The following is a 288,358-nucleotide window of genomic DNA, read 5'->3' on the forward strand; positions in this document are numbered from 1 at the left end:
TAGTTCTATTAATTTGCTATTAGCTAATAGCAAATTAGGTTCTACTAATTTGCTGCTGTCTGTGAGGCTACTCTGGATTTGTGATAATCTTATCAAACCACAAATGCTTGGGATATGTTTTTCCCAATTTCTTAGAGCTGAGGTGAGTGCATATACATTAATAAAATTGGTTTTGATTCAAACCATGTTTGAAGGAGAATCTGCCTGAGTACAGCCCTATTTTACTTAGTTTGAAATATTATATTGTCATTTGAGGACTTTTCCCTACTAATTCTAATTCTCACAGTGGCTTTAAACAAAGGGTGTGGGGGCTTCAGCCACCAGGAGTCTCTATTGAACAAAGGTAGCCAAGCCATTACTGTTTCCTGTGCACTATTGACAGCTGAAAATAGGCCAACAAAACATGTAAAAGTTTTATCAAGTTCTTGAACAATTTCTCCAGGATGTGATTTAAAAAAATGTAAAGTAGTTACTGGTGAAGAAGCCATATCTGAAGACTATTTCTTCCTATGGTCAAATATTCAACTGAAAAACACAAACCTGCAGAAGGAAAATAGCCTTAAACTATGTTAGTATCTCCAGAATTAAAATGGCTCAGTAGTTTTGAGGGTATACAAAGGCTTATATCTAGAGTTATATTAGGAAAAAGACAGTTGCTTTCTACATAACCTAAAAGTTCCAATTTGCAGTTTGCTGGTGAGCAAGGAGGAGTTAACAACATTCTAGTCTGTCACTGTCACCAGAGCTGGAAAAACAGGTTCTCCCCAAACTTGCTCCGTATCCTGTCATTCAGCTGTGACAAGTGACTCAAACCCTGTGAGTTTGACCAAGAATGTTCTACCAGCATTCTTACAATTTTGCTTAAATAAATGTCACAGGGGAATGGTCTCCCCAGTAGACCTGTACCAGGTAAAGTCCTAGCACAGATGCACTCTGGCTTTTGGCTCTCTGGAGATAAACGTCTTAGAATACACAGAGTTTAAAGACTGTCCCACTGCAAGCAGGCAGTCAGAATAGAGTGTAAGAGAAGGATTTATGCAAATGTCAAAGCACAGAGGAAGCAAACCGGGCGAGATGGAACCCTGGGCAGTCAGGGTCCATTCATTCCTGTACAGACTGGGAATAAAGTGGCCACAGGCTTCACCTCAGCTATGTTTTTCCCTAAGGCTGAAGAGGAAGTGAGCCTGAAAGTTTGGAAATGAGGAAGTTAAATTGCTAGACTCCATGTCCCACATCATACAATATGGAAGCCCAGAATACATCGTAAACACTAGATCAGATGGCTTTTGTTCAGAATATCACCCAACTGTGCTCCAGGAGGGAGATATTAATCCATGGGAAATCACAACCAGGTAGGTCTCCGGGCCTGGAAGGAGGCCACCATGAAATACTTACAGCTGAATGACAAGCAAGAATGGGCCTGCGGGTTTTACCTTGTCAGGAAAGCAGCCTGCCTTGCCCCAGCATACCGGCCAAGCCTCTCAGAAGGCACCATCTTTCTGATCGCAATAAATTATGGGACTATTGCTGGAGGGTTGTCCTTAAGAGAAAAGCCAACTCTTTAACATGTCTTAGTGGGAGGAAGATTCTGGTAAAATAATAGATTGAATGTGCCCCAATCCCCTCTACTCCCACTTTTAACTCATCCATCTCACCAGGCTGAAGAGCTTTTTCATTGGTCAGTTGGCCTGTGTGAGCGAGGCATCGCCACATCTGAGAGTTTTGAAGCAGCTGCACAGGATTGTCTCCCTTGGAGCCTGATGGACAATCCTGTCTGCTGCTCTCAATTAATACGGTTATTAATTCTGTACATTGATGATGGTGGTTTCTACCTGCTCCATCATTCCCTCCATTAGTTCCTTTAACATCAGTATGTAATCTTCCTGTTCAGTACGATAATTTGCCTTGAATTCTATTTTGTCAGATGCTATGACTATTACCTCACTTTTCATTTGGTTATTTTCCTGGAAAGTCTTTTTTCATCCTTGTTCCTTTCTTGTTTATTGATTTATTGATTTATTGATTTATTTTTGAGACAAGGTCTTGCTCTCTTACCCAGGCTAGAGTGCAGTGACACAATCATAGCACACAGCAGCCTCTGTCTCCTAGGTTCAAGCAATCCTCCCACCTCAGCTTCCACAGTGTGTAAGAGTGCCCTTTTCTCTGCATCCTCATCAGCATTTGTTATTTTTTGTCTTTTTGATAATAGCCATCCTAACTGGGGTGAGATGATACCTTGTTGTGGTTTTGATTTGCATTTCTCTGATAATTAGCGATGCTGAGCATATTTTCATATATTTCATCGGCCATTTGTATGTCTTCTTTTGAGAAATATTTGTTCAGATTGTTTGTCCTTGTTTAATTGGATTGTTTCTTTTTTTTTTTTAATCTTTGATATGTTTGAGTTCCTTGTACAGTCTGGATATTAATCCTTTATCTGATGAATACTCTGAAAATATTTTCTCCTGTTCTTCAGATTGTCTCTTCACTCTGTTGATTGTTTCTTTTGCTGGGTGGAACTTTTTAGTTTGGTATTATCTCTTTTTTTTTTTTTTTTTTTTTTTTTTTTTTGCTTTTGTTGCCTTTTCTTTTGAGGTCTTATTTATAAAATCATTTCCCAGACCAATGTCCTGAAGTGTCTTCCCTTTGTTTTCTTCTAATAGTTTTATCATTTGGGGGTCTTACATTTAGGTCTTTGATTCATTTTGAGTGGACTTTTGCATTGGGTGAAAGATAAGGGTCTACTTTCATTCTTCCACATGTGGATTTTCAGTTTTCTCAGCACCATTTATTGAAAAGACTGTCCTCCCAATGAAGGTTCTCAGCACCTTTGTCAAAAATCAGTTCACCGTGTTATGGTTTGGGTTTATGTCCCCACCAAATCTCATGTCAAACTGTCATCCCCAATGTTGGAGGTGGGGCCTGCTGGGAAGTGATCAGATCATGGGGGCAGATTTATCATGAGTGGTTTAGCACCTCTTGGTGCTGTCCTCACATTCTGGTTGTTTAAAAGTGTATGGCACCTCCCCTCTTGGTCTCATACTCCTGCTTTCACCATGTGAAGTGTTGTCTTCATGAGTAAAAGCTCCCTTAGGTCTCCCCAGAAACAGATGTTACTATGCTTCCTGTACAGCCTGCAGAACTGTGAGCCAATTAAACCTTTTTCTTATAAATTACCAAGTATTGGGTATTTCTTTATATCAATGTGAGAATGTACTAATACAGCTATAGATATGTAGATTAATTTCTGGGCTTTCTATTCTGTTCTATTGATCTATGTGTCTGTTTTTAGGCCAGTACCATGCTGTTTTGGTTACTACAGCTTTGTAGTATACTTTGAGGTCTGGTAGTGTGATACCTCCAGCTTTGTTCCTTTTGCTTAGGACTGTGTTGGCTATTTGGGGTCTTTTGTGGTTCCATATAAATTTTAGGATTTTAAAAATATTTCTGTAAAAAATATAATGAGTATTTCGATGGGGATTGCATTTAATCTGTAGATTGCTTTGGGTAGTATGGTCCTTTTAACAATATTAATTTTTTGATCCATGAGCATGGGAATTTTATCCTCTTCAATTTTTTTTCATCAGTGATTTGCAATTTTCCTTGTAGAGATTTTTCACATCCTTGGTTAAATTTATACCTAGGTATTTTATTTATTTTATAGGTATTATAAATGGGATTGCCCTCTTGATTTCTTTTTCAGCTAGATTATAATTTGTATATATAAATGCTACTGTGTTTTATATGTTGATTTTGCATCCTGCAACTTTACTGAATGTGTTTGTCAATTTTAATAGTTTTCCAGTGGAGTCTTTAGGTTTTGCTAGGAATAAGACCATGTCATTTGCAAACAAGGACAATTTGAATTGCTCCTTGAATGACCTTTATTTCTTTATCTTGCCTAATTGCTCTGGCTAGGACTTCCAGCATTGTGTTGAATAAGAGTGGTAAGAGTGGGCATCCTTGTCTTGTTCCAGCTCTTAGAGAAAAAGCCTTCAGCTTTTCACTGTTCAATATGATGTTAGTCAAACCTTAGCTGTTTAGTCATTGCCTTTCTTGGGGTGTGGTGGGGTGAGGAGGTGGGGAATGAACACCAGGCATCTATCTCTAAATAGCCATCCTGTTGCTGTCATTTTCAACGTTCTACTTTTATATTTTTCATATATAGCATTTCTACTTGGTTCTTTTTATGACTTCTTGTTACAGCAAAATATTATTAAAATATTCTCTTGTAGACTATATTTATGATGCTACTTAAAAAAATCGTGGTCTACATGTGTCACACCAAGTGTCAGGTTCCAGCCCATGCTGAGGTCCAAGGGGAGTGGGTGGATGGGTGGCAGACAGCAGGAAGAACACTCAGGGGGCTGTAGGTAGGTGAAATGTGGTTTTGTTCAGCAGCTCTCTCACGCTATCCGCCTTTATCTCTGTTACCTGCTCCGGCTCTGCGGCTCCTGCGGCTCCCACACTTACAGCTGCATTCCCTGGCCTGCCAGGCTGCCTCTCCCTTACAGGGTCAACAGCTTCACACTCTCTCTCTCTGGGCACAAGCTGTATGTGCAACATCAGCAGGGCAGTTACACCTTTTACAAACAATAGTGGCTCTGAGCCCAGTATGGGCTTACACAAACGGGCCGTATAACAAGTGGAGTTATGCGCCTGTGCGCTAAACTTGCTGAGTCACTCTGGCCAGGATGTCTGCCTCTGCCTATTCTTGACCAAAGCATATCCATTTACTTTACAACATGTTCCAGTGATTCTGCTATAACGATATTTTGTATCCATTTGTTGTATCCCCTGCAGTCTAGCCGTTTGGGGCTGTGAGTCATGCTCCCATGAGGTCTGGTGATGTGTATTGAGAAGGACTAAAGGCCAGGCCCTGGTTGGCGTCCAGGAAGGGAACCCCTGGACAGAGAAAATCACAATGGAAAATTCCCATTTGCTAATACTTGACAACTTCATTCAAAGTTCACTTTAAACTCTCAAAAACAACCACTTTGGAACAAAATAGTGGCCTTAGTTTTTAATCCACCACCCCTGGGCATTAAAAAGGGGAGGACAAGGAAGACTGGATTCCCACCCAGACAGGGTCTTTGATCTACCTGCTGTTGCCCCACACAGCAACCAGCAACCTGGGCTGTGCCACTGAATTCATGGCAAAGGGGGCGGCTGTTTTGTTGGGTGTGTGTGAGTAGAAAGAAGGAAATTAGTTTTTGTTTCAGACCAGTATTGTGCTAGGCACATTCGCATACAGGATCAAACAGCAGGGCTGGAAGAAAAGCTGAAGTCTTTTTCTCTAAGAACTGGAACAAGACAAGGATGCCCATTCTTGCGGGTGCCTTAAGGCAACACATGGGAGAGGCAGGCACAGAATGGAAACGTTTTTCCTCCAACTTTGCTTCTGAGTGCTCTCCAGGGGCCTCTGCCCCCAGGCTACAGTGTCCTCCCACCCCTCCCCACAGACCCCTCTTCCAGTTTCTCACAGCTGTGTGTGTGAGAGAGTTCCTCAGATACAGGCTTCTCTCTTGCTTCTCTGGTTTCTCCAGGCTTGATTTGGAGGATGGTCACCTTGCCAGATCACTACCTGAAGATGACATAGGGTCTTTGTAACTTATCCTCGCCCCCAACCCCATCCAACACATACACTTACCCCACTGTTCTGCAGTTCCCAGATGTCTGTCCACCAGGTGCGATACAAACCCAGCACATTTTGGGGTGCTGGCTGTGAGCATGGCTAACCCAAAGCTCGTGTCCCAGGTGCAGCCCACCCAGGCTTTAGACCTGCTTAAGGCCCAGTTGCTTTGCAGGGAAGTCAGGGGAATATATTAATTTTAGTTAATATTTTAATTGCCTGAAAGATTACTTTATAAATTAAAAGGAGAACAGGGTTTTTAATTTTTTTTTTTTTACAATTAAAAATGCAACTCAAATATATTCTCTTTTCGAGGGCAAATGATATGAGAAGCCAGATTGTCATCAAAAGACTGCTTGGTGATCCTAAGAGGAAAAGTCATGACTTTTTCTTCTTCCTGTATCACACAACCCACTGGCCCCCTTGTGCTTCTTTCCTTTTGCAATGGATACAGTTACCAAGAAAGGTGACTTTTTTAAACCAATGTTGAATCAAATTCCAAGAGAAAGTAACATGTTTCCGCATTCACTAGAGAGCTTGAGCAGAAGCAGCTTCATTTTCTATGAAAAGCAGAACAGTCTCCAACAGTTTATATGTCATTTAGGAGTTCATAACTGTATTATATTTACTTTTATAGCTCTTAGAATTCTTACACAAGCTCCCAAATACATAGAAAAAGATACGGCCATTGGCTGAGTGCTGCCACCCTAACTAACCCCAAGGAAGCAACTGTTTTCTATTTCATTTTAGAAGGCTTGTGAACAGATAAAATGAACCATCCCTCAAATGACTATAGCATATAACACTGAAACTACAGGGAGAAGCAAATAAAAGCTGTTGAATTGCCAGTTCCAACAAGAAATAGCAAGAATGTTTGACAATACATTCTCATAGATAGATCTAGATGGCCAGACTCTCCCAGATACCATCACATCAAGTTTATTTATTAGTGTTTTGCTGGGTGTGTGTGAGTAGAAAGAGGGAAATTAGTATTTGTTTCAGACCAGTATTGTGCTAGGCACATTCGCATACAGGATCAAACAACAGGGCTGCAAGACATACACTGAATACACAGGTCTCTGTGCTTGAAGGATACACTTGCACATTTAAAGGAACACCCAGCCTTTTCCCAGAATTTCCCAACCCAGGGGTGGTTATATGTGTATCTGCAGTTTCGTTCTAACCATGCCTGTTTTCTAGAGTTTTAGTTCATTTAGGCTACTATGACAGAATACCATAGATTGGGTGACATATAAATAACAGAAATTTATTTCTCACAGTTCTGGAGACTGGGATGTCCAAGATTAAGGCATTGGCAGATTTAGTGTTTGGTGAGGTCCCACTTTCTGGTTCATAAATGGCTGTCTTGTCACTGAGTCCTCACATGGCAGAAGGGGCTAGGGGCCCACTATAGTTTGGATGTTTGTCCTCTTGCCAATCTCATGTTAAAATCTGATACCAGTGTTGGAGATGGGGCCTAATGGAAGGTGTTTGGGTCATGCAGTCAGATCCCTCATGAATGACTTGATGCTGTCCTTGCTGAATGAGTGAGCTCTTACTCTATTAGTTCCCACAACAGCTGGTTGCTAAACAAGGCCTGGCACCTCACTGCTCTCTCTTGCTTCCTGTCTCACCCTGTGATCTTTGCACACTGGCTTCCCTTTGCCTTCTGCCATGAGTGGAAGCACCCTGAGGCCTTCACCAGATGCCCCCACCTGCAAAACAGTGAGCCAAATAAACCATTTTTTCCTTAAAAGTTACTCAGACTTGGGTATTCCTTTATCGCAACACTAAGCAGACTAAAACAGGCCTTCCCTCAGGCCTCTTTTATAAGAGCATTAATCTCATTCAGGAGGGCTCCACTCTCAGGTCCCACCTCCTAATACCATCACCTTGTGGGGAAGAATTTCAACATATTAACTGGGGAGAAACAGAACAGTCAGTCTATAGCACCTCGAATCCACAAGTGATTGTTCCTTCCTTCTTCCCTCCCTCCTCCCTGTTTTAAGTTGAGGAGAGTTTAAGGGAGGAAATATTTACAAAGGGTGGGCAGGGTTAAGGCAAAGCCCCAAGACTAGCAATAGCTAAAAGTTGTTCCCATCTCAGACGTAAAGAGGCCAAGGGATGAGTCTTTACAGAACCAGAGAGAACATGGAACAGGTGGTCTTGCTGTTAATTAAACTAGAAATCAATGCCACTGCCCAGGGGCTGTGACAGCTCAGGAGCCCCTTTTGAAGTGATAGGAAAAAATGGTTTTAATAAACTACGCATTTCTGGACACCCCTCCAGGCTATTTGATTCTAAGCTTCTTCTTTGAGCTATTTTTGCAACTTTGTGTTTTCTCCACATAGCATATCCTTTTGGATTACTGATTCTAGCCTGGTTCGATGTCTTTGAGCTGTTTTACAGCTCTGTATAAATGTGTCTGTCCTTTGAATTATCTTTTGAATCATTAGGACATCTGTCTGGTTCCTTCATTGATTAGTACATAAAATAAAATCTCTAACATGCTGTGATGGTTAATATTAGGTGTCAACTTGATTGAGGGATGCCTAGATAGCTAGTATTGTTTCTGGGTGTGTCTGTGAAGGTGTTGCTAGAGGAGATAAACATTTGAGTCAATGGACTGGGAGAGGATGACTCACCTACCCTCAACGTGGGAGGGCACCATTCAATCGGCTGCCAGTGCCACTAGAACAAAGCAAGGGGAAGAAGGTGGGATAAGATGGCTTGCTGAGTCTTCTGGCTTTCCTCTTTCTCCCGTGCTGGATGCTTCCTGCCCTTGGACATCAGACTCCAGGTTCTTCGGCCTTTGGATTCTTGGACTTATAGCAGTAGTTTGCCAGGGGCTCTTGGGCTTCTGCCCACAGACGGAAGGCTGCACTGTGGGCCTCCCTACATTTGAGGTTTTTGGACTCGGACTGAGCCTTTACTGACTTTCTTCCTCCACAGCTTGCAGAGGACCCATCGTGGGACTTCACCTTGTGATCCTGTGAGTCAATCTCCTTAATAAACTCCCTTTTTAGCCGGGCGAGGTGGCGGGCGCCTGTAGTCCCAGCTACTCGGGAGGCTGAGGCAGGAGAATGGCATAAACCCAGGAGGCAGAGCTTGTACTAAGCTGAGATCCGGCCACTGCACTCCAGCCTGGGAGACAGAGCGAGACTCCATCTCAAAAAAAATAAAAATAAAAAATAAAAAATAAACTCCCTTTCATATATACATATATCCTATTAGTTCTGTCCCTCTGGAGAATGCTAATACACGCGTTCATTTTATATTTGTATAACACTTATGATTTTATCCTTCTTTGGAAAATTATCTTTCAACAAAGAAAACGTCACCTCCCCACTAAAGTTATCCTGTAGAGAACGCCCTGCAGTAAAGTAAAGTTGCCTGGGCCTCGAGGATTAAAGCTTTCTTATACACAAAGCCATTTTACTACCAGACAGTTGCATCGCAAAGGTTCAGAGTCAGCACCACAAACCGACTCTTGGTCTTTGGAGTCAAGACCAGCTTGCCAGTGCAGATCCATAATTATTTTATGGGGGATCTCATCCCAGAAGCTCTACTGTCTCTTAAAATCTATGGTATGGAGCAAACCAATGCCATTAGACAATTTTTGAAAATCGCTCATAATAATCCGGAACCTCAGTTAGAGTCAGAGGTCCTATGTCTTTTCCCTGGGAGATTCTGCTTTCTATGTAAGCTAATAGATGTGCTTCTAAATTCCACCTGTCAGCTCCATCCAGGCCTCAAATTTAAAGGGATTTTACTGAAAACAGGGTGAATCCTAATTCTGTTCACCAATGCATAAGCCCCAAGTCCCTGGCCAGTAAAAATACTCCCTTCTGCCCATTTTACAGATGAGGAAATGAAGGTTCAGAGAGGTTCAGTATCTTACCCAAAATGGCACAAGTAGCACATAGCAGACCTGGATTCAAATCCAGAAAGGTCAGACACAACCCAGTCCTCTTTCTACTAAACTGCCAGTGCTGACACCCTTTTCACCAAGCTGCCCAGATGTCAAGGAAAGAGTCTCTCCAGAAAATCCAGATGCAAAGAGCATTTCCTGTTTCTTTTGCTTAAATATCCTCTAAAAGCACTTGAGAAACTCTAAGGCCTCATACATTTTTAAAGCTGACATCTAAAATATTTCATCATGAATTTAAATAGTGACAAAGGAGATAATTTCTACCATATATTAAACCATTACTTTTTGAAAAATTACATCACTTTTAAGTATATCAGTGGATTCTAATTACCAAGATGATTTGATACCCATCATCATCCATAAATAATACTCAGAAATTTTCCATCTTTCTCCTTCCTTCTTAGAGTCATACTTCCATTTCATCTTTCTTATGGAACTGTATTACTCTGTTTGAAATTATATAGAGTACCCTATTGTATTTCTCTATAACAAAAAATCTTCAATTTCAAAATGTTTCATATGCTGTTTAACTGTAAAGCTGTAAGTGTTAAAAATATTTCTTCTGGATTGGGTAGTTATTACAACTGTTATTAGTACCTAATTGATCAAAACATAAACACTGCATAAGCAGCACGTTTTATTGCCAACCTTATTTCCTAAATCAACCAGTGGGGCAGGGTTTTTGTCCCCTCAATGAATCTACATATTTACGGATAAATGATTACAAGGTTATATAAGTAAAACAGGTATCACCAGCATTCCTATTTTTGTTTTTCAAGGTTGAAAGAACCTAGTTTCCACAAAAAGTGCAAGACAACGTGAGTTTTAGTAAAGCTGTGTCCTTCAATCCTTTAAACTCCTTTCTCAGTGCTTGATAAAGATTACATTCAGGCTGGTGGTTCCCTCAGAGGGTGAAGGAGAAGGGCAAGTAGAGAGCATTCCAGAAGCAATGAGTCATGTTGCAGTGCTTAATCTAGGTAGCAGGAGCATAGGATTTTTGTATTGTTTTTCACTTTAGACGTATTTCACCTTAGAAATATTTCGTAAGTAACCTTTTATATATACCCAGTACTTAATTCTAAAATAAGAGAAAAGAAATATCAAAAACATATGAAAGATAAGCAATATTTATCTTTCAATCAAGCTAAATAAGTGAGGTTTATGGGGCATCTTTTTAAAGAGATTACTTTGCTTCCTTTCCTACAATGCATTAATGCCTATCAGATGGTACACGATTTCAGATTTGATAGGTTTCCTTTAGCGGAGACGTTGTATCTTCCCTCCAGAGCTACTGCACAGACACTTGATGGGTATGCATTCATTTCTTTCCAATGGGCAGGAGAACTAAGGGCAAGTGAGACGGTACCATCTTGAAGAGCGGTTGGGAGGGACTTCACTGACAATGTGCCTTTTGGTCAGAAGGAAATGATGGAGCAGCGCATGCAGATATCAGGGAGAAGGTATTATCACAGGAAACAGCATTTGCAAAGTTCCGTTGTACAACATGGTGTGTGACCATGTGAGGAGACTTCCTATTTTGTTTTCATTCACCTGGGAGGAGTGATTTCTTGCCCACTCTATATATCTCTGCACAGCACCCTCTGGACCTCTCTAGGTACTCTGTCTCACACTCTAATTATTTATGCACACACCCATACTCTGCAGTAAGCTCGAGTCCCCAGAAAGGGGACAGAAATAAATGCACAAGTCTCCAGGATGCTCACACTTCGTTTTTATTAGCCAGAGTTTCCCACAGTTTTCTACCTCCTAGGAAATACACAGCTCACTAAGGGCACCCAGTCACCATTCTGTCCTGCTTGCATGGCTGACACTGTTGCTCACCTGGGGTAAGCAGATCTGCAAAGTTGCCCAGGGCCTGGTATCCTCAGGTACAGAGAACCCCAGGGGAGGAAGAGCCAGAACTTAGAGCCCCTTTCTTCTCCACATGGGATAGGACACCCAAGACAAATGACCCATGCATCATGAAACAGAGGCAGGGCCCTGAGCTGCCCAAAAGGCCTGGGCACTTGGAGTTCCTGCTACCAGCCAGGCCGCTGAACCATTGCCTGCCCACCCTCCCACAGTGGCTAATCCCTAGCCTAGTTGTAAACATCGTTTCAGTGCTGCACACATAATGCAGTCGGATGCCTTCTGATTACTCGTCTCTGAGCCCTTCAGCTGCTGAGGTGCAAGAATCAAGCATGGGCATGAAAGGCAAAGGGCTACCACAGCAGCATCGTTCTGCCTCCACCCTGGGCTATGCGCCTAGGAGACCTAGGAGAGCTGCTCCAGGCTGGGACATGAGGGGCCCTAGAGCAGGATGCCAGGGCTAGGAGTGGACTGCCCTGCTGATGGGTCGTTTTTCTGTGAAGAAGCTTTTCAACAGTAGCACCTGACTGAAGCTGACCACGAACAGGGCAATCGTCTCGCCGATAGACCAGTAAGAGACTCGGCTATTAAGGTCTTCCGCTCGGGCCCGGTCCTGGGCCTCCCGCAGCCGGTAATGCGTCTGGGAGTCAATCACCGTCTTCAGAGCCTCATGGATGGTCACGCAGGCGGACTCCATCTGGGCAGGAAGAGAAAAGCAGTCACGCTGCTAACCCATAGACATATGTGGGATCCAGCAAACAGCAAATGCTGTCGTCAGCATCCTAGGTGACATCCACTGAATGCTAACTATGAATCTATGCTAAGGGTTTTACATGGTTTTATTTAATCCTCACAACAAGCCTAATTGAGGCTCAGAGAGGTTAAGTAACTTGCCCAGAGTCACACAGTTAGTATGTGGCTGAGTTAGAGTCTGAGTCCTGAGCTTATGCTTTCAAGCACTGCCCCATACTCTCATATCCAGTCCTTACAATACCCCTGATAGGCATGGATCATTACCCTCACTGTTATTGAGGGCTTATCCCACATACAGATGAGGAAACTGAGGCTCCAAGAGGCTACACGAATTGCCCAAAGTCACACAACTAATAAACAGCGAAGTGTGAACTAGACCACAGTTGTGTTTGGACTCTGAATCCACTGCTCATGTTCATTCTATTATGTAATTGCTGCCTATAGTTTTATGTATAAATACAAACACGTGAAGACACATGCCTCATGTACATAAGCACATACACACACATGCAAAGACACATATATATAAACAGGCACCACATAGACACATACGCTTATTTGTAACACATACTACATCATAACTTTCTTTACCTGCAAAAGTATTCAGTGTGGTAGGCAAAAGTCTGAAAATGTCCTTCCCACCACCACCAAGATCCCCTGCCCTAATTCCAGAAAGCTGTGAATATGATGAGCTGTCACCTCTGTGACTGCATCATGTTAATATGACACAGCTGACCTGAAGATGGGGAAGTTATCCAGGCCTGATCTAATCACAGGAGCCCTTAGACACCAGGAGCTTTCTCCAGCTAGTTGCAGAAGAAGTCAAGACAGTTTCCAAGCATGAGAAGAATTCAATGTGCCACACTGGCTTTGAAGGTGGAGGTGACCACCTGCCAGGACCAGAAAAAGGCCTCCAGGAGCTGAGGGTACAACAGTCAGCAAGGAAATGGGGACCACAGTCCTACAACCACAAAGAACTGAACTCCACCGATAACCTGAATGAGCATAAAAGCAGATCCTTCCCCAGAGCTTCCAGGTAGGAGCCCAACCTGCCACCATCTTGACATCAGCCGTGGGAGACCCCAAGCAAAGAAACTGGCCACCCTGCTCAGGCTCACACCGTACAGAGCTGTGTGGTAATAAGTGAGTATTGCATTAAGACACTACGTTTGTAGTAATTAGTTACTCAGCAATAGACAACTAATACATTATGCCCGTGGGAAAACGTTGAGTTCTTATTCAGAGGCAGCCTCTAAAACACCATGTATCCAAGACCTAGAAAATTCTATCCTATCAGTGAGTTCTCAGGCTAGAGGAATTCACAAAGCATGCACCAGACACTTACTTCAGTTCCCAAACTCCAAAGGCAAACTATTTGTAAAGTACAGTACAATAAACTAGAAAAGACTAAGTCATTCTGTGACCTCCCTCCCCAAAACCCTTGTTTCTCTCTCACATTAAACCACTTCCAGAAGACAAACAGGAAACCACTGCCAAACAGTGGTGTTACCCTTACTTGCCTCATTGGGTATCCTTAACTCTGGGCCACTCTAGGAGCTGAACTAGACTATGTAAGGAAGAAAAAAACGCTTCCCTTCAGCCTCTGCATTACAGGGCAGCAGCTTCCATCTTTCTGGCAACAGGTCTACCTCCCAAAGCTATGGGACCCTCCTGCACACCGTGGAGGGCCCTCTCATCCTGGTCCATGTGTAAGAAGTGGTGAAATGTCACATGTAGAAAGGTGGCATGATCACTGTGTAGCAGATGGAACTGATAGAGTTAGACTGGGTACCAGCTGAAAGAGCAATATCAAGTGAAGAACAAGCCTATTTGTCCCCCAGTGAGTACCTCTGTCCTGTTTTCTCAGTGACATCCTCTATGCCCTATTATTTTGGGCTACATATCATCTTTCACAACTGGAGTGTAGTTGGCACTGGACTTCTTCACTTCCCCGCATTTGGTAGGTGGGCTATACCTGCAGATATTTGATACTGAAAAAGGGACAAGTGATCCTAAGAAGGGTTCCAGACATCAGGAAGTTGACTCTAAAGGGAACTTCCAAAGCCAACTGGCTTCAAAGGTCAACCACCAGAAGAGAAAGCTCGGGTGCAGGTCTCTGCACTGGGGCCAATCGTCACATTTGTGGTTGCTCCTCCTAGCTCTCCGGGGAATGCTTCCAAAGCTCACTAAAGTATGTCAACTCTCACAGATGGAATAGAATGCTAAACTGGGAAGGAAGTAGGAAAGAGGTAAATGTGGAGTCGGGCTTAACTTATGTGAACCCGTGTCAAAGCTAATTCAATATATGCCATTTCTAGAAGCCTCCCTAGTGCTCCCTGCCAGACACTACCTATACAGGCAGACTATACTACCTATACAAATCCATTTTGTATTTACATCACCCTGGGGATCCCTGGAAAATCACAAAGGATTGAAGGTGGGGCTGGGGGACTCAGGATAGATACTTGTAGGATGAAGTTACAAGGATTTCAAATCATGGCTGAGTTTTAATTGCTCACACTTCCACTAATTCCTTCATTCAAACATTTATTCAATGTTTACTTTTCTTCCAGGCACTGTGCTAGGCCCAAGGAATTAAGAATCAGAGCCAGACACAGTCCTGGGTCTCAGAAAGTTCACAATTTAGAGAAAAAATTACTCAACTATAATGCAATATAAAAAGAGCCAACAACAGAAGGGTATGCAGTGTCGTGGGAACACCCAAGAGAAAGATGCTGAGCCTGCCAGAGAAGATGGAGTACTTGACATGGGACAAGACAAGCTGAGTCCTGATGGATGGGCAGGACGTCACCAGGCTGAGGATGAGAACACATCCCAGGCGGCAGAAGCACAGGCAAAGAACTATACAGGGCCTGGTCTGGGATCAGGGACTGACACGGTGATGGGGATGCATGGAGAAGCAGCTGTGGGGAGGTGGAAGCTCACAGTAAAGGGCCTCGAGGTCCAAGGCTTTACCATGTGGCTCTGTGAGCAAAAGATTGGCAAGACTGGAACCCCACTTTACGAGAATCTGCCTCTGGCAGATATGATGCAGAAAGGGATGCATGTGAACCAGTCTACGGGCAGGGAAACCACTTAGGTGGCTGCAATTCCACTGGGAAGAGAAGATGCGGGCCTCAATTAAGAAGGTCGCCATGTCAGGGAAGAGTGGATTGGAGGGAAGTTGATGGCACTGAAATCACAGGACTGGATAACAAAGAAGATCATTCTTGAAATCAGTGGGAGGGATGGAGACACACACGTAAGTGTATACATGTGTGTATCATGGTCACAGTATATGTGTATATGTATGTGTGTGGCACACGCATATGTATTCATAGGTACACATATGCATACACATTTGTATGTATAAATCCGCAGAGAACACTACGGAAGGGCTCATTTGATTTTCCAGGCTAGAATTCCATTCTCCAAGTTTATTTGTCACAAACTCATTCAGAAACACTGGACTCACTTGACTGGGGGCTCCTTGGACCGCAGGCCCTGGCCTGGGAATTCAGCAGTACAGGTCAGCATCTCCAGCCTTCTCCCAGGACCCAGAATCACTGGAGAGGAAGGAGGAAGGGAAGAAGAAAAGATGGAGGACGCAGAAATCACAGGTGTAGACACCAAGACAGAGGATAAGTCAGATATTTATGTGAAGCCATCTTCTCTGGCCGAGATCCAGTAACACAGGCCAGAAACCGGCACTAGGACTGCATGAAGAGGCCTCGGTGGCCTTTAAAGGAACAATCTCAGATCAGATCAGATCAGATCAGGTCAGTGATAGCAAAGGGACCAGTTCCAAGAGGGTAATGGAGCAACAGGTGATACTCTACAGCTTTCTTGGCAACTAACACCTGCAGACACCTTCAGGACCTTACACAGACGCTGCAAGAGACCCCAGAGCAATATATCCCCGAGAATCAGAGACACCTGGATGCTCACCCTCACCATGAAAACATGCTACTTCCCCATCCACTGAGATCTTCCATTAGTGCTCGTCTAAAACAAACCTCTTCATCCTGTTACCACAACACTTCAGTTAGGCAATCCCTCAGCCAGCTTCCCACCCAGCAGAAAACCAATGGAACCCCTCTGCTTCCGGGTCCTGTTTTCCCAGGCCACGATTCCCCAGCTCTCCTCCTGTGTGTGACTTTCCACCCTGCTAAGACCACCAGTCCTGGCTGGCTCCCAGCGTCCTGGAGCCTCAAAGGGATGACAGTTGCCACTTCATGGTGACACCCTGACCCATCCTACTTCTCGCACCATCCCTTTCCTCCATCTCCATGCTGACACCCCATCCTGTCCCAGTCACCTGTGGATGCTGAGGTCTTCAGTCTGTAACCACTGACAAATTCCTGCAGCCCTCACCTCATCAGGCCTCCCCTGACCCAAGTATCTGCTTCTTTAAATTCTTTAAGAACTCAGTGACAGGGAAGTAGAAGCTGGCCTCAGAGCACTTAGGAAAACCTTTAACCCTTCCTAGGCCACCAGGGAGGTAGGTAGCTCTTGGCCTTTGACCTCTGTCAGAAACCTTCAGCTCTGACCAGGATCTGCCCAGATTCTCAGGAAGCCTGGAAGCCCCTCGAGCTTGGCTTTCCTGAAGTCACATTCTCCTGGCCCAGGTCCTCTCTCCTAGGAGCCTGGTTTTCCTGAGCTCAGGCCTGAAACAAGTCCTTTGGGCCTGAATCCCTAGCCTGGGCCCTGGTCACTATGGAACCTGTTCTTTCACCTAATACTTACTTTTGTGCCAGAAACCATGGCCTCTGGCCTACCATTGTGCTGCAAGAAGTCTGGGGAGAGGCGAGACAGCAGCTGCTGGGTAAAAGGGGACCCATGCCAAGCAAGATGAAAAGGGCTGGCGAGAAGAAAGAAAGTTACACTCCATAGATGTCACCTGCTCTCTTCATCGAGGAGGCCAAGCTTCTACATTGTCAAGTTTAAGGTAAAGCTCTCCCAGTGAAGCCTTCCTGACTCCTGGAAGAATTCATCAGTGCCTCCTCAAGACCCCTGGCACTTCAGTTACAGCTCTGACCACAGTGCCCCATGGCCAACTGGCTTGCAGGGCTGTGCTCCTTGCAGGGCGCCCAGCACAGGCACAGAGCCATCCACTGCCGGCACAGTGTGTAAACTGAGTGAATGCCGGCACAAAAGCAAGTATTCTCAAAGGCAGGCACAGATGGTTCAAGGAAGCAGGGTCAGAGAAGTGGAAGGAAACGGCTCTTTTGAGGCTAAGCAGGAGCAAAGAAGAGGTTCTAAGATAGAAGAAAAGGGAAGCATAAATCACCCTTTCCTGCAACAAAATCAAACTACTGCTCAGGCTCCAGGAAAGAATGTCTCTATTGACCTAATTCATTAAAGCTTTTCCTACCAATCTGTTTTCTACTGGTTAAGGGGGAAGTTCTTCAGCTCAGCTTTTGGAGACTACAGAATCTTCCGAATAGAGGCTGTTTCAATAGTGGCCAATAAAACTCTCATGAGTATTGGTTGCAAAAGATCTTACACACAATACACACCCTTGGCTGGATCTTCTAACAGCAGTCATGTTGCCAAGCTCAAAGCTTAAACCCAGTTTTGGACAATGGAACTTTCTGTGCATGGCCACTAGTCACCTGTGACTACTGAGAACCTGGAGTGTTGCTATGGTGCAGATGAGGAAGTGAATTTTTAATTTAATATCAATTAATTTAAATAGCCAAATTTAGACACTGGCTACTGTACTGAACAGTGCAGCTCTAGCCTCCAACTGCGTAGGGAAGGTGGAAGACTGGGCAAATGAATCCACAGGCATTCATGAGTGTGCCCAGAGCCACAGAGGAACGGACCCACCTTGGAGTGCGGCCCAGATCATCTGGCCTCCTTGAAAGTTCAAGACGCTGTGCTTTTGGTTCTGGCACACGTGCAGCTACTGATGGTTATTCCTGTCTTACAGGTTTCCCTGGGCCCTGACAGTCATTTGACAAGTGTTTGGTGAGCTTCTTCCTGTGCCCCACCTTATGCACTGGAGCACTGAGGATACAAAAGTAAACCATTCAGGGTCCTAGCCCTCAGGAAGCCAGCCTGCACATGAAAGGGAAGGAGGAGCTTAAATAGCAGAAGGGAAGACAGACGGATTAAGGAGGCTGGGATAATAGAATAATGAACCTTGACAGCCATGGGCGACAGACATGACTATCCCCCCAAAATGTCAGAGTTTCTCCTCTGTAGTGTAGAGCTGTTGCTAAGGCTCTACTTGCCAGCCTTCCTTTCATCCAGGTTTGCCACATGACTAAGTTCTCACCCATGGGGCATGAGCAGGTCGTATGTATTCCCACTGGGCATGGGCTTTTAAGAAGTAGATGGACTTTTCTCATTTTCTCCTCCTTTGGCAGCTACAGGCAGAAGACCCTGAAGCCCTAAGGGAAGACAGAAAGATGACAAGAAAGAATAAGCCTGGATTCCTGAGTCACACCATGGAGGAAAGCTCCTCACCAACCTTTTCTAGATTATGCGTGAGAATAAACTTCTATTCTGTTAAGCCATTGATGTTTGGCATTTATTTTGTAACAGTACCTTGTGTTACTTTAATACATCACACAAAGTAGGACTTTGGTCTTCATGATACAGGCACATCATATAAGCAGAGACACATGACACAGGTACTTCAAAAGTGGTACTGTGCAAAAGACTGAGTGGGAATGAAAGAGTAGACAGGAATATCAGAAGAAAGTACTGCAGGGATCTGGTTAGAGAATCGAAAGGAAGATCGAAAGAAGAGCATGGCATTCTTTAGGACTAGGTGTGAAGAAAGAGGCAAAACCAACCCTGAGACTTCCAGACTGGGAACTGGATAGATGATGACTCCGACCACTAGCCTAGACAGAGGTCAATGAGGAGGAACGCGCTAGGGGGTTCAGCAGCCCCAAACTGCTAATGTTCACTCACCTGGGTGAGAGCTGTGACCCTGTTCCCCATGTCTGGGAGAATGGGAGGCTCATCACCCACTTGAAAGTCAAAGTAGACGGTCTTGTGAGAGAAGGTGGAAAACTCATTACTGAAGCAAAACTGATAAACGCCCTTGACCTCGGCCCGGTATGTGAAGCTGTCGTACTGCTTCTTGGTTTCTCTGTAGATGGTGTTCCCCTGGGGGTCCTCCACATAGCAGTCAACATCGTAGTGGCCTCCAGTGATGACCTGACAACCATAAGAAGTTTGCTGTTATCAAAGGGGCAATCACCACTTACCAAATGCCAACCAGACACTGTGATCAGACTCTACAAACATTTCTGTCATTTCATCTTCAAAACTTTCTAAGGCAGGTGCTATGCCACTTCTCACTTTACTGAGGCTGAGCAAGGTTAATTGGCTGTGGTCACACTGCTTGAAAGTGAAAGGGCTAAGATTTGAATCTATGCCTGTCTGACTCCAAAGATTGTTCTGCAGGGGTTCAATGAGCCTAATCGTTTCCATTTTACAGAAGAAGAAACTGAGGCTCCAAGGTTAAGTAACTGCCTAAGGTTACACAAGATAAAGTAGAGCTGAGATCTGACCTGAGAGCTTTTGGTTCCAGTGCCCAAACGCTTACCTACTGCACTATTCTGAAGCATGAATAAGCATACCCCAGGATAACTGCTCTTCATGAGATGGTGCTGATAAGGCTTCCAGAAATCAAGAGCAAGATGAGGAGGGATATCTAAGAAACTATTCAAATGCAGCTAGATGCCACTGATTCTTTCTTTGTTCAATACTTAACACAAGACATGCAGCAAATCACTGCTTTAGGGCACTGCCACTCATTAGCCATGTGACCCTAAACAAGTTACTTTACTCTCTGAGGACATGTCTTTATCCATGAAGTGAGGATTCAATGAGTTATCATACCTAAAGTGCTTAGCACAGTGTCCAACATAAAGAAAGCGCCCAAAAAGTGCCAGCCAATTACTGGACAATTGTCAGACTGCAAACCCCCTGTGGGTGCAGTGGAGATGTGGGATCTGATTTGGGGCCACCCTAGAGCATGCATGCTGCACCTCCTGCTTCTCCCTTCCAATAACAGACAGGTGCTCCCTCTCCCCCAGCAAGGGTCATTCTTGGCTTGCTGAATGGGTCTACTAGCTATTAACAATATATTATTACTGATCGAATGCAAGGAGAAGAAAAATATTGATCGAGGCATTCACGGAATTTCTGAGAGTCTTTGGGAATCATTTAGTTCAAACTCTCCTTGTAACATAAGAAAAATAAGACCCACATAAGGCAAAATCTCACAGGTAGGCAATGGCTATAACCAAGATCCCTCAAAGGACACGGTCAATGGCCTCCATCTGCTTCCAAATTTAAATGGCCTCTTTGTCCAGACAAAAGTTACTAGTCCTGCTCAGCAAGCTTTGCGTAAAGCAGTGAGCATCCTGTTGCTGAGTGTGTTTAAACCCAGGCTGGGCACACTTTGACAAGGGATTTCTGCCCTGGCAGTGAACACATGACATCTGAGGTCTCTGCAACCACACAATTATCATTCTTTTTGTCAATGCATCTAGGTTGCCCATGTTAATCCAGTCACAATTTGCATGTTGTCCACACAGATGTGAAAGTGGACAAATCAGTGACTGAGACTGCCACATATAAGTTGTCTCCAAGCGCAAGCTTCCTTCAGTACCTTTAAGCACAGAGGAACTGGCCAAATAGCTTGCCCCATTCCTGCTGCCCGTGGCACCTCATTTCCGAAGTGCCTGTCAGCATGCATCCACAAGCAGATAGCTGTCTTGAGTACGATGCCCACTTGGCCCCCAACCCTAGACCTGCTCACTAAATATCGGGGGCAGACTACTCACTCAAGACCTGCTCCTGTCACCTGTGGGCCACGGGTTCTCTCAAAGGAGACAGGAGTACAGGAACTGAGCTTTTCTAAGCCATATGGCAAGAGCCAAGTCATGCAGCCACACCACTCCTTGTAAACACCGCCAGGCCTCAATGGCTGCAGTGATCCCTCCTTTCCAAAGCGCCCGTTCTCACTTCTGCTGCCCTCACCTCACCTGAACTTTAAACGCTGGAGAGGGGAGGAATAAAATAAAACTATGAACCTACTTCCTCTTGCTGCCATTTTTCAGTACTCGAAGGCACAAGGCGGTCCAAAAGACTGGGGTTAGAGAGCCTCTGTCCAGCCGATCAGAGCTGGCGTTCGTTAGTGTCTCGGGCGCCTGCGGAGATCTCTCTGGCCAGTTCTCCAGGCTGCGGGACCCGCCCTGGCGTCCCCATCCCGGGTTCGCACCAGCGGCGCTATCTCCTCGCTGGCCAGGCTCGTCTCGGGTGGGCCCTAATGATCCAAAACCTTCCTCCTCACGGGGAAGTCAACGGGTGTCCGGGGACTCCCACCCCATGCACCCTCCCTACAGCCTCTGTGGCTAATTCGAGCGCCTCCAGTCAGGGGCGCGCCAGTGTCCAGTTGAGACCTGGGAGTGGAGGGAGAAGGGAGCGCTGCCGGGCGCCCGGCCTCACCTGGTAATCCAGGGAGAACTTCACGCCCTGCTCCACCTCCTCGTGGAAGCACTGCTTGGCGTTGTCCGGCAGCTCGAAGGTGAGCTCGGCCCCTCGGGGCTGCTCGGCCCGGAGCAGGAGCAGCAGCAGGAGCAGCACGGAGGCGGAGAGCGGGGCTGCGCTGCCCATGATGCTCTCGGTCCCGTCCCGAGGGCCGCGGCTCGGGGGCTGCGCCCCTCGCGGCTGGGGCGGCTGCTGCGGAGCCCTGGGAGTATGTAAGGAGATAGACGTGGCGCTGGCAGAGCTCCGCGCTTCCGGGAGGGCAGGCGGCACAGTGCGCAGCCGCGCGCTCAGAGTGGGCCTGGGCCCCTTCTGTCGGCTGCGCGTGCGCGCTGGTCGCGCTGGGCCAGGGGACACGCCCTCTCCCCGCCTCTCCCGGCTCGCTCGGAGGATGGGTCTAGGCGGAGGGTAGGCGGGCCACCACCCAGCGCGCCCCTACCCAGAAGTGGGAGAAGCCCTGTCCACTGTTCTGCGCTCTCCCGGACCCGCAGGGCTGAGCATCCCCCCAGGTAGGCCCAGGTCCACCCCCCAGCTGCTGCGGCACGAAGCACTTGGGGTTTTACTCCCTCTATATGGCTCTGCTTTTAACAGGCTCTGTAACTTCAGTCTCACACTTCCCTCAAGAACCAGTATCCTTGTTTTGAAATGGGTGTGCCCAAACCTAACACCCACAGTAGTTAGGGGGCTAGGTGAAAGGTAAGGGAAAGCTGGGAACCCGATTAACACTCCTTTCTTCATTCCCATACCCTTCCCAAGGTGAGACTGTGTGAAGGGGGTGGGGGATGAGGTGGGAAGAGTAAGTATAGGCCCATCCTTACACCTGCACTGGGAAAAACACGAGCGTGTTCACACACAAACGATCTCATGAAAACCCAAGTAAAGTCTCGCAGCGACTTCAGGTATATTTTGACTGTCAGGACTCGCTGAAAATTCTTTTTGCACAAAACTGTCATTTTTGCACTTTAACTTCTTAAAAGCTCTGAAAGCACATAAATTGGTTTACTGTCTTACCCATGACCAGTGACTTAAGATTCTTTTGTATAATCGTAACTATGGGTATAGTTTTATATTCACTGTGATCCAATAAACAAAGAGAACAGACATAGATTGTGATATCGATACTCAATAAATAATTTATTCAGGAGAGCATTACTAGACGTGGTATATCTTGATTTCAGGAAAGAATGTTACTGCCCATATAGATCTCCGCTGGACACATTTCACCATGGATGAGCATGCTGATGTGTGAAAGCAATCTGTAGGCTTGGAAATAACATGCATGCATAACATAGTTAATAATATTGACTGGCTCAGTGACAGGCATGCAAGAGGTGTTTAGTAGTGTCACTTAAGGTTCCTTCCCTGGCACTGTCCTATTTCACATTTTTTTTTAGGAACTGATAGAAAACATGGAAGTAATAATCATCTGATGTAGATGCACTAAGGGGAGAAACAAATGACAGATATAAGACCTCGATTGGCCCGGTGCAGTGACTCACGCCTGTAATCCCAGCACTTTGGGAAGCTGAGGCGGGCGGATCACGAGGTCAAGAAATCGAGATCATCCTGGCCAATACGGTGAAACTCGATCTCTACTAAAAATACAAAAATTACCTGGGCATGGTGGTGCGTGCCTGTAGTCCTAGCTACTCGGGAGGCTGAGGCACGGGAATCGCTTGAACCCAGGAGGTGGAGGTTGCAGCCTGGTGACAGAGCAAGACTCCGTCTCAAAAACAAACAAACAAACAAAAAACCACGATTGCCTTGGCACAGGTGGAGTGCTCTGCTAAGACTAACAAAAAGAAATTTTGGGCTGGGCACCATGGCTCACGCCTGTATCCCAACATTTGGGGAGGCTGAGGTGGGAGGATTGCTTGAAGCCAGGAGTTCGAATCCAGCCTGGGCAACATAGTGAGACCTTGTTTCTACGAAAACAAACAAAAATTAACCAGGCATGGTGGTGTGGGCCTGTAGTCCCAGCTACTTGGGATGTTGAGGTGGGAGGATTGCTTAACACCAGGTGTGTGAGGCTACAGTGAACTGTGATTGCACTACTGTATTCCAGCATGGATGACGGAGGGAGACCCCATCTTTAAAAATCAAAATAAATTCCTCTGGATTAAATGTTAAGTCTTACATTTGAATTCTAAGAAAACACCTGCATAAGTTCAGGGCAGGAGTTGACTTCCAAGTAGCTCAAGTCAGAACATGCAGACTGTTGGCTGGGACATCTCAGTTCTCCTCCAAGTATCCTCTCACATCTAATAGGGTAGATTACTTCCTTATATGGCAGGCTCAGGGCAGCATCCCAAGAGGAACTAGGCAGAAGCAGCAAGACCCCAGAGACCTAAGCTTCAGACCTTTTCCAGTATGACTTTCTTCACATTCTGTTGACCAAAGCAAGTTCAAAGGCCAGCTCAGATTCAAGGAGGTGGAAAAATGGAATCTACCTCTGGATTAGAGGAGTTGCAAAGTCACACTGCAAAGGAAGAGCATCCTGGAATGGAAGGAGTGATGGCTGTTAAGCCATCTTCCATACTACCCAGACTCACTCAGCTTGTCAATGGCTAAGCCAGGAAGTGAACCCAGATCTGCTTAATTCTGAAGACTACCAGCTTCCTACTAAACACACTGCTTCTACCCATACCTCAGGGAACACTTGTCCTACATGTTCCATAGGGCAAACCTTGGACCAAAGCATGAATCTGACACTGAGGCACATTTCAGCTCACACAATAAATGACTTGCTGGAACTAGAGATTTCCAAAAATAGAATGGACAAGGATAGTACATTTTTCATCCCTGAAAATATTTGAACAGATACAGGTGAACAACCAACCACTTAGCAACAACAGAGATGATTCATGAACCTGGGTGACAGATTATAGTGGTGTATGACCTCTAAGGTTCCTTCCAACCTTGATATTGCATGATATATGGCAAATATTGCATGATATATGGTACTAAAGGTAGGATAACTTGAAAGAAGAAACAAAAATGTTTTCTATCCACTTTAGTCCTGGGGTGACTTCTGTGAAGGCCTTTTAAAACAGTAAATAAAAGAAACACACAAAAAAATAGTAAATAAAAAATAATTAAAACAGTAAATAAAAATGAGGATCTTAACAGATGCAGAAAAAAAAAAAACGTGACAAATTCAACATCATTTGTGATAAAAACTCTTAGCAAAACAGCAATAATAGACAACTTCCTTAATGTCATAAAATGTAACAAATTTAGAGCAGACATCATGATTAATGATAAACATTGAAGTCTTTTCCTTCAAACTTGGTAATAAGACATAAATGCCTGCTATCACAACTGCTATTTAACATTGTCCCAGAAATTCTAGCAGGAAAGGTTAGGCAAGAAAAAGAAATAAAAGGACAAGAATTGGATATATATAAACACCCAAATAGTGCTTGTGTCTCAGGGGAAGGAGAATGCAGAAGTCCAGAAGTGGCACCCAAGAGAGACTCATGAATGTTCACATTCTGACTTTCATTAACTGAACATTTATGTTTTACTTCTCTAAATATGTACAGATCCTCCTTGGCTTACAATGGGGTTACATCTGAATAAACCTATCATGAATTGAAAACATTATAAGTTACATGTGTTATGATGAGATGGGCAGTATAAGGTGGACCTTTCTGTGCCCTAAAGCAGAACTTTATCATTGCTTCATCCAACAGGAGCACTCCCTAGCATGCTATTAGGATGTTGAAACAAAAGCAGAGTTTATGCGTGCATCATGCAGGTGATTGATGGTGAAGGAAAAAAGCAGTACAATCACCGTGTGGATTGACTAAAGCAAATGGAAACTTTGCAAACTACTTAACATTGCCATGGAGCTATAACCAATACCAGTTTTTCCCTGAACAAACCAATCAAGGAAATGTGACACACACTGCCCTCCTGAGACTCACCAACTTCCCCAGAACAACTGTTTTTGTGGCTGTCAAGCATTTAACTATCTTTCCTATGGGGAAATCCCAACCTAGGTGGGAAACTCTCCCTCTCATCACAGAGCCAAAGAGGGGCAGACAGTCCTTCTCCCTCTGCTTCTGGGTCCCAAGGTGTGTGGGCATGGAACCCAGGCTCTGCCAGCTGGATGCCCTTGTATCTGAATCTTGGAGGGGGGGTGTCTAGAGAGGTAGAAGCAGAGTACAGTGGTGGTTACCAGGGGCCAGGGGATGAGGGGCTTGGGGAAATGGCCAAGGATTACAAAATTTCAGTTAGATAAGAGGAATAAATTCAGGCCGGTTGCGGTGGCTCAAGCCTGTAATCCCAGCACTTTGGGAGGCCGAGACAGGCGGATCACGAGGTCAGGAGATCGAGACCATCCTGGCTAACTCGGTGAAACCCCGTCTCTACTAAAAAAATACAAAAAACTAGCCAGGCGAGATGGCGGGCGCCTGTAGTCCCAGCTACTTGGGGGGCTGAGGCAGGAGAATGGCGTGAACCCAGGAGGCGGAGCTTGCAGTGAGCTGAGATCCGGCCACTGCACTCCAGCCTGGGCCACAGAGCCAGACTCCGTCTCAAAAAAAAAAAAAAAAAAAAAAGAGGAATAAATTCAAGAAATCTATTGTGCAACATGGCATCTGTGGTTAATAATGTAGTCTATACTTGAAAATCACTGAGAGTACCTTTTAAGTGTTCTTAAACTTAAAGACTGGATTAAGACTGGACAGACTGGATTAAGAAAATGTGGCACATATACACCATGGAATACTATGCAGCCATAAAAAAGGATGAGTTTGTGTCCTTTGTAGGGACATGGATGCAGCTGGAAACCATCATTCTCAGCAAACTATCGCAAGAACAGAAAACCAAACACCGCATGTTCTCACTCATAGGTGGGAACTGAACAATGAGATCACTTGGACTCGGGCAGGGGAACATCACACACCGGGGCATATCATGGGGAGGGGGAATGGGGGAGGGATTGCATTGGGAGTTATACCTGATGTAAATGACGAGTTGATGGGTGCTGACGAGTTGATGGGTGCAGCACACCAACATGGCACAAGTATACATATGTAACAAACCTGCATGTTACGCACATGTACCCTAGAACTTAAAGTATAATAATAATAATAATAATAAAAGAAAATCACTGAGAGTACCTTTTAAGTGTTCTTGTCACAAAAAATATATGCAGTAATATATATGTTAATTACCTCAATGTAGCCTTTCTATAATGTATGCATATTTTAAAACATTATATTGTATACTTCAAATATACGTAATTTTATGTGAATTAAACAAACAAATTTAAATTTGAAAAAGAAAAAGAACTCTTCAATTTTTAAGCTTTGGACAGGAAAATATTGTGACTAAATGACTACAGAATGATCTTTAAAAATTGAAAAGCTTTTTGCAATTCACACGTTATGTTGGATTCGTGGAAATGACTCATATTCTCTCTTGAGTGTGAGGTAAAGAAACATTAATATCTTAAATATAGGAAGAGAATAATCCATGTGCCTACTCACCATGCATGAGTTATATTTTCCTCGTGCTAAAAATTCAAAATTCTTCTTACCCCATTGGGTCTTTGTTTCAATATAAATAAATATAATTTCTTCTGCTCTTAAAAAGAGAAAAACAGAAAAGAAACATCATATAACTTATTTTCTTAACTACAACATGATGGAATGGAAAGAGAATGAAATTCAAGACCCAAAACCTTGGCATTAATGTTTTGACATTCTGTCCTTGTCTGGGAGTCCATGTCTGAAACTTTAAAATGGAGGCTGAGGTTGGGAATTGGGTGAATTGATACTGAAGGTTTTCTTCTTCCAATTATTAAGACTTTTAATAATTTCAAACAGTGAGCTTAGGCTTCTTTTCTTCAATTTAAAAGAAAAACAAGAAGAAGGAAGGAAGGGAAGAAGGGAGGGAGAAAGAATGGAAGGGAGGAAGGTAAGGTAAGGAAAGGAAGAGTAGCCTCACATGGTCTATGTATTAGTGAGGAAAAGATATTCTGCAGTAAAAATCAACCCCCAAATCTCAGGGCTCAGCAAAAGTTTATTTCTTATCCATTCTATGTTTTTCACAAGTTCAAAGGCAGATAACTCTTCCATGTAGTCATTCAGGGAACCTGACTGACAGAGATCCCCATAATCTTGAAATTGTTTCACCTGAAACACACATCTCCTCCGTCACAGCAACAGGGGAAGAGAATGTGAGAAGATCTCATAACAGCAATTAAATGCATCAGCTCAGAAGAGGCACACACATTACTTTCACTCATAGCCCATCATCTTGAATTGATCTCATGGCCCTGCTAAATCCTAAGGTGAATGAGATTTGCCTTCCATGTGTCCAGAAGGAGAGGAAAACTGAATGGTGGTGAATACTGGTTCTGTTTGCCATATCACAGTAAAATGAGTAATAATAAAAACATAACAAAGACTTGCAGTTTCTGGTAAAGACAAGTTAGATTATTTGAACATAAATTTCCCCTGAAAACAACTAAAAATACAACTTTAAAAATGTTTTCTGGGAGGCATCAAAAAGCTGGCAAGAGAGTAAAGAATTACCCAGCCAAAATTGAAAGGAAAACAATAATCTAGAAAGAGAAGCATTCTCAAAAGTTACTTTTCCCATGAGGGCATTGGCCAATCCTGAACATTTTTGAATTTTCACTTTTACAGTCTCACAGGGAGAGTGGACAAAAACCAGAGCCTTAAGGAGGATGTTGAGGGCTCATCATTTCACTTTCCTGCTCAGAAACTGTTACCATCACTTACTACATTAAATTCAAACTCCTGCCTTCACAGAAGCAGCACATCCCCTCTCACCCTGACCATTTCAACTCATCCCAGCCATCATCTCTATTCTACAAGGTCCAGTCTCCATTTGAGCCCCACATGCTATGGCAACCATGGTCATCTCCAACTCCATGGCTGTGCTTGTGTTATTTATATGTCCAGAAGGATCTGCCAGTTCCATTTGGGAACCCCAACCCACTCACACTCTCTACAAAACATCTCTCTCCTCTTACAGCCTATGATGCCCTCCCCTCTCCCTTTTTATAATCATTCTTTGATTCTTCCTACTGTTTCATGGGAATTCCTTATGGTGCTTTGGTAAAACTTGAGGCTAATTTGACATACAATACCTTGTATATATTTGAAGTGTACAATTAGGTAAGTTTTCACATACACCTGTGCAGCCATCATCTCAGGCATGAAATAAACAAATCTATTTCCTGCAAAAGCTTTCTCGTTCTTTTGTAATCCCTTCTTCTGTTGCTCCACATCCTTGTCCTCTGTTCCTGAAACCATTGATCAGCTTTCTATCACTATACAATAGTTAGCATGTTCTAGAATTCTGTATAAATGGAATCATATAATAGCACTTTTTTTAGTATGACTCTTTAATCTTTGCGTAGTTGTTTTAAGATTCATCCATGTTGTAGCAGATGCCAATAGTTCATTCCTTTTTATTGCTGAGTAAAATTCCATTGTCCGTATATGTATGAGTTCACTTCTGGTCTCCCTAATCTATTCATTGATCTATTTGTCTATCTTTATGCCAATACCACACTGTCTTGATTACTGTAGCTTTATAATAAATCTTGAAATCATGTAGAGCTAGTCCTCCAACTCCATGCTTTTTTAAAGCTGTATTGGCTATTGTAGGTCCTTTGCATTTCCAAGTGAATTTTATAATCAATTTTTTAATTTCTAGAAAAATACCTGCATAAATAAAACAAACATATATGTGTACAACTGGTTCTTCACAAAGGCACAAAAGACAACTCATTCAACAAATAATGCCAGGAAAATTAGATACATATATGCAAAACAGATGAACTTGGACCCATATCTCACATCACATACAAATATCAATCCAAATGGATCATAGACCTAAATGTAAAACTAAAAGCTATAAAGCTTCTAGAAGAAAAATTGACAAAATAGTTATGACCTTGAATTAGGCAAATATTTCTTAGATAAGACACCAAAAACACAATCTGTGTAAAAGAACAAATTGATAAATTAGATGTTTAAAAATTCAAAAATTTTGCTTTTTAAAAGATTATGTTAAGAGAATAAAAGGACAAACCACAAACTGGAACAAAATCTTTGCAAAGCGTACACTGTTAAAGGGTGATCCAAAAGATATAATGAACTCCCAAAACTCAACAATAGGAAAACAAAGAGCATAATTGTTTAAATGAGCAAAAGATTTGAACAGACACTTCCTCAAAGATATATGGATGTCAAGAAGCACATGAAAAGATACTCAACATTATTAGTCATTAAAAAATCAAAATTAAAATCATAATGAGATACTACTACACACCTAGAAGAATAGTTCAAATTAAAATGACTATAGCAAGTGCTGGTAAAGATATGAAGAAACTGGAACTCTCATACACTGCTGGTAGGAATGTAAAATGATACAATCATTTTGGAAAACAATTTTGTAGTTTCTTAAAAAACTAATATATATCTACCATTTGATTCAGCCATCCCACTCATAAGTATTTACAAAAAGAAAAGAAAAAGGAAGCATATATCTGTACAGGAACTTACATATGAATTGTAGCAACTTTATTTGTAAAATCCCCAAACTGGAAACAACCCAACTTATCATCAGAAAGTGAGTGGATAAACAAATTGTGTTACAACGTGATACTGCTCAGCAATAAAAGGGAATGAACTAGGGATACGTGAAACCGCATGGGTGAATCTCTAAATGATTATGGTAAGTGAAAGGGCCAGATGCAACAGAGTACATGCTATAGAATTTCACTTATATAAAACTCTAGAAAATGCAAGTTAATATGAAGTGACAAGAAGCAAATAAGTAGGTACTGGGGATAAGATTCAAAGGGGATGTGCAGACTTTTGGTGACAATGAAAATGTTCAACATCAGTGAGAACACATGGACACAGAGAGGGGAACAACACACACCAGGGCCTGTTGGGGGGTAGGGGATGAGGGGAGTGAACTTAGAGGACAGGTCAATAGGTGCAGCAAACCACCCCAGCACATGTATACCTATGAAACAAACCTGCATGTTCCAAACATGTATCCCAAAACTTAAAGTAAAATGAATTCAAAAGAAAAAAGAAAAATATGAAAATAGTCATTATCTTAATTGTGATGATGGTTCACAGTGTATACATATGTCAAAAGGATCAAATTTTACATTATATGCACATTATTGTATGTCAATTATAGCTCAACAATGCTGCTCAAAATAATATGTAAATAATTTTATTCCAAAACATGTATTAACTTAGAAACAATGGATAATTTCTTAAAATAATGTATCCTTTCAAATCTGACTCAGGAAGAAATATAAAACCCGAATAGCTAGGAGTGGTAGATGCTGTTTGGGTGCCCGGTACAGATTCCCTTTACCAGATAGCTCACTCATCCCCAGCTGCTCTGTTAACTGCTTAGTTTTTACAGCTTCCCCCTTCTCCCAAGAATTACCCTAAATCTGGGTCAGAAAAAAATAGCATCTTCTCCTCAGCCCACAGTCTATGACTGACTAAAGCAAGAATAAAAATGGGAGCCCCCTTGCACTAAAGAGGGACAATTCTGCAGCTAGATGCATTCTCTCTACACTCCTCCTCTGGGAATCCAGCCAAAGCTAGACCTTACCTGAAATCACCTCTTTCTGGGCCTTTCCCTCTTCTCAATCCTGCTTCCCTACCTTCCTTAGAGGTTTTTCCTGAAGATCACCCCCTTGATACAACACAGGAGCCCAAATCACTGTCCCAGGTGTTGGTTTTACTAAACCCAACTTAAGAACCCCTATAACCATTAAGTAAAAACAATTAGTATTTAAAATCTGAAACTCAGGTACTTGATGAAAGAGAGGGCTCTGGACACAGATTGCCAGACTGGGGAGTTCCAATACCAAACTACCACTTCCCAGCTGTCTGACCTTGGGCAGGTCACCTAATCTCTCTAAGCCTTGGTTTCCTCATTTGTGAATGAAGACAATAATCATACCTACACACTATGAACATGTATGTATGAATGTGTATGGATGAATACACACACACACACACACACACACACACACACGAGTCCCACCTGGTCCAGATGGTTTTACCAGCAAGATCTACTTACAAAAAAAACCTGTGAGTACACAATCAAGAAACATTTCATTTCAAACTTAAACTTTTTCAGAGAATATAAAATGAGGGATCACCCCCCAGTTCATTTTATGAGGCTGATATAAACCTGATATCAAGCTAGACAATGAGTATGAAATGGGAAAACTCTGGGCTAATCTCATTTATAAGCACAAATCCAAAAAATCATAATCAAAAGATTAGTTTTGCTTTATTCATTTTGGTTTTGTGTGTATGCTGTAAGGACCCAATTTCATTTTTGTTCATGTGGAAAACAAACTGTCTTATCACCATTCATTGACCTGCAGTGCCACCTCTATCATTTCTAAATTTTCCACCTATTCAAGGTCATGTTCTAGGCCCTCTGTTCTGTTTTTGTGGGTCAGTTTATCTATTCCTGTGTCTTATCACAGTATTTTAATTACTACAACTTTTAAAATCTTGTCATCTGGTACCATCATCTTCCAAATGTCGTTACTATCCTTCAAAATTGTCTTAGCTATTTTCAGTTCTTTGCTCTTCTGTATGAATTATAGAATCATTTGTCATTTTTAATGAAAAATCTCATGGATATTTTCATTGTAATCACATTAGGGGAAACCAATTTATGCTATCTCAGCAATATCTGATGGCATAGGAAAAAGTATCATATTCACAATAATGCTTGCTACCTAGTAATAGGATGAAAAAGAAATGTATATGATCTCTATGAAGAAACCTAAACACTTTAATTAGGGATTACAAACTGAAGATGAACTTTTTAGAGTAACAGTTTATGTTTCTGGATTGGAAGATTTGATCTTTTAAAAATGTTAATTAGTACCAAATAACTAAATGATATAATAGAATCCCCCAATCATAATCCCAGTATAATTTTAATAATAAAATGATTTTAAGAAATAATTTGTCCAGTGAAGAGAACTGAGAGTGGACTCGACCCACAATTTGTGAAAGCAAATTGAAACTCTACGATAATTTAAATGATGTGCTGTGATGCTGGTACAGAAAGACAAATACATCAATGGAATGTCACAGAATGAAACAGAATGGGATGGGCGAGTTCAATAATTTTAAAATAAAGAATTTAGCATATTATATGGTATTATAAAGATGGCATTTCAAATCAGTGAGTGATACAAGGATGCTTTTGGCTTTAAGTAAACTAAAAACCAACTACAGCTATATTAAATGATACAAGAATATATTATCTCACATAACAGGAAGCTCAGAGGTGGTGTGGGCTCCAAGCATTACATCATCAGGATCCCTTTCTCTGCTCTCCTCTTGGCTTTGCTTTCCTTTTCTTTATCCTTAGACTCTATTCTCCCATGTTACAAGTAGGTTGTCAAACCAAACTACTGAACAAACAAGCAAATAAACAAATAACATGTCTATTTGGTCATGTCCAGTAAAAGGATGTCCTTCAGTCGTGGGATGAATGTCCTTTTGTTCCCTCAATTGGCCTGACTTAGGTCCTGTACCCATCTCTGGATCTAAGGCATTGATAAGGGGAAAGCCATGTGCTGACTGGCTTATGCTGGAGCCCTTAACCAATCACTGGTAAAGAGAATGGAACTGCCATGACTAATTTAGAACAATCATGACTTCTCTTTGAGCTGGGGATGGGGTGAGCTTCCCTTGAATCAAAAAAGCTGCAAAGATAGATGGTGGCTACATGAACAAAGTCAGGATCTGATAGGAAGTAGAAAGAGGAATCAAATTGAGGAGGCAACCAACAGTGCCTACTGCAGCACAAACAGGATTAACCACTTACTAAATTGTAATAGCGTAAGAAAAATTAACTTGGACCCTTAACTTTCAGGCATCCTTTGTGTGTAAGACCAGGAGTGTCTGTGATGCTGCCAGAGGAGACAGATGGCTCTAGAAGGGAGATCCAGGTGGTCTTATTTCATCAGGCTGATATTTGGATAGGTTCACATTGTCAGGACTTCAACCTCTTCTATCTTTTAATTACCTCTTTCCCTTCTCTTTCACTTTCCTCCAATCCTTATGCATAAGGATTATCTTTTCCTTCATTGAGGACCACTAGATTTTCGTACTATGATTTCAAAAGGGACTCTTTCACAATCTCTGCTAGAATGGACCACAGAATTGCTTTTAGTTTAGGAGTCTTGGTGAGAATTGTCAGACTCTTTTCCTGTGTTGCTGTAATCAGATATTGTTATAGGTATAAAACACTGGCCTCTTTTGATTTCCTGAGGCCCATTCCCTATTTTTAGCATTCATCGCCAGGCAAATTGTGTGATGCAGATCCTGTCCTTCCCACTATATGCATGCCATTTTGTAACTCAGACTAGAGGACACAGAGTGCTATGAATTTCTCTGTATTACCTTTGGATGTAGAAATACCCATTTTTTTAAATTTTCCTTAGTAAAAGTAAAATTGATCCTAGGTTCATCTCCTTCTAACAAAGATGACAAGAAAGTCATCTCAGTCATCCTGGACCTCTCCCCGCTCTGTTCTGTGGAAGTCTTCAACAGCTCATAGCATTCAAGTTCAGGGAGCCCATTGATCTTCATGCTCATTAATAACCATGCTGATGTGTTCATTGTCCAAGCAGCAGGGTTTCTTCAAGGCAGGTGACTCAGAAGCCTTCCTGCCATGCTTAACGCAGCCCTGCCTACCAAAATGCACCATATGCCACTCCTCTCTAAGGTTTTCCTCTGAAAAGGAGCAAGTTCCACTCAAGGAACCCCAAACTTCTAAGCCTTTAAACAGCCCTCCAAACAACTCCAAATTTGTTTTATTTGATCATCATTCACACTTTTGTTTAGAATATTCAGGTAAATTTCTAGCAATTGTAATTATAGAAAAGGTATAATATGTATAGCCTATGTGACAGAAATTTTTACTTTACAAATGAGTTTAGAGATCAATATTTATAAAAATAACTGAGGATCTCAAGGAGATACTTGAGAAACAATGAGTGACAAGGTCAAAGTGGCTGACCTTAGAGGAGGGAGTGCATTCAATCTTGGGCGTAATCTGAATTAGACTGTGCCTCCAAATCTCTCCTCAAAGGATCTGGAAACAATATGGGCCTCTTTCCTAAAGTTAGAAGTGGGGGAATAAACATCCTAAAACTAGTCCTTTTTTTTATTTAACTGAGTTTATTTCAGTAGTCTAGGAGATAACCTAAGGGTAATCTCCAGAGTACCTGTTCTGGATTGGAACAGTCCAGAGAATCAGCGAGTCTGAATAAAATTTGAAGTACAGAGTACAAAAATTTAAGAGACCACAGAGACCGTCAAGCTAATTCACTTTATACTTGCTGTCCTGCCCTTGAATAAGAGCTCATGGAAATCAGCTTACATTAACACTTATGAACATTAGAAATAGGGCCCAAGGAGGGATATCCACTGATGATAAGTCCCTGCCACTAGCAGATGGCAGGTGCAGCCCTGAGGGGTTGAGCATCAGGGGCCAAGTAAAGAAACTCACCCCTCGGAGTGGCAATGCACCTTCTCATTCATTGGGCTGTGCTTTTTTTAACCAGGAGAGATACCATAATACTTGTCTGATTAAAATCTAATTTTGTAAATTATGTGTTCATAAAATATTGGGTGTTTGGTTGATGTTACTAGGCAGTCATGTCAATTCATCTTAAGGAAAAGGTAATACTTGAGATTGCACTGAGAAAAAGTGGAAAATACTATTGAAGGATTGCAATATATAATTTATTGACATATTAGAAACATCTAAATGGTGTCATTACATGGATTTTGATACATCTCTGAGCACATCATCAGCTTGAGACTAGGATTGAACACTGTAGAGAATCAGTTCAAGCAGCACATGATACATCGGAGGCACCAACACAGAAAAAGGAGGAAGGTCAGACACAACCTACATTTGCAAGGTACCATTTACTGATGAAGTTCTAAGAGAGTTGACAATGGGTTTTTTAAGAAGAAAAAAAAAAGCTTTGGAATGTCTAGAAATTAAACCAAAGGTCCAGACTTTAAACTTTAGTCTCACATTCTGTAATATATTTTGATAAACAGTCCAGAAACGCTTAAGCAGTTGAATTACTGAAACTATAGTTTGCAGCTAACTTGTAAGTGACTCCAGGATTCCAAAACGACAAGCTAACCTCTGATCTAGAAATCATATTTGAATCTAAAATATACTTTTAAAAAGCATTCTTATGAGGTTCATTGACATGGACAAAATTGCATATGTATGCATAATCTATGAGAAAGTATTTTGGTTGTTGTACTGGTATAGAACAGTCTAATTCAGCTAACTCATCGTCAAGTAGTGATGAGATAAGATACTATCCTGATGACTGTCTATTGAAAGGCTGATGCAAAGGTCATGACTGACTGATGCAGGCAATGAGTGGCATGAGAGTACCTGATATTACACATTTGTGCAATGGACTGGCTATCCTGAATGAGCAACTCATCATGTTTGGTGTTTCACCTAAGCTAATTACTATAAATGGACCACATTCACTACTTAGGAAATATTGGGTTTCCAAATCTTAGCTAAAGGTTTAGAAAAAAAATTGCTGCGATGCAGTGTCTTGCTAAACTCACAGCTGGATACTACCACCAGAGGTCAGTTTTAACTGACACTAACAACAGCTGGAAAAGTATGGAAAATGTGTTCTCTGTGTGTGTGCATGTGTATGTTTGCATTTAATGAGCTGCTGAGAATGATGGTTGTCATATGATTCTCTTTTTAATGCACTGGAAAGTTGTTTCTTTGCCCGGCATAGCTTCTACTCGGTAAGAACTATTAATGATTAAATGGTTCTGAAAATAACAGAGTTGTCCACACTAAACCACGTTCATGAGCTATAGATTTTTACTAATTTTTGTGCTTTTCTTATTTTCTTCCCTTCCTACAAAGTATGAGACCATTAGCACTCATGTTGGAGTGTGTTGGCCAAGAATCCTGAAGGCCCAACACTAGTATTGATTAGTCATCTTACTAAAGCACAATTTGAATTGTCTTAAGTTAACAGGAGAGCTTAGCTGGCCAGTCAGCACTCACATTTCCATACAGCTTTGTTGTTCTTGACGTATACAATAGGTCTAGCAGTGGAGATCAACGGAGGTGATGCACCCAGGAGACATCTGGCCTTGTCTAGAGACATTTTTGGTTGTCACAACTGGGGAGAGGGTGTTACTGCTATCTAGTGAGTGGAGGCCAGAAACGCTGCTAAACATCCTACGACACACAGCACAGATAGCCCTCCAAACAACTCCAAGTTTGTTTTGTTTAACCATCATTAACACTTTTGTTTGGAATATTCAGATAAATTTCTAGCAAACGTAGTTATAGAAAAATTGTATAATATGTAGAGTTTATGTGGCAGAATTTTTTACTTTACACATGAGTTTAGAGATCAGTACTTATAAAAATAACTGGGGATCTCATGGAGATACTTGAACTTTTCCAGAGAAACTTTATTCCATTTTGTGTAGCATGTGTATTATTTGAGATATTGCTTCAGCAGTCTCAAGAAATACATTAAAATTAGCTACTTCTTTTTCAGTGACTTCTACCTGTGCCAGGCACAATGGCAGGCACTTTCATTCATTGTGTCATTTAATTTTCACCACAACCTTATAAGGTGCAGCATTAGTAATCCTGTTTTACAGATGAGGGAACAGAGATGCAGAGAAGTTAAGCTGCCTGCTCAAGGTCACACAGCTGGTAAATGATCAGACTGGTATGCAAACCCAGATATGTCAAGCTCAAAGCCCTTACTCTTTCCTTTACATGATGCTGTCCTCAGGAACTAGTGAACTTTTTAACCATAGAACAAATAGATCTCAGCAGCACAAGAGGAAACATAAATGGAAGTAACCAAAAATATATTCATCTAAGATATGGCTACATTATACCAAACATGCTAAGTCTCTGCTTTCCTTCTTGGGTTTGCTCAAAGCAGCCTAAAAGGGTTGTGCACGTTATTTCTACAAATCTCCTCTCACCTAGATAGTTCAGAAAGAGAAGAAACCACATTTTTCTTCAATTATCTAGATGACTGAGGGGGAAATGATAGTTTGCATCCCCTAAAATTTTTAGGCTGCAAAGTGAATTGTCCTCACTGCTTCTCACCTGAGAACCACCCACTTTACCGTTTAAACTATGCACAACCCCTCCTCAGTTATCATTCTGGTTTGGGTAGATCTCGTCGAGTTTTAAGAATAATATGGAAATGCTCCTTATATCTGTAATCTATAATTGTATCACATTCAACTCCAAGTTAGTTAACCTTGACTGTTTTTCACAAGATTTCAACACAAGAGCCTGTGTCAGGGGAGGGGTCTTGGGAAAGTTTCATTTCTGGAGCAAGATTTGTCTCTAAGGCATAAGCTACCGTGACATATCACAATTCAGGGGCCACATAGATGGGATATTTGGGTACTCAGAGCACATACAAATTAGTATGTGAACAAAATATATTACTGGATTGCTGAATGAGTTCAACCACACCACGAATTACAGTGCCCTGACAGAGTCAGAGCCAGGACCCACAGGCCAGAGCCTCTTCCATGGGGGAATTCTGCTTCTACTCCATCAGATAGAACCCAGACACCCAGATTTAGTCACTGAGGGATTGGTTTGGGGCTTTTGTACATTCTAACAAATGTTAAAGCCTCATTTTCTATGTAGGCACTTTATAGATTTATTACAAATGACATACTCCAAATATTACCTCCTGATTTAAATTCTTGTTTTCTGTTTGTCTGATAGAAAATTACTGATGTCCTCAGCTTAGATCATTGTACTTGCTGTGTTACTGCTGAACTCCAAAGGCTTTCTTCCTTTGCAGAATTTTTAAAAATTTATCTTTAAAACCCAATTATCGTGAGTTCTTTTCAAGGAGGCCTTTAAAAACCCAGGGATTATTCTCAGAAGTGAAGCAGCATTCTGCTTTTATATCTTCTGAAGTGGCCACACTTCAACATTAAGGAATGATCAGGAAGCAGTCTCATCCATAGTCCCTTCCGTAAACTATATTGATTATTTTAAGCCTTTCTAAAGCTTCTAGGTCATGATTTCTTCAAAATCAGACAGCTGCTTCATTTGTTCGATTTGCATAGAATGCCTTCTGAGGAGCTTCTTTTTACTTCTTAAGTCAACTCTCTTTGGTGAACTTGGAGCAACAGGAACCATAGATTTTAAGCCACTAGTAAGAGGGGAAGAAGGTTTGCTGCTAGATCTAATATCCGGAATAGGTGGGTTCAGATTCACATTTAAAGGCGGCAGGAAGCCAGGCCTAGTGTGAGAAATGCGATCAAGGAGCAGAGTTCCAGAACCTCGTCGTTCTAGAAGATGTGGCGGCCTGCGGCGGCCTGAGCTGGGGGATGTGCTAGGTACAGTGTCCAGGGACTCCCGAGAGCCGTGGAAAAGAGACAAGTGAGAGCTGTTGAGCTTCTTTCTATCTAAAGGTCCTTTGCCAGATTCAAGGGAAATGGAGTTGGGAGGGTCAGGCCCTGGCTGTAAATCTAAGTCATAGAGGTCATTTTCCAGCCATTTGAGGGATGCTGGCTCTTTGAGAGCAGAAGGTCCTGATGGACCTATACCACATTTCTCTTGGTCAACAGGCAGAGTTCCTCTCCTGGCCAGACGCGGGTGGGGAGTCTGACCTTTTTCATAGGCTGCTTTCCAGGATGCCGGTGCTGAAGAGACTGGAATCTTCAGAACCTGCTCTGTGACTGTGTGAAAGAGGGTGGGGTCTTTGCTATCGATACTGTTGGTTCTGGAGAGGGGCCCCCTTTTAGGGAAGGACACATCACTGATGCTCTTGATGACCTCGTTTTCTGTGCTGGCACCACGGGTCTCATCCTGACGCGTTGAGGCTGCCAGCACCGAGGGCGCGATCAGGCCCCAAGGTTCAGACTGGAGCCTCTTCAGTTGGGGCAAACGGGCCCTTTTGAGATTACTGACCTTCCTAGTGGGTGACCCAGGCTCATTAACAGCCTTGGAGGTGTTACAACTGCTTGGATGCCCTACTTGGAGGCTGAAGAAGTCATCTTCCTTCTCCGTAAGTGGAGAGTCCAGGCCTGGAGACTTCAGCTCTATGTCAGAGGGAGATGCATACAGTGGAGGTGAATGCCTGTCTTCTACTTTGGGTGAAGGAGGGACATTAAGATACTGTTTGGTAGTTTTGGTGCCTGAAGACGATTTATCTGTTGTTATAATAATCACCTCCTTCCCTTTGGCTTTGCAGGCATCAAGGAGATGTTTCAATGCATCCTTGTCATCTGCATTTATTGCATAAACCAGAGCCGAAGCCCCAGTGCGATCCTCAAGGCTGGGGTCTGCTCCATTCTCCAGTAATAAGGAGACCACTTCTCCCCCGGCTCTTCTGATACAGGCATGGATGAGGGCAGTCTTGCCAGACTTATCTTGGATATTGGGGTCTGCCCTGTTGTCCAGCAGGTACTTCACCATCTTGGACTTGCTGATGCTTTGCTGGTCCACATGCTTGGTGATGCATGCCACCATGAGAGCTGTTTCGCCTTTGTCATTGCTTTCATTGATATAAGCTCCCCCTTCCAACAGCAGTCTGGTCAACCTGAGCCTCCCCAGCCACACAGCCTTTAACAAAGAGTTTCCATCAGTCCTTAATTCAGTGTCATCATCCATCATATTGGCTACAGTTTAGAGTACCTATGCCACAGTAGCAATCAAACCTAGCAAAGGAAGAAGAGGGAAAAAATGTTATATATTTTATAGCAGATCTGTGCAGCATGCTTGTTACAGGGTCTGGGTACAGTCATATCCCAACCTGATCCCAACTTATATTGACTTGGCCAACTTATCTAACATTGCTGAGTTAGTTTCTGTGTCTGTAATAATGTGTCACGGGGGGAGGGGGGATAGTAGTAACCTACCTCATAGGGTCATTGTAAAGACTGCCTAAGAGAGTATGTATAAAACATCCACATGAAAAGCAGTTAACATAATGCCTAGCATAGAGTAAATATTTGTTTAAATGCAAGATGTTATTATGTTGACTGCACAGCACTTACCACAAATGTAGAACTCTACATTCCTTAGAAAAAGTTTGAATTATTTTCTTCACTGCTGTGTCCTCAGCATTTAGCAATGACTCACGTGTAATGAACAGGTCGCCTCATAAATAATTGTTTCATGTGTTGTTATTGGTGTGCATCAAAAAGACTATTAGGAAACACACCAAAATGTTCATCCTTATTCTAGGCAGTGGGATTATGAGTGGTTTCAGATTCTTCTTTTTACAGTTTTCCCAAAATAAATATGTGTGATTATTGTAATGGGGGTTGATGGGGTAGGGACAGTGAAAACAATTGTAAAACAAAATCAATCTAGTTATCCCTTTCCAGGTTGTAGTCCTCACTTTTCCAGCAGATGTCAGAATTCATATTCTTATTCAGAATAATGCCATGCTATTCCCTTCCCTCTGGTTGAACTGATAGGAGGCAGAGAATGGAGAAGGGGATTGCATTTTTGCTCACAAATGTTAGGAAATAAAGCTCAGACCAAAGTTTTCTCAGCTGAGGTTTGTCAAACCTGAGTTTTCTATTTTGATTTTTTTGTCAGTTCCCTAATTCCTGGACTCAAAATCTTCAACCTATGTGTTGCTTGAGGGGCCCTTCACAAATAAGAAGAGGTAGGTATCCCAGTCTTGATGCTCCGCCAGCCCACGGGTACCACACTGGCCATGTCTCTGCCAGTACAGCACCTTCACATAGGCTTTTTGTGCCTCCAGGCTCCTAATGAGCAGATGGCTCATGTGGTCTACCTGCCACAATGCCTGAGTTTCCTCCTCATCTGATTCACATCATTCTTTCTCTTACGCTATTTGCCTAATCACTTATTTATTTATTTATATTACTCTATTAAGTTGGAAGGCAAAAGCTTTTCTTGGTTGAAGTTGAGAGATGGATATATATGCCTTTGAAAAATTTAATATGTGAATAGATACTTGCTATTAAAATAAAACAAACAAACTACATGTAAGTATATAAAGAGGAAGAGGTCTTCTTTATTCATCCCCCACTCCTCCTTGAAAACTCCTCTTCAGAAGTAACCATGGCTAAGAGTCTAGTGTGTATCTTTCTGCTTCTTCAAATGCATTGTTCTGATAACTACATGAGTCTGATGTTGTTGTGTTTATGTGTTCTGCTAGATTTCCTGCAAAACTACCACCATTCGAGGGCACTGTGTGGTTATTAAATACATTGACAACAAGTCTCCATTTCTGTCTCTCCATCTCCTTTCTGTCTTCTTCATTCTCCTACTGATATCTGTGTGTGTATGTGTGTGTGTGTGTGTGTGGTGTGTGTGGGGTGTGTGTGTGTGATGGTCTTTCTCTCTCCTCTCTTTCTGTCAATTTTAATTATTTTTACTCCTCTGTGGTCCTACACACCATTGCTGTGTTAAAGCCGTATGCATCAATAAGCTTTTCAGTCTCTGAACCCTGGAGATTTGAAACAGAATTTCCAAAGACTAGATAAATGAGTGGAATGTCCAGAGAAAGCGTGCTTCTTTCCATTTCATCAAAGCGGTCCTTTTTCTCCTGGCCTCAGTCTACCTCTCTAGAATCATTCTCTGCCACTCCAGTCTTCTTCACATTCTATCTTCAAATCTCATTTCTCAAATGCACCATTCTTCATGTGTTTTTCCTCTTGGCACTGTTCATGTTTCTAACTATAAGGCCTCCCTGCTCTTCTTTAATTATTCATCATCCCCCAAACTTCAGCTCAAATGTTACTTCCTTTGTACTCAGGAGGAAAATCACTCAAGATCAAAGAGGGAGGGTTGAGTGAAATTACAGTGACTCATCATCAGACTATATAAAGAACTCCTACAAATCACTTCCTCCAAAAGAGGATACACAAATGACCAATAAGCACATAAAAAGATACCCAGCCTCATTAGTACTCAAGGAAAATCAAATTAAAGTAAAACAAAATACCATTTTAGAATGGCTAAAATTAGACAGACTGACAATATCAAGAGGCACGCAGACAGGAAGCAACAGGAACCTGTTGGTAGTATAAATAAATTGAACTAGACTGAACCAAAGCCCACACTCGGACACAGTAATTCCATGCCTAGGTTTACACCTGTGGTAGTTTGCAAACAATGGCCATGAGGTCCTCCCATCCTCATATGTACACTAGGAGTCAGCCTTGTATCTCGCTTTCAGCCATAAAATGTAACTGTGTGACTTCCAAGGCAAAGCCTGAGTAGGCCTTACAGCTTCCAAGTTTGCTGTCTTGGAACTCAGCTGCTGTGTAAAGAAGTCTGGAATACCTACCAGGAAGGGTACATGAAGTTTTAGCTGGTAGCGCCAACTAACTGCAAGAATGTGAGTGAGACAATCTCAGCCCAGCCAGCCCCAGCCAGCCCCTAGAGGATTGCAACTGCATTAGAGAACCCAGGTGAGACCAGTGGAAGAAACACCCAGAGCCTGGGCCAAGTGTAGCAATATTAGAGAATAAACTAGTATGTGTACCAAAAGACGATCAGCAGCCCTATTCATAAAAGACAAAAACTGGAAACAACCCATCAAGAAGAAAATAAGCTGGGCATGATGGCTCACAAGTGTAATCCCAGCAATTTGGGAAGCCAAGGAGGATCACTTGAGACCAGGAGGTTGAGACCAGCTGAGGCAACATAGTGACACTCTGCCTCTACCAAAAAAAACAAAAAACAAAAAACAAAAAAAAACCGGGTGTTGTGGCTTGCACATATAGGCCTAGCTTCTGAGGAGGCTGAGGCAGGTGGATCACTGGAGCCCAGGAGTTTGAGACTGCAGTGAGCTATGATCACACCACTGCACTCCAGCCTGGGTGACAGAGTGAGAATCCATCTCAAGAAGAAGGAGAAGGAGAAGGAGGGGAGGGAGAGGAAGGAGGGGAAGGAGGAGAAGAAGAGGAAGAGGAAGAGGAAGAGGAAGAGGAAGAAGAAGAAGAAGAAGAAGAAGAAGAAGAAGAAGAAGAAGAAGAAGAAGAGGAGGAGGAGGAAGAAGAAGGAGGAAAATAGATAAAGAAAATGTAATATCTTCATACTCTGGAATACTATACACCATATTTGTATATGCTCTCTCTCTTTTTCTCTTGCACACGTGCATGCACACACACATACATACAAAAACACACACATACATATACAAAACTAGATGCCACATCCCCTGTGTTCCTTAATTCTTTGCAACTTTCTTTGAGTATCAGTCTTGTTAATCACCTGGGTCAGCCCCCTCCACAGAGCCCTGCACCCCTCAAACTAGAAATACTGTCTTTTCTCCCTTCTCAGCTGTGTGATAATTAGAAAGTAGGATAAAGGAAAAGATGGAAGAAAGGAGAAAAAGAAGGAAAGGAAAGTGGGAAGGAAGACGGATGGATAATTGGGTTACCTTTTATGTTACGTGCGGTGCAAATCACTTACCTCTAGTCTAGCTCAGAGTCAAGAGAGAGAGGAAGGGAGGCAGGAAAGGAGGCAAAGAAGAAAGAAATGGAGGAAAGATGGTGTATGTAGGAGAATCCTTCTCTCTCTTCAGTTGGAATCAGTGGCCTCCTCCTCCCCTATGCTCAGGTCTTGTCCCTATTTTAACTCTTCCCTTTCAGCACCTAAGGAGGCATCAGGTTGCAAATAAGGCATCCAGGTTCTTTTCTGTGGTCTGGAATATTTATATCTAGCCCACCAATAGGCATAACATTCTGTGTGGTCAGTGAGTTCTTTTGCAAGTTGTCATTTTTTTCACTGTGGGCCTCCCATCTGAAATTCCTTAAATGATGAAATGCAAGAGCTTTGTCTGAGGACAGAATCAGGTGCTTACCTCACTCTTGCAGCCCAGATAAAATGTGCCAGGCTAACGTTAACTGTTAGCATGCTGCAATAATTGTACACTTTTCATTTTAAGAATACTGGGCTTGGCCAGGCATGGTGGCTCATGCCTGTAATCTCAGCACGTTGGGAGGCCAAGGCGGGTGGATCACCTGAGGTCAGGAGTTTGAGACCAGCTGGCCAATGTGGTGAAACCCCATCTCTACCAAAAATACAAAAATTAGCCGGGTGTGGTGGCGCATGCTTGCAATCCCAGCTACTTTGAAGACTGAGGCAGGAGAATCACTTGAACCCGGGAGGCAGAGGTTGCAGTTAGCCGAGATCGTGCCATTGCACTCCAGCCTGGGCAACAAGAGAGGAACTCCATCTCAAAAAAAAAAAAAAAGAATACTGGGCTTAAAAGACTGCTATTTACATGGCCTCAGTTGACAATAGCCTTACAAATTATGGCAGACTAAATTCATGCATCATGCCAGATATGCATAGCCATGCCTACTTTCCCTGCCTCTGCGTGTTACACACTCACCTTGCTTTCTTGCCTGAGTGGTCTTAGCAAAGTTCAAACCTTTCCCACAGTCTTAGTGTCAGGTCACTGCTGCTGTTGTCTGCTACAAATGGTGAACCCCCACACCTGGTTTCTGCTGACCAGAAGAAACTGACCCTGTCCTGACTTTCTCCAGCAGTTGCCTGGAAAAACCAGGTTACTCAACCAATAAGTATGAGGGAGTAACCCTTTGTAGAACAGATGTTGACCAATAGAAAATAGAGGATGGGAAAGAGATGTTACGTAAACGCTTCTCCCTCTTCTCACCCAATTGCCTTTTCCAAGATGCAATAGATTATACAATTTCCATAAGACAGAATAATCAGCGCATTTGCCATGAATCTGTGGCTAGCTCAATAATGTATTCCCTTGTATTTGCTCTTTCTCCTCCCTTGCGTCACTTTTCATTTTCCTTCATTCCTACTCCCCAGGGTTTATAGCCCAATAAACTGTTAATACGTATGTTTTTGCTCCAGACTGATGTTAACTGCCTCCCATGAACCATGAAATGCCCTGTCAGGTAGGTTTTTCTACCATTTCACAGATGAGGAAACTGAAGTCAAGAGTGAAGAAGTGACTTGCCCATGGTCATTCAGGAATCAATGAATGACTCTGACTCTCACAAGCTACAGTGACTCTTTCTTTCTGATATTATCCCTGCCTTCCCCTGCACACAGAGTGAGGCTGATGGTTTATATTATTTGACCTGCCCCATGTGCAGGACTGACTCAACCCTGGGTGGATTTTGAAATTAAGACTGAGAAACACCAGTTATGCTGGGCTGTTTGTAGAGAACTCTGGTTGTAAGAGTTGCATTTGTGGGTTAGCCACAAGGGCAGAGAAGCAGAAAAGGTGACGTGCAGAGGAAGAAGAATGAAGTAACCACACTGAGACGCTGAGATGAGAGGCAGGGAGAGAGTACTTTTCCTCTATCCTCTGAAGTTTCAACTGTCTTTGGAGTCCATGAACACCTTAGAAGACTTCCAATAAGTCAGCATGTTTTTGTTTATGGTAGCTTGAATTAACTTCTGTTACTTATAAGCAAGTAAACCTTGACTTAAACACTGGCATTACTTGCTCATTCATTCATTCATGATCAAACATATATCAACTATCTACTTGCTCATTCATTCATGATCAAACATGTATCGATTACCTACTCCAGGCTAGGTGTTAAGGATAAAGAGGTATAAAATTCAGGAATGGCTGCCAAGTAATCTACAATTTAGAAGGAAGGTGGATGTATATTTTAATGACAGTAATAAACATTTATGGTATGCTTGCCATGTGCCAAGCAATGTGCTGAAGACTTTATATGCATTGTGTCATTTAATCTTTACAGTAATACTATGAGGTGGGTACTATTATTATCCCCATTTTATGAAAAATGAAACTGAGTCTCAGGAAGGTAAAGTCACTTACCTCAAATCACCCAGGCAATATGTTGTGGAGCTGGAATTCAGATCCAGGCAGTCTAACCCCAAAGTCCACATTCTTAGCCTCTACATGACATAATTGTAGTGCAAAGTAATTAATAAGTCCCGGAATGGAAGACAAATATAAAACAAGGAGATGTGAGTGCCAGGAGGGTCTCGGGGTGCAGATTAGGAAAGGGCTCACAAAGAGAATAAAACTGAGCCAGAACTTGAAAAACATGAGTGGAAATTTGTTGAACCAAAAGGGGGAAGTCCTTACACTCAGGAGTAAGTACAAGTTCAAAGGCAAAAAGTAACAGAACATTGACATTTCAAGAACTTGATGGTTAGTGCATGGTGGTGGTTGGGAAGTGCACTGACGGAGCAAGCAAATATGGGGAGGTCGGCAGAAATCAGATTCCAAGTTCCTTGTAGCCTTGTCCTGCAGTTTGATGTTTGTTATGTGGAAATAGGGAACCACTAAAGAATTTTAAGGAAGAGAATGACATGATCATTGGCCACAGTGTGGGAGATGGATTGGGAGGCTTGGGGGTCGCCTAGGAGCCTCTGAGAGATGAAGAGGATCAGAAACAGCACAGCCGGGAGATAGAGAAAGACTCAAGCTGGAGAGATGTTTGAAAGGTAGAACTGAATAGCGGTCCATTTGACAAAAGTGTCAACCAAAATCTAATTTACCTTAATTTGAAAATTTATCTACTATTATGCATCACAGTGAATAAATATTAAAAACATGGAATACTAGAACTTTTTTATTATACTTTAAGTTCTAGGGTACATGTACACAACGTGCAGGTTTGTTACATATGTATACATGTGCCATGTTGGTGTGCTGCACCCATTAACTCATCATTTACATTAGGTATATTTCCTATTGCTATTCCCCGCCCCGCCCAAATAGGACCCGGTGTGTGGTGATCCCCTTCCTGTGTCCAAGTGATCTCATTGTTCAATTGGAATACTAGAACTATTAAGTGATTTACAGGATCTCTAAGCTTATTGGAGAGAAAAGAAACAATCTGGATTGAAAAAAGCTGATGCATTCCTAGAAAATGTTGAAATCCCATCCACTTTGGCTGCTCTGGGCAGAATATTTTTGTCTTAAAAAATTAGCAACCATAATGTGGGTTTTTTTCATGTGTATCATAAGAAGAGTAAACTGAGAAGTGAGCAAAGTTTGCCTGGTTCCTCCCTTGCTGTCCTCCTTGTCTCTACCCGCCAACCCTCCACCCCCACTCCATCCCTGCCATAACTTTCACCTCTCTGGGCTGTTTTCTGTTGGACGCATTTCCATTATAATGATGGCCAATATATTTTCCAATGGCACAGGGGCTGGAGAGGAAATACTGAAGATTAAAATATCACCAGTGTCAAAAATTAAAATGATGCCTCTTTCATGGAGGCAATAAGTAGATGTAAATGTTTGCTATCTTTGTCCTGAAGTCCTTTGATTATTTTATTGTCCCCAAAACTAAAGATGTCTTATATTTTTTAAGCTGAGAGGAGCCATCTTGTTCAATCTTCCTTGTTTAGAAACAGGAAACTTAAATACAGGGAATGAAACTTTTCTCTCTCTGAATCCAGGGTCTTTCACTCCCATGCCGTCTCACATCCTTGGCCTGAGTAATTTAGACCAAGATTACATATTAAAGGTCTGACGGCCAGTGTAGCCCACAGTCATGTCTTGCTTGGCTGCCACTGTGTTTTAAATCTTCTTTGAATGTTTTAAGATGGATTATTCACTGCTGAGTTTGAAAAGGCTCTGTCATTCTCCGTAGTCTTACAATTGGCCCGATTCAAACATTCAGGTTACTTAACATGCCTGTGTAGGGATGCCGGTTTGGGTATGAAAGTAAAATACATAGTATATAAAATCATGATGCTAGCATTTTGTCCTTCCTGTCACTTCATAGCTGCTTATCTCTTCAGAGTTGTTAGAAGGCCTAAATAAGCTAATGGATGTAAACCTTTATATAAACTTTAAAGTATGGTGTGCTCATGTGAACCATTAGAAATTATGTAACTAACACTTAATTACCTGAGTGCAGATACAATGTCATACACTTTATTCCCCTTCTTCGAGTCACACTGACATTGTATTTCCAGTCAAACATCCCTTGTTTGGCACAGTGAAGATCTCACAGAGGGTAAGGGATGAAATTATACAAAAAAGAAGAGTCCACAGACTTTTGCAGACATCTTCAAAGTTCCTAGACCTCCAAGAAAGGACTTGGATATACACTTTCTAGTACTTAGAGACCAGAGCAAGTTTCTAGGACCTTATAATATATATAATTTGTATTCATTCTATCTGTGGCTATAGCCTTAATCTTGTTTCACCTCTGCTTTCTTGACTACTTCGAATATATGCAAACCTGACATCTTGTGGAGCCTTATAAACTGCTTTAAATTCTTTGTGGAACAAAATCAATAATCAATAAATGTTTATGAGGTTGATCCATATGAAACTGCTGGTTTCAAAATGGTTTTAAAAAACATCAACGTCACGTATTTATAGTACTTGTCTAAATACACTTTAGTGCTGTAAATGCCCCATAATCCAAGCTCCTGAGGATGTGCCAGTCCATGTGGAAGGATTATAAGCTAGAGAGGTGGGAGATCTGTATTCTAATCCCAGCTCTGCTACTAAGTACCTGAGTAATTTCGGGCAAGCATCATTTTGCTAAACGAGTAGAATAACCCCAGTCCTGCCTACTTAACAAGATTGTTACAAGGATCAAATGATAGGCAATATGTCCACACTCTCTATTACACACTGAACTAAGCTCATCCAGAATTCCTCCCACTGAGCCCCGCTCTGTGTCCAGCCCCCTTGGAGTGTGCTGAGGGAAGTATTCACCACCGATTCTCCTTCTCTTCTAATTACCTGCTCCCTGCTTTCAGCCCCTAACACCCAACCACAATTCCCAGTTTCCAGTCTTTCCACACATATTATCTCCTTGGCCACCCTCCCCTGACACTTCTGCAAGGAAAGCATTATCAAGTATTTACAGATAGTTAAAATCTGAAGTTCAGACACATTTAGTAATTTTGTCTAAGGGCACACGTTTGTAAGTGCTATGGCTTTGATTTAAACTCTGTTGCTCTGACCCCAAGTTCAGAACTATTTCACGCAGGGAATTCCACTCAAGTATATCTTCCCACCACTGCAATCTGGCAGCGTTTAAGAGCGCAGCCATACCATTTGGTAGTTCCATAAACCTGGACAAGTTACTCGGCCTCTCTTGCTTCAGTTTTCTCATCTGTAAAATGGGGATGTTCATAGGACACAAATTTGTGGTGCACTGGCTTAGCACGGGGCCTTAGCACAGGGTAAGCGCTTAATAAATGCTAGATTTTTAAAGAAGTTTGGGTACACCTTCCGAAACCCAGGGAGGCCACACCGTTTGGCTGTAGTTTTCGCGGAAGCTTGGGAGATATCTTTACACTCCGCCTCTTCCTTCTGCAGTCACGGGAAGCAGTTACGAGCAGATCAGAAATCGAACACGTTTGCTTTTGCGATTCGAGAGCCCTTTCTGGCGCGGAGCTAGGGGCGGTGTTACGTAGCTGCCCTGAACTGAGAGCAACGGTGGCCGGGGGCTAGGGAGCCTGGCTGTCGGCGCTCACTGTGCGCCTTGGGCTGTGGGGCGCGGGCACTGTCCGAGGTACTGAACTCCGGGGCTCCGGCCGCGCCGGCAGAGTGTGCCGGCGTCCATTATTGCCAGTGTCTGTGGGCATCTTCCAGAAGGCCGAGCGTGGGGGTCAGGTGAAACCAGGGCGGTAAGTGCTTCTCCCATCATTTCCCAGAAATGCCTAGATGCCTACTTTTTACAATTTCGTGCACATTTTCAGGATCATAACCTCTCACCGCCAGTTCCTCACAGGTTTCTGCAAAAATTAACGACCTTTCTCCCCATTCAGTCCCTGCAAAAATCCAGACACCTATCGCCCAGTCCCGCTCCGCAACCATTTCCTACAAGAATCCAGGCCCCTACGCATCTCATCCCCACGCGTCAATGCAAAAATAAAAAATGTTAAATCCGCCTTCCATTCCCGTCTCCCACAATTTCCTGTGATAAAAGCAAGCTCTGTCCTACCAGTTCCCCACTCCTGCCTGTGGCTAAACAGCATGGACTGACTTCTCGGGAGCTCGAGGTCCCCACCCGGGTGACCAATGCAGACCCCTGGGGGGTGCGCTTACCTGGTGGGGACAGTCGCCGAGCGAGGCCACCTGGGTCCAAGCTATGGGTAGTGTCATTATTATTCCCAAAGCAAAATCAGGGGGCGTCTCGCACCCCTACCTGCAGCTGCGGGTTGGCTGGCAGAGGGCACTGCCAGACTGAACCAGCGCTGGGAGCTGGGGCTACTCCGGGCCCCAAGGGTCCTGTTGAGTCACTTGCCCAGAACTTCTTCAAGGTTCATGAATAAAACCTCTGCGTCAGTTCCTTCAAATCATTCCACCGCTCCTCCAAGTTGCGGTGTGAACAGGGGAGTTTTGAGTTTGGTTTGGTCTGGTTTTAAGAAAAAGAAAGAAGCATGAAAGAAAGATAGGAATCGCCCCCGGTTCCGCGCTGCGGGTGTGCAGGTCTCTGCGCAGCCCCAGCCCTCCGGCTTGGTCTTCGGCCGGCTGTGCTGGCTGACGACGCGCTGCTGCCCGCTGGCGCCGAAAGCAGCTCTCCAGCCGAGACGGGCGAGGGTTGTGTGGGTGTGCGAGCTGCGAGGAAGGAGGAAGGAGGGGGCCGCGGGGGTGGGGAAGTGCCTACCTGCAGCCTCGGCAGAGGCGCCTGCCGCCCCACCCCCTCGACCCTAGCTCTTGGGGCTCCGACTCACTCAGCAACTTAGCAGGGGGCTCCTACACTCCCCAAGGGTGAGCGCGGAGCAGGCGCGGCCACCCTTGGGGTCCGGAGAAGTGAAGGGACGCTCCCAAAGTCTGACGTTGCAGGTCTCAGACCCTGGCAGGGATTTGAACTTGTGTCTCCTTTGTTCTTTCTGCGGCCCTGCCCTCCTCGGCTTTCCTTCACATACGCCCTGGAATCTCAAGGCTGTTTGTCCACAGTGTAGGAAAGAGAGGGAGACAGGAGGGTGCCAGTGTGATCCTCAAAACTGGGGGGCAATCTGATGATCAGGGCTGGTTCCATGGCCATTGGATTTCATTCCAAATCCATGCTTTTGCCTGCGCGCTACCTATTCCCAGGGCTTCCCGTGGAGTCGTTCGCTGACAATCTTCGTTTCCGTTTTACAAAGTAGTTAATAGTTACTGTATATGATTGAAAGCATAAGGCATTGTATTTAGAAAGTAAGTGGCTCATGCTTGTAAATCGCAGTGCTTTGGGAGGCCAAGGCAGGAGGACCGCTTGAGGCCAGGAGTTCAAAACCAGCCTGGGCAACCTAGTGAGACTTACCAAAAAAAAAAAAAAAAAAAAAGTCTCTACGAAAAAAAAAACTAAAATGCTTTCCAAAAAAAAAAAATAGAAAGTGAGTGCCCCCTCCTCCCCCACCCTGCAGTGTCCTTCCCCAGTAATCAGTTCCCCAGAGGTAACCAGCATTTTTGTCTAGATACATGTATATGCACACAGGGGTTCTATTTGCCCTGTTTTTTAAATCCCTACTTCTTGAGTCATTTTTAGTAATTTATATTTTCCCAGGATATTGTCCATCTCATCTGCATTTTCAAATTTTCTGGCACAAAGTTACAAATAGTGTCACCTTTTATTTATTTTCATCTCTGATACTGTTCTGTGCCTTCTTCTTATTGCTGATATTGTTTATTTGTGTTTTCTGTTGCTCCATTCCCATTTTTTTCAATCAAGCTTGCTGGAGGATTATCAATTTTGTCTTTTAAGTGCAAAAATATTGTTCCATAAGTTGCCTTTATCACTTAGTGTCTATAGTATCAGTTAGAGAAATGTACCTTCCTAGTACCCAGTATTTATGATGACTGACTACTGTTTATGGACTTTTTCTCTCTAAAGCAGTTTCAAATACATGTCTTATCATTCATGGTTTCTAGATTTCCCATCTTGCCAAGGGAGGCTTCATACACCAGAATCACAATACAGTTCCCTAAATGTTCTAGTAAAGTATAGCTCTGTTGTTTAGATTATCATTTCATCTGGATATTGTATTTGTGCACAGGGTAAGGTAAGGATCTGACAAAAATGAGAACCCAATTGTCCCAACACCAATTCAAAAAGTCCATTCTTCTCTCACTGATTTGAATGCCGCCTTTATAACACTTTATATTTCTCAAAACAAACTCTACTTGGTTAATGTATGTTATTTTATACAAATACACTGCTAGATTGGAATTATTTATTTATGTTAATATAAGGTTTATTTCATCTATATTAATAAATAAAAATTGTGTTCTTTTTTCTTTTTAGGGGATAAGGGTTCTCATTCAGCTTTGGTGCAAGGTTATGGTAACTTTGTAGAATGATTTTGGAAGCATTCTGTTTTTTCCTACACTCTGGAATATTCAAATCATCAAGTTAACTATCTGTTCATTGAGAGTTTAATAGAACATGCCCATGAAACCATCTGGACTTGATGGGTTTTAGAAGGCTAGATCTTTGATTATCTTCTCAAATTCATTGATGATTGTTGGCATATTCATCATCTAACCCCTCCTGAGTCAATTTTGGGTAATTTGTATTTACCTAGAAAAAAGTTCATTTCATCTACATATTTTAATGTATTGGCATAATGTTACAAATTATGCTCCTTTATAATTTTTCATGTCCTTAAATCTATTCCTACATCCCCTTTTTATTCCTGATGCTGTGTTCTCCCTCACTGTTTTTGGTGTTTGATGTTATTTTGCTGTGAATTATATGATCTACATCATTTCCATGTTGTGCTCTATTTATATGACCAATAAAAAGTTCTCCATGAGCATTTTCCCTCATACTTAATGTAGAAACAAAATGTGCATTCTGTGTTTTGGGGCACAAACAATACAAGTACACCTGCAAAGTTAATTGTAGATTAGTACCTGTATTAGTCCTCTCTCACCCTGCTAATAAAGACATATCTGAGACTGGGTAATTCATAAAGGAAAGAGGTTTAATGGATTCACAGCTCCACATGGCTGGGGAGGCCTCATAATCATGGTGGAAGTCATAGGAGAAGCAAAATCATATCTTACATGGTGGCAGGCAAGAGAGCTTGTGCAGGGGAACTCCCATTTATAAAACTATCAGATCTGATGAAATTTATTCACTACCATGAGCACAGTATGATTCAATTATCTCCACCTGACCCTACCCTTGACATGTGGGGGTTATGGGAGCTACAGTTCATGAGATTTGGGTGGGGACACAGCTAAACCATATCAGTACACTTTACATCTTTACTCTGGACTACAGGCAGCATAGTGTATTGATTAAAAGCACAGACTCTAGGATCAGACTGCCTGTATTTAAATCCCAACTCCAGCACTCACTAGCTGCATGGTCTCCAATGAGACACCAAATGTCTTTGTGTCTCAGTTTTCTCCTCCATAAAATTGGGTTAATTATAGTATCTACTTCCTAGAACTGGGATAAGAGGCAGCTAAGGTAAAGCATGTAAAATGTTTAGTGCAGCATCCGATAGGGAGTAAGCACTCTGTATGTGTTAACTACATTTATCTGCCTGATCTATCACTATTCAAATTAAACTGTTAAGGTCTCCCAAAAGGCTTGAATTCATTTTGTTTTTCAGCAAAAATTTATTATTGAGTATGGGCTATGTGACCTGATCTGCCTTCTTTTGGAGTGCTATAGATTTAGCTGTGAATAAGACAGGCACATTCTCTGCCTTTGCAAAGGAGCCTTCTAAAGACTTGTCAGCATCTCTTTGGAGATGTGTGTGTATGTATGTGTGTAAGTGAATCAACTCACACTGTTCCATGAAGCAAAAGGCCTTTTGCAACCTATTCCAAGTCTGCTTTCTTATGGGTATCTCAGCTACTTCCTCAGAGATGCACCTTATATGCTAGGCCTACTTGATGAATAACAACAACAATAATACTTTTTTAAAAATTCTAATAATAGCAATAGAAGTTTTGAATATCTACTACTATCAATGGTCCAGCTAAAAACCACCAGGAACCCACTTACAGTTGAACAAATTGGCTGTATCACTTGTTGCAGCGAGGGAGAACACATACATTGGGGAATCGTGGGGTGTCTCACTTAAGAAGGTGCTAGAAAGAATTTGTCATGGAATTTGGGCTGTGGTTGAGAGATTTGTGGGAGGATTCACCCACTCTTACACAGGGGGTTGACATGTGGGGGTTATGGGAGCTATAGTTCATGAGATTTGGGTGGGGACACAGCGAAACCATATCAGTACCCTTTATGTGAAAGTAGTCTTTGTTGACCTCTTGAGCAGTTTCCCTCTCCAGAGTATAGTGTCAGTAAGTCATTGTCCATAAGGAAGAGAAAGTCAGATTCAGAGGTGAGCACTGCGTTCCTTAGGCAGAGTTGTCAGCAAGAGTCATCTGATTCACTGAATTCACACAGATTGGGAGGCCAAATTCTAGGAGGAAGAGATGCTTCCCTAGAATCACATGACAAATTCAATACCAGTCTTGCCAGGTCTCTTGAGACCAGCATTGTGTGATTAGATATGTGCCAGAATATTGTAAATTTTAAAATAACTTTTACTAGATTTGTATCACAATGTGTTACATGTATATTTTTAAAAATGCAGATAAGATATGGATTTTTTTTCCAACTTTCTATTCCACTTTTTAATTTTAAAAATTAGTTCCAAATATTTGTATTGCACATTTAAATTGGCTCACAATTGATGCAAGTGACACAAAACCACATCTTAAACAAAGAGGTGTTTCTTTTCTTTTCTTTTTTTATTGTAGTAAGAACACTGACCCTGAGATCTACCCTCTTAACAAATTAAGTGTACAATATAGTATTGTTGTTAACTACAGACACAATGTTATGTAACAGATCCCTAGAGGACTTGTTTTCTCTATATAACTAGAAGTCTGAAGGTAGGCAGTTGGGGATGATGGTTCAGAGGCTCAAAACTTTCAAGGCCAGCAGTGATGCTCATGGCCTTTCCCCTTGAGTTTGCTAGAAGGCTGCTGATAGCTCCAAGTATAGAATCCACATTGCAGATAGGAAGAATGGAAGGGGCGGGCACAGTCACATCAGTCCCTTTTATCAGAAGAGCAAAACTTTCCCAGCAATACATCTCCCAGTCGACTTTTTCTTGAATTTTTTTTATTAGAAATGGGTCCTTAACCCTTAATAGTTTAAGGTGAAAGAAAGAGAAGAAGAAAGGAAAGAAAGAAAGAAAGAAAGAAAGAAAGAAAGAAAGAAAGAAAGAAAGAAAGAAAGAAAGAAAGAAAGAAAGAAAGAAAGGAAGGAAGGAAGGAAGGAAGGAAGGAAGGAAGGAAGGAAGGAAGGAAGGAAGGAAGGAAGGGAGGAAGGGAGGGAGGGAGAGAAAAGGAAGGAATGGGTCATATGCAAGAGATGTTGGGGAAATGGAAAGCAAGCTTGTTGTGGTTGACTGAGATCAAAAAATGATTCCTATCCTTGGTCTGGTCTAATGCCGTCTCAGATAAAATACAGTTCTGTTAGCAAGACAATAAATGGGAAATGGATAATGTGACTATCGCAGTGCTTTTTATGAAAAATGTGGAAAACACTGATTAGCAAGAAAAAGAGACTATATATATACATATATAATATACAATAAACCTTAATTTACACAAATATAATTAAATAATGCAGCACATTATATTCATTTTATTCATTTGTATCTCCCTTTTCTTCCTTAAAAATAAGCTATAAAGCTATCAATTTAGATTATAAATTTTTACTCTACTATCTTTCCAGTCATTACGTGCTATTCTTCTACTTTATTGTTTGTTTGTTTGTTTGAGATGGAGTCTTGCTCTGTCACCCAGGCTGGAGTGCAATGGCGTGATCTCAGCTCACTGCAATCTCTCTCTTCCGGGTTCGAGTAATTCTCCTGCCTCAGCCTCCTGATTACAGGCATGTGCCACTACGCACAGCAAATTTTTGTATTTTTAGTAGAGACAGGGTTTCAGCATTTTGGCACGACTGGTCTTGAACTCCTGACCTCAGGTGATCCACCCCCCTCGGCCTCCCAAAGTGCTAGGATTACAGGCATGAGCCACTGAGCCCAGTGGCTTCTACTTTATTGTTAATGGCTATATTATATTTTAGTGTATGCATGAATCATAATTTCTTTAACCAATTATCTGTTTAATGTTAGGGTTTCACATAGTTTCCATTTAAAATAGCACTGCAATGAATTAATCTCAGTTAATCTTTTTCAAAATTCTGAGTTATTTCCTTAGAGCAAAACATTTGAAGTTTTAGACACAAAGTTTTAACACTTTTGATATAGATTGAAAAATTACTCTCCAGAAAGGTTGCACCAATTTTCATTAATTCTTTATCATATTTGGAAATGCATCCTCAACCACACTTGATCTAATCATTAAAGAAAGTTGGCAATTTGATAGTTAAAAATAAAAGTATCAGGTCACTGTTTTATTTATTACTAGTCAGATTGAATTTTTAAAATATTTACTGGCTCTCTTTCTGTGAATTGTCTATTCTTATCTTCTACTTATTTTTCTGCTTGTGTTTGTGATTAATAGTTTATTATAAAATGTAAAGTAAATAATATTGTTCATAATTTCCCTATCCAGAGAGATGATAATCACTATTACTCATCTATAATTCATACAAATTCCCTCCCTCTCACCCACTATCTCTCTCTTTTTCTCTCCTCTGCTCCTCCCCTATCTATCCATCTATCTGTCTTTCTATCTATCTATCTATCTATCTATCTATCTATCTATCTATCTATCTATCTTATAAGTATGTCCTTTGATTAGATTTCCAAAATAGGTAACAAAATCTTTAGGCTTTGGTTAAGAATAGTCAAATTGCTCTCTGAAATGTACCATGATACACTCTCATGAGCACTATGGTAATACTATGTTTTAAAATATTTGTTAATTTGAGAGGCAAATTGGAAAGTCTTCTTCTTGTCTGTGATTATGTCCTCATTTTACTATTCCTAATGTTGGCTATTTGGGGTCTCTTTTCTCTTAAGAAGACTTGGTCAGGGCTTATCTGTTCTGTTGTTTTCTTTCCAAGACAGATCTTTCATGCTTGATAATTATAATATTTTTCTATTTATAATTCATTTTGTATTACTTTTATCTCAATTTCACATTCCCATTTTCCTTCCTTGGCTATTCATTTCCTAGCTTTCTGAGTTGAATACACACTTAATTCAGTTTTACTCTTCCTTGTATAGAGTTGAATTCTTTTAAGGATTCAAATCATCCTCAAGGTACAGCTTTGCCAAATCCATCCCTCCCTCCTTTTTTCCCCCGACACAAAAACAACTTTTTGAAAAACAAACAAACAAAATGGTACTCTATCATAAGAAAAATTTCAAAAAAGTCAAAGAAATATAAAGATAAAGGAAAATCACCTGACATTCTATAATTCAGAGCTGACTACTATTGTCATTTTGGGGATCATCTTTCCAGAATTTCTGTTTTATAAATGTACCTAAAAATGATGTGAAAATGGTGTCATACTATACTTTTAACAATATGCTGCATACTGAAAACCTTTTCCTGCCAGTGAACAGAGTATACATAATAGCTTTTAATGGTTAAGTTATAGTCTATTGTATAAATGTAGTGTAGTTTATTTAACCAATCCACAAGAGACGTACATTTTGGCTGTTTCCAATTTTTCAACATTTTAAACAAGAATTATATTTTGTATTTGTCCAACTATGCTCTTAGAGTAAATACCTACAAAAGAAATTGCTAAGTAAATATGGAGACAATATTTAACTTTTTTTTTTTTGAGACGAAGTCGCTCTCTGTCACCCCGGCTGAAGTGCAGTGGCATGATCTCAGCTCACTGCAACCTCCACCTCCCAGATTCAAGTGATTCTCCTGCCTCAGCCTCCTGAGTAGCTGGGATTACAGGTGCATGCCACCACGCCTGGCTAATTTTTGAATTTTAATAGAGACGGGATTTCACCATGTTGGTCAGGCTGGTCTCGAACTCCTGACCTCAAATGATCCACTGGCCTCGGCCTGCCAAAGTGCTGGGATTACAGGCGCGAACCACTGTGTCTGGCCACAATATTTAACATTTTAATAAATATTTGTACCCCATCCTCCTGAATGTTTATAAAAATTTATACTCCACCAACAAAAGATGGTACTAAACATATTTATATACCATCAGCAATTCTGGACATTATCAAGCTTTTTAATCCCTAACAATCTGATAAGGGGGAAAAAAGGTCTTATTTTTATTTTCATTTCTTCAAAAATGAATATATTGATGAAATCTGTGTCTATTTACAGGTTGTTTGTATTGTGTGTGTGTGTATATATGTGGATTGGTTGTCCATATCCTTTCCTATTTTTATTTCTCTTATTAACTTTTAAAGCTTTCTCCATATTTCACATTTTATTCTTAATCTGTCATACATATTTAAAATATTTTCCCAGTTTTTATTTGTATTTTAGGTTTATTATCTTGTCTTTTGCCATAAATAAGTTTTAGGAATTTTTTAACCTAAAGATTATGAGAAAATTCCAACCTTCTTTTGACTGTCTTATAATTTCACATTTTGCAGATAGAATTTTGCTCCATCTGGTATTTATTCTGTGAAATTAACTAGATATACACTGAAATCAGTTGTGTTCCAACAGACAAGTAATTTCCCCAATACAATTTTTTCCCAATATAATTTTTTAGGAAAATATTTTCCTACTGTTTTTGAATATTACCCTTATCACACACTAAATTGCCAGAAAAACTGAAATTTATTTGTGAACATTCCTTCCTATTCCATTGATCTATTTTTCCTTCTATTTGTGTTACCTCATTCTGATTAGTGTAAGTTTATGATACACTTCATATGTAGTGGGAGACTTTTTCCTTAAACTCCCTCTCCAAACAATCTGAATTTTATCACAGATTTACTCTTCCAGATTAACTTTAGAATCATCAAGTAAAGTTATAAAAAGACAACATTTGGATTTTACTGGGATTATGTTGAATGTTTTATTTGATGAAATATCAGTTCACCCTTAATAAAGCCATCTTGCTTAATAACGTTATCTTTTTTCATATTAGAACTTTATATTTCTTGCTAAATGGATTCTGCTATGATATTTTAAATTTTCTCCCAAATGTAAATGGTTTTTCTTCTATTCTATTTTCTAACTTAATACAATTGAAACGTAAGACAGTTATTGATTTTTATATGCTCATTTTGTAATTTGCCAATTTACTGGGTTCCCTAAATGTTTCAATTGACCCCCTTTGTTTTCTAGGTATACAATCTTGTAATATGCAAATAATTATTTTTCCTGTCTTTACAATGAGTATATTTTCATACTTCATTTCTTATCTAATAGTATTGCTTAGCACTTCAGAAATTACATTAAATAAAGGATATGGTAGTCCAAATCTATCCTCCTTTCTGACATTACTGAGAAAATTGGTTATGTAGATATTCTAACATTGCCATCTTGGACTGGAAGACACCCCTAGAATTTACCGGTGATGTTCATGATCCTTTAAGGGTGTTCTTCAAGATTCATATGTGATGTAATAACTTTATGCTTGAAGCCAGATGTTCTTGAAACAGATATAAGAGTCATATCAGGAGTAAAAATCTGATAACACACACCATCTGTCAGTATCCTAAAATAAAAGATTACAGTTTTGATCTAATAGTGTTTTCCTTTCTAACCATCATGATACTGTTCAGTAATCTTCTTATTGCTGAGGATCAATTTGAGGTCTATATTTCCAGTGAAAAATCTTACATCATTTTAAAGAATTATCAGCTCCAGGCTGGCATAAAACCTCAGTCTTTCTCAAGGTGATTGGTGACTACAGACTGTAGACTTCCACAGAAAAGCCAATGTCTCCCTGACCATAAGTCTCCAAGGCTCAATCTACAAACACTTCACAGTAAGTCTTCTGAGCTCAATAATCTGAGTCAATTCATAGATTACTCTCTCCCCATGAAGCCTACTTGGTCTATTTATTTGGATGAGGTCCCCAGGAGTACAAGAAATATTTTCTGACAATAACTCCTAGCCTCCTTTTATCTTTCAGTCTATGTTATAAGGTGGAAACATTTAGCAAGATTGATTGGATTACCTATGCTGGTTCACTCAGCCAGTAATGGCAGTAAGTCATCCAATGAACATTACATTTTGAAGCAACCAACATGAGTAGCATCATGGGACATGGCTTTCTAAGCAGTGAGACCTTCCTGAAACCACTCAATACCTTGGGCACCAGCCTGTGTAAAGTGATGACACTGATTTAAGATAGTACTCATAGATGTGTATGTCAAACAATAATAAATATTGTGAGCAGAGAGTAAGAATTTGCCAACAAGGAAATTATGTTTTTTTTTTAGGTTTAGACAGAACAGGTCAGAGTGGCCAGAACCTGAAATTCCTTTTAATCTGTGCATCTCCCTAATCAGCTACTTGTGAGCAATTTACTCATTACAAATAGAACTCCCCAAAGCCTTGGCACTATGAAGATACTCAGTGAGAGTGTATTGAATGGATGTGCAAATGCTGCAGATGCCACAGCTTAGATGAGAGATGAAGGATATGACCTCAGAGACCTTCAGGCCTGATGTTCAGCCCATTTTCAAGAACATGGGAAGGGAAGATATGTAGAATTTCTTTCCAGAAGGGTATTTAAAATCAACTCTGTCTTCCTGCCTACGAATGATTGGGCAATGTTTCTCATTCCCAGACTCAGTAGCAGTTTCCTCTAGAAAGAAATTTTATATTTGGGCCCCTAAGTCTCTGGAGCCTGGTGCTGTCACCTATCACCCGGCTAAAAGCAAAGGCTCTGGCATCAACCCTAGTTACCACAGTGTGGATTTGGGAACAGACTATCATGTGCAGGGATTTTTGCCTCTGAAAATGTATCTTGAATTATCTGTTCAAAGCTATTGTCACCTGGGAAGCAACTTGAAAAGGTACTTTAGAAAACTGGAATGTTGGCCGGGTGCGGTGGCTCAAGCCTGTAATCCCAGCACTTTGGGAGGCCGAGATGGGCGGATCATGAGGTCAGGAGATCGAGACCATCCTGGCTAATACAGTGAAACCCCGTCTCTACTAAAAAATACAAAAAACTAGCCGGGCGAAGTGGTGGGCGCCTGTAGTCCCAGCTACTCGGGAGGCTGAGGCAGGAGAATGGCGTGAACCCGAGAGGAGGAGCTTGCAGTGAGCTGAGATCCGGCCACTGCACTCCAGCCTGGGTGACAGAGCGAGACTCCGTCTCAAAAAAAAAAAAAAAAAAAAAAAAAGAAAACTGGAATGTTCACATCTAATGGTATGCTGGTAAATGCAACTGGTTCTCTGGTGGGAAAAATGGATGTGAATGTGTATATACATATGTGTATGTGTGTCTATATATGAATGTCTATATATAGAGACACACAAATTTAAGTTTAAACTTTACTAATATAAAGAATGTATAAATAGTACATTATTTATAAATAATAAGAAAATATACAATGGTCTTTTTTGTAAATTCTCTATAATCAATTGATTGTCACGGAATGGTTTCACTGATGTTGACAAACTCTTGTATCCCTGGTCAACCTATGAAGCAATTCAACTGTGATTTGACAGCTGGAGTTGCATCCCAATCCACTAACTCTTTTGCTAGTAAATCTATTGTCATCACAGTAGACATGTGACCTGGTGTTAAACTATTTCTCACTCTCATACAAATTATACTCATTAACTAAATCCTGCTTCAGCTTTAGCATTAATTTTAAACTTAATCTGCATTATTAACATTTTTCTCCATTGCTTACTTTCTTAAGGATAGGCTGATTCCCTAGTGTAGATTCGTCTATCATAGATGACTTCAAGCTACCAATGGAATATTAGTAAATGCAGAGTTGGAAAGAATTGCAGACCATTATATAGTATTTCCACCATAAGAACAAAACACACCTAAAGATCCTCAAGAACATATACAATCATAAAATGTATTCAATAATGTGGAAGGAGTGAATTTTGAGTATTTATTATTGTGTTTTTAATAAAATTTATTTAGTTGTAAGTTTGCATCAACTGTAAATAATGGTTGTGTTTTACAACAAGCAGGCAAAATTCTAGGAAACTTAACAATCAGTTCTCACAAGCTGTTACAAGCCAGGTCTAACACACAGCTGTCCAAAATCTCCCAAATCTTAGAAAGGTCAGGCTTGAAGGGCCATTAGTCATGACTGGGTCCAATTTATTTATTTATTTAGTTATTTATTTATTTATTTATTTATTTATTTATTTATTTTTGAGACAGGGTCTCACTCTGTTGCACAAACTGGAGTGCAGTGGTGCAATCACATCTCACTACAGCCTCGACTTCCCAGGCTCACGCAATCCTCCCACTTCAGCCTCCTGGGTAGCTGGGACTGCACATGCACCCCACCACACTTGGCCTTTTTTTTTTTTTCTTTTTTAGAGATAGGGATCACTTTGTTGCTCAGGCTGGTCTAGAATTCCCAGCCTCAAGCAACTTTCCTGCCTCAGCCTCGCAAAATGCTAGGATTATAGGTGTGGGTCACTGCACCCAGCCCCAATTTATATTTTGCATAGATGCAGCAACTGGAGCCATAGGCTTACCTAAGACTACAGTTACAGTTATTGACAATGAAAGGATCCCTCAGGTTCCCAGCAACTAGTCAGTATGCTCTACTCTACATTTTGCTACTCAAAGTGTGAGCTTGTCAGAAACATAAAATCTTATGTCCTACCCCAGACCTGTGGAATCAGGATAACATAATCTCCACATGATTCATATGCACATTAAAGTTTGAAGGGCTCTGAATATCAAAGCAGTGATTCTGATACAGGTTGTCCATTAGAATTACCTAGGACATCTTTTTAAATCTCCATACCTGGGCCCCACCCTCGGAAATTGTTTAATTGGATGGGTTAGAGCCCAAGCATGGATGGTTGTTAAAAGATCCCTAGATGACTTTCATGTGTCGACTGGAATAAAGATCTTGGCTGTACCACATTTCCTCCATAACACTGGAAGCTGCTGAGGCCGACTTTTCCAGAAGAGCAGGATGAAAGTGTCCACACCCGGAGGTGGCACAGGGACAATGGTCTGGGTGGCTGGAAACCATCTTGGGCAAGCTGCCTGAAAACCAGATTGCAAGATCTGAATGCATTACAGCTCCCGAAAGCCTCTTTTCCTCCCAAACAGAATGGGGCATGACCCCCTTGAAACTTCTTTACCATCATCCCGTCCAGTTGGGAAAATGAAAGCTATGGGAAACCAGCAGAGGCAGAGAGCTGACAATATTCTCTTTATGTCAAATTTGTGCTGCCATCTCTGCTTGGGCTCTTTATCTCTTCACTCTAAAGAGACTGTATTGAAGGTGCCATTGCAACATAAACGCAACAATATTATGACTGCCCTCTTCTTCCCACCCTCTGCTAAAGGCTCCTACAGAAATTGCTTTTGTCTTTTCAGAATTAAATTTCTTTATAAAAATAGTCAGCAAATATTTCAGCAAAAATAAATGTCCCTAAATAGCCACTCTATCCAGTATAAGTCATCATCACCAGTGCTTCTCCAAAATGCCTAAAATAGAGTCCATGCTCGCAGTTCCCTCCAAGGAACGTCCTTGTTTAGCTAACCTAGTTAGAAGCTGTGAGCTTGTGCTTTTGGGTCCTGTGAGAGCCTTGTGTTTTTAAAATAATCTTGTCTAAAAACCCTCTCTTCTCCCAAAGGAGGTTCAGGATATGCAAATTTCCAATAACTGGGAGCACAGAATGGCCCTGTTTGTGTAGATGCAGCCCTTGTTAGCGGGAGTGCTGTGTGAGCTTATACCAGGGGCAGTGTCTGAACAGAGGCCCCTCTGAAGCCCCTCCAGGATGCTTCCTTTGGGCCATGCGTCTCTGCTGGCGGCATGGGCAGGATGGGGTCAGCAGTACCACTGGACTGCAAGGACCCTTGTCCCTGCCCTGCATTCTTGTCACTTCCTTTAGAGCAAGAGCTGTGGAAGACAGTTCCTGCACTTTAGGATGATTTCTGCCATGATCCAGGAAAGAAATGGGCATGTCTTTCACCTGTTGTGGAAAGAGCACACTTGCAACAGAGGGAGGAGAGTGTCCTCCTTGCAGCTGAACTCAGCAGTTGACTAAAACTCCTGGTTCGGCAGCAGTGATCAACTCACCCTGATTTGCTGGGCACTTTCACAGTTTTAGCACCAAAAAGCACCACTCCCCAAGAACCCTCCCAGTCCTGAGTAAACACAGAGTTCGGTCACCTGAGGTGACAGCCCAGAGATACCTCTTCTGAGGCCTGGAAGAGTAGCCTCAGCTGAGATATCATGATGAAATTTTATAAAATTTAAAATTAAAAGCAAAACAAAGATTTCATGTGCATGAATCAGATGGGTACAGTTATTAACCAAACCCCATTGGGGGTGGGGGTAGATCCAGCTGCTGTTTCAGGTCCAAAGGGCTAGAGCTAGGGTGAGAGACCCTACCCAAGGTAGCCAGCTGCTGAGAGCACTGGGTAGTTGAAGCAGGCACAGAACAGAGCCAGCCTGAGTGAGAGAGGAGGTGAAAGGGAAAGGAGCCTTGCGATGTCATGAGCTGGCTGTGACTGCAACCTTGCTTTCCTGGCCCAGCTGGCTGCGCATGGATGAGTCAGGCACCTACCGACTGCTGTGCAGAGGCTCTTTAAAGAACTAAAGGGAACGAAAACTGTTAAAGCATGTTCTTCTTTATTTTAAAAGTAATACATTCGTAATGGAAAAAAATAGGAAAAGTATAGAAAAAAATAGAAGAAAATTAAAATATTACATAAAACCACTGCTCTGAACAAATCATTTTAAATATTGCTATATATTTATTTCTCCCCTAAAAAGCCAGGAATCCCTGTGGTCCAGTTCTGGAACAGTTTAGGAAAAAAAAAAAAATCTCTCTCCAAAAGTGATCAAAAGCAATTGAGCTCTTCACTGGAGGTCCTCAAAGAAAATCCAAGGAAATGCAATTTATAATCTATAGAAACACTTATAGAGTTTTTTGGCCTGTTCTCATTCTCTTGCCACCTCCCATTCCCTGCAGCTTCCCCAAAGTGCTCATAACCCTTTACTCTTACCTACCAACAAAAATCATCCTAAATCCTACCATCTGGGTGTTTCACTCTTTTCCCCCCTTTTTTCCCTTTTTCATGCTTCTCTTCTTCCTCTAAGAGACTCTGTTCTCATTCCCAATATTAAATTATGTTAACTTCTTTCACTCCTTGCAACTCATCTTTTCTTTCTATCTGTTTTCTCAATTCTGCTTGGAAGAGTCTGAACTTGGGGATCTATTCCTTGCCCTAGAAATTGTAGGAGAAGCGGCCATGCAATTAATGACAGAATATTCTTTCATGGGTGAGGGAAGGAAAAAATATTACCAAGTGCTCATAATGTAATATGTTTTAGAAAAACAATCCATAAATATTTTATGTGCATTTTTTACAAAACTAATACTGTAGATGCTATTTTATGTTGTAGTCTATAAACTTCATATTCCTTCATTTATTCATTCCTTAATTCACTTAGAAAATGTTTATTGTGGACTTATTATGTGCCAGACACTCTCACTGGGGAAACAACAATGGAAAAAAAAAAGACAAAAAAAATCAGTGTCCTCATGAAGCTTAGTCAAGTGAGAAGAGACAGAAAATATAAAAGGAAGGAAATTAGATATTATGCTAAAAGGTAATGAATACCCTGTAATTTTTTTACGTAAAGTGAAAATGGGTCAGAAGCACTGGGGAGAGGGCTGGTTAGTTCTCAGCAAGGTGAAATATCGACAGAGACTTGGACAAGAAGAGAGAGAAGCGTGCAGATTAGGGGAAGGGCCTTCTTGGCAGGACAGCACAGGCAGTACAAAGCAATAAGACCAGAATGTGCTTGGCATTTCCCAGGAATAACAAGAAAGCCAGCGTGGCCAGAGTTGGATGCAATGGGTGAAAGACAGAAGTTAAGGATAACTCCAAGTGTTTTGGCCTGAGCAGCTACAAGAATGGAGTTGCCATTAACTGATATGAGAAAAATGGAAGATGGAACAGATTCTTGGGGAAGTATCTGGAGTTTAGTTTTAGACAGGTTAAGTTTTAGATGCCTCTTAGCTATCCAAGCAGAGACATAGGAAATATAGTTGAGAAAAATGTTTTTGCATGTCATTAAGTATTATTTGAAAACTCTAACTTTTAAACAGGTAATGCTTTTCTTATAAATTCAAAAAGTACAAAAGGGCATATAATGAAAATTGAGTTTATTTCGCTTTCCCTATCCAACCACCTATTTCTCCTCCCCAGATGCATTCTCTAAGTTTCTCATATATCCTTCCTGAAACAGTCTACACCTTTTATAGGTATACATTCTATTTTTCTCCCCCATAAAATTTTTAGCATAATATGCACACAATTTTCCACCGTGCTTTTTTCACTTAATCAAATATTTTGCAGTATTTCTGTATCAATAAGGATAAAGCATTGGCATCTAGACAGTTGTATAATTTTTAGTTTTGCATTGTATAATATATGCAATATTTTAACAAGGCCTCTGTTGATAGATTTTTTAAGTTTTGTTGGCAATTTTTTGCTATTAAAAGCAGTATTGAAATATACAATGACCTTGTATATATTTCATTTAAATGTGTAACTACATTTCTAAAATAAGTATTTAAAAGTGAATTTTTGTTGAGTCCAAGGATATGTGAATTTTTATTTAGTTAGATATTGCAAATTTCGATTTGGCAATATATAGCATGATGTTTTCCCACACCCTCCTTGTGGGGAGGATGTGCAATCACATATTTGATAATTTTCTATCTGATGTAGTAAGATTGAAAAACTTAAAAATGCATATTATCCTATAATCATATTGTTTATGACTTCTATATTGTACTTTAAAAGGCTTTCTGATCTCTGAGCTTATTTTTTAACTATTTTTTGAAGTAAGTTATAGCTTTATTTTTTCATTTAAATCTTTGATATGGAATTAATTTGGAGGAAGGTGTGAGGTAGGGATTCATTTTTCTTTTCAAATAGCTACCCGGGTGTCCTAACACTATTTATTCAATAATAAGTACATCTTTCTTCCTGATGAGAAGTGCTACCTATAAGACATAATAAATTACCACATGGTTTGGGATTTATTGCTGAAATGTCTATTCTTTTCCATTTTTCTGTCCAATGAAACACATGTTCTACATTAATGTAATTACTCTGACTTTAGATTTTATTTTAATATTTGGTAGGATTAATCAGCCCTCATTACTTATTTTTTTCAGAAGTTTTCTGGCTATTCCTGTTAAAAATGTAATTTTAATGATATATATTATTCCATCATATGGTATCATAATTCTATCATTTCATCATAATTCACAAACCATTTCTCTCTTGTTGGACACTTATGTTGTTTATAATTTTTTTTGCCATAATAAATAACACGGAATTCTTTCTGTAATTCAATTATTATGTAACGACAGGTTCTAGGAAATGGGGGTGGTTGGCTTTGAATGATTGGAAAAGTCTTGGCATATCAACAATTTTCTAATCAGAGACGGGGGTGCTAATTTACTTTCCAACTGGTACTGTAATAAAGTGCCTATATCGCTACACTTCTGTAAGTACTAAACATTTTAAGGTTTTAAAAAAAATTTCATTTTGTATTTGAAATGTGATGAATATTTAATTTTTCAAATGTTCGTGGAACTCTGGTATTCCTTCTGTTCATCATCAAGTCAGGACTTCTGCCCATTGTTATATTACATGCCCATCTTTTTCTCAAGTCTTTAAAAAATGATCACATAGCAAGGCTATAAAAGGAAACTTAGAAAGAAAAATATTTTCATTTATTCATAATACTTTCACTTTAAAGTAGGGATTGGCAAACTGGACCAAGGGCCAAATCCATCCTGCAACCTGTTGTTGTAAATAAAGTTTTATTAAAACACATTCATTCATGTACCCTCAATGGTTGCTTCCACACTACAGCAGCAGAATTGAGTGGTTGTTACCCTACAGCAGCAGAATTGAGTGGTTGTTACCCTACAGCAGCAGAATTGAGTGGTTGTTAACAGAGACTATCTGCTGTGCAAAGTCTAAAATATTTACTCTCTGCCCTTTTACAGAAAAGTTTGCCAAGCTTCACTTTAGAGTGTTATCTGAAATTGTATTCAAATATGTGCGTATTATAGCCCTGTAATAATTGTTGAGAATTGATTTCAAATTTTCTCTTTTAATTTGGTCATATAGTGTTTCTGATTTTACCCCCTAGTCTTTGTTCTTATTATTTCAATGGCTGATTAATAACCTATCAAGAAGTGATATCGTAAGTGCCTTGACCATTAATTATTTGTCTCCATGCTGCCTTATTCCTAAAAGTGTTAAGTCAGTGATTATCCTCCTATTGTATAATTATTTATAAACAACATTGCAATTATAAATAATGTCTTCACATAAAGTTTTTTTCATGTTTTGAGAGACATCCATTGGAAAAAATATCCAGAAATAGTATTTGAAAAGGAATTAACAATAAATATGAAAGATCATCAAAGTGACCATATCCTTTGACCCAGTTATCCTGTTTCTGGAAGTGTTTTCCAATTCAATAGAGCTTTTATTCTAGGAATAAACATGCATGAATACATGAAAAGTAGCTGGAGAGAGGGTAAGAGAAAGGATCTAGTACTGTTAGGGGCATATTCCATGCCTCATAATTTATGAGCAGTTTATACATTTCCTCTCACTTAATCTTTACAAAATCTTTTAGAATAGGTATTGCTATGCCCACTTCTCACATAAGAGACCCAAGGATAAGAGTTTGGGAAATTTGCACATGATTATACAGCCAGCAAGTAGCAGACCCAAAATTCAAACTTAATCTACCTGTCTCCAAAAACAAGTGCTCTTTCCACTACAGTTTTTCAAGATATGCATGGAAGTGTCTAAAATAGTGTCAAGTGGACCCTTAACAGCTGAGAAGACAACAGATACAGAAAGAGATGACAGGGTGCTCCGTCGAGGGCCTCAGCACAGCCCCAGCCTCTCCCTAGTCCTCCCTTTCTCACTCTCTCCTCCCCTGAGCTGAGCATCAGTTTGGCTCCTTTTTCTCTCCCTGCCCTCATCCTTCCCAGGTTCCTGGCATGTCTTGGACCTGAGGTCCCTTCTCACTGCTCTCTCATGCAGCTCCCAAGCACCTTGCCCAGTAGAGCCCCCTTGCACCCTATTTGGTTGGTCAGCACCCCGTGGACATGCAGCCTTGACCTTGGCATGGGGAGCCTCCACTGTGTCAAGCCCAATATCTAGGCCTCTGAAGACAGTCATTCAGGTAGGACAAAGGGAGAATGGGGCCAGAGAGGGCAGGATAACTTTGGGTGGCTCTGGGGTGCTTGTCATTTAATAAATGGGATTGACAGTGTGTGCATGTGTAAGTGTATGTGCATGTTTTAATGATTGTGAGTTATGGTGGATGTGTGACTGTGGATGTATGTGTGGTTTAGTAAATATGAGTACCAGCATGCATGCATGTGTGGACAACATGTACACTTATCTGTGTGTGTGTGTTTACATGTATATTGGGGATGCCTTTTATGAATGCAAATATTACTTTGTGTAAGCATATCTGTATATGCTATCATGTAGGTGGGGATGATTAAGTTAGATGTAATGTCTTTTGCTTCTGAGAATAAGAGGATCACAGCAAATAGATACTTTTTTTTTTTTTACTAAGTCTAGAAGCTGAGATTCTTGAGTATGACTGTTCCCCTGGGCAAGGGTGTCTCAACCTTGGTACTATTGACATCTCTATGTAGGTAATTCTTTGCCGTTGGGGGCTATTCTGTACGATGTTTAGCAGCATCCCTGGCTTCTCCCCACTAGATGCCTGTAGCAGCCACCACCACCTCCCTGCTCAATCACTGTGATAACTAAAAATACCTCCAGACTTTGCCAAGCATCCCTTGGGCTACAAAATCATTCCCTGAGAACCACTGTCCTAAACCATCATTTTCATCTCTGGCTGCACATTAAAATCATTGCTCAGGCTCAAAAAGATCAGTGGTTTTCAGGCAATAGTGGGGAGGGAGGGATGACTAGGCAAAGCACAGAGGATTTTCAGGGTGGAAAACCACTCTATATGACATGATAATAGCAGATGCATGTCACTCTACATTTGTCTAAACCCACAGAATGCATAACACCAAGAGTGAACTCTAATGTAAACTGTGGTCTTGGGTGATAATGATTTGTCACTACAGTTTTATCATTTGTAACTAATTTACCTTCTGGGCAGGGGGTGTTGATAATGGGGAGGCTGTACACTTGTAAAGGATGGGAGTATATAGGATATCTCTGTTCTATCTGCTTAATTTTGCAGTGAACCTAAAACTGCTCAAAAAACTAAGGTCTATAACACAAGTACATAAACAAATAAAATACACATATGCAAAAAAATGCCCAGGCTCCACTGGATCAATTAAACCGAATCTCTTGAGCATTGCCAACTTTTAAAAGGAGTTTTCTAAGGATACTCTCATGGGAAGACTGGGTTGAGAACCCTTGCCTTAATCCAGTAGCTCTCACACTTGAAAGTGCATCGGAATCCCCTGGAGGCTTCTCAAAACTCAGAATGCTGGGCCTCAAACCCAGAGTTATTAATTCGGGAGGTTGATGAGGCCTAACAATTTCCATTTCTAACAAGTTCCCAGGTAATGCTGATGCAGGGACTTTGAGAACCTCTGCCTTAAAAAAGCTATTTGCAAACTTAACGCCCACAGGAATAACCTGGATAGCTTACTGAAAATGTACATTTCTGTGTCTAAATATTCTGATTCTGTGTATCCTGGGTAGGGTCCAGGAATTCACTTTTTAACAAGCCATATCCCAGATTATTTTGAAATAACAGAAAAACTAAATCTATGCAGGGTTTCTAGAAAACCCACTTTGGGGAACTCTGCAACATGTCTGACAGAAGATCAACAACAGTGTGATGTGTGAGGCCCTTTTTCTGGGAACAGGCTCAGCTAGGGGTGCTGCTGAGACTGGGGCACTAGCAGAGCCATCTCTGCAGCACGAGCCCAGGGCCCAAGAACTTCTCTCACATATTTAGTGAAGGGGAGGGAATTTCGCAGGACCAGGTTGAGCATGGAGGCACCAGAGCCAAACTCTCTAACATTAAAGAAGCTCTTGGAACACTAAATGAAGAGGACCTGATGGCCGGTCCCCATTGCCTGCTGCTTTGCTCCCTGGACACTGCCTAATTGATAACTGACCTTCAATTCCCAAGTCCTTTACTCACACTTTCTTTCGTTTACAGTAGTGTCAAGGCAGGCACAAAAATGGCCCATGTGTAGTCATGATGTCTCAGCCAGGCATGGCCAGGCACACATACAAGAGAGAAACTCTCGCCTTTCACATTCTCAGGTTCTTACCCACCTCACATATACCTGTTTACCCATTGGTCCATCCATTCTTTCTTGTTTACAAGCCCCCTGGTCTCCATCCTTGCTGTTTACTTTCCTGTTTCCATCCTTACTTGGGTTTCTTAGATTTGACACAACAGTCTCCTGGCTTCACCTATGGCTTTACTGAACAGTAATAGAGACTGATGTGGCTTTGGGCCAGCCTGGGTGTGGCCCTCCTGGTGGGATCCAAATACAAGACCCACTGCCTCTGAACCATTGCCTACAGTGGTCCCCACGACCTGACAGATGACAGTGCATGCATAAGACACCAAAGTTACTTGCCTTCAAGATGCTGTAATCTGGATCTGAAAACCAAGATGGAATGAGCACGGCAAGAAAAAGGAAAGACATGAATATTAAAATGTTAGAGATAACATGAATATTTGCAGATAATGTTATTACCCACCTTGAAAACCCAACATACTCCATGAAAAAATAACTAAAAGATATATCAATAATTTTACACAATAAATGCACAAAAATGAGTACTTATTCCATATGCCACTGAAGGGGCATCATTGTCTAGGGCAAATACTTGGGGTTCATCATCTTGCGCTGAGAAGATTATTGAAATGACACAGAAACACACACACGGAGTGGGTTAAGGTACGGAAAGTTTAATAGGCAAAAGAAAAGAGAGGAGAGTAGCTATATCTCATATGAGAGAGAGAGAGAGAGAGACTTCTGAAAGGGGAAAAAGGGGTAGACTGCAGCAGATTTTATAGGCAGGCTTGAGAAGGCGGTGTCTGATTTACATAGAGCCCACAGATTGATTCGACCAGGTGTGATGTTTACATGATGAGTGGGGGAGGCTGGTCACCCCCACAATCTTATTATGCAAATGGACTTTCTACTTAGTCAGCTGCCATCTTGTCTGCTCCTTGCTGTACATGTGGTTGGCAAGGAAGAGAGAGGATGGAGCCGTCATTTTCTCTCTTGCTTATTCCCAGGTAGTTTCTTCCTATTGGCACAACTGCTGGCATTCACCTGTGCAAGCTTCTAGCTTGCTTGTCTATGTCTGCAGCTTGATTCTGCAGGCTGTTCTTTCTTAGAAAAGAAAATTATTTGGAGGCTGCTTTTCATTAAAAGGAATATCTTACTGAGGACTCCCATACCCTCACTATCTTTCTAATTTTTTCTTAACTCCTATGTCACCACCAGTAAGAATTAGCATGAGAAAAGGAGCCTATTCACAATAGCAATGGTTAGGAAAAACCTTTATAAGGAATAGACAGGTTTTTGTGGGATTTTTTCCCCTCCTGACAGCAACAAATTCCAGTACCAATTGGGTGTCTAACATGGAGTTCAATTCTGACACTAACTGCCCAGAGTTAGCACCAGACTCCACAGGTTTAAAGGCTCAGTCCCACAAGACTGTTCTCACTTCAGATGCCAGCCACAATTATCAGATCCCCAGAATCCCCACACTTCTGTCTGACTTGGCTACAAGGTCAAGGAGTACCACCTCCCTATGTCCCCACTCCAGGTTCAATAATTTGCTAGAATGTCTCACAAAACTCGGGAAAACACATGATATGGTTTGGCTATGTCCCCACCCAAATTTCATGTTGAATTGTAGCTTCCATAATCCCTGTGTATCATGGGAGGAATGCAGTGAGAGCTAATTGAATCATGGGGGTGGGTTTTTACCATGCTGTTCTTGTGATAGTGAATAAGTCTCACGAGATCTGATGGTTTTATAAAGAACAGTTCCCTTGCACATGCTGTCTTGCCTGCTGCCCTGTAAGATGTGCCTTTGCTCCTCCTTCACCTTCCACCATGATTGTGAAGCCTCCCCAGCCATGTAGAACTGTGAGTCCATTAAATCTCTTTTTCTTTATAAATTACTGAGTTTCAGGTATGTCTTTTTTAGCAGTGTGAGAACAGACTTATACAGCACATAACTTACATTTACCATTTCTCTATAAAGCATATGACTCAGGAACAGCCAAATGGAAGAGATACACAGGGCAAGGTGTGGGTGGGGTTGGGGAGGAGCTTCCTTGCCCTCTCTGAGTGCACCACCCTCCCAGTACTTTGATGTGTTCACCAACCCAAAGCTGGCCGAACTATATTGTTTTGAGGTTTTTATGGAGGTTTCATGACTTAGGCATGTTGATTAAATCATTAGCCATTGATGAGTTGCTTATTCTCCTCCTCAGAGGTTGGGGAGGAGCATCGAAAGTTTCAAGCTTCTAATCAAGTCTAGTTCTTTATGGAGATCAGCCCTAACTTAAAGGTATCTGGAAGCCCACCCACAGTCACCTCATTAGAACAAAAGATGCTCCTGTCACGCTTATCATTCAGGAAATTCCAAAGATTTTAGAAGCTCTCTGACAGGAACTAAGGACAAAGACCAAATATTACTCTACTATCCCACAACAAGACGTATGTAGAGAAAATCACAAATCACTATTTGAAGTGCATTAAAAAGACTTCAGGCCGGGCGCAGTGGCTCAAGCCTGTAATCCCAGCACTTTGGGAGGCCGAGACGGGCGGATCACGAGGTCAGGAGATCGAGACCATCCTGGGTAACACAGTGAAACCCCGTCTCTACTAAAAATACAAAAACTTAGCCGGGCGAGGTGGCAGGCGCCTGTAGTCCCAGCTACTCGGGAGGCTGAGGCAGGAGAATGGCGTGAACCCGGGAGGCGGAGCTTGCAGTGAGCTGAGATCCGGCCACTGCACTCCAGCCTGGGTGACAGAGCGAGACTCCGTCTCAAAAAAAAAAAAAAAAAAAAAAAGACTTCAATAAATAAAAGAACACATTGTATACTTGGATTAAAAGCCTTAATCTATGAACACATCAATACTCTAAGAATTAATCTAGAAACTTAACACAATTACAAAGTCTCAAAAATAAATTTTTTGAAACTTAACTAAATGGACACCAAGCTTTGTTAAGAAAAGTACATAAAACGTTGAAAAAGAAGATAATGTAAAAGAAAGAGGTCCAGTATTTTTGTTGTACTAGAAATTTGCTACATAGATAATTAGAAGTAACAACTTACTGGCAAAGTAGACTCATGAATAATAAAACCAAGTATATAGAAAGTCAATGCATGATGAATATGTAATCACAAACCATTGGTGATGGAATGGATATTCACGACATGCATAAGTCACTTTGGGGAATGAATTAATTCCTCATTTCTGACACCAAATGCTAGATGGTTTAAAATTTACACTGTAAAATAAAATCATAAATGTGTTACCAAAAAATTAGAAAAAATTTTTGTAATCTTGCTAGCAAGAAGAACTTTTAAAGCATAACATAAAAGTTGATGCTATAAAAGACATGATTGATAGATCTTCAACTAAAGACACCATAAATAAATAAAATGAAATGACAGATGATGTACTCGGGGAAATATTCCCAACTTATATGACAAATGGCTGAATTTAAAAGAGATGAACACTCTAGTAGGAAAATAAACAAAGGACATAAGTAGACAAGTCACAAAAGAAGTGTGGGGAAAAGGAAGAGAGATCAGCCTGTTACTGTGTCTATATAGAAAGAAGTAGACATAAGAGACTCCATTTTGTTCTGTATTTGTGATGCTGTTAATCTGTGACCCTACCCCCAACCTTGTCCTTTGCAAGAGACATGTGTTGCGGTGACTCAAGGTTTAATGGATTTTGGGCTGTGCAGGATGTGTCTTTGTTAAACAAATGCCTGAAGGTAGCTTGCTGGTTAAAAGTTATCACCATTCTCTTAATTTCAACTACCCAGAGACACGTACACGGCCAAAGGTCGCAGGGACCTCTGCCAAGGAAAGCTAGATATTGTCTAAGGTTTCTCCCCATGTGATAGACTGAAAGTATGCTGCTAAAAGGTTTATGGAGATGTTTGCATATGCATCTCAAGGCACAGCATTGTCCTTTGAACTTATTCATGTCACAGAGGTGTTTGTTCATATGTCTTACTGCCGATTTCCTCTTTTTTCTTTGATCCTATTGTACTGCCACTCCCCTGTCTTTAAGATGGTAAAGATAATTATCAAGAAATACTAAGGGAACTCAGAGACCGGGGCCAGCATGGGTCCTCTGTAAGCTGAGCGCCGGTCCCCTGGGCCCCCGCTTTTCTTTCTCTATACTTTGTCTCTGTGTCTTATTTCTTTTCTCAAGTCTCTCGTTCCACCTTACGAGAAACACCCACAGGTGTGGAGGGGCAGGCCACCCCTTCAAGAAGAAACACAAATGGACAATAAATGTATGACTCAATGCTTAACTCTATTAGTAATCAGAGAAATGAGTGTTAAATCAACAAAGGAACATTTTTACCCAAGCGATAAGCAAAATATAAAATTCAATGATTCGATTGACCTGAAGGCTATTTGTGAACCCCGCATGTTGCCATTAAGGGATGAGGAGGGGGATGAGGGAAAGATGAAGGCCTTGGGGCTTTAGTTGGCAACAAGATGAGAGTAAGGGCCTCTGTTAGGGCTGAGCAGGAGCAGTAACAACCAGCATCCACCTTGATGGAGCGGGGTGCCGTACTAAGCTCTTCAATAGACATTTGCTTTTTAATCCTCACAGAAACCCTACGAAATTGGAGCTGTTATTACTTCCATTTTGAGGATGAGGAAACTAAAGTGTTGTATTCATTTCCTATTGCTGCTTGATATGGTTTGGCTCTGTGTCCCCACCCAAATCTCATGTTCAATTGTAATCCCCAGTGTTGGAGGTGGGGCCTAGTGGGAGGTGATTGGATCACGGGGGTGGTCTCTAATGGCTTAGCACCATCTCCCTAGTGTTGTCTTATGATGGAGATTTAGTTGTTTAAAAGTATGTGGCACCTCCCCGCTTCTCTTCCTCCTTTCCAGCCATGTAAGACATTCCTGCTTCCCCTACGCCTTCCACCATGACTGTAAGTTTCCTGAGACTTCCCCAGCCATGCTTCCTGTTTAGTCTGTGGAGCTGTGAGCCAATTAAGCCTCTTTTCTTTATAAAATACTCAATCTTAGGTATTTCTTTATAGCAGTGCAAGAACAGACTAATACACTGCTATAACAAATCATCACGAATTTAGTGGCCTAAAACCACACAGATTTATTATCTTATAGTTCTAGAGGTCAGAAGTCAGCAATAGTCAGCAATGGGCCTCACTGGCCTAAAATCAACAGGACAGCAGGGCCACATTCTTCTGGAGGTCCCATGGGAGAAGCCGTTTCCTGGCCTTTTCCAGTGCCCACAGGCCACCCACGTTCTTTGACTCCTGGCTGCTCACTCCGACCTCCGCATCTCTAACTCCGACTCTCTTGCTGCTGTCTTATAAGGATGCTGTGAATTACATCAACCCCTCCCCTATTCCCCAATAATCCAAGATAATTTCCCCATCTCAAGATCCTTAACCACATCTCCAAAGTCCCTTTTGCCATGTAAAGTCACATCTTCATAGGTTTCAGGGATTAGGATGTAGACATCTTTGGGGGCCCATGAAACACCTATGGAGAGGAGAAGTAAAGTCCCTAAGATCACAAACCACCAAGTCCCAGGAACTGTGTGAACATGGAAAATAGGAGGACAAGAAGAGGTTTGTTCCAAAGAGGCCCTTGCTACTTCACAGTCCCACCAAGAGGTCAGGGCTCTGTGCCCAGGGGCAGCCTGAGCTGCTCTCCCTGTGGGGTTGCCAGCTACCCTCACTCGTCTTCCCAGGCCCTGTGCATTCTTCCCTGACCCGTCAACAACCTGAGGAAAGCTCTGGAATGCCTTCTCCTAGGCTCTCACTGTAGGATGAGGGCATTTTTCTTACTGTGTGGCTTAATTTCTTGTCTTTCTCCTGTACTGACTGTGAACAGAGACCACATCTGCTCGTCTCTGTTCCCAGGACCCAGTACAGGAGTGTCAGCTTGTGCCTTCTGCTCTGTGTGACCTATCAGAACCCACACACTTTCTCTGGTCATCTTAACAAAGACTCTGTCTACATCTTAACCAGGAGCACCCTAACCCTTTATCTAGAACCTGGGCTCAGTAAATAAATAAATGGATGGATGTCGTCCACTGATCTACCCCATTATCCTCTTTCAGTTCTCATCATAGTACTTACCACCATATGAACATGTTCTAACTTAGCAAATGTATTATTTGTCTTTCCTTACCAAAATATAAGCTCCAACGTGGCAGGAATATGTCCTGCCTTGTTGAGAGCTGGTACTGAACCTGGCACTTATGACAATAGTAATAGCAATAAGAGTAACCTATGGGCTGCTGCCTCTTGGTGGTATGGGATGGATGAATGAATGAGTGAATAAAGTATAAATCAGAAAAGAAAGCATTTCTAATTAGAAAGTCACGAGATAACACTTCTTAACTATTCATGAAAATATAAAAGTTGCGTGATAGATGCTGATGCCAAGACTGTGGTAAACCACTCCCATAGATTTCTGGTGGGGATACAGAATGATGTATGACATTACCCCTATGGAGAGAATTTGACAATATCTGGCTAAACTGCATATGTGATTATCATTTGACCCACCAAACCCATTTCTAAGAATCTGTCAAACTGATACACTGGAAAAAGGAATAAATTACATATGCATAAATTATCCATTACAGCACTATTTGTAATAGCCTAAAGGAAAAGTGAAACAGTATGCAACAGAGTTCTATGCAGTGGTAAAATGAATGAGGGTGACCAGAAATTCCATTTCTAAGAATCCATCCAACATTTTGTACGTGTTCATACAAAGGCATATAGGTCAGGCACAGTGGCTTATGCCTGTAATCTCAACACTTTGGGAGGCCGAGGTGGGATGATTGTTTGAGTCCAGGAGTTGGAGATGAGCCTGGGCAACATGGTGAGACCTCATCTCTACAAAAACTTTAAAAAAAATGGCCAGGCATGGTAGCGTGCACCTGTAGTCCCAGCTACTTGGGAGGATGAGGTGGGAGGATCACTTGAGCCTAGGAAGTGGAAATTACAGTAAGCCATGATCACACCAATGTAGTCCAGCCTGAGTGACAGAGCGAGACTGTAAAAAAAAAAAAAAAAAAAGACATATGTATGGATGTTGATAGCAGTATTATTCATAATAATCAAGGACTGGAAGTAATCCAAATAGCCGTCAACTGGTTAACAAATAACAGATAAACAAAACGTGGTATTGTCATACAGTGGGGTACAATTAGGCAATTAAAATTGAAGTACGAATACATGCGACAACATGAATGAAGCTTAAAGAACGTGGTAAGTGAAAGAAACCAGACACAAAATACCATATGACTGCCTGAAATGTTTAGAAAAAGCAAATGTCTAGAGACAGAAAGCAGATCAGTGGTTGCCTGGGGCTGGTTTGGGAGTGGGGATTGACTGCAAATGGACACAAGGGAACTTTCTGAAGTGATGGAAATGTTCTGAAACTAGATGGTGTGGTGATTGCATAATTCTATACATCTACTAAAATCATTGAATTATACACTTGCAATGCATAAATTTTGTGATTGTAAATTATGACTCAATAAAGCTGTTAAGCAAAAATGACTGAGGAAGACTTCTGTGTTCAGCTATGGAGTCATCTGCAGGCTATAACACCAAGTTTAAAAAAATTTAAAAACAAGGCATAGAACAGTGTACTGAGTGAGCAAACAATTGAAGTATAAGCCAAAAATTAATAAAAATTATTTATCTACAGGGAGAGAGAAGAAACAGAATGGAAGAAACACGGAAGGAAGCAAGATTCCTCCGAATTCTAAAAGCTAGACTTCTCTCGGTTTTAGTTTTGAATTTGGAAACAAGAAAATATTTCATGTAATTAAAAATATAAAATAAAGCAAATTTCCAATTTCCTAAACTGGAAACAAACTGAAACAAACTATATATCAAGTTTGTTACACAACTATAAGAGGAGTATTTCAAGTGATTTTGAAACCCACTATTTGGAGTATGCATGTCCAGTGAAATAGATGCTAAAACACTCATGCATAGCAGAAAAAGCAGTACAGCAAGCCTGACATGGGAGTTGAGGCTAAACATGGTGAGGAGGGCATCTGTGTTTTGGGGGTGCAGGGGGATGGTGGCAGTGGTGGCTACTCAGTGCAGGGTGTCGGGCGATGGCTGTTCATAGCAGATACACACTATGGTCCTTGTGAATAGCAGATACACACTAAAGTATGGGGGAATGAAAGGGGATCATGTCAGCAACTCACTCTCAGATTGTTCGGCAGGGAAAAGCTTTTTGAACTATTCCTGTAATTTTTCTGTAAGTCTGAAATTATTTCAAAGTAGAAAGAAAAGATAATGGAAGAATGAATGGGGCACAAACTTATTTTTCTGAGAATTAGTAAATGAAGAAAAATAACCAAGTACTTCTCCTACTTTGTTCTGATTTCAAAATAATCAAGTAGTTGATCAGGGAAAGTTATTCTTTAGAGAAGTAGAACAGCTAATTAAGACAGAAGCAAATGATTTAAATAGAGAAAAAGAATCCCCACTTTGCAACCCCTAATGATGTAATGGATCCAGGCTACAATCATCAATGAGTGCTAAAACTTTTAGAAGGGTTGTAAGAGATCTTTTAAGTTGATGGGTTCGTTTGACAACATTTGAAGTCAGGGATCAATTTTAACATATGAAAGTTGGGGAAATCAGACATTAGGTCGATGTCATAAGAAATACTCAGCACCACCTATGACTTGTTCCTGGCAAAATGAAAGCTGAGCCAGAATCTAATGCAGTTTCTAGAGCAGTAGCTCTCAACCAACTGGGGATGATTTTGCCTCCCAGACATTTGGCAATGCCTGGTGACATTTTAGGTAGTTAAAACTCGCAGCCAGGAATGTGCTACTGACATCCAGTGTCTAGAGGCCAGGGATGCTGCTAAACATCCCTTTGTGCACAGGGCAGCCCCCACAATCAACAATGATCCAGTCCAAAATATCAACAGTGCAGCGTTGAGAAACCCTCCTCCAAATCTAACTCCCGTATATATATGGGAGACCAAAAAACATGTCAAATAACATCACAAGGATGAAATCAGCCAAACCTAAAATACTAGAAATGGTATAGCACAAATGATCCACTTTCTCCAACAAATGCAGTAAATGAAATGAAAATGGAGAGAGGAGGGGGCACTGAAATAGATTTCTTAGAGACATAAAAAAAAATGCAATGTGTGGACATAATTTGGATTCTAATTCAAACAAAGCAACCATTAAAAAAAAATTGAGGCAGTATGGGGAAATTTGAACACAGGCTGAGTGTTATTAGAGGATATAAAGAACATGTTATTAATTGTGTTCAAAGTGATATTAGTAGTGTGGTTATGTTTTTGTAAGCCCTTGTTAGAGAGGCATATTAATTATTTATAGGTGAGTGGTGTGATGCCTGAGAGTTGCTTAAACACAGCACTTTTCAAAGTGCAGGCTATAGATATCTGAGGCAATCCCCAAGATTATTTCAGGGATCTTCAGAGTCAAAACTATTTTAATAACAGTATTACGATGTCCCTCACCTTTTTCACTGCCTTGACATTTGCACTGATGATGCAAAAGCAATAATGAATAAAACTGCCAATGCTCCAGCAGGAATCAAGGCAGCAGTATAGAACAGTCCTCACAGTCACTGTATGCTTTTTTTTTTTTTTTTTTTTTTTTTTGAGACAGAGTCTTGCTCTGTCGCCCAGGCTAGAGTGCAGTGACACGATCTTGGGTCACTGCAACCTCTGCCTCCAGGGTTCAAGTGATTCTCCTGCCTCAGCCTCCCAAGTAGCTGGGATTACAGGTGCCCACCACCGCGCCTGCTAATTTTTGTATTTTTTTGGTAGAGATGGGGTTTCACCATCTTGGCCATGCTGATCTTGAACTCCTGACCTCGTGATCCATCAGCCTCCGCCTCCCAAAGTGCTGGGATTACAGGCGCGAGCCAGTGTACCTGGTCTCAGTCACTGTATTCTTTACAGCCACCTATTCAAAGAAAAAAAAAAAAAAGATAAAAATTAAAAAGGTCAATTTCACTTAAGAAGGTACTGGCATGGGAGTGGTGGCTCATGCCTGTAATCCCAGCACTTTGGGAGGCTGAGACAGGTGGATCACCTGAGGTCAGGAGTTGGAGATCAGCCTGGCCAACATGGTGAAACCCTGTCTCTACTAAAAATACAAAAAATTAGCTGGGTGTGGTGGCTCAGCCTGTAATCCCAGCTACTCAGGAGGCTGAGGCAGGAGAATTGCTTGAACCTGGGAGGTGGAGGTTGCAGTGAGCCAAGATCATGCCACTGCACTCCAGCCTCGGCAACAAGAGCAAAACTTTGTCTCACAAAAATAAAAAAAAAAGAAGGTACTACATGAAGCAATAGAAATTATTAGTTTTGTTAAATCTTGACCTTTCAGAATACGTCTGTTAAGTATTTCATGTGACAACATGGGAAGTACTCATCAAGCACTATTAAAAGGTGCCTTCATTTTCCATCTATGGCTGTATGTGAGGCCAGATTTTCTTCTTCACACATTTCAATCAAACAACAAATTGTAATCGATTGAATGTAGAAGCAGACACAAGAATCCAGTTTCTGGCCAGGCACGGTGGCTCATGCCTGTAATCCCACCACTTTGGAAGGCAGAGGTGGGTGGATCACTTGAGGTCAGGAGTTTGAGACCAGCCTGGCCAACATGGCAAAACCGTATCTCTGCTAAAAATGCAAAAACTACCCAGGTGTGTAGTGGTGGGCATCTGTAATCCCAGCTACTTGGGAGGCTGAGGCAGGAGAATCGCTTGAACCCGAATGGCAGAGGTTGCAGTGAGCCAAGATCTCACCATTGCACTGCAGCCTAGGGGACAGAGTGAGTCTCTGTCTCAAAAAAAGAAAAAAAGATTTTCTCTATCGAGAATCCAGTTATCTTCCATTAAGCCAGACATAGAAGAGATTTGTAAAAATGTAAAATAATGCCACTCTTCTTTCTAGTTATTGTTTTGCAAAATATAATTTTTTTCATTTAAAATATGTCATTTACATTAACATGTAATAAGTATTACTATTATTTTAAAATGAATTAATAAGTAAATATTTTAAAGTTTCTTTGTTTTAATATCTAATGTAAATATAAAAAATTTAACTGACAAAAGCTGTTTGGGGTCCTCAATATTTTTTAAAAGTGTAAAGGAGTCTTGAGATCAAAGAATCTGACAAATATTGCTTTAAAATTACCTAGAAATGAAATGAAACAAAACCAAACAAAAAATGTGGTGGTGAGAATGAGACAGATTTGATGGGATTGAATGGAATTTGAGTAATGAATGCACGGGATTCCTTGCACTCTTCTCTCTCTTCTTGGTATGTTTTGAATTTTCTGCAATAAATAATTTTTCCAAATAGAGCATTTCCTTCACTAAGATGTTAATAACTACATCCGCATGTGACTTCTGGGCCTGGGAGCCCAGTCAGAGTTAAGAAAATTCTTTGCAAGAAATACGGAACCCCATTCTATTCTAAGGATGTCTAAGGTGGGGGACATGGGTGGTAAAAAGAAAGCAATGTCAGGTCAAAGCCCCCACCTGGACCCGTGCCTCTCAGGTAATGGCAGGGGTGTCCCTAATGGCCACGCCTAGTGGCCCCAGGAAAAATGACACTGCTTGGGAAGTGGGGAGGCTTGGGGTCTTTTCTCTGCACCACTGGAAATGTGCTAAGCACAGACCCTTATGTGGGCCACAGTTAGACTAGATGATCTTTGAGAGCCCTTCCAGCTAAAGCATTTCGTGCAAAGCAATTATTCTTGGTCCCATGAGTTTTCATTCATTTAGTAATTTTAAGTGTTTGTTGTCTGTCAAGCACCAGGGTCTACCTTGTTTGGCAGAAGAATATGAAGCAGAGCAGCATCTGTGACTTCTGTGATATTGGGAAGGCCCAGCAGCCCCTCCACACCCCTGCCCCCATCTTCTATTCCAAAAATTCAACCGTTAATGTAACTACTGCCTTGATTCCTTTTGACAGAGTCATCACTGACACCTTAATAAAGATGTGATTCTGACCCTTTCCAAAGACAGAAACCAAAAAGAGGGGTGGGTCTGTATGGAAGGCACTGAACTCAGTTTGACACACATTGATTTGATGGCTCTGCAGGTTGTCTTCATGGTGGTGTCCAGTTGGGTGTATGGGTCTGGAGCTCAGAAGAGTGGTCCCAATGAAAGACAGAGATCTGGGGACTGTCCACATTGACAAGGCAATGGAGATATGGATGTGGATGAGTTCAGCCAGGGTCTCAGCAAACAGAAGGAACCAGGAGACAAGACTGAGACAAAGAACTCTCAGGGAGAGAAATGTATGAAAGAGACCAGGAAGGAATGGAAAGAGAGTAGGGAGAGGGATACCAGGAAGAAGGAGAGTGTGTGCTCAGGGAAGCGGGGAGTAGACGTTAGTGCCAAAGGCAAGCGGTCAGGTGAGAATGAAAACTAATAGGCACCTGGTGGACTTGGCAACAGGGAGCCATTGGTAACCTTGTCCCAAGCAGTTTCGAATGGGGAACAACCAGCCTAAGGTTGAGAAAGGCAGATGAGGAAGTGTAAATGGTAGGTATAGACTACTCTTGGGAAGTTTAACAAAGAGAGGAGCTCCCCACATTCAGCAAGGAGTTTTGCTTAATTTTTTAAATAGGAGAGATCTGAGTATGTTTAAAACAAACATTGTAATCAGTCTTATTGATTGGTGGAAGGAAGCCAATACATAGAGAGAAGTTGATGAGACAACAAAGATGGTGGGTTATCAAAGGATAGAGAGGTAGAGGAAGCAGATTACAAGAAACACAAATGACCAACAAAGAACCACAAATTCAGGCAACAATGAGATACTATTTTGCACCAGCCAATTTGGCTATTTATGGATAAGGAAACTGAGGCAGAGATAAGTTAAAGATCAAGACCACATCAGCAGCAAATAACAGAGCCAAGATTAGAACCCAGGCAGTCTGGCTCCTGAGCCTGAGTTCTCAACCAGGATACTATGCCTTTTCTCTAAAAGCAGTCATTGCTTAATCATGCATTTCTATAAATAAATACATGTAAATAAGTATATGTACAAATACATATATGTGCATGTGTAATACATATTAACGTTCATGGAAAAAAGACTAGATGCCAAAATATGAAGAGTGGTTATTTCTGGGTAATTGGATTATAGCTGGTTTTCACTTTCTTTGCACTTTTCTATATTTCTGTATTTCCTACAAAGGGTAAATTGCTGTGGTAGAAGAAAAAGAGAAGTTATTTTTAAAAACAAGCCTGGGGAGGAGACTAGGATGAAGGCAGGGACCAGACCCCTTTGTTCAAGTCCTTTCTTTTGTGAAAGCTTGCAGGGAAGGGAGGTCAAAGCCTGAAGGGATGAGCCAGTGTCTTTCAGCAGCACAGACAGGACCAACAGGATGTCTCTTTGGTTTTCCTGAAAGTTGGACCTACTGCTTAGCATCTGCAAAAGCCAGGAGCATTTTCCCTGAGGATTGCTGTCTCCTGCCTCCAGTAAAACTCCTCTGGCCTGAGGAGACCATCACACAGGATCTTAGCCTCTCCAGTAAGACTGGTCCCCATGGCCTCCCCAGGAAGAAATCATTAAGCTGCGTTGCCTCTGAATGTGCTCCTTCCCTTGGTTGAAAGTGTGCTTTCCTGGCTCTCTGCAGAACCAAGACCAGGTCAGAGGCCTCCCCGGGCCCCTCTGCAAGGCTCAGGCCCCATGGTCAGGCTTGCAGGTGAACAGGTTCTCCATGACACCCTTGCAAGCAGTCATTCCACTGACTCCATCTCAGGAGGCCCCATTCCCTCCCCTTGGTGGCAGCTTTTCCTCAGGAAGACATCACTACCTACTAAGACAGGTGCAACTTCTCCCTGGTGGCAGACACCCTGCCACACTTCCTCCTCTGTCTGCTGCATTCTCTTTGTGCCACCGTGGGAGAGAGGCCACATCCAGACAGTGCTTCCTCCATTTCTCATCTGTCATCTCAGCGGCCATTATTATTTTAAGCTGTGAAGTTTGGTATGAGCTACTTACAGCAACTGAATTCTGTAAGCTTCTGCTGCTGCTCAAATACTTTTTTTTCTTAATAAAAGCATCTAAGAGAATAATTCCACACCAAAAAAAAAATTGAAAACAAGAAAATTTTGCTTGTCTTCTGAGAGTAGAAGAAGCCAATCCACACAGACACATGCACCACAGGATGGGGACCGTGACCCAAAGGAGGTGGGTTGAGTTCCAGGTCTGAAGGAAAGAAAGTTCAGTGTGAAGGGTGAGGGAGATGGGAAAAGCAAAAACTGGAGGCACAGGGCAGGGATGTCCTGCACACAGGGTGGGTGTGCGGAGGGACGCAAGAGCCGGGGCACGTTCACGTCACTCCTTTCTGTTCCTTGTTCTGCTCTGGCCTCTCTAATAGGTTTCCCATGAGGTCCTGCCCACACAGTGAGGGAGCATCCCTAGGCCCGAGGACTCTTTAGAGAATCTGGCAGAAGTTGCAATGTGGTACATCTCCTCCCTTGGAAGCTTCAAATCCTTGCACTCACACCCACGATTTTGTGCCAATGCCAGGGGTTTCCAGGCCAACTTGTGATACTGTGAGCAGGGAGGGTTCCTGCCCTCAAGACTACATTCACTAGGCCACTTCTTCAATGGAAACACACCCCAGACTCTGTTCCTCTTCCCAGAGGGCCTAGCAGAGAGGAAAGAACCAATGCTTCCGAACCAGCCCTCAAGGTGTGCGCATCTCATCCCAGCCACTCACCAACCAGCTGGTGTAGGGCCCCTCGCTCATCCACTCTGTGTCTCAGCATCCCCTTCCATGAAGCAGGGACAATGTGAGGATTAAATAAGAGGTGCTTTAGAAGCATTACTTCCTTCTCCAGCCACCCATGCATTGACTCAAGTCCATTCTCACTCACGAAGCCTCACTCTTTCCAACCCTCTGAGATAGTCTCATTGACTTACACTCTTCATTGGCCTTGTATTCATTCCTCCTTCATTCAACAGACATTAACCAAGTGTCTATCTATCCTCAGGACCCGGTACCAGATGCTGGGGTACAAAGGGGAAAGGACACACAGTCCCCACCCTAAAGGATGTAAAGGCAAGGCAGGGATGCAGGATGTTAACAGCCATGTGTTAAGAAATCCGAGAGAGCTCCTGTACATGTCAGCACCCACCTCCTAGGGGCAGCCAGTGCTAGTGCTTGGGGGGGTTCCTGGAAACGTGCACGTGTGGGTAATACCATCAAGAACATCAGTAATCTGTAAAAAAGTAAATGATACTGTCTATGTCTTCAGACTTTGTAGACATCCAAGGAATGCTAATAGGAATCAGTGACAACTGGAGGTGGAGAAGGGCAGAGGTGGGCTGTGGGATGGGTGTTGCCATGTGAGCTAAGACATTGATAACAGAAACTAATGTTGGGACATGCAGAATGCTTTCCTGTTGCTTAATAACCTAGTTTGCCTCCCCACAGCAGACTCACAAAAGGAGTTGTTTTTGTGTTTTTTTTTTTTTTGTGTGTGTGTGTGTGTTTTAATTAAAAGCCCTACTTTCCTACTTTGCAGATGAGAAAGCACATAGAGAAGTCCTAAATCCGTCTCTGTCAATAGAAGGTGGGGATTTAATACAGATTATTTTGGCCCTGGTGCACAGGGGATTCAGTGAGATAAGGGGGCAGCCAGCATCTTGAATGCTGTCAGAAAGGCCACATCTTTCCCAGTGGTTCTCACGCTGCCATGGCGACAGTCAGTTAAAAATAGTTCAGTCACAAGATGAGGAGTCAATGTGCACTGACACTCGGCAGTCTGGAATGATGAGCAGCAGGCCGCATTCCATCCCAGGGTGGAGTCCTCCTTACAGAGCGGGTGGGTGCAGGTTTCCTTTCTTTTATTTTTTTCTGAGATGGAGTCTTGCTATTTCGCCCAGGCTGGAGTGCAGCAGTGCGATCTTGGCTCACTGCAGCCTCCATTTCCTGGGTCCAAGTGATTCTCCTGCCTCAGCCTCCCCAGTAGCTGGTATTACAAGCACCCGCCACCATGCCCAGCTACCTTTTGTATTTTTAGTAGAGACGGGGCTTCACCCTGTTGGCCAGGCTGGTTTCAAACTTCTGACCTCAAGTGATCTGCCCGCCTCGGCCTCCCAAATAGCTGGGATTATAGATTTTCTTATGGAAGTAGAGATGGGCTAGGCCCAGCCTGCGGGAAGGTTGTGAACAAGCTTAGGGAACCAGGACTACTGCAGCAGCCTCCTCGCCGGCCTCCCTCTCCCTCGGCCTCTCTCACACCTGTAGCTGCTGCTTCAGTGGGTTCCTCCCACTGGACTCTTAAGAGCGGCCAGCAGAGTCTGTGTTTGCTCCACAGTGCTCTACCCATAGCCAGCAGCATGTCTGACCTTTAGTGAGTATTCCACATACATTTATTGAGTGAATAAATAAGATGGTAAAATTACCATTTTAACTCCCTGTTTTGAAATACATTTTAGTATTTCTGCTTCATGCACTGACTAGCCATGATCTGTTTTTGTTGACTAGGATCACATACTTAGCATGTCTGAACTGGGTCTTGATGGCTTAGCTAGCTCAACACTCTCATTTTACAGGAATTCAAAGGGAGCTTGGTCCTGAGTCTCCTGAGTCCCAGTGACATTGCTCTTCTTACCGGCTTTTTCTATCTGGATATAGAAATTGACCTTGATTAAACATTCTCACAACCAGAATGGTTTTAAGACAATTCTGATCATTGTTTTAAAGAGATGCTCACATACAAGCTTTCACATACCTCCAGGAAGACAAGGGCTATGTGTTGGCAGCTGCAGACAATTCCAGAATACTGGGAGAGGACAGGAATGTGGGAATGATCTGCCTGCCCTGTCTGTGCTACAGAACAGGTTATTTGCACAATGAGCCCTGTGCATTCACAATCCTGAGAAGTCAACGGGTATTATTAGTGTCATATCTAGGTCATGCAAGAAAGGACAGAGTTTCCAGATGGTTCCTGAGGATTGGACATTGCACATGTACCTTGAAGACACTAGCAAAAGCCACTAAACTAGTCAGGCCAGTTCAACCATCAACCCTCCCCTCACTCCTTGGGCTGAAGCCTCTTAACATTTTCATTCTTATCCTCCATTTGTCACTTGTCCATTTCAATTGCCTTGGACTTGGAAGGTGGATGACACCCAAATATTTATCTCCAGCCCATGTTTCTCTCCTAAGTTCCAGACATTTAAATCTCTGGTGGTCCCAGGACCCAAACAGTACATCCAAAATCAATTGCAGCATCTCCCTCTGAAGCTATTTTCCTGATTAAATTCCTGTCTTGGTAGTTGACAATGCCTCACCACCCAAAGCCCAAGTGAGTCACCTCCTCAACCAATGAACCAATCACCGAATCCTGTCTATTTTCTCCTACTAAAAGTGCCTTTCTCTCCGTATCTGTAGAACTGTACTTGCATGATACGGCAGCCCCCAGAATGGTTCCCTGCCTCTGATCTTGGCCTCTACACCCCCTACCCTAATCAGTTCTCCAAAATTGCATCCGCATGGAATTTCTGGTCCCACCATGGCACTTTTCTGCATGACATCTTTTTTGACTTTCTAAGGCTATGAGATGGAATCACTGGCCTGGTCCATGGGACCCTGTGACCACTGCTGACCCCTTCAGGGTCCCCTCCACAACCCTTCCTGCACAAAGGCATGTTCCCTGGGCCTCAATATTCCCACTCTTTGCAGGCCCCCAAATACACCCTGCCATCTCTCACCTCACCCTCTGCCCATAGCCAGAGCCTCTCGAAGACTGAAGCATTCAGTACTTTTAAAATATAAAGAAATCCTCATACAAGTTTTCAAAAATGGCAGCAGGGGCCAAGCACAGTGGCTTATACCTATAATTCCAAGCACTTTGGGAGGCCATGGTGGGTGGATCACTTGAAGCCAGCAGTTCAAGACCAGCCTAACCAACATGGTGAAACCCTGTCTCTACTAAAAATACAAAAATTAGTCAGGCATGGTGGTGCACATATAGTCCCAACTACCTGGGAGGCTGAGGCACAAGAATCACTTGAACCCCGGAGGTGGAGGTTGCAGTGAGCTGAGATCATGCCACTGCATGGGTGACAGAGAGAGATTCTGTCTCAAAAAAAAAGAGAGGGGACAACAAATTTTAAATGTTTGCCACTAACCCACTAATGCTATTGGCACAAAAACATTATGATACAATTTAATTGTGCAGGTCTGAAGATAATGAAAGGATTTATAGCATATAATAATTCATACTTCCATTCCAGACTTAGGTCTAAGTGACCATCCACCCCGATCTGCTTGGGATTGAAGGGACTTTGGTGCTAAAATCAGAAAAGTCCTGGGTGAACCAGGACAAGCTGGGTCACCCTAAGTATGGAACAGTAGTTTATAGTCATATGATGATGACCTTCTTTCAAAACTGTCCATGTACCTCTGTAGCTGTCTAACGATTGGAGATAAAAGGCCATGTTTGAGGCCATGTCAATGAGCTACTCCTGCCCCTCCTTCCAGGCTCAGTTTTTCTGGGCCCAGCTCACCCTAGCACTGGTCTGCTGAGTGTTCCTTCCTATGTTCCTGCAGCGTTCTCTATAGGCCTCCTTTCTAGTGAAGTTGCCCTGTATTTTGATTTTCTGCTTGCATGTCAGTTTCCTCCTGTAGGTGGTGAGCAACTTAAGTTCCAGGTTGACCCATGGATACTCAGTGGGCAATGAGCAAATGGGGCCATTTGCACAACCCACCCCTTCAGTTCCATGTTGAAATGTTGGGAGATGGGCAAGATGTTGGGCCCAGACAATTGTGTAGGCTTTCCTGAAACCTCCTCTGTGCTAAGTGGGAGGAGTAAAGAGATGGCTGAAGCATAGCCCCAGCCTCAAGGAGTTCCGAACTGCTTGAGAGGATAAGGCAGGTGTCAAGAGAGGGAAGGAAAAAGTTAGCAACACTTGTTTCATGTCATGGAATGATGAAACACCATCTAATTACTATGGCACAGGGGACCAGAGAGGGAACAAGTACCTGGGGAGGACTGCTGGGAATGTGTGGAGGTGGCACCCACAGCACCTGCACCAGACATAAGTAGCAAGGAGGCGGATTTCTAGTCTAAAGAAATGTTTTAGAAGAACCAGAAATACCAAGTCCCAGGAGTGGTTGCTCCAAGAAGCAAGACAAGAAAGCCAAGTCCAGATAGCCCCTTCTCTGGATGGAGAGTTGAGCATCACGGCTTCTAAGGTTCTTGCCAGGTTCTCCAATTTAACCCTCAGTATTGCCAGCAGAAGGGTGCCACAGATGTTGGAATTGAGTGGGATATTCAGGGTGTTGTGCTAGAGCTGACTAGGCAGGTCAGAGCATGGGGGAGACGAGCCTGGAGAGGTAGGTTGGGGCCTCAATCCAGGTGTGCCAAGTGCCCTGGGATCTATAAAACATTGAGGGCATGGGGAGCAGGGGAGCAAGTAGCAACATATCTCAGGAGTGTCCACCCAGCTTGGGACAGCAGAAACAACTACCCAGTGAAGGCATGCCGGTATGCCCCCTCTGGTTACTTCTCTCCTCGCCCAGATTCCCTACATTGGCATTTCAGGGCAACCACTGAGATGGAAATCGATCCATCCTCTTTCCACAGTGGGCTCCAAGCAATGTGAAACAGCGGTCACCAGAGTCCACTTCATAGCAGGTAAAGCTAAACTGGAAAAGGCACCTTGGATCTGCAGCTGCAATTGGGTTCCCCAATACATTTCCCTGAATTGGGTTTACTCACCCAAAACCACAGGCTTGTCCCTAACAGGCCACAGCATCAGAGAGGCAGAGGACAGGAGGAAAACGTGCTCACATGCATGAGGGCCCAAGGGGAAAGCACTTGGGAGGGGCTGATGGGTCCAACTTCAGGCTCTTTTTTCAATCTCGTCAATTTTATCAGATCCTCCCTTCCCCCAGGGAGGAAGAGGAAGGAGTAAGCCAGGTAAGTGTGGCAGCCTTTAGGGAAGAAGAAGACCATAACCCCTGGCCCCAGAGGCAGCAGATGCTGAGTCTCATGCAGAGTCCCCAGGTGGTCTTTACAGCTACTGGTGTTCCAAACTCCAGCCTGGTTCCCCCTGTCAGGCCTCTCCTTCTGCACATGCATAGGGTAGGGGAGGAAGGCCCTGTTCCATCTGCACAGACACTCTGTGGGAATCCAATAGTTGAGTATAATTCAGTTACTGGATCCAAACAGAGCATTGTGCTTAATTCCTGCCTTCCCAGTAGCAGCAGTGATCAAAGTCTGTGACTGAGCTCTCCCCAGAAAGATAGAGGATACTAGAGTTAGTCTTGTTACAAGAGCCCCTTAGTCCCCTTGATGAGAAAAGTGTGAGATCATAGTACACAGACCTGGACTGGAACCATTGGACCACTGCCAGCTTTGAGATGCTGTGTAAGATGTCACTCTCCAATCTTCTGTTCCATCATCAATACAAAGGGAAGAATAGTAATAGTATCACAAGATGCTGTGGGGATTATGGATAGTGTAGGGACAGCACATAGTGTAGGGACAGCACACTGAACAAATAGTAGGGGTTTTTTTGTTTTTGTTTTTCCTAAGTATCCCGTTTATTTTCTAGTCATGGGTTACTTACTAAAAGTCTGTAACATGAGCTTCTCTCCTCGCCCATATTCCCCACATCAGATCAGAAAACATCAAGTGGGTAGTATTTTTGACCAATTAACATACAAAAGAAAGTGCCTTTATATCATGTATCTTGGCTCCAAAGGTAGTCCATAGTTCAGCCTCTTCTATTCTGCTTTTGTCACCTGTTACATAAAATGATCTATAAAATCCTTATAAATAAGACATGAGTTTTGCCCATAATGCAGTAGGATGAAAAAATGCCAGTGCTGCATGCTATGAAACAATAGAAACTTTATAGGGGAATCCAAGGTTTGTGTGCACAAAAATTATAAATGCCATTTTCTGCTGTGCTGGAAAAACTGAAGTAAAAACACAAATGAACTAGGCCTTTCAAGGATGAGGTATCACAACACTGGCAGCTGCTTAATATATTCATCTTAAGAAGACTGGATGCTAAAAATGCAATCACTGCAATTAATAAAGTTGAGAGAAAACACAAAGATTAGCTAATATGAGTAAAAGATTATTTAGGGTAAAATAAATGTGTGACATTCTCTATGTTTTCAGTCACCTGGGAAGGCAGACTATGGAATATCAGGAAATAAAAGTTTCCTTGTTTTCAGTAACATTGAGGTAACACTTCAGAGTTCAGAAGGTAACTGGGGCTATAAGTAGTAATTAAAAAGACAAAACAGAAGAAAGTAGGGGTTCCATTCTCCAGCTGTTGCAATTTTCCTGAAATCTTAATGTTTTTGAGCCTCTCCTATTTAAGGACAAATCAATTTAGCACACAACAAAAACTTCAAAAAGGGTGCCAGCTGGACCACAAAGCACTGATGAAAAGGCAGAGAGGATATACTTCCCAAACTTTCATTAGGATGTAAAAGCCATTTTGAAAAACAATCTCCACTCTCTGTCAAGTTATTTGACTCCTCAATGCAACATGCATCTCAATGAAATAGAATTTGAGTAGCGTTATGTTTGTATGCATAATGATTATGACTTCAAGAAAAATATATCTAGTACATTCTAGGGGTTTTGTGGAGGACTCTGTAAAACAAAGAGCTTGAAGAAAACAATAATAAAATACAAAAATTAAAAAAAACAGGGTTTTTTTTCCTCCAAATTCCTAGTTTAATAAGGATCTATTTATTTTGAGGAAAAAAAGATCCCAAACATCAGGCTGTTCACAAAAATAACACACAGCATCAACTTTAGAAAACAAATCTTAAGACTATAACACCAATTATTTTTCTAGACGATGCATTTGACATGCCAACTCTCATTCGCAAAAATACATTGTTATATTTGTGTTGAACTGCCCCACACAGCACATTAATGTGGGGGTGTAACACACATACTTCTAATCAAAGCTGCTTTCAGGAGCTACTCAACTAAATGAGATTGTCTTTGCAGTTCGGGAAGCAACTATTGAATTTATTATGTATGAATGAAAAGAACTGTCCTCCCTGCATAACAAGAGATTATTTTGGAGACAATTGATAAAAACCATACATCCTTTTTATTAAGTCATAAAAAGGTATCAAAATTAAAAGCAGAAATTACAAGGTAAGACTTAACAAAACTACTAGGAGTGCCAAAGGAAGTGAAAACAGGACTAGGCACAGGGCAACATGAATTAATAAACATGGGAAGGACAAGGATGGGGAGGACAGTGAGCATGTGCTGAAGATACTAGGGGAGAGGATCTGGTGAAAAATTTGATCTTAGACCAGCGTCTAGGTAAAGAAATAATGGGATAAGATTTCTAAACCCCACTGTGTGCTTAAGAGTCATCCATGCCATTGGTGCTGTCTCATCACCCTCTCCTTCCTCAGCCTCGTTTTCATCATCCTTGATCAACTCCAGCTGGTCATCCCCATCCTCATTATCATCATCAACCAGTACGTCCTCCTCCTTAGCAGAGTTATCTGCACCCCCCCCCCCTCAGACTCCAGCTTCACGTGAGTCTCATCTTTCTTCATGGAGCTGCTGCTCTGCTCCTCTTCTGACTCATCATTCCTCATCTCTACTGCTTGTTTTTGCTCTGCTCCTTTTCCATTTTTTCCAGGTTTTCCAGGAGAGAATCCATGTTTTGCTTTATCTGGGTCAACTCCTTCATAATGGCCTAAAGGTCATCTCCTTTCAACTTTCCAGACTTGGAAGATCCCCGCTCTCCACTCTTAGAACTGAAGCCACTTTTGCCCCTTTGTGAGTTGTTTCCTGATACACGCTGATGTTTCCAGGGCACTACAACCCGAGCAATAGGAGGAGGAGGCGGCACACATGCTGAGTAACTGTACATCGTATCATCATCATCACCTTGATAGTCAGTCCAGCTGAAAAGAGGAGCTATACATCTCCGCTGCAGATCATTTCACACCTGCTTTTCCTCAGTTCACTTTTGGCTCCGCAGCCAGGTTAATATCTAAAACCTGGCCAGCAATCATTCTGCCATCCTCTCCTGCTCCAGCAGCCCGGGCATTTCTCCCATTAAAATTTTGAACAAAGGCAAAGTCCTTATGAACAGCGCAGCCCACAATTTTGCCATACTTCAAAAAGACTGCCTCCACGTCAGATTTCTTGACCACACGAGTGTTGAGATTCCCAATGAACACACAGGAGTTCATGGAGCGAGGATCTGTCTTATTGGTAACGTTGCTGGCCATTGCATTTGATGATAAGGTTTCTCACAAAGCTGAAAACAGGAGGTGGAGGGAGAAGAGATTTGATTCTGAGTCTCCTACTCCCAGGTTCTACATGGAGAAGCCAACTGCTGCTCGAGGTCGGCAACATGGCCACAACCACTCAGTTTTTGTCTCTTTACAAAAAAATCAATAGTAGGTTTTTTTCCTCACCTGTGTAACATCTTGTCACTCCAGATAAACACCACCACCCCTGAGCTGGACTTGACCCAAGTTATCTGGCCACATCTCCATGGCTTCCAAGTAGATGACAGCATCCTGGCTGGGCTATCAGGTCCCAGAATGCAATGATATTATGGAAATAGTTCCTGTGACCCCATAAGTCTAGAGGATTGAGGCTGCTTCTCTCCTCTTTCTCCTTCCAAACTGGCTCTGGAACAGGGATAGGCTGTAATATATAGATAGGACCCTCAGAACCTCTACCTGAGGGGTTCAGGGGAGCCAGAGGCAAATAACACCAGGCAGGATCCTCCTTGAATTCATCCTTTATGCCTTTAACAAAGTAACCAAGCACATGCTGTAGTGATAATCAATTTAGGCACATCCCAGAGATTCCAGCTTCTCTGCCACCAACCACCAGGCATGATCTAAGCATGTTCTTTCACCTCTTGGAGCCTTAATTTTTTCAACTACAAAATGGAATAACTCAACTTCCTTGAAGGTGAGTTATACGTGATCATGGGTGTGAGCAGCTCTTTGTAAACAATGAAGGCCCAAGCAATTGTAAAGGGTGGTGATTATGGAAACTGTCAGAGGTACATTTGTTGCTGTGGAAAACTGCAGGTACTGGACCATTTTCTCATCTTTCTACAGGTTGCTGGAATCACAACTTATAATTAATGCACAGTGATATGGCTTGACCCAGTTTCCTAAATTGGAATGTTTCAGCTAAAACTGATGAAAAATGTGAAATTCTTGTCTTCTGAGCAGAGCTAGCTAGATAAACCCCCTCCAGAGCTAATGAGTAAATATATACAGTGAAATATATATACACATATATATATATATATATAATGCATTCACTTATTCAACAAATATTGATTGAATGTCTACTCTGCACCATTTATTAAGCTTGGTGTTTTTCCTGACTTGTCTCATGTAATCTCCACATGAATTCTGTGAGGTAGGCATTGTTAGCCTGATGTACAACTGAGGAAACTAACAGGGATTCGATTATTGGATCAAAGCCATACACCTAGAAAGTGGCAGACACACAAGTAAAACCATTTCCTTGACCCAATGAACCTGCTTTTTTGTGACACCACATGCCTTCTACAGGTCTCTTATAAAAGGGGTGCCAGGGTTATGTCAGGGCAGATGGGATTGTGTATTAGTCCATTCTCCCACTGCTATAAGGACATACCCGAGACTGGGTAATTTATACAGGAAGGAGGCTTAATTGACTCTCAATTCCACAAGGCTGGGGAGGCCTCAGGAAACTTACAATCGTGGTGGAAGGTGAAGTAAACACATTCTTCTTCACAGGGTGGCAGCAAGGAGAAGTGCTGGGCAAAAAGGGGGGAAAATCCCCTTATAAAACCATCAGATCTCACGAGAACTAACTCACTATCATGAGAACAGGATGGGGGAACCGCCCCCATGATTCAATTATTTCCACCTGGTCCCTCCCACAACACATGGGGATTATGGGAATTACAATTCAAGATGAGATTTGGGTAGGGACAGAGTCAAACCATATCAGATTGGATGTTTAAGGAACAAGTCAGGTGGATGACAAATTCTGGCTCATATGTGCCCCCCAGTATCTCCATCAAACATCCAACCTTCCCTGGGACCCAGAAGCTCATCCTCCTCCCTCTGCTTCAGGCAGCTCCCTGGGTGCCCCCACAGCCCCTGGAATGCATTTACTGCCTTTTGCCCTTGCTAGGCTCACCAAGTTCGTACCACTGGGGTGCTGCCTCACCCTCAACCTTGGTTCTATCTTGTTCCTCTTCCCACCATCCCAGGCCCCTCTAGGACTGGACTGGCACTGGGGCTTCATTTTCTGATCTGGACAGCTACACCTCCCCTGCACCCTGACTGGCTGGCAGTCATTGGGCAGCCCAGGATGAGAGTCAGACAGATTGAGGCTCTTCTGATTGCTCCTTATTTGACTTTGAGAAAATAACTTGACTTCTCAAGCCACAGTTTCCATATCTAAGAGTAGAGAGTAGTAGCTGTTTCACAGGGCTGCTGCAGGGATGAAATGAGAAAAGATACTGACGTTTTTGATGTCCGGGAGTCACTCCCCAAGTGCTCTCTTTCACTTCTCCTACACTTCCAAAGAGAAGTATGGCAAATGGTAAATTGTGTACTATGTAACCTTTTTTCTCTATGATTTATCATCTTTATTTATCTTTAATTTCGGTGAGCAGAATTAGATTTGGTGAATCTAATTCCTTTTTCAAATTCAATCCTCAATATTTCAACATGATTTATTAAATTTTCCTTCCATATTGCTTACTGATGTTCAGCTCTTCACACGTTATAGCCACCTTTCATATAGTTTGATCTAATTCTGGGTCCTTTTTGTATGATTTATATACAGTTTTCTCTTTATGACTGCACTTCAGCTGTTTTTATTACTATTGCTTTAAAACAGGTTTTTATAAAAGGCAGATAAATCCTCCCTACCTCTCTTCCCCCAACCCCTGTCAGAATTGTTTCTTATTCTTGGCCATTTATTCTTCCAGGCATACTATTCTGTCAAGTTTCAAGAGAGGTATTGGAGATTTAGACTAGGATTTACTGGGCTACATAGAGGATATAAAGGCTAGCACTTACTTTCAGGAATTTGTGTCTAAATCCCATGAGCCTTGAAATCTCAAGTGCTTGGCCACACACATGCACGCATGCACGCACGCACGCACGCATGCACAGCCAACTCTGCTGCCTTCTTGCTCTTCCAATACTTCCCCACTGACAAAGTATAGAAAGAAGGCAGTAAAAAATGACAGTCACCTACCAGGTCTGGCTCCCATTGAAAGTTACTGAGATTAAGATGGAAATTTGTCTAGATTTAAAGGGGATCCCAAGAGCCTCAGAGTCCAGACTGCTCTACCCATTCCCCATTACATTGACATTTGACTAATCTGGTGGTTCTCTTAAGTCGAGTTCCCCGACCAGCAGCATTAACAGTACCTGGGAACTTGTTGGAAATACGAATTATTGGGTACTACTCAGGCCTGCTGAATCAGAAATTCTGGGTATACGGCTCAGTAATCTGAGCTTTAACAAGCCTCCAGGTGATTCTGGTGCATGCTCAAATTTGAGAACCACTGGATTAAACAAGCAGAGATGTACTCAAAGGCTACCTCCACCTGGGATTTCAGGCCTGCTGGTAGCCTGGTCAGCTACATAGCAGCAGCTTGGAACAGTGCTGCAAATGTACAACAGTGCTGCAAAACCAGACACACTGCAATAGGACCACATGTGACCTATAAATGGATGTGAGGAGAATCAGTATCTTCACACAATTGTTCCCACTTGCCAGGAAAATGCAATTCTCTATTTATTTTGGTCTCCTTTAGGAATCAAAAGTAGTATGGCTTTCTCTACCTGGGTCACAAACATTCTGCACTGGATTTATTCCAAAGTAGTTAATACATTTTGTTACTGTGAATGCAACCTCTTTAGCTGTAAATTTCCTAATTGATTATGCCTGGTATTCATCCTGTATCATGGACATTTGTGGGCAATTAGTCATTTTTCTAACCTTTTTATTTCTTGTCATTTTTAACAGCTGATTTATTTGTCTTTTCAGGTTGTCTTTTAGCAGTATTAGTACTTGCTAACTATTTGTGCTTACTATTTACTACATGCATTTCTGCTTCAGGGAATAGCTGGGAAAGTGGATCTTGCTTGACAAAGGATGATGGGGAAGGGCATTTTAGGGGCCAGCTTGTGCTGGAACACATTCCCACCTGTCTACCTACCTGGCCTCCACTCAGGCTTCATGATTCACCTGGCAGGACTTCTTTTGGCCCACAGTCCCCTGGGAGGATATGTCTCCTAGTGTTTTTTATCATACTCTTAAGACTGTAAAAATTCACCTTTATTCTTATCCAAGTTTTAAAATTTGTTTGCAGAGTTATGCGAACTACTCTGTAATCATTCTTTTAATTTAGCTTTAATGGTTTCATTTTTATATTTAACTCTTGGATCCATATGGAATTTATTTGCACATGAAGAATGAGGTAAGAAATCCAGTTTTTCCCCCTTCAAATAACTAACCAGTTTTCTCGACACCGTTTATGGAATAACCCATCCTTGCTGATAAATTTAACGATGCCATTTTAATCAAATACTCAATTCCCATATGTGCTTGAATTCATTTTTGGACTCTCTATTTTCTTACACTGGTCTCTTAGTTTATTTCTGCCCTAAAATTATATTGTATTAAATATCTGTAGTTTTAAACAAGGTTTTTGTTTTTGTATTTTATTGTGTGGGTTATAACAATGTTTTGGTACCTGATAGTATCATAGTCATGTTCATTATCCTTATTTTTTATTTTTTTTTCTGATTCCAATTATGTGTTCATTCTACCAGATAAAATTTGGTTTAACTTACCAAATTTCAAACAAAATTCTCTTGGTAATTGGATTGGAAACACACTGAATTTAGGGATTACATTCAGAAATTGAAACTGCTCTATTGAGTACTCTTCTAAAGAAAAACAAGGGAGGTTTTCACTTACTGAAATATTTTTTCTGGCTTTTAATAGGAATTTAAAGTTTTTAGCATAGGGCCCTAACATTGATTATTAGATTTGTCCCTAAACATTTTGTTTGTTTCTATTGTAAAAGGCATCTTTTCTTCTGATATGGTTTGGATGTTTGTCCCCTCCAAATCTCGTGTTGAAATATAATACCTAGTGTTGGAGGAGGGTCCTGGTGAGAGGTAATTGTATCATGGGGGCAGATCCCTCATGAATGGCTTAGCACCCACCATCCCTTGGTGATGAGTGAGTGAGTTCTTCCTCTGAGATCATGCCAGATCCAGTTGTTTGGAAGTGTATGGCACCTCCCCTCTTTCTCTCTTGCTTCTGCTCTTACCATGTGACACCACTGGCTCCCCTTCACCGTCAGCCATGATTGTAAGCTCCCTGAGTCCTCCCCAAAAGACATGCAGATGCCGGTGCCAGGTTTCTTGTACAGCCTGCAGAACTGTGAGACAATTAAACCTCTTTTCTTTACAACTTCCCAGCTTCAGGTATTTCTTTATAGTAATGCGATAATGGACTAACACATCTTCCATTAAATTTTCTAACTGGTTACTAATAATGAAGGTTTGATTTTTGATATAAATTTATAACAAGGTGCTTTTTCCTTTCCAAGTTTTTTACCTCTTATGTCTTTCTCATGTATGATAATAGTAGTTCTTATTTCTGACTTTCATGGAAATGCTTTTGGCTTTTTACATTAAGTTGTGGTTGTTTGGGGTGGAGGATTTTAATTTTTTGTAATGCTAAGGAAGTATCCACTAGTATCTATTTTATTAATTTTTTTAAAAACCTGAAATGAAGATTGAGCAATGGCAAATGCATTTTTTGGCATCAGATTTTCTAATATTGAGCCATGCTTACATTCTTGGGCTTTATTTATCTTTGTGTATCTTTCTTTTGGTGTCTTATGCTTTCTCTCTGCTGATATTTTATTTAAGATTTTTGTATTGGTTGTCATAATTGAGACTAATCTGTAAATTCTTCTTTTTTCCCTTCTTTTTTCTTCCATTTGTATCAGATTTTGGTATAGTGTGGTGTGAGATTCTCCCATCTCCGGAAACAGTTTAAAAAGCACAATAGAGTTTGGTACTGTGGCTCATGCCTATGATCCCAGTACTTTGGGAGGCTTGATGGGGGTGGACCACTTGAGGTCAGGAGTTCAGGACCAGCCTGGCCAACATGGAGAAACTCTGTCCCTACTAAAAATACAAAAATTAGCAGGCTGTGAAGTTTAAGATCAAGATGCTGGCATTTGTTTCTGGTGAGAGCTGCTATCTGTTTCCAAGATGTGCCTGTTGCTGTTTCCTCATATGGCAGAAGGCAGAAAGGCAAGGAAATGTTCCCTTCAACCTCAAGCCCTTTTATAAGGGTCCTAATCTCATTCATGAGGTCAAAGCCCTCATGACTTAATCATTTCCCAAAGGCCACAGCTCTTAATATTATTGGTATTGGGAATTCAATTTCTGTATGAATTTTAGAGGGCTCAAACCATAACAGGACACAAGAATTATGAAGAATTGGGGAATCATGACACATCCAGAAAAACCTACTAAAGCTGCAACAATGAACCCTAAAGAAATGGAGATCTATAAAATGACTGAAAAATAATTCAGAATAACCCTCTTAAAGAAGGTCAGGGAACTAAAAGAATATATACAGAAAAAATTAAATGAAATTTGGAAAAGAATACACAGACAAAATGAGAAATTTAACAGAGAAATTGAAATAATAAAAAATAGAAATTATAGAGATAAAAAATATAGTAACTGAACTGAAAAGTTTAATAGAAAGCTTCAACAGAAAGCTTGATTAAATAGAAGAAAGAACCAGTGAGCTTGAAGATAGGACATTTGAAATTATCCAGTCAAAGAATAAAAAAAGAATGAAGCATGCCTCCAGGAATTATGGGATACCATCAAGAGACCCAACATTCACGTAATAAAAGTTGCTGAAGGAGAAAAGAGAGAAAAAGAGCCAGGAAGCATATTTTAAAAAATAACAGCTGAAAACTTTCCAAACATAGGAAAAGATGCCAGCATCCAGGTACAGGAAGCACAAAGATCTCCAATTAAATCCAACCCAGAGAGGAGTTCGCCAAGATATATAATAACCAAACTATCAAAAATCAAAAACAAAGAAAAATTTCTGATAGCTGGGTTTTGACTCAGTTGATATATACTGTTCAAATAGCCAGGTAAACATAGAGTAAGTAGTCACAGAAAAACAAAATTGTTCCTCCTCTCCTAATAAATACAGTTTATCCACAGAATGAAGATAAGGGCTTCTACATCTAAGGCAGGATCTTTACCTTGACACTATTGACATTTGGGACTGAATAATTCTTTGTCGTGGGGCACTGTCTGTCCTGTGCATTGCAGGATGTCTAGCAGCATCCCTATCCTCTATCCACCAAATGCCAGTAGCACCCTCCATACCTCCTGTTGTGACAACCAAGAATATCTCCAGACATTGCCAAATGTCTTCCCTTGTTGAGAAGCATTGACCTAGAAGAAACACTCCACACCTTTCTTCTAGGCTTCCCGCTCACCGATTCCCATCAGTTCCCTTCAAATAGAAGTTTCAGAGTGAGATGTGTGGCAGAAGTGCTGCTTTGTAACAGTGGAGAAAGCCTCTGGTTGACTTCTAGAAGCTTCTATCTCTGATGATATGTTCCAAATTTATGATAAAAACTTATAATCCTTTATTTAGTTGAATGCTACCAATTTATTCCTTGCTGGTGTGTCTTCTACTTCAGTTTTTTATTAATTTTATGGAGAGGGAATTTATGTGTTCCTCTATACTCTACCATCTTTCCATACCTGTTTCCTCTCTCGGTCCCAGCTCCGAATTCTTTTCACTGCATGTCTGACAGAGAAATGTCAGGTTACAGTAAAATTATAATTAAACCTATAGTCAGCTCTTATCAGATGGCATTAAACAGAGGAACCTGGAATAAAGTACAATGTTCTCTAAAGGGAGAAATATTTTTACATGAATATTTTGGTATTTGTTAATGTACTGGAGTTAATAGAGAGGTGTAGGAGGTGCTGAATAGAACTCCAATTTGTAGTGATGATTGCCAAATTAAGATTAGCACAGAAACCTGTCTGGAGTGGGAGGTAAAGTCTGCTGTTCCAAAGAAGATGTTTTAAAGGTGTAGGTGGGGAGAGTGAGAAAAACGGAATGTAAATTCTCTTGTGACAGGAATGAGAAAAGAGCCTGCAGGTCTCCTGAGAGCCAGGAATATTAATTTAGAAGTAGGTGTGACAGCCAGCCCAGAGATGACCAGCAATGGCCGTTCCTTAATCCTGACCTTGTTGACATCCTTTAAAAGCATCAGATTACTTACAGCTTGCAAAGAAATTTCATATATTTAGCATTTTAAGTAAAATGGGTAAATGCATGTGATGGCCTAATAAAAGGATTTGTAATGGGATCCCCAAATGGACAAGGGCATAATTATGATTAGCCAAGGACAATCACTGGGAAGAGGGACTTAGCTGAAAGCTGCTAACATTCAATATTCCCTGTAGCCAGAAGACTTAAGTGTTTCAGTCTTGAAGGTGGGAGAAATCTGGGTGGCAAATGACAGCATCCACTACAGTCTACACCTTGTGCCACTCAGATCCACTTGTTTTGTAGAAGTCTTGAGAGCAGCTCCTTCAGGATTCTGGTGGGCCTCTTTTCCTGAGGGAAAGGTACAAAACTAAAGTAATTGGGTGGACTATAGCTTTGCCATTGCCACTGGTCTCAAGATCATGACTGGTCCTTATTATCTTTTTTCTCTATTATGCATTTGAGAGTCCCCTCACTCTTGGTGAGCACTTCTGATCTAGGTATTTTGCCTTTTGTGAGTTACCTGTGGTCTAAACCCCAAGTCATTATGTCCTTCTCAAGCTGTGGCAGCAATACTTGACCCTTTCCCATGAAGATTGTGCAGGGGAGTACTAAGAGAAGCCCCAGTAGATCACTTTGGTCTCCAACACATTTTTCTCTGCTCCCCTTTGGATGACAGCAGCCTTAGTCTTGCCTAATCAAAGTCAATTACCACAGCTAGAATGGTGACTCCTTTCTTTTTCTGTCAGCACAAACTGCCCAGTGATCATGCAGCAGCCATAATATGAAATTTAATGGGACTTGTATAGCCCTTAATGGAATCATTTCCCCAACCTGAGGTCAAGACCTCTAGACTCACAGACTCCAAACTTGTGTGAACAGGATGCAGACATTCCATAACTGGGAGTAATGTAAGTAGGACCACTCTCCCCATACCCCTTAGTTCCCAGACCCACATAACAAGGAACCACTGAAGTCCTGTGAGTAGAGAAATGGCAATTGCACTGCAGCAATGTTGAGGATAGGCCATAAGGAATGTGTTTGAAGCAGGAAGACCAGAGAGGAAGCTGTTAGAATTGTCCAAGCAGGAAATTATGTGGGCCTAATAATGGAATATTATTAGAGCCTGACATTTTCTTCAGCAGGAAAGCAAGCTCTTGGCATCCAATTAGTGTTTCTGGGTACATCAGGAGGCATACTGTAGGTTAGGAAAGACATTTTTTAAGCTTTCCCTGCACTCATATAAGCAAAACTATTACAGGACCATTCCAAAAATAACTGAGCCAAACTGGTGAGCTGCAGCTTGGCTGTACGTCAGCTTGATCAGCAGAGACGCAGAAATATTGTCACTCCAAAAAAAGACAGACAGACAGGTAGACTCTGTGTATCAGCCCCACCGAGAGTGGGGCCATGTATTCTGCCCCCAGCCCTTGTTCTCTGTTTATTCCTCTGTCCCAGAACGTGTATTACCATTCACCTGGAATTCAAGGTATTTACCTGTGTAGTTGTCACCTGCTCTAGACCTTGTGATCCCATAGAGCAAGAAGCTTGTCCTATACTATTCTCCACCCTGAGCACGCCTGTTACAGACTCTGGCCCAGAGATCAAGCTCAGTAACTGTTGAATGGAATTTAAAAATCTTGCAAGTGAGATCACGAAACTACTATCAGTAACCAGTAATAACAATAATAATCATTATAATAGGTAACATTTACTGGGCCCTTCCTATGGGCCAGGCACACTGCTAAGGGATTTCAATGCATTCTCTTAGTTAGTTCTTCCAAAAACACTATGAGGTAGGTGTTACGATCATCTCCATTTTACACAGAAAGAAACTTTAGCACACAGAATTTAGTAACTTGCCCAAAGCCACCCTGCTACTATGTGGTCATCCCATTTGTCAAAAAAAAAAAAAAAAAAAAAAAAAGACTTAGGAGGGTGCTACCACTATGGCCCTGCAAATGTGATACCCATTTCAGCAAGATTCCAGACCTATCTGTGAGATTAATAGCTACTAGACACTTTCAGTGATTACTAGGAACCAGCACATGTTCGTCAAGAACAAGCCATGCTAGGCTAACCTCGTTTCTCTTCCCATTATTCATTCCACCCCAGCATCCCTGAAAACAACCTTCATCAATGACCATGTATTCCAAATCCTGCCCCACGCCCCCAACCCTGCTGCACAACCTTCAGCCATATGCTCCTTTGAAAGTTTCACACATCCCTTTTACGTAGGCATTTATTTTCAAGGAATCAAAGGTGTCATGGCAGTTTCTCTGTCATTCCTCCTCCACAGCTGCTGCCCTGTCCCTGCACAGCTTCCAACAGTTCAGCCTTGGGTAGACTGCACTTGGAAAGAGGAAACCCAGCTGCCTGGGATCACGTGCACAGCAATATCAACTGGAGCCCCAGGACCAGAACAGCCTCACCCCACCCTCCTCACCCTGTGCGCAGCCTCTAGGTTTCTCAGCTTGCCCATCAGAAGGACAGGTTTGCTCATAATGGCCTGGGCTTTAACAAGAAGGAGCTGGAACTCCATCCCTACTGCTGGCCACGTGATTTGGCCATCACCTCAATCTCTCACTTCCCTCAGGAGTGAAAAATTTGCTTCAGGGAGGTAGCAATAAAGTACAAACATGGATATAAGGAACTCCTACAGCTCAACAGCCAAAAACCAAATAACCTGATTTTAAAAATGGGCAGAGGACTTGAATAGACATTTCTCCAAAGAAGACATACAGATGGCCAACAGGTATATGAAATCACCTAATTATTACTAATCATCAGGAAAATGCAAATCAACACCACAGTAAGACATCATCTCACACCCATTAGGACAGTCATTATCAAATAATTAGTGATCAAATAATGAATAATTAGAAAATAATGAGTGTTGTTGAGAATGTGGAGAAATTTGAATCCCTGTGCACTGTTGGTGGGAATGTAAATTAGTACAGCCGTTGTGGTAAACAGTATGGAGGTCCCTCAGACAGTTGAAAATAGAACTACCATATGATCCAGCAATACTACTTCCGAGTATTTATTTAAAGAATTGAAAACAGGATCTTGAAAGAGCTATTTGCATTCCCATGTTCACTGCAGCATTATTCACTATAACCAAGAGGTGGAAACTACCTAAATGTTCATCAAGGGATTAATAGATAAACAAAATGTGGTATATACATACAATGGAATGTTATTCAGTCTTAAAAGAAGGAAATCCTGCCACATGCGACAACATGGATGAACCTGGAGGAATTATGCTGAATGAATCAAGTCAGTTACAGAAAGATAATACTGCAGGATTCCACTTTTTTGAGGTCTCTAAAGTAGTCAAACACATAGAAGCAGAAAGTAGAATCGTGACTGCCAAAGGGGAAGCAGAATGGGAGTTGTTGCTCAGTGAGAGCAGAGTTTAGTTATGCAAGAAGAAAAAGCTCTAGAGGCCAGGCTTGGTGGCTCATGCCTGTAATCCCAACACTTTGGGAGTCTGAGGCGGGAAGATTGCTTGAGCCCAGGAGTTTGAGACCAGCCTGGGCATATAGTGAGACCTTGTCTCTAAAAAACAAAACAGGCCAGGCATGATGGTTCACGCCTGTAATCCCAGCACTTTGGGAGGCTGAGGTGGGTGGATAATTTGAGGTCAGCAGTTCGAGACCAGCCTGGCCAACATGGTGAAACCCCGCCTCTACCAAAAATACAAAAATTAGCCAGGCATGGTGGTACATTCCTGTAATTCCAGCTACTTGGGAGGCTGAGGCACGAGAATCACTTGAACCCGGGAGGTGGAGGTTGCAGTGAGCCGAGATCAGGCCATTGCACTCCAGCCTGTGCAACAGAGCAAGCCTCTGTCTCAAAAAGTATATAATTAATTAATTATTTTAAAAAGAAAAAGTTCTAGAGATCTGCTATATAACACTGGGCTTATAGTTAACTATACTGTGCTTATAGTTAACTACACTGTACACTTAAAAATTTGAGGATAGATTTCATGTTATGTCTTTACCACATTTTTTAAAGGAAAAAATGTGAAACGAATCCAGAATAAGCATCATCTGTTCCTAACCACATCACTTTTAGTCTTAATTGAAAGGCAGGGGGAAGGACAGCATATAATCTAGAGCCATTTCACTCTGTCCCTCAAAATTTATCTTGACCTGGGTGGCAGCTATATGGGCATGTGTGTGTGTAAGAACTGGGGTTCATACAGAGAACAAATTCATAAGCTGTGTACAGCTTATAACATTTATACATTAGTGCACTTTCTGTACAATGGTATACTAAAATAAAAATGGAAACTAAAGGGTAAAAAAGCAACTGAATGCTTGAAGAACCTTGATTGACAAGATGAGGAGTTTAGACTATCTCTTGTGATCAGTGAACATCATGGAATATTCTGAGCAGGGGAGGGTCCCACTAGGAGCTATGCTTTTTCTGGAAGCTTCCTAAAGTTTTTGGCCTTCTGTGCAGGCCATGGAGTCATGCCCTCACTCTCCCACTGCCCTAAGCCCCTTGAGGGCTGAATTCCTGGCTGCTTTATTGCAGCCCCCGCTTCAGTGCCTGGCGTAGTCACTGGCACCTAGCTGGCTGACTAATTAAGGGTGGGGACACCCTAATCGCTTCTGGGAAATCAATGGAGACAGCAGGCTGGTGCTCAAGGCCAGCCCACTCAAGTCAGCCGCATCAATAGGGCACCTGCTGTATGCAGAGTTATGAAATGGAGCCTAGAGAAGCTGCTTCGACAACAGAAATGTTCCCGAATTTCCTTCCCCCAAAATAAAGGCCCTCTGTCTAGGTGGATTTTCTTAGAAGCTCCGGCTGATGGTTTTCAATTTTGAGTCCCACCCAAAGAGACTCTGTGATGTTATAGGACTTGCCTCAAGATGCAGCTTGCAGACTCCAGCTCAAGCAGGTTCCAAATGAAGCTTAATGAAGACAGTTTTGGGGTTAAAACAATCTCTCGTTGCCATGGCAACATGGCAGGTCATTAAAGAGAAGGCACTTAGGGCTGGCTGGGCTCCTGCAGGTCCTAGGGTTTGTGGGAATCAGTCCGTGGGGCAGGGGGAAGTGGGGCCAGAGAGAAGACTAGTCAGAGAGGCAGAGGTTGCCAAAGTGCCCCATCCTCCTGCTAGGATGCAGAATGGAAGGGACTGAATATATGTGGCACATTCACACGGAATAATGCACCTCTCAGGACTGGTGATGTTTGCAGAGGGGTTGAGAAAAACACTCCTCACTCAAGGCTGACTCAGGAGGCTCCCTTAGCAGGCCCCCACGCCTGGACACTGCAGAATATCTGGAACTGTAACCAAAGAACAGGGAATGGGAAGCTGGAATACACACTCTCCTGGGTAGGTCCCCATCCTAGAGGGGGCTGAGGAAAGAGGGAAAAAAAAGTGATAGAGAGAGGAAAGGATGATGGGAGGTCTTAAGACAATGAACACAGCCCTCTCTGCCTGGAGACCCCAGGTAAATGCAGGGAATCTAGGCAGAATGTCTGGTGGGTGAGGGTGCAGACATGGGGGACACCAGGCCACAGGCATACTCAATGCAGCTGGTTCTGGAGGTAAATGGGGGCCAAAGCAGCCCCCAGGGGAGAGAGGACCGAGGTCTGGGCCAGGGTCCAGGGCCCAAACGTGGAGGCTGTAGTTGCGGGCAGGGAAACCAAGAGAGAAGCCCAGAGTTTGAGGGCCTGAGGGCTTTGGCTGTAGGTTTTCGGGAATCACCCAGCTGTTTTTTAGATGGGGAGGCAAAGACCCTGAGATCACACAAAGAGCCCCTTCTAGCCCCAGATCAGGCCCAAAGTCCAAGGTTCCAATGGACAGGAGCCTTCAGAACATCCATGAGGCCCCTGCAAAGTGTTTGGCTGGGGTGCCTTGCCATCTTGTAACAAACAGCAGAACTCAAGCATACCCCACTTTTACCCCAGCCCCTCAGGACCCTGGGAGTGTTCCAACAGCAGGAGATTGCCCTCTAAGGACAGGGCGCATTTTGCTAGTGAGGCTTACGCAGATTTAAAGCATGAAATACAAGAGAGACGAGGCTGTGCCACTGACCGTCCTTCTTCTCTGCCCTTCCTTATCAGATCACAGCCCCTCCTCTAAGTAACTTTGAGAAAAGTAGCTCAAGACTTGTGTTTTAAAGGGTTCCCAATTGTTAGCGTGATGGTAACAACCACACGCCCAGTCCAGCCCTGCTCACACACCTTATTCCTACAGCACCATAGTGGTTGAGTCCCAGACAGCCCAAAGAGATGAGTGACCTGGAGCAAGAGCACCGTGCCCTGACTCAGGAGGCCTGGGATGGTGTCCTGGCTTCTTTATAAATGGCCCCTGAGGACTCCTTCTCAAAGGGGTGTTCCAGTGTAATAGGGTGCCTGGTCGGAGTTTTCTTGTTGCTCTGAAATGTCAACTAAAAGAGACATTTGAGAACAACAGGTGGCACCTACCCCACATTGGAGGTCCAGAGCACCACCAGCATTGGGGTCAGCCACTGGGTAAGAGGGTCAATTTAGAGATGCCATTTTAGAGACTCAGCCCTATAATTCCCCTTACCCTGCCCCCTGGACAGAGAGGAGGACAGGACATGGGGACAGGCGCTGTTCAGGAAACATTGTATTTGTGAGTAGAGAGACTTTCATCCTCCTCTTCCCTGTGGGGATGGGAAAGAGGGTGTCTCTCCCAAGAAAACATTTACATCTGGGGGAGTGCTTTCAAAATGAGAAGATTAGATTTGGTTCCCTGGTTAGGCATCTGCTTGGTCTCCAGACTTTCCTCTACTCCTGTATGACCAGAGCTGGGAGGAACTCTCTGGAGAAAGGGATGCCATGGGGACCACAGGCAGGAAGACAGAAGGTCAAGGTCACCGCCTCTGACCACCAATCTCTAAGAGGATAGAAAGTGAATGCCACCTGGCTGTAGCTGGTGGCTTGGCAGTGCTGGCCAGGAAAGAATCAACTGCAATCAGGGTGTAAGGAAAACCTGTCCTCCTCTCTCTCCTCCTGCACCTATTCCAGAGAAAGAGTGCCAGGATGGGGAGACGAGGGGGTAGTAAGAGCAAACCATGCCCCTGCCCCTCACCCCAATCTACCTGCCAGACTCCAACCCAAACCATTCGTGCTCCGAATCTCACCTGCTCTGAGGAGAAAGAGGAGAAAAGCTTTAAATAGATGTGAAGTCAACATTTAAAAATGGTCAGGGCTGAGTTCTTCAAAATTGCAAGTGACTAGACTTTCTGGAAGTAGGCTGTACCAGGCAGCTGCCACCCAGACATAAGAACATAACAGTTGTTATAACAACAATCAGGGCATAACAACAGTCAGGGCAGTTGTGGGGAATGGGGCAGGGGACAGAACAACTCATTTCATGCTCACATCCTATTAAGTTGCATCTGCTTAATAAACCACTTATGCTAACACCAACTTGTTGGCTCAGAAGTTTTCTAAAACCTGGAGGCAGGAAGGTGAGGCTCATGCTCAGGGACCCCAGATGTGACCAGAGATGAGGCTGCAGAGCAGAGCAGGGAGAGGTCCTGCTGCTAAGGCCAGCTGGGGTCACATTGGGAGAGTGACAGGAATTCCAGGCGGAGGGCCTAGATTGGAGTCCAGGCTACGGACAGGGAGGGAGAGGAACTGGGTGCCTACAGATTGAAGGGGCATTCTCACTGTGGAAGTTCATTCCCAAGGGTTGCTTGACCACCTGCATGTGCCCCAGGGATTGGGCCCCGCTATGTAGGATTCAGGCAGAGTTTCTGTCTTCCCACAGTGGGCATCACACTCTATGGTGCTTGCTATTATACTTATGAGACATTTCTCATCCCAAACTGTGAAAGTCTTAATGGCAGGGAGGGTTCTTATCATTTTTCTCTCCTAGCACCAGCAAGAACTCTGATCACAGTAGCTGTTCAGTGAATGTTTCTTGAATGAATGGCTGGATAGGTAATAGAATAACTGAACAAACAGATGAATGAATGAATGAGTGGATGGATGAATTAACCCTTTAGAATATAAACATGATTTTTCTCTGTCATATTCCTACCATACAAATGTGTCCAGGTTCTCAACTGAGGCCTCGGAGAATAGGAGACATCTTTGTATGAAATATCTGTGATCTTTAGTATATGACTGAGCTAATGATAGGCCTGACTCAGGTAAACTGTGCCCTCCAGAATATCACAAAATCAAAGCTTCAAGTGTCTACCCTCTAGTGTCCAATTGTTAGACTGCACCACTGCTTTTTAACTTTTATAATCACAGCTGTTTTCCAAAAAGATGACGCAGGGCTTTCTGAATTAGGGACACAAGGGATTTGCTTGAGTTCATTCCACTTTTCTGTCCCTGGAGGAAAAGACATTGATTTGCACATCCTATGTCCCCAGCAAGGGGCTTGTGTGGCATCCCAGCTATCTTCAGGGTGACTCTTCTACCAAGGCATACACATCTGCAAAGTAGAGCCTCATTATTATTTTCTAAAACTTGATAGAGAAAAGTTGACTGGCTTCAAAATTCATTTACAGTATCCAAAGAAGTGTCAACATTGCAAGTGCCAAAGAGAGAAAAGAAAGGGCCATCTGATTCCATAAGCATAATTTCAAATGATGAACATTGTTCTTAATTTTTTATCATTTACTGGGGTGGGAAAATTTTGAGTCAGTATGTATTGAATTTAAAAATCATAATCAGGAATTGCATAGAGCCATTTCAGATATAAAATCTGATTTTTTAAAAAAAAGGTAGATGCAAACTCAAGTTTCTCATGAAGAAATTTGGTAATTTTTATTTATGTTTCACATAAATTTAATATTTAGTATTTTTCCTGATATTTTCTATTATTTCACTCATCTTAATTATATATTATAGAGAAAATATAATGAATTTATTCACCTAGCCCCTTAAATGTTCCAAAATTCCCTCCAGTTTACCTTTATGTGCAAGGCAAATGTTTTCTGTGTGTACCATGATAGGAAAGAATGTTGGAAAGCACTTGGATAGAGGTTGCCTATTTTAACTCAGAACTGCCAAAATTCTTTAAAATCCTTGTTAAAAGTATAAAATTCTGGCATAGGCTTAGATTTTAATAACTCAAAACTGATTTAACTGGAAAAAATAAGAGGTCAGGCTCTTTGGAAGCTATAAAATTTGGCAGCCATGATTAATGTATGGCAGATTATGTTTTCCAAGGACGACTGCAACAACATCTCCCCTCCCACATGATCTTCTTACTCTGTGATTTTGGCATCCCTCTCATAATAAAATGGGGTCTGTGTTTTCTTTCTCTTAAATCTGGATTTGTGACAAAAATGGAAGATGTGCTGTTTGACTTCCAAAGCTAAGTGATAGAAAGTAATGCATATTCTTGCTGGTACTCCTGGTACACTGGTTTTGTGGAACTCAGCCACCATGCTGTGAGGAAGCCCAAGCAGCCCCATGAGGAAGTCATGTTAAATGTTCCAGCCAACAGTCCCAGCTGAATTTCCAGCTGATGGCCAGCACCAACCTGTCAACCATGTGAATGAGACATCTTGAAAATTCATCCTTTAGTCCCAGGTTGAGCCACCACAGCTGACACTGCACAGAGTAGAGGAAGGCTACTCCCAAGCCCTGCTGAAATTTCAGCTTTGTGAACAAAATAAATGAGTATTGGCATTCAAACCACTAAATTTTACAATAGTTAGTTACACAGAAATAGATAGCAAGAACAATGAAGAAACAAAACTCAGCTAAAATAGGTCAGAGAAGGATAAATTAGCAATACTTACAAAAAGCTCTCAAAAATATACACACCGCCCTTATACCCAACTATTCCACTATTGGGAATTTAATCCTAAAGAATAAATTAAAGATGTGCATCTAAGATTTCACTACAAAAGTATTCTTCAAAACAGCAAAAAGCTGAAAACAACCTAATGTTCAATAGAGAACTGAGTAATTCAATTATGGTACACGTAATTCTGTCGGTCTAAAATCTGACCATCAGAATCACTTTAGGATCTTTCTAAAGAAAAGGAAAATGAATAGTCCCTCCTTGAGTTACCTTATTGATGAATATTAAGGCTGTTTCCAGTCTGGGGCTATTACAGTCTTGTAATGCATTATACCTCTATTCTTAAGTACTGCTGCTTTTAGTCTCATTCCTAGAAGCGGGCTAGCTTCATCAAAGGTAGGCACAACTTCAATTGTAATAATTTTCTACTAAATCTATAGCAACTTATATTCAGTTCATATGACTTCCCATTTCTCCACAGCCTCACCAGTCCTGGGTGTGACTAACTTCTTAGATTTTATCAATGAGATATACAAACAATGGCTTTGTTTTAATCTGCATTTCCCTGATTACTGGTAGAGTTGAGCAGAAGTTTACTTTTCACTTACATTTCCTCTTCTAGGAATTGCCTCTTTCTGTCCTTTATCCATTTTTTTTTTTTTTCCTTCTGGTCTGTTTGTCTTTTTCTTGTCAATTTGGAGGAGTTTGATCATCAGGGATACTGCCCTTTGTCAGTCATATGGGTTTTAGGTATTTCCTCTCAGGCCTGTGCTGGCCAGTATGGCAGCCACCAACCACTTGTGGCTACACACATCTAAACTAACTTAAATTAAATAAAATCTAAAATTCTTTTCCTCAGTCACACTAGCTTCACTGCAAGTATCCAGTAGCTACATATGGCTAATGGCTACTATATTGGACAATGCAGAACAGGAAAGTTATACTCCAACTACCATTCATCTTTCTTTTGTGTTTGTGTTATCTTTGGCCATACCTAATTTGAAATGTTTATATAATTAAATCTGACTATCTTTTCTGTATGGCTGCTAGGTATGTCTTTCTGCATTAAGAAGGCCACCCTTATCTGGGTGCAGAGACTTACACCTGTAATCACAACATTTTGGGAAGACGAAATAGGAGGATTGCTTGAGTCCAGGAGTTTGAGATCAACCTGGGTAACACAGGGAGACCCCTATCTCTACGGAAAAAAAAAAAAAATTAATTAGCTGAATGTAGTGGCACACACCTGTAATCCCAGCTACTCTGAAGGCTGAGGCTGAGGCAGGCAAATCAGTTGAGCCCAGGAATTTGAGGCTGCAGGGAGCTATGATCGCACCACTGAACCCCAGCCTGGGCAAAAGAGCGAGACTCTATTTCTGGAAAAAATAAAATAAAATAAAAATTAAAAAGCCAACCTATCCCAGGATTATTTCTTAAGGCTTCTAGTTTTTACTTCTAATATTTTTACATTACTTTTTTATTTAGATCTTTAATCCAGAAAGAATTAATATTTGCATATGGTAAGGCTGTACATCTAGCTTTATTTCCTTCCAAATGTATAGCATGTGTATTTGTTAAATAACTCATTCTCTTAGTTATATAGTTTGTATTTAATGTTCAGATGGGTAATGTCTGTGTAATCAAACTGATTTTTTAAATGAATTATGCTTTACTCTTATGTTTAGATAGTTTTGCCCCACTGTTGGTCAGGTGAGCACTCAGTTGCATTTTCGTCCAGGTACTGAGTGCCAATGTTCCTTCTGCAATTAAAGATGGGGAAACTGAAGCCAGAAGTTGAAGACCAGCCTGGGTAACATAGCAAGATCTCGTCTCTAAAACAAACAAACAAAAACGATGGGGAAACTGAGTCCTGGGAATGGTAAGACGACAAGAACAAAGGGACAAGGCTATGGTAATGAGATGCATTTTGAGGGCCGCCAACTTCCAGGCTGGAGGATCTCCCAGTATCCACAACACTATCTCCATTTCCTGTACATCTGCTGTTTAGCTCTTGTACCTGGTTCAGTACCTGGATCAGCTATAGAAACACACAGATGGTTTCGTCTTAGACTTGAAGCCCCAGTTTCCTCACCAGCATCCCTTCTCACAGGCTGCAAAGCCTCCACCCTGGCTAGTGCCCAGGCATTCTCCATGGCCATCCTCTGGGCTCAGCCTCTGCAAATACAGCCAGCCTGGATACAAAACAAACATGTGGTTAGCATAAGGAAACCACGGAGCTGATTCAGATGAAAGATCCAGTGAAGAGGCCTCCCTGAGAGGGAGGATAGACTACATAATTGGTGCAAAATGAAAACTGGGTCCTCTTGTTAAAAATTATTACAAGTTTCAAGATGGTAACAGCAGAGAGTTTAGCCAGGCCCAGGGCCTTTCTATGTATGAGGCCCTGAAGCCACCCCTGCTTCTGGAGGTACTAGACCCAGGGAACTGGGACCCCACCAAAGCTCCTTCGGTATTCAAACTGAGGCACCTTCATCCTCCTGAAAAAAGAGCCTCAGAGCCCAGACTGCAGGATTAGGTAATGACCCAGCCTCCCACCACTCCCACTGTGCACCTGAAATAGGGCTCTGCCTTAACTCTCCTAATTCAGAAACTTCAGCTCCACGAAGACCTCAGGCCCCATCCCATCTTCACCCTAGCACATCTGAGCCCCAGCCAAGGGGTGTGATCTGGAGTGGTGGACACAGCCCCGCACCACTGCAAAATAAGAAGTATGCTCAAGGCCATAGGAAGCAAAGATTCTATACTCTGGAATCATACAGACTTGGGTTTAAATTCCACTGTACTACTCACCACCTATGTGACTGTCACTTAGAGATGCCAATATGAGCCTCAGGGACCTCCATGAGGATTAAGTGAAGTAAGGCCCACTGTCTGGCATGGAACAGTCACTTTTAAGGAGAGCAGTGTAGCCAAGTGGTAAGAGCATACACTTCCTGAAAAATCCCAGCTCTGCCACTTAGCAGTATTCAGCCTTAAGTCATACTCCTGAATGTCTGCCTGCCTCAGTTTCCAAGGAAGTGACATGGGGATGATGCTAGTTGTACATTCTTCATTGTGTCATTTTAAAGATTAGACAAGTTAAGATTTGCAACTCAGTTTGGAACACTGTCTGGCACATAATGAGCTATATGAGTATGTGTTTTATTGATTAGGAATGATTTATGAATGTTACGTGAGCATTTGGGATTTGGAATTAGAAGAGTTGGGTTTGAGGTTTTCCTCCACCTTGTGGACCTTGAAAAAGAGGCTTGAGCAAGCCCTGTAGCTTATGTGAACTTCAGTCTTCTGGTCCACTTAATGGAAATAAAAGTTGGCACCTTTGATTGTTGCAAAATATGCCCCTGGTGCCAAAGTGCTGATAAGCAAGATGCAAACGTTGGCTGCTGTTGTTATGATTGTCATTGTGATTATCTGTCTGGTCATCAGAATTCCTGGTCTTGTGGGGCCATGGAAAGAGCACAGCATCCATTTATTTGTTCTGTGATATTTACTGTTAACCTGCTCTGGGCCCTAGATTGTGCTGAGAGCTAAGTCTATGAAGGTGAGTAAATTGGAGCCCCTGCCCTCCAGAAGCTCACATCCTCCTACTCATGGCAGACAAATAAATGTGAATTCTACTGCAGGGAAGTAAGTGTGGCAGCAGATGTAGTATGCAGTGCAGAAGTGGCCATGGTTGCGGGGGGCAAGGAGGGCTTCCTAGCATTGGCGTTATTTGACCAGAGGTCTGGGTGGTGCCTCTTGCTAGCAGTGTGATCTAAGCCAGGGACAGATACCTCTGTGAGCCTTGGTTTCCTCATCTGTAAAGTGGTTAAAGACTGAATAAAGCAAAATATGTGCAAACAATCTGTGAATGGGGAAGTAACAGATGTTGCTTTCTATTATGTTCTCTCCTGGCCACGAATATCAATTATTACAGAAATGAAAAGGGATCCTGCACCCAAATTCAAATCAAGCAAGTTCACCCAGAGGTTGCCGTGCGGTGGAGGGCCCAGATCTGGGCTGTTTGGATCTCTATGCAGGATGAAAGGGATTTCCTGGACCTGGCTTTGCTGTCCCTTGTTCCTTTTGTAAGCATCTGACTCTTCCTCTATCCATAAAGATGAAGACATTCTTTCGCAGGGATTTAATATTGGGGCTGCGTGCCTGGCCCCTGAGAAAGCCCAAGCTTCCTCCTCCTCTTGAATTGAACCCAGTGCAGCTTTATGCACTCCAGACGAGCCTGCATTCCCCTTAATGCCCCTGGAATTGCTTACTCACACCAAAATCCGCTGCCTCAGGCGTTTCCAGCCAGAAGTAAGCCTTCTTTTCATGGGCAATCAGGCAGTAGCCTGGAGCACAGAGGGGAAGGGGGCACCTGTATGCCCGGCTGGGTCTCTGTAGACAGTGGATCATGCGAGGCCTCCCCTCTCCCTGACCCTGTGTGATGAGCCCTGGAAGGAGGCACCCAGGCCAGGGGAGGAGCTGTGTAATGACAGAAAGGGCATCTACATCTCTACCATGTAAGTGGGGAAAGTGAGGCTTGGCCTAGCACCAGATCAGTCATGTTGAAACCTAGGTTTGAACTGGGTCTCTGAATCCCCACCCAGAGCTCACTGCATTAAGGCTGAGGTGCCTGTGAGAGTCTGAGGACCTTTACTATGAGACAGTGTGTTATCGCTGACTTAGAGTCTGGATAAAGAAGATGAATGCATTCAGAGGAGTAGATTCAGGTGTCAGACATTTGCATAAAAGGCCAATTGTTCCTCTTTGGAAGGTAATTCGCAAGCTTGAATCTCTAAAAGGTTGCATCTAGTGGAGGGTGGGGCTATGTGTCTGTGCACATCTGGTCTTTGGAGTTCTTATTCAGCAAATACTGATTGCAGGCCCACCATGTGCCAGGCATCATGCCAGGGGCTTGGGATCCAGAGATGAAGAGAGAGTCAACCAAGCCCATCGGGTTCTGCCAACCCCTGTAGTGCGAGTGGTGGTTGGAGCATGTGTTACACCTCCAAAAGGTGGGCTTGTCCCCCCTTCCACTTACCAGCCATGTGTCCTTCTGGATGGCAGTTTCCTCATCTGCAAAATGTGTGCAGCCCTAAGACCTGTCACCCAGGACCATTTGGGAGATCAGCTGTTGTTTTGCAGGTGAAAAGATCCATCTGGCCTCTGGGCCTGGCACTCTACCTATAAAGTGAGACTCTACTCCAACATATACCCAAGGTGTGCTCTGTGTAGTAAAGTGTGGTGGTTTAGCACTTTGCCTTTGGGTCTGATGGTCCTAGATTCAAATCCAGACTCTGCCCTCTATTGTGTAACCTGGTGCATGTCACTTAACCTCTTTGGAACCCAGTATTCTCAACTATTAACTGAGGATGGTAATCGTAGTAATCATAGTAGTACCTAGGTCAGACTGTTGGTGTAAAAATTAAATGAGCTAATTAAAATTAAAAAGTAAAGTGTTTTGAACAGAGATACTCCTAGTAAGCCCTGAAGAAATGAGAGCTATACTTTTGATTATTAATATTCTTATAATCCAAAGGATGATGCAGGATTTTTAAAATCTTTCCACATGTATGTTTTTGGACCAGTCCAAAAAAGAATTGGAAACACACTCATGCCCCATAAAGACAGAGTTATGAGGAACTATAAAACAAAACAAAACCTTTGGAGAATCAACTGCAAAGACAGGTATTCTGTTTTTGTTATAGTTCTGAGCCCAACAGTGTCTCACCAGGTGATCACCAGGGAGATCCAACATCGTATGTCCACCAGAGGATGGGGAACACTCAGTCCCTTTTTATCAACACCTTCACTGTCCAGCCAGCCCCTAACTGGCCTCTTTCTCTCTGAAGGAGGTGGCTGAGTCTCTGGGCCGGGACTCTCTGCTCCTCCCAGCCGCCTCTGTCTATCCATCCCACGGCCACCCGAGCCGCTCTCCACAGTCTTGAACCCAGAGCCAAGACACACAGGTGCTGAGTCTCATCCCTAACTGCAATCTTGTGAAAGCACTCTTGGGCCTCAGTCACCTTGGAGAGCAGGAAGGGCTCTGAGGGGACATTCATTCCACCCATTATCCCCAGGTTCCAGTTTGCTTTAAAGGAAACTGAGGCATAGTAAAGGTTAAAGACTTAATGGAAGATCATACTAGAAGCTGAGATCCCAGCCAGGGCTATAATCCAAGCGCTGGGACTTTCACAGTTGTCAGGGGGCATCACAGTTGTACATTCAAAGCCTCAACTGTATCTTGCAATCACCTGGGCACAGCTACAGTGCCCAGGCCACACCCTTGGCCAATTAAATCAGAATCTCTGGGGATGAGATCTGGGCATCAGTATCAGATAGCCAAGCTTGTATACTCCTGCATTAAAGTGAGAAGGCCCCCCTGTGAACACTAAATGCCTTCATTCACATTCTTTTTGCACCATTCTCAAACCTACTCTTTCCTAGCCACATCCTGAATATTCTGATGTAATTTGCCATGCATCAGGATCATTCAAAACTCCCAGGTGACTCCAACAAGCAGCTAAGGCTGAGAACCACTGTGTTAATCTACCACCTTCATTTAACTTAAAAACTGTATTTACTCTTTAAGTAAAATGATAATATTTAATTGTAGGAAAGAAAAACGTACCTGTTCAGCTGAGACGCAATCCATTGCATGTTAACTGTATTCACATTCCAGGAAATAGAAGAATTTGTAGTTACAGGAATTTTTATCTGTGGTTTTACATCTTTACGCACAGGTGTATAGACTTGCTTATGTGTCAGTCCATTACTGCAGTGTGCCAATTCAGAAATTTATTGAGTTTGACTGGATATAAGTAATTATGAGTTATAAAGGATCATTCTGAATCAACAACGTAATAAATAACCATCTTTAATATAATAGAGAGAATATAAGTTTAGTTAGAGTCATGAAACCTTCTGTCTCAACACATGGTTCCTATAAACTGAAAAAGACAAAAGCATTTGGTGAGTGTCTGTCATTAGCTGAAGAAAATGTCTGGAAAGGGACTTTCCCTCAAATCAGACGGCAATTCCTGCTCTCCCTTTTTTTTTTTTTTTTTTTTGTTGTTGTTGTTGTTGTTGTTGTTTGTTTTGTTTTTTTAAGCAAGAGTACCCAAAATTCCAAAAACTCCTATATGCCTTTATTTACTTTATAAAGAAGTCTGTGGAATAAGCCCTCTTCCCTCACCATCCACCCAACCGCTTTTCTCAAGGGGAGACGCTAAACCCAGTCGCAGAGAGCACATTTTGAATAAGCAAAGTGGAGATCTCACTGACAAAACATAAAGGCTACCCCAGCATCCTCAGGCAGGGGGCGCATACCTGGGCCCCCTATGCCCAAGGTCTCCTCCTGGAATCCCCTGCTGTCTTCGGGCACCCAGAGCGGGAGCGCCAGGTTTTCTCCATCATGCAGGTGCAGGCGGTGCGGGGGGTTCCGGAGGCTGTGAGTGTCAATCACCTACCCTTATCAGTTCTCCGTCCAACACTTACAGTCATAAAGCTGGGCTGGAAAAGTGATAAGGGGACGTGACTGACCGGCAAAGAAGTTTTGATGAAGCTTTGCAGGACAAGATGTAAACGGACGTTTGATTTCCTGGCGAGCCCTCCCCGCCCCCTCTCTGCAGCTCCACCCCTGCCTCAAATTCACAGCCCCTCTGTGCCCTTCTACGTTGCTCTGGCCTCTCGCCCCAGTCTCTCCCTCTGACACCTGGAGAGTCACTTATGTTTCTGCACACAGAAATTCAAACATGCAGCTCTGGACAGCTATGGAAAGTAGTAGATTCTTTGCATTTAAAAAAATCAATTAAAAATAGAAATTAATTTAAATTTTAAAATTAATAAATAAGCCGAAGTTAGTGAAGTCTTTACCCAGTGGCTCTCGCAGGTCTGAGGCCCCGGCCCAGCAGGTCCTGCTCCTCCCTAGGGTTCTGTGCTAAGCTCACACCCACATGCCATTCATAAAGTCCCTACAGCAAGTCTCCTCCTCCAACCAGGATTGGTCCTCCAGAGAGGCTGGCCCCAGGCCAGGATCCATCAGCCACAAATCTGTGAGCTGGATGTGTCCACTGTGCTGCGTGGCCTTGATGGGATTAGGCCAGGGTGGAGTTTGGTTCCAAAGGCAAGCGCATTCTCATGTATCCAAGCTCACTGCCCCATCATGTCAGATTCTTCTGTCTTGACTGTTTGACCTTCCACACTGATTCATACACAGAGTCTTTGAAAACCAAAAACTATTGACATAGCTTCAAGTATGGAGGTCTTAACATGATTCTGTGTATCGGAATGAAACCAAAGAGAACCTGTCCAGGTTTCAGAAATGGATTTCTGTATAGCATTACATTGTGGGACGACCACCAACTTTGGATCCCGTCTGCTTGCCACTTCCTTGTTGTGTAACCCTGAGAAAATTACTGAGCCTTGATTTCCTGATACATTAAACAGAGATATTACCTCCTTAACTCCCAGGATTGCTGCAGGAATTAAGTGAGAAAATGGATGGAAAGAGCTTATGCTCACGCCTAGGTTCAAATCCCAGGTCAGCCACCTCCTGGTTACATAACTTCAGCAGGTCTTTTAAACTCTCCAAATCTCAGTGACTTATTTGGTAAAATGTGTGTTATAAAAGCTACCTCAAAGGGTTGTTTTGAGGATTAAAATATACAGTATAAGGTTAAGAGCTTAGTCTTTATAGTAAAATTGGTCTGGATTTAAATCCTGACTTTGTCATTTGCTGGTTCATTGACAGGGAATCACTCAGCCTCTCAGACCACTTTCCAGATCTACACAATGGCTGTGATCACCCAAACTTACAGAGTTGTGGTAAAGGTTCAATTAGATGAGCTATAAAACGCCCTTAGCATGGAGAATTTAAAAGATGTGCAGCTGATATCATTAACAAGAAAATACCACCGTGGACAGTGACATTGACCCAGAAGATGCCACAGGATGGCAGTTATTTCAGCAAATATTCCAAAAGGTGCATTACTTGAGTGGGCCATGTGGATGGGTCCCTGAGGGTCAGGCCAGTCAAGTCTTGTGAGTGAGCTCCAACTCCATCTGCATCCTGTACAGAAGGCACTGATTACTCACAGAGTAGGCACCAATTACTTTGGAAATCAGCTCCTCGATCAGGACCAAGAGCTTATGCAGCTCCTGCCCTCTGTTTCTTGAAAGTGGAGTGTCAAGGGACCAAGTGTCCAGGGCCCAGGGGGACAAAAGGAATCAGGAACTCTGGCTCATGGAGCAGTCAAGTCAATCCCAGATCATGAGGAAGGGAGTGCTTTGATGTTCAAGGAATCCAGCTGTGTGGGAGAAGGGACGACCCTGGTCTGTAGTCTGTGGTCTGAACTCCTCAGAGTCCTAAGGCTGACCTCTTGGGGAAGCTGAAGCTGTACAGTGAACATATACTTAGCCCAGCCCCCTTGTTCTACTGACAGGAAACCAGAGCCCTGGTAGAAACTCAGCCAAGGTCCCAGGGAGGCAGCTCTCTGTCTCGGACCCTAGACCAGAGCAGGTTTATAATGCAGATAAAAAAGTCAGGTGTTTTCAGGAGGATGTGGGAGGCCTCTGAACAGTGGGACAAGGGGAAACTGATGCCTGGTTAACTGCTGGACTGCCAGGCCTAGTCAACCCCTCTCAAGGGCCCAAATTGTGCCAGAGAGAAAATGCAGTGGTTCATGTCTTTTTCCATGAAAGCAATTGTACTGTCTATCTCAGGGCTCCTATAGGCCTCATCTTTACAACATGGGCCTCACTCTCTGTAAATACATACAGGAGCTTGGAAGTGGGAAAGGTACTCTGGGATGTTCAAACCTACAGTGTCTCTCCTCCACATCCAATCTAAAAGTGAATGCTTTGGCAGGCAGAAGGAGTTCAATTTCAAAGGCTGCCTTCCTGTCATCTTGCTTCCCTAGCCCAGATGATGTTCATATTTAGGTTTTTAAATATGGCCAATTGCTTAATCTGTTTATTTCTTATAACGATTCCATTGAATTCATTTGCATGGGGCTTTTAAAAACTCAATTCAATTCAATCAACAGGCATTGAAGAGACCATTTATTGTCAGGGACTGCTGTAGACATTGAGGGCGGAGGGCTGAATTCAGTCTCCACATTCAAGGAAATGAGCAGCTCCTGGCTGATGCTGACCCACATGCCCTGGAGTGGAGAGGAGGGAAGGAACCCTAAGGCAGGGGGAGGAGCTTATGGAAAGGTGTGGAGCTGGAAAAGAGGCCTGACCAGGGAGCAGCAAACAGCCCAGGGTGGGGTGATGCTGTGAAATGAGGCTGGAAGCAGAAGGTCAGGGACCGTGGACATCAGGTTAATTTGGGTCTTACCTGACAGGCAAGAGAATGCGCTGGGGTTCTGAGGAAAATCACATCTATTTTGAGCTGCTAAGATAGGGGAAGGTTTGGAAAAAGATGGGCAGTGGAGGAACTGCTGCTCAAGGCAGGTGGGAGGTGGTGAGAGTTGGAATTGATGCTGTGGCAATGGGGACAGTGATCTTTCATTTAATTTTAAATTCAATATATTCTAGAAATAACAAAAGAATGCAAGTAATGATACTTCTATCTGAGTAGCATCTTCACGCCCCATGCTGGGCTCAGCTCGTCTCTCTATAGTATTTCATTTAATCCCCTCAGGAACCCTGAGTAGTGTGTATTTGGGATGGTCTTGACCTTTCTTAGGAGCAGCAGGTGTCATGGAAACAATCAAAGCAAAAGGAAGGATTTGAACTTGTAATGCTCCTCCAAGAGAATAGGCTCCATCATTCCCCATTCCAACTTCTTGTCCAGATGGCAGTCAATCACATGGCGACATTTGGGGCATTTGCACTGCATGTGCCACACCCAGGACACCCACAGGCCGCAAGCTCAGGCTAGCTTTCCAATGGACCACCTAAGCCTTTACCCCATTTACCTTGTCCCCAACATTCCCTCCAAAACTCACTCCTATCCATCTTTCATGGCTGGGTCATAAGACAATGTGCTGATCCACTTTAATTCAGGCTATTCATGGGCACACGGCTTTTGTTTCTAAAATGTCATCAACACAAGGAGGGGGCCCCATGGCCAGGGCAGTCTGGAGGGGCTGCCCACACAGTTTCATCCTAGCTGGACCCTCTGCCCCTGGTGGTCAAGCACCAGTTTTTCCCTTAGCTCACTCATTCTGTGGTCCCAGAGTTGTGACACTCTCCAGCGTCCCTCTCTTCCTTTTGTTAGGTCTTCATGGATTTTTACTAAAGCATGTTCTAATACCACTCATGTATATATCATTGAAGCTTAAAAACCCTCTAAAATAAACCTTTGTATATTATATTATTTGACCTGAATTTTCCCACATCCAGCACAATAATTTTTTTAGGGACCAGTTCTACTCAGCATGTCACCATCCTCCTCTTTTTACAGAATAGAAAACAGATTCAGAGATGTTCAGCAACTTTGTCCAAGGCTTTACAGCTCATCTGAATTAGAACCCATCTGATTTCTGTTGCATTATCCTCTCTCTCTAAATGCACAAGCAAATGAATGAGCATAACATTCAACATCTCTCACTAAGATGCCAAGTCATGCATGCCTTTTAAAATAATTTACTATTCATTAGCTCCAAAACCAAAGGACAGTCATGGTCAAGGAGGCAGGCTTGAAGGTGAAGCAAAATAATTGCTAAACCACACCCTGCCCATCTTTCATGGGTACCTCGTCCAAAAGTTACCATGAGGATCATCCCCTGTGCTTTCCCTAACTCCTTTGGCCTTGATTGACTCTGCGTGGGTTATGAAATCCCACCCTTCCAGTTCTCCGGCTGGGTGGTCTGTCACATTAGCTTTGCATCTCACATAATCCTTTCCTGCCGACTGACTGGTTCCACCGCAGCCTGTCTGCCTGCCCGCTGGTAAGTTCCTTCTGGGCAGCGCTGAGGGTGACCTCAACCCTCCAAATCCCCTTCCCCCAAAGCTGGTGCAGTCCTACTTCCCTGTGGTTGAGGGATATAACAGGCTGTGGAAGGGACTGACTCAGGACAGGGAGAGGAAGGGAAGAGGACCGAGTGCTGAGCCCCTTTCCAGAGCAGACGCTGCTGCCTGGCCCCAGCTGTGTTCAGGGGCTATGACCGTCTGTCTCCTCCCTGGTCTCCATCCGGCTGGGCTCACTTCGCCCAGTTTAATGAGCTCAGGAATGTGCTCAGTTGAGACACCCAGTGTTTGATTTGGCCCTTTTGAGCCGAAACGTGCCCCAGGCTCTGCTCATCCACCTGCAGGACTGCACAGTTCAGTCATCAGAGAGCCAGTGGCAAGAGGCGAGCTATGCCCGGAACGGAGCTCAGAGCCTGCATTTAATATATTCTTAAGTATAATAAACATCTACCAGGCCTGGCCTGCAGAGATGCCACAGACCCACATTGGAAGCCGGGGAAGGCACATTTCTTTGAAGTTGGTTCCGGCTCAGCTATCAGCGTTCCCTGCGTCTTCACTGCAAAGCTGGAGGCAACAGTTCAAGAACCGCCACTCTCCTCTCTGGATATTGCTTGGTTCCAAGGGTCGTGGGCAGATCTGCCTCCGTCTGAAGCCCACATGGCAGTCTGATCACATGTCTAGAAAGCACTTTCTGAGTAGCAGCATGTGCTGAGCTCTGAGCTATGTCCCTGAAGACACAGAGCTGGACCAGAGCTCTCGAGTTCAAGGGAGGTGGACGCATTTACTAGACAGTCCCCACTAGAGGTGATAGGAGAAACAGTAGAGGCATGGAAATGCAAATATAATTTCTAAGACAAACTTGGGATCTGGTTATGATTTTTGCCTAACTCAAGGCTTAAGTATATAAGATAAGAAAAGAAAATTTATATTGAGATGGTTCCAGAAAATCTGGGTTGTAAAGCATAAAGTGGAAGAAGAGATCAGAGCTGCCCCGACCTGGACCTAGTTATCATCTCTGGCTCTGATCTCTTGTTCTACTTTATACTTACATTTGAAGTGGAGGCTGGGCAGAAGTGACTGGAGAGGTGGATGGGCACTGATTTGGAAGGGTCTCGAAGGCCAGGCAAAGGAAAAGGTTTCCTCTCCTGGAAGCCATGAGCCTGGAAGGATGAAGGATGTGAGACAGCATCTCCTGCACCTCCTTGTCCTTTGTTTATTCTCCATGTCTTCCACTAGAACACAAACTCTGGGAGGGTGGGAAACATCTGCTTGTTCATTCCTGCTTTCAAAGTGCCTAGGGCAAAGACTGCAGATAGTAGACGCTCAATAAACATTTGGTGAGTGAGTGAATAAGCAGGGAAATTATTTCCTTGCTGGGCCAAGGAGTGAAGGAGGCTGCTTGGGAATTTAAGTTTTTGTTAATACTGGCCCTGGTGCCAATAAATACACTTAAATTTTAAAAAAAAGAAAAAAACAACTCAAAATCCAGTTTCCTATCCTTTTCTTCCAATGCATGCCAGCAAGTAGGTCTTCCCACATGAGCCAGTCATCCTGGAGAAACCTGATTCTGTCCTCTGTCTCAGACAGCCCACAGTCCTTGGGATTTCAATTCTCAGATTAACCCTTAGCCATCCCACTCTGCAAACCCAGAGTGGACTGGCTTGCGAGATGGAAGTGGGTATGGAAATTAGACAGAAGCAATCCAGAAAGGTAATCTCTCCCACCAGGAAAAATAACCCCCATAAGATGGAGGGAGGTGGTTCCTGGGGGGTTAGAAGACCAATGTTCAAGTCCCAGGTCTGTGCCTTGTTCTCCAGGAGAAATAAAACCAAATGTAGAGATTTATTTCAGAAATATCCATGTTTCTGAAAAGAAATCACCTCATTTCCACCGTACCAGACACTCTGCTTCTACACTGGGTGCTTCTGAGTCATGGGTAACTCTCATAGTCTTGTTCTTTAAAGGCCTACCCCTCCATGCCTTGCTCTGGATGCCTCAGTGACTACCATTGCCCCCACAGCCCACTCCTGTCTCCTCTTTCCGACCCAGGGCTCTATACAGCCTGGCCCTTCCTCCTTTATCCATATGTTGTCCATGATATCCTTGCGTGAAACTGAGGCCCCAGTCATATCAGACCAGCCAATGAAACCCAGATACACCGTCAACTTTCCCTTCTCCATACCTTTGACCATTCCAGTTCTATTCATATGAAGGTGCCTGCTCCATTCAAATTCAAAGCACTGCTCAGTTGCCATGTCCTCCAAGACACCTTCCTGGATCTTAACAGTCAGAAAGAAGGCCCTCTTCTCTGTTCTGCCCAGCAGTGCATTCATACCTCTCTCCTGATCCTTATTTCTCTGCCCCTCACTGTAATTATATTTCACTCTATCTTCCCTTAAAGGACAGGACTATCCCACTCTTTTTTTTTAAGACAGGGTCTTGCTGTGTTGCCCAGGCTGGAGTGCAGTGATGTGATCATAGTTCACTGCAGCCTAGAACTCCTGGGCTCAAGTGATCCTCCCGCCTCAACCTTCTGAGAAGCTGGGCCTAGTGCCCCACTCTGAGTACCCTGAATGTTGAGTGTCCTGTTTGCCACAGTAGGTGATCACAAATACTAATCAAAGTGGGTGGTGTTGGCTCCTCTTCCTTGCACCCTTTAAGATTTCCTTCCCCCCAACAATGGTGCAGGCAGAATGGAGGAGAAAAGGTGAACTGATGGATCCTTGGCTAATTTACTCTGGCTAGCAGCATGTCAGTGGGAAAAGCATCAGGCCGTCCTCATTTACACAATGTTGACATGATGCTTCTGGCCTCTAAGTTCCATGCGTGCCCTGATTTCCACACCTGAATCCTTTCCCTATAGGGTTTCCATCATTGTTCTCATCACAAACTCTGTAAGTTTATTCAATGTCATATGATTTCAACGTAGAATTTCAGATATATCCTTCCCATGTCTCCAACCTCTTGCTGAATGAGACATTTCCTTCTAATTCAATACCGTCTCTGTCTACCTGACAAAATAGAACATCAAAAGACTCCTAAACTTGTTAAACCCATGCAGAATCTCGTGCAAGGTATATTTCCTATGCACTTTAATACAATGAGCAACCAGGAAAATCAGAACAATGTGCCACATGGCATTAACAGCAGCAGACGTTGTCAAAGCCCCACCCATATCCTCTGCACATCCTGTGCATCCCCACTGCAAACACCTGCAATGCTCCACCTAAGGGCTTTTCCTTGGCTTATGCAGGGGGAAAGCTGGATATGCAGGGGATCGGGAGGCAGTTAGCACCCCTTGGGGGATAGATACCCCAGCTGTCTCATCCTCAGGTGGACAACTCTGGCGTGTTTTTCCAGAAGCCTTCAGCAGGATTGCAGCCTAGCTGCCCACAGTGATGGCCTGCTCACCAGCACTCTCTGTGTTGGCCTCCTTCTCTGCCGCATCTCACTTCCCCTCTCAACCTCCTGAATAAACCACTTCAAGTCCTTGTCTACGGATCTGCTTCTGGGAGATCCCAGCTTAAGACAATCTCTCTGTCATTTTAAACTCCTCCTATGGTCTGAATGTTTGTGCTCCTGCCTGCCTCCATTTCATATGTTGAAATTCTAGCTCCCAAGATGATGGTATTAGGAGATAGGTAGGACCTTTAGGAGGTGATTAGGTCGTGAAGGCAAAGCCCACATGATTGGGATTCATGTCCTTATAAAAGAGATCCCAGAGAGCTATCTTGTCCCTTCTACCATGGGAGGATGCAGCAAGAAGGCACTGTCTATGAGGAAGTGGGCTCTCACCAGATAGCAAATCTGCTTGCATCTTGATCTTGGGCTTCCCAGCCTCCAAAACTCTGAAAAATAAACTTCTGTTGTTTATAAACCACCCAGTTTATAGTATTTTGTTATAACAGAGAAGACAACCCATTTTGCCAAGAATATAGTAGGTGCTTCTCCTCCAGGCCCCAACCCTTGTGTTTATCTGTAGTCGGCCAGAGGAAGATGGAAGGAATTCCAAAGGGATTCTTGGAGTAAAGACACTCAGGGCTGGCTTTCACAAATTATCAAATTTTAGACTTGTGATGACTGTAGGAGTTGGCCAAGTTCAAGTCCATAGTTCTCAAGTGGGGCATCTGAAGATATTAAGGAAGTGATTTGTCCAAAGTCACCCACCAGGTTAATGACAGAGCTGGAGCTAAGACGCTAGTCTTGTGACTCTCAAGTTCAGGGCTGGGCTCTCTTTGCCATGTTGCTGTGAAAGGATTTAACCAAGTGGCAAGTCCCTCCTAAGGTCACTGGCTAAATTTACTTAAAAAAAAAAAAAAAAAAAAAGCGAAGTTCTAACATTCCAACTTTCTCCCATAAACCCAGCAAAAACTTAAAATAGAAAGTACCTAGCCCTTCCAAAGCTCATGTGTCATACAACTTCAAAGCCATAGACAGTAAAGAGAAGCCAATTCTAGAAGAAATTATCTAGATCCCTCTCCAGGGGAGATTTGCCCTAATAATAATCATTGAAATGGTAGTTATAGCTCCAGATCTCTTCTTAGTCTTTGTCGAGGAGACACAGGGCTTATGAGCAGAGAGCATCCCAGCCTCCAGTTGAGGAGCCCTGGAGGGAAGAAAAAGATATGGCTTGAGAAGATCTTATTCAAATGCCTGCATAGAACACACTACACAAAATAATGTGACTTCTGGGCTCATCCAGAAGATCAAGGCAGAAAGCTTTGGAGGAAATATGGGCTTATATTTCTAAAAGGCTGAGGAACATTACTCAGAGTGAGTGTGGGCCTGTAACTCCAGTAACTGCCTACATATCAGGGTCCCTCCATGTCCCCTCTGCTTTGTCCTGTCCCCAGTTGGACACATCAGAATTTCACAAAAGCATAACCTTCTCCTGCAGCACACACGAGCTGTTTTTAGGCTGTGAAGCTATCTGTGTTCAAGCAAAAGCATTTTGACTATGCATCTTGAAAGCGAAAAGTAAGCAAGCAAAAATCACATTCGGTCCAGGCCCCAAAATACCCACACAGCCCATGTACACACACAGCCAAGGTGTGGAGAGTGTGATTCAGCTTGGGAGGCTTCTCACCATGTCTTCAAAGATACTTGAAAACTGAAGAGTGCATTAAAACGTTCCTACCCTTTGATCCTGCAATCTCCCTTCTTGGCAGCCCCACCCAAATAGCAGAAGATGGAAAAGAAAAAAATTATGCACAGAGATGTTCCCTTCACCATTATGTATAATAGCCAAAAAACTGGAATAACGAAAATGGCTGCTTTTAGAAATCAGGTGAAATAGGCCAGGCGTGGTGGCCCATGCCTATAATCCCAGCACTTTGGGAGGCCGGGGCGGGCGGATCACCTGAGGTCGGGGGTTTGAGACCAGCCTGACCAACATGGAGAAACCCTGTCTCTACTAAAATAAACAAATAAGTAAATACAAAAGAAATTAGCTGGGTGTGGTGGTGCAAATAAATAAATAAATACAAAAGAAATTAGCTGGGCATGCCTATAATCCCAGCTACTCGGGAGGCTGAGGCAGGGGAATTGCTTGAACCCGGGGGGTGGAGGTTGCTGTGAGCCAAGATCGTGCCATTGCACTCCAGCCTGGGCAACAAGAGCGAAACTCTATCTCACAAAAAAGGAAAGAAAGAAATCAGGTGAAATAAACTGTGGTGCTTCTATTTTATGAGAAGTGGTAATATTGGCCCCATTTACTGGATGATGTAGTGGTTTTAAAACATGTGTACACTTGGAAACAACCTAAGTGTCCATCAACAGATGAATGGGTAAAGAAAACGTGGTAGGTACACACAATGGAGTACTATTCTGCCATCAAAAAGGAATGAGATCCTGTCATTTGCAACACCGTGGATGAAAGTAGAGGTCATCATGTTAAGTGAAATAATTCAGGCACAGGAAGACAAACACGTCACATGTTCTCTCTTATTTATGGGAGCTAAAAATCAAAACAATTGAACTCATGGAGACAGACAATAGAAGGATGGTTGCCAGAGGCTGGGAAGGGTAGTGAAGGGTCTGGGGGGAGGTGGGGATAGTGAATTGGTACAAAAAATAAAAAGAATGAATAACATCTACTGTTTCATCGCAAAACAGGGTGACCATAGTCAATAATAATTTAATTGTACATTTTAAAATCACTAAAAAAGTATAACTGGATTGTTTGTAACACAAAGGATCAATGCTCGAGGGGAAGGATACCCCATTCTCCATGATGTCCTTATTACGCATTGCATGCGTATATCAAAACATCTCATGTAACCCATAAATATATCCACTTACTATGTACCCTCAAAAACTAAAAATTAAAAAAAAAAAGGAGTCCACAGTTTCTTTGACACTCGCTCCATTAAGAGGTGGAGTCCATGTCCCCTCTCCTTGAGTCTGGATGAGCCTCTGTGGATGCCTCAATGAATAAAATGAGGTGGAAGTCATACAGTGTGACTTCCAGGGCTGGGCTGAAAAAGGCCACAGAGCTTCTGCCAACCTGTCTTGAGACACTTGCTCTGGGAGCCGTGGGCCACCACATCAGGAGTCAGCTGCCTGGAGGCCACCAGGCAGAGACCATGTGGAAAAAGGGATGCCTGAGGAGCCCCAGCTGTTCCAGCCCCACCTGTGTGAATCTCCCCAGCTCAGGAGCCAGACATGTGAGTGCAGGTGACATTGAGAAGACCCCAGCCCAGCCCCAGCCACTGACTGACTGCAACCACCTGGAGAGATCCTGAGAACCACCGAGCTGAGCTCACTTAACTCCTGATGAAGAAAAATAAATTATTGTTATTCATTTAAGACACTGTGTGGGGATGGGTTGCTACACAGCAATGAATAGCTGAAACAGAGAAATGGAGATTTACAAAGGTTTAGAATCATACTCAAGGTCACGTAACTAATAAGTGGGAAGCCTGAGCCAGCATCTGAACTCAGGTCTTCAGCAGGGGAACTGGGACAAGAGTATAGTCAACTCAGCTGCAACGTAAGAGAGCTTGTACTAACTGGTGAGCAGAACTGGTAAAGCAGAAGAAAGTTGTTGCTCTGTTGCAGAGCTCAGGTTCTTACTCAACTTTTCCTGACATATTGATGTTTTGCACTGACAAGTTTGCCAAATGCACTAAAGCAGCCGAATGCTGCCGGCTGCAGAGGGAAGCAGGGCTGTGCGCAATGCCCATATGGTGATCACTTCCTCTTAGCTCAGTTTGCCACGTGGGCTCTTTTTGAAATGTTATTGCCCAATCCTCCCTGGCATTTGTGTATTCTGCCCTTGACTCCTTACCTTGGCAGCCTCAACGCCTCCTAACATCAGATCCGAAATGCCTGTACAATGATGCCTGCCCCCCAAGACAGGGCTGACACTCCCCAGTGTCCCTCAGTCCCCATCTGGTCACTATAGTCCCTGTCATCCCCACTACTTGCCTGGCCCCTGCAGACCATTTCAGTTTGCAACCCTTGGCTTAAGATACCAAGAAGTTCTTCATGATGGAAATGCATTCGTCTTTGCTTAACTCTAGTGTTCTCTACTGGTTTGATCACAGAATTAACTCTTCCCCCATGCCCTCTCCTATTTAATGCCTGCTGCAACATTCTTAGACCTTGGGAGGCACAATTTAGGAAAAGCTGGACTGTGTGACCATGACAGCCTCTTCTAATCCCACTATCAGCACCTGGTCATTAACGGACTCAAGCCTTGGTGAGCTACAACCATCCTAAGGCAGTCAGAGAATTTCTGGTTTCCCTCTTCCAGCTCCCAATCCACTACCTTTACAATGCGGGGGTTAACGACCACCATTACCCCTGCTGCTCCTCTTCCGTGAAGATTTAGTGTCTCGTGCCCTTCTGTTTATGACATGAACTATCCTTCTGATGGTTAGAGCGCCCCTGTCCACTCAGTTCACCCTGCAAGCGACTCCGAGTGTCCTTCAAAAGGACGTGTATAACAAGGATGGATATTGGACTCATGTGTTCAATGTAATTTGGTTGTCTCTGGGGATCAAAGAGCAAGACCACATACTTGTAGCTGATATAGGATTAATAGCCCTTCATCCTAGAAAGTGACCACCCTGAATAGGAAATAAGGACTCTGTGGCGAGTTGAATTGTGGCCTCAAAAAATATAAATATGTCCAAGTCTTGACCCTTGGTACCTGCGAATGTGACCTTATTTGGAAATAGAGTCTTTGCAGATGTAAGTAAGCTAAGGCTCTTGAGATGAGATCATCCTGGATTTAGGGTAGGCCCTAAATCCAATAACTGTTGTTCTTACAAGAATAAAGAGAGGGAGATTTAAGACACACGGAGAAAAGGACCGTGTAAAGATGGAGGCAGAGGTTGGAGTGGCACCTCCACAAGCCAAGGGAGCCCCAAGCATGGCCCCAGCTGCCACAAGCTAGGAGAGAAGCAAGGGACAGTTTCTCCCTCAGCGCCTCTGGAGGGAACCAACCCTGCTGGCCCCTGAATCCTGAATGTCTGGCCTCCAGAACTGGGCGAATACATTTCTATTGTTTTAAGCCACTAGATTTACGGTCGTTTGTTACGGCAGTCACGGGAGACAAATACAGACTCCAGCGGCCGGTCTCAGAGGAGGAAAAACGGCCTCATCTCAGGGGCCACATGGCTGTGGGGAATAGGGGAGGGAGTTGAGGGGGGCCCTGCTGAGTGCCTGTGGGGTGGGGGCCAGGCTGGGAGGTCCCTAGGACCTTAAAGATCGGCATTTTTGTAAGTGACATCCTGGGCCGTGCTTCCCATTTATTCTCACTCAACTCTTAGGAAAACCTCATCAACAATTAGGGCCTGGAGCCAGCTATGCAGTTTGGGAAGTCGAGAGGAGAGCCTGAGGAGCGAAGAGGGAACAGAGGCCCTCTCCCCTGAGTTCAGGGTGGTGGGCGCAGGGGAGTCACTGGAATGGCAGAACCTTCTAAGGAGAGGACCTCCCAGGGTCACAACCCCAGAGGCAGCCCCCAGCAGAGGAAGAGGGACCGGGGTGCAAAGCTTTGACCAGCACCACCCTCTGAGCAAACAGGGAACTGCACCCCAAGGAACCCCCAGAAATAGGGCCATGGGACCTCTTCAGGGGAGTCTAACATCAGAGGCAGTAGAGCTTTTGTCCTATTTTAATTTGACTAGTTAAAAGGAATATGACCTTATTTTGCAATCACAGGCTGGTGAAGCTCAAAACATTCAAGATAAGTGAACATGCCTGCAAAGTTTCCCCAAATAGCCAGGAAATTAGCACCCCCTAAAATAGCTGCATGAGAGCGACCAGCAGGGCACAGCCTTGCTCTGAGGCAGCCGCTGCCTCCTTTCCTCCTCCTCCATTTCTCTCTTCTTCTCTCCCTCTTTCCCTCGTCTGCCACTTTCTTCTCTTTTCTCTTGCTCCATTCCTCTTTTTTCTTTCTGTTCTCCTACATCCCTTCCTTCCACTTTCCAGACCCTCTCCTCTCCTCTCCTCTCTTCCCATTTTGCAGGCTCCAAGCCCACAGTGTGCATTTCCCAACAGCCCCAGCAAGCTGCCAGCAGGAGTCCCTTCCTGTCTTCACTTCTCTGAGGGTGCTGGCTGAGCAGCTAGCAGCATGGCCTAGGGCTACCCATCAGAAAAGCCTCTGTGGGCACATGCTGTGAGGAGGGAGGTGCCCTGCAAGGAGAGCTCCTCTTATTTTAAAAATGAGGTCGTAACATTCTTTCATTCCACCAATACCCCTGGCTAGGATTTAGAGCACCTACTGCGTGCCAGCTCACTGCTGCTGGGTAGCAGACAGCTCTGGTGAAAATATGTCCAGGAAGGTATGGTGTGCAGAAGGGAGACATTCAACCCTTTAGGGGGTTGAGAGCAGGGACAATTTACCTAAGGAGAGGGTGCCCATATATTGTCATTCATGTCCAGCTCAGGACACATTTGAGAGGTGATTTCACAGGGGCAGGCGGTGCAAACCGGAACTGTCCCAGGCAAAGCAAGATATCTGGTCACCCTAACACTAAAGATTGTTCAGGGGGTCTCCATTTGGAAGATAAGGGTATTGCATTTCCGACAAAGTGAACAGCGTGAGGGCCTGCAAAACACTTTACAGGTTTCAGGATATGCCCGTCATCAGGTACAGCTGATGTGAGTTTGGAGAGATGATGGGATGGGAGACTGGACAAGTCAGTTTAGAGTGCATCTTTAAAAAGCCTTGAGTATGAAGCCAAGAGTTTTGTTTTTATTCCTCAAGGATTAAATACAATTTTTTAAAATTTTTACTATTACATCAACAGGACCAAAAAAGGACATAAAAGAAAAAGGCAATTTAAAAAAAGCACATATCATATCAATAGATGGCAAAAAGGTATTTCACAAAATCTAATATTCACTCCTAACAAAAAAAATACTGCGGGGACTAAGATTAGAAGAATACTTTCTTGAGATAATAAAATATCTATCTGAAAATAGCAATCAACAGTAAACACTGCAGTTGTTACCACTAAAATAAGGACTAAGACAAGAACACAACTGTTCCTATTGTTGTGAAACATTGTTCTGAAGGGCCTGGTCGATGCCATAAGGCACAGTAACAAATCAGATGCAAAATTATAAGACAGAAGATGGCAAAAGTATACTCATTTTCAGGCAATATGATTTTCTACCTGGAAAAAAATCCATGGAAGTTTAGTAAAGTAGATTGTTCTATAAAGAATGTACAAATATCAATAACATTCCTAAATATCATCTATAGTTAGAAAATATGATGGGAAAAATATGCTCTACACATTTCATATGAATATATATAGGTGTGTGTACGTGTATATATGAAAATAAACTTAGTAAGAAATATGAAAGCCCTATAAGAAAAAAAATGCTAACATTCATTGAGAAAATCAAGAAAAGACTTTATTTATTTATTTAGAGACAGGGTCTTGCTCTGTCACCCAGGCTGGAGTGCAGCGGCACCATCATGGCTCACTGCAGCCTCAAACCCCTGGCCTCAGTTGATCCACCTGCCTCAACCTCCCAAAGTGTTGGGATTACAGGCATAAGCCACTATGCCCAGCCAGAAGATTTTAATAATTAGAAATATAGGGCATTTCCTTGAGGCAGAAGATGATATTACGAAGACGTCTAATCCCAATAGACATCATAACCAATTTTTATAACATTTATTTTTAAAGTTTGTACAATGAAAAATGCATAAAGAAAAAAAAAACAAGATAATATCTGAAATAAAAAAAGCAGTGAGAGGTAATTGAGCTTTTAATGTATCAATACGCCCTGCAAAGCTACAATACTTAAAACAGTGCACTGTCAATGTGAGAAACGACAAATCAATGGAAAGTCCTGAAATGGCTGACTGTGCACATAAGTAACAGAGCAAAATAGCTATATTTTCTGTCAAACTCTGGTGGGACTTGTGGAAGCTACAAAAATGCCAAAATGGCAGGCAGTTCCAAGTGATGGAGACTTAAACCTGACCGCTGTGTTAAGACTGGCTGGTTTTTCCTTCTGGCATAACTTCCTGAACTGACCCTTCAGTCAAGTAAGCACCAAGTCAATCCTGGGGGGCAAGATGTGTAAAACACCACTGTGGCAGACACTGTAGCATCCATCAAACATCCATCAGCCTCCTGCTCATCCCCAACACCACCTCCTCGCCAGCTGCCTTGTTGCTGGCCAGGGCCATGTGACCAGCTCTGGCCGGGGCTATGGGAGAGAGTGACAGGTGCTACTTTCAGCCTAAAACCTAGAAGAGCCTGGTCTGACCTTTCAGATGTCTCTGCCCCTGCCATGGCAACCAAGGAAACAAGTATTTAAGAGAACGCCATCACACAGTAACAAAGCCTCTGTGACTCGCTCCCTGTGTGGAGTGGAGTCTCCTGCTGACCCTTAATGGACAGGCAGTGTGATGGAACAAACAAACCCTTGTTGTGATAAGCCACTAAAATACTGGGATTAATGCACGACTGTAGGAGAACCCAGCTTATTCTGACGAACACCACCAGTGACCTGGATGTTGGCGTTTCAGAGCAGAAGTTCCAGTGCACGCTGCACATCAGAATCACCTGGGAGCTTTTTGAAAATGCCAGTTCCCGGGCCAACCCTTCAAGAGCTTCTGACTCTGTCGCTCTGAGTGTGGCACGGACATCAGTCATTTCAAGCGTTCCCCAGATGATTGATTGTACTGTGCAGCCGCAGTTGACAAACGGCAGCTGCCTTTCTTAAGAAGCTCTGTGTTGTGTAGGGTAACGTTACACGTGGTTTGTGTTTGAGTGAGCATCTGCTCTGCAGACTTGCTTCTTCCCAGGCACCGAGAAGCATTCCTGTGTTTTCCACTGGATTGGCACTGTCCTGGGCTTGCATACAGTTGCTGGTGCTCGAGAAGCTGTGTGTGTGTGTTTATGAAGCTTAGATAACAGGCATTCTGAGGCTGGGGAAACGCCATCTTTGCCCTGTGTTAGAGGCACTTCTATAAATAGGCAAGCAGAGCCTGCAGGTGGGAAATTCAACCTGGAATGTGCAGTCAATGTCCTGCACACTGAGCATTCAAAACTAAGACCCTCTTGGCTTTTGGAGGCAGACTGATCTCATACTCCTGTATTCTGATGCCACTTCCCCACTGGGGCCGGGAGAGAAGCCGACACTGTGGGCGGGGTTTCTGTTGAAGACTGTGACCGTTTCTGCTGTCACCATCAGCCTGGGACCAGGGTGTCAGGCATGGAGCCTGGATTCTAGGGACTGCAGACAGGTTCATGATACTCTCACAGTGTGAAGCGGGGCCCACGGCCTGAGAGACGCCCAGTGCTAGGCAAGGAGACCATCACATCAAATCACAGCTCTCTCTCGTGAAACTTGATCCTGAAGGTTTTGCATAGTCTCATCAAAATTTACAAGCTGGTTTCTGTGCCACTTTGGAAATTAAGGGGCCCTGTGCTCATGATGGAATCATAAAGGATGTCTCCTCTCTTGTCCCCACCCCAGGCCTGCACAGTGGCAGCAGCTGTGGCCAGAGGGACACCAGTGGACACAGAGGCCCAGGGAGAAGGGCAGAGGCCAGCAGGAAACAGCAAATGCCGAGGCCCAAAGTGACCAGGACATCATCCTTGTGCACATCCTGGGAATAGCCAAATAGGGAAACGAATGTCTAAAGAAGGGCTGAAACCTGAAAATCTGGCGGGACTAGAGCTCAAAGTCATGGTCGCTTGGGGCACTGTTAGAAATGTGCCTCCTTGTGTTCTCCCAGTGATGTGATAAAAGTGGCATCTCACTGAAAAGGACCAGGGTTAGGAGGGTTCAGTAGCTATGGGGTGGCCCAGGGACAGAGAGCTGCTCATCAAAATCAGTGTCAAAGCTGCATGTGCAGCCCTGATGCTCGGGGGGGGCTCTGGTGCAGCGGGTGCTATTGTGTTCCTCGGTGATGATGTTGCTTTACTGGGGGAAGTATCCTGGTACTGGCAGGGTCAGAAGACGGAAGTGAGGAGTGTGGTGCTTCTGGGAGCCATGTGGAATGAAGTGGAATAATTAGCCAGGCAGGGTGGCGGGTGCCTGTAATTGTAGCTGCTCAGGAGGCTGAGGCAGGAGAATCACTTAAACCTGGGCAGAGGCTGCAGTGAGCTGAGATCACGCCATTGCACTCCAGCCTGAGAGACAAGAGTGAAACTCTGTCTCAAAAAAGATATAGATAGATATAGATGATAGACAGATAGATAGATAGATAGATAGATAGATATCTGGAAGATTCACAGAGAGTAAATGACAGTGTCCAAACAAAAAGTGTCCTTTCCGCCCTTGCACAGTGCCGCCCCCATTCCAAAAACTCCCTTTCCACCGCCCTGCAGGCTGTGTGCATTATAATCCAGCTCACTCCCTCCCACCCAGGGCTGCCAGGCAGGACTACAAACACAGGGCATGAAGCTGCTGTTCTCCCTACCTGGCCAGTGGCAAACATCACTAAACCCAGCCGCCCTTCCCACCAAACCTGCCCGAGGCCTTGGGCTTCTTCTCATCACAGCGGCCCACACAGCCACCGCCTGCCAGTCAGTGCTAATTACCGCCAGCTGACGCTTGCCTTCAAATCCAAGAGAAAGGTGCAGGTCAACTGTGACCCTGGGGCCGAGGCCAAGTCAACCACACCCATTTGTTTGGGTATCACCTATGCTGTGCACATACTGCAAAGGCCAAGTTGAGCAGTTGAGACAGAGACTGTGTGGCCCACAAAGCCTAAGATATTGACGACCACCTGGCGCTTTACAGCAAAAGCCTGCCAACCCCAGTTAGAAGCAAAGCATGCTCAAATTTGTAATTTTTTTTCCCCCAGAATAAAATTGTCATTAAACTTATGAATAGGGTTTCTTAACCTATTCTTAACCTATTCACAAGAAGAAACACAGAGAGCCAGAGAGTTGCTATCTAAACTTTTTTAAAGAAGAGAATGGGAAAACCTAACTATCACAGATGTCACATGCTGACTCCAGGGGTGACTATACGTTAGTTGACTCACCCTTGGTTTGGAAACTTGCTTTCACTCTCTCCCTGGAGTCAGAAGCCTTCCCAGACAACATGTTCTCTGGTCTCGGTCTTCGAGGCTATGGGGAGTTGTGCCAAGGAAGCTCACCCTCCACGGGCCTAGAGCACGAGGATGCCAGGATCGGGTGTTGCTAAGAGCCCTTCCTGCTCTGCCACCTCCTCAAGCCCCCCTCCTCAGGAACAGCGGAGGGAGAATGAAGGAAGGCACAGTTTCACCTTCTCCATCTGCCTTGGAAGCCACAACATCTGCCTTCCAATTAGGATGCAGTTACCGGGGATGACGGGGTTGGCTAGCAGTCCCCTCGGCTCCTGGCTCCTCTGGGGCAGCCCCCTGTTCTAATGAAGAGCTAATTAACACAAAAAGCATTGATTTAGCCAACTGCTGCTTTGTATAATCGCCAGGCACTCTCCGCAGCAGCTTCAAAGCTGTCTCTCCCTTCAGAACACATGATTCGCATAAAGCGTGGGACTAAACCCTCCCCGTGTTTTTAAACAGTGATTTCCCCACACTCCTGAAATGAAAACACCAGCTCTGTAAGTCGACCACGCAGGCGTCCCTCTCGCTGCCTTCAAAGGGGAACTCCGGTGGGTTTGGTAAAAGCTTGTCCCTGCCCCTGTGACCCAGAGATTGGGTTAGGAATCAGGTTCCATCTTCTCTCCTGGTTCACAAACGTGTGTGTTGCCAAGAACTAGTAGGAGGCCACGGCTGGGCTCTAGCTGTCTCAATAGAGAAGTAGCTTAAACCCTTACCATGAGTGGGGAACGTCTTAGCTATAAGGGACAAAGTCATGGGAAGCCTCTTAGACACATCTGCATGGATTTGTTTGACTTCCTCATCCCAAATGATGATCATTGATCTCCCTGATCATCCATGTGGGAAAGTTTGAGACCAGATACCAACTCGAAGCAAGACCAAGAAATTCAGGCTCTGGCTTGGCAAACTTCTGAGGTAGAGTGCCGTGTGAGCCATATTTTTACTGTCTGAAAATTGATCTTTAACATCTGCAGGATGGATACTAGCTGCTCCCATGTAAATCCTGCAGTACCCGAAAACATCTGGAGACTTTAGATAGCCCCAAACCAGCCACAATGGATGAGATTTTGCAGGGGCACCACGTCCAAACATAGCAGGCCAGTCTGCCTCATGGCCAACCCCTGTGTTCCAGTGCCTTGTTCTCACCAAGGGACTATCAGTATAATAAAACTGAAACTCTTTCGGGTTTCTCTCTTGACCTGTATCTGACCTCAGCATACTTCACCCAAGGTTGTACTGGTTAGAAGAAAGCAAGTGGAGCCCACGATTGTAAAACTGTGACCACGAAAGGGTCATTCATCAAGGTTTTGACTGAAGGAAGTGAATTGGAAGCCAAGGAAAAATTCCAGGAAAGAAAAGGACTTAACTGAGTCATTACAGACTCAATCCCTTTTTTTAATTTAATGGGTTTAATAGATTAGTTTGGAATTTGTTGAAGATACTTTTCATCTAGATTTCAGGGAGGTACATAGCATGGTAACCCTGTGAAGACATTGGAGCAATGGATAGTTATACATCCAGGTAGATTGGAAACCAGTTCAACAACTCTAGCCAAAGACTATTGATAAAAGACAATTGACATCTAGAAGGAGATGATCAGAGTCACTAACTAGACGGTAGCTGTGCCTTGGATGAAACTTATCTAATCTGCAGCCGTCACGAAGTTGAGTACAATATTGAACAAGTCATATGACAAAGTCAGCATCCATGAGACTCCTCTGTACAGCAGCATCACATCGTGATGAAGTGCACAGACTCTGAGCTGAATCTGCCCAGGATCGGATCCCAGCTCCGGCACTTACTAGCTAGTTATGTTTGGCAAATTATTTAGGCTCTGAGTATTAGTTCCATCACTCAGCTGAGTCTCTCCCTCATTAAACCAATGAGCAAATTAAAAGGGATTGTATAGGCCAGGTACAGTGGCTCACATCTGTAATCCTAATACTTTGGGAAGCCAAGGTGGAGAGTCGCTGGAGTTCAGGAGTTTGATGCCAGCCTAGGAAACACAGTGAGACCGTGTCTCTAGTAAAAATACAAATAAAATAAAAATATAATTAGCTAGGCATGATGGCACACCCTTATGGTCCCAGCTACTCAGGAGGCTGAGGGAGGAGGATCAAGGATGCAGTGAGCCATGTTCACACCACTGTACTCCAGCATGAGTGACAGAGCAAGACCCTATCTCTTAAAAAGCAAAAAACAGGGTTGGGCATGGTGGCTCACACCTGTAATTGCAACACTTTGGGAGGCTGAGGCGGGCAGATCATTTGAGGTCAGGAGTTCAAGACCAGCCTGGCCAACATGATGAAACCCCATCTCTAGTAAAAATACAAAAAAAAATTAGCTGGGTGTGGTGGCACATGCCTGTAATCCCAGCTACTGGGAAGGCTGAGGCAGGAGAATCACTGGAACCTGGGAGACAGAGGTTGCAGTGAGCTGAGATCCAACCACTGCACTCCAGCCTGGGCAACAGAGTGAGACTCCATCTCAAAAAAATATGAAAATATAAAGAAAAAGAATCAAAAGGATAGTATCTGTAAAGTGCCTGGAACACAGTTAGTTTTCAACAACTGTCAGCAGTGTTGTGAGCTGAGGCTGGTCACTGGGTGACTGTAATATTATCAGTCGGGGTCTCAGTGATAACAGAAAATACACTCAAATTGGGATAATGTGAGGATGGGTTGCTTTGAGATTTAAAGAATCTGAAGATAGTGCTATAACCCAGGGTAGCAATTGCAACTCCGTTACCACTCCTAAGCCTAAGGGCCAAGGGGAAGAAGCAGTTGTTAAAACCCAGAGGGAGAGAGAAGCATAGGAAGGAGGCCATCAAAGGAAACAGTAACCTTTGGTTGAAGGACACAGGTGATCACCCTGGGAGGAAGTCAGAGGAGTAAACATCCCCAACCTCTCTTTGATTCCAGCTGGAGTACTCATTGGCCAAACCCAATAAGAAGCCCAAGAACAGGTGAGCCTAGCCATGCAGGTCAGTTTCTGGGGCAGAAAGCAGGGTGGAAAAAGGTGACAGTGGGTCTGGAGGGACAGAAAGACACCTGGTACAAACATGCTATTTTTTATGGGGACAAAGGTAAAATCCTGCCTGTCATTTCAATGAAGCGACTACAACAATATTCAGGATGGCAGATACTTGACTTAAAAGCAGCATCTGGAAACAATGATTGAAAGGGTTCAGTTGGCTACAAGTCCAATATTCAGCCATTCATTCATTTACTCAGCAAATGCAGGGAATGCATGCTGTGTGTCCAGACCCGCACTAAGCATGACAATACAAAAATAAATAGAACAAGAATGTATCCTGAGCAGAGGACATACTGGCATACAGTTGTGGCTCAGTGAATATATGTTGAACATGTGAATGAATCAACTTCATTGTAATGGACCATCTTGAATAGTCCAACATGGACATAGGATGATTTGGTGGCACCAGTGACTAGGGGAGGGGAGGCGGAGGGCAGGGACAGGTAGTGTCAGACCCAGTCACAATGCTTATTGAAGTGGTGGAAGGGGGATTGGGAAACTCTCTTCTAGACAGAAATGCAGGGCATCCCCAGGACTCTGGCTCCCTCAGGTCCCATCTGCAAAAAGAAGCATGACATCCAAAAGCTTGATGGTTTCTCAAATGCCCAGGGAAGCCCCAAGTGCGAAGGCTGACAGGGAGGGCAAGCCAGGTGAGTGGTGGCAGCCAACCTCCCCTCAGCTGCCGTGGCCAGTTGGCCCGGAGCACATGGAGGGCAGGCACCAGGCTTGTGCAAACTCCCGCTCTCAGGCAGGTCTGGTCTTGTTGCATCGTGTAGGGAGGGGTCCCTGAAAACTGTCAGTCTGAAGGCCCTGGAGGGGAGGTGTGGACTTCTGCGTGGGTAATTCCCAAGCCCAGGAACAGAGCAGAGCAGGGTGTGGTCCAGGGAGTGTCAGGGTCAGATTCTCGGTCACCATCACTACCCCAGGAAATGAGAAATCCAAATAGCAAAAATTTAAAAATGGACAATTTCAGTTGATAGGGGCAAATGGAGGTTTCTTGGGGGAAGACACAGAGGCTGTCTTCAGACCTTCAAACTGAGTCTGAAGGCCAGCCCAGGAGCTGGGGCAATCGCTAAATCTGCCTGCTTGGAATCAGCATCAGCGTCTGAGAGCTACCATGCCTCCAGCCCAGGTCTGAGGTGTGAGGGCCTCCTGAAGCCCTGAGAGCCACTTTTGGGAAACCTCTCCAAATCCTGCATATGCTGCAAGACATGATTAAAACCCAGCCCAGCCATCTACAGGTTTTATGATTTGGAGCAAGTCAGTAAATGTCTCTGAGCCTCGAAGTCTGCAAATATCTAATGGGAATAATCCTACTTCCCAGGGTTATTGTGAGGATCACAGCAGCTCGTTATGGTAAAATACTTAGCACAATACCTGGCACAGATTAGAGACCCAAGGGCTAATGCCTTCCTCTTCCTCCTTCTCCCACCGCTTGATGCTTTGCAGAAAGCAGTGGTTCCAAAAGCAAATGGGCCTTTGGAAGTGAGGATGGGACAACAAGACCATCTCTGTGGTCTAGAAGAGGCCACACCATGGGGACTAGAGTCCTCCCAGTTCTGCCAGTTGTTCATCCTGTCTTTGAAGTTCCCCAGGGACCATGGTGGGCCCATCCAGGCAAGAAATCCCAGGCAGGCTGGGCTCAGTGGCTCACACTTGTAATTCCAGCATTTTGGGAGGCCAAGGCAGGGGGATCACTCAAGCCTAGGAGTTCGAGGTCAGCCTGGGCAACATAGGGAGACCCCCGTCTCTACAAAAAAAAAAATTTAAAAATTAGCTGGGCATGGTGGTACACGCCTATGGTCCCAGCTACTTGGGAGGCTGAAGTGGGAGGATCACTCGAACCTGGGAAGTGGAGGCTGCAGTGATCCATGATCATGCTCCTGTACTGCAGCCTAGACAACAGGGCAAGACCCTGTAAAAAGAAAGAAAACAAAGAAAGAAGAAAGAGAGAAAGAGAGAGGGAGGGAGGGAGGGAGGGAGAGCAAGAAGGAGAGAAAGAGGGAGAGAAAGAGAAAGAAAGAGAGAAGGAGAGAGAGGAAGGAAGGAAGAAAGGAAGGAAGGAAGGAAGGAAGGAAGGAAGGAAGGAAGGAAGGAAGGAAGGAAGGAAGGAAGGAAGGAAGGAAGGCTGTCCTAGACAGCACCCTTAGCTGGTGAAGGTTTGCAGAGTTCCAGGGCTCAGCTACCAACTTCTAGTCCCTACCTGACTCAGGGTTGCTGGAGACTGAGGAGCTTCTCCTTGGCCATCGATTGCATGTATCTGGGGAGCTTTTGCTTTTCATTTTTCTTTGGCTCTCTTAGCATGTCTCCACATCACTGGCAAGCTGGATGCATTTGCCAAATGTAAATCCTCTGGGTTGTCTGAGTGAACAAGCATTCCAAAGGGGAAGCTCCTAGAATTCCTGAGCCCTGGTTGCCCTCAGAGCTCCTCTAGACCAGGGAACACTTTAAGAAGAACAGCCCTCTTTAAGAAGGCAATTAAAACTCTACTCTTTCCCTCCAAAACTGCTTATACCTTGTACACACACACACACACACACATACACACAAATTCTTAAAATTTCAAGTGTTTCACAAAATCCCCAGCCATGGATCCATAGATCTCAAGTTAAGAACCCTGGATTCACCTAACCCCCTCAGGTTGCACATGTGGGAGCTGAGGCTCAGAGAGGAGAAGGACTTGGATGGCCAAGATCACACAGGAGTTAGTGGCAGAGCCGGGGGAAATATCTTCAAGCTGCCTCCTGATACCTCTCTTGGGCTTCTTGATGCTCCTTTCAGTGTGAGAGCATGAGGAATAGGAGAAGGAGCCTGAAAGTCCTATAATCCTGAGAGGTATCACTCTGGCCAAAGGTGGGATCATTTGCATAAAACCTCACATTTGCCTAAACCTGGAGAAATAATAGCAGGGTTTCTCTCCAGTTTCCAGAGCCCTTTCTCACCACCAGGTGGCGCTTGCATCATGCCTTAGACTGGCGTTATAGCCAGAAAGCACGGTGGCTCAAGCCTGCAATCCCAGCACTTTGGGAGGCCGAGACGGGCGGATCACAAGGTCAGGAGATCGAGACCATCCTGGCTAACACGGTGAAACCCCGTCTCTACTAAAAAATACAAAAAAAAAACTAGCCGGGCGAGGTGGCGGGCGCCTGTAGTCCCAGCTACTCCGGAGGCTGAGGCAGGAGAATGGCGTAAACCCGGGAGGCGGAGCTTGCAGTGAGCTGAGATCCGGCCACTGCACTCCAGCCTGGGCGACAGAGCCAGACTCAATCTCAAAAAAAAAAAAAAAAAGAAAATAGGGGAGATCTGAGTTCCTCTCCTGATTACAGATGGGGAAACTGAGTCCAAGAGAAAGCAAATGACCTCTTGAGTTATCCTGGACAATTATCTTCCTTCTCCATGATCCTCAGTTTCCCTCGTCCAACCACAAGTAAGACATTTAGACTGGAATCAGTTTCCAACAATGGAACTTTGGGTGTAGTGGAAGTTTCTTGGGCAAGTGTCTTGGGGAAGATGCAGAGGCTGTCTTCAGACCTCCGAACCCCTCACTCTGTGCTGCCACGAGCCCAGCCCCATTTTACCTGTTTGACACACAAGGCTTCGATGTACAATTTCATTCAAACCAAGGGTTATGTGGTTAAGATATTTTGAAAATCCCTGACCAGGAATTCCACACAACTCTACTCTAGGAATCTTTGTGGCTTCAAACACTGAGGTGTTTCCAAACTGTCAAAGGCACATGGTCCTGATAACCTGGAGAGAGGCTGAGATTCAAACCTAGCGGGAATTCAAGCACATCTGAGTTCAGATGCGGGCCCCTTCACAGCGTCAGCCATGCACACTAATCAAGCACCTACTTTGCACCAGGCATTAGCCCTGTGTGTGTTCAGTGCAGTCACATCTGTTATTTAATCTGCCTCTCTCAACTTTGTCACTGTGTGTAAGGATTATCTCCCCATTTTACAGATGAGAAAACTGAGGCTTAAATGATCTTTGTAAGAGAGAAAAATGAACCAGATTTTCTCAGAGATAAGATTATCTTGGTCTTCCAGTCTCTCCAGAGGAATCTAGAGATAAAAAGCAGGAAAACTGTGGGTACCCCCAGAGCACCCCTGACCCAGACCTCTCCTTGTGGTCCACTCACTGCCTCTGTCTCTTGGGTACATCTCTCCATCCCTTCATTCATGCTCAGCTCCTCCCTCCCTCCTTCCCACTATGGACTCCCTGGCCATTCCCAGCCTGCTCTCCTTCACACCAGTCAACCTTCCAGACCCCAGGAAGCCTGATGCCTGGATTAGGCAGGAGGCTGCCTGGGCTCCAAACCCCTCCCCCATTCACCATGACTGCAAGCCCACCGCTAAGAGTGTCAATATTTGGGGGTGAAGACTATTCCCATGGTAAAACTAAAGCCTCTGGGAAGCCACATATTTTAATCTAAAATCAGGTATTTGAATCCCAGATTGAATGAGTATCTGATCTTTTCCAGAGAGCAAGGAGAGAAGAAAAAAATTACACGAAATCCAGGAATGGTGGCTCACACCTGCAATCTCAGTACTTTGGGAGGTGAGGTGGGAGGATTGCTTGAGCCCAGGAGTTTGAGACCAGCCTGGGCAACATAGTGAAGCCCATCTCTATAAAAAAATTCTTGAAAAATAGCCTGGCATGGTGGCCTACAACTATAGTCTGAGGTACTCGGGAAGCTGAGGTGGGTTGATCACCTGAGCCCAGGAATTTGAGATAGCAGTGAGCTATAATCGTCCTACTGCACTCCAGCCTGGGCAACAGAGCAAAACCTTGTCTCTGGGAAAGAAAGGAAGGGAAGGGAAGGGAGGGGAGGGGAGGGGAGGGGGGGGAGGGGAGGGGGAGGGGAGGGGGAGGGGGAGGGGAGGGGAGGGGGGAGGGGGAGAGGGAGGGGGAAGGAGGGGAGGGGAGGGGAGGAGAGGGGAGGGAGGGGAGGGGAGGAGAGGGGAGAGAAGGGAGAAAGAGAAAGAAAGAAGAGGGAGAGAGGAAGGAAGGAAGGAGGAGGGAAGGAGGAAAAGAAAGAAAGAAAGAAGACAGAAAGAAAGGAAAGAAAGAAAAAGAAAGAGAGAGAGAAAAAGAAAGAAAGAAAAAGAGAGGGAGGGAGAGAGAGAGGAAAAGAAAAGAAAGAGGAAGGAAGGAAGGAAGGAAGGAAGGAAGGAAGGAAGGAAGGAAGGAAGGAAGAAAGAAAAGAAGGAAGGAAAAAAGAAAAGCAAAAAAAATTACATGAAGATTCCTGGAAAGACAGAGGGGTGGAGGCTGAAGGGAGGCAGTGTGCACAGTGTAGATGCCATGGGCACCAAGGACTGTCATCACTTACCCATGGGGGTCTCTCCCCCAAGACTCTCACATTCTGAAATGTGTGTGATCGGGGCCAGTCCCCAAGCTGCGTGCAGCTAAAGAGATTCACCAGGTAAAGTTCTTGCCCTGGAGGAAGGCAGAAATGAATACACACAATGCCACGTGAGCGAGGAACGAGAGTTACCTTGTTGTCATGTGGGATCCCAGAGCTGAGGACACTGTCCTCTACCAGGGAGTCAGGGAAGACCCAAGGAAGTGACAGTGGCCTGGAATCAGAAAGGGTGAGCTCAGGCAGTTCCAGTGTCTATGGAAGCTGAAGCTTACAGTGGTGTGCATTTGTGCGTGCATGCATGTGCACTGGTAAGAGGAGGTAGAAGCCTCTCTAAGCAAAAGGATACAAAACCAAAATTGAATACAAAATCTAATATTAATTTAGAATGAGAAAAGAAATCACAACAAATTCCTTTTTTTGTTTTTTTCTTTTTGAGACAGAGTCTCGCTCTGTCGCCAAGGCTAGAGTGCAATGGTGCCATCTTGGCTCACTGCAGCATCTGCCTCCCAGGTTCAAGCAATTCTCCTGCCCCAGGCTCCTGAGTAACTGGGATTCCAGGTGCTCACCACCAAGCCTGGCTAATTTTTCTGTATTTTTAGTAGAGACATGGTTTCACCATGTTGGCCAAGCTGGTTTCAAATTCCTGACCTCAAGTGATCCGCCTGCCTCGTCCTCCCGAAGTGCTGGGATTACAGGCATGAGCCACCACACCCAGCCTAAATTACAATTTTTAAAACTGAAAATATTACCAAGTTCAAGAAAGTCAGAAAAATAATGTTTTTATTAATATTCCTGAATTGCCTCTAAAATGCTTTTCTACCATATGTATTTTTGTTTATTTAATGTTGGATAGCCTCTGATGTGATAACAATTTGTAATGTCATCTTTTCTTGTAGGTAGAATATTAAAATAAGTCCTTTCACAGGCAGAGCAGTAAAAAATACTTGTTGATAATTTCACAATTTATTATTTGTAGAAACAATTTTTAGGATTGTTATCCATTTGGGAAAACCTCAAATCAAGGGTCAAGGATCTTTTATATAAAAACTGCAAGATTTCAAGGCATTTCAGGTTTTCTTTTGCAATAACTTCTCTTAATTTCTCTTTAAATTGATAGCACTCACTAAACACCTTGTTACCAATATACTTGTGGTAGCAGCGTATTGTAGATTTCATGTTATCTTTGTCAATGTTGATTCATTCCAAATCAGCAAGAAATATAAATCTTTTATAAATATATCCATATGATTTTTTCCTCTTCATTAATTGGATAAGCAAACCATCCAAGAACCAACCCATTATTTATATTTAAAGTTCATCTCCTCTTAATAAATTATATACAGTATATGTATAATTCACTCCTTGATGACAGAATAATTTTGTTGCTTATCTTTATAGCTTTTGTTTCAAATTTCATCAATTTGTATTTGAATATTCTCTCAGTTCTTTAATAAATAAATTAAAGATATCCAAAAAAAGGTTTCCATCAAGTATGTCCAAACCAGGAGTCTGAGACTTCTCACTTGTTTTGCAGAAAAAAGCTTCCAACATGTCTTCCCGAACTGTAGTTATAATGACATGTTTGAGCTTATTCACTTTTTAAAATAAAGTTTTTGTATCTCGTACTTGAATTTCTCTTCTAAATATTTAAAAACAAGAAAATGTGTTTCGACTCCTTAAAATACCATGAGCCCAAGTGGCAAGGCTTGACCTGTGCATTTTGGGTTCTAGCCAAGGAGAACTTGAGTTGGGGGAACATTTAGCTTGTGTTAGTGAGGTCACCATCAATTCGATTTAGAGTTAAGTACTGTGAGCCTTTTCGAGTGTAGGAGGGGCTTTCCGGAACACTCTCTCCACACCCTCCTCCATGCCAGACCGCTGATGTCAGGGCCCTGAAGTGCTAGGCCAGCCATGGTATCACAGTATGAATGTTACTGACTCCTCTAGTGTCACCGACATGACAGCAGGTGTGGCAAAGGGGACGATGGAGTAGAAAGAGCCAATGGGCATAGCCAACTGTAATCAAAATGCGGTATCTTACTTTTGCACTTTTTTTAAATTTTAAAAATTAATGTCTTAGGGAGGCTGAGGTGGAAGGATCACCTGAGGTCAGGAGTTCAACACCAGCCTGACCAACATGGCACAACCTTGTCTCTATTAAAAATACAAAAATTAGCCGGAAGTGGTGGCACATGCCTATGATCCCAGCTACTTGGGAGACTGAGGCAGGAGAATCGCTTGACCCAGAAGCATGTGAGGTTGCAGTGAACCAAGATCCCATCCATTGCACTCCAGCCTGGGTGACAGAGTGAACCTACATCTAAAAAAAAAAAAAATTAATGTCAAATGAACACATTGTTAGAGCCCCTCCTGGGCCTTGGGCTATGCACTGACATTTCCTTATCTTCCTGTATGTTTACCTGGGAGGGTAAGAAGGGTATGTCCCAGAGAGAAAAGGGAACTCCAAGCAAAGGCAATGAGCACGAGCAAAAACATAGTGGCCACTCATTCAAAAATATATAACCAGTAATAAGCCCCGAGCAACTAGAGGGACATGAGGCTGGTGAGATAGAGCCGGGCCAGATGACAAAAGGACCATGTTCCCAGGCAAGGAGGTGAGACCATAGCTGGATCAAGAGGCCTGTACAGTATTCCCAGATTACAGACATTGCTTCCCTTCCTCTTCACTTGCTGAGGTTCCCCCCAACACACACACACTTTTTCTTTGCTTTGTAACAGGTTTTTAAATCTTTTTTTTATTTTTATGTTCTAATCAAACGTCCAAGGAAGGAGGTTGAGGAGGACTTGAGGTAGCTACTATTTGATAGCAGAATTTTAGAAATGTGCAGAGTCCAATGTCATCTCAAGAGACTTCACCTCTCCCTGTCTTTAACCACAGTGCACATCCCCCCACTTGGACAGTTTTGTTCTCAACCGCGATGGCTCCAAGAACGGGAAGCAGAGAATGCGTTGGCTGCACGAAGCGACGCCTCGTAACCTGGGGTAGGTGCTTTACAGGTGGCCACTTTCAGCTCATTTTGCTGTAGATTTCACATCCCTGTGAGGCAGCTGGGGCAGTTACTATTATTCCTATTTTACAGCTGAGGGAACCAAGGCCCGGAGGGGCTCCGATGACTCACTGTAAACAGGTTAACAAGGTCCCGCTGCTGTGAGTCATCCTCCCAGGCCAAGGCCAGCTGGGCCCCAGCACTGTCTAGATCGTCCTATCAGCTGTCATAGGAAACCTGCCTTCAGAGTCATCTCGGAGGTGATCCACGCTGTCTCTGGGACCCACCGTTGACGGCAGGACTGCGGAGCCACCATCCTTCCCACGCACCCACCGCCCACTCCCCGCCGGTGTTCTCAGACCTTCAGGCTGCAGGGCTGAACACTGTGAGAGACTGATCAAAAAATATCCTGACCTCTAATTCTCTGCTAAACCCAAGCAGACCTCACCTTCTAGAAACTACTGTCGTCGCGCAACGAGTAAGGATTCAGTGTTAAAGAAAATGCAAAGTGATAAGACACTTCAAATCATTTACATTGAGCCCTTTCAGCCCATGCATTCACAATCATCTGAGGGCTGTGAACAGAGCAGCATAATTCATCTCTAGCGGGAACAGAGCAACATCATTTATCTCTAGCGAGAACAGAGCAGCATAATTCATCTCTAGTGGCCATCCCCTTTGACATCTCTGAGCTTGAGAGCAACTGCCTCTCAGAGTGCAGGGCTGGAAAAAGAGCAGGGGATGGTCTAGCATTTCCTTGTGAAAGTACACATCAAAAGCTCTATCATCCATGAAATCTGATGTGCTCTGCCTCACATGAGCTCAGCTGCCAGGGACCTCATCCCAGAAGCTTCCATCCCTCCCCCCTGAGAAGATACAGAAAGAGAAGTAACCCCAATTAATTTCCTGGTAACCACTGGAGGGTCACTCTTTGATGCTCAGCCAAGAAGGGCATCTCCAGCTTGGGGGTCTGGAGTAGAGAACTGAGAGTGTCAGATCACAGGGCAGATGGGGCCAAAGATAGTCTTGAATGAGGCCGTCTGATCCAGGGCCCAAAATCCTTGAAGTCGAGGTCCCTGTGTGAAGTTCCCATTGCCCTGATCTCTGCCCATTTGCACCAAGAGAGCACAGAATTCACTGCAAGTTATGGACTTCTTTGGGTCATTTTTTCCCCCTGCTTCTCACATTGTAATGTGCATACAAATCCCCCTAGGGATCTTCTTAAAACAGATTCTCAGTACATCGGGGGCAGCCTGAGAGTCTGCATTTCTAACAAGCTCCCAGGTGACGCTGATGCTGTTCTGGTCCACAGACCACACTCTGGGTCTCGAGGCCCTCATTTAGTTTCCACCCAAGGCCAAGTAGGCAAGGGAGATGTTCAGAGGTCAGGACAGACAGGTATCGTGTGCAGCCACAGCATCAGTGACAGCAGTGAGTGGGGCTCCTTCTCTTTAGAGAGCCTCCCATCCCAGTATTCAAAGATGGCCCATGGTGTCCCCAAAATAGTTTGATCTTTTTTAAGGCATTTAATCAGCAGTTACTGTCTTCCTTCCTCTGCTCACCTAGTGCCCACACTGTTAGAACCAGGTAACTCGAGAACTCCTGAAGATGGCCACGATCATCGGACAGGAGCTGCTCACCCAACAACTTCATCACTTTGCAGGCTAGCACATACAATGGCTAAAAAGCAGCATTCGTGGCAGGCTCCTTGGGGTTTATCTGGATTTTGCCTCTTATAAGCTGTAAGGCCTTAGAGAGCTTCTCAGAACTTCAGTTTCTTCATCACTAAAATGGGGGTAATAATAGGGTTGAAGTAAAGAGTACAGATATCTCATTGCACTATCTATAAAGTGCTAGTGCATAATAAGTACCCAATAAACATTAGTTACCATAAACAGCATTCTAATCTATTATTATTCAGAATTAGAAGCTATTCAGAATTAAAAGCTCAATCTGCCGTGAAACTGATTAGCTAGCTACCAGAAGCTGCCTTGGAGCCCAGGGTTTATTGCATCCCCCAAATCTCCCTCTCCTCTAAGATTGCTTACCCATTGATAAATGATGGAAGACAGTCCTTTGAGAGAGACACCGGAGGTCTCCCATTTCCAACCTTTGTCACCCAAATGATAAACCTCAGGAAGCTTGACAAGCAAGTCTAGGGTTAGATATTTGTGTCAAGGTATGTCTGCTTTAAACACAGGGGGCTGTATTAGATCCTAGGGCTGCCATAACAAATTACTAAAAGCCAGGTGGCTTAAACAATAGAAACTTATTCTCTCAGTGCTAGAAGCTAGAAGTCTCATATCAATTGTCAGCAGGGCCACGCTTCCTCTGAAGGCTCTAGGAGAGGATCCTTACTTCCCCCTTCCAGGTTCTGCTGGCTGTGAGCATTCCTTGGCTTGTGGCAGCACAACTCCAGACTCAGTCTTCACATGAACTTAGTTCTATGTGTCTCTCTGCCTTCTCTCCTTATAAGAACACCAGTCATTGGATTTAGAGTCTACCCTAAACTTAGGATGATCTCATCTCAAGATCGCTAACTACATTTGCAAAAGCCCTATTTCCAAATCAGGTCACATTCTGAGGTTCTGGGTGGACATGAATTTTGAAAGAACAGTATTCAACCCACTACAGGGACAATCACCAGAAAATGGCCCAAGCCCCGTTCTCAGCTACCTTACAGTAGGCACCCTTTATGTACACATGTGGACTGTGCGGGACAGAAGCGCACTTGGGAGCGAGAATCATGCCTTTCTTCCCATCCTTCCCTCCAATGCCAAAGGACCACACCTGCAGGAGCAGAGCTTGGAGTATGAGGAGTCTGGAAGACGTCACTCACAAACAACTCAAGGCTTGGGAGATTTTCAGCCTTGACGATAATGTCTGGGTGCTGGACAGCAAGAATGAGTCATTACTGCCTGCATTGCCTGGAGATGCAGGATGGTTGGGACGTTATAGATGCTATAAAAGCAGGGGCTGAAGGAAGACAGCACTTGGCTTCATACAAAGACCTTTCCAAAGATGTGGCTTCCTCCCTTTCCACCTGCCCCTGGAGTGTGGCTGCTCCCTGAAGCTCCACTCTCAGCCCATTCTCACTTAGCACCCTCCACAGGAGTCCAGGGCAGCCACTGGGTGGTCTGGATACAGAGATGGGGGGATGCCCAGTTGCTTATCACTGCCCTACTCCTCTTTCCTGAGCTCCAGTAGACATTTGCTGTCTACTGGGGATCTCCACCAACCACTCTCAGAAGAACTAAAAGCACAATTTATCCCACTTTTATTCATTATCTTTACCACTGCGCCCAGACTGATCTCCTGCCTTTATCCCACAGAACAGGGTTTCTCAACCTCTGCACTATTGACATTGTGGGCTTGATAACTCTTCATTCTAGGGGGCTGTCCTGTGATTTATGGGGTATTTACCAGCCTCTACTTCATCCCCGGTCTCTACACATGAGACACCAGTAAACCCTCAACCCCCTGAGTTGCAATTATCAAAAATATTTCCAGGTGTAGTCAAATGTGCCCCGGGAGGGAAATCTCCTGGGTTGGGAGCCATTGCCACAGAGGAACCTCCCAGTAACTGATCCAAAATATGAGCAGCAATCTAAACTCACCCTCCTTCTTCAATCCCCATCCAATTGGGCCTGTTTATCCTGCAGTGCCTCTTCTTCTCACCCTTCTCAAATCTATCCCAACCTCTCCAGCTCCAGTGTTGAGGCACTAGTTCAGGGCTTCGCTGTCCAGCTGGACTATCAGAACAGTTCCCTAATAACTCCCTCTGCTGTTAGTCTTGCTAGCATTAGATCTGTTGGATCCATTTCTGTACAGCCCCTGAATCCTCTTTCTAAAGCAAACCCTTGGCCACATCACTCCCCTTCTTAAAACCCTTAAGTGGCATCTCACTGCCTACCAGATAAAGTCTACATCAATCTGGCCCAAGAGAACTTTCTGAGCTGAATAGAAATGCTTTCTATCTATGCTGTCCCATATGGCAGCCACTCGTGGTTACTGAACATTTGACATGTGGCTTGTGTGACTGAAGATCTGAATTTTTTTTAGTTTACCTCAAGTATATTAATTTACTGTACAGTACAGGTCTACTTGCTTAATATAATCTACATATCCTTAAATGATCTTCTAGGACATTGGGTCTCAGCTGGGATTTGAATCAACTAGGAAGCTTTTAAAAATCCCAATACTCAGTCACCTCTAGGGGTGGGACACAGGCAGTGGCATTTTTAAAGCTCCACAGGTGATTCTTTGGTGCATGTAAGGTTGGGAACCATTGCTCTAGACCCTGCCTACCTCCCAGTCACATACTTCCAGGGTTCCCCAACACACACCTCCTGCCCAACTCCAGCTGTGCAGTCATTTGCATTTTCCTAAGAATTTAATGCCATTTTATGCCTTCATGTCCTTATCCACATTCTGCTCCCTCTGCCCAGAATGCTCTCATATACCCTGTTTAGGTTGGCACCCAAATATGGGATGAGGTTTGGATGGGGAGCACTCCTGGGCAGGACAGGACTGAGTCCTCCAAGAGTGCCAAGGGGGATGCTGAGTCTTTATGTGCCCAGACAGGACAGGACGCCACAGCGGCCTCCATCCAGGGAAGAATGTGCTGAGGAGCAAAACAGCTCTGGGTGGCCAGGCCTCCCCAGAAAAGCTACCTGCTTTGGTTAGCTTTTCCAGATAATTTCTTCAAGTTCTGCTTCACGTGATCACCAAACACTAGCCCTCAGGCTCCTCATCCATAAAGCAGAGATAATTATGGTATCTACTTCATAGGGTGGTTAGGGGAATTAAAGGAGCTGATACACATTAAGAGCTTAGAATGACACCTAGCACATGAGAAACATTCCATAAATGTCACTATCACTACTAGTATCATGGACTGAGCTGGAACCTTATAAACATATCCTAATAGAGTGTTGTATAGGTAAATTATATTGAACGTTGCAATGTCCCATATGCTGTGGCAGCCACTTACGTGTACGTGCTTAGCACTTTATTACCTCATTTAGCCCTCACAATAATAGCGATGTATTACGGGAACTGTTATTATCATCCTTATTTTACAGATGAGGGCATTGAAACTCAGAGTGGTTGATGACTTGCCCCAAGGTCACACAGCGAATACGCGATAGTGCCAGAATTTGAGTTGGCTACAAAGTCCATCTCCTTCTCACATCTGTCCTGACCTCCAGGCTGTGTGATGCCATCTGGGCTCAGATGCAAACCCCAGCAGAAAATGTGGCCTCTGAGCCACCCCACTTTCTTGCTGACCTCCTGATGTGGTGGGGGTGAGCTGGAGCTGCAGAAGCACTGGCGGAGTAGACAGTTGGAAGCACTTCACTGGCTCTTCACAAGCTCTGTAAATTGGGACTTCTCCCCATTTTATAGATGAGGACATGGGCTCAGGAAAGTTACAGCAAGTTGCCCAAGATGATCCAGCAAAGAAGTGGCAAGTAGAGTGGTGTTCAGACTGAAGGCTGCCTTCAAAGCCACTGGAGACCTGCAGCTCCTTGTATCTTCACAAAGCTTGTGCAAGTTGTTTACAGAGACTTGGAGCCTTTTGGAGGACTTCCTACAAAAGGAAGTAAGGTTTCTGCCTTTGTCATCCAACCACTGCCATGGTCTCTGCATGCTTTTAGCAATTAATTACCACTATCAATTTCCACTATTACCCAGCTCATTACATTTCTTTGTTAATGTCAATTGCTGGCCCTGGAGCAGGCTGTCGTTTTGAAAAGGGGCAGCTAAACCCACTGCAAAGTTGTGCCCCAGCACAGTCACCTGCAGTCCAACCTGGTGTCACAGGAAACCACCCAGGCCAGGCACTAAGACTGCTCAGTGAGTTTAAATGCCTGCATCTCCCAGCAGCCACAGCTGGGGTGACTTGATGAAGAGATACCCAATAGATAGAACCAGCTGTCAGCCACTTAGAAACACCTAGAGACTCAGGGTATGGGAGAGCCCTGGACAGGGAGTCAGGAGACCTTTGTCCATTCTCTACTGCTGATGACGCTGTGTTCTCACCACGAACTCCCCACAGGCTCCTGAGGACACTGTGTTCTCATCACTAACTCTCAGCCCCTGCCCTCTGCTGCCCACCTTGGGGCTTAGCATCCACGTACGTGCTCACATGCAGCTTTGTGGGGAAGCAAGAAAGGGATGCTTTTACACCCTTTTTATTGGGTATGTAAGGGCTCACCTCTGAGCTAGTCATGCTGCCTTCAGCACACCCTAAGAAGCAGTCCTCATCCCTATCCCGTGTCCTGACCTCCAGGCTGTGTGATGCCATCTGGGCTCGGATACAAACCCCAGCAGAAAATGTGGCCTCTGAGCCACCCCACTTTCCTGCTGACCTCCTGATGTGGTGAGGGTGAGCTGGAGCTGCAGAAGCACTGGCGGAGTAGACAGTTGGAAGCACATTCTCGGTACCAGAGCTGGACCTGGAGAGTGGCTCCAAATCCTGAAGAGCTGCAGGGATGCATGTGCAGGGCAAATCTGTGTGCCTAAGGCCGGCCTGGAGTGAAGGGGAATGCAGCCAACCCAAGGACAGTGGCTAGGAGAGGGGCCAGTGGATTCTTGTGTCACCACATCTGTGCTGTGCAGCACTGCAGGCTCTGGGTCAGGGTGCAGTTTGGGGGAAAGGCATGTAAAACACATAACACCTCAGAGCCAGTGGGATGTGGAGGCAAGGGAGACTAATCTTTAGAAATGGAACAGATGATCCACTCCACTGCAGTGCCTAGAGAGGGGCCACCTGCCAGCCCAGGGTGATGTCAGGGGAAGCATAACCATCTCTGCCTTGCTCCAGAAGAAATTGCTGGAATGTCCCCAGGGGCCCAGCAGGGGACTAGCAGAACAGGGTGGGCGCTTTGGGCTCCAGAACCAGATGTAATCCCAGAAGAGCCAGGCATGATGACCCAAACTGAAACAGGGGCTTCTAACCAGGGCCTAAGTCCTGTAAGGGTGCACATGGGCCCGGGACCTGGGACTCTGAGGTCAGTGTGATCCCAGGGAAGACTCAAGTCTGGGGCATCCAGAGAGCTCAGCAGGGCAACAAGCAGGACAATGGGTTGAGAGGTTTGGCTCGGAAATACAGCAGTCTGGTGTGCACAGGCAGCCCCTTCAAGGAGTGGGGGAGAAAGAGAGGCAGCAGCTGCCCCCCACCAACCACTGACTAACACTCCAGACCCAACATTCGTTTTGCACAAGGAGAGAAGGGTCATCAGGGACGGGCCTGATGAGGAAGACCTTGTAACACCATGGATGTGGGGACCCTGCAGGGTCAGCACCTCCTTTGGGGTTGAAAAGGAGCATGGTTTTGGCCCAGTTTAGCTCTGGAACCTGGAAAAGGGAAAGGCTCACCCAAGGTCACACTGCAGGTAGGCAGCGGAGGCCAGAGCAGATGCCAGATCCCATGGTGCCTCCACGGCACCTGGTGGCCTCCCCTGTAATAACATAGAATTGAGAGTGCTGCTTTTTCTCTCACACATGGGCAGCGGCATTCCTAAGCACCCACGTGCCCCAGGTTGCCCTGCACAGAACGTTTCCCTATCACTTGGCTGGTGATTTGTCTTGTAATCATTACTATTAATTTTAACTTTGGAGGGCATCCAACATATTCGATCTCATGTAGTGGAACCCTCTTCTGATTCTGCAAGGTCTTCTGAATTCCTCTTTTGCAAATAAGGAAACTGAGGTTCAGATAGGCTAGGTAACTTACTCAAGGTCACACAGCTAATTAGTGGCAGAGCCTGGATTCCGACCCTTTACTGAAACCCCACTGGCTCGAGTCAGCATGTCCACACACTTTCACCCACCTATGACAGTCTATGGCTGTCTGTTCCTCTCTGGCCTCCTCCTAGCCATGTAGACAACCAGAGAACAGGCTTTCAATTTCTCCTTTTAAAATTTGCTCACCTTAGTCTTAAAAGACAAATGCCCTGATGCTGACCCAAGGGAATGCTGAAAATCGCAGGTGGAGAGGTAAGGCCCTCTGCTCTGGGGGCCCCCTGCTAAAATGAATCAACACCGGCTGGACCTCCCTCAGGTTCAAGATGAGATCATTCCCTGAAGCAGGAAGCCTCCCACCAGACCAGTCCTTGCCTTTTCTCTGGAACAGGGATGGGGGTGGCCAGCGCAGGGGTCTGCGTTGCAGAGCATCTTTCCCCAAGGGAGCTACAGATACTGCAGGTGCTTAAGTCTTCACGAAGCCTGCATTCAGCCTGGCCTTTGCAAGGAGACAGGTCCACAGAGCCACAGTACAAATCTCACGCAGAGTGTGCGGTAACAAAAGAACAAAAGAGCATACCGTAACAGCTCTCCCTTCCAGAACTGAAACATGCTTGAACTAAGAGGATTCATGTAAAGAACCCAGGTCAGAGGCTGCACCGTTTCATCTGTGAAATGAGAAGAATAAACAAGAAAAACATTCACCTCCATGGGAGTCTGAATAGACACATTAATCCCTGGGCATAGGTGCCCAGTACAGATTAGCCCAATTTAAGCAAACAAAAAAAATATGATGAAGATGTTTCTTCTGCTGAAAAGTGTTTTTATCATTTGTCTCTTCACATTTTGAGATTGTATCTCTAATTCTAAAGTAATCCATGTTATTTACTTTAAAAAAATTTTTAAACATAAAATATACTGAGCAGCTTTCACTCAAACCAAAATTAAGCACTTTTTGCTAATCCCACCGTTTCGTTTAGTCTATAAAGAAGTGAATGCTTCCCCCCTCTCCCAACGCCTCTCCCTACTGGCAACAACTATTAACCCCCTGGTGGTTCCTTCCAGGCCTTTATCTCTGTTTAAATAAACACATGTTGACATATGCAATAGATAAATAATGATCAAAGGCATTCTAAGTATCTTCCTCATGTAAGAAAGAATAATAAGCATGTTAAATAAGAAGAAAAAAATATAATGTTTTAAAATATAAACAGAAAGGGCACCCTATCAGTGGACTGACCCTGCACAGCTGCCTCCCACGCTGTGCCCTGGGTCAGTGGGCAGCCAGGGCTGCAAGGAGTGGCTGTGACTCAGTCTGACTACTGACCCAGGCAGACAGGGGAATGCAGGCAGGAAATGTCAGGAGCCCATCAGGGGAATGGGGTTTATCGATGTGGCATCGGCACCTGCCTCTGGGGAGCTTCAAGAAGTGCTCTGCATCGAGCTGACAGGTCCATTAGTTGTCAGCTCTGGCCATATCTTACTGGACTGGCAAAGCAGCCACAGCCAGCCGGAAGACACGCCCAGATAACACGATCCTGCAGGGTGTAACAGGACATCATGCTTTTGCTGGTAGTCATAATAAATACCAATTGCTGAGTAAAAACAACACAGGGCGTTTTTTGCTGGTATCCTATTTAACCCCCTCACAACACTCCTGAAAGATATATAGCTATTATTGACCCCACTTGCAAATGGGGAAACCGAGGCTCAGAGGAGTGAAGTTACCGATCCAAGATCACAGGAAAAGGGAGAAAGCCCACATTTTCATCACATTCCCTGTGGTCAGAGGTGCAGTGCATGGTCTCATACTCTTCATGTTACCCCACAGGAAAGATAATTTTCTCCCCACTTCACAGATGAGGAAATCGAGACTGAGAGAAGTCAAAATCTGCATCCTCCCAATCAGAAAACCCTATTCTTCCCTTCTGGGGCCCAGCGTGGAGGTGGTGCTGGGAAATTCTGAGAAGGGCAGGTTGCATAACATCCTCGTTCTCCGCCAAAAGCTGCAAACACCCACTTACCCCATTCACGAATCTGGGCAATGAGTGGTGGGAGTCAGGGAAAGATATTTTAAAAAATTATCTTCAGTCAGGGAATTTCACAGTATAATTATATAGTGAGGACACCAAATTAGCAGAAAGAGGGGACTGCCAGATGCAGCAGCCACACACCACTGCCTACATCCCCATGTTCGCAGCCGGCTCACAGCCTCTGGGGTGGGCTGGGGAACTCTCCCTCTAGATCCTAAATACACCCGACTCTTCAACTAATAGAAAGACATCACTGGAAGACTCCACAAAGACCATACACCCCAATCCCCTCACCTTACACTTAAGGAAACTGAGGTCCCAGACAAGAATTTGTGTGTTTGAAGTCACACCCTGATAGGCTCAGGACTAAGGGCTGGTCCTCTAGCTCCAGCCCCTGCCTCCAGACCCACCCAGCTCCTCGGGAGCCAAGAGACAGAAATAAACCATGCTTGGGCTTTTAGAGTCCAAAATAAATGCATGTACAGCTCTTTCCATTGTTACCATGGTTATAGATAACAAGGGCTGTGGCAAAGCACAGCAAATTAGTTAATGATGAAAGAGAAACTTCCAACAGTGACATGTTCTGCATGAACAAACTGCTTTCCTGATTCAGTGGCAGGCTGGACCCCGGTGGCAGGGCAAGTGTCTGCAGTGAGCGGGAGAGTAATTACAGTGGAGGTAAGAGCAGGCATAGCATGTTATTTATGGCCTGTCTCCGCCTTCCTCTCTCCCTCTGTAACCAAACAGAATGTGAACAATGGAAGACTCACATGATCTGTTTCAGCCTTGCCTCCCAGGCCATCAGGAGAGGTGTTGGTTGTGTTCTCTGTGAGACCCACAGGGAGGCAGCAGCTGGCACTCGGCAGGATGGGTGGTCAGCACTTGAGCTCAGGAGTTTGAGACCAGCCTGGGCAACATAGTGAGACCCTATCTCTATCAAATATAATTTTAAAAATTACCCTGGCATGGTAGCATGTGCCTGTATTCCCAGCTACTTAAGAGGCTGAGTTGGAAGGATTTCTTGAGTCCAGGAAGTTGAGGCTGCAGCAGTGAGCCATGATCATGTCATTGCATTCCAGCCTAGCAGACAGAGCAAGTCCCCATCTCAAAACAAAAACAAAAAGGAATTTGGCAAGGCTAAAGACTTAAGTCTTCCATGAGGCCTTGCTTGATCGCTCAGTGAATTTCCTCTTTGTCCTCAAGCTCCTGAGGCACCTGGCTCCAGTCCTTACCTGTGGTGGTTTGAAAAACTGGCTGCAGTTCTTCTCCCCGCTATATCCACACCTCTCGGCAATGTGACTTTGCTGCTTCCCCCATGAGGAGAAATAGTCCATTTCCCCTCCTCTTGACTCTGGACTGTCCTATTAACTCATTTTGACCAAGAGGATGTGTGGCTGTGCTATAAGAACTGAGTTCTTTGTCTCTGACCCAGGAGTCTCATGTCTTCTGCCAGAATCTATGTAACAGTTACACACTAACCTGTTAGCATATGAATAGGATAAAAATCAAATCTCAGATCTAATACAAACCGGCCATGTTCTTGCCCTAAGACCATCGCAGTCTCTGTTCCCTCAGCATGGAATATATTTCCCTCACCAATCCACATGGCTTATTCTCTAACTTCCTTCAAATCTGCATTAGTCCTTCCTCTGTGAAGCAGATGCTGCAATAGATTAATCATGCAAGGCTTTTATTAGGGGAAATGCCTTGCAAAAGGAATTAGGGATGGAGCAGAGGAAGGCGGGGGCTGTAGCTAGATCATGAGGCAAGTCTGATCCCAAGAGAAGGAGAAAAGAGAGAAGGTAGAGTGGAAGCCTCCTCTAGTGCTGGGCAGGCTAAGGAAGTTTTGACAAAACCATCAGGGAGTCCCTGAGCTAAAGTGTGCTGATGAGGAAGTCCCAACTCTCCCAGGAGACATAGCCTTCACACAAAAGCAGCGATGAATTTCAAAATGAAATAGCCATGGCCTTCCATCAGTTATGCTCCCTGTAGAAGGTCTTGCAAGACACTTTATCATGGCCACCATAAGACCTCTGCTGAGATGCCCCAGTCTTCCCTGATCATGCCGTATTAAAGAGCAAGTCCCCCTCAACACCCTTTCATTCTTCCCTATTTTATGCTTTTTAATTGCTCTTATCACCACTGATTATGTAATTACTTGCTTACTTGTAAATTTTCCAATCTCTGACCACTAAAAGGTAAGCCTCATGGCAGCAGAAATTTTTGTCTGTTTTGTTCTCTGCTATATTCTAGGACATAGTCTCTGAATAGTCTCTGGCACTCAAAAAATGGCTAAATGAATGAACAAATAAATGGATAAAATAAGAAATGTTTCCTGACAGGTGCTGAAGGGCCACTTTCAAACTGTATAAACCCCATGTTATAGGCTGAATATTTGTGTTCTCTTAAAATTCATATGCTGAAGCCCTAACCCTCAATGTGATGATATTTGGAGATAGGGCCTTTGGGGGGTAATTAAGGCCAGATGAGATCATGAGGGTGGGCCCTCATGATGGAATTAGTGCCCTTATAAGAATAGACCAGAGTGTTTGCTCTCTCTCTCCACGAGCAGAGGAAATGCCGCAGGAGCACACAGCAAGAAGGCAGCCATCAGCAAGTCAGGAAGAGAGTCCTTAACAGAAACCAAATCAGCCAGCTCCTTGATCTTGGACTTTCCCACCTCCAAAACAGTGAGAAATAAATGTCTGTTATTTAAGCCATCTGGTCTGTAGTATGTATTTTATTATAGCAGCCTAAGCTGACTAAAACATCCCAAGTTCGATGTTAGGTAATACTTATCAGGAAGTTTTCGGAACACTCCAAGTAATGTTCCAAACTAAGCATGTCTTATTCTACATAACTTTGAATGCCAGCAGGAAGTGGGACCACCTTTCTTGTGGCTTCTACTAGTTCACAAGGAGACAGGAAATTGTATATTTGTAGCTGGTAGTGACAAGTATATATAGGGAGGGGAAGGGGACAATATCTTTGGTTAAGCATCTAATTTTCCATCCACTTAAATTTTCTGTCTCAGAAAATTCCCATCTTGTCCTGGACACTCACACACAGCAGTGCCCCAGGAGACATGGTGTCAGGCGACAGTGGGTTGGTCTTGATATCTAATCAGCCTCAGAGCTCTGGGGCAGTTTTCCCTACCTTGTTACTATGGCAATACGGTACCCAGCTGCAGGTGCCCACCTGTCACCAAAACCAGGGCCAGACTCTGACTGCATCTGAACATGCCTGTCAGTGTGGGGAAGGAGGAAGCAAATGTGAAAAGGCCTTATGTAGCCCCAGGAAATTGTAGGTGCTAGTTAGGAAGCAAGTCTGGGATGCAGATCTCTTGACTTTCTCAGCTGGACGCCTGAGTCCCCTTGGTGTCTGCACAAAATCCCAAGGCTGCCCTCTTTCTGTGGCAGGCCAGCTGTGAGCATACAAGGTACCTCAACTCCTATAGGCAAGCACTGGTGGGTTCAAAATTCAAGAGAGGCTGCCACCGTAATTCCTGCTTCCACCAGAAATTCTTAATCTGCTTATACCTGAGGCTCATCCCCCATATCTGTTACTTGTTCCCATGTTCACCTCCAAACCAAGGATGGGGGTCCAGGCTCCATCCTGTTCTCCTATCTGTTGGTCCCTGCTTACCCATGTGATCCTCTCCCCATGACTTACTGTGTCTGCAGCAGCAGTGGTATCTCTAAGGAGACAAAAGGCATGCCAAGATGTGTCAGTTCCAGATTGCCAGGCCAGGGCTCCAGGTTCTGTGATCACTCTCACTGCTGAGGCCTTCAGGGAGCTCTCCTCTCCTTATCCATCCCCCAGAGAGACCAGTTGGTCACTCTTTACCATGCCATACCACCTTCCTGGACCAGGACCCTTCTTCCTCTTTACCGGGGCCATTGCATCGACCTCCTAAACCATCCCCTGCTGCCACTCTTCCCTGCCTGCTGGGCCCTGAAGTGATGTGGAATCAGGATCTCACAACATTTTTATGAATGCCACTCTTCTGACTCCTGGCCCAAACCTCTCTCCATCAGGACTCAAAGCTGATTGATATGGTTTGTCTCTGTCTCTACTCAAATCTCATGTCAAATTATAATCCCCAGTGTTGGAGGAGGAGCCTGGTGGGAGGTGATTGGATCATGGGGGTGGTTTCTAATTGTTTAGCACAATCCCCCTAGTGCTGTCTCCTGATAGAGTTCTCATGAGATCTGGTTGTTTGAAAGTGTATATCACCACCACCTTCACTTTTTCTCTTCCTCCTGCTCAGCCATGTGAGACTCACCTGCTTCTCCTTCGCCTCCCGCCATGACTGTAAGTTTCCTGCGACCTTCTCAGCCATGCTTACTGTACAGCCTGCAGAACTGTAAGTCAATTAAACCTCTTTTCTTCATAAATTACACAGTCTCAGGTAGTTTTTTATAGCTGCATGAGAACAGACTAATACACTGATCCTCAGGGCAGACCAATGGTAACGGTCTTGGGGGGAAGAAAGGACAATCACTGACATCCTCCCATTCTCCTTATTTCCCCATCTTTGCATATACCCCTAACCCTCCCTCCTTCCCTAGGCCAAAACAAAAGCCTCACACATATTAACACAAGCAACCAGATCCCTGGAGAACAAGGTGTCCTCCATGCCAGATGTATGCACATGGCAGCTCTGCTCCAGTCAGGGTGCCCTGTTATGTCCATAGATGTGGTAGTAGTATTTTCAGCTGTAAGACTACTCACAGCTGCAAGTAACAGAAACCCAGCACAGCATTCCACACATTGATTCTGTCCTGTAAGAATTCCAGAGGCAGGGCAATTCCAGATTTGATCAGTTCTGCAGGTCAGTATTATTAGGGTTCTTTCCATTTGCCCTTTCTACCATCATCAGGTTAAGAGGCCTCATCTCCCCTTCGTGGTCTCAAAATGTCCACCACAGTTCCAGGTATCACATGCAGACCAACAGGAAGCAGCAGTATGAAATTACTTCAGAGCCAGGGAATCTTTCCCAGAATGCTGGGTGCAGTGGCTCCTTCCTGTGGTCCCAGCTATTTGGGAGGCTGAGGCAGGAGGATCACTTGAGCCCAGAAATTTCAGGTCAGCCTGGGCAACATAGCAAGACCACCATCTCTAAAAAACCAAACCAAAACAAAACAAAACAAAAACAAGAAAAATATTTCCCAGAATTGCCCTGATGGTCTTCCCATCACATCTTGGCCAGAATTGTGCCCCACATCCATTCCTATGTCAGTCACTGGCAAGGGGAATGGAACTCCCGCGATTAGCTTAAAATAATAAAGAGTCACACCGCCTTGGGCTAGAGCAGAGTTCTATTCACCTGATACTGAACTAAACTGGGCTAGCTGCTGAGGAGACAGACGATCAGTTGGTCTGCCTAGATATTCATACTTAACTGGCTCCAACCAGGTATGGCCAGTCCCTCTTCAAGGACAGGCCCAGGCCTGGATCTGGGAGCAGAAGATTGGGGAAAGCAAAGGACCAGTGACAGACAGACACCGAGGACATTTCTGCAATGGTCCAACCAAGAAAAGACGGATGCAGAACAAGGGCAGTGGTGGTGAAAGTAGAAAAGAGAAGACAGAGGCAAGAAAAAATTAGCATTAGAATCAGTGAATTGTGGCAACTCCTTAGATATAGAGGATATGGGAAGAAGGGGTAAAAGATGACTTGGAGTTTTCCAACCAGGGTAATTTTGGGGATGGTATAGGCATTGGTATTGACTAGGCTGGACATATTTACTCTGGCTCACTGGGAAGGGCAATGTGCATGTGTACAAAACTTGAAGTTGTCAGGGCTTTTCCATTCTCATTGGCCTCATTAGTTCCTCACAGCAACTTTGCAAGGCAGGCAAGGTGGGACAGGTAATGGCATTCCCATTTTACAGGTGAGGGAAATTGGCATGTTGGCATGGGTCTCAGGCCCTTGGGGTGACACAGCCTGGAGCTGGGACACAACCTGGGCACCAGGACTGGGGATCAGGCCAATCTGAGTTGGGGTCTTCTTGATTGCTGCATTCATTCAGTCTTTGCCCAGGAGAAACTGTACCTGCCTCCATTTTCTGGCTTGAAAAGTTGAAATTTCTTCTTTGTCTGTGGTTCATACCAAAAGTCCTCTTATTGGTCATTCTCAAAGGGATCAACTTCCTTGTACTCTATTTAACTGATATTTTTAAAGTATCATAATTGGATGTTTATGTTATTATATCAGATTAGGGAAGGACTTTTCAAATATTACTTAAACCCAGAGGCTGAGAAAAAGAACGAGAGAGAGGGAACGAAGGAAGGAAGGAAGGACGGAAGGGAGGGAGGGAGGAGAAAGGGGGAAAGAGGAAAGTAGGGGGGAGAGAGAGGAAGAGAGGAAAGAAGGAAGGGAGGGAGAGAGAGAGAAGGAAGGAGAGAGAAAAGAGAGAGAAAGAGAAGATAAAGGAAAAGACTAATAAATTTAAATTTTTAGAAATAAACATTGCAAAGACCATAATGAATAAAATCAAAATGCAATCTAGGAAAATACAGCATTTGCAAATCATATTACAAAGGGCTAATTATCCTAATAGATAATTAGCTCTAATTATCTAAACTATCTAAATAATTAGATAATAGAGAAAGAGCTCTGCATATCAATCTTTAGAAGAGAAGAAAGACCAACAAACAAATAAGAAAATGGTAAAGGAAATGAACAGAATTCAGAAAAGAAAATACATATATTTGTTGAACCTGTGAAAATATACTCAACTGCAAATTAAATGCACTGATAAATCATTTTTCACCTGACAGTTTATCAAGAAGCAAAAAGATTGACCCTGTCTTTGTGAGGTGTAAGAGAAACAGGGATTCTCATACATTGTGACAGAAGAATTAACTGTTATGAATTTTATGGAAGAGAAGCAATATCTATCATTATTACAAAGATATATGTTCTTTCACCCTGAATTTCCACTTCTAGAAATTTCTTCTCCAGAAATACTTGCACTTGCACCATATTACAAATATACAAAGTATCTTACAATATTGTTTGTAAAAACAAAACATTGAACACTACCTAAAAGTCTATCAATTGCAGACTGGTTATTAAATTATGACATGCCCATCTTAAAAATCAAGAGCTTTGATTGGACTGATACAGAATAACCTTTAAGAAATATTAACTGAAAAACAAAGTGAAGTATATACATAGTACAGTGCCATTCATGAAAAATAAATATATTTATTTAGTGGTAATTGCACATACAAGTGTAGAACATCCCTGGAAGGATAAATGAGAAACTGGTTACACAAGTTGTCCCTGGGGAGGGAAACCGAGTAACTGGGAACAGGAAAACAAGAGAAGACTTTTTACTATAAATGCTTTCATAGTTTTAAATGTTGGTACCATATGAATTTATTATCTCTGAATAAATTAGATACAAAACAAAATTGAAATGAAAAACACACTGAAAGGATGAAAACTTTAATTAGCATGTGCTGGTTTAGAGTGTTAGAAATGGATATTGTATTAGTTCTCTATGCTGCATAATGAGTTATCACAAACTTAGCAGTTTAAAACAACACACATTTATCATTTCGCAGTTTCCATGGGTCACAAGTCCAGGCACAGCTTAGCTGGGTCACGTGCTCAGTCTCTCAAGGGTACAATCAATGTATCAGCTGGGCTGCAGTCTCATCGGGAAGTTTGACTGGGGAAGAATTCAAGTCAAGTTTGTTCAGGTTGTTGGCAGAATTCATTTCCATGCAGCTGCATGGCTGAGGGTCCTGACTCTTTGCTGGCTATTGACAGGACATCTCTCTTAGAGTCTAGAGGCTTCTTGCACTTCACTGCCACGTGGGATTCTTCAGCATGGCTGCTCACTTCATCAAACTCAACAAGGGCATCCCTCCCTCCATCTGCCAAGATGAAGTCTTACATGACGAAACATAATCACAGAGTGAGGTCTCATCACCTTTGCCACACTCCATTGGTGAGAAGCAAGTTGCAGGTTCCACTCACATTCAAGGACAGGGATTACACAAAGGGCAAACACCAGGAGGTGGAGATTGTTGGGGAGCACCTCAGAGTCTGTTTGCTGCAGATAAGATTTTTGAGGAAACAACTTTGTGTGCTTACATGTTTTTCTTAATGGATATTTTTTGTGCAATTCCTATATACCAAGGACCATATTTGGCAGTAAAGTGGCAGCAGAAAATAATATAAATAGGCTATATGTGTTCCCAGACTTGTCTCTCTCCCCTCCTGCCTCCCAACTCAAGGTTTTGGAAGCCTTTGCATTCGGAACTAATCCTGCCTGTCCCCTGCTCCTCTGAGGAATCAGGGTGGGGAGGTCCAATTAAAAAGCTCAAGGCAAGAGCCAACACTGAGAAAAATGCAAAACTTAATGTGTGTTGTGCTGAGGATTGTGAAGGAAAGATAGAGACAACCAGTAACACCCACGGGCTGCTGAACTGTTAGTGTTCCCCACCACCACCACCAGCCTCCAGTTGGCTATGGGGGATGCTCACTGTGAAGGTGACAGGCATCTAGGGCCTACTGAGATTGGGGAGGGGAGGGGTCTTCAGACACCCCAAGTTCTTTTTGGCCAATCCTCTCCAAAGCACCATCTTTGTCCTGGGAGCCCTCTCACTACTAGGATCTCCTACCTTGGGTCAGAGTTTTCCCCACACCAAGAAATGAGAGCTTCTTTTGACCAGCACCCTTAGGGGTCCCCCAAGTAAGGCCAAGCTGGTTGAATCCACCATGACCTCCTGTCTCCTCTGGCCACACCTGTCATTCCCGTGGTCCCCACTCAGAAGATCAATCATGGATTTTCTCCCAGGCCCCTTTGTAATTAAACTTTTGTGACCTAAGTTCCTTGGGTAGCTCTGGGCCTATGCATTTCATACTAGACTTACAAGAGTAACATGTACCTTAATGATGCCAGGCACGGGGGTTCATGCCTGTAATCCCAGCACTTTGGGAGGCCAAGGCGGGTGGACCACCTGAGGCCAGGAGTTCAAGACCAGCCTGGCCAACATGGTGAAACCCCGTCTCGACTAAAAGTACAAAAGTTAGCTGGGCATGGTGGCAGGTGCCTGTAATCCCAGCTACTCGGGAGGCTGAGGCAGGAGAATCACTTGAACTCGGGAGGCATAGGTTGCAGTGAGCCAAGATCATGCCATTTGCACTCCAGCTTAGGGGACAAGAGCAAGACTTCCTCTCAAAAAAAAAAAAAAGAGTAACATGTACCTTAATGTGCCTTAATGTGTCACAAGTGTCATCATCATAGCTACTATGTATTGACTGTTACATGTCTCCAAGCTATAGTCCTGCTAGATGAGTGTTGTGAATTCCCGCTTGGTAGATGTGTAACTTCAGACCCAGAGAGTTTTGGAATTGCCTGAGGCCACTTGGCTCATGAATGAAGAAGCAGATTCAAACCCAAGCCTGCGGGACTGAAAGTCCCTTTTCTTCGTCTCCATGTGGCTGCTCGTTGCTCAATAACTCCAGGTCATGCAGTCAGCATTTCAGTGCAGCCACCATGCGGTGACTCATGGGGTCTCGGACTCCTTGGGTAGGGCCTCTCACTGCCATGGGAAGACAACCCTTCACTGACTTCCTTCTGGCAACTCTGCAGAGAGGCCTGGGAATGTCCTGTGCTCAAAGCTCAGAGTCCCCTTCTCTACCGTATTTAAGGGACTCTTCAGCAGCTGACCCAGACACTCAGGCCTCCTCTCCTCACCCCGCCATGTAGGAAGAGAAAAACTATTTCTGGGACACCCTTAGGACTCCCCTCTCCTGCCACATAAGACAGCAGCATCAGACCCAGAGCTGACAGGCCCTCCAAAGTCATTTGCTCCACATGTGTCTTTCAGTGCTTAACTACCTCTCCATCATATCCCCCAAGAGATATATCAGCTTCTGCTTGCATTCCTCCAATGATGTGATGGTGAGTTCACTGCTGGGCTCAGATAGCCCATGCCAAGCAAACCTGGTCTCCTCCTTAAAGGGCTGAATTTAATGGCCCAGCCAATGAGGGGACCTCTCCTGAAGTTAAGACACTGGAAGGCACTTCCAGGTAGAGGGATTTTTTTTATTATTTATTTTTATTTTTTTATTTTTTATTATTATTATACTTTAAGTTCTAGGGTACATGTGCATAACGTGCAGGTTTGTTACATATGTATACTTGTGCCATGTTGCTGTGCTGCACCCATCAACTCGTCAGCACCCATCAACTCGTCATTTACATCAGGTATAACTCCCAATGCAATCCCTCCCCCCTCCCCCCTCCCCCCTGCCCATGATAGGCCCCGGTGTGTGATGTTTCCCTTCCCGAATCCAAGTGATCTCATTGTTCAGTTCCCACCTATGAGTGAGAACATGCGGTGTTTGGTTTTCTGTTCTTGTGATAGTTTGCTAAGAATGATGGTTTCCAGCTGCATCCATGTCCCTACAAAGGATACGAACTCATCCTTTTTTATGGCTGCATAGTATTCCATGGTGTATATGTGCCACATTTTCTTAATCCAGTCTGTCACTGATAGACATTTGGGTTGATTCCAAGTCTTTGCTATTGTGAATAGTGCCGCAATAAACATACGTGTGCATGTGTCCTTATAGCAGCATGATTTATAATCCTTTGGGTATATACCCAGTAATGGGATGGCTGGGTCATATGGTACATCTAGTTCTAGATCCTTGAGGAATCGCCATACTGTTTTCCATAATGGTTGAACTAGTTTACAATCCCACCAACAGTGTAAAAGTGTTCCTATCTCTCCACATCCTCTCCAGCACCTGTTGTTTCCTGACTTTTTAATGATCGCCATTCTAACTGGTGTGAGATGGTATCTCATTGTGGTTTTGATTTGCATTTTGTAGAGGAATTTTTTTAAAAAACTAATTATGGGAACAAGCCTGCATATCCTGTGTATGTACTCCAGAACCTAAAATAAAATAAAATTTTTTAAAAAACTAATTATGGGGAAAAAAGCATTACAGAATAAGAGGCTAAACACCAAGACAAATCTAATTACCCCCCTGCCCACATGGGTGCCTGTCTTAGTCCGTTCTGTGCTGCTATAACAGAATACCTGAGACTGGGTAATTTATAAAGAACAGAAATTTATCACCCACAGTTCTGGAGTCTGGGAAGCCCAAAATCAAGGCATCAGCCTCTAGTGTTCGGTAAGGGCCTTCTTGTTGCATTCTCACATGGCAGGAGGCAGAAGATCAAGTGAAGGAATGCTGCATGGAGCCTTTTTTATAAGGGTCTTAATTCCATTCACAAGGACAGGAACTTTCATTGCCTAATCACTGCTTAATGACCCCAGTTCTTGATACCGTCACATTGACCACTAAGTTTTAACACCTGAATTTTGGGGGGACACACTCAAGCCACAGCAGTCCCTGCACCCCCAGGACAACGCTCAATCTCTCCCGTGTGTCATACAAAGACTTTCACCTTCAAAGGGCCCCAACATGATAACCCAGGCCCATTGCCTGCCATGCCCTGCTTCCTACTCACTCTACACTCCCACCAGCCCAACTATGCAGCTGCTTCCTGAAAAAAAGACCCATTTGCACTCCCCACATTGAGAGACGATGGTTCCCCTTCCCAGACTGCCCCGTCCCCTCCACTCTTCTTCACATGCCCTTATGCATTGTCTGAGCCTCAGTTCAGTCGTCAGCTCTTCTGTGAAGGCTCTGCCAGCCCCCCAGGAGTTAATCCCTCCCTTGCCTCCAGGTCTCTTGCAGTGCTTATAACAACGTAAATAGCTTCCATGGCCTGAACACCTAATAGGGTACCAGGTCCTATGCTAGCACCTGGGCATGCCTCAGCTCTAGCTTTCATTAAGAACCCTTTGCAGAAGGCATTATTATCCTTAAAAATAAAAGCAGTCAGTGAGAATAGACTTAGAGATACTGCCTAGACCAAGTTCACATGGCTGGCAGCGGATCCAGGATTTAAATCCAGGTCTGTCCTCTTTCCACACCTACAATTACATTGGGATACTTCCCTCCCACTCTGGGCCAGTGTTTCTTAAACTCTTCTGGACTTTGGCCCTCATTAACAAATACGTTGTATATTTCAATCTAGTACTCACCTACACACATAAATTTTCAGAAAACAATATCTACCCTTTCTACTTTCAGTCCCTCTGATCTTCTCTATTTTGTTTCATTTTCTTATATGCTGGTCATGATCCACTAAATCGATTTTGTTATGGGGTGGGGATTCCCAGTTTTAAAATACTGCTGTGGATTGGCAGCTCCTGCATTTACAGGGCTTGGCACACAATAAGTATTCACTCAATCCCCAAGCCTGACTTCCATTGAGCCAGCCCTCTGCCCTGGCCTTGGGAAATAACTGATCCCTGAAAGCCAATAGGCAAGATCCCTGGGGCCTCACAACCTTGGTGCTGAATCCATTTCTCCCAGTGTTAAATTCAGAAAGCAGCAGAAGCTTTCAGAAGAACAGCTGGAGATTTAGTCTGGCTGGGAGAACATGGCTAGTCAGCAGGTCCAAGGCAGCAGCACCTTATGAGGCTCTCTGGTCCCAAGGGCCCGTGTCAGGGACCTGCCATGGTGGTCGCACAGTCTGGCCTGGGGGCAGAGCAGGAGTGGGAAGGGTCAGAGGCGTAGACTCGGATGCTGTCAGCTTCCTATGCCACCCTCCATGGGCAGTGGCACATGCCAGCCAGGCAGTGACAGGCAGGTAAGTTTCATCAGCCGTGGATTTCGCCTCTGACTAAACAGTGACTGAGCTCACTAGGACGATGGGTTCTAAATTTAGCACCAAACTCTGCGAAACTGGTGCATTTGCCCCCACTGCCTGTGGCAAAGTGGGCTGCGAGGGTGCTGCTTCATTCTTCCCACTCCACCTGGGCTGTCCTGTGGCCCAGGAGTCCCGTTGACTCACCTGGGGCTGCCAGGGTGGCAGGAAGCACACCTTACCCACGTCCTCTGAAAAGCTGCTGTTCAGCTGGGGGAAGGGGGTGCAGGTGAAACCTTCAGGGAGCTCTCAGTTTCTAAGGCCTGACAGGTCTGTCAGTATCCCCACTGACTCCATCAGTATCTGCCTCTGCAGCCCTCCTAATGCCTCACCCCACAGCCTGAGCTGAGCCTAGTCCCAACCAGCTCTATGCAGGGGGGGCCTCAGGCCTCTGTGCCACTGTGCCTCCGTACTTTGGAGCTGAGGGCAGTCTCCTAGGGTTGGGCAATGATAGCTCCTGCTCTATCATCCAGCCCTAAGAGCTTTTCTTGCAAGAGTGAGTGCTGGGCATATACACAGCTCTTGAATTACAGGTTGCAACTGGGCTCTCTGAATCCTTGGGTCGTCTCCCTTCATCCTCACTAAAACCCTGTGAGATAGGGATTATGATGAACTCATTTCACGTAATGGAAAACTGAGGCTTGCAGAGGTTCACTAACTTGTGGGACATTATACAGCTGGGCCAGTGCAATACCAGACCCCTGCTTTTAATGGCCTCAACTCCACTTGCTTCTATGCCTGGGAACCTGCCCTAAACTTTGTCCTGGAACTTTGCCCAGCTGTTGGTATCACTGACCTCCCAGAGCCTGTGAAATAGAGCCTGTGTTAGGATAAGACTCTACAGCTAGAGTTCCTTGCTAGCTGTGTGAGTCTGGGTGTGTTAATTAGCCTCTCTGAGGCTGTTTCCGCATCTGTAAAGGAGGGGTGACTCTTCGTAATCTGTCCAGTTGGCTAGGCTGAGCTCCATTTTTCAGAATTCACTTCCCTGTGTATTTCTGGCTAGGATGGCTCACAGGAAACCTTCGAGCAACAGCTTTGCAGGGCGGAAGTGAAGCTGGTAGCCATTTTGTAGCTCACACAGGTTGTCGCTTACCTGCTGGCCTACCTCTTTGGTGTGGGGCCTGCGACTTTTCTACCTTCCCTGAGATCTACATTCAGCTTCTTCAACCTCTGAGCCAGGTCTGTGTATTCAGCTCCATGACGGCGCACCAGCTTCCCCTAAGGATGCCCAAACTGCCAAGGCTGGAGGTGCAAGAACCGACATGGCTCGCAGGCTGTCCTCATGGTTTCCACCTTCCCCCCTAGTTTGCCTGGGTCTTTCCTAATTTTAAAACTGAAAGTCTTGAATCTCTGGAAACCCCTTCAGTCCTGGAAATACAGGAGAGTTGCTCCCCTTGTTCTAGTTTGTGCTCATAGGGTCCAGCTGGTTCTTGCTCTCTCCTGCTCATTCATCTCCATTCCCAGCTGCTTGCCCTGTGGAATCCAAGGTTCCGCATTAGATGCAATAACTAGCCTCACAGAGATTGCTTAACCAGCCTCCACATTGTGAAGGTCAAACTTCAATGATAAATCCTTAGAGATAGATAAGATAGAGAGGAGGAGAGACAGAGAGATGGGGGGAGAGAGAGAGGAGAGAATTATCAGGTGGTAACAGTGTTTGCCTCATGGAGCTGTGAACGTTAAATGAGATACACACATGCACAGTGCCTGGCGTAGAGGTAGCAGTCCAACCATATTAGATGTTATTGTTGTTATGTAGCCTTTGCTACTTAATGAAGGTCACAAATTGCTCAATTGTAAGATGGCAGTAGCAGTAGCTGATCCTCCGATCTGCAGCGCCACAGATTGTAGGTGAAACTAATCTAGGATGATAGCACTTGTCTTTGGCAAAGACGCTAACTGGGAGGGGCATCAGGGAACTTGCTGGGGTGCTGGCCAAGTTCTGCCTTGATGGTGGTGGTGGTTACGTGGTATACACATATATGAAGCTTCATTGAGCTATACATGTAAGATGTGCACACTTCACTGCAATATGTTATAACCCAACAAAATGTCAAACTTAAAAATAATGTAGTGGATAAACCAGGAGAACTAATTCCCCTCTGCCATCAATTTGCTGTATGACATCATGTAACTTCTTTGGATCACAGTTATCACATGCATAAATTGCATAAGCCTTATCAGAGGTCAGGAAACTGACCCAAATGATCTCCTTGTCTCCAAATTCTCTGGATTTGTTTCAAAATAAACAGAAGAGAAGAAGTAGCTACAGAGGAGGCCCATGAAGAATTGAGGCACAACCAGTCAACAGGAACTGGGCTGCCTTTTATGGGGTGCCTAGTACTCGCATTTCTAGGCACTATCCTTTGGACAAAGACAGTTGTCGCTTTATGTCTACACAGGAAACACCTCTATGAAAATGCTTCAGAATGCCAGAGGTGCTGTGGACTCACGTTAGATGTGGATACCTGGGCCTGGTAGCAGTCACTGGGGGATGGCAAGGGAAGGTATATGCCTGAGACCTTGTCACCTGGAGAAGGAAGGATGAAATGCTCGTGCCTATAGACCCACTAAGTGCTGGGCTCAGCACCAGGTGATTCACACACACCATCCCATTTTGCCCAACAGTGGCTTAATGTGCAGTCACAAAAAAACAGACATGTGGGAACTTAGATTGTATATTCTTCACTCATTTGCATTTCCTAATTTTTTACTATATTTACACAGCAAAAAAAAACCCTATAGAAATTAGAAATTGAAAAATATACAACTGTCAAAGAAATTATTTTTCTCTCTGTGGCAAGGGGTGACTACGTTCTGATTTCAGGAATCAGTTGCGCATAATTCTAAACAGTCCTAAATTAAGGCAAAGTTAGGCAGTTATTGTACCAGTTGTATCATCCAGGGACTGTGATTGCCCCAATTGCCACGTGTTTGATTTCGACTTTGATTAACTGAAAGCAAGCTCAGTTGGAGGCAGGGAGACTAGTCGAGAGGCTCTGGCAATAGGAAACAGTCAAAGCGCTACTGAACCCTGTTGCTATAGCAACAGCACAGCGAAGCTATTTAGTTGTTAACTCCTGAGAGAAAAAGCAGGACAAAAATTAGTGTAAAGTTATAGCACAATTTGGACTGCAGGTATTTAACCTCCTTCCCCGCAATGCTCCTGTGAGTATATTCAGCATGTTCCCAGCTAGCTGAAGCTGTGCTCTCTCTCTTCCAGGCCAGAAACCATATCTGAACCAGCGAGAGTAGAGTTATTTGAGGATGATCCCTAGAATGGAGCTTTCAAATCACACTGTGCAAATGAATCCCCTGGGGACTTTGTTAAAATGGAGAATCTGACTTGCAAGCTCTCAGGTGATGTGGATGCTGCTGATCCACAAAACACACTTGGAGTAGCAAAGCCCTACTCTAGACTGCTAAACTTTTATGAAGGAAGGAACTGGAACAGGCATGTCTTGTTCTCTGCTGTATCCTCCAGGTCTAGCATGGTACATGATACAGAAGTGTGGAGGGGGAGGGCAAGGTTATTCAACAATTCAATAATGATTATCAGATTCATTCACATGCTTATTATACTGGCCTTTTTAACCAGAAAAGTGATGCATGTCTGAGGTAACATCATGAAACAGTAAGGCTTCCCTCCTCTCTGGGCTTCTGGACACCTTTTGGCAGGTCTTCACTTATTTTATTTTATCCTTTCAGAAAGTATTGTTAATATACATCTTTTTTCCTGACACAAATGGCAATATATTACAGGCATTACTCCATGTCTTGTGGTTTTTTTCATAATACCTATACTGGGAATTACTGAGTCTGAATCTTTGTGTCTACCTCAAAGTTTAGATGTTGAAACCTAACCCCCAAGGTGACAGTGTTGATGCAAGGCTTCGGGAGGCGATTGGGTCATGGGGTGGAGCCCTCATGAATGAGACTAGCACCCTTAAAAAAGAGGCCTGAGGGAGCTTATTAACCCTTTCACCTTTCCAGCTGTATGAGGACACAGAGAAAGCACCATCTATGAGGAACGGTCCCTCAACAGACACTGAACTTGCTGGCCTCTTGATATTGGACTTCCCAGCCTCCGGAACTATGAGCAATAAATTTCTGCTGTTTATTAATTCCCCCATCTCAGATTTTTGTTACAGCTGCCCAAAAGGACTAAAACAGAGATTGTTCCGTATCTGCGCATATAGATGTACTTCATTCCTTTAAACAGCCATATAGGAGTCTATTCCAAATGCATTTACGCATTCCCCTTTTGCTGGACATTTCCCATTTTACAAGTCTTTTGCTGTTTCAAACTGTGCTACAATACACACCCTTGTATATGTATCTTTGTGCACATGAAAGTAATCTGTTGAATAAGTTCCTAGATGTGAACTCTGAGTCAAAGGGTGTCTGTACTTTTTATGATGCTAGATAATGTTTAATTGCCTACCAAAGGAGTTGCACCAATTTTGCAGTCTCATTAACATTTTATAAGAATGTCTGTTTCCCTGTACTTTAAATTCTATATACTGTCAGCTTTTAACCTAATCAACTTGATAAGTGAAAAAGGAGTCCTTGTTTTCATTTGATCTTATTAAATATGAATGAAATTGGGTATCTTTTCACATGTTTCTACACAATCGTATTAACTAGTAAAGTGTTATTTAGGAACATTATCAATGTTGCATATTGATCTGAGAACCAGAAGCCTGAATTCTCTTACTGTGTTTTTGTTTGTTTGTTTGTTTGTTTGTTTGAGACAGTTTCACTCTGTCACTCAGGCTGGAGTGCAGTGGCGAGAGCTCGGCTCACCACTACCTCCACCTCCTGGGCTCAAGAGATTCTTGTGCCTCAGCCACCCAAGTAGCTGGGACTACAGGCATGTGCCACCATGCCTGGCTAATTTTTTTTTTTTTTTTTTTTTGTATTTTTAGTAGAGATGGGGTTTCTCTGTATTGGCCAGGCTGTTCTCAAACTCCTGGCCTCAAGTGATTCACTTGCCTCGACCTCCCAAAATGCTGGGAATACAGTCATTGAGCCACTGTGCCTGGCCTCTCTTACTGTTTCTAATAGTGTTTTTTCAGTTGATTTGTTGAGTTTTCCAGTTATACAATCACAGCATTTGGAAATAATAATTTTGTCTTTTCCTTTATGATTTTTATTCGTTTTTAAAAATGTATTGTAGTAAAAAGAAACATGAGATCAACGCTCTTAATAAACGTGTAAAGTATATTTAACTACAAGCATAATTTTGTACAGGAGATCTCTAGAACTTATCTATCCTGTATAACTGAAACTTTTTATGCCCATTGAACAGCAAGTCCCAATTTCCCTCTCCCCCAAACTCACCATTCTACTTTCTACTTCTATGGTTGACTACTTTAGATATGTCATAGAAGTGGAATCATGCAGTATTACTCTTCTGCAACTGACTTGTTTCACTTAGCATAATGCCCCCAGGTTCATCCATGTTGTCGAATATGGCAGGATTTCCTTCTTTTAAGACCAAATAACATGCCATGTACACCACATCTTCTTTATCCATTCATCCATTGATGGACCTTTAGGTTGCTTTTCACTCTCGGCTTACAATTTTTATACCTTTATTTCTTTCTCTTATTGTTTAGTGCTCTAGAAAAACTATCAGATAACAATGGTGAGAGTGAGCATCCTTATCTTCATGACTTTAACAGTATTAATAGGTTTTCATCGTGAAGAATAGTGCTTACTTTTGGTTTAAGATATATTTTTTGAACCAGGCATGGTGGTGCATGCCTGTAGTCCCAGCTACTTGGAAGGCCTAGGCAGGAGAATCCCTTTATCCCAGGAGGGAAGGGAGCTATGATTGCACCACTGAACTACAGCCTGGGTGAGAGAGAGAGAGAGAGAGAGAGAGAGATCCTGTCTAAAAAAATAAATAAATTATATATATATATGTGTATATATATATATAAAATATATACACACACATATGTACTTGACTACAAGCACAATTTTATACAGCAATACAACATATATATGTATTCTTGTTTTATTAAGAAAATACCTGCTTTGTTATGAGTTTCCTTAATTCATATTGTATTAAACATTAAAATTTTTATTTTTATTCCATTTATTATTATTCCATTTATTATTTTATTCCATTATTTATTTTTATTCCATTTATTTTTATCAGATTTATTATTATTCCATTAAACATTTGTAATGTTTAATAAAATAGGAATGATAGCAAATGAAGTGTAAAAAACTTTTCTAATATTGAACCATCTTTAACTCCTGGAATGAGCCCCACTTGGTTATAGGCCTTTCTCTTTCTATTAGTGTGCTGCTGATTTTCATTTGCTATTATTTTATTAGGATTTCGTATTGATCATCATAAGTGAAGTTCATTGCTATTATTCTTTTTTATGCTTTGCTGGATTTGAAATCCATATCACACTGGTTTAAGGCAAAATTTGTAGTGTTTCTTTTGCAGTCCTCTAATACAATTTAAGGGGTTTTGCAACTCTGTTTTCCTTCACATTTGATAGAATTTCATTTTTTTCTTTTTCTAAATTTCATTTCATTTTTAATTGACACATAATAATTGTACATATTTATGGGAAGCAATTTGATGTTGTGATACTTATAAACATTGTGAATCATCAAATCAGGGTAGTTAGCAAATCTGTCATCTTAAATGTTTATTATTTCTTTTTGGTAAGAACATTCAAAATCTTCTCTTCTAGCTATTTTGAAATAAACAATATATTATTGTTAACTATAGCCATAAAGAATTCAATTTTTGTTTGGAAAAAAAAAGACTTGTAAAGTCAAAAATAGCCCAGCAATGGGGAAATGATTAAATACATTTGGAATGAAATGCTACAAAGCTGTTTAAAGGGAAGGGGTAACTCTTTGGCAAATTTCTCATTTTATTCCACAACAATCCATCAGGTGGATTTAGGTCTTCTGTCTGTAACACAATTAATTTGGGAACTTTATATTTTCCAAGAAAGTAATCCAGTTTCTTGAAATTTTTTTACATGGAAATAAATATTTTCTTAAATCTTAATTTTCTTTGTTTCTATGATTATTTTTCCATTCTCATTTCAAATTTTTTATATTTTATATATTTATGTTTTCTCCCTTTTTGTCTTGTGTATGTTAACTAGTGATTGATTAATTTCATTATATATTATTTTTATGTTGCTCGGTACTTCTCCCTGCTGCCTTCATGTGAAGAAGGATGTGTTTGCTTCTCTTCCACCATGATTGTAAGTTTACTGAGGCCTCCCCAGCCCTGCAGAACTGTGAGTCAATTAAACCTCTTTCCCTTATAAATTACCCAGTCTTGAGTATTTCTTCATAGCAGCGTGAAAACAAATTAATACAGTAAATTGGTCCTGCAGAGAGTAGGGTGCTACTATAAAGATACCCAAAAATGTGGAAGCGACTTTGGAAACGGGTAACAGGCAGAGGTTGGAACAGTTTGGAGGGCTCAGAAGAAGACAGGAAAATGAGGGAAAGTCTGGAACTTTCCAGAGACTTATTGAATAGTTTTGATCAAAATGCTGATAGTGATATGGACAATGAAGTCCAGGCTGAGGTGGTCTCAGATGGAGATGAGGAACTTATTGGGAACTGGAGCAAAAGTGAATCTTGCTATGTTTTAGCAAAGAGACAGGTGTCATTTTGCCCTGCCCTAGAAATCTGTGGCATTTTGAACTTGAGAGAGATGATTTAGGGTATCTGGCGGAAGAAATTTCTAGGCAGCAAGGCATTCAAGAGGAAGCAGAACATAAGAGTTTGGAAAATTTGCAGCCTAACAATGCAATAGGAAAGAAAATCCCATTTTCTGGGGAGAAATTCAAGCCAGCTGCAGAAATTTGCATAAGTAACAAGGAACTGAATGGTAATGACTAAAACAATGGAGAAAATGTCTCCAGGGTATGCCAGAGATCTCCATAGTAGCCCCTCCCATCACAGGCCCAGAAGCCCAGGAGGGAAAAAAATGGTTTCAGAGGTTAGGTCCAAGCCACCCCCCTCCCCCACCACCCCTCCCCACCCAGGGCATCCTCAGGACATGGTGCCCTGTGTCCCAGCTGCTTTAGCTCCAGCCATGGCTAAAAGAAGCCAAGGTATAGCTTGGGCTGTTGCTTCAGAGGGTGCAAGCCCCAAGCCTTGATGGCTTACACATGGTGTTGGGCCTGTGGGTGCACAGAAGTCAAGAATTGAAGTTTGGAAACCTCCACCTAGATTTCAGTGGATGTGTGGAAATGCCTGGATGTCCAGGCAGAAGTTTGCTGCAGGGGCGGAGCCCTCATGGAGAACCTCTGCTAGGGCAGTGTGGGAGGGAAATGTGCGGTTGGAGCCCCCACATAGAGTCCCCACTGGGACACTGCTTGGTAGAGCTGTAAGAAGGGGGCCACCGTACTCCAGACCTCAGAATGGTAAATCCACTGACAGCTTGCACCATGAGCCCGGAAAAGCCACAGGCACTGAATGCCAGTCCATGAAAGCAGCCAGGAGGGAGGCTGTACCCTGCAAAGCCACAGGGGCGGAGCTGCCCAAGGCCATCAAAACCCATCTCTTGGATCAGCATGACCTGGATGTCAGACACGGCATCAAAGGAGATCATTCTGAAACTTTAAGGTTTGATGACTGCCTTATTGGATTTAGGACTTGCATGAGGCCCGTAGCCCATATGTTTTGGCCAATTTCTCCCATTTGAAATGGGTGTATTTACCCAATGCCTGTATTTCCATTGTATCTAGATAGTAACTAACTTGATTTTGATTTTACAGGCTCATAGACAGAAGAGACTTGCCTTATCTCTGATGAGACTTTGAATATGAACTTTTGGGTTAATGCTGGAATGAATTAAGACTTTGGGGGACGGTTGAAAAGGCATAATTGTGTTTTGAAATGTGAGGACATGATATTTGTGAGAGGCCAGGGGAGAAATGGTATGGTTTGGCTCTGTGTCCCCATTCAAATCTCACCTTGAATTGTAATAATCCCCATGTGTCAATGGCTGGACAAGGTGGAGGTAATTGAATCATGGGGGTGGCATCCCCCATGCTGTTTCCATGATAGTGGATGAGTTCTCGTGAGATCCGATGGTTTTATAAGCATCCAGCATTTCCCCTGCTGGCACTGCATTTCTCTGTCCTACTGCCATGTGAAAAAGTACATGTTTGCTTCTCCTTCTACCATGATTGTAAGTTTCCTGAGGCCTCCCCAACCATGTGGAACTGTCAGTCAATTATACTTCTTTCCATTATAAATTATCCAGTCTTGGTATTTCTTCATAGCAGCATAAGAATTAACTAATACAATTTCCTAAAGTTTAAAAAAAAAAAAATCATATGTTGAAATCCTCACCCCAAGATGATGGTATTAGGAGATTGGGTTTGGGGGAGATGATTAGGTCACAATGGCAGATCTTCTATAAGGGCACTTACAGAAGAGGCCCCAGAGAGATCCCTTACCCTTCCTCCATGTGAAGAAATGAGAAAGCGCTATCTATGAACCAGGAAACAGGACCTTACCAGACACTGAGTCTGTCACTGCCTTGATCTTCAACTTCCCATCCACCAGAACTGTGAGAAATAAATTTCTGCTGTTTAAAAGGTGCCCACAGCAATGGAAATAATCAACAGAGTGAAGAGACAACCTGTATAATTTGAAAACTATTCACACAACAAGGGATTAATATCCAGAATCTACAAGAAATTTAAACAACTCAACAACAGCAAAAAGTAATAACCCACAAATAGTCTTATTAAAAAGTGGGCAAATGATCTGAATAGATATTTCTCAAAAGAAGACATACAAATGACCAACAGGTATATGAAAAAATGTTCAACATCATTAGTCACCAGGGAATGCAAATCAAAATCACAGTGAGGTATCATCTCACCTCAGTTAGGATGGCTATTATCAAAAAAGAAAAAACAAACACAAATGTTGGCGAGGACGCAGAGAAAACTCGTATACACTGTTGGTGGGAATGTAAATTAGTACAGCCATTATAGAAAACAGTATGGAGGCTTCTCAAAAAACTAAAAATAGAAGTACCATATGATCCAGGAATCCCCCTACTGAGTATTTACCCAATGGAAAGGAAATCAGTATATCAAAGAGAAACCAGCACCCCAGTGTTTATTACAGCACTATTCACAATAGTCAAGACATAGAATCAACCTAAGTGTCCACCAATGGGTAAATTGATAAAGTGTTGAATATACACAATGGAATACTATTCAGCCATAAATAAGAATGAAATCCTGTTATTCACAGCAACATGGATGTAACTGGAAGTCATTATGTTAAGTAAAATAGCCAGGCACAAAAAGACAAACATCACATGTTCTCCTATATATGGGAGCTAAAAAAGTTGATCTCATGGAGGTAGACAGTAGAATGATAGTTACCAGAGGCTGGAAAGTGAGAAAAGAATGAAGAGAGTTTGGCTGATGGGTCCAAACATACAGTTAGATAGAAAAAAAAAATAAGTTTTAGTGTTCAATAGCACAGTAGGGTGACTACAGTTAACGACAATATATTGTATATTTCAAAATAGCTAGAAGAGAAAATTTGAAATGTCTCAACACAAATAAATGACAAATGTTCAAGGTAATGGATATCCTAAATACCCTGATGTGATCATTACACATTCTATGCATGTATCAAAAATCTCACATGTACTCCATAATTTGTATAATTATTATGTATGAATTAACAAATGTTTGTGCTCTCAAGTCTATGGCACTTCGTTCTAGCAGCCTGAATAAACAAAGACAGTAACATAAGAATCTGAGGATAGCTCCAGCTGTAGCCTCTAAATCTGTGCTGTCTAATGCAGTACCCACTAGCCACATGTGCCTATTTAAATTCATTTTAATTCGTTTAAATGAGATAAAACTAAAAATTATGTTCCCTATCAAATTAGGCATATTTTAATGATCTTATAGCCATAATAGTGGCTTGTGGCTACTGTATTGGACTACACAGATGTCAAACATTTTATTCTGTTAGACTCCAATGCTACAGAATATCATATATAGTTGTATTCATTCAAGTTTCTATAGTTACAAGCACAAAAACCCAACTGAAACTCAATTAAGTCCTAGAGGGAAACCATGAATTCAATGCCTGCAAATCCCTGGAGTACAGCTGGTTTAAGCATAGCTGGATTTACTGCTTCGTTTCTCTTCATCTTTTGGTTCTGCTTGTACTGGCTTCCTCAAATCATATCACCAGGGTTCTTTCTCCCTCTCCTTGTCTCAGTTATCCTTCTTTCTCTTTGACTTTTCTTTGCTCAGCTTACCAGTGTGTGGCATGGCAGTGAAACCCTTGAGCTACAAAGTCAGACTCTCTGACTATGAATCCTTGTTCCACCATAAATGTCAGCAATTTATTACTTAACCTCTGTATGTTTCAGTGTTCTCATTTGTAAAATTGAGATACAATAAAAACCTTATAGAGTTGTTATACATAGTAAATGAGATAAAGCATATACAACTGGCATATAGTAAGTGTTCAACAAAGACTAGCTGTTATATTATTAAGGTATGTTCTCTCTATGTGGCAGGCTATTTGGCCACTGGCAGCTACAGTCTCACATTGTCCAAGCCTAGCATTCCCAGTAGAAAAGTGTCAGCCTTCTCCATTAGCTGAAGAATCTGTTAGAACTCTAACCCAATGTGGGCCAAATACTCATCTTTAAAACAATCACTGTGGTCCAGATCATTGGTTACTCTTGACTGTCCAGGCCTGGGTCCCATGCCCCACTTCTGTGGTCAAAGTAAGATTAGTCGTTGTAATTAACAACTGCATCAAAACAGCAAAGTTTCAGACAGATATAGTTTTCCAAAGAAAAAGTGGGTTACTTTTGCCAGAGGAAGGATATGGAAAAGTGTGTTGAATAGTCAGAAACTATAGCAAACAGTCTATTACATTCCACCCTTTGAATACCCAACATGTGCACACACACTGCTTCCCTGGCATATAATTTCTAAATGCCTGTTAACACAATGCAACTCTCTTACATACAGCAAAAATATGTAAACACTTGCCAACAGAAGACAACTCCAAAGTTACATCCAATTACTGTATCTATCTCCAAGTCCAGAATCCCTGAGTATTGTGTATTCCCAATGATCATGCACCCACCCTGACTAAATGATGCATTTAACCACCCCCAAGCACACCCAATATACAATGGCAAATAGATGATGCTATAAGTGCAAGTGAGTGCACACACACACGCACACACACACACCTTGTTGAGAAAATGGAAAATAAGAAAAGAGTAACTGTGGTCTTAAATCATTAGTGTAAGCCACATCCCACTATGCAAGAATAAAAAGGACTCCATTATCTGGCCATGGGTTGAGTTCCTTGGTCAGTCACTATGTGATATGGTTTTGTGGTATCCCCAGCCAAATCTCATTTTGAATTGTAGCTCCAACAATTCCCACATGTCATAGGAGGGACCTAGTGGGAGGTAATTGAATCATGGGGGTGTTTCTTTCCCATGCTGTTCTCATGATAGTGAATATGTGAAGAGTGATAGTGAAGACAGTGAATCATGAGGTCTGATGGTTTTATAAGGGGGAGTTTCCCCTGCACAAGTTCTCTCTTTCCTGTTGCCATGTAAGACATGCCTTTTGCCTTCCACCATAATTGTGAGGCCTCCCCAGCTACATGGAACTGTTAGCCCATTAAACCTCTCTTCTTTTATAAATTATCCAGTCTCAGATATGTCTTTATCAGAAGAGTGAGAACAGACTAATACAGAAAACTGGTACTGGTAGAGTGGGGTGCTGCTGTTAAGATACCCAAAAATATGGAAGTGAATTTGGAACTGGGTAACAGGAAGAGGTTGGAACAGTTTGGAGGGCTCAGAGAAGACAAGAAAATGTGGGAAAGTTTGGAACTTCCTAGAGACTTATTGAATGGTTTTGACCAAAATGCTGAAAATGATATGGACAATGACATCTAGGCTGAGGTGGTCTCAGATGGAGATGAGGAACTAGTTGGGAACTAAAGCAAAGGTGACTCTTGCTATGCTTTAGCAAAGAGACTGGTTTTATCCGTGCCCTAGAGATTTGTGGAACTTTGAACTTGAGGAAGATGATTTAGGTTATCTAATGGAAGAAATTTCTAGGCAGCAAAGCACTCAAGAGATGGCTTGGGTGCTATTAAAAGCATTCACCTTAAAAAGGGAAACAGAGCATAAAGGTTTAGAAAATTTGCAGCCTGACAATGCAATAGAAAAGAAAAACCCATTTTCTGAGGAAACATTCAAGCTGGCTGCAGATATTTGCATGAGTAATGAGGAGCCAAATGTCAATTGGCAAGATAATGGGGAAAATGTCTTCAGTACATGTTAAAAACCTTTGTGGTAGTCTCTCTCATCACAGGCTTGGAGGCTGAGGAGGAAAAAATGGTTTCATAGGCTGGGCCTAGGGCTCCCCTGATGCTTGCAGTCTAGGACTTGGTGCCCTGTGTCCATGGCTAAAATAGGCCAAGGTACAGCTTAGGCTGTGGCTTCAGAGGGGTGCAAGCCCCAAGCCTTGGCAGCTTCCACATGGCGCTGAGGCTGTGGGTGCACAGAAGTCAAGAATTGAGGTTTGGAAACCTTCACCTAGATTTCAGATGATATATGGAAATGCCTGAATGTCCAGGCAGAAGTTTGATCCAGGGGTGGGGCCCTCATGGAGAACCTCTGCTAAGGGCAGTGCAGAAGGGAAATGTGGGGTTTAAGCCCCCACACAGAGTCCTCAATGGGGCACTGCCTAGTGGACCTGTGAGAAGAGGGCTACTGTCCTCCAGACCCCAGAATGGTAGATCCATCAATAGCTTGCACCATGCACCTGGAAAAGTTGCAGACACTCAATACCAGCCCATGAAAGCAGCTGGGAGGGAGGCTGTACCCTGCAAAACCACAGGTGTGGAGCTGCCCATGGAATCCTATCTTTTGCATCAGTGTGACCTGGATGTGAGACATGCAGTCAACATGTCTCATGGAGACATTTTGGAGCTTTAAAATTTGGCAGCCCTGCTAGATTTTGAACTTGCATGAGTCCTTTAGCCCCTTCATTTTGGCCAATTTCTCCCACTTGGAATGGGCATATTTACCCAATGCCTGTACCCCCATTGTATCTAGAAAGTAACTAACTTGTTTTTTATTTCACAGGTTCATAGGCAGAAGTAACTTGCCTTGTTTCAGATGAGACTTTGGACTGTGGACTTTTGAGTTAATGCTGAAATGAGTTAAGACTTTGGGGGACTGTTGGGAAGACATGATTGGTTTTGAAATGTGAGGACATGAGATATGGGAGGGGCCGGGGGTGGAATGATATGGCCTGGCTCTGTCCCCACCCAAATCTCATCTTGAATTGTAGCTCTCATAATTCCCACATGTTATGGGAGGGAACTGGTGGGAGGTAATTGAATCACTGGGGTGGGTCTTTTTTGTGCCATTCTCATGATAACAAATACATCTCATGAGGTCTGATGGTTTTATAAGGGGGGTTTCCCTGCACAAGTTCTCTCTTCCCTACAACCACGTAACACATGTCTTTTGCCTTCTGCCATGACTGTGAGGCCTCCTCAGCCATGTGGAATTGTACTTCCATTAAATCTCTTTTCCTTTATAAATTACCCAATCTCAGGTATGTCTTTATATGAGAACAGACTAATACACTATGGGTGCCCCAAATTCTGCACACTGAGGAAATCTCCCTTGATTAATGTTCTACATGCCCTTGTATTAGATAGGTTTGGGGAGGGATTCCCCTTCTAGAGGATACACTGCCCTAGAATTCTATTTCCTGGTGGCATAGCTAAGGAGGTCTGGAGGTTGCCTTTTGGTTTGAGCAATCACAGATCCAATTTGCCAGTTTAGTTATATTAGGCCATCTAACTCCTTTAAAATTCTGGTCTTATACCTGAAAATTGTTTTCTGGTGTCTCCTTTGAGCTGAAATGCCCACAAGAGAAATACTGCTAAGCTATAGTCTTTGAATTTGAACACCTCTTTGTCATTTCTGTCATTCAGAAATAATCTTCTCAGAAAATCTGGACCGAATTGACTTTTGGTAAATAAAATTTTGGTGCATTTTTGTACTGAATCTGAATTTCCTCTAAAATTGTTTAAGAACAACCTGATTTAAGTGCACTTGAAAATAACACAATGAAAACATTTTCTAAGCTATCCAAACCTTAGTTCTGTTATAATCACATGCAGGCAGAAAAAACCCACCCACTCTCCAGAAGTTCAGTGGGGAATAAAGATCGACTTTTTGTATAATATAAGATGACTGACAGGCACAATCATAACTATATTGACAGGCATTTTTGCCACTATAATTCAGAGTCAAAGTTAGCTAGCCAAGTTAGCTTTGTCTGAAAACCAAATGAAATGTTAATCTATCAAACTTTTGGGGTCCTGTCTCTAAAGCTGGAGTTGAAACTCATTCATGTCTGTAGAACAATTTCCCCACTCTTCCTTAATCATATGGCAGTGTCTGTGCAAAATAAAAAAATAAGTTTGTGAGCACACAAATTAACCATCCTTCTTTTGGATGGTTGTATTTTCATTTGACAAAGCAGTCTGGGAGTTATCTGATTATTTTTATTAGCACAGATCACTGCATTGATTAGGATTCTGGGCTGCAAGCAACAAAGACCAAGTCTAGCGGATGACACAGAAAATTAGTTCATTAAAGGAGAGTGCATTGCTCTCTAAACTGTTGGAAAAGCTGAGGCTTGAGTCTAAGATTTACAAATTAATGACCAAAACCACACCATAGAACTGTCCTACTGATGAGCCCTCCTTCACTTCTTCTACCACCACTGTCCCCCTGGTTCCACTCCACCTTGCCGATTGACATGATTTGGCTGTATCCCCACCCAAATTTCATATTGAATTGTAGTCTAAATTCTAATCCCCACGTGTTGAGGAGGGACCTGGTGGGAGGTGATTGGGTGGTTTCCCCCATGCTATTCTCATGATAGTGAGGGAGTTCTCATGACAGCTGATGGTTTTTAAGTGTGGCACTTCCTTGCTGTCTCTCTCTCTCTCTCTCTCTGTCTATCTATCTATCTCTATCTCTCTCTTTCTCTCTCTCCTGCCACAATGTAAGATGTGCCTTGCCTCCCCTTCACTTTCCACTGTGATTGTAATTTTCCTGAGGTCTCTCCCCAGCCATGCAGAACTGTGAATCAATTAAACCTCTTTCCTTTGTAAATTACTGTCTCAGGCATTATTTATAGTCGTATGAAAATGGACTAATACACAGACGGTCCATCCCTGAAAGCTAGAAACCTCAGCAGCAACCACATTAGCAACATGATTCCACCCAGAGCCTCCTCCTCACGTTACTGTCATTCAAATTAACATCTCAAGTAGGTAAGACTGATTAGTAGAGATGAGGTCATATGCCTACACCCTAGACACCAGGAAAGCTAGGGAAAGTTTTCAAGGTTCTCCCTTAAGGAAGAAGACCTGACTTGTAAGGGTAGATGTTCTCTGAATGTAGCAATGTGGTTAAAAAATTCTAAACATCCATAAAATGTGGTCAATGCCCATTTCAATAATCAAACTAGATTTTTCAGCCATGAAATCTACATTCAAACATTTGAATTGGATAATTGTCAAAATTCCGTACATTTAGGAGTTGTAAACAGCAACCTCCAGAAGCCTACAGACTATCACATGGAGAAATACAATTGGAACAATGAAATCTTTCTCTACCTTCTTTCCCAAATTCTTATTGAGTTGGCCCTAAATAAACCATTGTTGAGAAAGCTACATAATGAACAAATTTATCTTACATGGATTCATGCTCTCTAAAAGGTGATAATGAGACATCTCTTCCAGGAAGATAATTATGAAACTTATCTCATCATTCCCCACTACTGGGCCTCCTGTGTATATCTGGCACACCTAGTTGTTTGTCTTCAATGTTGTCAGTCACCTGACTTAGGATCTGCCTCTTCTGGTTAGATGAACTCTCTTAATGGCTGCCTTCTTTGTGCCTTTTTCCCCTTCTGAATGTCAGAAGCTGCAGCCAAATATCAGTTTTGATTCCCATGCTTGCTTTGATGAACTGACTTTTTTCTTTAGTATCTGGACTGATCTTCTAATGCATTCCCCAAAATGCACCAGGATGGTGGCAGGTGACAGATCAAGACTTTTCTAGGAGTCTCTCTAGGAGTTAGGGTCACCACTAAGGCTGCTGTAAAAGGGAACATTGTCTTCTATCCCATCCCACCCCTGACTACCAGCACACTCCATAGCCCTCCACTGAAAGTACATTAAGTCATGGTTGATAATAGAGAACATTTGTCAATCCTCCTACAGAGATAGGATTCAATATGAAAGAACCATGTTATTTGAAAAAGAGTGGGTCTTCATTTGCATACCATGATCCCTGAAGACTCTCCCGGAACATTTGGATCCACATTTGATATGTAGGTTGAAAAAGAACAGGCTAGATTCTGATTCCTACCTCTCAGTATCACAGACACAAGACAATGATGAACTAAGCGGATTCGATAACGTATACTGGTGGCCTAGACCCCACAAATCGATTTCTTTATTTTTATTTTACATTAATTAATTTTAAAACACCCAGCTAATAAAAACAGTAATCTACTGTCTTTCCTCTTCCCACCTCTGTATTTTTAGCTAATACTGCATCTACGTCCCTACCACAAAATAAGAGGTTTCCACCACTATTTCTTGATTTATCAATTTATTGCAAGATTGACTTTTTGCTGTATTGGATGAGAATGTCGCTATCTAAAACTGTTCCCTTCCCTCTAACCTTCCCCAATGTCCCAATACAATTATAGCACTAGGTAGAGCTCTTTTTTTGGTTACCTTTGTCAACATGAACAATAAACTAACACAGTATTTTTTGTTCCATCGGTTTCCCCTTTCCAAAATGAGAAGCTCGTAATCCTGGCTTCCCTTCAGCTATTTCTCCTTCCTTCTATATTTCTATTTCTGTCAGCTGAACTCTTACCTTTGCATTTTTAACACTGATAAAATTTGCATTCTATTCTGTAACGAACATTAAGTTGTCTTTGCTTTGTCTAGAGGTTAAAACTAAATTCTAAAATTCAACAAGCAGCGTGTGCATGACTGTGATTATGAAACAATCATTCACTGCAGAGCCAAGTAGTGTAGGATTACTACTCTTTCTTTCTTGCATAGCTATTTACTTTTCCTGAAGTTTATAATTATATTCTATTTCTATTATCAGCATCTCCATTTTCCCCCCACATTCCACAATATCACCTATTCTCTCAAGTCCCTTTTATCCCCCAAGGACCCCTTTCAAGGATTGTTTGGCCTGCACAAAAGTCCCTCTAGTTCTCACTGATTTTCAGAGTTGATTCCTCAGTTTCCTGAATCCCACATCTTCACTTTCCTTGGTTTACTCTTTTACTTTGCAGCACATTTTCAAACAGCTTCCCCAGCAAAGTGAATGTAGGAGGTAACATTTCAGAGTTCCAGCATGTCTGGAAACAAAGTACTCCTTCCTTCTAATTTCAGTTTGGCTGGGTATAGAACTCTAGGTTACTAATTTTTCCCTTGACAACAACAACAAATCACAACAGATTGATGCAGAAGCAGATATGGGACTCCAGCTGTCTTTTCCTAAGCCAAACATATAAAAGGTTGCCAAAAATGTTATTTATGGCCAGGAATGGTGGCTCACGACTGTAATTTCAGCACTTTGGGAGACCAAGGCGGGAGGGTTGCTTGAGACCAGGAGCTGAAAACCAGGCTGGTCAACACAGGAAGACCCCGTCTCCACAAAATAAAAATTTAAAAATTGGCTGGGTGTTGTGGCATGTATCTGTAGTCCCAGCTACCCAGGAGGCTGAGGTGGAAGGATCACCTGATCCCAGGAGGTCAAGGCTGCAGTGAGCTGTGATCGCACCACTGCACTCTAGCCTGACAATGGAGCAAGACCCTGTCTCTAAAAAAAAAAAAAACTAATAAATAAATGTTATTTATGTTAACATAAAATGGGTTTACTATCTTTTAATGGATTCATACTTTTTTTATTTTTTAAGTAATTTTTTTTCTTAAAACTTTGAAGACATTGCTCTATTACAATCTAGCATCCAGTTCTGCAGATGAGAAAACCATTGCTAATTGACCTTTGTTCTAGAGATGACCTATGTTATCTCTGGAGTCTTTTAAGCTCTTCTTGGTAACCTGACATTTCACAGCAAAAGGCCAGACGATGGTCTTCTTCATTCCTTATTCTCTGCATTTGGTGTACCCTCTTAATCAAAAGATTTGTGCCTATCAGGAAAATCGCCCTTTTTATATATTTACATAATTTCTTTCCCTCTGTTTTCCCTATTCTAGCTTTCTGGGCTTCCAATTATTTAGATGTTGACCCTCCTTAATGGATTTTCTGTGACTCTTTTTTTTCTCACATCTTTTCCTTTTATTGTATTTTCATTCAACGTCAGAAGATATTTCTTCACATTTGTCTTCCAATTCTTCCTTTGAACTTTCTTTGGCAATGTCATTCTCAATGTCTAAGCACTTTCTTGCCCCTAATTGCTACTTTTTCATGGCATTCTCTTGCTGGTTAATGAATATATCTTCTAGAATTTCTGTGGATACTAATTAGAGGTGCTTTGTGTTGTAAGTTCCCTTTTGTTGCCCAAAATCAATATATTTTTAGGGCCTTTTTTCAGTTCCCTTGGTCTCTGTCTTTCATGCTGGAGGATTTCTTCAAATGTTTAGTGATCCTTGATTTCTCTTCATGTGCAAGAGTGAGACAACAAGAGAGCTGAGAGAGAGATTTGTGCATGCAGATGGCCTCGTTTTCTTAGGGTAATAAGCAGGGATCCAGCTGATGGGTCTAGCAGGGTGACTCCCAAATACTCAGGTGGGATGTTCTGGCTCAGGACCATGCCATTTCTTTAGAGAGAGCCCTCCAGTGTATTTCTTTTTCCCTGTAGGACAGACTCTTGGGTGTGTGTCTAGGGGGCTGAGGAATGGAGAGTCCATTACCGCAAATAAAACTGTTTGCCCAGGGAAGCCGAGGCCATCTCTCTCACAGTCGGTTTCCTGCCTTCCTCGGCTCCCTACAAGCTTGGTGTTTGCACCTCCTGCTCCAACAGGAGATTGGACCAGGAGGTGGCGCTCTAACCGGCGGCCATCTTCTCCAAGTAGAATATCTCTGCTCCCCTAAAAACCTAAATCTTCCGCCGGGCATGGTGGCTCACGCCTGTAATTCCAAAACTTTGGGAAGCAGAGGCTGGTGGATTATCTGAGGTCAGGAGTTCAAGACCAACCTGGTCAACATGGTGACACCTTCCCACCACTAAAAATACAAAAAAATGCACACACACACAAAATATAGCTGGGTACCGTGGTGGGTGCCTGTAATCCCAGCTACGTGGGAGACTGAGGCAGAAGAATCACTTGAACCTGGGAGACAGAGGTTGCAGTGAACCGAGACTGCGGCACTGCACTCCAGTCCTCCAGCCTGGGCGACAAGAGCAAAACTTCATCTCAAAAACAAAATAAAACAAAACAAACACCTAAGTCTTCGCTTTGAAGTTGCCTGTTATCAGTATAATGACTTATCAAAAGAAAAACTAGATTCTATTCTATTCCATCTGCATGTTATTTTCTTTTCTTTATTCCCTTCCTCCTCCTCTTTGTCCCCATCATTCCTTTTTCTTTCTTGGGCAAGCCATAAGCTGGACAAGAGCACCTGTTGGCATTTTGCTTCATTCTTTCTTTCTCAGGCCTTCAGAGATTGTTAAAAATATTAAACTCCCAGCTCTTGTTGACTGTGGCACTTTCGTGTTCACAATCCATCAAGTGGCATCATTTAACACTGCAACAGCTTCGTCATGATTACCAAAACCAAGGATTTTATTGTACATTGAGTGTGCTCCTGCCATATGGTTTTGAAAGACACTTCATGTCTCAGAAGAAAGGCTAGTTTAGGAAATGTGAATATTTAAAATTCCCCACAGTATTACAGCTTTGTGAAGTCCTTTTGCTCCCTACTGTGAGTTTCTGACAATGGGCTTCTGCTCAGGGATGAATTTGGAATGTGATCCTTCATGTCCACAACACCTCTATGCCCTCTGCTCAGTCTTTGGGCAGGCAGTTCTGTAACTCGGGCTCTGGGCCCGCCTCTGCTATCAGCCCAGGTGCATCATATTTCTGCTGGTATTTATTTTGCACTGAGGAGCTGTCGAATGCCTGTGGCTCTGGCTAGAGTTGTTTTTACATTCACCTTGATCCTGATGCTCACATTAGTGACAGTTAAATTTCAGCAGAATGGAGTCTGACCCCTGCTTCAGGGCCTCTTTGGCTTGAGTGTCTGGTTCCCTGCAGAGGTGTGGGCCCTCCAGTGTCACACACATGATCATGCTTCCCAAAGACAGAGGAAAGATGATCCCACCACGAGATACTTGAAAAATGGGAAACTGGGAAACCTGAAACATGAGACTCTATTCTATCAGATTGTTTTTCAGAGATATAACTCAGTTCCTTGTATGTAAAAGACAGGATGGGCCAAAAGCTCAATGTGAAAAGGCTTCATCTGAAATATCTGAGGGGTGTTAAGGTCAGGCAGGAAGCTGTGCTTTGCAAGGTTAGAAACCCGAAAGTCTCTTTCAAAACTTCGAGATGATAGCACCAAATCTCAGCCAAGGAATGAACTAAACAAGTGTACTAGCCTCCTCTGTTGAGGGCTGCATCCCAAGCACTTATGCATCTTGCATTCTAATGGGGGAGTTTGAGAAAAGGAAGGAAGGAAGTTAGGAATTTGGAAGGAAGGAAGGGAGGGAGGGAGGGAGGGAGGGAGGGAGGGGAAGGGGAGAGTAGGGAAGAGAAGGGAAGAATGGATGAAGGGAAAGAGGAAAGGAAAGGAGAGAAGGAAAGAAATGTCAGCTGATGATAAAAAAAAATGCGAAGAATTAAAATAGAGGGATTAAGCAGCAAATGGCTGGGAGCTACTTCATTTTGCATGTTCAAGGAAAGCCTCTCTGAGATGCAATTTGAATGACAAGAAGACAGTCATGTAGAAACATCTCTGTTGATCCTATGATATATTTGCTGTCACCAGTTCCTAGATGAACAGACAAGGGTATATAATGTTTAAAAATAACTTATTCATGGTCACCCAGCTACTAAGGAACAAAATCAGCCCAAGGCTCCTTCTGTTTCCATAGCTAGCTCTGATTCTGCAGTAGACATAAAGAAGTAGAAACAATTCTTAGGATATTCAAGAGCCTTCTGTCTGGACTTATCCCCAGATATTTTTCAGGCAGGAGCAGTAGGTGGTTATAGGTAAACTGAACACCAGTTTTCTGAAATAAGTTATTTTGGGGGCACAGAGCTAGGGCCATAATACGCAGAGGCACAGCTAGCACTGCACAACTCTAGGGGTGTCACCCACATAAGCTACAACGTGAATGGCGCCCCTGCCCCCTGGGATTGTGACAGACACTGAGGTGTTCCCTAACCTGAGTGATGCACCACTGAATTAGAGCCTCAAGTCTAGCACAGAATTGAGTCTGCAAATATCCAGTGATTTTTTCTGAAAAGACAAAGACAATTATTCTATGGCATTATCTGGTAAAGAATTACAGCATGTCCCAAGGCTAATGTTGGAGGACCACTTCCAGGGCTTATTCAGAATGAGAGCTCTATCACCTTCTTTGGCGATAGGAAATGGAGGGAAGTTGGATATAGTTTCCTTCTCCTTCTATAATTCCCTGGTGTACTTTCCTCCAGCTTTTTTCCACAAATTCATTATGATAACCTCTGTAAGTGCTGTTTCAAAATATTTGGTTCTGGTGGATGTTAGGGAAATACAATTAAAACAAAATATCCTTGCAACCCAGAAAACCTCTTCACAAAGCTAGAGGAAGAGAAAGAAAACAGTTTTATTACTGAATGAGCATTAAACCAGAATGTCATGCATGTCTTAGGCAATTCACAGAGAGACAGCAAAGACAGAAAGAACTCTCATCCTTTTACTTGGCCAAGCAGATACAGCACACTGCATACATGTTCTCAAGATGAACAATAACTAGTCCTTAAGTAGAAGAACTCAATAGTATCATATGTTGCACGTAATTCATCTCAAGTTCACTTGATTGTTTGGGTGACCACCTATGTTAACGAATTGGCTTTTCCCAAAGGGAAAATTAACTTCTCTTTACCTTTTGACAGGAGGTAGTTTTGCAACTTGGAGGCTCCTACCTTCCCACAGAAACTGGTAGATAAGGGCCCTAATCTTCCTTGATAATTACAATTCAAAGCAATGGTTCTTAAGTCCTTAAAAAAAGATGTTCCTGGATCTCTGGGTTGCAAAGCTGGCCATAGGCTTATTTCAGTTTTTAAAAGGTTTACATATATATCAAAGAGACGAGAAAAAAACTTATAGTTACAAGTTTTCTAAAGCAAATGCTCTGAGAAAAACGGAGGAGGAAGTCTCTTCCCTTATTTTTGACAGGAAGAATTAAGCCTCTTATTTTTAATTTCTATTTGCTTTTATATGGGCACGAGGAAACCATTGCAAAACTTTAAAATGGTTTTTTAAAATGGTTCTTTTAAAAAATAAATTATGAAATGCTTCTAAGTAGAAAAAAAAGTAAATTTGTAAAGATGAATCTTGAGGGGAAATGAAAGTCACTACTCTTGGTGATGTAAAGCCACCTTATGCAAAATGGTTTGCACATTTTTAAGTAGCTTCCAAAGTCAGTGATTGCACAATGAACAGCAGTTGCTATGGTAGCAAAAGTTAGTGTTATTCTAATCTAGTTGGTGATGAATTGTCTGGAGTTGCTGCTACTGGATGCAGGAAGCCATGTTCTTCATGTGGAGTTTTTAGTTTTTGTGCCATATCATGGGCACAAATAGGCCGAGCTTACTATATGGAAATCAGGGTGTGAAAGTAGGGCACAGACTCAACATGAGGTCTGAGCAGCCATAAGTCAGAAATTAGAGGAACATGGGAAATTAGAGGTCTTGGGTTGCTCCTTTCCAACCAATCCTCATGGGGGATTGGGCTAGGACTGGGATCAAGGAGGGCAACTGAGTGGTCACTGTGCTGCACAAAAATCTAGGGATTTTATATACATGATCCCCTCTAATCCCTCCAATAGCAGCAAGATAGACCTCACTGTACCAATTTTACAGATGAGGAAGTGAAGGCTTATAAAAACAAAAGCAACGTGTCCGAGGCCATAGAGTTGGTGGCAGTGTCAGGAGCAGAATTTAGGTTTTTCGTCTCAAAGTATGATGAGTTGGCAGTATTGATATGAGCAGAAATTCAAGGAAATCATTTTCACGGTAAGAGGAAGTGTTTGGTCTCAGGGTTAGAGGAGGGAATGGAATAAGTGTCATCAGTGAATTTAGGTCCAAGTTATCTAGAAAGAGAAAGAGAAAACAAGGAGAGGAAGCTGATGATACAGATTAAAGCTTCACTAGGATGTAAGGCCCAGGAGGGTGAGGATGTTTGTCTATTTCATTTACTGCAGTATCTCCAGGCCCAAGAATAGCATTGGGTACACAGAAAGTCCTCAAAAAAAATGTTGAATGATTGTTGAATGAATTCTTGCAATAACACAGGCTGAGGGAAGAATGTAGCTCAACCAAGTAGCTTTAGAATTTCATCAAAGACTAAAATAGTACATATCAATAACTGTGAAGAGCCTGAGGTTTTATCACTTTTACAAGCTGATGAGTTAAGCTGCCAGTTTCATGAATGCTGGCAGAAGACACAAGACTCCTGGGTCAGAGAAAAAGGACTGTGTGACTCACTGTAATAACAACAATCAAAGTATCAGCAGACTTTTTGTCCCACAGGATAATGTAAAGAGGGCCAGATGACACCTGCATATGCAGTGAATTGCATTTCAAGAGAGGAACTCTGAAGTTAGGGAACTTAAATATTTTCCAGTGGGCAGTAAGAAAGCCTGCCCTTTGCTCCAGAGGGAGACACTATCTCCATCTTCCATGGCTGTTTGGATATATACACCATTGAAAGAAGTAGTCTGGAACAAAGGCCTCTATTTCTAAGGCATGCAGAAACATGACAGTCCCATGGAGAGTTAGGTCCCAATAAACTAGTACTGTGTTCCCTGGCCAGAAGATCACCCCTCAATAGCAATGACATTGAGAAAACCAAATGCAGATGAAGTAAAGAGTAAAAAGTGATAGATCCTCAAAGCAGACAGCAACAGCCTCCCTGAGGTCTGGGGAGATGTTCAGAAAGATGTTGACTTTTGATATTACAAAGCTTCAGCAATCAGATTTACAGGGAATAAAAGGAAGTGACACTGAAGTGACCTAACAGAAGCTTAATTCCATGAACACATGAGCCTTAAGTACCTTAGTCTAAATTCCCCCCAAAGCTTGCATGAAGTCAGTCTATTCGAAAAGTAATCCCAAGAAGCAGAAGTGAGGAACAGGGGGAGTAAGACACTCAAGAAGGAAAAGGTGATCCAAGGATGTGTTCACAAATTGGCCACCTCTGTGGACAACAGTGCTTAATCCCATGGCTTCTGAGGAACCAAAGGAAATGTATCCAGAACTGCCTTCCCCAGAGATAAAAGAAAAAGCGTGTATCTGCTGAGTGCATATTGATCAGCTGGATGTGGAGAAACGGGATTTTTACATTCTTGGGTTACTAACTTGTTGCTAATGAAGAACCAAAGACATTTAAATGCCCCCACAGTGTTAGTAAAGACCCCAGGGTTTGCTGCTGACAAGAAAGAAAAGAAAAGAAAAGAGAAAAGAGAAGAGAAGAGGAAAAGAAAAGAAAAGAAAAGAAAAGAAAAGAAAAGGCATGTATCCATCAGTTCTGTCCCCCACTTCCATCCACTAGTCATAGGATTGAACTTGGCTTGAACATAGAGGCTGCACATGTGTGAGTTGCAAGCAGGTTTCTGGGGTTCTGCGTGCTTAGGGAAGGAAATGAGAGGCACTGGCACAGGCCTGAGAAAAGGAGATATCATGCTGCCCCCGCATGAAGCTGGTCAAAGCCTATGTGGAACTGGTCACCACAAGGAGAGTGGGATAGAAAGTGAGGCTGAAAGGATATGAAGATACACAATGGGCATTGTATACAGTTCACCCCTTGCACCACTCAGTTCTACACATGTCCTTCATTACGGTCAGTGCACACAGTGTTCCCTACAAGGTGGTGGTCAAGGTGATGGTCAGCCACGATATCTTCAAAGATAGAATGCAGTTGGCCCCGAAGCCATGATTAACCGCTATCCTTCTCCTCTACCACTCACCCTAGCTTTGCCTCACCCACAGCCAGTGTAGGAGACAAGGGAAAACTTCCAGTTTGTCCTCTGAAGGTTTGCTGAAGAGTCAACTGACAAAAGTCAGATTAATTGGAGAAAAGGCATACAAATGAATTAATGTGCAGACAGAGGAGAAACACAGAGTAATTATTCCAACCCCCCAGTGGAATTCATAAGTTTATATACCATCTTAAGGCTATGGAAAGAATAGGGGCTGGGATCATGGCAAAACAGATTTGGTGGTAAATCAGGTTATAGTGGCAAGACAGGTTATGGGAGAGAAAGAAGAGGCCTGGCTGGCAAATGTAGTCTTGTTATGTAGATGAAATCTCAAAGGTAGCAGCCCTCAGAGAGAATAGATGGTAAATGTTTCTTTAAAGGTGTCAGACTCAGTTCATCTTTCCTAGATCCAGACAAAGGGAGGCTTCAGAAAACGCCTGGCAGCATCAATGCAGATTTTCTACAGATGCAAATCTCCTCCTACAAAAGACAGCTTCTGTTTGTAGACCCTCTGAACAGCCATCTCAAAATATGCCAAGGCATATTTTGGGACAAAATATTTTGGTTTCCTGATCTCTGTTGCTCACTGGGCGAGGTGACCCAGTTCTTTTACACTGAAGGGTGTGAGCCCTTAATCACCTTGCTGGTTGTGGGATTGTGGTTGCCGAAACAGCCCACTCACCATGATCACCAGGCATGGAAATGCCATAAAACTCCAGTAAATCCTCTGGGCTCCAGACCTGCTCCTTTCTGACCCCATTGTATAGCATGGCCCCAGCACCTTGTGGTCATTAGGGTAAATTGCATGCCCCACCCCTCAAGTTAAAGCTGTCAGTGCTCCATTCATATCCCCTTGACAATCACTGTCACACGCACATGAGCTTTGTACCTCAAACTCTAGAGACTCCTTGCTGAAGCCTCCCTCTGGCTGTGGAAACACACTCAGCCTGCCCTCAGAGCTGGTCAGAGGTGCTGAGAAGGGGACACTTTGGGGACAGTCTCAACTAATGATGACTAGGAGTTGGTAGATAAATACCCCAGCTATGTGGCCCCTTTCATGGGACTGGGACAACTCTGAGGCATGTCCACATGATCTTTTGGAGATCCTTAGCAGGACTGAACCCCAGTTACCCAAGGTGGTGAAAAAGCATGTATCCTTTGACTCTGCCCCCCACTCCCATCCACTGGTCATAGAATTGAACTTGGCTTGAACATCCAGGTTGCACATGTGTGAGTTGAAAGCAGGTCATCAGGCTTTGATTCTGGAATTGAATGTCTCACTGGCCAGGAGGCAAGAAGAATTGAAATTCTGGTGGTAAGTGCAGTGGTCATCACCCCCGCCATGCTGCAGCATCACTCATGTACAGTGGGTTGGGAGGGGCATGGGGGAAGGAGATGTATAGGCTTGAACAATAGCTCCGACATCTGGAAAAATCAGGGGATGATGGTGATCATAAGGATTATGGCACTGACTAGCTGTTGTTAATGGCCATAGGAACAATGAAGAAAGAAAATAACAACCATAGGCCAGCCAGATATCAACTCAAGGCACAGTGTAAAAGCCAGAGGGGTCCATGAGGCATTTAAAAAGCCCCTTATCTTGAAAAGTTGGAGGGATGATTGTACTGAAAATCACGCTCCAACACGGAGCCCACCCATATCACTTAAGTATTTGCTGTGGTTGGGCATTCAGCAGCTTCCTGCTGTGAACACCACTGCTCCCTGACTGCGGGCTTTCTCCAGCTTTCAGAGCATGCCCAGCTCCCATTCAGCGCAGGACAGGGTGCCCTGGAGTTGAAGCTTCTGGGAACAGCAGAAATTAGTGTTTAAATACCCATTTCTCTGCCCTTCTGATGAGACAACTCTAAGGCATGTTCCACATTTCTCCCAGATGTCCTCAGCAGAGTCGAGTCCCTGTTTCCTCAACAGCAATCCTATGTTGGCTTCCTTCTTCAATCCATCTTACTTCTCTACTCCCCTTCTGGTATTTCCTGCAATCATCTTCCAAATAAACTATTTGCACTCAAATCCTGATTCCAGGACCTGCCTCTGGGAGAATCTATTCTAAGAATCTACTATAACTTTCTTTACCTCCTGGACCATAGGCATAAGGAGTCAAAGTGACCAACTAGATGACAGTCATAGCTTCCAGTTGAAAGGAATTCCTGATAGAAGCATTCCCCACTTGGGAAATAGGACCCCTAATACAACAGAATCTAAGGGTTCAGGACAAGGAAATACAGCTTTCCTAAGTGTCACTGAGAGCAATAGTGAAGGGGGCCAAACTTGCTTCCCCCCTTTTTTTTTTTTTTTGCCAGACCTGTGTATTCTAGCTTCTGGTGACACAGTTTGCTCACTAGCTCAGTGTGCATATGGCATCCTGGAGCTCAGCATGCCAACCCTGAAGATTGTTGTCCCAGAGCCAGTCCCTTAGCTAAGCCAACAGGTCGTGTCATTGTTGCATTAGGCTTGCTCCTTCCAGCTGATGGGTATACCAAGGGAACCCTTTGCAGTGTGCCATTGTCAGCCCTCCCTTTTCCATAAAATAAGTCCCTCAAGCTGGGGCCATGTTATTCAGAATACCATGCCAGTTCTGTCTGTCCACAGATAGTAGTGTTGGCAGAAACACTATTGATAGGGAACGCAAACTTATATCTACAGTAGGTAAAAATCTAAAAGAAACAAATTGCTGCCCCATTAGAAGAAGGGTCTGATGTAATTAACCTGTCATCAAGTAGTTGGCAGCCTTCCTTGAGCAATAATGCCTTAACATAGGTCTCAACATCAATCTCAACTTTATGCTTATTGATTGGTAGCAAGTCTTAATAAACTAATTATATTAATAATTTGCCATCTATGCTACATTTTGCCCCATTTTATTTTACCTTTAAGTCTTTATTATGATGGGTTTATAGATATAGAAGTGCCTAGCTTTTGTTTTTAGTGAAATCTACTGACATTCCTGTATGGCTTTTTGCCTCTGTTCCTGTACTTTTAGAAGGCTTTTCTCATTCTCAGGTTGTATATATATTCACCAATATTCTCTAGTATACCAATGACTTCTTTCTCTCATTCTTCTAACATTTAGATGTTTTACCTACCTGGTGTGAGGTAGGGATCTAACTCTTTTTTTCCCCCAATGATTGACCAGTACTCCCAGCATTGTATATTGTATCACACAACCTTTCATCACTGATTTGAGATGCTGTCATCTCCATATGCTGAATCCTTCTAGTTTCTTGGTCTGTGTTGAGATTTTCTCCTCTTTTCCGTTTATGTATCAATTCATGTGGCAATCTTAAACTGTATCAGTTATCATAGCTCAAGGCACTTTCACATCTGGTTGGGAAAGCTCCCTTTATTAACCATCCCTAAAAATTTTCCAGCTGTTGTTGCACATATTTTTTAAAGGAAGCTTCTATATGAATTGGGGAGAGCTATTCCAAAGCATAAGAGATGGAAGAAAGGGGGAAATGTTGCAAGGCTTCAGATTTAGTAGGAAGGATATGAGGGGTAAGGCCAGAGAAACTGTGATCCAAGTGTACCCAGATGGTCCTTGTTGTGGTGGGGGCTTAGCCAGCTCCAGGAAAACTCCCTCCATGTGCATATTGAGGTGCAGAGGTTGGCCAAACCAAAGCTCAGATGATTCACTCTCCCAACAATTTGGGGGGGCTCAGGAATCTCTGGAAAAACTCTTTTTTCCTACATCTATAATGGCAAGAGTTAAAATGGAGGTTTACATGTCAAAATGGATACTGGAGAAGGAGTCATTCAAAGAGAGAGATTCAAAATATGAAAGTCTCTTGCCCCACTTGAATCCTTTGAGAGTGCTAGAGCTAGGTCACAAAAGAAATAAAGACCTGGTAACTTAAGGGGAAAGACTTTGCTGAGACGACCATGGAATGGCCACAGACTCCCAAGCAAACAGTTCTCTAGTTTGAGCTGGGAGCTTAACAGGGAGCTGTCGGATGCAAAAGGCAATATGAACTAAGAATGTCAGATCCTGGAAAAAAAATAAAAGAATACATCGAAAAATACATCTTTTGAATCTGTTGGACATTTTGACAAGCAAGAGCGATTCACTCCATAAAATTGTAACCTCCCATGGGGAAAGAAGGCAGGTTAAGAGCTACCCTATATCTATAGTTGTATCTGACTTTTTCAAGTAGGAGCTAAAACTGAAAAGAAAAAGAAGAAAGCTGTTGTTTTAGAAGCAGGCTGTGTGAACAGGGACCGTGTACTAGCAAATATGGGCACATGCGATCCATTTGCTCAGTGGCTTTGCAGCCCCCTCCAACAAATCATAATATTGCTCAACTGGGAAAATGCACTGTAATTGTACAAACCTAAGGAAATGTTTACTGTGAATGCATGTTTGTTTTGAATGAATACAATATATTTATTTTTTTTAACATCTTTTTCTCTCGCAGGGTATGTACTGATTAATTCAGCGACAATTTTTTTCTAAAATTATTATCTGCATTTTCGAAGTCACAATGTTAACTCTTTGAGCTGTTTGAACATTTTCATTATGACAATGAAGACAGAATTTAAGAAATCTAAATTCAGCTTTATAAATCAGTGTGTTCACCAGATTTTTTTGGTGCCACATAAAGGCATGTGAACCTACACTATGATCCATGAATAAATGCATGGACATTTATTTTATTGGGTTTGTCAGGGAACCTGAACAAGGATGTTCAGTATAATGTTTCTTAATGTGGCCAGGGTTGAAAGCCATTAGAGTGTCCATCCCTGGCAGAATTAATAGGTGAAATGTGGAGAATGGATTTCCTGGAGTCCCCTACAGCAGTTACAATCAGTAGATTAGATGTTCATATAGTAACATAGATGGATCTTAGAAACACAGTGCAGAATTTTTAAAAAAGGAAGAAACAATGGGATCTGTAACATAGTACTAATAACAACAATTTAAAATACATGCCCACAAAACAACAGTGCACATTTACAGGAAGACATAGAAACAAAATAATACTCATTAAATATATTAGAATGGTCTTCTACAGGGAGGAGAATAATGAGAGTAGGGAATGGAGATAAAAAGAGAATAAAAAAAGAACATTTTATAATACCTTTTCAATTCTTTTATGTGTACTTCATATTTAAATTGTGATTTTTTTCCCCTTCTAAATCAGGAAAAAAAGCCTCCCACCCACAATATTCTAGGGAGAGAGATGAATATTCACCATCTAACTTTTGAAATTGACATTTATTTTGTGATTCAAGAATAAAAGGTGGTAGGAATAAATAACATAACTAGGGAATCTAATCCATAAAACTGGGAAAACAAATTAGATTTTATTAATAAAATCTGAACTTGGTACAATCATCAGCTTGGGAGATTTACTCACTTGGTGATCTTAATGTGGATGGGGAAAATTTTTAATTAGTAACTTTGCATATTTTTATGGGAATTAAAACTTTTCCTTTGGGTACACATTCACCACTGGATGCAAAACTCAGTGCTCAGATGTGACATTTTCATTCAGTAATGCTTGTTGTACACAAATAGCAATGGAACTCACTGAGAAACCCTACAGGATGGTTAGTCCCTAATACTGTTTTCTGCTTTTGTTTTTATGTAGCCCTGGGATTTCAGCTATATCTGTGTCTTCTCAGCTGATTTTTAGCAGCCAAGTCAAGATTGTCAGCAGCACCTGGGTCCAACTGAGCCCCCTGATGAGGCAGGTCTTCCAGCTCGGACCAGTTGGTAAAGGGATCTTAAGCTGGCCTATTACTCAGAGTACCTTGTGGTCTTCCTAGGCCATGCCTAGGGTTGAGCATTCAATTCTTGCTTTTGAGTGAGAAGTCAGAACCCCACAGTGAGGCAGAGAACTCACCACACTCCTTGTTGAGAATGTCAGTGGCATTGGTGGGCACCTCTGCTGGGTAGCACCATCAAACACGTGCAATTACCTCTCTACCACTCCCATCTTGCCCAGAACCAAAGAATTCCCTGCTTCCTCAAACTGGGTGTTGTGTATCTTTCAATAAGCACTTTCTCAACCTACAGAGGAAAGAAGTGTGGTGTCAGTAAACTTAGGAAGCAGAAGCTACAAAGATGCATATGGGTAGCAAGGCCTGCAGTTCTGTTTCAGTTATCTATTTCTAGAAAACACAGTGGCCTAAAACAAGAACCATCTTGTTTGCTGGAGATTCTGAAGGTCAGAAATGCAGACAAGACCCAGCTGTGCGATTCTTCTGTATTGCTCTGTATTGTAGTTCATGTATTGTCTCTTCACTGCATTTGACTGGTGACTGGGCTGGGTTGGAAGATACAGATCGCATGTCTGATGGCTCAGGGCTCCTCCCTGTGGCATATGTCTCTCACCATGTATTTTCTTCATATGATCTCTCTTTCCAGCAGGATGGCCTGGACTTCCTCACAGAATGGTGGCTGGAGTGCAAGAGGAAAAGGCCCAGTGTGCAAGCACTTATCCAGCCTCTGCCTGCATCACATTTACTAATGTCTCATTGGCTAAAGCAAATCACATGGCCAAGCTCAAGTCTATGTGGAAGGAGACTACACAAGAACATAAATACTGGGAGGCATAATTCTTCAGCAGCTACAAAGTAACAGTCTATCACAATTTCTAATTCTAGTTCTTGCAGCCAGAAGACACTGTTGGGTTCGTAGAGGCAGGGACAGCCCAGAGATCCAAGCAGAGGAAATACGTTTGGCTCTGGGAGAGTCTTGAGTTTTATTAGCAGCTAAAGAGCCTGACTGGGTTGTTGCATGTGACTCCACGGTGCAATACAGGCTCTCCAGCCCAGGGGCCATAAAAGTCAGAAGCCTCCATAACTAGGAGCCAGCGAATGAAGGTATCCTGAACAAGCCTGAAAAGGATTATCAGCTCAAACAGAAGTTCTATGGGCCTAGGATGGGATCCTGGCCCCAGAGTGGGAAGCAGAAGAATAAACACCCCAGCTTCCTGGCCCCTCAGAGGTGTTCTGGACCACCTCCCAGAATCCCAGCAAGATTGAGGTCCAGGTGCCTACAACATAACCTTCTCATTGACATCCTTTAATGGTTTCCATCCCTCCATCCCTGTCATAATTCTTCCCTATCAGGGCTTCCTGGGGTCACCATTCAAATAAACCACTTATACTAAAATTGGGCCTCAAGTCCTGCTTCTAAGAAAATTCAGGTTAAGACAATGATGGATTTGGACCACTGGATGATCTCAAGTTATTCAGTGGTCCAAATCCAAAGCTTGAGAAGTCCATGATCTGATCAGTGGCGTGGTGGTGTGCAGTTGGCACTAGACAGGCATGGGCTGGAGCCTCAACTTTGCAGCTCACCAGTTTTGTGGCACTTTTGTTTCCAGAGAGGGCCACCAACTATCCTTCTCATTCTTGGTTACACCTGCCACTCCTCTCCTCAAGAGATGGAGTCTATTTCCCTTCTCCTTGATTCTGGCTAGCCTTGGGCTTGCCCAGTCATATGCCTTGCTTTGATCAGAAAACTAAAAGTGATATTTTAGGACTTCTCAGTCCAGACTTTGAAAAGCTTGCAGCTTCCACTCTTTTGCCCTCTTGGAACCCAGCCACCTTGTAAAAATCCCTGACACCCTGCTGAAGAGATACCATGGGCATAAAGAGTCTCCAGCCAGTCCCCAGCTGTTCTAGCCATCCTGGCTGAGAGGCATGGGCTCTGAGAGCTTTTGAGATGTCCAAGTGAAGATGTCAAGAGGTCAGTTAAATACAAATAATTCCCCTATATGTCTCTGAATAACAACCAGGGCCTTTCCTCTGTTGCTTGGGCAAAGAGCTACATTGTGCCATCTGAGGAGTTTACCATTGTAAATGGCAAGGCTGCGTGTGTATGAGTATGCAAGTGTGTGGTTTGTGGGCGGAGTGTTTGAAACAGGCTGTGCAGTCTCCTGCCCCTCATAGCCTCCCTCCTACAGACCAAGTCTCAGCCACACCTGTCCCCTCAAGGCCTAGCCCAGGCTGCTAAGTCATCAAGCCCCCAGCATGACTGCAGGACCTCACTCCCAGCCAGCACATAATGTAGCACTTGAGGCCGACGGGAAAGCCTTTCTCACCCACCTTTGGGACCATCCTAGCATGCTAGCCTCTCCTCTAATGCTTGCCTCCCAGCCTCCCCATCTCACCCATTCGCCCTCTGCAACTTCCCTCCCCACCCTTCCCATCAGCCACCCCCCTAAATCCCTGTGCCCTGACAAACAAACTCCCTCCCTCTCCCCTTCCACCTGAGTGGTGGCTCTGCTGAGGACGTCCTTCCCCTGCACCCCCTGGAGGGGTTCACTGCTCATCCTCATGCACATACTCCCAGCTCAGGGTCTAGAAGTTGGGTCAGGGTCCTCTGCAGCTCAGCATCCTCTCTTCTGCCAGGCCACACCAATTACTATAGGGAAAGGCAGCCCCAGGCCTGGCACCTGACTAGTCTAAGTCAATCATGAGACTCTTAGTAGTAATTGGTGCAAGAGTGAACATGTGACCCAGCTCTGGCCAATGAGATGTCAGGGGAGGTCTGTCAGGGAACTTCTGGGAAAAGATTTCTTGCTCTTAGGAAGGAGACAGCAGAAGGAGTAACTCTTAAACCACTGGACGTTGATGGATCTGGGTGTGATTCCTGGAGCAGCTGCCACCATCTTGCAATGAAGCTGAAAATGAAGTCACAAGGCAGGGAGATGGAGAGAACCTCCATGAGATTATTATCCTGTTGAGCCCTGTTCGCCTGAAAACTTTCCTACCTCTGAACTTCATATCAGGTGAGATAACACAAGGCATTACTGTCTGTCATCTGTAGTCAAAGATGCCCTGGTCACGATAGCCCTGTGCTTCTCCCATCTTTTGAGGTATCCTCCCTGGACTCTGCTCTGTGCACTGAGGCACCTGCATGACCCAGAGGGGTCACAGGCTTGTGCATCTTACAGCTGGGATCTGCCTTCCAGATTGAATGCCCTGCTACCTTGATATCCTCCACCCCAAACTTTTTATGGTAATGCCTGTAGTCCAGAATCCCTTGCATGGCATTACAAGACCCAGAATTCCTCTCCAGGTTGGCTTCCAAACTGGCTTTGCTATACTCTGCTTCAAGCACACTGATCATTTATTCATATAAGTCATTTTCTATCCCTTGACATGTGACTGGCACTGTGTGAGAAAAGAAGGACACAAAGGTGAGCTTGGGGCTGCCCCAGCCCTCAAGGAGCTCAGGCTCTAGTGAGAGCCCAGAGGAGTAAATGACAGTAGTATGCGGTGTCAGGTGCTATGAGGTATGCACCACGGAGACTGAGGGGAAGGGGCCTGGGAGAGCAAAGGAAGGCGTCACAGAAGAGCTAACATTAGACCTCTTTGGGTGGATAGGAGTTGGGTGTGTGGGCAGAGGACATTCGTGCATCTTGGGCAGCCTTTGTTCCCAGACCTAACCAGACCTCAGAGCTCTGAGCCTTTGTACTTGTTGTTTCTCCTGCCTAGAATGCGTTTTCCTTTATTGATTGACCTGGGAACTCCTCTAAGGACCCAAGTCATAAAGCATGTCATCTGTCATCTAAGAAGCCATACATGACTCCTGAGGCAGGCTGCTCCTCTCTCCATTCCTGTATCTTTTCACTCATTTACTTGTGAGAATTTGTTCCCACTTTATTTGCCTATCTATCCTTTCATCAGACAGTGAGAAAAAGACCAGGTCATACTTACCGCTATATGCCCAGCACTTGGCCTAGTGCTAGACACCTGACAAATGCTGCTCTCTCCCCAACCCGCTTGTCCTCTCCCAGCCATATTTTCCAAAGGGTTGAGCAGACTCTGACATGATTGAGGGAAGTAATGACTGACGATAGGAAGCCCTGTCTGCTGGGCAGCCCCTACAGAGAGGGCTCCAAATACCAAGCCAAGTAGGGTCCTCCCCAGCCTTAGAGACCTTTCCACTCAAGACCACCATGTACAGGGGTTCAGGTTGTTTACTTCACAAAGATATCCAGCCAAGGCAGCAAGGAGGGACCGAAATCCAGCCAACACCCCGTTTCCCAAATCTTTTGCTTTTGCATAGTGCTATAACTACCCATAGGGGCACCTTTTTCTAATTTGCACAAAAGTTTTATGTAGAATAGCTGTGGCCCTTGCCCACTTGTGGCAGAACCCTCACCCATCACAGGGCTCCCCTGGCAGGCCTGAACCCCAAAGGTACCAGGGCCTAGCCAAAGAATTATTGCTAAAGACCGTCTTGATGAAGAGAAAACATTATTAGTCACAGTTCTGTTGCACCTATTTACACTGTTCTGTTTTATGGAAAGTACAAAAAAAATGTCTCTGGCCTACACTGTACATCACATTTGCTTGAGATCATGAGGGAAAGTGTGATTCTTACCATAAATTATAAGCATCAGTTACATAGGCCAATTAAAACAAGGTCCACTGCGCAAGGAAAGTCAGATAAAAGGTCAGCACTCAGAAATGCCCATCTTAATGACCCAGACAGTTATTAAAGCTGCATTAAAATTTTAACTCTGAATTTCTAGGCAGCCAAAGTTCAAAGGGAATCTGGATCAGTTACATAATTCTTCATTCAATCAATCAAACATCCTGCCAAGGCTGATGGCTGCCTGCTCTTCCAGGCACTGTTAGACCCAGGGAATCAATGGTGACAAAATAGACATAGTCCTGACCTCATGGAGTTTACATTCTGGTGGGGAAAATAGATTTTTAAGTATACAAGTAAACAGAAATAGGTAAAATGATTACAAATTCTAATATGTGTAATGAAAGCAACAAATAAAAGACTAAGAAAGAGAATAAGAGAAATTGGGAGATCTATTTATAATACAGTAGTCAGAAAAGTCTCCTCTGAGAAACAAAAAATAGGCTGAGGCCTGTAGGACAAAAAGGAGCTAGTCTTGCAAAGGGGTGAAAGGGTGGCTAAAAATAACACATGCAAAGGTCCTGTGGCAGGAAAGGAGCTGGATACAAATATACGACAGAACCATGCATACTTTATTGCACTGATTCACCTCATCTCTGTCCTTACCATCAGTAAGTGTCTGCTTCCCCTGCTGCCCACACCTTAAGGCATCCTGCCCTAACAGGTTGTGTACAAGAAGCCTTATGTAGGTCTATTCAGCCCAGTCCCCTACTGCCTAGGTGCTGGACCAATTCAGGTTTGAGGCAAAGGAGTTTCAAGTCGCCAGGAACCCTGCAGGGTGAGGTTAGACATCCAATCACCATTCCCATCAGTCTAAGCCGGTATCTAATCTTTAACCCCTGGATTCCCAAGTGACCCACTATTATAAGCCCAGAAGGTTCTTCCCATTATCCTGTAGGATTACTTCATTATCCTATCCTTAGGATAATGAAACATGTATATAAAACATACGATGCCTGAGAGCCCCCTATAAGTTCCCTGCATTCTTGCCCCTTGAGCCATGTATGCTTGAGTCAATAGCACTCAAACCAGCCATGCAAAGAAACTAATAGGAACGGAGAAACCTGACAGAATTTGCTTCTTATTTTTATTCAATCATTAAATCAATCAGTCTTTTTTTGTCACCTACTATGTGTCAGGCCCTGCACTTTCCATACTGAGAGGATGTGGACAAAGTAGACGTTCAGCTGGGGCTTTTCTCCCAATCAGGCCTGCCCCTCCATCTGGAGTGGCCAACACCCATCTCTTCTGGACCAAATTCTACTCTTCCGCCAAGGGAAAGCTGTCATCGTTTGCTTAGCAGCTACTATGTGCCAGGGATCATTTTAAGCTCTGGGGTAAAGCAGAAAGATATGATTGTCTTCAGGGAGCTTAAAGTATAGTGAGGAAGACACTAAACAAATCAGGCCACAAGGGCTTAAGTAATTCCACCTGTGATATGGGCTTCAAAAGAGAAGCACAAGGGATTATGTGAGAATATAATGAGGGGCCTCAACCCATCTGGGTGGGGCAAGGAAGGCTGTGTAGAGTTTTCAGTAGGAGCCAGCACACTCTGGTCTAATATTCCCATATGGAATCAAAAGTAGAAAATACAACAAATAGAAATAAATCAGAGAGGGGAAACCCAGACCTGAACCATTAGCTTTGCTCCCTACGGCTTGCCTTTAGCAAGACACAGGACTTCTAGTGTGCCTGTGTAGAAATTATCCTGCTGTTGGGATCAGATTCCTGGGTTCCAGTCTAGGCATCACCCTTTCCTCAGTGTATTATTACCCTGGTCTAGTCTATTATCCTCTTGGAGCCTCAGTTTCTCTGCCTGTAGAACGGGGGCAGCATCTCCCCCATGGGATTGTTGGAAGATCAAACAAGAGATGCTTATTAAATGGTACAGTGTACAGAACTGTGGTTAATTCCTCCCACACTGTGACAGCCACATGTTCCTGTCTTGTCATCAACGGTACTCTATTTCTGAAACTCCCAGAGCTTCTCAGCCCGATCATCCCATGGACATGCTGATACACATCGGGTTTTTTTTATATGCCCCTCACAAAGGTATGAGATTCTTGCCTAAGCTGGAATCTCCTGTCCTTTCTGTCCAATTCCAATTTGACAGCATGTTGCAAGTATCTGTTTGACACTGTCGACAACCAAAATAGAAATCCCATCTCCAGCTACCCTGGATACAGCTTGTCACTGTCTTTAGAAGATAAATTTGGTGATGGGCTCCCTTAGAATTCTTTCTAGTAAAGGAAGGAGCCACGGAAGCTAGACATCAAGTCCATTCATCCAGAGGTGTGGCAGAAGGTGGCATTTTAATAAACTGAGGGGCAGGTGGAACATCCCTTTTCACTGCGCTAGAAAGCTGTTCCCTATTCATGCCTGTACTGCACTCTAGCTGACTTTTGTTCAGATTGACAGAAGCTATTATTTATTAAAGTCTACCATGAGCCAGGCCCTGTGGTGGGACTCCATATACAAACACCATTAATGCTCACAACCACTTTGCAAAGCAAAGGGTTTTTTAGTCCATTTTATTGATGAGAAAACTGAGACTTCAGAGAGGGTAACTGGTTCCAAGTCACCCAGCTGGACAGTGCTAGGGCCAAGCTTTAAGCTCAGGTGCCCCACCGCAAGCTCTGTCCAGGGCGCCACAATGTCTCTGCCTCACTCATGGACATTTTCCATCTCTGCCTCTTGCTCTTGGCCTCTGCCTTCCTCGGCTCCTCTTAGCTGGTGGGTTCACAGCATTCCTCATCTGTGGGCCCCCAAGCTGGGATCTGGGTTCCTGGTAGACACAGCTGGTGCCTGACCCCTTTACCCATTGTTGTTAAAGAGACCCAGGAAAGGCTGTGCCAGTGTCCCCAGACCCCTGTGTTCCACCCGCTATGCCTCTGCTTGATGCCTACTTGTGAGTCTGACCTTTGCCCTGCTGAACAATCTAAAAGAGGCTGGAAACCACAAGCGAGAGTCTCACCTAGGCCCCCTGCTGATCTCTGTATGCCAATCACCACTTCCTAGGCCTTCCAATCGGCCTACACTTCCTACAGCCTTGCCCACCAGAATGGTCTCCAGCATTGGCCCAACTCTGCCTTTTGGGCAGTGGAGCACAGGTCACCCTTCTGTCCTGATAAAAATCCTGGACATTTTACCTGAGGTCCCCTCATTAGAATATCCTTCCTTTACTGATATTTCTCTCTGCTCATACCAGCCTCCCAAGTACAAAGGCAGGAAGCATCACCCATAGAGTATTCTGCAAGAAGCAAACTCACCTGGACTACTGGTGCAGGAAGGGCCTTCATACCCATCTTGCTGATCCCCACAGTGCACAGGGGAGACTGAAACCCCAAGAAAGGAAGAGGCACGGGGACTCACTGGCAGAGCAAAGTCTAGAGCTCAAATCAGGTGGCTGCTGTTGATGATCAGGCTATCCATTTGTGATTAGGATTTTGAATGGTTTACAGGAGATAATGCTATAAAAATCTAGGGCTAGTGTTCTTTGGACAGTCCAGAAATCCCCCATATAGGTTTTTTACCACTAGAAAAATGTGCCCCTTCCTCAGGGGGTCCCAACTCCACACCAGGGCAAAGTCTCAGCCAGCAGGGCAAGGGCTAGATTTCTAGCATGCCCCTTCCACCTGCCTCTTCAGCAGAGCACCCTTGTGCAGTAGAGCACCCGAACAACTGCACATGGTAGCCCTGCACATGTAACAGTGAAATTCTTGGCTTAAGTGTGTCTGCTTCTTCCACCAGACTTTGGGCTCTTTGTGAGTGGGCAGCCTGTTTCATTAATTCTTGTGTCTGTCCCCCATACACAAGGCATGCTGGGCAAAGAGCTGAATCAATGTGTGCATAAATGAAAGAGTATCTCTTTGCAACCTCACTACTTCCCTTTGCATACATTCACTTAAACCACCTTTACCTATATTTAATTTTTGCAATTTTCCTGCACCTCAGTGTACCCATCTGCAACAGGAAAACACTAACATCTGCTTGTTATCTTCCTCCCAGGAGTGTTGAGAAGGTGGATGGAAGCAACAATAGTTTTCTTATCTCCTTGGAGAAAGATACAAGCCATTACCAAGGTTTTATAGATGAGATCCCCACTGTTCTCCCTAAATTCATGTGTCTGAGCTCCTGTCTCCCTGGTTATGCATTGCTGGCTGGCTGGAGTTATTCTGGGCATTTCTTCAAGTGTCATTGGTAACTTAGAACTCACCAGTGATAAGCTGGCAAATTCACTTACAGAATGCAGCTCCTGAAAACTACTAATGATGCCGTGAGAAGACAGGAGACAAGAACCAGCAGTATTTGGTCTTCAGTTTAAGGCATAAATATCTGAAAATGAGAAATTCCTTGGAGCCAGCCTCCCAGATGGAACATTTAGTGCTCAGTTACGTAAAGAGCTACAGAAGCCAGGAGGTCAGGGCAGAGCTACAGCAAGGCCTGGCAATGGGCCTGGGCGGCAGGCGTGGGGGGCAGTAAGAGTGTGTATGGGAGAGGGGAGCATTGAGAGTATCACCTAGTTCACAGGGAGTGGTGAATGTCCAGCTTCCCTTTATCCATCTATCCAGCTGTTCTACTGAAATAAGAGCATAATGCCAGACACTGCCGGGAGGAATTTGAATGTGGCAGGATTGCCCAATGGGCAAACTGATTGTGCTTTATGATATTATAGACTCACTTGAAAGAGAAAGTTTCAGAAAACAGAATTAAAGGAACCTCATCTTTCTCCTCTGAAGAGAAACAGGAGATCTCTGTGTCCTGAGATCTGTTCCACAGGAGAAATGAAAGGCTTTTATTTTCTGAAGTCTAGGCACTGGGCACAAAGAGCTGGCTTGTCTTGGATGAGCAGGGTCTCTGGGATGGGCAGGAAGAGGCTGAACCCACGGGGAGACCCAGGTTTTCCAGAGACAGGAAGCAAAGCCATGGTGGGATATATGTTGGTGTACTGGTGAAAGCTAACACGTGTTCTCAGGGTGGTGGGCTGGAGGGCATGGGCTCCTGATTTACAGTGTTTACCAGTTTCTGTGGTGTAAATATTTCCACCATGGTCAATTTCAAGCTACCAACTTTATGTCATTGAGCAGGAAGTTGGGAAGAGACACACACAGTTGGCTCTCCTGAGTCAGTACAAGCCTGCTCCAGCACACCACTGACATGGAAACACGCACCCAGCTAAATGCAGCACCTCAGGAGGTGGCAGGACCTTTGATGGGGAGGCCCTTGGGTGCCAGGGACTGACAATCAAGCTCTAAGACCTTGTGAGCTGCTGAAAAAGATCTCAGAGCCTGGCTTGGCATGGAGAGAGAAGAGCCACCCTTCTTTGGAATGAACCATTTGGACTTGAGCATGAGGCTCCAGCAGTGACCATATGGGGCTGAAGAACACAAGCTTTGCTGAAGTTTCTGGACTATGTAAACCATCCTTGCCCACCCTAAGGAGGGGGTGCTCCAGGCAATGACTCAACTATGGTGACTGGGAGCTCACAGCCAGATTTAATTTGGTTTACAAAAATAAAATACTGCCATGGTTCTTGCATGTGACTGTTGGGATGCAAATTCATACCTGCTGCAGAGATTGCTGGGTTCCTCTGATTTATGGGGACATATGTTTCTCAGTCTAGGAGAGGAAAATGAAACAGGCATTCAAATAACCATTATGCCCAACAGAATGTGGTATGGACCATAAGAAGGTTTACCAATATAGTAAAAAAAAAAAAAAAAAAAAAAAAAAAGGCTGTCACCCATTTATATGTTACCACATTTGCAAGGAGCTTTCATGTACAAGATCTCCTGCCAGGCCAGGCGCGGTGGCTCACACTTGTAATCCCCGCACTCTGGGAAGCTGAGGTGGGTGGATCACCTGAGGTCAGGATTTCAAGACCAGTCTGGCCAACATGGCGAAGCCCCATCTCTACTAAAAATACAAAAATTAGTCGGGCATGGTGGTGCTTGCCTGTAATCCTAGCTAATCGGGAGGCTGAGGCAGGAGAATTGCTTGAACCCAGGAGGAAGAGCCAAGATCGTGCCACTGCACTCTATCCTGGGTGACAGAGCAAGACTCCGTCTCAAAAATAAAAAATAAAAGGATCTCCTGCCATCCTCCTCACAACCCTGAAAAGCTGATAGTAGTACCATTTCACAGATTTGGATGCTGAGAGTCAGGGAGGCCCAAAACTATATGGTCCATTGGTGCAGCACCAGCACTCTCCTTCCTGTCTTCTGACTGCCACGCTCAGTGTTCTGACCCCTGTGAAGTTACCAGCTCATCCTGGCTTGCCCAGAACCTTCCCAGTTTGGGCACTGAAAGTCCTGTATCCTGGAAAACCCCTCAGTCCCAAGCAAACCAGGATGATTTGTCCAGAACGGGTTTCAATACAAAAGTCCTTTGTCCCTTGAACCTCTTCACCTTGAGCAAACAGGAACAGTTAGTCACTCTAATCCCTCATCCTACTATGGAACTCAGAGGAGAAAAAGGAGGAACTTTTGGCTGGGCAGTTGAAATCAAGGAATTCTGGAGGAAGTTTCCATTGGCTAGGTCTCTAAGGCTGAATTTGAACATATGGGAAGGCGGGGGATGTGCTAGGGTGAGGAGATGAACACTTTTCAGGCAGAAATAAAAATGACATAAACACAGAGAGGGGGTCTCCAAGGGCATGAGGGCATTGGCAGTTGTGGTTCTGCCTGGGGCATCAGGAAAACCGAAGGCCACCTCACCTGTCCTTTCTGGAAGGAACAAGGTCTCAGCAGCTAGAGTAGTTAAGAGTCCAGAACGTGGTCACAGAGACTGCTAGTCCCTTACCAGTATTCATTCTCCCTTTCTCCCTTGTTAACAGAAACCCACTCTGGCCAGCAATATCTCCAGCTAAAAGGATATATTTCCAGCCTCCCTTGCACAATGGCCAATAAGATACAAGTAGAAGTTGTTGGATAAACGTCCAGAAAGGCTCCTTAAGAGAAATCAGCCGGCCAGAGAATGCCCCTTTGCCTCTTCCTATTTTTCTTCTTGCCTGGAACCTGAGTGTGATGACTAGAATGCCAGCAGCCATCTTGTGCCCTTGAAGATGAAAACAACATGCTAATGAAGTTGGAGCAAAAAGGTAGGAAGAGGTTGGGTCCCTCATGACTATGGAGCCACCAAACCACCCAGGACCACCTACTTCTAGACTTCCTTTACATGAGAGCATGAACCCGCATATATTTAGACCACTGGAATGAATTCTCTGTTGATGGCAGCTAATTATAATTCCAGCTAGGGCACAGCTCAAGCAAAGGCACTGAAGCAAGAATGCACACAGCTTTGGGGGATGCTTGATTACTCCCTAGGGTGGGATAATCCCTTGGTGTGGTTTCTCTGGATTTTAATTTTCATTAGGATCTCTTTCCCTACTCTCACCCATGGGCCTCTTCCTGGTAACTCATAGTAGTGTGTAATGGATTCCTGGGACCCAGGATCACATCTTCCTTTGTCCCTTGGTACCTCCAACTACTCGCCCGCTTTTCACCTAGTCAGCCAATGGCATTAATGACCTCAGGGAATGAGTGTGCATGGAAAAAAGCAGGAAATAAAAGAGCTAATGCTTGGCTTTTGAGTTACAAAATCGACTGTTGGAACTCACAGCAAAGACATTAGTTTGAGAAAGGTTTTTCTAATTTCAAAAGCCTGGATACTGTACATCCCTGTGAAATTTCAAAATACCAGCAACAAAAGACCCCACAAGCTTCCAGGGAGTAAAAACAGATGACATACAAGAAGGAAGAAGAACCAGAATGGCTTCTGAGTTCTCAGCAGCCAGTTGCTGGAAAACAGGGAGCAGTACCTTCAAATTTTCAAGAGAAAATCATTTTCAACCTAAAAGCCTATTCCCAGCCAAAGTATCAATCAAGAGGGATAACAGATCCAAGAGACTCTCAGACATCCAAAGACTCAAATATTCTGTCTCCCACACACCCTTTCTTGAGGTAGCAAATGTAAAACAAGAAAGAGAAAGACACAGCTTCCAAGAAGCCAGGGTTCCAACACAGGACAGCCCTGAAGGGGAATCTCAGGAAAATGTATACAGTTGGCCTAAAGAGTAACCAGGAAGGGAGCATATGGGAAAACGTGTAGCCACACGTGCAGAGAAAAGCAGAAAAATGAAAGGCAAGGCAGCTATGAACTCCAGGACAAAGAGTTAAACAGTGTAGAGACATTGTAAGAGTGGACTCTTCATTTATCACGAAGCAATATTTGAACACATATAATACTGTATATGCCAGCTAATAAAATGACCAAAATGTGAGAAAATTATGGTAGATAGGAGTTAGCAATGGGAAAGTTGTGGGAGAGTTAAGTTCATATCTACCATGACAAAATATAAACCAATAATATCAATTGTTGATGAATAAAACGATATCCATATAAATATATCGTTTAGGGACATAGTAAATACAGGGAAGAAAATTCAGAGGAATTGAGGGTAGTTGCCTCTAGTGAATGGATTTCAGGACATAGGAAGAGGTGGGATACCAACTTTTTAAACTATGTACATTTATTATATCACTAAATATAAATAATAGCTTTGAAAACTATCATTTCAAAATAATGAATTTTTTTCATACCTGTATCGCAATATCTCACGTACCCCATTAAATATATACAGCTACTAGGTACCATAAAAATTAAAACGTTTCAAACTAAATAAATAAATAAAAATAAACAACTTTTTAAAATTTATAAAATAAAAATTTAATCATCTTTTAAAGCCAAGGCCCTAAAGGCACAAACAGTAGATTACAAAACATTTGTGATAGATCAGAATAGTTTTTTGTAATACACATGTATATTTTTAACTTTTTATTTTAAAATAATTATAGATTCACAGGAAGTTGCAATAAGAGTATAAAGGGGTCAGTATATCCTTCATCCAACTTCCCCCAAGGGTCTCATTTACATGACTACAGTACAATAACAAAACCAGGAAACTGGCCGGGCCGGCACGGTGCCTCACGTCTGTAATCCCAGCACAGGAGGTCGAGGCAAGGCGGATCATGACAAGAGCTCGAAACCAGCCTGGCCAACACAGTGAAACCCCGTCTCTACTAAAAATAAAAAATAAAAATAAAAAAATTACAGCGTGGTGGTGGGTGCCTGTAATCCCAGCTACTCGGGAGGCTGAGGCAGGAGAACCACTTGAACCCGGAAGGCGGAGGTTGCAGTGAGCCGAGATCACTCCACTGTACTCCAGCCTGGGCGACAGAGCAAGATTCCATCTCAAAAACAACAAACAAACAAACAAACAAAAAAACCCAGGAAACTGGCATTGGTACAATGTGTGTGTACAATTCTATACCCTCCTGGCATGTGTGTACATTCGTGTGATCTCCTCTGCAATCAACCGTTTCATCACTACAAAGATTTCTATCCTGCTGTTCCCCCATTTTCTAAACCCTGACAATCACTAATCTGTTTTTCATCTCTAAATTTTGTAATGTTTAGAGTGTTGTGTAAATGGAATCATATCTACAAGATTGGCTTTTGAGACTGGCTTCTTTCACTCAGCATAGTACCCGTGAAGTCTATGCAGGGTGCCATGTGTCTCAGTAGTCTATTCCTATTGATTGCCAACTATGATTCCATAGTATGGCTGTATCACAGTTAGTTTAGCCACTAACCTATTGAAGGACATCCTGGTTGTTTCTGCTTATTGGCTGCTGCAATAAAGCTGTTGTAAGCATTTCTGTACAGGTTTTTGTGTGGACGTACATTTTTATTTTTCTGGGATAAATGTCCAGGAGTGGGATTTCTGGATTGTATGGCAAGTTCATGTTTAGTTTTGTAAGAAACTGCCAATCTCTTTTCCAGGGTGGTCATCCCTTTTTACATTTCACTAGCAATGCATGAGAGACCCAGGTTCTCCATATCCTCACCAGCTTTTGGTGTTGTGACTGTTTTTTATTTTAGCTCTTCTAGTAGGTGTGAAGTGATAGCTATCATGGTCTTAATTTGCATTTCCCTAATACCTCATGACTCTGAACATCTTTTCATGTACATATTTGCCATCCATGTGTCCTCTTCAGTAAATTGTCTCCTCGTGGTTTTTTGCTCATTTTCTAATTGTATTGTTTGTTGTTTTGCTGTTGAGTTTTGAGAGTTTTTAAATATATTCTACATATGAATCTTTTGTCAAATATTTGTAGTTTGCAAATATTTTCTCCCAGTTTGTAGCTTACCCCCTTTTTATCCTCTTGGCAGGGTAATTTTAAATCTTTTTGGTTACTTTATTTTATTTTCTTGTAAACTGACAATTTATAATTGTACATATTTATGGGGTACAAATTGATGTTATGATTTATGAATACACTAGGGAATAATTAAATCAAACTAATTAACATATCCATCACCCAAAATACTTATCATTTTTTATGGTGAGAACATTTGAAATTTACTCTCTTAGCAATTTTGAAATGTTCAAAACTCTATTATTAACTACATGCACCATGCTATGCTATGCAATAGATATTAAAAAAAAAAAAAAAAAACCTTACTCCTCCCATCTAAGATGTTGTACTCTTTGACCAGTATCTCTCCACTCCCCACAACCCCTGGCCTCTGTAAACACCATTCCACTCTCTGCTTCTGTGAGTTTAATTGTCTTACGTTCCACATACAGAGGAGAATGTGCAGTATTTGTCTTTCTATGCCTGGCTTATTTCACTTATCATGATGTTCTCCAGTTTCATCCATATGGTTGCCAATGACAGAATTGTCTTCTTTTTTAAGACTAAATTGTATTCATTGTGTGTATATACCACATTTTCCTTATCCATTCATCTGGTTAATTGACATGTAGGTTGATCCTGGAGCTTGGCTATTGTAAATAGTGCTACAATGAACATGGGAATGCAGACATCTCTTTGACTAACCAGGTTTAAATCTTTTGGGTAAACGCCCAGATATGGGATTGCTGGATCTCATTTCTAATTTTGATTAGGTCAAATTTATGATATTTTTCTTTAATAAATCATCTTTGTTGTTATATCAAATTAATCTCATCAACTCCTATGTCCTGATGATTTTTTTCTATATTTTCTTCTAAAAGTTTTATAGTTTATGCGTTATATTTATATTTATGATCCATTCTGTGTTAAATTTTTTTTGTATACAGTGTAAGGCTTAAGTTGAGGCCCACAGTTTTGCCTATGGATATCTGATTATTCCAGCACCTTTCTTGAAGAATTATCCTTCTTCCATTGAATTGCTTTTGCACCTTTGTCAAAAATCAGTTGGTCATAATTGTTTGGGTCTATTTCTGGATCTTTTCTTCAGTTCCATTGATCTATGTGGCTACCCCTCTGCCAATACCACACAGTTATATAATATCTTGAAATCAGATAAACTGATTCTTCCCACTTTCTTCTACTTCTTGATTATTGTTTTAGTTATTTTAGGTTCTTCATATTTCTATATAAATTTTAGAATTATCCTGCCTATACTACAAAAAAAATGTTGCTTGAACTTTGATAGGAGTTGCATGAAGTCGGCATATCAATTTGGGGAGAATTGGCATCTTAGCTATGTTGAGACTTCCAATCCATGAATATCATATATCTCCATTTATTTAGATATTTTTTATTTCTTTCATCAGCTTCTGCAGTTTTAAGTATACAAGTCCTACACATATTTTGTTACAATTATACCTAAGAATTTCTTTTTTAGCAGTGATGAATGGCATTGTATTTTTAGTTTTGGTTTCTGTGTGATTATTGCTATTATATAGAAATACAATTTATTTTCATGTGTTGCTCCTATATCTCACAATCTTGCTGAACTCACTTATAGTTCTAGGACTTTTTTTCTTTGTTGATTCTTTGGAATTTTCTATATAGACTATCATGTCATCCGAAAATAGATAGTTTCATCCTTTCCTTTCTGATTGGTATGCTTTTTATTTCCTTTTCTTGCCTTATTGAGCTATCTAGGACTTCCAGCACTATATTGAATTGTTTAAAGAAGAATTAACACTACTTGTACATAATCTCTCTCAGAAAATATTAATAGAATAAAGAACACTTCCCAATTCATTTTATGAAATCAATATTACCCTGATAGCAAAATCAGATAAACACACTTCAAAATGTGAAAACTACAGACCATATCCTACATGAATACAGATACAAAAATTCCTTAATAAAATCTTAGCAAATAGAATTCAGCAATATATAAAAGGGTCCAGGACCTTTTACACACCAGGACCAAATGGAGTTTCTTCCAGCAATACAAGGTTGGTTCAATATTTAAAAGTCAATCAACCATATTAACAATCTACCATATTAAAAAGCTAAGAAAAAATCACATCTTAATATCAACTGATGCAGAAAAAGCATTTGACAAAATTCAACACTTTATCACTTCATGATAAAACCTCTTGGAAAACCTCAAATAGAGAATAACTTCCCCAGTTTGATAAAGAACATCTATATTTAAAAACCTGAAGCTAACGTACTTAAAAGTGAAAACTTAAATGCTTTCTCCCTAAGATAAGAATAAGGCAAGAACAGGCCGGGCGCGGTGGCTCAAGCCTGTAATCCCAGCACTTTGGGAGGCCGAGATGGGCGGCTCACGAGGTCAGGAGTTCGAGACCATCCTGGCTAACACGGTGAAACCCCGTCTCTACTAAAAAATACAAAAAAAAAAAAAAAACTAGCCGGGCGAGGTGGCGGGCGCCTGTAGTCCCGGCTACTCGGGAGGCTGAGGCAGGAGAATGGCGTAAAAACGCGGGAGGCAGAGCTTGCAGTGAGCTGAGATCCGGCCACTGCACTCCAGCCTGGGCGACACAGCGAGACTCCATCTCAAAAAAAAAAAAAAAAAAAGAAAAAAAAAAAAGAATAAGGCAAGAACAAGTACTCTTGCCACTATTATTCAAGTGACTATATATTTTTTGATTTTTTTCCTATTATATAATCCCTGCACTGGAAGATGGAAAAAAGTCAGATGGCAATGAGGAGAGTTGAAAGATAGAGTGGGTCCCCAAGAAGGGGCCCTGTACCACCACTCCTGGATTCAGCCCTATGGAAATGGAACAGCAGAAACCCTCTCTCTATGTAGGGATCACACAGCAGAAAAGTCCTGTGCATCATCTCCCAGTTTCACTCACACCCAGCTTGGTGCTAGGGCAGTAGAGCAGAGCTGGCTTCTTAGGGTGTCTGGGCAATGGCCCAAGTTAGCTTCAGAGTCTCCACTCCTCAGTGAACAGGATGGGGGAACCAAACGTTCCTTGCCCCAAGGTGCTACTGAAACAGCTGAGAAAGGGTGGTACCTAGAAAATTCTGCAAGTCAGGGATGAGGCATAGCAGTGACCTTATGTGTTGTGTGTGACCAAGGTCCAAATAGAATAAAGAGCATCTCCGTAGATGCTCCAGTGGCCCCTGTCAGTGATCACACACACACCCCAAAAGCTCACCAATCCTGGGTGTTTGCTCTCCTACAGTTTACTGCCACCCCGAATTTAGACAGAACACCAAAGAAAAGGGAAGTGAATCCCTGACTAAATGGAAAATGTGAACTGACTGGATTTACTGTCTGCCTCCTATCAGAATCAGGCACAAAATAGAAATGAATCTCAATTATAGAAAAATATATGACTTGCACATATAAGTTTATGGCCCGAGTGGCTGCTGCACTCATTTGAATGCAGATTTGCCATTATCACTTGGCAACCTGATGTAAAATGACCAATAAAAGAAAACCTAGAGAGCTCAATTTTGAAACATTGGAATCCTCTGGCCCACTTAGGTGCCCCTGGGGGTGGGTGGAAGGAGGACAGAAGGGTAGACCCTGTGGCTGAAAGAAGGATCATAATGGTGGAAAGAGCTTTACATTCCATTTTAACAAAATACGTACAACTTGAATCACAGGGTTCCATAATGATTGGAAGAAAGTGTTGGTCCCTAAAGGAAACGCAACACTCCCATCTGGCCACCCATTCCTCACTCAGCACTCAGAAATGCTGGAATTCAGTCCTCTGAAAGAGAAAGTCCATGCTTTCACTGAAAAGGCCATGCACCAAAATTCTTACCAGGAAACCTCAACAGGATTGAAAGCAAAAGCCTCTCATTTCCTACACCAGCCTGTGACTGATGGCATAACTAGCTAAAGATCAGGAGGTCCCCAGGCATCAGCTCACCTCTGTTAATAAAAATTCCCTGGCAGATTCAAACTTCCTCCCTGACAGATAGCAGATAGCAACAAGTGACCCAGAAAAAATACAGAGATGGCCAAAGCTTAGACTTTGTTTGACACAACTCTGGGTTCCACACACAGGTTTCTACACACCATGACCCCTCACATACCTCTGTCTTCTCTGTCATCAAACAGCAGAACAAAGCACCACTTTGAAACTGTGAAATCCCTCCCCAGGGACCAACAGCATTTTTCCCCACGAGATGCCACACCCACCAGAGGTGGAGAAGGACTTCAGCAGGACAGCCATCAACATCTGGCACAGATGCTGTGTGGACATCCTGAAGCTGCCGTGTTTGGACATGACCTGCTACAGAGTGGCACGTGGGCCACGCCAGTGGGACATTTTCCCCTTCCTGAGCCTCCATTTCTTTACCTGTCAAGTGAGGTTGTTCTCAGGGAGAGGGCCCTCCAAAGGAGCTTACAACCTCAGCGCTTGGTGGCTCCAGTTTGAACACACACAGCAAATTCAGAAGGCAAAGTCATTCAGTTCATTTCCCTTTTAGCTGTACTAGCAAGGATTCTGTAGGATGCAAATGATAGAAAACCCAACTGGCTTAGGCAGAAAAAGGGAATGCACTGACTAATTTAACTGAAAAGTAGATTCAGGCACAGCTGGATTCAGTTAAACAAAACCATCAAGAACCAGTCTCCTTCATTCATTATCTCTGCTTTTCTCATGCTGGCTTCAGTCTCACTGATACTGGCAAGACTGACTGCCAACAGCTCTAGGCTCATATCATATTCTTTTCAGCATCCCCAGCAAAAGAGAAAATGCATATTCCCTGAGAGCTTCAGAATGCCCCTAGAATTTAATTTATTTGGCTCTGATTGGCCTGGCTTGGGTCACATGACCATCCCTAAGCCATTCACCGAAGTCAGGAGGTGTCATGAAGATTGATCAGGCCTGGAGCTGCAGGTAGAGTCACTTTTCATCTCAGCCATATGGCTGAGAAGTGGGAAAGAGGAGCCCCAGAGGAAACCAGGGTACTGTTACCAGAAGAGGGAATGAATGCTGAGCAGCAAAAAAAAAAAAAAAAAAAAAAAAAAGACATGTCCACTTCATTGGCTCTTGCTCTTCTATGAGATGCAGTCCCCATTCTAGAATTCTAGCACCTGAAATTTTTGTAGCCCTGTGGGCAACACTGTATTTAGCCTGCCCTGGAGGTGTCCATTCCAGGGTGTGAAGTTCAAGGCAGAGAAGATGAGGTGGTAAGTCCTGCTGTCCCTATCTATAAAGAGGACGCAAGTGTCTGGTGATGCCTCCCCATCAGATAGCTGGCAAGTACCCACCTGTCTCCCTGCCTACCACAGCAGCCCCAAGACAAGGCCACAAGAGGTGATGATCCACAGAGTGAACACAAAGCAGCATCAGAGAGTCCAGAATCTCAGCACCCTTTTGAGCCCCTCTGCAAATCAGGATGCCTACACTTGGCAGTTTTATCCCTGAGCTCTGGCCAGAGGGACATCACCACTGTGCACCTCAAACTCCATTCCACTGGGTGCATGGCTTCCCCTGGGCTCCAAAACCAAACCCACACAGAGCCTGAGCTCCCCGTGCAGTAGGGGTCTCACCAGCAAGATTTGTTTCCAATGGGTCTGCTTATGGATAATGCTGGATCTCTTCCAGATCCACCTCTCCTGATTCACTCTCCACCTTGATCCATGTCCTAAGAAGCTTATCTTTATGAGACTTCATTGACAGGCTCTTTGGCCCTCTGCCTTCTGGTTAGGTTTGTTCAATGGGAAGCATCCATAGGAGATCCAGGGCAGGGAAAAGTTGGAATATCGATTCCTTCCAGGTCACCATAGGTTGTCTCTATCCTTTAATGAAGGTCATGGCTCCTGTTGCATGATCCTCCCTACATGGCTCTCCCTTTGGGACTAGCGACTACCCCTTCAAGTCTGGTTTAGTGACAGCTCCCCATTGTTACTGGCCCTGGGCTACTGCACCGTCCGTTGTGGTTTTCATAAACCCTGACACACCATTTCAAATAATTCTGCTAATAACTGTCCTCCATTACTCAGAGTGTGTCATCTGATTCCTGCCAACTCCCTGTCTAATCCATGGCCCATTCCATGTGACCCTTTGGCTTTCCCAAGGCAGAGCCCAGTTCTTTTCCAGAGCATCAAAACTGAAAGGAACCTGCTCTTGTGGCTTTAGAGCTTGCAGCGGAGAAGCATCAGCTTAGGTGGCAACCCTTACAATGAGGCTTTGTCATAAGAAAGTAGAGGTGGTAATAGTACAGATGAGAATCAAAGAGAGATTAAGCGAACTGCAGGTGGAAGACTTTACATTGACTGCTAAGAGGGAAGAGTATTGCAGGCCAAGAGAAGAAGGAACGGCATGTGCAAACACCAGAGGCATGAAGCAGCCTGGAAGGACTAGGGAACCTCATGCAACTCATCATGACGTCAGCAGAGGATGCAGGGCAGAAAAAGGGAAGCCTTGAATGGCATGCTGGTGAGCTTACATTTTACTCTAACAGTAACAGAGAGCAAATCAGGGGCTTTAAGCAGGGGCTTCTTATTCTCAGATCTAGAGAGCAGACTGCAGGGAGGGAGGCCAGTGAAGAATCTGTTTGGGATTGAGAATCTGGCAGTAGGGATGGAGAAAAAAGGAGAAATAGAGAACTCAAGAGATTGTATATCTGAGACTTGGTAACCATCTGGCAGTGGATGAAGGAGGCATTTTACTGAGACACAGAGAAGTAGAGCAACTTGCCCAAGGCCATCTAGAAAATCAGCAGTCTTGTGGTTCGCCGAACCAAGGTCTTTTGACCCCAGTCAGGACTAAGTGCATTTCTCAGCAACTTGTAAATTAAAGTTGATCTGATGTTCAATGTAATCAATTTTGCAGACTCAGTTCCTGCTTGCTGAACTGCCCACCTAAGGACCTCAAAATCCATAACTCCCTTGCCGTCACATACGCAAGATGATTTGGAACATGCTTCCTTATCTCCCGTGTGTACACACTCCTCCTCAGCACAAAGACTGGATTTAAGCACTTGGTCCCCTTGGATAAGAAGAAAGCTGCCTGTTCCTCACCCTAGAAATAAGGCAATGTCTTTGGCACACACCGCCCTGGATTCCTCTGACATCTTAGGTATCGGGAGCTCTTCAGAGGAAAATTCTGCAATGAGACAAGGGCAGGAACCAAAACAGTTTTTGAAGCAGCAAAACATCACAGAAAGGGGCTAAATAAATTGGACTTCCAGTTGTGCTGTGCCTCTAGCTAACCTGTTAACCTCAGGTTTTCTTCCTTCCTACAGGTTGGGATGAATGAAGAGCATGTAGAGTGGTTAGACTAAGTGATTTCCATAGTCCCTTTCAAATATAACTCCCTGTGCTACTGTGAACAATTCCAGGATTAAGAGACTTGGTTTCAAGTCTTGGTTGTGTCACTGGGGACATCACTTAACATTTTGAGCCATCTTTTCCTCACCAGTAAAAATAGGAGCGATGACAACAATCTCATTGTATTGTTCATGCCTATCTCAAAAGGCTGTTGCATCTCAGAGCTCAACAGGCCCTAACTCACAGCAGATTAAAGGCAAACAGGCTAGAATCAGGCCAGGTGACCTGCAGAAGGGTAACATAGGTCACAGAGATCTCCACATTCTCAGCACCAGAGTTCCCCAGGAGGTGATGGAGTCCCCATCATGGGATCCAGCCAGAGACAAGGAATCTGAAAAGAAAGATATTCCCTGGTTCCAGTCCTAGGAGAAGGAGCTTGTTATCCTCAAGGGTACAGAGTACAGTTCAAGGTTGTACTGTGAGCCTCCAAAGGTATCAAAGTCCTAGGCATTCTTCGAGGAGAGGAACTTGGAACTGGGATCAAGATGGGGGCACCTAGGCAGGGGTTGCAAGGAGGACACAAGCTCAGAAACCGGGGGAAAAGCCCTGTCACAGGATCAGAACTGTTAGTGGGTAAAGCAGGCAGTCACTTGAGGAACTGTGCAGGGGACCAAATTAGGCTAAATGAGAAGCAGACTCAACACCCATTTCCTTAGAGTCAGAACCTAACATGTTTGGGAATCACTCAGGAACTAGAGAAGAGCAACACCTGAAGGTGGCGCATCTGTGTGCCCAGCTACGGAGAGCTGGGGATAGTAGAGACCAGGAAGGTGAAGCGGAAGACAAGAGAAGTTAACAGCTACTAGAAGCAGCTGAAATGGTGACTTCGAAGACACTTTGAAAACTATAAAACACTCTGCAGACAGAAGGCCGCAGTCTTCTCCCTTTTGGTTATCTGGGTTCTTGGGAGGCAGTGTGACATCGTGAAAAGTGCATGGGATGTGAATCCCATAAATTAAACCCTGCCACATATGAGTTTTGTGACTCTGGGCAGTTTCTTTAATCTCTCTGAGATTTCGTTTCCATCCAAACCTGTTATCCCCTTCCTCCCAGGCACATGGCTAGTCTACATTTCCCAACTTCCTTTGCAGTTAATGAGTGGCCAAATGACTAGTTTTCACCAATGGAATGTGAACGGAAGTGAGATATGCCACTTCTGAGATGGCGCTTTAAGAAAGAGGCTGTGCCTCTGCCCCACTATTTTCCCCTCCCACGATTAGAATCTGGCTAAGTAACATGCTGACTAGAACAAGGCCCTAGGGAGTAGCAGAACCACAAGATGAAAGAAGCCTGGATCCCTGAATTGCCATGTGGAGAGACACTCACCCAAATACCCTGCACTATTAATAAATCAGAGGAATAAACTTCCACTGGGTTTAAGCCATAAACTTTTGGATTCATTTGTAAAGTCTAGCCTGTGTCAGCTAAGACCCAGAAACAGACCTGGGAGTTCATTTACAGTGTATTTAGGCTATGAAAAAAAGGGCCTTCCTTCTTCCCTATGTGTCTCAAGGAGTTGTGCAAAGTATAAGAGCTCGAAAGGTGGGATATTGCTATGGTTTGAGTGTCCCCACCAAAACTTATGATGAAATGTAATTGCCAGCCAGATGCAGTGGCTCATGCCTGTAATCCCAGCACTTTGGGAGGCTGAGGCAGGAGGATCACATGAGGTCAGGAGTTCGAGACCAGCCTGGCCAACATGGCGAAACCCTGTCTATACTAAAAATACAAAAATTAGCCAGGTGCGATGGTGCACACCTGAGGTCCCAGCTACTCGGGAGACTGAGGCATGATAATCGTTTGAACCTGGGAGGCAGAGGTTGCAGTGAGCCTAGATTACACCACTGCACTCCAGCCTGGGCAATCAAGGGAGACTCCATTTCAAAAAAAAAAAGAAAGAAAAAATAAAGAGAAAAAGATTAACTGCCAATGTAATGGTGTTGGGAGGTGGTGCCTTTAAAAAGTGATTAAAAGTTTGTTATGATAGATTGTCTTAGTTCTCACAGGAATGGCTTAGTTCTCATGGGACTGGATTAATCCCTGTGAGCATGAGTTGTTATAATGTGAGGACACTCTTGTGTTTTCTCCCTTCACATGTGTTTGATCCCCCTTGACCTTTCACCATGTTATGATGCAGCATGCAAGCCCTTGCCGGAACCAAGCAGATGCCAGTAACAGGCTCTAGGACCTTCCAGCAACAGAATCATAAGCTACCTAACCTCCTCTCATTACAAATTATCCAGCCTCGGGTATTCTGTTACAGCAACACAAAATAAGCTAAGACATGAAAAGTTATTCATGAAGTGATTCTCCATTTTGGGCACTTCAGTTGCAACAAGAAACCCCTCATTGATTTTTTCTTTTTTTTCTACTTGAAATATTGAAATAATCCTAATGATAATATATTTTTTAAACTCTCTGAATTCCATTTTTTAAAAATCCTCTCCTATTTTGGACTCTGCAACAAACCTACTCCAAAGAATCCGTATGGGACTTTGGACCAACGATTCCTCATTTAGTAAGGCAGTAAAAATCTCTTCTCCAGAACACTCTAGAAACTCTCCAGAACTGTACCACTGTGGATAGATGAACACTCTAAATAGCTGAAGATTTGCCTACTCTCTTAAGCACCAGAAGTTTTTGACTGAAAACATTTCTTAAAGTGTTTTATTTCTTTACTATCGTAACTTTTTATTACAAAAAGTAGAAAATATAGATCAGAGAAAAAAGAATATTGAATCTAAATGAGAAACTGAGCACATATGCCTACCTCCCCTCCCACTCCCCTAAAATGATTCAAAAGATCAGATTAGTGAGGCCTGATTCCAATGAAGGGAGTGGTAAATCTTTGACTTATTTTTCATATTCTTCTGTGTTTATAAGTCAATTATAGCTCTCTGTATTTAACAAAATTGAATTGAAAGACAGAATACTGGAGAGGCAAGAATAGCAAACTAAGACCCCAGGGTCCAGAATTCTAGTTCTAGCCATAAACTTGTGACCTTTAGCATGGCTTTTTCCCAATCAAAAGATGAGGAACTTGGGCTGAATTATTCCTAAGTTTCCTACCAGCTGTGTATCATTTAGGGTCCAGCAGGAAACAGATGAAACATTCAGATTGGGTAATTTGAGAGGTGGGTGTAATAAAGGGACTATCTGCAAAGGTTTGAGCTGGGAGTAGGGAAACCACAGGAGCCGGTGCACTGCCCTGGAGTAAATACCATCCCTAGTCCTGAAGCAGTAAAGGCAGGGAGCAGTTACAGGAACCTAGGGACAGGGCTGGTAGGAGAGATGCAACACCAACCTCATTGTCCTCTCTCCCTCCAGGAAAACAATTCTCTTCGTCCAAACCACACCAGAAGCCCTTGATGCAGTTAAGACCCAGAACTGATAACAGCCTCCTGGGACACAGCAGGGTGGAGAAGAGTGGAGAGCAGGTCTGGAGTGGCAAATAGGAGCTGTCCAGCACAAACTTGTACTGGTGATTGCACTAGTGCATGATACTCTATCCTCTGGGCTCATTGAAGACTTACATATGTTTCTCTTCACTTACTGTCAACCACATGTTTGGCTCACTCATCTAGGAGTTTTCCGTGCCCAGTCCTCAATGTGCTAGGAAGCCACATCACCAGGTTCACTAAAAGGCATTATTGTATAATATAAATGCAGAGGCGATGAGCTATGACCTAGGGGGCTTAACTCTGGTAACATTGGAGCTTGGGAGTACATGGACACTAGTGGTGTTCCTTTTGGCTACTCAGGGGCCCTTTATGTTGGTTTCCTGGCCTGCTGCTGAGTTCTAGACTTTAGCAAATCCTTGAGCCTCAGGGACACTGGACAGTGTTAGAAGAGAAAAATATCAGTTTTCTCCAGCCCTGGTGCTCTTAACAGTACAAACATCTGCAACTTCTGTGCACAGCTGCACCTACTCTAAACAGAGATCAGTATCAGAGATTTGTTCCTGAATAATATAATTTATTAAACTGATATGTGCCTAGATATGTGTCCAACTCTATGCTCTGTGAAACGAGTATGTGTTTCCTTTCCCAAAGTCCATGGAACAATCACAAAATTGACCATACAGGACAAAAAAAAAAAAAAAACTGCAATAAATTTTGAACTGTAGAAATAACACAGACCATTTTTCTGAGCACAATGCAATATAGCTAGAAATAAGTAAAAGCAAGCAAAAAAATCTACTTGGAAATTCAGAAAGTACTCAGTTAAACTTTGATAAACATCCACCTAAAGAATAAATTAGTTTCATACTATTTTAATATAGTGGTAATCAGAAATTTATATAGCAATCCTGGTGGATCTGGAAGAAATCTGCAATTACAAGAAAAGGCGTAGTCTTAAATGCTATTATTATTAAGCAAGAAATAATGAAAATAAACTAAGCATTCAAGAAGTTGGGGGGGGTAACAAAACAAATCTAAAGAAAGCAGGACAAATAATTTAATAAATAAACATATAGGTACATATTAATGAGCTAGAAGAACAATAGAATTGACAAATAAATTAGAAGTCTTAATAATATAATTTAAACTCTTGTAAGAAAAGACAAGTAGTATAAAAACACAAAATCAGCGCTTTAAAAGGGGAAGTAACACGTGGAGAAAATTAGAAAAACTGTAAGATAATACTTGGTAAGGTTATTTAATAAATTGGGAAATGTAAATAAATTATCTTGGAAATTATAAATTACCAAGATTGACTCAAAAAGAGACAGGAAAAACTAAATAAATCAATGATCATGTAAAAATTATCCATGGCTAAGTGGGGTTTATCTAAGAAATACAAGCATGCTTAAATATTGGAAAATATATTAAAGTACTTCAGTTGTCTAACTGGCAAATCCAAACAGATGAATTAAAATTTTAGAAACAAGAATGATCCAGGACAATAACAGCTTAAAAATAAATATATAAATAGCAATCGTTTTCTTATGTACTAAGACTGCCCCGTTTTTAAAAAAATAGGAAAGAGATCATATTTCCAACAGTAAGTGCAAAACATATATAGAAATAAATTAGACATGAAATATGCAAGACATGTATAAAGAAAAGTGTAAAATTCCACCAAAAGATTTTTAAAAACAAAGAATTGGCATGATACCTTTTTTTCTTAATAAGAAGACAAAACATTTATAAAAGTATTCATTCTTCCTAAACTAATAAATATTTTCAATGTAATTCCAGTTGAAACCTCAGTGAGACTTTTTTGAAACTAGACAAACTGAGTATGAATTAATCTTGAAAAGTAAATACAAAAGAATATTCAGGAACAGTATAAAAAGGAAAAGTGATGAAGATGTATCTGTACTTGCAGCTTTCAAAATGAATAATAAAGCAATAAGAAATAAAATCATTTGTCACTGGCATAAGAACAGAGGGACACAACAATGGGACAAAAAGTAAAATCTGGAAATAGTCCCAAGTATAGACAAGAATTTGGTATATGATAAAAACGCTACTTCTTATCAGTAGTAGAGTTTGGATTATTCAAACAAGTGGTGGTAGACAACTTGCCAGCCATTTGAGGAAATTAATAATAAAGCCAGACTCTAACCTTAATCCTTTCTCAAAAATAAATCAAATGAATTAAATGATAAATGCAAAAAATAAAACTACAAAAGAAAATACAGCAAATATGTTTCAATCTTGAGCTAGCACGGTAGGGGGGCAATCTAAAATCAGAAACTCTTAAAAAAAAGATCTGTCAACATTCAAATTTAAAATTTGTTACAATATACACAACATATAGATACGGATATACAGGATTAAAATACCAACAACAAAGTAAAATAAGCCAGTCCCAAAAAGACAAATACTGTTGTATGATTCAGTTACCAGAAAAAGGGATCTCACTCCAGACCCCAAGGGAGCATTCTTGGATCTGAGGTGGGAAAGAATTCAAGGTGGGTCACAGAGTATAGTGAAAAGAGATAGTTTATTGAAAGCAATTGCATTACAGAGTGGGGCGTCCTCGGAAAGCAAGCAGAGAAATGCACCATCTTTAAGATTTTATTTTATAGGGTCTTATCTATGCAAAGACTAAACTAAGTTGTGCCTACATGCGGGTGAACAGGCAGCATGACAAAATTTATTATTCTATTGATTTAAAGAAAACTAACCTTGACATTTTAGTGTGAGAGTACACCGAAGCCTAACTATTATTATCTTGAAAGCACATGTTGTTATGGGTATTAAGACATCTGGGCCTTCTGCTGTTGTAGGTGTGCGTCCTTGTGGGTTTTCCTCAACTATAAACATCTTTGGACCCTGGGTTGCAACTGGCAAGGAGCGTGCCTTGCTAGTTCTAAGATGGAGCTGAACTTAAAATGGCTTTACTCTGGCTGTCCTAGGCTTCTACTTCCCTAACAATTCCACTTATGTGGTACTTAGAATAGCTAAATTCATAGAGATGTAAAGTAAAACGGTGGTTGCCAGGGACTGGGGAGAAGGCGGAATGGGGAGTTGTTGTTTAATGGGTAGAGTGTTGCAGTTTTACAAGATAGAAAGAGTTCTGGAGATGGATGGTGGTGGTGGTGGTCGCACAACATGGTGAGTGTATTTAATACCACTGAACTGTATGCCTAAAAATGACTAACATGTAAACATTATGTGTATTTTACCACAATGAGAAAAAGACAGCACTATTTCCAGCATGTATGATAGCCAGTAGTTAATATCCCTAATATATAAAACACTGTGATAAATCTACGAGAAAAATATAAACACATCTGCCAAAATAAAGATATAAAACAAAAATTCAAAAAGAAGAAATCGAATGACTGTAAACGTGTTAAAATGTCTAACCTCGCAATTTTAAAAAGAAATTAAAATTAATGTGAGAAGGAATATCATTTTTTTGCCCTTTCAAAATGGGCAAATATTTAAGAGATTGACAATATTAATATCCAGGATTGACAAGTGGATGAAGAAATGGACTGTTTCATCCACTGCTGGTAGCCATGTAAGGAGTAAAAGCTTTCTGGAAATCAAGTAATACAAACCAATGTTGTAAATGTACATCATTTTAACCCTGAAGTGCCACTTTCAGAAATTCAGCCTAAGAGAGGGAAGTGTATATAAAAAGATACCAATTGCATTATTTCCAAAAACTGTGAGTTGAAAACAACCTAAATCCCCAATCAGAAAGAATCCATTAATTAAATGTGTAGTAATATTTAAAGTGTCCCCACATACTGTGACGTAAAGAGACAGCAAGAGATTGAGATCATAAAATAGCATAGCATAGTGGCTGTATTCCAGAAACACACTTTGGTAAATATATTTACTTAGGAAAAGAGGATTGTATAGAAAAAAAGATCATTGGAGAAATTATCTATTTATTTTCTATATTATCTTAACTTTTTACAAAGAGCCTGCAGTAATTTTAATCAAATGGAATACTATGGCTATTTCCATTGGCTAGAAAGTAAAAGCGTAAATCGCCGTTGTCTACGGTTGCATGTCTGGGCAAAGCTGACCAACTGAGCCCAAAGTTGGAGTAGTAAACTCCCATGGGCAAAGCCTCCATTGCCAAGTCACTTCTGACCCCTTGTGCTTAAGTCTTCATTTCTTTAAATGACATGGAAACTACATTTTTCTTTTGGAATATGTTGCCAAAGGAGCAAAGGTTCTCTAGATATTCCATCCACACACACGCTGCATGCCCCACACACATACACAACATACCACTCAGAACCTTCCACACATGCAATAGACAACACACATCACACACACACACGCGCACACACACAGACACTAGAAATCCTCACTAGCGGGCACCTCCCATCCAGTCAGACCCACAGAACACCCACCTCAACAAATGCCTAAGTTGAGCTCCAGTCCAAAGTCTAATTGAAATCCCACGTGAAGACTTAGCAGGATTTCGAACTGGGCAATGTCCCTGTCATTAGCTAGCCATTTCTAAATACAGAGATCAAACCCACCAAAATATTCATTATTTCTCCTTCTTGATTCCTTATCTACAGAGACCTCAGTCCACAGGGCTGGGAGGTGGGAAATCCAATAAGACAATTCTGGGATGAGACCTGGATGAGCAGTCAGAACACCTCATCCCAGCTCCTCCCTGTAAGACTCTGTGCATGTTGTTTCCACTATCTGGGCCTCAGTTTTTCCATCTGTGAAATGGGGTTATTAACCCTTATGCAAACCCTTCTTGGGAGAATGGAACGAAGCATGGCAAAGCCCAGGTGCACCTACAGTGCTCCTGCAGACATCCTCTCCACCTTTGAGGGAGGGTTGGCCTTAAGCCTAGTGGACAGCACACATGAGAGCTAGGTGTGCCCACTTCCACCAGCTATGGCAGGGAATGCCTACCCCCTTCTTGGCATTCTCCACCCCCGCCCAAGCTGGGGCCAGCCTGGTAAACGGTGTCTTCTTAGCCAGCTACCTTAAGCACCTTCCAGGGGCTCTGCACTCTGACTAGCATTGAGGCAAACGACCACAGAGGGGCCAATCAGGAGCTCTTCTTCGGTTTCCGCCTGTGGAGACTGGAGATAAATTAATATGCACACAGCTCAGATGGGAGTCATCAAAGCGCCAGGGCTGATGCCACCCCCCTCTTTCTCACACAGAGGTTTTAAGCCAAGCCCAGCCCTCCAACATGGACTGGCCCACCAGGAATTCCTGTAACTCCAAGACCAGCAAAAGGAGGTGGCTCAGAATCCCCAATGCCAGCAAGGGGAAGGAGGGAGTTGAGAGCAGATTTTCTTGGCCCAGGCTTTAGACCAGTGTTTCTCAACCCCAGCTGTGCATTGGAATCACCTGGGGAGGTTTTAAAAGCACAGATGCCCAGGGCCCACCCTCAAAGGTTCTGACTTAATTGGCCTGGGGTGCAGCCTGAGCACAGAGATTTTTAAAACCTCTCCAGGTGGTTCCAAAGTGCACCAGGACTGAGATCCACTGAAGTGGGTTAATTTTTTTTTTTTTTTTTTTTTTTTTTTTTTTTTTGAGACAGAGTCTTGCTCTGTCACCCAGGCTGGAGTGTAGTGGTGCGATCTCGGCTCACTGCAACCCCTGCCTTCCAGGTTCAAGCAATTCTCCTGCCTCAGCCTCCTGAGTACCTGGGACTACAGGTGCGTGCCACCACGCCTGACTAATTTTTTTGTATTTTAGTAGAGGCAGGGTTTTACTGTGTTGCCCAGGCTGGTCTCGAACTCCTGATCCGCCTGCCACCTCTGATAGGAACCTTTCCCCCAGATCCAGGGGAAGATGGTTTTCTTCCTGCTACACTAAGGGTCAGGCAGAGAAGGCATGCCTGGGCATCCCTTGCAAGACAGGGACTGTATTTTGTTTATCACTGTATCCCCAGTGGCCCACCCATGCCTGGCACAGATGAAGGGCTAAATGAACACTAGTGGAATGAAATGTGTGTGAATGAATGAATGAATGAATGAATGAATGAATGAATCCCATCACCTCCCACCTCTCAAGTGCCCTAGATCTTTCTGTGGTCTGCAAACCAGCAGCTTTTCATTACCAGGGAACTTGTTAGAAATCCAGATTATCAGGTCCTGTCCCAGATCCACTGAAAGAGAATCTGCATTTTCACAAGATCCCCAGGTGATTCATGTGCACATGACCATATCATTAGTTCTCCCGTATATGAGTGGTTCTCCACCTTCACTGCACATTACAATTAACCATGAAAGTGTAGCTAGCCCACCCATGATCTCTGGGAAGTGCTTGTTAAGTGCTCCCTGGTGATTCTGATGCGCAGCCCAGGTTCAGAACCTATGTTCCTAAGTCTCTCTGCCACAGCAGCCTCTGTGCAGGCTCAGCCTTGGCTCCAGCCTACCTGGGAGACCCTCTCTTGACCATCCTACCCTCTCTTGGGATAAAAGCCAACCTCCCTGCAACCCAGGGACCACCCACTTAGCTCTACAAAGACCTCTGGGACAGACTGCCCAGTTCAAATCCAACCTCCACTACCTCCTAGCTGAGCAGCCCTGAGCAAGTCATTCAACTCTCCCATGCATCAGTTTCCCCCGTCTGTACAATGGAGCTCACTGGGGAAAAAAATAAACCTACTACATTGGGTTGCATGAAGATTCAATGGCTTAATTGATCTAAAGCACTTAGAACAGTGCCCCTTCCCTGAAGTTTTCTTGGCTTCTGTAACAGACTTCTGAATAAAAGAGTTTAGATAAAGAAAAGCCAGATTAAGACCCTCAATTCTGCAAACTCTGCTTCCATGAAGAGAGCAAATGAAAAGAAAAGATGCTCACAGTGCAGGGAAAATTAAGACTGAATGAAAAGCCTTAGCCATCTAGTCTATTTGCATTATTTGTGAAGAAAAATCAGCACCACTGAGTCCTTGGGGTCCCTAGGACTGGAGCGATGGCACTAAAGGGAGGACTAAGGTTAACAAGGCCAGTCCCTCCCCCAAAATGCTCCCACTCCAGGAACACAGGCCTGCCTCATTGTGCTCAGGACAGGGGCAGCTCCGTTCCTCCACAGCAGAGCTTCTCCGTGGATTCTTCCGTGACCTACACAGGGCTGCCTGGTTTCCAAGCCCTTCCCTAGGGCTCCAAACTAGGGTGTGTGTGTGTTTGTGTGTGTGTGGTGTGTGTGTGGTGTGCTGCATGTGTTGTGTGGGGTGTGGTGTGTGTGTGCAGCCCAGGTTTGGTGTGTGGGGTGTGTGTGTTTGGTGTGTGTGGTGTGGTGTGTGTGGTGTGGATGGTGTGTGTGTGGTATGTGTGGTGTGTGGTCTGGTGTGTGGTGTATGTGTGGGTGTGTGTGGGTGTGGGTGTGGTGCGTGTAGTGTGTGTGATGTGTGTGTGGTGTGTGTGGTATGTGTGGTGTGTGTGTGGTGTGTGGTGTGGGGAGTGTGGGGGGTGGAGTGTGTAGTGTGTGTGGTGTTCGTATGGTGGGTGTGATGTGTGGGGTGTGTGGTGTGTGGGTGTGTGTGGTGTGTGGCATGTGTGTGGTGTGTGTAGTGTGTGTGATGTGTGTGTGGTGTGTGTGATGTGTGTGGTGTGTGTGTGGTGTATGTGTATGTGTGGTGTGTGGTGTGGGGAGTGTGGGGGGTGGTATGTATAGTGTGTGTGGTGTTTGTATGGTGTGTGATGTGTGGGGTGTGTGTGTGGTGTGTGGTGTGGGGAGTGTGGGGGGTGGTGTGTGTAGTGTGTGTGGTGTTTGTATGGTGTGTGTGATGTGTGGGGTGTGTGTGTGGTGTGTGTGGTATGTGTGGTGTGCGTGTGGTGTATGTGTATGTGTGGTGTGTGGTGTGGGGAGTGTGGGGGGTGGTATGTGTAGTGTGTGTGGTGTTTGTATGGTGTGTGTGATGTGTGGGGTGTGTGTGTGTGGTGTGTGTGATGTGTGTGGTGTGTGTGGTGTATGTGTATGTGTGGTGTGTGGTGTGGGGAGTGTGGGGGGTGGTGTGTGTAGTGTGTGTGGTGTTTGTATGGTGTGTGTGATGTGTGGGGTGTGTGTGTGGGGTGTGTGTGTGGTGAGGGGTGTGGGGGGTGTGGGGGGTGTGGGGGAGTGTGAGGGATGTGTGTGTGGTGTATGGTGTGTGTGGGTGTGGGTGTGGTGCATGTAGTGTGTGTGATGTGTGTGTGGTGTGTGTTGTATGTGTGGTGTATGTGTGGTGTGTGGTGTGGGGAGTGTGGGGGGTGGTGTGTGTAGTGTGTGTGGTGTTTGTATGGTGTGTGTGATGTGTGGGGTGTGTGTGTGGTGTGTGTGGTATGTGTGTGTGGTGTATGTGTATGTGTGGTGTGTGGTGTGGGGAGTGTGGGGGGTGGTGTGTGTAGTGTGTGTGGTGTTTGTATGGTGTGTGTGATGTGTGGGGTGTGTGTGTGGGGTGTGTATGTGTGGTGGGGGTGTGGGGGGTGTGGGGGAGTGTGAGGGATGTGTGTGTGGTGTATGGTGTGTGTGGTGTGTGGCATGTGTGTGGCGTGTGTGGTGTGGTGTGTGGCATGTGTGTGGTGTGTGGCATGTGTGTGGTGTGTGGTGTGTGTGGTGTGTGTGGTGTGTGGGTGTGTGGTGTGTGTGGTGTGTGGTGTGTGGGTGTGTGGTGTGTGTGTGGTGGGGGTGTGGGGGGTGTGGGGAGTGGTGTCTGTGTAGGCTGTGTGGTGTGTGTGTGGTGTGTGGGCATGTGATGTGTGTGTGGTGTGTCGGTGTGTGGTGTATGGTGTGTGTGTGGTGTTTGTGTATGCGGTGTGTGTGACGTGTGTGAGTGTGCATGTGTGGTGTGTGTGGTGTGTGGGTGTGTGGTGTATGGTGTGTGTGGTGTTTGTGGTCTGTGCGGTGTGTGTGGTGTGTGTGTATGGTGTGTGTGTGTGGTGTGTGGTGTGTATGTGTGCGTGTGTGGTGTGTATGGTGTGTGCTGTGTGTGAGTGGTGTGTGTGTGTGTGTGTCGGGGGAGGGGCGTCCGCAGTTTCCGTGCCGAAAGATGGTGTCTTGCCTTCGGAGGGCTAAGCGGGCACCCATCCCCGCTGCAAAGCGCCCGGGCCAGGCGTGGCTTGCTTTGGGTCCGGGCGAGCCCGCTGCCCTCTGCGGCAGACGGCGATGCGCGCTCCCTGCTCCAGCTCCCGGCTCGCCCCGCAGCCCGCGCGCCCTCCCGGTGCAGCATGCGGGCGCTGTGACGTTCTCGGATAAATGCCGTGTAACTGTGTAGGCGAATGAGAGCTAAAAATAAGAACGGAAAATCTATCATTAAGGTATCATTGCGCCAGCGCAGCTATTTGAAGGCTCCCATGGTCCCCGGCGCCTGCGTTTGAAGCCCGCCTTCAGGCTTTGGGGGGTATTTGCAGAAAACTCCCAGCAGCGGCTCGCCAACCAGACCTCAGGGTGCAGGGCGGGTGGCGCCAGTAATTATGGCAACTCTCAAAATAAAATAATACAAAATAAAGTAACCAACGTTCACCAACCACCACCCCATCTCACCCCCTGTACTGTCCTCAGGTAGCTGGGGAAGCCGCCGGGAGTGCGGCCGGATGCTGGAATTCAGTGTGACCCGGCTGACTATGCAAAGACTAGGACTGGACGCTTTTGCAGCTCTATTTCGCCACCCACCTTCTTCCTTCCACCTTGTATTAGAAATAAAGCAGGGGATGGGGGAGCCTTTGGAGGAGAAAATGACAACTGGCACTTAACCCCAGGTCTACAGTGAGCAGCGGTGGGGCGCAAAGACGCAAACTCCCTGGTTGGCTAGCCTCCGGGGTCCCATTGGGTTAAACGAAAATTGATCTGATTTGCTTTTTAACATCCGAAGGAGAGAAGGGGAGATGAGGGGAGGGAGGACAGGGTTTGTGTGTGTGCGTGTGCGCGTGTGTGTCTGGGGAGGGGGAGGACGCGCCAAGGTGCAGCCTGCGCGCGGCTCTGCGCCTTGGCGGGGCTGCGTGCGTGTGTCTCTGTCCGCGCTGCTGAAACGGGCTCTTCAAGGGATCGGCGTCACATGACTCCGCCTGCCCCTCGCCAGCGCGCAGATCGCCAGTCCCTCAGTTTGCCCGGCGCCGGAGGAGGGTCGGGCGGGATCTTCCGGGCACTGGGGCTGTGCGGAGCGGAGAAGAGGTTCCAGCGGGGAATAGTATATCTGGTTCAAGAAGCCGCGGCTCGGCGCCAGATCCTGGAGTGTAGATATTTGGGGGGAGGGGAGAGCGAGGGAGCGAGCGAGCGAGCGCCAGAGAGAGGCAGCGCGCAGCGCGCACGGACGGGGAGCTGCTGCGCGGAGAAGATGTAAGCGCGTGGGGTCTCGCTGGCCTCTGAGCACCATGCAGAAGGGGATCCGGCTGAACGATGGCCACGTCGCGTCCCTGGGACTGCTGGCGCGCAAAGACGGCACGCGCAAAGGCTACCTGAGTAAGCGGAGTTCAGACAACACAAAATGGCAAACCAAGTGGTTCGCGCTGCTGCAGAACCTGCTCTTCTACTTCGAGAGCGACTCGAGCTCGCGGCCCTCGGGGCTTTACCTGCTGGAGGGCTGCGTCTGCGACCGCGCGCCCTCCCCCAAGCCGGCGCTGTCGGCCAAGGAGCCTCTGGAGAAACAGGTGAGGCGAGCGTCGCGTCCTGACCTCCCCGCGTCCCGGCCGCGGCCCTGGGGGCTCAGGGCCTTCAGCTGGCTGATGGCGCTCGAACTTTGGTCCCTCTACTCTTGGCACCCTAGGCGCTCTCTGCACCCTCAGTGAGAGGGGAGGCTTGCTCCTAGCCGGGCGAGTGACTGCGGCGGGCAGAGGGGGCAGGGACTGAGGGCGGGGAGTAGATGTGGGCTGCGGCTGCCCTTCGCCGGACGAGCCCCGTGGGAGGCAGGTACAGAGGGGCCGACACCTGGAGATGCAGAGGAAGATGAGGTCCTAAGGACCAGACAGAGACGCTGAATCTGGACACACGTCCAGCCAAAAATGGTGTTCCCAACCCCCACTCCCACCACCCAGCCCTAATAGCCCCGATCGTCTGCTTCACATCGGGAACGTGTAATTCCCCGCGCTTAGGCATGGGAAGGGCAAGACGGAGGCGTCCAAGCCCTGCCAGCCCTTGCCTCGTCGCAGCTGAGGGCGAAGAGCAGCCTGCGCTAGCTCCGCGGAGTTGGGCGGGGGTTGCGGGGCTACTCGGGTTGGTTCGGTACCATCGAACGGTGGTGGGCTACCAGCTGGCGGCCGCTGGAGCAACAAGCCCGAAGATTCCCAAGGACAGCTCTGATGCGCCGGGGCTAGGGCCAGGGCTGCTGCGGAGGCAGCGGGACAAGTGGGAGCTTCTCTCCTCCCCCCGCCCCCTGTGCCGCCGCCGCCGCCGCCGCCGCCGCAGTCGCGGCTATAGCGCTGCGCTCCAGTTTCCTGAGCTGCAAGGCTAAAGAGCCAGGCCTGGATCTGACAGGGAGCCCGGGCCGGGTGGGGGTGAGCCTCTGGCCTGAAGGGAGGAGGGGCACCTGCAGAGAGAGCCACCTTTAAGCTTGGTGCGCTTTCCAAAAGCATCTGGTTCAGCCCCTTGCCTCTAGGAAGATAAAGCAGATGATAGTGTATCCTAAAATGCCGCTGCCGGCAGGAACCTGACATCCATAGGGCCCAAAGGCTGGTGATTACCTAGATGGGGACATTGAGGCCCAGAGAGAGAAATTAACTTGCCCAACGTCATGCAAGTAGTTGAGGCTGTCCCAATGTTCTGAAAAGACAACCGAGATCTCAAAAACCACTGCTGCATGAAGACGCAGACTGGTGGTGATTGAATTGAATTGGTTGAAATAAAAGCATCGCTTGAAGTCTTCCTCCCAATCGTCAGGACAGAGATCTGAGCTCAGTCTCTCTAGCACATCTCTTCCTTCCCTGCCCTCAGCCAATGAGTGTTAGGAGATGGTTTCTGAGGACTGGAAAGTGTGGACAGGAATTTTTGAGGGTGGGTCCCTGGAGATGACAAGCCATGTGGTGAGCAGGGACTCCCAGATGGAAAGAAGAGCAAAGGGCAGGCCGCTCCTTAAGCTTAAAGCTCACATGGAGCCTGGGGAACTCATGTGGAAGAGCCAGACCCAGGCCAGGCTAGAGACTTTGCTCTCAGCCCTTCAGAACTTGCCCCTCTCCAGCCAATGTCCACCGATACCTACTGGGGGACTGCAGGCCAAGCCCCAGCCCCAGCCAGAACCCCCCTCCATCCCTCAACCCACTACACTAGACCCCAGAGCTGAGCTCCTGGGTAGGCAGGAAGGAATGGGTGGGGGAAGCCAAGTTGGTATGGGCTCATATTATCTGTTCTCAGCCCTCTGGACCTGAAGACAGACAGGCCTGAGACTGAATCTCAATTCTACGACTTCCTGGCTGTGTGACTTCAGTTAACTTACTGAACTTCTCTGAGTTTCCATTTTGTAATCTACAAAATGAAGATAATAACACCTACCTTTCTGGGGTTTTGAGAGCCCTACATTAAATAATGTATTTGAAAGTATGCTCCCAATACGTTTTAGTTAGATCTAGACGAATCATAGTTGAATCTGAATTATACCCACCTGGACAGAGCTATTTAGGTCACCAGATGTTAAACTTGAACAGGACCTCAGAGATACAGCCTTCCCATTTTACAGACCAAGAAACTGAGAGGCAAAGAAAGGGAGTTACCCAACAACGGAGTAAATCAGTGGCAGAATCAGACCTAGAATTCATCCAGTGCCTAAGAATTCCTGAAAATGAGACCCCACATTGATTTCAAATCATCCAACTCTTGGCCCAGGTATTGAATTATCCTAGCAGTAGATCATGGGACGAACATCAGTGCAAAACTAATTGATGAGATGCACTCATGTTCAGAGCCGTTTCCCCGGAACACTATTAGTCAGAGATCCTCAGGTGTGTTCACAAGAGCAGTCCTCCTGACACAAGAGAACAGAACATGATTAAAAGTAGCAGATGATGGTTTGGCGCAAATTTTTGTTAGAGACTCATACTTTAATCACATGTTTATATAGGTTCCATTTGCCTCTAGAACAACTTTGGCTCCTGTGGAAAACTAGATCCTGCTCCTTCGGGCTACACATGTGTACAAAAATTCATCACTGTTTCTTTTCTCAATCTTGGAGTAAAATTGATGGTGCCAGCAGCTGCTCCATGTTTCTCTTTGACTGGGTGCCCCATGGCATAAGCCACAAAGCCTAGTGTGATAGGCCTAACTCCAGGCCATTCTGTGACCAGGTTTGAGCCTATGAGAAGCTTTGGCTCAGTCTGCTGGGCATGTACAGAATGCCTGAGTTGAGAGGCCTCTACGAAGCCATCTGTTTAACTAGACTAGCTGGTATCTAATGAAGAATTGGTTTCAGCAGGAAGCCATTTTACCAATGTCCAAGCAGACAGCTTCCTTTCTGAAGGGTCAAGGATGGTTTTTTAAGGAATAGAAACCAGCTCTTGGCTGGGAACCCCTAAGTGGCTGGGATAGAGTCAGGGACCGTGCACATAGTAGATGCACAGGAAATGCACATTGAGCTGGACTTGTTAGCCTATCATATGTTAATTCCATATTTTATGTCCTCAGCCTAGAAGCTGATTGTCACAGGCCGTGAGCCCCTGAGGAAGACAGACATAGATAAGGGTGAGCTCCTCACCCTGTGAAGATGCTCTAATAGTGGGATATGCAAGGTGCTCTGGGAGCCCTGGCACCGAGCCTCAGGCCCATCCTAACATTGTGCAGTCTCGTCTGACTGTATCCAGACCAGTCTGACTGCCTCTGGTGCAGCCCCAGTGTCCAGGAGCTCTATCCTGGGATCTTAAGGCCTCATGAAGACAGACTGGCACATCCATGCCCCCCATTCCATCTGGCAGCTGCAAGCCGCGTCCCTGGCCTGGACCCTTTGCTCAGCCCTGACCTCCTCTGCTCCCAGCCCTGTAGCCCACACACTGAAAGCCCAGGTGCTGTTGACTTAGCACTTGGGTTCAGCTTCCCTAGAAGTTGGCCCTTGTTGTTCCATACCCTTCTTTGGCATGGAGTCCCCCGATCCTGGCTTTTCCCACTCTCATTCCAAACTCCCTGAAATAGAATGTCCAGCCCCAGCTTCTCAGTAGGGTGCCCAGCCAAACCACCTCCAGCACTCCTTTCACCCTTCCCAACCAGGAAGGGTCAAAATGTGGGCACCAGGCTCTTCCTGATTCTCTTAGGACAGAAGAGACTCAGACAAATCCTTGCAGCCAGAACCTCAGAACCTGATGTTGGTGGAGGTCCCAGAAGCAGCTCTTAGTACCTATTATGTACCCACTTTGTGCCCTTCCCTAGAGACAAGACAAAGCCCCACTCCTGGTCCTCATGCACAGGACATATTACTGGTTGGCCTGGCAGATTCAGATCAACAACAGCCCTGAGGTTGATGGGTACACTTATTTTACAGATGAGGAAACAATTTCATCTGTGGCCGCCCAGCAAGGCAATGGCAGAAATGAGACACGTTCTCTGGCTTTCTCACTCTGTAGCTATTCTGTTGTCACCACAAAGCACACCCTCCTTGGAATTATAGCACATTCAACCTCTCAGCCAATCAGAAAAATGAAAAGCTGAATGTAGAAAAATAAGGTTGCTCTAAAAGCAGCAGCCCTTAGACACAGAACCCTGGGACGCTCCGAAAGCATCAGTGGCTCCCATTGCCTTTAGAAAAATATTCAAACTCCCGACCATGACCTGGAGTACCCAGTGAGATCCACCCTTTGCTGGCCCCTCTAACCCAGAGCCACCCATCCCACTCCCCTCCTTCCTCATCCTAATCAGGCCACCACTTTTCAGAGCTGCATATGCCTCCCCTTTCCTATCTCAAGGCTGTGGCAGAAGCCGTTCCCTCCACCTGCAATGATCTCCCACCAACCATGCCCTTAGAATGAACAGCTGCTTCTTCTCCTGCAGGTCTTAACCTAAACGTCGCCTCCATCATCACGTGCATTTACAGCACTGGACTCTTCATTCATACAGTTGATCACAGTCTGTGATTACTTCATGTATTTGGCCAGTTGCAAACCATCCTTCTTCCCACTAGAACATAAGCTCCAGGAGCGCAGGAGGCAGGCAGAGGCAGGAGACTAATCAGGGGCTGCTGAAACCCAGAGTCCAGGTGAGAGAGGTGGAAACCCTGAGAGGATGAAGGAACAGGGTCTTTACGATTAAAAAGAAAAAAAAAAACTTTACCGAGAGAGACTCAGGTGGAAAATTAGCAAGACCTGCCATCCCATTGGTTGTAACAGAAAAGAAGACAGGATCAAACATGATGTCCATGGTTCTGCCTGAGGCCACCAGGCAGATGCATGTCACCTGTAGAGAGGGGAGAGCTGAAGACAAGCAGGTTTATGGGCAATGGAAGATGATGAGTGGCAGTGATCTCATCACATTTAATCTCAGGGAGGTCACATTTGAGATGCCCAATGGCAGAAAAGGGCTTTAGTGGCCCCCACTCTCCAGTATGGTAAGGACACTTATTACAGAAACCAGTGGAGCCCCATAAGAAGGACAGTGGGTGGTGTGTGCTGAGGGCGGTGGACCGAACAAAAGGGCACGTGCAGAGGCTCAGCAGGTGGCAGCACTGTTGTCCAGAGCCCAGGGAATGAAGTGATGTGGCTGCCACGTGCACCGCAGGGGATGTGCAGGCTGGCTGAGGATAGTGGCAGCTGGGCAGAGCCTCATGAGGTCACTTTGGGGTATGGTTGCACTCAACGCTTTCACAGCCCGGCCTGGCTGGTCAGCCTTTTCTTGCACTTCTTCAAGGGCAACTAGCCAGCAGTGGGAAGTTGAATTTGGTGGCTTGTCCACACTAGGATTTCAGTTTTCAACACTGCCAGGCAGGTGCCACCACTCCTCCTTCATAGGATTTGCCAAAGCTGCACAGAAGAAGTAGGGTTTGAACCTTCTCTCCCACTGGGTCACTGTGGACAAACCCTCAACTTCCCTTCATCGATGCCTTTCTGCCTCATTCTGAGGAGCCCTGGAGGCCACATTCCCACATCAATCAGAGCAGTCCAATTTTTAACTGTTTTATATATTAGGTTTCCACATGAGATTTTATCTTTCCCAATGCTTTAAAAAGCTTGCCCTTCACCATGAGTTATTACTAAATGCCCTTCAACTCTGCCATGCTATGAATGCAGATTTAAATGTACATAATTTTGTAGCAGGATGTTTCAAAACGCCAGACTGAAAATACTGAATGACAATAAATACCATTTATTGAGCATCTGCTGTGTGCCAGGCACCAGAGTGCATGTTTTACATATAGCTCTTCCCTTAATTATTCCAACAGCCCTGTGAGGTTCTCACTATTTGCCCATTTTCTAGATGGCAAAACTGAGGCTCAGAGATGTTAAGTAAGTTGTTCAAAGTTACAGAGCAAGTACATGCAGAAGCTGGCCCATGAACCCAGAAGGTCTTCCTGATTCTAAAACCTGAGCTCTTCATCCACAAACAGCATGAAGACTGGCTGGGGACTGTTATTCCTTGCTGTCTGTTACCAAAATACATGGAGAAAGAAAGAGAATTAACAGGAGGTGAAAATATGTCACAGTCGCGCCAGTGATTTTTGTGAAGGCGGCTTTTGTTTCTGCTTGGGTGGGAACTTTGCAACTCTGAATCCCCTGAGCATTGATGGGAAGCGCACCAAGGCAGGCATCCACGCCCCACAATCCGGTTTCCCTGGAATCTGTGGGAGCGTGGAGCCAGTGCCCGTGTGCGTGCAGCCAAGAACAGAACTCAGCCCCCTGATGTTTATGCAGGAGCACTAGTGACGTGTGGACTTGAGAGAGGTCCAGAACACTGCCAACGCCCAAACACTTCCGTGAGGGCGACTGTCGTGCAGGGAGCAGCTGGGAGGTGTGGGCACCCCCACTCTCTGTCCCCGACTCAGAGAGGAGAATACAGCCCCTCACACACACAGCCTTCATTTCCAGCCTCCAGTCTCCTTCACTGAGGAGTGATTTTGCCCCTGATAGTGAGGCAGCATAGAGAATTTCCAGCCATTGAGACCCAACGTTAGATCCTGGCTCTAAATCTCGGCTCTGCCACCTCCTAGCTGGGGAGGCTTTTAAGTTCTCTGAGTCTTAGTTTCTCCATCTCTGTGTTAAACTACATGCTGTTTGGAAAGCCCTAGCACAGAACAGTAGGTGTTATCAGTAAATTGTAGCAGCTGGGGCTTCGGCTTCCACCTTTATGACAAGACTGTTCTTCACTATAGCAGTGACCTAGGTCCCTGGGGTCTCTCGCAGGCTGGAAGCAAGTCAACACTGAGCCCTGACCCTGCATATGAAAATAGGATGGAAATCTTAGCTCAAAGAACCTGCGAGTTCCTGAAAAGGTGTGAGCAAGCAAGCCCCTACCAAAGGACAGGTGATTGCTGTGGGAGCTTCCTTTATCCCTGTGAACAAACTATCACCAAGCCCTGTTAGTTTTTCCTCCTGGGTATATCTCTCAGAGCTGTGCCATCTGTCCCTCTCTTCCTCCACCACTCTGGTCCAGATTGGGATCACCTCTCACTTGGACTCATCTTACGCAGTGGCCTCCTGACTGGTGTGTTGGTCAGGGTAGGTTGGGTTGTGCTATAATAACAACCAACCCCCAGATCTCCATCAGCACAACTAAGACTCATCTCTTGCTTGTGCTTTACGTCCCATGCAGCTGGCAGGAGGCCACTGCTCATGATGATCACTCAGGGACCTGGACTGGTAGAGACTTGGTCCTGATGGCAGCCTCCATGGTCCCCTCCACTGAGGAGAGGGAGTGTGACAGATCTCTCATTGGCTTTTCCCAGAAGGGATCCACTCTGAGCGCAGTTTACTAGACAGGGTGAGCCACCTGGCTTGATTTCAGAAGAGGTGCAGAAGTGCAGACCTACTGTGTTCCTGGACACAGAGCGCCAGAGAGGATATGGTGCTAATGGTATCCACTGTCCCCACACATGCGCTGTGCCCCCTCCCCCAGTCCACTGGCCTCTCTGCAGCCAGAACCACCTTTCTAAAATGCAAATCTGATCATCAGGAACACACACAGTAGCTGAAGAGAGGTTTTATGGTGGTTTCATGAGGACACGGATAGTGTGTGGTGTGAGTGTAAGCTCGGAGCTTACAGGGGCAGGATCCTTGCCTGGCCTCCCCTCCTTTCATTAAGCTCAGTGACTCTGTCATTCTTGACCAAGCGTCACAGAAGCATTTTGGCCACAAGGCTTCCCTAGAATTAACAAGTGAGAGGATTTTAAAGGTTAAAGTGTCCTCCTGAAATGTTAACACTCCATTGATAGCCTTCACTCAACAGAGATTTACCAGTACCTCCAAGGAGCCAGGCCTATGCCTCCTTGGCGCTGGGAGGATGGGACGAACAGCAGGGACCCTCCCTGGAGGGGCTTGCCATTCAGTGAGGGGACAGTCTGTGAACAGACAGTGACAATGCAGTGTGATCCTTGCTGGCACACCAGAGAGCCAAGGAGGGGTGGGAGCTATGGGACTCCAGTGAGGGCACTTCCCCCAGCCCCAGGGTGTGGGGGGGTGATTAGGGACATATAGGCTGCAGGGGACACCAAAGCTGCCCTTTGGACACCAAAGCCTGTGTGCTATGTCACAAAGCTCAGGTCTTCCCGGGCCCAGTGTGGAGCCAGTGCAGGGCTCTGAGTGAGAAAGGGGTGGCTATGATCTGTGTGTTAGGAAGATACTGCAGAGTGAGAATGAACAGGAGAAAACCCATCTGGAGGCAGGAAGCCAGTTCAGAGGGAGCTGCAGAACTGAGCAGTAGCAAAGGCCTGAATTTGGGAAGTACCATGAACACTAAAGATCTCCCCTCCACTCCCATCCCAGCCTGTGACTCAGCCACTGAAGCCTGTGCTGTAGTAGTGGGCCACTAAAACCATCCAGAGCTCAAGAACCTGAGACTCTGCAGCCCCATGCCCTCTGCCCCATGCCCTCTGGGGCTTCCCACATGCTGGGTTTGGGGCGGCAGTGGGAATGTCAAATTCTCATCCCATGAAAACTTCAAGTGTTGTCTCTACACCTTCCAAGCCAGCCACCCATTCAGATAAAACACCTTTTCAGATTACAGAGTCATTTTCCATGATTAGCATTTCATTTAACCACCATAGTAACGCTGCAGTTACTGTGGTTCTACATAAGAGAGGCACAACCTCATTTGACAGAGGAGGCTTGAATAGACAGAGTTCATTCTCTTCACAAATACCTATTGAGTGTCTATTTTGTGCCAGGCACTGAGCTCTCACTGCTAAATGTCAGAATCTTCACCAGGCCTCCCGGTTCTAGGTCAATAAGGTCAGTGGACATGAGGCCAGTTGTTAAATGAGGTAATTTATACCCTAAAGACTAGATTTTACTAATCCATCAAGGCTAATGCAATTTCTTTCCCCTGAAACATGAGATAATTATTTTCCAAAAGATACTTCCTAGTGGAGCTTTTTTTTTTCCGAACTGGAAAATCCAACTCAGATCTTAAAATAAAGTCCTTTCAAAATCAGTTTTAGAAGAATGAATGAATTTTTGGTAACCTTAGCTGGTGTTCCAAAACTCCATATAGAAATTTAGAGAAACCTGATCAAGATGAACTTTTCTTGCTAGACTATATGAGTGAAATATAATCAACTTTGTTTAGATGCCTCTTGGGCTTTTAGCCAAACTCAAGAAATTAGTGAAATCATTTGGAAGAACCTGTTCACATGTAGTTCTCAGCCTGCCCAGTTTCCCTGTGCCCTAAGCCTGCTGCTGCCCTCCCACCCCCTTTCCTCCTCAATGGGCCTTCCTGCCCCCTCACTGCACTAGTAGCCACCCCAGCTCCCTTCACTTCTGGTCACATCTGCAGGCAGCAAGGAATTGGGGTTAGGGGGAAGGGCTGGTGTTTCAGAAGGAAAGCCAGTATTGGGTGGGCATCAGTGAGGAGAAGCAAGTAATTACATCTTAGTTTCCTGGTAGCCTGAGCAAGGAGGGAAACAGGCTGGTTATGAGATAGTCATTGCCACATGGAAAGACAAAGTCCAGTTGCTCAGACAAGAGTACTTGTGTCCCCAGAGCTTGCATATGGGGGACCAGCAGGGAAATGATGATGACCTTAAGGGTAGAGGCACTGCCAGTATAGGGCCTGCCCCCATGAGCAGCATCTGCTGTCTCTTAGGGGTGGCTGAGCATGCTCAGTGAAGACCACACTACAGGAGGGGTCCCAGGGAGGAGTGTCCTGGTGTCCAGATAAGACAGTGTGCAGCTTGGAGAAGCCTGGGAAATGGATGGGCAATTTGAGCCTCTTAAATAGCCATTGCCTTCTTTTATTTTAAATTTTAGGATTGGTAATGCATTTCAATAGCTCAACATTCAAAGAGACAAAAAAGTATACAGTGACAATGCTCCTTTAATGACTCTGTTCACTTCCCTAGTGGCCATTATACCAGTTTCTCATACATTCTCCCAGAGGGATTATATACATACACACACACACACACACACACACACACACACATATATATGCAAACATCTATCTGTCTATATGCATGTGTGTATAATTATATAAATTGTAACACAGTCTGCACCATGTTTTTCTATTTTGTGGAGAGGATTCTCTGTGAGTACATTGATCACCATTCTTTTTTATGGCTCTATAGTATTCCATGGTGTGGATATGCTATCATTTTTTTGACCAGTCTCTTCTTGAGGGATATTTAGGTAATTTAAAGTCTTTTGCTTATTAAAGTAAATATCCCTGCACATGGGCCATTTCCAACCAAGTTTTTGACAGAAGCTGAAGGGCAGATACATCCATACTGAAGTTCGTACCTTCATTCAGCAACTATGAGAAAGGGGGCTGTTGAAAAGGGGAGGGCAGGCTGGCTAAGGCATCATCACAGATTGAAAGATGTTTGTGCAGGACCAGCCAAGTGTAACAGCCACCAGGACCCTGTTTCATCTGTAGCCATGGCGCCCAGGTCCTGAAGCAATTTACATTAAAACAGAGACCCTTCCACAGGCAGAGACCCTACACTGACATGGGCCCCCAGGCCTTGGGTCAGGCACAGCCTCGTCCAAGGTTGATTCTGAAAGAGGGGGGCTTTCAAGGGCCTCTAAGCCCTGAGGTTGCAGTCACTTCCTGAATCTCCTCCCACTTACTTCCTCTCAACTCCCAGTGAGGCCAGGCAGGGAGGATGAGTGAACACGTTGCATGGCACTCAGGAGGTCAGTCTCTGGCCGCAGGCCTCTTCCTGGGCTGGTTTGGGGCCCAGAGTGACGTATGGCTCAGGCCCTAAAGACTGGGAACCTGGACAAAGACCTGAGACAGGCACTGAGAACAGGGACAAAGCAGAGGTTCTAGTGCAGCCACCAGGGCCCAGGAAGACTCAGACTTGAGAACTCAGAGTCAGAGTTTGGGCAGAAAGAAGCCAGTTGGAGCTAGGAAGGAGGTCACGAAGTGGGGTCCTGACCCTGTGTAAAACCACAGCTCCGGTTAGCTGGCCCTAACCGGAGCAGCAGAGTGGGACCTGGTAAGGGGTGGGATCAGCCAAGAGTAGTGGCATCTATCCCCGAGCCCACCCCACCCACCCCTTCTCTCAGAGGAGGCAACAAGCAGAGGCCCAGGCAGCAGGTCTGAACTCCCGAAAGCAGGATGAATTGGAGGGGCAAGGAGATCAGAGGGGACTGTTTGATGGTCCAGGTGGGTAATGATGAACCCCTGAAGCAGGCATGGCAGTGAGGATGGGGGAAGGCACAGATTCCAGAAATACTAGAGAGGAAAAACAGATACAACTGGCAGCCAGTGACACAGCGGGAATAGGAGAGAAGCAGGAACTGAAGATGATGTGCAGGATGCCACAAACGCCGACTCCCTATAACCCACTGATCTTGCATGGCTGTGGCCGTTCTGGTTATGAGCCCCTCCCCACCACGTCCTCAGGATGGCGGCTGGATCCTACATTGTGTGTGTGTGTGCAGGCATATGAATGCTCATGCATGTGTGTTTTCTAGTAATGTGCCACTGCTAGGTTGATTACACCCATCGTTTGACCTTGTAAATGAATCCAGTGGTTTACAAAACACTATTTCAGCCTTTTCATGAATGAGGAGCTCCCACAATGTAGTCCTAAACAACCCCGTGAGGTGGGTAATATTGTCCCCATTTTGTGAAAGAGGAAACTGTCCACAGAAGTGAAGAGGTGTGTTGAAGACCCCAAGGCTAAATGATAAATAATACATTTGAACCCAGGTCTGATGACTCCAAACCCTGGCAGACCCCACAACCCCAGGGCCCCCAAGTGGACTCCCTGGAACACTGGTTTTATGGAATATTGATAGCTCTTCCCAAAAAATGAAAACAAAAATATTCCATGGGGGTTCCAGAAAAGGCTCCTTATGGAAGGACTGCTCTGTGCCCTGTCAGCTCTCCCTGAAGAGGCACAGATGACTTTGATGAAAAACAAGTCCCCCCAACCCCTTCCAGCCAGCTCCATTGCCCATGCCTGAGGGGTATATTCAACACCACCCACTTTGTGGCTTTTGCTATTAACCAATTAATAAGCTGGGCTCCTGGGCAGTAGTGACAAATGCATTCAGTCACCCATTCAGTCAACCAGGGCTACCCTGTGCCCCGGCCAAGGCATGGTGCCAGGCTCCAGGGAGAGTTCTTGGTCAGGAATCATTTCTTTGAAAGGAACAGGAGTCTTTTGCTCAAAGCAGCTTAAGCAAGAGAGGACTATCCTGGAAGAAACACAGCGGTAATTGATGGAACCCAGGGAGAAAATAAATGTCTGGGTCTCCATGGCCTGAACACCTCCACCTGGCCTTGCCCCCACCACTTGAGTTCCATCACCTCCTCTTGCCACTTTCTCTGAGACCCTTCTGCTTCCTTCTTGGTTTCTTACTTGCACTTAGAGCTCAGCACACGCAGCTCATCAGCCTGGTCTCTCTGTGCCACTATGCCACATTCCCAGGAGCCCCAGATGGGTGACCCCTGCTACACGTCCACTGTTGCTCCAGGCAGTTGCATCCAGGACCACGGGCCTCTGAGAGGGCATGAGGGGCAGGGGAGAAGTCCTGCATTTCTAGTATGACAACAACCACGTTGCTCCTCCCTCAGGGATTCCAAGCTCTGGGTGATTATAACCAGCTGAGGGGTTTTCAAAAAGACCAATGCCTGCAACCTCCCCTCCCCTCCCCACCCAGCACTCTGTTTTAATGGATCTGAGAAGGGACTTGAGCGACGGTACTTCTTTAAGTTCCCAGACATTGCTAATGTGTAGCCTGGATTGAGACTATGGGCTGTAGCTGGAAAGATAATCAGAACATCATTATGAGTTGAGAATGGCCTTGATGGCGCAGGACGGGGTGCTATCTGAGAGCCCCTGGCAGCTCGCCCATTAGGAAGAACCACCATGCCTTTCTGAAAGCATGTATACAGCTGGCATGCGTGTCGTCATTGATGGCTGCAAAGTGAACCATGTCTGGCTTCTAGTGGAGGCTAAATACCGGTTGAATTAATGAACAAGAAATGACTTGGAAAGTTTGGCATGGGAATTTTCACTCTAATACTACGTGTATAGAATTGACCAAGGCAAGTGTTGTTGGTCCTGTTTATCAGAAAGGAACCAGGGCTTGGAGAGATGAAAAGGCTGCCCAGAGTGCCCAGCTCTAAGCAGCACTGCCAGACCCAGACTCAGCTATGGAGGCTTCCACCTGCTCCTCTGTCTGTAGGGGAACCAAACATCCCAGTTTGCTCAGGACAGTCTTGGTTTTAGTACTGAAAGTGTCATGCCCCCGGGAATCTCCTTAGTGTCAGGCAAACCCAGGACAGTTGGTCACCCTACTGTCAGTGGTTGTCCAATGTTCCATGTTGAGTGCAGGGGCTGCAGGGGCTGCTGGTGAGTTGGGAGAGGCAGGAGGCAAAAGAGAGGCTAAGTAGGTGGGGCTTCACACCCCCAGCCCCAGCTTCCAGAGGGGAATTAGATCCAGCTCCAGACTGACCTCGGGTAGCAGGGGTCATTTTGCAACTTGGTTGGGCAGGAGAGGCATACTGGGGCCAGGAAGCACATACTGGACAGGAAGGGCATACTTGCGCCAGGTATGAGCTGGAGCTCATGCACCTCCAGGCCAGCTGAGGCCACAGGTGTGGTTCCAGAACATTTCCTCCAGCAAAGACAAGGGCCCGCAAGTGAGTCTAGTCGTGGCACAACCCCAGATGTGATTTCTGGGTACGTCACAGGGATAGTTTGTGGATCAATCCCTTTTTTCCTACTAAGGCCCCAGGCGAAAGTCTAGACTAGCGAGTAGTTCTCAACCTTGACTGCGCGTTGGAATCAGCCGGGGATGCTATGTAAAACTCCAATGTCCAGCCATGGTTGAGACTCGCAGGTCTAGGGATACTCAGCAACCCAGGTCAAGCCTCAGGAGGTCCAGGCTCCATCCCTGCACCTGGGAAGGCCTTGGAATCATTGTGGATCTGTTACAGTGATTTTGATACCGCCAGTATTTCTCGCTCAATCTTAGGACTCCTGGTGGAATCCCAAATCAGGTTATCCATCTCTTACTTCAGGTCTAGGGAAGCTCTAGGTCCATCTTTGATTTTTGTGGAGGCCCCAGGTGGAGCTCTGGGCCCATCTCTGCAGCCCTGCAGGCGCCTTAGAAGTGGTTCACCAAGTCTTACCTCTTCTCTAGCAAAATCGGGTGTGGCCCATTGGTGGTTTCTTCCTCTGTTGCATTTCTGGGGAATCCCTGAATGAGGCTGTGTTCTGTTCATACAACTGCGGTTGGACCCCAGTGATGGTTCTGTGAATCCCTGGATGCATTATGAGGCCTGGGTGTGGCTCTGAGTTGGCCCCTGCAGGCTAGTGAGGCTCATGATAAGGGTCTTTCTATACAGCCCATGGCACCTTCCAGGTGTGGTAGTGGACCTGGGCCTCCCGCCCAGGTGAAGCTCCACATAGGATATTGGCCCTGCCCTCACAACCTGGTGAGTGCTCTGGTAATGCTGAGGCTGTCCTTGCAGTCCTAGGCTAAGCCAGGTTCAGATGTATCTCCGGACTATAAGACTCCCTATCACTGACCCTCACATCAGCTGCCTACCCCACCCTAACCTGGCTCCAGTCCAGTTCAGGGAAGAGCCTTAGCCCAATTTCCCCACAGGTGCCAGCTTCCCTTAGAAGGAGCCATGGGCTTATCAGTTCTCCTTGAAGCATGAACATGTAAGGAGTCACCTAGGGTGCTCTTCAAAATAAATCCCAGTCGTACCCCTAGGGATCCTGATTCAGAAGGCCTGCTAGTACTTGGAGATCTACATTTTTAGCAAGCGCCCCAAGGGATATGGAGTGGACAACGGGGATACTGAAGTAGGAGAAATGCATTTTTACATCTACTTACCTCTGAGGCAACTGTAGATCCGAGCCTGATCCTGGAAAACTGGTGATACCCAGCAAGACTGAAGACAGTCCTGGCCCCGAATATAGTTTTATCTCAAGTGATGGTGGCTTGTCTTAAGCAATGCTTCTCATATCTCAGGGTGCAGCAGGATCACCTGGGGGGCTTGTTTCAAAACAGAGGTCTGGGGTGGAGCCCAAGAACTTACATTCCTAACAAATTCCGAGGTGATTTGGGTGCTGCTGCTGCTCCAGTGACTTTAAGGATTCTCATGGCAATAAGGGTGGTGGGACATTCTTGGAAGAAAAAGAACCACAGTACAGGCAGCATTCCCAACACACATAACTGAGAAGAGGTGGAGTCCAGGTGTTCCAGGGCAGCCAGTCTTGTCCCCATGCCACCCCCAACCACCTGCAGCCAGAGCCTGAGACGCCACCTCTAGCTTTCCACCCTCAGTGCAACTCAGCGGCACCCCATGTGTGCTAGTGCCATCCTCCGTGCTCTGCCATCTCTGCTTGGCCTCACACCTCCTGCTCACCTGCCCTTCATGGCTTCTGCTTGTTGATAGCCCTTCTTGTCTCTCACAACCCCAACTCCTAGTGGTCTCCTTGCAGCTTCTGATGATACTGCCAACCAACTGCCTCTCCTCCTATTTCCTAAGGCAAACTCCCAGCCTCACTTCCCTGTTGGGGCAGTTTGGAGAGCCCTTGCTCTACCTGGCCCCAGTCCAGCTTCCCCACAGGAACCAGCTGCCCTTAGAAAGAGCCATGGGCTTATCAGGCATCATGACTCCTCTGTCCGGACAGTCTGGTGAAGGGCTGCAGGGGATGCTAGATCTGCTCCAGCAACTCTAGTGGGCCTGTGAAGATTTGTCATTGAAACTTGGATGCGGGTCCTATATCTGAATGTATCCTATATCCTTGATCACATATAGTGAGTCTTGATCACATCCAGGGCCCGGGGAATGTGGGCATGAGGCTCTCTGTTGCATTGGAGAGTCCTAGGGTGTCCCTGGGACTGACTCCAGAACAATGCTGTTGTTCTGCAGAGGAATCCAACTGGGATCCAGGCAAGCCTATGTGGTCACATTGTTGTGTCAGATGTGACTCAGGTCCTATCCTGTGGTCACACTGAGGCTCTCGTGTTGTGACTCTGAGAAGCTCTGGGTAGCTCTGGTTGGTCTCAGCATCATTCTGGGGATGTCCGAGTTGTGATTCTGGCCTCATTACAGCAGCTCCAGTGTTGCCCCCAGTGAGAGTCTGGTTTTCACTCTGCAGCTTTGGAGGGATCTGTCTCTGGCCTCTGCCCAACCTTATAACTCTGAGGAAGGCCAGGTGGGAGTTCAGCTTTCAAAGGTGACTCGGGTCAGCCTGAGCTCTGAACCAATACCAGCTGAGGTTATGAGACTGTCTCAAGAGCTCTGGTGCTATGCAGGGTCATTGTTTTTCCATGGAAGAAATTGATATTAAGATGATTTATCAAGAACTCCCAGAAACCCCCTAACTGCTCCAGACCACCACCCTCTTGAGGTCCTCAGGCAGTTGCTGGCAATATAATGCTCCTCAGTTCTCTGCAGCTATCTCAGAGCTCCAGGGAGCTGGGCTGGCCTGACTGAGGCTTTGGAGCTTGGGCCTTGAACCAAAGCAGGCCAGTGGCTCCTCCTTCCTCCCTAAGCTCATTTCCCAATAGCAGATGGTACTGCTCCAGAATCCAGAAAGCCTCTCCCAAAATACACCCAAACCAGCCAGAAAAGATCATAGGGACAGGAGAGTGAGTCTTAGGGCCAGAAGATATGTGTTCAGACTTCTAGGACAGGGGGAAGGAGTGGGAGCCCCTGCCCCTGGTACACTCAGTCACAGCCTGGAGAAGAGGAAGGAGCCAAGAAAGGGGAAACTAGGGGGCCCCAATATGGGGTGCCGCTTTGCAGCTGGTACCACCCTGACCAGTTAACTTCACCTGCCATGTGGAAAGAAGCTGGGAAGAGTGGGGAGGGAAGACTTGGAAAGGGGACACAGAGAAGAAAGGCAGGAACAGAAACACAAAGAAAGGAGGAGACAGCTGCAGAGAGCCAGGCGCAGTGGCTCACAACTATGATCCCAGCAATTTGGGAGGTCAAGGCGGATGGATCACTTGAGGGCAGGTGTTCAAGACCAGCCTGGCCAACACGGCGAAACCCCGTCTCTACTAAAAATACAAAAAAAAAAAAAAAAAATTAGCCAGGCATGGTGGCACACACCTGTAGTCCCAGCAACTCGGGAGGCTGAGGCAGGAGAATCACTGGAACCCAGAAGGTGGAGGTTGCAGTAAGCAGAGATTGTGCCACTGTACTCCAGCCTGGGCAACAGAGTGAGACTCTGACTCAAAAAGAAAGAAAGAAAGAAAGAAAGAAAGAGAGAAAGAGAGAAAGAAAGAATAAAAAAGAAAGCTTCAGAGAATGCAAAGGAGAGAGACAGAGAGAAATGGAAAGAACAGAGAGGAAAGGAAATGATCCCTTTCCAGGCTCAAAGATCCAAGAGGTAGGGTTTTCCTAGAACTTTGGTCTATCCATGCCAGAGGCAGCCCTGCTCCTTGTTAAAAGTGCAATAATGGGAGATAGCCTTGCAGTGGGTCCTGAGACCCACCATGAAAACAAGGCTTCAGGCTCAGGCATGTCCAAGCCACCATCCATCTCCCTTGCATATTTGCTCCTTGGGAACACAGCAAGAGCATCGGCAGCCCAGCCTGCTGGAGACCAGCAGAGGGTAAGAGGTCCGAGTGTCCCTTGGGGAAGGTTGCCCTGAGCCTTGACATGCTCCTGTACAGCCACCAGTCACGCACAAGATGGGCAATTCAGATCCTCAACAACTTTGTGTCTATTTCCCTGAAGTTGCCCTTAACTTCTAAAATGGAATGGGGCCTAGAAGATCATCATATTTTTACCCCAAGCCCATACCAGCCAAGAAATCACCTATGCTTTAAAGTGGCACCCAAGCTTGCCAAGGAGAAAGTTATAAAAATATTAATAAAATAAGAAGCATAGTGAACATGCATTGGATGCTTGCTTGCAGGCACCAGAATTATCTCACTTGACTCTCACAACAACCATGCAAGGAAGGGACTCTTCTTATGCCCATTTTGTAGATAAAGAAACTGAGGTGAGAGCCATCCAGTGACTGGCCCCAGGTTACACACCTAGCAAGTAGTACCAACAATAGCGTTTCCCAGATAACACAATGCCACCTACACCTGTCATTTGTTGTCATCTGAAACATGAAGGAATATTAACCTCCACCTGCTTAGTCCACCTCCAATTATTAAGGTCACTTCTTTATCTCAAAAGGAAATCAAGTTTCCCAAGTAGAGTCTCCCTTTTTTAAAAAACCCCAGACAGAAACTAAGGCTGAACGGAAGCATTTGTCTCCCTTTTTCCCCAGTTATATGCTCTGTCCCAGTCAGGGGAGCTGCCCAGATAGGGGCTGGGTGGAGAGTGGGCTCCTTGACCCAAACTGGACCACAAAGCTGGACTATTGCAACCCTGAGACTCCCATGTGCTCTCCATCTCCAAAGTCCCAGAAGATCAGTGGGACACACAAGCATATCCCAGACCCAACCTCACACCTGTGGAACCAAATGCGTCCTGAGCAGAATGCTAGCACCTGAGCATTTCCCAGGCAGAAGCAAGGCACCCCGAACATTACTCCCCAGCCCCTGCTGCCACTATCCATGGACCTCGTGGGGACATCCGGGGTTGGGGGCTTCCACCGTCTTCAGGTGTCTGTGTCAGCTCATGGCAGGGAATCTTCCATTTGGGTGAATGGCGCATAAGAGCCTCATAAGGGCCAAGGTTTTCTGCAAGTGCCGTAAAGTGTAATGGTGAAAGCTAGGTGGTGGGATATGAGTTTTTACTGTAAAATAATTGTAATGTCTGGGAATGTTTAAAATTTTCATAATAAAATGTTGGCAGTGGGTGAGGAAGGTAGACAAAGATCAAGGCCTTTTCAGCCCAGGCACCTCAAGGACCCAATAAAAAGCAATAGGAAGTCCCTTCTTCTGCCCATTTCCCCCAAATCTTTGCCTTCCCTTACTTAAGAAACACCAGCATTGATAGTCTTTACTTTTCTGATGCCATCACCAAAAAATCTCTTTCTGTCCAACTGCTGCAGCAAGACCTGCTTCCCCTGGAGAAGTCTGCCCAGTCCCTCTATCCTGGCTGGAAAGCAAGATAAAGATGGGAAATTGGTTGGCACAGAGAAAATTCTATCACTTATATTCCTCACTCCCAGGGCTCCGCTTATTTGGGGTGAGCCTACATTGGGACAAAAACAGTGGTTACAGATCCTCACTAACCAAAGACAGCAAACAGGGTCTTGCCATCCCCATAGGGGCCTGTGTCCCTGAGAGATGCAGCAGTGTGGCTGGGATGTCACAAGTGCCCAGAAAGGTTGCTTGCAAAATCATTAACAAGTGCAAGAGGGGTGAGGACCATCATGAGGTCCTGGGTGCCTCATCAGGACATCATCAGAACCCCAAGGTGAAGTATTCATGTGTCTGTTCATTCATTCATTCTTCAGCTATTCATCAGCATCCACTCAGTACTAGGCTCTGTGCAGGGTTCTAGAGTTTCCAAATAAGCAGGTACAAGCCCTGGCCCTGAGCAGTCCAAGACCAAAGGGTCAGCCAGGCTGTGAGGCTCCAAGGAAGGAGGGGCCTCAGGGACAAGTCTTGTAGGTGAGGGGAAGGATGGAGTGCAGACACCCCCCCATCCCCAGCCTAAGCCTGGCCAGGCCTGAAGTCCAGGAAAACTCTTTTCTGAGACCTGAATCTCTGGCCTGTGTGTTCCCTGGGGCCCAGGGAGGGGTCCTTGCCTGGCCTCTGCTGGGGTTCAGCCTGCCAGGCTCACACTTAGACCACACTTAGGCCACACACCTGACCTGACAGAGAAGAGGGATGGGCCAGAAACATACACAGCCTTTGAGAGCTACAGGAGAGATTGGGAACAACCCAGGGCCTATTCAGAAGTGCAGGGAAAGACCCAAAACACATCCACACACATCCACGCATGCACGCTCTCATTCATATTCTCCAGACAGATATATTCATAGATGGATAGATGTAAAAGCATGTGTATGTATGTATGTGTGTGTAGATATATATACACACAGATCTATATATTAATATATATTTTTATATTTATATGTGTGTCTGTGTGTGTGTGTGTGTGTGTGTATATATATTTATATATATGAGCTCAAAAAGACCTTGAGCCCAGCTCATCTAAGTCCCCATTTCATAGATGAGGAAGCTAAGAATGACAAGGAGGAAGAGACTTAGTTGCCCCCGAGCCACACTGTCTCAACTGTAGAACTGACACCAGATAAGACCCCCTTTCCAGTGCTCTTTCTGCACCCAGAAAGCCACTTGCCCCCTATTAAGTTTTGTCCATTACAGTGAAGAGAACAAACAGGGTGAACAGAAGGGCCCTGGGCTAAGAGTCAAGCCATTGTCGCCCTAGACAGCAATCCCAGAGACACCTCACACCCACCTCCAAGCCTCAGCCCCCTCTGTGAAGTGGGGTCATGCCACCTACCTCCACCGTGGTTGGGCTCCCTCAGGAACACAGTGCCAGTGCCTGCAGGGTGACAGGCACACAGCAGAGCCTCACAAAAACAGTCACCTTCCCTTTTTTTCCCCACACCACTGGTTGTGTTTTAGGTTTTCCTGCACATAGGTTTGGAGATCTGCATTCTCAGTGAGTCCCTTTCAACTCTCTAAGCTCCCATTTTCATAGCATCTTCCAGGAGCCTAGAGCTCATCCTCTTTCTCTAGACGTAGTCTTTGGTCTTTCCCAGTGGATTATACTCTGTCTGTATCTCTGTAGGCTTCTCCCTCTCCCACCCCGCCCCCACCCATCTATCTCTATCATATCTGTCTCTGTCTCTATCTCTGTCCCTACCAGTTCCCACGTAGAGCAAAGTCTCATTTACTTGCTACCCAAAGTCCCGATTTGTGCTGATTCAGAAACTCTGGGTGGAAGCTGACTTTCCCTTAGCAAACAATTTCTACAAGTCAGTCGGGCAATGTGGTTGCATAAAACAGATGTCAGGGGGCAGGTTTACAAGCACAAAGGGAACAAACTGCTCTCAATTCATTCGAGGCACTTATATTCCAGCTCAGGCCTCCTGCAGCAGCAAAAGCACCATTGGGCAAAGGCAGCCCAGGGTTCTGGCTTCAGTGATGCTGTTTCTAGCCTGGTGACCTTGGACAAATGACTGTGTCTTGCCTCAAAACATCCCCAACTAAATGGGAATAACAGACTTAATTTCTAGGGCAGTTGTATCTCTAGTCAGCTGATGTGTACAAAGAACCTAATACTATGCCTGAGGTGTGGTAGGGCCTCCAGTTTCCCTTCTCTTTAAGGTGGAGGCCCTCACAGCTGCCTGAACTGCAGTTCCTCTGGCCAGGAGCCTGAAGTGGCTCTGGACTCTCCCAGAGCTCACCCTGGACCCTGGAGCCTGTCTGTTATGCCTCACAGGGAAGCTTCTGGGTCACACCTGTCCTGAAAGCCATCCCTCCATAAACTGGCCACTACACTTGAACTCCAGGCTCGTCAGTCACTCAGGGTCTAGGCAGTGTCCCCCATCCCAGGAGGACAGCAGATGCAGGATGCTTGTTAGGAGACTGTGGCAGTAGCCCTGGAGAAAGGTGGTGGGGCCTAAGCTAGGGCAGCAGTGATGGGGTCAGAGCGAGGTCACACAGATGGAGTAGACAGGCAGATGAACTAGCAACTATTGGAGTGACAGGAAGGGAGTGGGGAAAGCCTCTGGGTAGCCTGCGGCCAGCTTTCTGAAGCCTCCAGGAGCCCCGTACCTGGTCTGCAGGACAGAGTTGGGCATCATCACCTGTCAGAAGTTCAAGGTCTCTGATGACTGGGTTCAGGCCTGGAGGGTCTTCCTGGCATCCTTCCTCACAGTTAGGTTTCCAGCAGGGGTGAGGCTGCAGGGGATTCCAGTACACACGGGTAGCAGGGAGCCATCTGCTTCCCCACTCAGGAGGGCCAATTGGGAAGACTCTGCGAGGAGTGAAAGCCCTCAGCCAAGCCCATCACGCCATGCAGCTCTGAGTCCCCTGGTGACCCAGTGGGGAAGGAGAACACTCCTGCTCTGCTCCCAGCAATGGGCCCCTATAGCTCTGGGACATTCCCCTTGGGGCTCTAAGGAGACCCAGCAACCCCACCGTGCCTATATGTAGCTGAGTGCCTTGTTTCTGATTTGGGACTCTGAGTCTCACCTGCCTACAGGCTCCTTGAGGTGGGGACTTTGCCTTTTTGTCTTTACATCCCAGGGCCAAGCCCAGGGCCTAAGCAGGCGGCAGTTGCCCAGTGCAGGTGTGTCATCCTGGCTCCTCTGCTTTCCCGCTGTTTGACCTTAGGCAAGCAGCTCAACTTCTCTGAGCTTCAGGTTCATCAGCTGTAACACAGAGAATACCTGTTCCGCTTGGTGATTGTGGAAATAATGAGATCATGGGAGACAAGCATTTGTGTGTTCATCATCTCTTGAGAGATGGCGAAAGTGCTAGGTAGCCGCCTGCCACTATGTGTCACCTGCTTCCTCCTCGAGGGGGGCGGGTTGCCCACTGGAGCCTTTCAGATTCAGTTATTTGAGGCTATAGCTGACATTTCATTCTATAGCCCCAGTTATCTGTTTCCTAGGAAACAAGAGACAGACATTGACTCTGTAACATCTCTCTCTCTCTCTCTCTCTCTCTCTCTCTCTCTCTCTCTCTCTCTCTCTCTCTCTCTCTCCCCCCCACCACACTCATTTCCCCCGCCCCCTGCTTCACATACACCCGGCTGCCACCTAGACTGACAATTAACAAAAATACATAAATGTCAGCAGAAGCTAAAATTAGTTTACACACTGCACCTTGTGCTGCTGCTCCCTGCCACCTGGACACTGAGGGATGGAGGGACGGGCACCCTCTCTGGCTCAGTACCACACCATGACTGGCCCGTGGTGCATCCTCTGAATGGCAGACCTAAGGACCCCTCTCTGTACCTCACCCCCTGCCTCTCTCCTCCCCGTTTCACCAGGACTAGGCCCAGGCTGGTCCCCCAGCACTTCGTTTGCCTGTCTGCTCTCTTCAACGAATCCCTCTGCGTGCAGAACTGGCCCCTCAGAGCCCCTGCCCCTTCCTCCTGCCAATGTCCCAGCCCAGTCTGACTCTCCCAACATGCCCAGTTGCTCAAACCAGAAACCTGGGCTTTGTTCCTGCTGCCCTCTCCTCCCACGGCTCCTCCTCTCAGCTGCACCCCAGCCCCTGCCCACCTGCCCACTGGCATCCCTGTACAGCCCCCTCCCCCTCCCAAATATGCTGTGAGCTCTGGACACCAAGCTGTCCCCATGCTCTTCCATTCAGCTGAAATAAAACCAGAACCAATGTCCCATCCTCTGGGAAGCCCTCCTGATCTCCCTGGGATAAGTCAGTGGGTGACTTGCTCTGTGCCCCCACAGCCCTTTGTTCTTACCTCCATGACAGTAGTGATTGCACCACATTAATTATAGCAATTACAGTGCTTACTAGGTGCCAAGCGTTCTTCTAGGAGCTTTACATGTATTTAACTCATATAACAGTATTGCAGATGGGTGTCTATTGTCTGACTCTTCTGCTTCCCTGAGTCCTTAAGGGGCAGGGCCCATGGTTGACATGGTTCTAAGTTAGTCACCTACACCCAACACAGAGGTGGCTTCCAGTGGGCTCTAATAGGGACCGTGTCTGTTTACTCATCGCTCTAACCCCAGGACCTAGAAGGGCACTTAGTCCATTTTTGTGCTGTGAGTTAAATACATGCTGCATTGAATTAGTACCCAATTCCCAAAAGGATGTTCTAATGATGTGCTTTCCCTGCCTTCCCATCGGCGTGCCTGATGGTTTCAAACTGGCTTTTTTGCAATTTGTTGTCGAACAGGGCTTTGTGTGTTTTGTTTCCTTCTTACAATATCCTAAGCATAGGTTCTGTTACATGGTACAAAAGCCCTTTTAATCGAGAATTGGAAACTGCTAAATAGAATGGCATTCTGATTATCGCAAACAAGGAATCTGTGCCTAGCTGATGTGGCAGCAGGCACTTTGCGAAACAGCTAGATTGATTGCAGGAGTCTCTGTTGGTCCCATGGACACTCTGGTAATTGGAGATGTCTTCTTCTTGGTACAGCATTACTTCACGGTGAACTTCAGCCATGAGAACCAGAAAGCCTTGGAGCTGAGGACAGAGGACGCAAAAGATTGTGATGAATGGGTGGCAGCCATTGCACATGCCAGGTATGTCTCCTTGCCCAGGGCAGGAAGCCCCCACCCCATAGTCCAGGCAGAAGAGACCAGACCCAAGGGCCCTTGAACAAAGCCAAGCCCCATGAAGAGGAGGGCAGGGGAAAGGAGGAGAAGAAGCATCTCTTGGCAGGGTCCACCCTTACAGCCTACACCTCTGAGATGAGCCTCTCAGTGCCACAGGGAATGAGAGGCCATGAGTATTGTAGCTCCTACCCTGTTCCCACACTAGTTACCTCTTTTATATTAGTGGAACCAAGTATTTGGTTTGGTTAAAGGATTTTTTGGTTCCTGAAGCCTAAGTCCTCCAACATTCTGACCCAAATGCAGCCATTCATTCGCTGCATGACCATGAACCAGTCCTCTCTGCTCTCTGGACCTTGCTTTTCTCATCCAGAGACTGACATTCTAAACCTCTCTGAACTTTGACACTCAGGGATTCTAGGCCTGCTCCTTGCCTCTGCTCCAGCAGTAAGTGCCCCCTGGAGGGAGACTCCCTGGGCCAGGAGAGGGGAAAGACAAAGGACAATAGGTACCACAGAGACAACAGGGGCTCCAAGCTGAACGGAGTCCCTTTTGGGTCCTAGGGAAATGATGGGTTTGTGAGTCAGGATTGTGATTCCAGAGCTGACAATCGCCTGGCAGAGCTGAGCATGGTTAGGGGCAGCAGCACCCAGACTTTCCCTTCTGGGCAGTGGATCTTTCTACCTTAGTGAGTAATGGTGTTTCTGTATCTGCTGCCTAAAAAAATGGAAGCTCCTGAGGGCAGGGATCAGATGTGATTCTTTGCATTACCGAGGCCTGATAAATGCGTAGACAGAGTGCCCAGTAAATATGGGTTAGAGGAATGCAAGAATGGATGAATGGTTGGAGGATAGATGCAAAACTGGTTGTTGAGTTTATATATGGAAGATGAATGGTGAATTAATGGAGGATACATGGATGATGCATGGACGAGTTGAAAGTATGTGTGGATGATGGATGTATGCTTGGATAGATGGATCCTAGGGCCCCTCCTTGAGCCTTGGGTCAGACTAGTTAACCAGAAGCCCTTATTATGACTATAGCAATGACCTTGGCCCTGAGATAAGGCCATCTCTAGTTCTTTCCTCAAGGGGTATCCATTCTAGCTACAGAGACCAGGTTGTCACATATGAACCAGTAGTCAGGCCCAGTGCACAGTGCTGGGAGACAGATGGATGCAACATAAGTATTCCCTCAGGTAGACATTAGATGTATGCACAGATAGCTCTGGTGCATGAGGCTGGGTTAAATACAAAACAACATGAGAGAGAGACATTACTTCCATCTGCAGGGAAATGGGAGAATATGGGGAAGCTGGAAATAGGGTAAGATTTGGCCTGAGTAAGGGGATTGGGAGTCAGACTTAATGGGTTAGATTGGTAGCATTGAATGCTCATTTCTCCCCACCCCCCACAAAAAAAGCTTTAAATAAAGGCACTGATACAGGAAAGATAATTCCAAGAATAATGAAGAGGCAAAGTCTGGGTGTCATAAAGTGATGAGGTTGGCCAGGTGCAGTGGTTCACACCTGTAATCCCAGCACTTCGGGAGACCAAAGTGGACAAATCACTTGAGGTCAGGAGTTTGAGATCAGCCTGGCCAACATGGTGAAGCCGCATCTCTACTAAAAATACAAAAATTAGCTGGGCATAGCGGGGGATGGTAGGGGAGCCTATAGTCCCAACTACTCAGGAGGCTGAGACAGGAGAATTGCTTGAACCGAGGAGGCAGAAGTTGCTTGAACCGAGGAGGCGGAAGTTGCAGTGAGCTGAGATCGCGCCATTGCACTCCAGCCTGGGCAACAGAACAAGGCTTGGTCTCAAAAAAAAAAAAAAAAAAAAAAAAAGAGAGAGAAAGTAGATGAGGTTGGACCATGGACCGTGGGCTGGAACCAGACCATAACTGGATCTTGAATACTGCTGAGATGTTTGACCTTTCCCCTGTGAACAGTGGGAAGCCATCGAGGGTGTTATACAAGGGGAGTAGCATGATCAGAACTATGATCGGAATTGGAAATTGCTCATGATGTGGAGGATAAAACTGAGTGAGGAAGAACCCAGATGCAGGGGGAGCAATTGGACCTCAGTCTCCTAAGCACTAAAGTAGAACCAAGAGCACAGTTATTTTAAGGAGCAAATGAAATTATTTATGTGAAGGGGCTTTGTAAATGTAGAAGTATTATAGAATTCTAACTTTTACATGCTAATAACCAGGACTACATTGATTTAGAATCTCAATCAATAAGAAAAATTTCTAAAGGCAATGAAATACCAATACTTATATAGTAGAGTGGCTAAAATGGTTAAGACAGAAAATACTGAATGTTGAAGATGAGTGGAACAAACATGACTCTCATCTAGTGCTGGCAGGAGGATAAAATGGCACAACCACTTTGGAAAATTGCAAGGCTGTTGCTTAAAAAGTTAAACATACATCTGCTCTGTGACCCAGCAGTTCCACTTCTTGGTACTTATCCAAGAGAAATGAAAAAATGTCCATAAGAAGTCGTATGCAAATATCCCTTAGCAGCTTTATGCATGATAGTCCAAAACTAAGAATAGCCAATGTGTCCATCAACAGGCAAATGTCTAAAGTCACCTTGGTACATGCATGCAATAGGATGCTGCTCAGCAGTAAAAGGAACCAGTTACAAATGCGTGCAACCTGGTGGATGAATCTCAAAATCAATTTGCTGAGTGAAGAGTCAGACACAAAATAGTACATGATATTTGGTTCCAGTTACATGAAATTCTAAAATAGGCAAAATGAGCCTGTGGTGATAGAAATCAGAACAGTAGTTGCTTCTGGTGTAGGGATTGACAGGGAAGGGCATGAGGGAACTTCCTGGGGTGATGGAAATTTCATCTGGATTTGAGTGCATTCATTTATCAAAACTGATCAAACTGCACTTAAGACCTGTGCTTTCTACAATATGTATGTTAAACCTCAAATTTTAAAAATGAATGATATATATATTTTTTAATTTTAAAGATAGTGTTTTAATTTTCTATTGCTGCATGAAACTCAGCAGCATGAAACAACACCCATTATTTTACCTCCCTGTTCTTTGGGTCAGAAGTCTCTCTCTGCCCAGGGTCTCATAGGCTAAAATCGAAGAGTCATAATCCCAGCACTTTGGGAGGCCGAGGCGGGCAGATCACGAGGTCAGGAGATTGAGACCATCCTGGCTAACACGGTTAAACCACATCTCTACTAAAAATACAAAAAATTAGCCAGGCGTGGTGGCGGGTGCCTGTAGTCCCAGCTACTCGAGAGGCTGTGGCAGGAGAATGGCTTGAACCCGGGAGGCAGAGCTTGCAGTGAGCAGAGATTGCACCACTGCACTCAGCCTGGGAGACAGAACAAGACACTGTCTCAAACACAACAACAACAAAAAAAGAGTCAGTGGGCTGGGCTCCTCTCTGAAGGCTCTGAGAAATGATCACTTCCAGGCTCGTTCTTGTTGTTGGCAGAATTCAGCTCCTTGTAGCCATGGGACTGAAGTCCCTGTTTCCTTGCTGGCAGCTGAGAAGGGGAGTGGGGGGCACTTCCTAGAGGCTGCATACTCCTTGCCACATGGCCTCCTCCATCCTCAAGCTAGTAACTCTCCAGCCTCAGATTTCTCACTGTCCCTTCTACAACCAGCAGAGAAAACGCCCCGCTTTTAAAGGCTCATGCAATTGGATCACAGCCACCTAGACAATCTCCCTGCTTTAAGGTCAACTGAGCCACATTGACACAAGCTGGTGACAGGAGAAGCAGCCCTGCAGGGCAACTATGCAACGGTGCATGCCAGGCAGGCAAGGCACTCCTCTCCTGCCTACCATGGACAGGATAATTTTTCAAGCAATTCACTAAATTAAAGACTGGCTCTAAGAAGCCAATAAAATAATAATAATCCAATTGACATCAATGCTGCCAAGCCTGTCTGGGCCTCCAGAGCCTGACAGAATGTTCTGCATCTGAGAGTGTCTGTCTGCTGTGCAGTCTGTCCAGCTCTCACAGTTCATCATGTGCTTACGATAACCCAGGGAGGGGTCCCTTCAGCCCATTTGACAGACGTATGACCCAATGTCACACAGGACATGGGTGCCTAAGTGAGGGTTGTAGAGTCCCAGATCCTGGCTCCCAGTAAGCTGGGAGCTCTGCAACTGCCAGGTAATGCAGATTCAACACAAACTAGAAGCCTTGCTCCCCAGTAAAGGAGCAGCTGGTGATGGAGACCACAGACCTGTGAACAAAAACCTCTCCATATGCATCATCCTTTTGGAAGCCAGGGGCACATGTCAATGGGACAGTGATGGAATGATGGGACAGGTTGATTGTTTGCCTTCTTCCTTTGTCAAGCCCTGGGGCCAGCCCACTGGCCTCCCAGGAATGTCTCCCATTCAACATGGGGGCCAGGGGAGTGACATGGTGATGGTCGCAGAAAGGGAAATCGAGGCACCTTCCTTAGAATAGTCAACATCAACATCAGCCATCCTGGCTGAGCTGAGGCTTGTTGAGCAGTGCCTGGGACAATAGGAGCTATCGTGCTCTTATCTATGGAGTTGGCCATAAGACCAGAGGGGGACACTGTAACTGTAAGCATCACTGAACCCTCAGACACTGTGTGTGTGTGTGTGTGTGTGTGTGTGTGTGTGTGTGTTTGTATCAAGGGAGACACTGGCTGTCTTCCACAACCATATTAAGTATTTTTACATATTCCCAACTTAGTTTTTATTTACATATATATAATAGATACTTCCTATGTACGAAAAAAGGCACTGGAGTATATTAATATCATGTAGAGACACAATGTTCTCTCGCGCTGTATGTACAATATTCTGGTATTATGGGATGCCTCTGTGGGGGGTGTGTGTTTATGTACAGCAAGGTACAAAATGCAACATCAAGTGCATTTTACAGTGTATGTTTCAGTGGAGAGAACTGTATGCCAAACCAGAAGATGAAACCACTAAAGGAGGCACAAATGCACTGTCAGGGGCTGGAGCCCAACTCTAGCTCCAGCTTTGACACTCATGGACTGTGATTTGGACCTCAGTTTCTTCATTTGTGAAATGAGACAGCTGGTCTTTTGTGATCCCCAAGTTCCCTTCTCTGAGAGTCTCTGAGTCTGTAAAGATCACGCCTGCACAAGGGAGGATAGAAGGATTAGAAGGATAGGAAGGAATGGAAGGATAGGAAAGATAGGAAGGAAAGGAAGGATAGGAAGGAAGGGAGGGAGGGAAGGAAGGAAGGGAGGGAAGGATAGGAAAGGGAAGGATAGGAAAGGAAAGGGAAGGGAGGAAGGAGAGGAAAGGAGAGAAGGATGGAGGGAGGGTTGGAACGAGGGACAGAAGGAGGGAGGGAGGCTAGCAAAGCAGCCTGCAGATGAGGTGGACGCCTGTTTTACAGCACTCTGACGGGGTCCATTAGTAAGAACAGACTAATGAGGCAGCTGAATTTTCACACCCGTGGGGTGAGGGGAGGTGTGGTGGTACAAAACAGACTCCTTCAGCCTCTCAGCTGAATTTCCTTTGCAAGGAAAAACAATTAAGTCTCTTGAGAAGTTGGAAAAACTTAAAAACCTGATATTCATTTTCATAACAGAAGCACAAAATCTTATTACACTTTAATAGGACAGCATTACAAACTAAAGGATTCTCTCTTCTAGCCCTGTTATTTATCTTTAAAAGTGGGTGGGAACAAGAACGCAGATGTGCTTTCTAGAGCAGACTCGCACTCGGGCCCACCGCCCCACCTTTCTCCAGCTGTCTCCCTGCCTGGACTGCCCCCAGCTCCACCCTGCCAAGCCCTCTCACTCTGCAGGGTGCTGGGAGTCAGGGCCTTCTGCTAAGTGCAGGTGGGTGGGTGAGCCCCTCTCCCGGTCAGTGCCCTGCTTGGTTCGCCAGAGGACAAGGAGTCAGCATCTTACCTGCCATGTCCATCTGTCCACAGCTACAGGACCCTGGCCACAGAGCATGAGGCATTAATGCAGAAGTACCTGCACCTGCTGCAGATCGTGGAGACGGAAAAGACCGTAGCCAAGCAGCTTCGGCAGCAGATCGAGGATGGGGAGATCGAGATCGAGCGGCTGAAGGCAGAGGTGACTGCGGGCTGGCGGGTGGAGAAGGCTGGCCAGGGGCCCAGGCCCTAGGCACAACATCTTAAACCCTGGGCTCCTGCAGGATCGGGGAGCCACATGACGGGCAGGGGAACCAGCTCCCAGATGCAGTTCTTCCAGGCTCCAAACTTAAGATGTGGTAGTACTGGCAGAATGAGAAGGTCCTGTGGTCAGACTGGGTTTAACTCTCACCTCTGCCACTTACTGACTGCAACCTGGAACAAGTCCCTCAACGTGCCTGTGCCTCAGTTTCTGCAGCTGTAAAACAGGGCTTTCTATAAACACCTGACAAGGTTGTGAGGATTGAGTGAGATTACCTATGGGTAAGCTCCTAGTTACTGTGTCAGCAACTGTATTGACTGAGCATTCTGCGTTAATAGCCCAAGACTCTGGAGGGTGCAGGGTCACTGGTAGGTCACTAGAGTGTGGGCTTCTGCTCAACTCCAAGGCAGCCCCTTCCCTCCACCCATCTTGATGAAAGCTCCTGCAGGGGCCCACCAGCCAGCATTCTGGAGGCGGCATTGTTGCCAGACTAAGCTTCTTGGCACCTGGCTTCCCCAAGTGTGGGCCGTGAAGCAGCAGCATTGGTTTCACCTGGAACAGAATCTCAGGCCAGGCCCCAGATCTTCTAAATTAGAATCTACATTTTCACAACAGCCCAGGTGATTCCATTTACATTAAACCTTGGGAAGCACCAGCTCTTAGTCCCTTAGATGCCCCTCACTAGCTATCAACCCCGACACAGAATGATCTGATCATCTCTTCCCCCGTCACCTCACCAGCATGCTCAGAACCATCTGGCCATATCACACAAGGACCATGGACTCTGCACTGAGGAGGGGAAAATGAAAACACAGACCCCTGAAGTCAGCTGGGTATCCAATTTGCAGGGTCTGATGCGAGGTGAAAATGCAAGGCCCAGGCCAGGGAAGTCATTCTCCTGTCCCACAGCCTCCTGACCTAACTCATGGCAGACAGGCAGCACCCAACCTCAACCTCCAGCCTGCCCTGCCCCGACTGCCAGGATGTGCTCAGTAGCTGGACTTGGGTGGGCAAGGAGCTCCCTCTGAGTCACCCATCTAATGCACCCTGGCACTGCCAGCCTGTAGCACTGTGGGGCGCACACTGGCCCCCAGCCTGCACCTATGCCCAGGCACCTGCTGAGGGCCAGGGGTGATGGTAGACTGTGAGTCTCCTCAGCTGACTCAACCAGTTGCTCCCTGAGCAGATGGTAGCAGAGGTCTTGGGGCCTGCGATGCCAGAGTGTGAGGAATAAGCAGTCAATAACCCATCCAAGTTGCTGAGAAAGCAGTGAGAGGTAGGAACATGCATGAGCCAAGGCTCCAAGACCCTGTGGTGTGCTCATGGTCCCATCAGAGTTCACTCACTAAACACAATTCAAAGAGAAAACTATTTTAAGAATTTCAACAAAAGAGCTTGAAGTCCCAAGTGCAGGGCCTTCTGAACATAGGAGCCCATCACACCTGCTAATCCAGCTCTGCCTGGAATGTTCAAAGATCTAAAGCCAACAATTCCACCTTGTTCCGCAGCAGCCAAGCCCAAAGTAACATCAGCTTGCAACCTCAAGGTCAACAAAAATTCCAGATTCTACACACCTCTGCTAGCCTGATAACAGGCACCTTCAAGACATACTTTCTTTCATTCCCCACAACCATCCTGATGGGATCAGTCACTTACATTTCACAGGAGGAACCAGACTCAAAAAGCCCAAGTCACTTGCCCAAGCTCACACAGCTGGGAAGTGGCAGAGGGCTGGAACCCAGGTCTCCTGTCTGCTTGCCAGTCTTTCCACTCTACTCTGGTAGCCTCTTCCCACAGGGCTACCAGAGCTCAATTCAGGGATGTCCCCTCTCCAGCCCACCCAGTTCATTGTGGGATCAATCCTTGCCCAACACAGATTCCTAAATCCAAACTGAACTCCTATACGGGATCAGGGAAGGAGCCCAGCCCCAGTACCAGATTATTAGCTTCATGATCAAGGGTGTCCAGGTGTCATTCATTCATTCACTTACTCACTGAAGATCACCTACCACTGACCTCATCCTTGTCCTCAAGCACTCACCTCTTCACTGTGGGCACCAGTGCACTACCCGTCTCCTGGCCTTTGCACATGCTGGTGCTTCTGTTTGGAATGCCCTTTCATCCCCAAGCGTCCTACCTGGTGACATCCTACCAAACTCAAATGCCTCACCCTGGGGGACCCCTGGACCGGAGGGTGCTCCCTGCTGTCTGCTCCCATGGCTTTCCCACACTCAGCTCACCATGTGAGAGCAGGCTCCATGCGTGCCTGTCGCCCCAACAGGCCCGGCAGGAACTCCATAAGGACAGGGCTGTGTCGCTTATCACTCCTTCTTTTGGCCTGGCACATAGTAGGTACTCAATAAGGGCTTGATGAATGGATGGTTGTCAGACTTTGTGGGAAGCATTAGAGATATGAAAGTTTCTGCCTTTGGATCTGATTTTGGTAGAGTGTCATCAGTGCCGTAGCAGGGTCTGCGGTGTGAACCCAAGTCAGGAAGTCAGTTGTTTTACAGCCCGGGAGGTGTGGGTTCATGTTGCACATGGCCTTAAAAGGTGTCAGGGCACTTTAGGTCAGAGAAGGGGTGTAGGTGCAAAGGGCAGAGCCCCCTGTGGTGTTGGGGAGCAGAAAGCAGGTCAGTCATGACTGAGTGAGAGTGTGTGTGTGTGTGTGTGTGTGTGTGTGTGTGTCTCAAAGTGGCAGTAGAGACCCACTTGATGGGAATTTTCGGAGCGATGCTTCCAACTGAGTGTATTACCCTTCAGGGCAAAAGATTTTTTAAAGAAGACTTTGAAAGAAGGACCATCTTAGGAAAGCTTTCTGGCCATAGTATCTCTCTTGGTCTCTCTCTCTCTCTCTCTGTCCCCCTGATATATACACACACACATACACATATGCAAAAATATGTCCTGCAGGTCAGAGGGTACCTGCTGGCTCTGAGTGGGCTCTAGGAGAGTGGAAACAGCGCTCATTCCTGAGGAGTGGCCATCAGGTGGGCAGGACAGAGTGACACCAGTGAGGAAGGCCCGGGGTCTTAGACTGTCGGAGCCAGGAGGACTCTGAAGACACCAAGTCCATGGGGAGGAAGCAACTTACCCAAAGTCTCTCGCCTCCACCACTGGATCTCCTGGCTGAAGTCCTTGGCCTGAGCCTGCCCCACCACAGCCTTCCCTCCCTGCTGAGGAGAAGACCTTGATAACAAAGTATGTATTCAGGAATGACAGTGTTGCCTGGATGGTCCCACACTCTCATGGTCCACCTCTCTTCTGATGGCCAAATAAGCTTCCTCAGGCCCCATCCCACATATTCCTGAGGATTCCCAGGGGTTTACATTCCCCTGGCCACCTCTTGCTTTCAAACTCCACTCTCCTGACCTGTCACTGCACTTCTCACGGCAGCTGCCTCCACTCAGTCTTCACTGCTTCTTTCCCCTTGAGTAGTCACTACCTGTATCTGTCAGAATGGGCTAGATTATGCTGCAGTGACAACCTCCGAATCCGAATGTCTTAAAACAACAGAGGTTGATTACTGACTCTTGTGTGTCCATTGAGAGTTCTGCTGAAGACTCTGCTCCCCAAAATCCTCCAGTGATCGAGAGACAAGCCAAGGAGGCTTCTGCCATCAAGAAATTCACCAGTCATGTGGCTGGGCTGGGGAAAGGCACATGGCACAGTGCTCACGTCACATTGGACAGAGCAAGTCACGTGACTGTACCCAGCTTCAGAGGATCTGGGAAATACAACGCACCATTTCCAAGAGGAGAGAGAACCAGAGTATCTGCAAAAGTCCCAACAACGACTCCGAGGAGGCTCCTCCTTCAGTCCCTAAACCTGTAACACAGGCTGTTGTATGTAACAGAATGGAGGGGCACTCCACTATTAAAACAGAAAACAGCTCAAAAATGAATAGAAAACACCTTTGCCCTCATGTCGCCCAGCCTTTCCTGCCACAACCATCCTTCACCAACCTCCCCTTTACACACTAACTTCTCTCCTCACACTCCCACGTGCCACTTTTGTTGTTGTCCATAACCTCTTTCCCTAACAAGATCTTCCCCCTGCATCCAGTGATGTGCCAGAGCCTGCTTCTACCATTGGCCATTGGCCATCCACACAACACTCTATAACACCAGCTTGCAAGAGCCAACTGTTAGATTTTCAAGAATTTCGCTAGCTGCGTATTTGACCTTTGGTAGCTTGAAACGGGCTGAGCTAGAAATGGGCTGACATCATGGGAACTGGCAAATTCTACAAGTCAGTTTTCCTTTCAGAGAGCTTTACCATTTATAATTTACCATTATATTATTGTCTGTAACTTTTTTCATGACCAGCTCTGTAATTGGCAGGGCTCAGCACGAAAGAAAATGTGGGGCCCTTAAAAACTTCAAGACAGCAACTGCAGAAGCTTAAACCAACCATTGGGCCCTTGTAAGCCTGGGGCTCTGTGCAAATGCACAGGCCACACATCTATGAAGCCAGCCTGTCTCTTCTCCCTTCGTACCCTCCATCCTGCGGCACCCACCCCAGCCATCTCTGTAACAGGAGATCATGCTGACACACCTGTAACGTTACTAAGTTAAACAATCAATCCCCTGCTGACTTAGTCTCTTCTCTCCCTTCTAAACAATCCTATCAGGCCTTCTCTTTCATTACCAGAAAACCCCATCAAGGAACCATCTAAATAAGGGAACATCTGCCTCTGAGAAGACTCCTCCCCTCCTCTAGAATGCTCAGTTTGGCATGATTTCATTTTCTTAATAGCTATTTCTCTCCCATTTGCAATTGGAAGTAAATTTGGAGAGCTAAGACAGGCCCTAAGGGGCAGCATAGGAGTTTGCAGATGGCTGTAATATTTTATTGGCATGGGAACACACATATCCCAGAAGGCTGACAGTGGAGGGAACTGCAGAGATCTTTACCCTAAGGTTCAAAATGAAGACTTAGCCTTGGAATCAGTTTTAGGTTTTTTTATATTTTTATTTTTGGAGATGGAGTTTCAATCTTGTCGCCCAGGTTGAAATGCAATGGCACGATCTTGGCTCACTGCAAACTCCACCTCCCAGGTTCAAGCAATTCTCCTGCCTCAGCCTCCCAAGTAGCTCGTGTTACAGGCACCACACCCAGCTAATTTTTGTATTATTAGTAGAGATGGGGTTTCACCATGTTGGCCAGGCTGGTCTCGAACTCCTGACCTCAGGTGATCACCTGCCTCAGCCTCCCAAAGTGCTGGGATTATAGGTGTGAGCCATCACAACTGGCCTAGAATCAGTTTTGCAAACACACTTTGATGTGGAACCCCAATATATAAAATAGGTAGAAGACTGCTCTGGGGAAAGGAGGGGAGGGTGGCCTTGGTCCTTCCCCACCAGCACCCCCTCTCCATGGCCACTCTCCCTGCTGTGGCCCTGCTGCCCATCTCCTGCCATCCCCCATTCCTAAGACTTGCTGCCCTGGCACACAACACTCTATCACACCCATGCCTTTGTTCATATCATTCCCTCTATTTGAATTCTCTCCCCCACATATACCAACTGTTGGACTCCTGTTTGCCCTTCAAAACCTTTCCTGGGGAGCCTTGCCACTTCCTGGCCGAGGCCCTCCCATGGCAGTGGGTACACAGCTCTGTTCTGGCCTGGCCTTGTTGGATTGCAAGTCATCTCTATGAATGCCTGACCTCCTTCTTAGGCTGGGAGCTCCTCCAGGGAAGGGGCACTTGGCACAGTGCCCAAACAGACACCATCAGAACATGCTGATAAGGTTGGCACAAAGGGAAAGAGAGATGGGGGCACCTGTTGGGCTTGGATGGGGACAGAGGGAGGCAGGGAGGCAGGAGAGACAGCTGAGTTGTGTGGCACCTGCTTGAAAAGCAAGCAATGCAGCAATCTTTAGTAAACCCTTGGCTGCTAACAAAGAGCAAAAGACCTGGATTAATTCCATCACCCATTACTGCACTGACTAAACACATTCCGGGTTAAAGAAAGTGTCTCCAGAGAGGGGAGTAGGGTGGAGCAGGAGCCAATGCACCATGCCCAAAGCAGGTGTAGCAAGTAAGAGTTTGCCTCTAGGGGCAAAGAAAGCCAGTCTGAGGGTGGTGGGTGGGCAGGAGCCAGCCAAGACACCAGGCATGGAGCCAGGTGTGGAGTCAGCCAGTCAGAGACAGGGCGTGACTCAGAGGTCCACTTCCCCATGGCTGTAATTCACCAGGGTCAACTAAGTAGGGGCAGGATGTAACCAAACAAAGCAGGGTGCAAAGCAAAATCTACTTCCAGGAGGCACCTGCCAGTGTCAGGGAAAGGCTGCCTCCATGAGCCCTCCATGAGCCCTTTAGGCCTGGGGCTCCCACCACCATCCCGATATTGGCTCCTAGTTGCAATTGGCCAAGACTAGACATAGTTCAAGACTCTTGCAGGGTCCCCAGGCTTGCAACCCTCCAGAGCTTTGCCCACTTAGCCTGATCCTTAAATAAAGACTCCAAAGCTGCCATTGTTGCCTGTGCATGTAGCATGGTGCCTGACCTAATTGCATCTGTTTTCTGCCCTGGTCCCTGTTGAGTAGATGTCCCGGCATGCCTCTCTCTGAGAAGAGCACCATCAGTTTTAAACACAGACCACTTCCCCCACCCCAGCACACATACACACACATATCACCATCCTAAAGTGAAAAGAGTTGCTATGTGCAAATCCCAAAACTGGCAAAGAAAGCATCCTGGCACAGAGGTGAGAAGCTGAAGGTTAAGGTGTTGACTGAGCAGGCTCCAAAGGCGTGTGTGTGTGTTTGTGTGTACACACACTTGTGTGTTTCTTAGCCCTTTAGAGTCTAGATCAAAGAATCAGTCATCATTTCAATGTGCAAATGTTCTCAAAGGATCAAAAAGGGGGAGGGGGAGGGGAGAAAAGCCCATCTCCATGCTGACTATTTCTCAGTTAGATATTTTCGGCCACTCTTCAATCACAGGGGTAATTTTAGCAACCAAGGAGTGGAGAGCGGGTAACTGTTCCATTTTGCTTTCAAAGTGCTTGATTTGCTCAATTATGAGCACCCATTCATCCTGTGGTTCAGCAAGTGGCCTTGAGGGGACAAAAGCCATGTGTTCCCAAGAGAGAACAGCACTGGGCTTTGTAGCTGTGTTCATAGAATCCTCCAAGCTACTATCTTTAGACATGCGGGGCTTCATTACTGCAGTGTTTTCCCTTGGTTAATGTTTTTGTTGCTGCTGTTGCTCTGATTTTTTTTTAATTCACTTATTTGTATAGACAACAAGAATGTGCTGAGTGCCCAATGTCGCGCTAGGCACCAGGAGCACAATAAATGAAACAGCTGCAATCCCTTCTCCCTTAGAGCTCACGGGAAAGATAGAAGAGTAGACAGGCAATTCCAGCATTTTCACGGGAAAGTCCATGGTGCAGTGGGAACCCTGCTACAGGACACAAAACAAGGACTTACAGAATTGGAGTGGTTGGGTGAGCCCTGCGCAGGAGGATACACCACTGGCCTGTCTATGGGATGAGTCCCAGAGGCCCCTGGCCACACAGTGCAGCTTAAGGTACACCTTCTCCTAGGCACCATGCCTTGGTTTTGTTCTTGCAGCTATGTCGACATCTGTGATCCCCAAATTATGCAAATGGAGATGTTTAGAGCAGCTAGATATTCGAAGAGCTATTCCACTTTTCTAGGCCAGCAGTTTCCAGGTTATGATTAAAATAGGCCTCTGATTCTAAGAGGTGCTTTGGGGCTGCCCAGGAAGGAAAGCGCCAAGCCAGCAGGGCTTCACCCGGAGCCACCTGCTCTATCTGATTTATATCCAGATACAATTTTGTTTGAAAAATAAAGGGATTACCTAGATGCCCATCAAAGGGGGAATGGATAAATAAATAAAATGTGGTCTACACACACGAGGGAATATTGCTCAGGCCTTGAAAGGGAAGGAGACTCTGACCCATGCTGCAACATGGGAAGAAACTTGAGGACATTATGCACCATGAAATAAGCCAGTCACAGAAAGACAAATAGCGCATGATTCTACTTAGATGAGCTACCTAGAGGAGTCCAATTCAGAGGCACAGAAGGTGGAATGTGGTTGCCAGGGACTGGGAGGCAGGGGAATGGAAAGTTATTGTTTGATGAGTACAGAGTTTCAGTTTTACAAAATGAAGAGTTCTGGAGGTAGATGGTGGTGATGGTTGCACAACACTGTGAATGCCTTTAATACCACTGAACCGTACCCTTAAAAATGGTAAAAATGGTAAATATTATGTTACATGTGTTCTATCACAGCAAAAATTATAAAATAAAGGGACTAAGTGGTTTGGGGAGTAGGGAGGAGAATCACAGATTTAGGTCAAATTCTGAGATTACAAATGAGGTGGCTACAGCCCCGAGAGCAGAAGGGCTTCATCCAAGGTCACTCTGGTTGGGCAGCCCAGCTGGCCTGGAACCCAAGTGTCTACCCATCCCCCATGCAGCGCTTGCTTCTCACAGATGTCTGGGGCCTGTCTGGTTCCATGACCTGGATGCACAGAGTCAGAATCACAAGCTGTGGCATCATGGTTCTTGGGGAAGAAGAGGCAGGGCCGGCTGCCACCCTGTGCCTGCCACCCACCGCCCAAAGACCTGGGGCCTCCATGAACCAGTGCCCCTTGCAGGCTGACCTGTGTTTCTGTTGCAGATCGCATCCCTGCTCAAGGACAATGAGCGCATCCAGTCCACCCAGACTGTTGCTCCCAACGATGAAGACAGCGACATCAAGAAAATTAAGAAGGTCTGTACTATCCCTCTGGGTGGCCCTCTTTGGAGCTCTCTCTTTAGAGAGCCAGGCCAGGGTTGGCAGTATCCACCCACAGTCCCACTGTCCTCAGGGCGTGCCCCCATCCCCCAACCTCAGCTTCAAAGACAGAGCCCACAACCCCTTATCTCTGACGGGTACCTTGTCATTTCTTCTGGTTATTCCTGTGGGGTAGAGTGCTTCAGCCCCATTTTATAGATAAGAAAACTGAGGGCCGGGCGCGATAGCTCACACCTGTAATCCCAGCACTTTGGGAGGCCGAGGCAGGTGGATCACGAGGTCAGGAGATCGAGACCATCCTGGCTAACACGGTGAAACCCCGTCTCTACTAAAAATACAAAGAATTAGCCAGGCGTGGTGGCGGGTGCCTGTAGTCCCAGCTACTCGGGAGGCTGAGGAAGGAGAGTGGTGTGAACCCGGGAGGTGGAGCTTGCAGTGAGCCAAGATCATGCCACTGCACTCCAACCTGAGTGACAGAGTGAGACTCCGTCTCAAAAAAAAAAAGAAAACCAAGGTTCCACAAGAGGAAGGAGTGGGGAAAGCCAGGACAGAAGCCCAGGCCTGGGACTCTCAGCTGACCGCTTTCCTCACATTGTCATTCACCTTGCCAAGACCCCCAGGGCCACCTCTCTGCTGCCACTCCCTGGCATGCGACCCCCACTGCCATGTACACGCCACCTCTCACAAGTACCTCCTGAGTCCCCAGCAGACCCAGCACAGTAGTCCAGCCTTTTTCGGACCTCACTGCTTTTACCCTATGAGAGTTCAGGAGGAACAGACATGTCAGAAGCTACCAGAGATCTGCCCAGTGGCCAGGTAGTGACATACCATGGGCCACCCTGTGGTGGTGTGGCAGAGGGAAGGGGCATGGGCTGTGCTTGTAGCTTGCCAGACTCAAGGCAGGGGAGCCTGACTCACCCTAAGAAAAACAGGTGAAACCACAGAATCCTATTTGTTGAGTGCATAAAAGGACCCCAATGCCATCCCTAGAAACTGCAAACTGGCATCCCGTGGGCCAAGTTCAGCTTACCAGTGTGTTTGAGATTTTGAGATTTTCATCCCACTGGGCTTTTTTTTGGTTTACATTTTTAAAAATTTGTTGCCAGTGCTTTAAAAGCTAAACACATCACACAAAAATCTGGATTTCTGGTTTCTTAAGACTAGAAATAGCTAACATTAATTAACTACTTTCTATGTGCCAGACATTATTTTAAGAGCTTTATGCAGATTAATTCTATCCTCACTAAAATCCTCTGAGGTTTATTTATTATTTTCCTTTTACATATGGGGAAGCTGAGACACAGAGAGGCAAAGGAACTTGCCCAAGGTCACACAGCTAAGTATATACAGAGTAACATTCAAACCCTGGCGGCCAAGCTCCAGAGGCTATGCTGCTGGGACACGACATCTCCTTAAAAAGCAGAAAGTCCAGCAGCCCCAGGCCACCTCCTGCACATGACAGCAGCTGGCCCAGGCAAGAGATGCCACCTTATGATATACCCCCCTGCCCCACCCAGCCAGCTTCACGTACCTCTAGGAACTGCCAGGGCCCCACAGACACTGGGACTTGCCACCCGGGTCTGAGTCAAGTCCCATCTGGGCAGAGATGCCCTGACCCACCATGTTCTCTGCTACAGTCCCAGTGAGCTTCCCAGTCCACCCCTGTACTTGGAGCATTCTGGTTGGAACATTTTGTTAAAGGCTAGCTGAAATCCACCTCCCATCGCTCTATTTTCACCCTCCTGGAACCTCAGAGTAAGCCCCTCCCTCTTTGAGAAAGCCCTTCCTATCTTCAGAGATAGCTCCTGGGGCTTGGGCAGGCCTCTTCTCCCCACAGCACCCATCTCTAGCCAGCAGGTCTGCCCCTGGACAACTGTACCTGCTGTTTGGAGACAGTGGTCCTTTCAGTGGAGAATATTGTATGAGCACCTCTGCCTGGTCCCCAGTGGCTCATCCCAGCACCCTTCCTCCCAGTGTGGACTGTGAGCTTGCACAGTCCTTGTGCAAGAAGCCCTTGATTGGAAGCCTGTACAGCTCAGAAGCCCTTGATTGGAAGCCTGTACAGCTTAAGACAACTCTCTGTGTGTATGTCAATCAAGGCCCTTTCCCGAGTTCTTGCCAACACGAGGCCACTCCAAGCAGCCCAGCACCAAGGCAACTGAGTTAAGTGTCTCTGTTCATTTCCCTACTGAGTCAGGAGGAGAAGCTCCAGGCAGGCCCCAGCACTCAGAAGCCGCTGATGAGGGCTGAGTATGAGTTAACTAATTTTCCATGTTCTGTTCAATTTGATAATCACCCTTCTATCCAGAAGAGCTTTAATTGAAACTTCTGGGCTTTCAGGCAAGTCATTAGACAAGGCAAGGTGTGACCCGTGCCCAGCACAGCCCTGCAACCCTTTATCCTCAGGCGACCTCCCATTATGGAGACATGGAGCCACATTTGCCCTCCAGCGAGTGCTTCTAAAGCAACCCAAGGGGTCTTGTTAAACTGCAGAGGTCTGGGGTGGGGCTTGAGAATCTGCATTTCCAATAAGCTCTTCAGAGATGCCAGTCCAATTTGTGGACCAGACTTTCAGTCTAGCCATCATCTCTTTAGTCCCATTTTACAGATGGGAAAATTGGCTCAGAACAACCAAACAACTTGCCCTGCATCATGTGGGCAACAGAGCCAGGCCTGATCTACATCTGAGCTCTTTTTGCTACATGCCCGGCATAGGAATAACAAAGCCTTGGGTCCCTGCCCTTGGGGAGCTCACAGCCTCGAAGGACAGCAGTGGTCCAGACTCCCTGACAGGAGCCTCTCCCCACTGGTCTTGCTGCCCAGGTGCAGAGCTTCCTGCGGGGCTGGCTGTGCCGGCGGAAGTGGAAGACCATCATCCAGGACTACATTCGGTCACCCCATGCCGACAGCATGCGCAAGAGGAACCAGGTGGTGTTCAGCATGCTGGAGGCTGAGGCTGAGTACGTGCAGCAGCTGCACATCCTTGTCAACAATTTCCTGCGCCCACTGCGGATGGCCGCCAGCTCCAAGAAGCCTCCCATCACACATGACGATGTCAGCAGCATCTTCCTGAACAGGTGAGCACCCCTAAAGGTTGACCAAGGCAGGAAGGAGACTAGTGAGCATTGGCCGCAGCTAAGCTTTGACACACTCTCTCATGTGTTTCCCACCAAGTGCAGATGAGGCCCAGAGAGGATGGAAGTGCCCAAGATCACGTGGCTAGAAACGACCAACCCCAACAATTGTGGGATCTGGGGCAGGGGCACAAATGTAGGCTCACAAAGTATAGGTCTAAACCAGTGGGCCTCAACTGGGGCAGTTTTGCTCCCCAGGGAACACTTAGGAATGTTTGGAAACACTGTTTATTGTCACCACTTGAAGGAGGTTGCTGTTGGCATCTAATGAGTAGAGGCCAGAGGTGCTGTTAAATATCCTACAATATGCAGAACAGTCCCCCACCAACAAAGAATTATTCCAACCAAAATGTCTGTAGTGCCACAGTTAAGGAACCCTGGTTTAAATGTTCAAGAATTATAAATCAAGCTACAAAACGTAAAATAAAATATTCTTCGACCTTGATGCCATCATAATGACCTGGAGGCCAGGTTGAAGCTTACAATTCTCAGGTGCCTTAGAGTTCTGCTGTGGACCACGCTACCCACATGCCTTACAAAGAAGTCACTTCTCCCAGATGGTGACCCTGGCATTAGTATGAGGCTTATGGTTCTTCAGAAGGCTGCGCTGATGGCTGCTCTTCTGCTGTCAACTTCTTTTTAAAAGGAAATGGTTTAAATGAGCTTTCTGGTGGGTGATAAAATTGTATAAACTAGATAAAAGCAACAAAAATGAAGACATACAAACAGCGTGCTATTTACAATGGAATGTCATCTACTAATTAAAGTAAATCATTATGTTCCCCTAGATGTTCATTCAACTACATTTCTTTTCAAATATTCAGCATTCAGTCCTTTCACTAATCTCAACCAGCCTTTTCTTCAAGCCCTCTGCATGATTATTTGGGACCCAGGGCCACCTTCCCTGTGTCCTCCTCTTCCCCTTTCCCTAACAGTGTGATGTGCCGAGTTTGAGGGGACTGTGGAACAGCCCAGGGTGGGGGTGTATGAGGTTGTGAGTCAGACATGAGTCTGAGGCTCAGTTGAGAGATTGGGCTGAAGAAACTGAAAGTCATTGGAGTGGGACAGGTGACATCACAGATGTGGACAAGGCATCAGAATATGGGGGACAGAGAGAGAAGCAGGCAGGAGGAGGAAAATAGCTTTTGGCCTCATGAGACCTTTTCCAGAAAATGAATCACAGGGCCCCACAAGGTTGCTTTTTAATAGACATGTTGATCACAGTTCTTAGACATTCAATAAATGCTTTTTATGCATTGACTAAAACAACAACAAAAAAAGAATTATGTGTGTGTGAAATCAGGTAACATTTAACCCAGAAACTCCAAGTGGGTTGTTTAGATTCAGTGACCTGGAATTTGAATGAAAAATGTGAAGAACATGTTCCTTGCTGAGCAAACCCTTGATAGCTCAGCTGACTTCACAGATTCTCAAACACAAGCCCATCTGTAGGTCTGGGTGGAGCCCAGGGGACTGCATTTCCAACAAGCTTGCAGGTGCTGCTGATGCTACTGGTCCCAGATGGCACCAAAATGGGAGGCTTGAGATAAACAGAGGTGGCTGCCTGTGTTTATCTCCACCATGACTCCTTATTTGAGGTTTACTTCAGGAGGCAGTGGTGTAGTTCTATGTTGTTTGTACTTTGTTCGCATATTAGGCCACCAATGCAAACTTTTGGTGACGATTTATCATCGTCGCTAAGAGGCGTCCTTTTGTGTTTGTTACCTTTTCATAATTTTATTATACTTCATTGATTCATCTGAAATAGAATTCTTTTGACCTGGAATCTTTGATAGAGAATATTCATGCCAGCTCACAGCATTTGTTCAAAAGTTGTTCGGAAAAAAAAAGAAATCACAACATGGTTTTATATTTTTATCTTCAAAGAACTGAATGGATCAGGTCAGATACCTTTAATGGAGAACAAATGAGAAGGAGGAAAGGGGGGGATTTTGCCTTCTCATGAAGCTGATATTTTCAACAATGACCTTAAAAGGAAACATGATAGACTTCAAGATAGACCCAGAAACAAAACAGGGCAAGTGCCCTTCAGCAGGGCAAGTGGAAAGGTTTACCCAAATCTGTTTTTCCCTTTCTCTTGTCAATACAAGGCAGTCCATAGGGTGGGGCCCCAGCAATGATTAGGGATGGAAGGAATGGGTTGGTAGCCAGCAGCCCCACCAAAGGCAAGGACACTCATCCACTCGCTCATTCAACAAACAAGCAACACAGAGTGCCTGGCTGCGTGCTGGGTTCACATATATAGAGTGAGCCATGTAAACCCCACCATCAAGTCAAATGATCCAGCAGATGTTTACCATGAAATGTGAGAACCACCAGAGTCTTCCTGGAGGAGGTGGTGTCTGAGCTTAGTCTTTAAGGACACGAGAAAGTTTACAGGAGAAGGAGGAGGAAAGAACTTTCCAGGTAGAGAAAACAGCATGTGCGAAGGCCCAAAGGTGAGAGTGGGACTTGATTCTGGAGGCAGGAAGGAGCCATCAGACATTTCAGGCAGAGAATGTCATGGTCAGGTCTGTTGCAGGAAGCTTAGCCCCTCTGCCATGTCGGGGGGCACTCCTTGGGGAGAGTGGAAGATGGGAGGCTGGTAGAGAGGCTAAGTGAGCATGGAGGGACTCCAGGGCCTGAGCAGGCATGACTGCCCAGCACATGTTTGCATCCTGCCAGCAGAGGCAAACGTGCATCTGAGCACACTTCCCTGGTGCCTTGTAGGGGGCTGGATAACTGAAGGCTGGTGGACCCAGAGGCAAAAGTTTGAAAGAGTAATGAGCTCCCCATCACAGTAAGAATCCAGAAGAGTAACCCTTTGTCAGAAACATCAAATAGGTTTAGAAGTTTAATTAGATGCTCTTTAAGATCCTCCAGCTCTGAATAGTGACACTATGAATGTGATGCTTTCAGGGCCTCCTGGGCAGTGTGCATGCCTGCCTAGAAAAAGACAAGTGGCATCTTCCACAGGCTTCAGACTGAGAAGCTCCCTTACCCATCCCCATCTCCCCAGGTAGCCGCTTCTTCATCCCAAGGATGCTGCCCATTTCACTTTCTTTACGATGGGCCCAAGGCCAACTGTTGCCTACCTTAGCAATTTTATTGATCTCAGGAAAAATAGCAGCAGCCTGATCAATTCTCAAGACCTCTAGAATATGGACTCTAGAGGTCATCAGAAAAGGCTGCCCCAGGAATGGTACCTGTCTCTTACAGGCACTAAAGGATCAAAGAAGAGACTTGGTGTAAAGTGTTTAGCACAGAGCCCAACATAGCCCAGGTGCTCCATAATAATGCACTGTGCAAGAAATCAAAATCAAATATAACATGGAAGGAACACTTCTGACTCATTTTACAAGTCAGCATTACCCTCATATCACAACCAAATACATCACAAGAAAACTACAGCCCAATATCCCTCATGTGCATATATACAAAATAGCAAAGTGAATCTAGCAATATATAAAAAGAGTAATACATCCTGACCAAGTGGGATCCATCCCAGAAATGCAAGGCTGGTTCAACATTGAAAATCAGTCAATGTAATTTACTCTATTGTCTTCCTAGATTAAGTGAGAAGACCTGGTGGTTATATCAATAGCTGCAAGTCTGATGAGCTGGTTCCTCTTCTCTACCCTGGTCCCTGTTCTCAAACATGTGCAAGCCAGAAATCTTTCCTTCCCCAGGGGTCAGAGTGGGAAGGAAGAGCTGGAACATGATGGTCTCCAGATCATCCTTGCCTTATACATGGTCACTTGGGGACAGCACAAGCTTCACTATCTTAAACTCTATGATTTTTTGCAAATGTAAGGAACAGCTGGAATTATTATTTTTTTGTGACCTTAAAACAGCCCCCACTCAGCGCTTTGCAGGATTGAAGTTTCTGGACTGCACTTCCCATACTACGGCAGTGCTTTATAGGACCTGCATTGTGCTGGGCTCTCTGCCAGCACTTGACCTGCATGCTTTCTGATCCTCAGAGGCACCCATGAGGCTGGAGCCAGGATCAGAGAGGTGACAGGAGATGCTCAATAGCACACAGCGAGTGGGGCAGGCTGGGATTGTAACCTAGATCTGTTTAATGGTAAGGCCCCAGCTTCCCGCTGCTGCCTTGTTAAATAATGGGCTGGAATCCTCTCCAGGAACCCATTTTCCTTGCCCCCACTGCTAATGAGTGTGGGTCATTACAGCACAGGTCTGGGCATGCACC

At 44.4% G+C, this 288,358-nt stretch overlaps 3 protein-coding genes, 1 long non-coding RNA gene and 1 pseudogene across 10 annotated transcripts in view; 2 read left to right on the forward strand and 3 right to left on the reverse strand.

The window, feature by feature from the left end:
* Nucleotides 1-11,275: 11,275 nt before the first annotated feature.
* Nucleotides 11,276-21,971, reverse strand: LOC105493120 (transmembrane p24 trafficking protein 3). Its single transcript, XM_011760570.2, has 3 exons — nucleotides 21,663-21,971; nucleotides 19,113-19,361; nucleotides 11,276-12,129 (listed from the first exon to the last, which is right to left on the reverse strand). The coding sequence occupies exons 1-3, from the start codon at nucleotides 21,828-21,830 to the stop codon at nucleotides 11,893-11,895; spliced, it is 654 nt and encodes a 217-aa protein (XP_011758872.1). The 5' UTR covers nucleotides 21,831-21,971; the 3' UTR covers nucleotides 11,276-11,892.
* A 13,525-nt stretch (nucleotides 21,972-35,496) lies between these two features.
* On the reverse strand, nucleotides 35,497-51,316 carry LOC105493123 (ankyrin repeat domain 34C). The gene is made up of 2 exons (XM_011760572.3): nucleotides 50,815-51,316; nucleotides 35,497-40,495 (listed from the first exon to the last, which is right to left on the reverse strand). Exon 2 carries the CDS (start codon nucleotides 40,449-40,451, stop codon nucleotides 38,844-38,846), a length of 1,608 nt encoding a protein of 535 aa, XP_011758874.1. The 5' UTR covers nucleotides 40,452-40,495; nucleotides 50,815-51,316; the 3' UTR covers nucleotides 35,497-38,843.
* On the forward strand, nucleotides 49,986-220,676 carry LOC105493122 (uncharacterized). 6 transcript variants are annotated; one of them, XR_011626284.1, is made up of 6 exons: nucleotides 49,986-50,393; nucleotides 151,021-151,124; nucleotides 151,223-156,731; nucleotides 165,179-165,274; nucleotides 206,366-208,736; nucleotides 214,397-220,676. It is a non-coding gene; the product is annotated as an uncharacterized lncRNA (long non-coding RNA). The 6 variants fall into 6 exon arrangements; XR_003020791.2 differs by having other exon boundaries at nucleotides 217,224-220,676; XR_011626283.1 differs by having other exon boundaries at nucleotides 49,989-50,393; nucleotides 206,363-220,676.
* LOC105493121 (heterogeneous nuclear ribonucleoproteins C1/C2 pseudogene) lies at nucleotides 94,336-95,435 on the reverse strand (annotated as a pseudogene).
* Nucleotides 220,677-241,367: 20,691 nt separating the features above from the next.
* The window catches only part of LOC105493124 (Ras protein specific guanine nucleotide releasing factor 1), a 133,317-nt gene continuing 86,326 nt past the window's right edge, over nucleotides 241,368-288,358 (forward strand). For both annotated transcript variants that reach the window (XM_011760573.3, XM_011760574.3), the window contains exons 1-5: nucleotides 241,368-241,991; nucleotides 265,948-266,054; nucleotides 272,025-272,172; nucleotides 280,895-280,987; nucleotides 283,835-284,088. In XM_011760573.3, coding sequence (XP_011758875.2) covers nucleotides 241,716-241,991; nucleotides 265,948-266,054; nucleotides 272,025-272,172; nucleotides 280,895-280,987; nucleotides 283,835-284,088 — 878 coding nt within the window. In that variant the 5' untranslated portion in view covers nucleotides 241,368-241,715. The remainder of the gene's footprint in view (nucleotides 241,992-265,947; nucleotides 266,055-272,024; nucleotides 272,173-280,894; nucleotides 280,988-283,834; nucleotides 284,089-288,358) is intronic.

This window comes from Macaca nemestrina, chromosome 7, assembly GCF_043159975.1.
Source record: "Macaca nemestrina isolate mMacNem1 chromosome 7, mMacNem.hap1, whole genome shotgun sequence".
Classification (NCBI taxonomy): domain Eukaryota; kingdom Metazoa; phylum Chordata; class Mammalia; order Primates; family Cercopithecidae; genus Macaca; species Macaca nemestrina.

Coding starts and splice junctions, on each gene's coding strand:
- LOC105493123 (XM_011760572.3), bottom strand. CDS start 40,451: ATGATGGATGATGACACTGAATTAAGGACTGATGGAAACTCTTTGTTA.
- LOC105493120 (XM_011760570.2), bottom strand. CDS start 21,830: ATGGGCAGCGCAGCCCCGCTCTCCGCCTCCGTGCTGCTCCTGCTGCTG. Junction 19,362..21,662: donor AGTTCTCCCTGGATTACCAG/GTGAGGCCGGGC, acceptor TATGGTTGTCAG/GTCATCACTGGAGGCCACTA. Junction 12,130..19,112: donor GGGTCACAGCTCTCACCCAG/GTGAGTGAACAT, acceptor CTTCCTGCCCAG/ATGGAGTCCGCCTGCGTGAC.